The sequence below is a fragment of the Pleurodeles waltl genome, chromosome 2_1 (genome assembly GCF_031143425.1).
Source record: "Pleurodeles waltl isolate 20211129_DDA chromosome 2_1, aPleWal1.hap1.20221129, whole genome shotgun sequence".
In the NCBI taxonomy this organism is placed as follows: Eukaryota; Metazoa; Chordata; class Amphibia; order Caudata; family Salamandridae; genus Pleurodeles; species Pleurodeles waltl.
This window is the reverse complement of record NC_090438.1, coordinates 343,547,262-343,835,619: the sequence shown is the minus strand read 5'-3', so window position 1 is coordinate 343,835,619 and position 288,358 is coordinate 343,547,262.

Below are 288,358 nucleotides of genomic sequence, written 5' to 3'. Positions count from 1 at the left end.
CTGTAACTCAAAACAAAAGGCCATTGTGTACTTGCTAAATGACACTTGTTAGCCAAGTCACAACTGATGTTTACTTATCATGCAGTTCACCATTTGTCTAGTGTTAAGAGTCAGAAAGTGATATGACTATAACTACCATGAGGACCTCTTTCTGTAACTCAAAACAAGAGGCCATTATGCACTTGTCCAAAGAAACTTGTTAGCCATTTTACAACTGATGTCCACTCATCATGGTGTTCACTATTTGTGTACTGTTGGGAGCCTGAAAGTGGCATGACTACAACTACCATGGGGTTCCCTTTCTGTAACTAAAAACAAGAGGCCAATGTGCACTTGCCCAAAGCCACTTGTTAGCCATGTCACAACGGATGTTGACTCAAAAGAAGTTATCGTTTGTTTAGTGTTGGGAGTCAGAAAGTGATATGACTACAACTACCATGAGGCCCTCTTTCTGTGACTCAAAACAAGAGGCCATTGTGCACTTGCACAAATATGCTTGTTAGCTCAGTCACAACTGATGCTTACTCATCCTTTAGTGCACCATTTGTCTAGTGTTGGGAGTCTGAAAATGACATGATTACAACTACCATGCGACCTCATTTCTGTTACTCAAACTAAGAGGCCATTGTGCACTTGCACAAAGACACTTGTTAGCTATGTCGCAACTGATATGCACTAATCATAGACTGAGAAATCTACATATCATTCTTAACTCTGAGACATGTATGCCTATTTAGCTTGATGTTGTCCTGGTAACCCCAGATGACACTATTGATGCCATGAATATCATCTTACCAACTGTGAACATCAAGTAGTTGCAAGGCATTAAGCTGCTTCAGCCGTTTGGAAGTGTCAGGTAACTCATTGAATCTGGACTGCTCACATGATGCTGACTGCTACTTATGCAATAAATTGTTTGTACACCTGTATCATATATAACTAGGCATTGGAATGGTGAAGTACACGTTACATCTCCACTGTGTTGACTTAACTGTTTCTTTGATATCATATTCATTCCTTAATCCTAAATGCAAGTCTAATCTAAAGAGATGCTTAATCCTAATAGTTTTTGCACCCTCCACAAATGACTTGTCAACAACTTCAATACCATTAGAAATGTATCACAATAGGAAACTGTTAGGAATTGGGTTTTTGGTTGGCAGTCAGGTTACCCTCTTTCCAAGCAAGAACCCTCACTCTAGTCAGCGTAAATCACACACAATCCAAATAATCCTGTGCCCACCCTCTGGTAGCTTGGCACTGAGCAGTCAGGCTTAACTTAGAAGGCAATGTGTAAAGCATTTGTGCAATAAATCATACAATAACATAATATAGCACCACAAAAATACACCACACAGTGTTTAGAAAAATATATAATATTTATCTGGGTATTTGCAGGTCAAAACGATAAAAGATGCAATATTAAATTGTAGAGATATCACTGAAAAGTGATATGAAGTGTCTTAAGTCTTTAAAAAGCAAACAAAGTCTCTTTCAAGCACAAAGTACCTGTTTTGAAGTGGAAAATCTCTGCAAAGGGCCGCAGAGGAGGAGATACGTGGAAAAATGGTGTGTGCGTCGGTTTCGCCCCTTCACTCACGGACTTGCGTCATTACTTTTCACGCGGGGAAGTCGTGCGTCATTTTCCGGCACGCGGGCAGTCTCCTTCTGTGGTTTGCGGGATTACCAGATGTCCCGGGGTCTGTGCGTGGAATCCTAGGCTTGTTTTCCGGCTGCGTGTCATTCCGGTGGGCTGTGCGTGGAATCTTCTCCCTCACGGCAGGCGTCGCGTCGATTTCCTCTCTGAAGTCGGGCTGCGTTGTCCAGGCGAGGCCGTGCGTCGAAGTTCCAGGCGCACCGCAGGCGTCGCGTCGAGCGGTGTCTTTCCAGATCGGCGTGCAGTGAATTTTTCACTGCGGAGCAAGCTGTGCGTCGAATTTTTCGGCGCACAAGGCGTCCAGTTGAAAAAGAGAAGTCTTTTTGGTCCTGAGACTTCAGGGAACAGGAGGCAAGCTCTATCCAAGCCCTTGGAGAGCACTTCAGCAGCAAGGCAAGAGTTCAGCAGGCAGCAGGGCAACAGCAAGGCAGCAGTCCTTTGTAGAAAGCAGTCAGGTGAGTCCTTTAGGCAGCCAGGCAGTTCTTCTTGGCAGGATGCAGGTTCTGGTTCAGGTTTCTTCTCCAGCAAGTGTCTGATGAGGTAGGGCAAAGGCCCTGTTTTATACTAAATTGTGCCTTTGAACTGGGGGTGACTTCAAAGAGTGGCTAAGAAATGCACCAGGTCCCCTTTCAGTTCAATCCTGTCTGCCAGGGTCCCAGTAGGGAGTGTGGCAGTCCTTTGTGTGAGGGCAGGCCCTCCACCCTCCCAGCCCAGGAAGACCCATTCAAAATGCAGATGTATGCAAGTGAGGCTGAGTACCCTGTGTTTGGGGTGTGTCTGAGTGAATGCACAAGGAGCTGTCAACTAAACTTAGCCAGACGTGGGTTGTAAGGCACAGAAAGATTTAAGTGCAAAGAAATGCTCACTTTCTAAAAGTGGCATTTCTAGAATAGTAATATTAAATCCGACTTCACCAGTCAGCAGGATTTTGTATTACCATTTTGGACATACTAAATATGACCTTTCTGCTCCTTTCAGATCAGCAGCTGCCACTTCAACAATGTATGAGGGCAGCCCCAATGTTAGCCTATGAAGGGAGCAGGCCTCACAGTAGTGTAAAAACAAATTTAGGAGTTTTACACTACCAGGACATATAAACTACACAGGTACATGTCCTGCCTTTTACCCACACAGCACCCTGCTCTAGGGGTTACCTAGGGCACACATTAGGGGTGACTTATATGCAGAAAAAGGGGAGTTTTAGCTTGGCAAGTACTTTTAAATGCCAAGTCGAAGTGGCAGTGAAACTGCACACACAGGCCTTGCAATGGCAGGCCTGAGACAAGGTAAAGGGGCTACTTAAGTGGGTGGCACAACCATGCTGCAGGCCCACTAGTAGCATTTAATCTACAGGCCCTAGGCACATACAGTGCACTCTCCTAGGATCTTACAAGAAAATCAAATAGCCAATCATGGATAAATAACCCAATCAAGAGTACAATTTACACAGAGAGCATATGCACTTTAGCACTGGTTAGCAGTGATAAAGTCCCCAGAGTTCAAAAGCCAACAACAACTAGTCAGAAAAAATAGGAGGAAGGAGGCAACAAGTTTGGGGATGACCCTGTCAAAAAAGCCAGGTCCAACAGAAACGTTACCCATTACCCTTTTCATTGGTCTCTACTTACTGTGATAATAAATATTTAGATGTAGATTCCACCCTTCTGCCAATAACAATGTATTCTATTTCTCAACAGGTCGAACTGGCACTGCGCCTGTGCCGACATTGCCCACCAAGCAGACTCCCAACGCATCCCCAGATGAAGCCCTCAGGGATGACAACAATCCTGGACATGTGGACGTGGATCAAGGTTATGTCACATCTGGTCTGTCTGGTCAGACAGCAAATGTGAGTCTCACTGTGCCCACATCAACACCTTCCATCTCAGCTGCTATAACAACTGAACCAGCAACATACCCCCCAACCTGTGTACATAGCACAGTCAGTACAATCTTGGGTCCACAGTTGTGGATCCTGAAGTGCAAATCACCACCCCTGACACAGAAGGTCCAGGACCCAGGTAGGGATAGCACCCTGGGCCAAGGACACATGCTTATGGGGGTTAAGTTCTCTGGGAAGGATACTGTGGGCTGTCAGAGTGAGGCCACTGGGGCCACTCACGACCAGACACCATTAGCCAAGTCCTGGGGTTCTATCAGCAGTCTTAAGGCGTGATGGGCCTGGTAATAACAGAACTCAAGGAAAACAAGCAGCTGCAGAGGGCATGTACCAACAGATGGAGATCCATAATTCCAACATGGGCACTCTAACAGGGGTGCTTATGGACATCTATACAACCTTGAGGAGGGCTTTTCCACCACAATATACCCCTTCCTGTGGTGCAAGTACTTCAATGCTATCTACATCGATGGCAGACACAGGAAGGGACGCCCTGCCAGAGGAAAAGCACTGTCAGACATCCCTGCTTCTGCAGCAGCTGAACCCCTCCGCCCTCTTAAGCGGGGATGTTCATGCAAATATTCAGGAGTTGAGGTTGCCAAGACTCCCACCACTGCCAGCAAGAAAAAACAGCCTTATCATCCTCCTTTGTGTCTCAAACATTCACAATGTGGACTAATTCTGGACTCTTTTCCATTCCCGATGGGAGGAGTAATTTGGACTTTGAAGTCCCGATTATTTAGCAGCCTCATTTATTGTTTCATTCACTATGAGTGACTCCTTCACTTTTATTTATGTATGTTTTTGCACCAAGTATGTCTTCACCTTCAACACTTTAATAAACTCACAATTTCATTGTCTGCTGTAATAAATTTCACATTTAGCAATGTAGATAAATAAGACCATGTAAACTATACAATGATAAAACAAGCTACTTGTGTAAGCATGGATGTGTTGCATTTATACAATGTTTACCTCAGGGTGACAACCATGCCACACCAATACATACATGCATGTGTCTTGTCAAAAAAGATTTTTATTACATTGTTCAAATCATAGGCTATCAAGATGTCAGATACATAGAAAATCAAACATGATTGAATCATCTGTGTAAGTGATCAAACTACAGGTACAGAACTCCAGAACATGAAACGAAGGGACATATCAAGACATTGTCATGTAGAATTGGCAAAAATGAATTTGGTTGATCTCATCAACTAGAGCTATATCACCTATCGCACAAATGGAATCCAAAATCACATAATGCAACATTCAGACAGATGGCAGTGCAAACGTTCCTGACCACAGGGTCATTACAATCCAGTGCTTCTGCATCTGGTGGTATGACACAAACGAATGTCACTGATATGCCACAGCCACTTTGGCCTACAATGATGAAACACATTAACAGCTACAAACAGTGTGAACAAAAAGAGTGTTTAGCCAATGTGAAGCAAAACTGACATGTATTTAGCTTACAACTACTTATGTACTGATGACACACATACTGCATCATGGCCACCACACGACAAGGAACAAGTGCAATGGAGTCTCCTTAACATCCATCCTATCACTGTGCAAGCTGTCTTGATACAGGTATGGTACACCCAAAGTGTGTGACATACATTTCCAGGAACAATCCATGTCTACTTCATATGTTCCAACAGGATCCAATACCTGTCAATGTCACAAGGTAGCTAAACACACATAAAAACAAAGAGTATAGTTATGACACCATACATATAACACACTTCACAAAGCAAACATCTGGAGAGCTCATTCAATGACAAAAATCTGACATAAACAAAACACCATTTACTAAATGTCAATGTGTCAAAAGCTTCATTACGAAACACCCTTTGCCAGATTTTTTAAGAGCTTAAGCCTTCTAACACTTTTTGTAAAAATATAATCCTCACATCATCACAACAAATTTCATTGTACAGTCACAATCATGACATCTCATGGAATACTTCCACTCATGAAAATACGTTATTGATGAGGTCTTGTCACAGGTCAGCTTCTTCCTCTTTATAACTATCATTATCATTTGGCATTTCAGGACCCTCACCCGGTGGCACCGCAGGCTCCCCCTCCTCTGGGATGTAAGGGATATTCCTCTGCAGGGTGATGTTATCGAACAAGGAGCATGCCACAATGATTTAACACACTTTTCCTGGTGAGTAGAGGAGAGCTCCACCAGTCTTGTCCAGACAGCAAAATTTGGCTATCAGGAGCCCAAAAGCCAACTCCACTGCCCACTGTGTTTTTCCACGGGCCTCACTGAAGCAGACTTCCTCTGGCGTATTTGGATTTTTCTGTGGCAACAATAACAAAGGATGGTTGGGATATACTGAGTCTCCTTCCAGATTATAGCACCTGACATTACACAGACAAAGTTAGGACACATGCTACTGACCAACAAGTCAAGCCTTCTCCGGTTGCAGTTGTGACATCAACTGTGGTATGATGCTGTTCTGCATTACAAAGGAATCATGGTCTGAGCCTGGGAACTGGGCACAGATTCTTAAAATGTACAGATCAGGCTAGTGGACAACTTGCATGTTGATAGAATGGAAGTACTTCCTGTTTGATAGACTTGTTCACTTTCATTCAGTGGCACTAATGCAATATGGATGCCATCAATGGCTCCCGCCACATGTGGGGGGCAACAAAATTCATAATAGCCAACCTTCACATTAACTAAATCCTCACATATGGGGAACCTGATAAAGCTGTCAATATGTTTCATCATTGCTGATAGCATGTCTTTTAAAACACCACTGAACATAGGTTGTGACATACCACCAGCTTTGGCCACTGTATACTGAAAGAACCCTGTGGCCAGAAAGTGAAGACTGCCTTGAGCCTCACAATGGGTGGCACACATGTTGAATTAGTGTTTTGAGATACGTGATCGGGCTCCAACTGACAACATAGATCTTATATAGTTTGCCTAGTCAGGCAAAACTATTTTATTACATCCCTTTCTTTCATGGTCTGAAGGTCTGGAAATGGTCGGTACACTGTAGGTTGTCATCTCCTCCCTTTCCCTGCATACCTCTTTGTGGAATCAAACAAATAGGTACATCAGACACATTGTCCAGAGCTACATATATGATTAGTAAGACAAAAGTAATGTGACAAAACATTACTGGCTGAAGAACCATTACACACATTTCACATTTGTTCACTCCCCAAGATACAGCTATAACCCCCATTGTTGTCAAAACTTATTCCTGCAACATATATGTGCACATCATACAATTATATGGTTTGCATGTGCACTTTGTCATAGAAAATTATGTTTTCTCCTCCCAAAATACTGTCACCGGTGGTGTACAGTACACTGTGGTTATATGGCATTTATTACCAGTAACACACTCAGCTGATGATTTTGTACTAGAAATTACACATCAATGGAGTATTACATATCCGTACATGTTACAACACTTTTGGGTTGATAGTGATGTGTTTACTAGTCAGCAATACTGTAGTTTCAATGGCTAAAATTGTGGATGCCAGACCTCTTATATTGGGCTTTTAGAAGCTGTTGCCACCAACAGAAGTCAATTGCGCGGTGGGCCATTTCATCCACGGCAATCCCCCCATAGGCTAATGTTGTTGACTGTGACGGTTGTGGACCAATGGCTGTGCCTTTCTGCGTTGTTGACCATGCACGTGGCTTACATGTATGCTGTGGCTTGAAAAAAATATTCACTTCCCTCCTGACACTGCTGCCATCAACATCTCTGACCCTTTAGATGCCATGTGCTGCCTCTGGAAGTATTAACATCACATTAATCGTTACTTGGACATACATCTGCTGAAACGAATGGTACACCTAGGCAGCACAAAAGGTCTTATCTCCATCTCATTCCTTTACATTGCACAGTGTCACAAAGAGCAAACCCTCAACAATAAATATTAGACAGTCACATATACATCACCATCACAGTAAGAAGGGAACGAGTAACCCTTCATTAAACACAAGAAAGAAACTCCCAAATAATTATCAAAACGATATGGGAATCCCCAGTTCTGCCTCTGTAAGCCCATGAAGCCCCTGTGACCTCCGTGCAATTACAGGCAACCACAAGGGATACCTACTTTTAGGGTCCCCACGGACCCCCCTTCGTTCCACAAGAGGCCGCCATCCTGGGGACGCTAGTGGTCTAGTGCTGTACACTTTAGCATACCAAGATGGAAAAGCTGCTGCACATTTAAACTCAGCTCCCATGTGAGCATTCAAGTTTCAGACTCCGGGGAGGTGAGCAGGAGTGTTGCTTTGAGGAAGTAAGTGCCTTTTGAACATTGTTTAAATGGCACTACAGATACGGTAAGATGAATCGATTCTAAAACTTTGCCATATCTTTAGAGTGTGACTACAAGCACACCCCCTCCCAGAGGAGCTATGATATGAGAATCCAAGTACTACCGAGTAGGTTCCACATGCAACACTCGTGTGCTGTTTGTTGTGTTTCACGTGTTTACATGTTTAAAAGTTTTAAATGTAGTATGTCTTGTACTGTTGATTGTGAGAGTACTTTAGTCCCTCAGTCCTGATATTCACGAGTGCTGTTTCCCACAAGTGGGATGCAGTTTGCAAATAGGTGGCACCACACCTACACACAACATATATGGCGGGCCATTACAAATGGGGGCTATGATAACTATGCCTCTCTTGTATTTCCACAGGTATCAATGACCGACACCATAAACAATAGGTATCATCTTATGACGCCACATTAGTAGGGTGAATTGCACCATGTCACAGAGCATGTATTATTTATGCTTTCATTAGAGGTAGTCAAACAAGGAGTGGCACCAGGGAGTCCACCTTGGTCCTGAAGAGGAGCCTAGGGGTAAGGCTCCGAAACATGTAGACTAGGAAGTCAGGTACATTACATCCCCCACTTCCGCAGCCCCTTTTTAATCATAACTCCTCCAAGAAAATTATTAAATCATTGGAACTACTAGGTGACAGGTATTTTTAACTCACCCAAGACCCCACCACTCCTATCCCTCCTGTGATTCACATTTACGTGACTACATCAGAGCTCCCACGTATCCCGTAGGTCGTAGCACACCCCGCTCTGTGGCAGAATTGGAAGAAACCCAATGACAAAGCATCCCACCAAGGGGTAACCCTGGTGGGTGAGGGTGTTTCTAACAGGAAAATCATTTTTCCTGTCCATCCTGTGGTAGTTCTTTTAGCTGGGCCTCTTTTGTAATGTTACAGAAGTTTCTCCATGTCACTTTCTTCCAGCTCCTGTTTATTGCGCTGCCACGCAGTTGTATTAGTTAACCATCATTTCATATGATGTAGTATGAGATATATGAACATTTGCAGATTGTAGGCCCTTGTGTGGAATCAGTAGGAATATATTTGGCATTGCCATATTATTTGATGACAACATGTTAATGAGGTATGCTACAAGACCCAAACCCTTCAAGGTGATAAGGTTTCCTACTTGTTACATGGGTATTGTGATTGCACAACTTCACTAAGGCAATTGGAATTGTCTGTGATCCTGACTTTGAAGTGGGTAACTGTTTACAGTTCATGCAGCATGTGGCCTTGCGAATATTGAAACCACTTTGGAGGACTTTGTAGCTTGGGTCTACTGTACATTATAGTAATGTTCTGTGATCCTTACTGTTGGTCAGGTGTGTTCTGGTACATGCAATAAACCTATTTGTATTTTGCATTTCAGTATCATCCCAGGCAAGTAGAGGAGACAGGGCGGACATCTTTGGGGAAGCAGCTGGCCACTGTATCTCCGGTCTGGACACCACAGACACAGAAGGGCCCAGTGACCCAGAGGTTGAGGGGAGTGCCACAGAGGATACTGAGTACATTGTCCGATCCATATCCAGCTCCGGTGGACACTCCTTAGTGGTGGTGGGACAGGCAGCACCAGTTCCTACACCATCCTTGTCCACCACCCTCACTACTATCTCCACCTTCCCTGTTGCTCCCCAACCAGTTGGCTGGGTCTGCTCTCTCAAGAGGGGAGCCAACTCCTTTGCTCCATGCACCTCACTCCCACCCCTGGTACCCTTGCTATCTTAAGGAAGGAGGCTATTGACCTCCTGATAAACATCCCTGAGGGTTAAATGGCACTACCGAATGCCATCCAGGTGGAGGGCAGCCATTGGCAACAGATGGTGGCCTACCTGAAAGAGATCTACAGTTCTATGTCTGCCCTACAGAGATATTGTGAGGCTCTGGCCTCCTCCCCCACAGCAGCCTTCCACTCATACTATACTTCCACCCAACCAGCTGCCTTTTCCTCATCCAAATTCCATATTCCCATACCTGTCCTGAGTACACTCACACATAAGCATGCACACACCTCAACAGCCCCAAGCAGCACATGTAAACAGAAACACCAAAAAATACACAAGCATGCAACCACTCACTGGAAACTCACCCATTCACAACCACCAGCACCCCACGATATACCCAGGTACCGCAGCTACACCCAGAGACCCACCCAGTATTCTCACCTGACACAACAGCCACACCAACAGACACATCCACCATTCCCACCGACACCACACCCACATCAACAGACACATCCACCACTCCTTCCATGCCACCAGACACCACACCAACAGACACATTCACCATGCCCACCATACCCCAGATACCACACCCACACCAAGAGACACAACCCCCACTCCCAGCATACCTAGCACATCCACATCACACACCACAATGAAACAAACTCCCACACTCACTCACACAATAGACACCTACAAAACACAGACATCATACATCAGACAAACAGACAACACCAACAATACAAACACACACCTGACACTTCCACTTCCTCGACATCTCACTCCCTAATCTCTCCTGGACACCATACCCATTTCCCTAAAGAAAGTTTGATGTTTTCCCTTGCCCCTGTTATAATTACCCCTCTCCCAAAGCCAAAGGGACCACAGCCACACCCTAACCCATCCTTTCTACATCCAAGTCCTCCACTATGACACATGATCCCCCCCCACTGAACCCAGCAATACTCCTAAGTAACCCCAAAGAAAGGACACCCCTTCCAAAGTGAAGTCCATCCCTCCCAAAACTTAATCCACAGATCCCAAAACTGACCCCCCCAAGGACATCATTAAGGTGCCTGGATTTCCCACTAGATGCCCCTTCCTGGTGAGGTTCCCATAGCAGTGTTCTGAGAGGCACGTTAAGTGGCACAGCAGTGTGCTGGACCACCTATAGAGCTATTGGACTGGCCATTGGCCTTACCTACATGTTTTTTTAAAATAAAAAATAGGTTGCTAGTTCACTTACACATTAGTCCTGCCATTACTCTTCCACCATTTTGATGTTCGTGACTACAGTTGTGTTTGTTTCATCCTGATTGATGACCCATTTGATGTGGTTGGTATAATCTGACCTCTCAACCTGTGCTAGAATCATCCAGGACAAGGAGAAATGTACAGTGGATGGATATGTGGGATGTAATCCTATTGGGGCTGACCTTGAATTGGGTGGTGTTTCTTATGGTATGTCATCTTGGCTTGGCCAATGTCCACATCAGTTGGATCAATTGGGCTCCCTTTCTCCCTATGATGTAGGTTGGACATTTGTTCAATGTGTGTAAGCTAGAGATTGGTTTGTCCAAACATGGAGGATGTTCAATTATCATACCTTTTGTATTAATTTTAATAGACATGTGTCCACTTTCATGTGCATACATTCAACCTACTTTAATTAAATGTGTGACCCAGGCTTTTTCTGCTGTATTTGCATGACACTTGCTTATACTATTGGTTGTCCCATATGTACATCAAGCCACTGTTCCTTTGCAGATAGTGGCTTTGAGGGATGTGCAAAGTGGCATGTGGCCCAAGCCCTCAGTCTTCCAGGGGTACCTCTGGTAGAGGCATTCTTATTCTGCAGGGTTTTTACTTTACATTGTAACCTTTGACTGTTCCTCACACTGATTGTTTGGCATCCCATTTACCTTGCATTATCTTGAAATATGGGTGATATGTGGAAGCCGATAACAGAGATTTAGCAGAGAAGGTGGAATTCAACAATGTGAGGGTGTCAATTAGATTTGTAGGTGGGATATTGATGATGAGTTGCTGTTATGTGACACAATGCTATGGACACATGACTTTCCCAGAATATTGGATGTGCACACATTTACTATTTAGAAGAGTGTGTATGTGCAGTGTCAGTGACATGGTCAAAGAGGGCATCACTGTGCGGTGATTGGGCCATACGTTGAGTACAACATTGAACGGGGGCACAAAAAATATGTTTTGCCCAGTGACCACATACCCCATGCCAGGTCCATGATGGGGCATCGATTTCTTGTGGAGTTGTTGGTAACGGGTAAGTTTTTGGCTTATTGTCTGTTGAATCCACAACAGCAAGGGTTTTGGGCATGATCTAGCAGCACAAGCAGAGGAAGTGTGTGTACAATTGGCTGCATGGCAGCACCGGATATGAGAAGCTGTGTACAGGTGAGTTTCTGCTTTATATGCCTCCCTTTCCACCTGCTCAGATGTGGTAGTTAGACTGCCACAGTCATGTGAGCAGAAGACCACCTTGTAATTGGAGCAGCAGTTGCACTGGCGGTCCCCTCTCTGACAGATGCATTGGCCTATCTCACCAATGCAGCAGTCTAGAGTTGTTGGCGGCGTCGGTGGGACGGTGGTGGTCTTTCGTCTATATAACCATATGGATCGTAATGCAGCACTCAGACCAGCAACGCTGTGGTGGGGTGACTGTCGCTGCCACCATGGTGGTCCTGGGGTGGCCAAAGTTGTAACCAAGCCCCAAGTATCTTCAAAATTCAAAAAAAGTTTATTTCTTTAGCTTGTGGAAGCTTTGACAATAATACATCACATTATCGTTCTGCACTAAGAAGTACTTTATTAAAAGTGATAACTTTTAAAGATGAACCTTAAGTGAAAGAAGAGGCAAGACAGCTGTCATGTAAACTGTGTACTGGCCCAGATTATGACAGATTAACATTCCGTATTTAAAGGCTTTGTTTTCATCTATTTGTGTACCTTTCACAGATTTTATATTGCGTGAACTCGACCTGGAGGTATTGGAGAGCTTTATATAAGTACTTGTTACGTTACACTAGGTCACGAATCATTGTTTATAGTGATGGGGAAAGAAAGTGATTTGCCCAGAATAGCAGGATGTTGAGCTCAGACAGTTACTGAAATGGGGTTACCCAGATCCAGCGTTAGCAGCTCTGGCCCTAAGGCCACATCCAGGGAACGTGGAGGGAGGTAGGCAGAGACCACATAAAAGCATAGCTTGTTATAGGCTCACGGTTCCAACAGAACCTCCAGCTTAGCCAGAAACAGGCAACAGACTCGAGCCTGGCTCGAGCTTTCAGTGGCTCGCCCACCTCTACTGTTGTGTTTGGACAAAATATCAAATGAAAAATATTGTGAAACAAAAATAAATTGTGAAGAATATTGTGATGTCAAAAATATTATGGACAGAGATATAAAAGTCCAGAAAATAATTGTAAGTGTTGTTTTTAATATTGTTGTAAAAATATAATTTTCTTAATTATTGTTCTATATAATATATTGTTTTTCTGGTTATTTTATCACTTTTTGTAATACTTAGCATTGTATGTTATTAATTTTGTCAATTTTTAATTTGTAAGTTATTGAATGTGACTTGTAAATACTATAGGTAATTTTCTAAGTTCAATTAGGTGAGATTTTTTAAGTTTTAAAATGTTATAGGAATGATATGATTGAGTTTTTAAAATATGTTGTGATGATCTTTATGTGAAATTTGGTGTATGTTATAATATGAAAATTTGTAATTTTAGATTTAATATTTTCAATTTTATGACCATTTTTTTAATATGTTGAATTTTTTTAATTAGTTTTTTGCGTTCCTCATCATCATTTATTAATAGTTCATGACACCAGTCTCATCATCAACATACATTAGCAAATAAAAATAAAACACGCTGTAAAAACATTAAAAGCAGTTGAACAACAATAAATGATTATAAAAAACATAATACATCATCACACGATTAAGAGCAACACAAGTTATAAGAAGATACATGGATCATTTCGGGGCATGCCTACTTGTGCCAACCTTAGTGCTTTAGTTCCAATTGCCCAGGCAGTAAACAGAAACTTTTGAAGAGCCACAATCAAGGCGGAGTCACTTTTACATATTGTACGGGCTTCAGTCCAAATTTGTAAGCTAAGGGATCTACACAAAGGGATGATCCATTTATCTCTGGGTTTAATATAGCGTGGGCAGAAAAATAGCAAGTGATTGTCACATTCTTGCACAGTGTCACAATAAAAGCAACGGCCGGAATCATGTCTCTGCTTCTTCCAGTTGGCAGTAAAAGCAGCTATTGGGAGATTCCCATACCTGAACTGAAGATAAAGGGACTGAACACACACCAGGTGGATCAAATCTAGGAAATCCTCTGTCTTGGGTACAGCTTTGTGGAGGAGGAAGGCACTTGGTAATGGGCCTACAGTGGATGGGCCTACAGTGGATGAACAGTCCCTACTTGTAAAAACGTTTTCCTGGGTCAGCTGTTAAATTATGAACGAGTCTCCTCGATGAATAGACCGGCACTTTTGATCGACCCCAGCCATCAAACCTTCCCCACCCTGTTTGACCCAATAGCTTCCTGCAGGTACTTCCTGAGATGGCTCAGTTCATATGTACTCCAGATACCGAGCGAATCCAATAGAGTTCTCAATGCTACCTACTCTGAAATATCATTGATTCCCAGATCAAGGCATGTTTTTGTTGTTATATTTATATTTTTACCTATGTTATTGTTTTTATAAATGTGTTGTATTGTTTTGTAACAATTTTTTAAAATAATTTAAAAATATAGATTTTAAGATGTTTGATTTTAATTTTCTAATTCTTTTAAATGTGAAATTTGTATTATATTTTGGTAGAAATTGTATACTTATGGTTTAACATTAAATTGTATGTTTTTTTTAATATGTAGTAATTTATTTCATTTAAATGTTTTACACTTTTTCTTTTTACTTAAAAAAACATACTGACTAACAAATGGCAATTATATATGTATTAGTTGTAGATTAATTATATATTTTAGTGATATTAAATAAGATTTTCTTTTTCAATACGTATTAAGAGTGCTGTAGAAAAAGATAAATTATTTATAATTTGGTTGTGTAATGACCAGGTTTACAGTTATGTTTTAAAAAAAATATTGTGTGAAAAAAGTTTTGATTTTCACAGGCTTGTATAATTTCATTTTTTCAATTTATTTATATATGTCATTATTTGTTTGACTTTTAATGCACTCTTTTATTTAAATATGTGTTATGCAAAATGATTATATATTAATTTTATTTATCTAATGAAATATTGTTTATAATATAATTTAATATTGTATGTTTTATGTTTTAGGATTTTAAAATGTAATTTTGTTAATATGAAATATTTATGATTTGTAATATATTTTTTAATGGATATTACTTTAATTTTACAATTTGTTTGGCATGTTAAATTTATAATGAGTTATATTTAGGGTCTGATTACGAGTTTGGCGGTCGGAAAACCCAACAGCCTTCCCCCCCAAATGTCTCAGATTGGAGTGGGAATAGTAATTGTGACCACTTTAGCGTCCAACACTTTCTCCAAAATAGCTTACATTGGAATGTGCATAGTTCATGTCATCCCGTTAGTGTCCTAAAGCTTCTTTTAAAAGCCCTAAATTGGGGTGTAATAGTTAATGTCACCCCTTTAGTGTCCTAAACCTTCTAACAGGTTTAGTTTGGACTGGGAATAGTAACTGTAACCCCTTTAGTTTCTAACATCTTCCCCTAAAGGAGTATGGAGTTAGGAATACTAAATGTTACTGTTTTAGTGACCTTCCATTACATGAATATTACAGATTACCCCTTTAGTGTCCAAAACCTTCCCTTAAATAGCTCAGATTGGAATGGGAGTATTAAATGGCACCACTTTAGTGTCCACCATCTTTCCCTAAATGGTTTAGATTGCATTACAAATGATAAATATTACCTGTTTAGTGTCAAAATCTGTCATTAAATGACTTATATTGAAGTTGGAATAGTAACCCCCTTAATGTCCAACATCAAAATGGTTTATATCGGAGTGGGAATATTAAATGTCACCACTTTAGTGGCCAAAACCTTCCCTATATGGTTTAGAATGCAGTGGGAACAGTAAATACAATCACTTTAGCGTCCAATACCTTCCCCTAAGTGGCTTAGATTGGAGCAGCAATAGTAAATGTGACCGCTTTAAAGTTCAACGTGTTTTTTTAAACAGTTTTGATTGGGGCTGGAATAGTAAATGTCACCCCCATAGTGCCCACACCTTCCCGTATATGGCTTAGAATGGTGTGAGAATAGTAAATGTGGCCCCCTTTAGAGTGAACATTGCGATGGGTGCTGGTGCACTCTACGCCCTACAGATTTGTGGCAGGATCTATTATAAGCTGGTGACAATGCTGTAGACATTTTACCACTGGGCCAGAAGGCGGAAACTGTGTTTCTGCCTGCTGACCAAGGGGGAAACTTGCAATGGCCTCGGCTGGGTGTCAGCCACGATGGCTGCAACCTCCACGTTGGAACTTCAGCGGACAGGCTTTTCTGTCTGCCAAAGGTATAATGAAGGCCCATGTGTAATTTTGTAGCCTATTCCTGTCATTTTGTTGTTGGATTTGTTGGGAGTGAGTTGTGGTTACCTGTTGTTAATTGTTCGACAAGGTAAGCCCTTGTTTTTCTATAATGTCCTTCTTTGATTGGCCAGCCTCTGGCAGTCTGACCAGGCTGCCTTGATGAAGCATGAAGTGTCCTGGGCTGAGGACAAAGGAAGAGTGGGGGGGGGGGAGAAGATCTGCCTCAACAGATGGTGTAACAGGATGGGAGGAGAGCAGCCAAAATGGAAAGGAGGGAATGACATTTGGAGCCACTCAAGGCCTCCTCCATATCCTGCAAACCTGGACAACCAGGTGCCTCCTTGATTAGATTAGGAGAAGGCAGGAAAGTGGTATGTTAAGGAATTTTAACCACACCAGTAGGTAGACTCAGCCAGACGTATCCTCCAAAACTGAATCTCTGCCTCAGGGCTAAAAAAATCTACTCCACTCCACCACTATGAGGTTGAGCTATTTTTAGATTCCACTGGACCCTTTTGGCCAGTGGACAAATAACAGGTGTTCTGTTCAGTCAGAAACTGAATTAGCGATTAAGAGACCTTTAAATCTTATTCTTGTCACATTCACTCTGTGTTCAGAGACAGAGGTCAAAAGTCAGTTTGTCTTCTTGCAATGCAAATACTTTTCCTTCTGACTACAGTTTTCCAGGATTTTGTAATGTGAACTGTCTGACCTGTGTGAAATTAAAGGCTTTTGGTATCAGATTTTTCCAAACACACAACATTTATATAACAAAGTCAACATTTCAAACATTCGAAAATGTATTTCAGTGGCTGTGTAAGACCATTTTATCTACTTCTGTGTGATGAAAAAAATATGTTAATAGAATGAAAAAAGTCAGAACACTTTACTTGGTGATGTGCAAATGATAACATTTTTCTGAAACCTAATTTTCACAGATTATTGTTAATACACTTTATAGTTTTATAAGTAAAGCTGCAAGTTAGTGGGAAGGTTTTTGGACATTTCTTGGAAATTTACTGGAAATTTACTGTCTGTAAATGACAGTGCGCTTCCACATAATGCTTTAGTAATATATTTATTAAAAGTGAGTGTTTAAACATAAACTGAGAAACACTCCTGCCCTGATGGCAAAGCTATTAGCAAACTAAGAGGCATGTCATGCATGGATCATGTGTACCCTATATGTGGGCTAGAATTATTATACATGGAGCAAACGTTTATTGTATTTAATCAAACAAAAGAGGCTTTTTTGTACATCAGAAATGCTTAACTCACATATGTGAAGGTGCACTCATGTGAGAATGAAGAAAAAGGAGACTGTAAAATACAATATTTGTCTAGGATCACACAATTTGCGACCTGTTTCTGGGTCATGTACATTACAGTTAGGTTGAGTAGATTATTCAAGCTACTCGAACTGCAGGTCTAGTGACATTTTTATGATTTTTCAAGGCCTGTGACATTTTGAATTTTTAAAGAATGTTTCTCCCTGTGATTGTTCTTTGCCACACTTCCCAGGAAGTGGTTATTCAAGAGGGTGGTGGCCTGCCTGTAATTGGACACTTGCCCCCCCCCATCTGCTTTCCACCCCAGGAGCAAGGATAAATATGGAAGAGCTGCATCCACACATCAGATCCCTACCAGGAACAAGACAAGAAGAAGAAGGATTGCCCTGCTGAATCCCTGGCCTGCATCTCGGCACTGCACTCTGAAGGACTGCACCAGCTGCACACTTGTGCTTCTCCACAAAAAGGGCTGTGCCTGTCTTCAACTGGCTCATGAAGGGACTACCTGTAAACCACAGATAGAAAATAGCTAATCAGAGTCCTGTGCCTCAAATTCTGAAACACCTTACCAGTGGTCTTTTTTTTAGTTTGAGCAATGTACATTCTGGGAGTTGGCATTCTAACCCTCAAGGAGTAAATCGGAGCTTCTGAAACCTTGGGTTGAGCTGTGGGCTCACTCCTAAAGGACCTTCAAAGACCTTCTGGAAGACGTTTGGATTGGATTGGAGAACTTTTGGTAAAAAGCTCCATAAAGGGACCAATCCGACGCCATTGGTCAAGCCGGCTTACATCGACCTCAACCCGGCCTGACTTGCAGGTTCATCTTGCTGAAAAGCTCTGTAGTTCCAGCAGTCCAGGATTTCACCATGGGCTACTAGAAAAGCAATCTGGTGACGTTGACTCAAAATCGGCTTGCTGTGGAGGGTCGTCTGACGTCAGAGAGAAAAAACTCCCAAAAAAGTGACAAAGTCCGCACATAAAAAGTTGACCGGAACTTCACGTGCAGTATATCCAAGGAGGGCTAAAAGGACGTTGGATCCAATTTCAACTTTGGGCCAGACAACGATTTCCATCCTGAAAAATCAACGAAGTCCGAAGGTAAAATTCCTCACTGAAGTCTCCTGCGATGCGTATCCAAAGAGGGCTCCAGGGTGGTTGGATCCAATCTGCGACTTCGTGCCGGTGAAAAATATCTTCAAGAAAAAGACTAAGGCCCTCATTATGACTCTGGCGGTCAGCTGACTGCCATGCCGGCGATGACGGCAGTACCGCTGCCAGGCTGACGGTGAAGACCTCTATATTATGACCACAGGGGTGATCCCTCCCAAATACAGTCAATGCACCGATTGAACCGCCACTGCAGTCCGGCCACCAACCACGGTGGTTGGCATCTACAGACCTGCGGAACACCATTGACCTCCCACCATATTACAACATAGCAGACCACCAGGATTTTCAGGGCGAGACCACTGCCATGAAAAGCCTGGCGAAAACAACCCATATAAAAGGAGACACTCACCTCCAGGGACACAGAGGAGTCCGCAGCTGCCATAGAACTCAAACTGGAAGTCCTGCCAATGCTGTACCACGCGATGGGAGTCCCGGAGCAGTGACGTCGACAGAGATGACAACCTTGAGTACAGCTGCCTAGCACACAAGGGAGGGAGGGGAGAGTGACACACTCACATCACACACCATACACACATACCACACACATGGAGAACAATCCGCTGAAAAATACATCAATTACATAAGCTAGAAGAAAATAAATCCAGGACAAATATCTGTGATTCAACCACTGTATTCCAATGGGAATAATGCCCACAACAAAACAGGAACTATATACAAAGGGCCATTGGCCAGTCCAATTTTCCAGGGCAACCCACAGGACAACGAAATAGGCCCAACTTGACTCCTGACAGCCTAAGTGACTCCACTGGGCCGGGACATTAATGTGGAAGGCAGGCACCTAAGGGTGTGGGGAATGGGAGGAAATTCTTCTTGGAAGGGGGGTCCTTGGACTTTGGTTTGAGAAGGATGGGCTCTTGCTCCTCTGTTTAGGGGTGGGGGAGTGGGACTGGAGCAGGGGTGGGAGTAGCTGCCTTGTGTCCCGGAAGCCTTCTTAGCTGGGGGAGGGAAATTAGAAACACTAGGTGGGGCCATGGGAGGACTGGGAGCTGGAGGGGCTGGGGGAGTGGGACGTTGCATTTAGGGACAACAAGGGGTGGGTCAGGATGAAGGAAGTGGTTAAGGCGGGAAAGGAAAAGTTTCTTAGGTACAGTGGGGCGGACTGTGGGAGGAGGTTTGGGAGTGGGGTAGAGGGAGTGGTCGTAGGAAGTGTAGGTGTGCTGAACTAGGTTGTAGGGGCATGTGTGAGGTGGATGACTTTTGAGTGTTTGAGTGGGTGCGTATATGTGTTTTGGGAGGAGGGGGAAACAGAGGGAGGGAGAGGACAAACAGATCATGTGCATGTATGTTGGGGTGGTGTCTGCAAGTGAGGTGGGTGTGCTGCATGTGGTTGTGATGCTGGTGGTGGTGACTGTGCATGTGGTGAATGGAGTGCTAGCCTGTGTGTCTGCTGTTGTGGTGACTGTGGGCAAGGCTGAACAGGTGGCAGGATCTCAGACTGAGGGTGCAGTGCTTGCAGGTGTGAGTGCTGATATTACTGTGAGGGAGGAGGGAGACAGTGGAAGCAGTGGCTGTTGTAATGTGTGCTTCTGTGTGTTGGCTGTGGGAATGCTTGTGGTGTGATCTGTGGTGCTTGTCTTTATGAGTCCTGTCTGCTGTCTTGTGTGCATGCTCGTATGATTGTGTGGTTGGGATGGGTGGGGGAGAGGGCTCTGGGACTGGGTGCAGGTAGTTGGAGGGGGACAGAAGAACTAGGTACACTGGCTGCTGTCAAAGAGGAGGCTAGAGCATGAAATGATCTCTGTAGACCAGCCAAGCTAACGTGAATGCCCTCCAGGTAGGCATTGCATTGCTGCATCTGGGATGCTGGCCAATGGATTGCATTCACTATGGTTGACTGCCATACAGAGATGGATCTCAGGAGGTCAGTAGCCTTCTCAGTGAGGGCAGCAGGGCTGCCTGTGGCAGGGGCTGAGGTGCCTGCGGTGAAGGAGACTCCCACCCTCCTGGGTGAGCGGGCACGGGCAACTGTGGGGGAGGGCTACTGGGAGGGTGGTGCTGGAACTGCGTGGCAGAAGATGATGATGATGATGGGGTGGTCCCAGAGGGGTCCGCTACCACCATGGAGCTCCCATCGGAGGAGGAATCAGAGTCAGTAGTATCACCTCCTGTCTCCCCTGTGGTGCTCCCCTCGCCCTCCAACTCACAGGTCTCCTTGGTGTTGGTGGACACTGTCTCCTGGGTCCCATGGGCTGCAGCTCCCCCGCTCACCAGTGCTCTTGCTCCTTTGCCAGATGATGCTAATGCACACAAGGACAGGAGAAGAAAAGGAAGGAGGATTGGGGAGGAAAAAATGGAGCACAGAGTCAATAACAGCACATATGGCATACACATCACAATGACTCACTGGTAATTTACACTATGCAGTGACAACCACAATATCACACCATTGCCTGGGAACAGCAACTGAAATGAACTCTGAAGACACTACCATCTGCACACCTACTAAGAGTCACTAATCCATGTCTGCCTGTTGATAAAGGCACAGCTACACTTACTACGTCACAGTGACTGCACAACGTGCAATTGCCAGGTCACAAAACCTAGGCAGTGGACATCGGAGCATCACTCCAACACTGGTGAGTCAGGATGTAGGCCCTCACTAAAGCAGAAATACCAGAAAATTACTAATACCAATTTTACATACCACTCACCATAGCAATGCAGAACTATACAACATAACCTACAAGGGCATACTGAGGCATACATTGACTATTACCTTGGCATCCAAAGACCATGCCAGGCATTAGGATTTTTTTTTACAAAGTGAGTACTCACCCTCTTGTGGCTGCTGTGCTGCTTTCATGCGCCCATCCAACTCTGGGTTCGCCACCAACAGTATGCAGGCCATTAGTGGGGTCAGGGTCCGACTGGCACCCCTCCCTCGTTGGTAGGACGTCCCCAGCTGGGCTGCCACGGTCTTCCGGTCCCAGCATCTCAGGTCCTCCCACTTCTTTCTGCAGTGGGGGTCCACCAGCTATGGATCCCCAGGGTTTGCACGTCCTTGTCAATGGCACTCCATAACCCTTTCTTCTGATGGGTGCTGACCTGCATAGGAAGCACAGACAGAAGGACCCCATTAACTACACACTACATTCAGTTACAGCAATGGACTACTACTACATTGATCCCACAATCATCTTACACATCACTCGTACGTCTGGGTACATATTGCATGCAGCAAACAACACTCCCTAAAGGACAGACTGCGTGCACACACATACATCAACATACAGCCATGTCACATCCAAAATACCTAAAAGGTGCTCACCTGTTGATCTGGAGGCCCATACAACTGTCCATACAAGGTTAGGACCCCATCCACAAGTTTCTCCAGTTCTTCGGATGTGACGGCAGCGGCCCTATCACCTGTTGGACAGGCCATTGTGGGTTCCAGAAACAGGACACAGCAGCTCACACAGTGGAGTTCTTGATAGGGTGAAGTCAGGAGTGAAGTGACATGGGCTTCCGTGCCAGTAATCACTGTCACTGCCGTTAGCCCCTGTGCTCTATAAACTTCAGTGTTAACCAATAAGGAGTTGCATGCATGTTCAGACTGCCCTCTACCATGACTTCAAACGCCGGCAGAGTGACGTCACTTCCACCTGTCCTCTGCATGCAGGGCAGGCGGGTGCCATTTTCTGATGATTGTTATCATGGTAGTCAATTAAATGTGTGTCATAGGTAGTTATGGTACACACAAAGGCAATTCCGACACGTCGACATTATTCGTTTTGGTGGGAGAATCTGGCTCTTCAATGAGAGCTCATACCAGGGCACTGCTTGTACAAAACATGTTAAATGTGATGGTACAAATAATGTCTCACAACTTCGACTTAACCTGTGAAGCTTGATGACAAATTAATGAGAGTGTATGGTATCAGAAGTCCGTTTGCATTTAGACTTCACCAGAGTCGATTCCAATCATTGGTTGCCTGAAATGTATGAGGCAGCTCTATTTACTGTGAAGTTGTGTTTCTATCCTTCCTGCTATCACGTACTTGTGATGTTTTGTCTGTTCAGATACCAACCACTGAGGAGGAGGAAGAATGCACCCCTGTAAAGATCACTAGTTGACTTGGCTACACGGGAGGAACACCACATAATTTTCATCTATCGTCTGGATAGGGCCACAATTACTGATCTGTGTGAACAATTGTATCCAGATCTTACTTCTTCTCTTCACAGTCCTACTGCAATACCTCCTACAGTACAGGCACTGTCAGTGCTCCACTTCGTGGCAGGTAGATCATTTCAGGTGAAAGTGGGCTTGGCTGCAGGTATACCAGAGCCAAGGGTTTCTAAAGTGCTGTGTAGAGTTTTGACTGCCTTGCTGAAACACATGTACAGCTATATCACATTCCCCCAAAGTGATGATTTGGTCTCTGTTAAGGCTCTTTCTATAGAATGGGACACATTCCACATGTGATTGGGACCATTGACAAGAACCTCATTGCTTTGGTCCCTCCCAGGATAAATGAGCGGGTGTTCAAAACAGAAAGAATTACCATACTATAAATGTGCAGATGATGCTACTTGCTGATCAGTATATTTCTCACATTACTGTCAGGATCTGTACATGATGCCTACATAATGAGGAAGATCAGAGTCCCACAGATGATGGCACAGCTACAGAGAGAGAGAGTCTGGCTCATTGGTGAGTGTGATGTTTCACACAATGTATGTCACAGTATGTTACCTGGAGTTGTCCTCATGTGATGTGAGTTTCTCACTATTTCCAGGTGACTCCAGTTACCCAAACCTTTCCTAGCTGTTGACACCAGTGAAGAATCTGAGGACAGGGGCAGAAAATCGATACAGTGAGGCACATAAATGGACCATAAGAGTAATCGAAAGAACATTTGGGGTACTGAAAACCAGGTTCAGGTGCCTACATATTTCTGGTGGATCCCTACTCCACTCCCCTGTAAAGGTCTGCCAGATGGTAGTAATCTGCTCCATGCTTCACAATTTGGCCCTCAGAAGGCATGTGCCATTCCTGCAGGAGGAGGGGAGACAATGCACATGTGGCAGCAGAGGAAACTGAAGACAGTGATGAAGATGGGGAGGAGGAGGATGTGAACAACAAGACACATCTGATACACCAGTACTTCCAATGACATTCAGTTAAGACTGTAGTTCACACCACCATTTCGTTGAAGAACTGTGTGGCAGCTATGATGTACCAAGTTCAAATGTGTGCATTCTGAAACCTGACACTGTTCCATCTGTGGTCAGTCTTGCCAGTGGTATGATGACTGGGGAAAAGCTTATTCTGCCTATGCACTATATCAGCTGTTCTGCAGTTTCAAATACATGCCCATGTCAAACTGTGTCCTCATTCCATACAGTACTTAGCATTTGTTGCTGGGAATGTAGTGTGAGTTTCAATGTGCTTACACAACCGCTCTGTGACTTCATTGACCCTGACAGTTTGGCCTGGACTAGGTGTTCCAGAGGAGGTATTGGCATACTGACAATGTGGCAGAGCTAAAACCGTGGTATCTTGTCTGGGGCCCTTACAAAAGATGTGTCTTGTCACTACTAGTGTTTGGAGTTAATTGCAGTGCAAAATTCTAAGTTGATGTGACCAGATGAATGTAGGCTGCAATGCCACAGGGGCTCATGTTTCTTTACTTCTATTTACTTCTCATTTGAAGGCCACTAAAGGTTTCACTTTTTTCAGATGTTGGTGTGGTCACTACTGTGTACTCATGGAATGCCTACAGTCTGCTTTCACAAAGTTTGGTGGATAGTGACTTGTGGAAAGCACTTACACTGGTAATGTGTACCCCATGCCGACTGTACATGGGATGGATTCACACTTTACATTCCATTTGCACAGGATAATAAAGGCCAAGACATAGTATATTGATAAAATAAAAGCACAAATCCTTCAGTTATGTTTAAGTAAATTAATTGAAATTACAAAATGGAAGGGATAGTGCAATAAAGTGGGGTGATGGTGGATGAAAACTTCAGTGTAGTGGCACTGATCCGTTTCCATGGGGCCATAGGACTAAGGAGCAGTGGCAGTCCAAAACGTACAAGGTGTCTCTTTGGCACACAATGGAGACATGTTGGTGAGGCTCACTTCCTGGCAGTGGTTTTGGTCTTGGCTATAGTCTGGCTCTCAGGGAACGTTTGCGGGGTGGTTCTTCTACTACAGAGAGGGGGTGCTGGTGGTCTGTGAGTCCTGTGGCAGGTCCTCCAGTGTACTAGCTGCAGCAGATGTGGAGGGCTGGTCAGTACACTGGCTAGTGGAAGGGGCCCGCTGGTGTATTGCAGACTCATGCATAATGGTGGCAATTTCACTGAGCATCCCTTCAATGGAGGCCATGTTGGCATTGTGGGCCTGCAACTGCTGCATGACCACCTGGTGGTGTTTCCTCTGCAGCCTCTGGTTCTCCTGCAAGAGAGTAAGTATTCCCATCTCATCTTGTCCTGGGATTTCTGGAATGCTCCGAGGACGTGACAGTGCCTTCTGGGCAGTCGGGTCCCAGGGTTGGCCCACCCCATTGTACACAGATATCGCCCTATTGGCCCTGACCCCCTGTGCCTGCGTCCCCTGAACTGTGTGCCCTCTCCCACTGACACCAAGACCTCATTCATCTTGCCTGTGAGGTGTTGACCCAGTCCCTGAACACTATTGATTGATGTGGGGTCAGAGGTTTGGGGACATTGGGTGGCTACTGTTGTTGTGGAGTCCGATGTGGGGTGCTCACAATGTTGATGGACCGTTGTGGTGATTTGTGGATCTTAATTAAGCGTGCGGTTTGTGATAGGCGTGGCAGTGAGGGTCCAACTCTCTGCCGCCTTCGTTGACTCTGGCGGTGTTGAAATTATGGCTGCTTTCTGGTGGTTTTGTCTTTGTGATTCATGATACGGCGGGTGAGTTGCCGCCTCTGCTGCGGTATTTTGGCAGCCGTCACCACTGCGGTCTTCGGTAAAGACAGCCAAAGTCATAGTGAGGGCCTAAGATCAAAGGAAAACTTTTGACTGAGGGCTCCGGCTTCCTGTAGCCTGAGCAGGGCACCATCGCGGTCAGCCTCAAATTTTGACTTCGCCATGGTCGAGGTGCGACCACATGTCCCGAGTGGCGCTTTTAGTTTCTATGCACAAAAAAACATTTATTCTTTAAAAATTCATATCTCTGGTTCCCTTTATCGGATTGTTTTCTTTTTTTGGTGTCAAATTAAAGATAAGCATATTTTCTATTATTATAAACTGGTTTGGGATTTTTAAAGTGTTTCCTGTGTAATTACTGTTTTGAGATATTTTAATGCTTCACACACTTTGGGCCTAATTACGAGGCTGGTGGTCTTCAGACCGCTGCTGTTGTGGTGGTCTGACCACCACATTAAGACCCTGGCGGTCAGACTGCCAAAGTTCCCCCAGCACTGCCAGGAACCATGATCCCGATGGCCTGGCTGTGACGGAGATCATAATCCACCAGGGCAGCGCTGCATACAGAGCTACCTTGCAGATTGCGACCCTGATCTCCGGCAGCCTTTTCATGCCAGTAACACTGCTAGGAAATGGCTGGTAGAGAACAGGTGCAGGGGGCCAGGGTGGGATCCTGCACTGCCCATGCTCTTGGCATGGGCAGTGCAGGGGCCTCCCTGCCGGCACGATTTCAATGTTTACTGTCTGCCTTTCAGACAGTGCACATTGCAAGGGTGCTTGTGCACCTTGCGGGATACAGCATTTCTGCAGGCTTGATTAAGAGCCGGAGACAATACTGTAGCCTGTTTCCCACTATGCTGGTGGGCAGAAACCTCAGTTTCCACATGCCGGCCTAGCCGGAAACTCCTAATATGTCCGGCGGGGTGGTCAACATATAGGCAGTAGGCACACTGTCAGGAGTTTAGCGGACGGGCTTTCTCATCCACCAAACTCCTAATAAGGGCCTCTGACTCCTAAGTTAAGCCTGGTTGCTCATTCCCAAGCTACCAACGGTTGAGCTGGGGTTAATTTATGGAGACCTAACTGGACCTAGTTGGGGTTAGTGGCCTTTTCCAAAGTAGTACTTACTTGCCCTTACAATCTACTTTCCAACAATCCCGGTTTTCTTTAAGGGAAAGAGGCTGTATTACAAACAAAATTGCTTTAGTTAAAAAGTGATAGACATGGTGGTCTGCCGACCCCAGCATGCCACCATCCTTGTAATTGCAGCCATTTACAGTGGGTCACAAATTGTGACTTAACTCATGAATATTGATGAGGCAAGTCCATTTACAACCCATTGCAAATCGCTAACAGTGTTAAACATACTGTTGTACATTGCATTTTGTGATTTCCTAGTAGCAAAACACTAAAATTCACTATCGGGAAATTACAAACCTGTGATTTCGTACATCTGGCCCTTAGTTTCTAGTAAAGCAATATTATTGTTTTGAATTTCCATCCTAGGATATTTTGTATTTTTTTTATTTTGGGGGTTTTCATTGGCTCCTTGTGACTTTGGTTTACATTAATTGATTTACTTTCAACGTTTTCATTTTCGCATTTCTTAGGGCTGTTTTTTAGACTTTACTTTTTCATTTTTGGTGGATTTTATTTTAATAACATGAATGTGAATTGAGTTTTCCAGCTACATAGCTGCACGTTTAATTTATATATGTGTGGTAAGGAAATATTATATATTTTTATATTTGTGTATTTGCTGTAATTACAATGTGTTATTTTACATTCCTATGTATTGGATTTACTTGGTTCCATTTTGTGTTTATTTCTAATGTTGTGCTTTGTGTTTATTGATGTGCTGATTTTTTTAATGAATTATTAAATATATGATTGTTATTTATCAGTCTTCTTTTTATGGTATTTGCTTTTTTTGACTGATGTATAATTGTTTAATATTTATTTAGAGATTCTTAAGGTATGCTGGTGTTAAGGTTTGTTGGTTAGAGTGTATGCATCTAGATTTTATAACAGGGATTTTCTTTTGAGTGTAAGTGGTGTACTCTGTTGTTTATAAAGATTCTAACTTTAAATTGTAGCATGTAGTATAAACTACTGGTTTGTTTGCTTATTTTAAATTTAATTTGGGTTGCTAATTGCTTAGTTGTTGGCAGCTTTGAGGGTAGGTTGGGTTCTCCTTAGCGTAGCTTGGAAGGCATTGTGCCATCCTTCTATTGCATTATAGATTTTGGCTTTTTTTTAGCTATGGTGATGTAGACTTTTCACCATGGTATTTGAATGTAGGGTTGGCATCTGTGTCTGGAGTGGTGCAGTCTGCCAGCCCAAGTGCCTTCAAAATAGTCCATTAGGGGACTTAGGTTGTGTCAGTTTTGTTGGTAAAATGGGCTTTCTATAAGTTGGTTGTAGTGTTTAGCTACCTCTGTTACAGGGGCATAGGCTAGAGCAATTTTTATTTTTTCATTTCAGAGACCAACTGTTTGTTGCATATTATGCACTTAGCGCCCGATCACGTGTTTGGCAGTCACAAAAATCCGACCACCAGACCCATGGTGAGGAGACTGCCGTGGTGGAGCTAGCGGTGTCCCCATCAGCTCCATTATGAATTGTACAGTCCGCTGATGTGCGGAAACCAAGGTTTCCGCCAGTCAGCCCAGTGGAAAACGTGCTGTAGCATTGGGTTCAGCTCCACTCCACATGGAGCCGAGCTCAATACTGTCGTACAAGAAGTCCCCCTAGCACTGGGCAGACAGTGTGCATTCAGACGGTGCTGGGAGGGGGGCCCACGCACTGCCCCCGGTGGTCCCCTGCACTTCTTCTCCTCCAGCCTTTTCATGGAGGTTGAACCACAATGAAAAGGCTGGTGAAGAACATGGTTGTAATCAGCGGGGCTACACTGACTTCAGCTCTTAATCGAGCCCATAGTGTAGAATTGTGGAAATGTCTTCAAATGCTTTGATTAAAGTGGTAGTAAAAGTCTTGAGTACCTGTGTGTTGGTACTGATTAAGTATTGCTTTTATCATAGGTTGCCCATAGTCAATTAATATTTTCTGTGGGAAGTAGGTGTTTGTTTTAATTTGATTGTGGTTTAGTAGTTCATAGTAAGTGCTACGTTAATTACTAATTAGGGAAGTAGGGGGTGTATTAATGTTTTGGTATTCACCATGTACGGTGTATACTGATTGAATAGTTTAGGGCACATTTTCAACATCTCATCCATCATCCATGTTTGACATAGATGTAGGGCCTGTTTATGAGTTTGGTGGTCAGACCACTAGACTGCCAAGATGGTGGTCCCAAAAAGGCTACTGTGCTGGCAGTCCACAGACTGCCATAATATAATGTACAGAGGCAGAAACTCCACCCACCAAGCCAAAGTGCAGACTGCCAGTGACACAACTGTCAGCTAATGTGGCTGGCTGTACTCCAGCACGGTCAGCGCCACGGCCAACCACCGAGCCTATTACAAACACACAGTTAATTTGGCAGCTCCGTTGCCGTGGTTAGCCAATGATGGTCGACCACCGCGGTATTCGTTCAGAAAAGTAACAGACAAGTGCACAGTGGAGGAATTCAAAAACAACAAAGCTGACAATTCTGGGCCCATTGACTTACCTACAGACCACACTATAAAGCACACCCATTCACAGACCATGATCCTTTGCTTCTCTACTGCAGCACAGCAAGACAGAGATCACAATACTTGTTGTTACATAAGGCAGCCCTTTTTGCCCATCCCATTTTTCACCTTACCCACACTTTTATTATTTTTCAATTTTTTTGTCCTAAATATCACTTGTCTTATTTGCTTTGTCACTGTTATCCACTTTATTTTCAGTCATTTCACACAGCAAAAATCCACTTTTTCAGAGGATGAGTTGAGAGTCAAGGTGGATGAAATCATAATAGTAGAGCCGCAAGTGTTTCCCAAGTCCAGCACGCTGCTCTCAGTAGGAAAATGGAACTGTGGCAAAGAATTTTCAACAGAGTGAATGCTGTAGGCACCACCCTGCACACAAAGGAGGACATTAGGAAGAGATGGATCGACCTGAGAGGCAAGGTTTGTTCCCTGGCTTCCAGGCAACAGATGGAGGCCAACAAGACTGGCAGTGGGCCTCCCAGTGCCCCATTACTACTTGAAGGTCTTGGCCATCCTGCATCCTGAGGGCTTAACAGGAAAGCCTGGGAGAGCAGAGTCTAGTAAGTCACAACACAAAACTGTTGCTGCAATGTCATGCATGTTCACAGCTCACCTTTTGCCACCAGGTCATTCATTGACTCTAACAACATTCAATACCCAGACTATCCGAGATATAAGACTGTCAATGTGTATTGTTGGACCTAACATCGCAGCTACCAAGGCCCATCACATGCCACAAGTTGGAATGGTGCCTGTGAGTGTTTCAATAACAAAAAATAATCCCAAGACTCATGGTATGTCTCAGCATGTAAATGTATGCTCAAACCTAAATGCAGACTGGCAACAAATATGTAATACCCAACATTTCTCAAGTGTGGGGAAGTCGAGGGAGTGACCTGATTTCAACTCACAGGCCATGTTTCTCTAACTCAAACCACCAGTCCAGTGTTCGATTGCCCAAATCCATCTGTTAGGGAATTCTCAAATGAAGTTTACTAACCTGGTAGTATGCCATTTGTCTAGTGTGTGACATAGAAGGATTGACCTGACTGCAACACCCATTAGGCCCTTCAGAATGTTCAGTGTCTAAACTTACTGTGACACAAAACCATGGGAGGTAGATGGCACACTTCAACCAATAGCAATATACTCTTTTACACAACAGGTTGAGATGGTATAGCCCTTGTGCAGACCTTGTCCACCAACCAGACTTCTACTCCAACCCTGGATACAGCCTTCAGTGATCACAATACTCCTGGACTTGTGGACATGGAGGATAGTCCTGGCACATCTGGACAACCTGGTCAGATGGCAAAAGTGAGTCTCACTGTGCCCACAACTATACCTCCCAGCCCTGTTGCATCAACATTACAGGCAGCAACATACCCTAAAACTGTGTACTTAGCACAGTTTCCACCATCTTGTGCCCCCCAGTTCTAGATTCTAAGGTCCAACTCAACACTGCTGACACTTAGGTTCCGGGATCCAGTTAGAGAGGGCACCCTGTGCCAAGGGCACCTGTTTATGGGGGAAGGGTCTGTGGGAGGGATAGAGTGGGCTGGCAGAGTGAGGCTACTGGGGCCACTCACGACCAGTATGCCATCAGCCAAGTCTTGAGGGTCTATCTGGAGTCCCAAGTTGTGTGCCAGGTATTGACTGAACTCCGGGAAATGAAGCAGTTGCAGAAGGACCTGCTTAGATATATGTGCGAACAAATGGGGGCCCACAATTCTAACATGGCTTCCCTAACAGGAGTGCTGAGGTACATCCATACACCCCTGCGCAGGGCTTTTCCAACCCAATCTTCCCCTTCCTTTGGTGCAACCATATCAGGCCAAAGTTCATCTGTGGTAGACACAGGAAGGGAGGTCCTGCCAGAGGCACAACCACCCACAGACACCCCTGCCTCTATAGTAGCGGATCCCCTTTACAAGCCGGGCGTCCATATATAAATCCAGGAAGTGTGGATGACAAGACACCCACCACTGCCAGCAATAAACCTCTTCCTCAATGTCCTCCTTTGAGCATCACACATACACTGTGTTGATTGATCCTGAATTACATTCCATTTCCAATGGGAGGAGTACTTTGGACTTTCAATAGTCCGGCATCTATTCTAATGATTTCTGACCCCTACACTTTCCATTTTTGTTTATTTCTGTCATAATCTTTTTTTAGTAGCATTGCAATAAATTAACCCATCACAAACTCATTGTCTGCTTTCTTAAAATTAATATTTATCCATGTATAAATGCAGGCTTTGTGAACCACACAATAAAGATCCAAGGTACTTATCAAGCAGAGATACGGTGCATGTACACAGTGTCTAGCTCAAGATTACAGCCATTCCACACAAACACCTACATACAAGTGTCTTGTGAAATTTGATTACATCAGACCTCCAGAACATTGGAATGAAGTGAGTTATCAGACGTAGCCCTGCGGATTAGGCAACCATTAAAGTGGTTGATGTCTTCAGCTGGAGCCATATTGCCTACCACACAAAAGTAATCCAACATCATGTGATGCAAGAGTCAGACAGATGGCAGTACAACAGTTTCTGATCACAGGGTCATTACAATCCAGTGTTCTGCTTTAGTGGTATGACACAAACAAATGTCAGTGATGTGTCACAAGCACTTTGGCCTACATTGATGAAACACATCAACAGTTTCATACAGTTCATACTAAAGGAGAGAGAAACCTACACACATTTGGCAGAGGACTACATATTTTCTGACCACATGATGACACACACAATGCATCAGGGCCACCATACAACAAGGAACAACTTCCATCCTATCACTGTGCAATCTGTCTTGCCACAGGTCTTGTACACTCAAAGTTTGTGACTTACATTCCCAGGAACAATCCGTATCCACTGTGTATGTCCGAACAGCAACATATACCTGCCAATGTCACCACTCTGAAATGCCCACATGAAGATGGCATGGTGAAGGTACCTGAACAAAAAACAAAACAAGGAGTATGGGTATGGACCATAAATATTATACAAGTTACATAGCAAGCATCTGGAGAACAAAGTCATTATAATAAATCTGATACAAACAAAGCAACACCATCAATATGTGGATATGTGAAAAGCTACCTCATCAAACACCTTTTGGCTGATTTTCTCTGAGCATCTGCTCCCTAACTATTTCCAATAATAAACTCCACACATTATCACAAGTACAGTTCATCGTACTGTCAAAGTCATGACATCTCATGACATCTCATGACATTCATGACATTCTTGCACTCATGAGAAGAAGCTGTTTATGATATCTTTTCACAAGTCAGCTCCTTCCATCTTCACCACTATCATCTTCATTTGGCATTTCAGGATTCTCACTAGGTGGCACTGCAAGCTCCCACTCCTCTGGGTTGTAAGGGATATTCATCTGCAGGGTGAAGTTATGGAGCATGAGGCGTACCACAGTGACCTGACATACTTTCCCGGGTAAGTAGAGGAGGGCTCCACCAGTCTTGCCCAGACAGTAAAATATGCCTTCAGGAGACCAAAAGCCTGCTCCACTGCCCTCTGTGTTTCTCCATGGGCCTCACTGAAGCAGGCTTCCACTGGATTCTTAGTGGTGTCAATAACCAAGGACAGTTTGGATATCCTGAGTCCGCCGTGAGTGCACCGCCGTAATATGCCATCTGTGCCCAGCTACACACAACACTGGTTACTGTGTAGTACAAGGCTGCTTTAGAATGTTTGTAATGATCTGACACATATATTCGTGTTGTGACACATTTATCAGGTCCCAAAACTGTATTTCAAAATACCAAAATGGCAGATGCCTGACCTACTTCACTGGACATTAGGAACTGCCTACAGCCGCTGGCAGTAGTTGACCATTTGCTAGGTGGGTCCAACTGCGGTGGACACAGCCATAGGCTAACTCTGTTACCTGTGACAGTCGCGGGCCAATGGCTGTGCCGTCGGTGGTGATGCCCGAATATGTGGCGTACATGTATGCCACATTTTGCAAATTCACTTACTTGACTCCTGACAATGCTTCAATCAACACCTCCACCACTTCAGCTGCTGTGTGGTGCCTCTGGGAGCAATCATGCCAGGCCAAGCAGGTGAAAAGGCCCCGCCTTCTCTCCTGAGGAGCTGGAGAGGCCTATTGAGGAAGAGGAGGTCCTTCCTATTTATAGTCAGCTCTATGGCTCACCAGGGGAGCTGGTAAGAACTTCATAGGCATATCTGAGTATGTTCAACACTATTCTTTCCCTCCTTATTTGTTTCTGTGTGCTAGTTAGAATTTTTGGGTGCCTGTTGTCACATTTTGAGCACCATACATGTGATGTACATGATGAAGGTAGTGGATAAAAGTACTCTATGTATCTCACATTAACATTGTGTTGTGTAATGTGCGATTAGGCCTAGAACCTCCTTGTGTTGCACTCATACATCTAAGCAATGATACTTTACAGCCATACAATGACATATCTTTGGATATAATGGTTGTAAATGTCAAACAACATATACTGTATGTGCATCACAGCATGAACCACGTAAAACTCTCTGGAAGTGATGGCAATATAAGTGTTATGTTGGTTTTGTATGCTCAGCCAGCAAAGACCAGGGCCTGTCAAATGTATCTCCAAATATAGGACAAAGGCCAGACTGGGGAACAATTACTGTGGCTATGCAGTTGTGGCACATGGCCCACTCCCTGTAGATCTGCAGATCCTGGCCTGTAGCCAAAATGAGTTTCAAGTTGCAAGATATGACCTGAAGGCCTTTGTCCATTGACTACATTAGGAATGGGTACTGTGGGAACTCCCTGACCCAGTATATATGTACATTTTGTCTCGTGTCAATGTGTGTCATTGACTTATGACCGGTCCCTTACTCCCACAGCTCTGTTGTCACCTTTATAAAAGTTATATTTGCCCAGTCCAGGCATATTGCACAAGTGACAAACCAACAATTCAGATGGTTGGTTGATTCTGGGGAGGGCATGACATGTGACTCATTAGCTTGATTACATGCAACCAATCAGACCAAAAATACCTTACTATGTTGGATGCCAACTTTGTAGGATTGCCACATATGGTAAAAGGTGTGTTCTGTGCTACAAGTGTATACCACACAAACCCACCCTGAAGTGGTATGAGTTTATATTGGGTAGCCCATATGTCCACACATGCAAAGGGAAGAGACTTTTCGTGCCACCCATGGCAGCCCTTTAATTGTCACTCAAGTCTTAGGGTGAAGTCTGTACAATGTTAGTTACCTGTATGGACTGTATGCATTGAATCAACGTGGCTGGATGTACATGTGTCTGTCCAGCCAGGCCCTTCAGAAGGCCACAGTGGTGTTCTGTGTTTCACTGTGGCTCACATCACAGTACATGTTGCTTGTGCCTGGGCTACCTGATGCCAGTAGGCTTGCTTAGTCAGTGTAAGCCATGGGCAGGGTAGTGGGTTAGTCTGCAGATGACTCCAAACATGTGTAGTCATGTTCCTGTCCTTATCAGCATGTGTGCTTTACACGTATTGTCTTTTGACACTTACAACATTTTTGTGCTTGGTCTTTCTTAAATGTGTGTGACACAACCATTTGGCCCAAAAATGGATTTCTAACCTGTTGATTTGTCTCTTGCACCCATACAGGTCATTGCCCATCAGAAGAAAGGGATTTGGAGAACCATTGCTCAGAAGATGGTGGAGCGCCCACTGCTGGAAGAGGTGGAAGGACCTGAGATGCTGGGCGTGGAAGATTGCAGAGGTCCAGTTAGGGCCGTCCTCACAACGTGGGTGGCGCGCATGTTGGAGCCTGACCACCCTAAGGTGCACATTCTGGCAGTGGCCTACCCTGAGCTGTATGGGTGTTTTTAGGAGAGCACAGCAGCTAAAAAGTGGTGGGTCCTTTGCACATTCCTGCATGTTACATTGCCAAGTTGATGTATTAGAGTCGTCCATCTCCCCCTGAAGATTGGAGCTGGGCCATGTGTGACACACAAGATGAGCAATTGTTTGTGTATGTTTGGTAGTTGGTCCATGCTGATGTGTCTTTGCCTTACCTATTGGCCCAGTGACCTAGGGCACAGCAGAGTACAGTCCACAACCAATCGACTCCTTAGGGCCAACACATGGATGAGTACAGTTTTTGGGTGTCATCTCTACACTAGTCCACTTGTCTTCAGTGTGTCAGTTCAAACAACATGAAGTACTAGATCACTGTACTCAGCCATATGTCTGCTCAAGTGAGTATATTTTTATTTCTTCCCCACAGAACACTTGTCTTCAGTGTGTCATGAGTGCTGGTGCCTCACTACTGTCTGTCATATGAGGGAGGCAATGACAGAGCATACATTCCCCTATGAGGGCAGTCACAGATCAGTACTTTCCCTTGGTAATTAGTGTATGTCCAGTCACATGATTTTGGTGACATCACTGTTGCCATCATTCCTTGTGCCTACATGTTAGCATATGTACCTTTCACTTTTGTCATATAATTTTCACTGCTGTTTCATGTGTGGTCTACCTGTCTTCAAGGGAGGATGTCTGATTCCCTCACATATGTGTGCATGCCAACATGTGTTTAATTGGACATATGTGATGGAGCTACAGTTCATATGGTGCCACAGACAGGAGTGTGTAACCATTGACTGGTATCTCACACATACCCCTACCCATCATTCTATGAAATTTGGCATGTGCAATTGCAGGAGCAATGAAGGACATGATAGGTAGGACTACAATTTTTACTCCCAATAGACATTTCCATGCCATTGATGTAGAATAATTTAGCAATATTCTTAACACATGTTAAATGCTGAAGGTTCATTGCCTAACTGCTGACATGCATCAGGGAGTGACTTGCATTAATGTGGGAATCATATTTTGTTCTGTACAACCATTCATCCAAGGGAATCTGTGTTTGCTTGGAAAAAGGGACAGTGATGTGTTGTCCCGGGTAGCATCATGTTACTGACCTTCTACAGGTACTTTAGAATCCCTGGCCTCTACAAAATTGAAAGGACTGTTGGCTTTTACTTATATAATCTGAGCGGGGTAGTCTCAGGATTACCAATCAACAGAGGTGATTTCCCTAGGTGTAGCTGATTCATTGTGGTGTGGATATTTATAGACAAATCTCCCAGAAGTTTGCCCAATTTGTCTTCAGTGTACATTTCTGTGCAAGAAGCGTAATCTATCTGAGCAACATTAGTACAACCTCCATGAGTATATTTAGACAATGTACATATAGTGTAGTGACCATTTGGGATTTTTTTTCCAATGAGACGTGGTGGTTTCCCTGTCACCTTCTTCCCGCTACTTTACTTCTTTCAGCAACATGGCAGGATTATTTGGCCATTATTTCTTCATGATGTGGTATTGGGTATATGAAGATTAGCTGGTTGTATGACCTTGTGTGAAATCTGTGAGATTGACCTTGGTATTGCCATACTATTTTGTGACAACACATTACTGAAGGATGCTGCATAAAAGGTGATAAGTTGTCCTACTTGCGCCATGGGTATTGTGATTGCACAACATCGCCCATGCAATCAGAGTTGTCTATGATTATTATTTTCCTGTGGGTAACTGTTCACAGTTCATGCAGCATGCATGATTATGGTGTTGCAAATGTCAGAGCCACTTTCTTGGAGCTTGTGGCCGCGGCTACTGTACATTATGGTAATGTTTGGTAATCACAGTTGTTAGTCAAGTGTGATCAGGCACATGTAGTCACCCTATTTGTCTTTCTAATTGCAGCATTAGCATAGACAAGTGGAAGAGACAGGGCCAAACCAAGTGGGGAAGTAGTTGGCCATAGTACCTCTATTCATAAGACATCTGACACGGAGGAACCCAGTGGCCCAGAGTGTGAGGGTGTGCCACGGACGACAAAAGATCCACATCATCATCTTCAGATTCTTCCTCCAGTGGCCACTCCCTAATGGTGGTGGGCCCATCAGGACCTGCTCCTGTTCCATCCTTGTCTGCTACCCAGTTCCATCTGCACCCTCCCTGTTGCTCCTCACTCAGTTGGGCATGCCAGCTTACCCAAGAGGCTGGGTGTCTTCATTGCCCCAGGCTTCTCACTCCCTGCCCCTGTTACCTCTGCTGCCCTGAGTGAGGAGGCTATTGTCCTCCTGAGTAGTATGTTTTTGGGTGAGACTGGCATTCTGAATGCCATCCAGGTGCAAGGCAGCCAGCTCCAGCAGATGGTTGCATATCTGGAAGGCATTCATAGTGCCATGCCTGGTCTACAGAGATCTTTTCAGGCTCTGGTCTTCTCACTGATGGTAGCCTTCCATTCCCTACAATCCTTCCCCCCAGTACCTACCTCTTCCCCATTCAATTTCCCTATTCCCCTACCTGTCCCAAACACACAGACACATCTGCACACACCCACCTCAAAACACACAAGCAGCACATATAAACACAAGCACTACAAGACACACCAACATGCAAGCACTCCTCTGTCACTCACACACACCACAACACCCATATTCCCACAGACACTACCTCCACTGACTCACACACCACACCCACCACACCCACAGATACCACCTCAACACCCACTGACCCACACACACCACAGACACCATACCCCCTGATACCACCCCAACACCAACCACACCCACCATACCCCAGACACTACCCTAATACCCACACACCACAGATGCCACACCACAAACACCACCCTAACACCCATAGACCCACACACCACAGACACCATATCCCCAAGTACCACCCCAACACCCACAGACACAACAAAAACACACATCCCACCCCCAGATACCACCCAACACCTACAAGCATTACCCCCACTTCAGATTGCCTAGCACCTCCACCTCACAGCCCCCCAACAAATGCAAATGCCCACACTCACCCATGCAACAGACACCACCCAACCCCAAGCATGCCTTAGATATGCACACAACAGCAGCATCAACACCCACAGACAACACAACCACTTCCTCAACCTCCCAACTCCTTATCCCTTCTCAAGTCCCTACCTGTTTCCCCAAAGAAAGTTTTCTTTTTGACCTTGCCTTCACTCCTGTGATCCCCACACCCCTCACAAAACCAAAAGAACCCCACCCACATCCTGACCTAGCCCTTCCACATACAAGTCGTCGTCCCCTGTTGCACCTGCCCACCCCGAAACCAGCCATACCCCAAACCCGAAGACCATACCCCACCCCTTCAAATGTTAACCCCACCCCACCCAAGGATGATCCTTGAGGTCCCTGCATGCCATCTTGATGCCCCTTCCTGTGGAGATTCTTGGCAGTGATCAGAGTCAAGCTGGTGTACAGCACTGTGCAGAGACTTTCGAATGGACTGGCCAATAGCCTTTAAGTTTCATTAGTCTGGAGTTCATAAACCCAAGGTGTTTTTTGGGCACACATTTGTCCTGCCATTATTTTTCTACTGTTTTGCTATTCTTGAGTAATTTTTCATATATGCCTATAGCTGTGCATGATTCACCCTGATTGCTGTTCACTTGCTGTGGTTGTCAAGATCTGTCCTTGGAGGCAGTGCCAGTGTCATCCAGGATGAGGGTAGGTGTTCATTGGATGGATATGTGGGAGGTAATCCAATTGGGGTGTCAGTGCATTGTGTTTTGTTTGATATGGTAAGTATTTAATCTTGCCTTGGCCAATATCATCATGTATTATGTTACATTTGTCCGCCTGATGTAGATTGGACTTTCGTATTAATCGTGTGCAAGATAGAGTGTTGCTTGTCCACACATGGAGGGTTTACAGTTCTGATACGTTCCTATACATTTGATTGACCATGTGTCTATTTTCATATGTGCAGCTTCAAGTTACTTCATCTACGTGTGTGACCCATGCTGGTAGTGTTGTGTTTGCTTTCTAGACTTGCACTTACACATTTAGCACATAGGCATGGCACTTGGTTCTGCAATTGGTTGTCCCTTTGATACAGAAAGGCCCAGTTCCTGTGCAAACAGTGTTTTATGGGCATGTGCAAAGTCATAGGGTCAAATACACCTGGGAGGAGGGCTCAACAGTGAGCAGTGTCTCTGCCACTCACAGTAGGGTGCTGAGGAGTAGTAGGCACAGCACCATGGACGCAGCAGGGACCAGCCAGGCTGGCAGGAGGGGCAGGAGATCATAGATAACAGCCAGGACAGATTAATGTGGCACATGGCGTTAATGTGCCACATGACTGGTTGGCATTTTCCTGCCCATGGACAATTTCAACTTGTATATAGTTTCTTCATGACATTAATAAAACAGTTATTTTTGTTCCACTTAACAAATGGTTAATAGGTGAGTATGGTGGGAGTTGACACGTACCGTCCAAAATATTGCGTTGCAATGTGGTCACGTCTCAGTCTGCCTTGATTAGCTAGACTCCTATCCCCATGATGGCGATGTGGTTGTTCTTGCTCTTCATCATCAGGATCTGGGTCTGCAGGGGTGAGAGGTAGCCCACGTCGGGTGGCTATGTTGTGGAGGATGGCGCATGCGACCACAATTTTGAAAGCGGTAATGGGGGTGTATTGGAGGGCGCCTCAACTGCGGTGGAGGCATCTGAATCTTGCCTTCAGCAGTCCGAAGGTGCGCTCGATCAGGTTCCTGGTCCTCTTATGCGCACTGTTGTATTGCCTCTCTGATTCAGTTCTGGGTATTAAAAACAGAGTCATGATCCAAGGCCTGAGAGCATATGCACTGTCACCTGTTGGGCACAAAAGTACACGGTTAGGAAGTCCAGATTGTCGTGCACAGTGACCTGTGTGTATGTCTGCAAGTGTCTGTGGCTCTACCTAGGAGGTAACCGTCTCCAAATTCCCCACGTTCCAGGCGTTGATGTATCCCACTATGCCTAAAAATGTATGAGTCATGGGTACTGCCAGGAAACTTAGCTACGATGTCCGTGATGACATAATGGGCATCACAAACAACCTGTATGTTGAGTGAGTGGGTACACTTCCTGTTGTGGAAAATGTGTTCCAGATTAGCAGGGGGGCATATTTGAATGTGTGTCCCATCTACACACCCTATGACATGAGGAAAGTGGGCAATGCGGTAAAAGTCCAGCTTGGTGCTGTTAATTTCTGCCTCATTCCTTGGTAAGTATATGAAGTGAGACATGTGCGTGACTAAGGCATCTAGGAATGCCCTGAGGAACCTTGACACTGCACTTTGGGATACCCCACCTGCCACGGCAATGACCCCCTGATAGCTCCCTGAGGCCAAGAGGTGCAGTGCGCATAGTACTTGCACATGCGTAGGGATGGCGCAGCCACGCAGAGTCTTGTGTTCTAGCTGTGGTTTCAGTAAATCTATTAATTCTAGAATGGCTGCGCTGCTAAGGTGGTATTTGTCATAGATCTCCTCTTCAGTTTGCTGAAAAAGAGTCTGCCTGGTTCTATATATCTTCTCCTGTCTGTGGCCCCTCCTCCTCCTCTGCTGGGCTGCGTAGACTCTCCTCCTCACTGCTATCAGGTATATCTCCGCCATCTTGAGTAACCCAGATGCCTTCTGGGTCCCCTTTTATACTTTGGTAATGGTTACCACCTGCTCTGAGTTAGTGGTAAATGGGACATGCAAACTGGGCTTTTTGCGAGTTGCAATTGCATAAGGTTTGCGACTCGCAAATTGCGACTTGCAATTTGCGGGTCGCAAAATGGGGTCGCACCGGATGCGACTCGCAAACGGGTCCCATCGCTTTTTGCGAGTCGGAAATGGGCTTTTTGCATCCCATTTCCGATTTTGCACTGTCGCAATCGTTTGCTACATCTGGCCCCTGGTTCGTTATTTGCATGTTTTTTAAATACATTACTTCCAAATATTCTGAAATAAATGATTTATTTACCTTTGAAAGTAGTTGTTTTGAATTTCTGTTGACAATTTGGCAGAGTATTATTGTATTATAGCTTTAGTATTTTTGGTGTATATGTGTTGAAAGATTCTGCTCTTTTTGTATTCTTTTTTCAGTTAAATTCATATTTTTATTGGTTAGTTATTTTTACAGATATTTTTATTGAATGATGCTAATTTAGTTACATTTTTATAGTTTGTTCTATGGAATTGGGTTGCTGGTTGAAGGGGATGACACCCTACTCAAGCAGCAACCACAATCCCTGTCAGTATGACACAAGCAAACCCAAAATTAGCCTGTGCTCTCTGATAGCTTGGAACAAAATCAATTAGGCTTACCTTAGAGGCAATGTGTAAATTATTTATGCAGCACTTCAAACAGTACTAAAGTAAAAACAGAGTGCAAGAAAAATGCCACATCAATTTTGAAAAATAGAGTAAAATTAAACAAATTATGTGAGAATATTGCATAGCTATTTTAGCCATGTTTCAGAAACATTGGCCCACCATTACAACCCCTGCGGTTGGTGATAAAGTGGCTGTAATACCGCCAAATTATGACCATGGTGGAAAGAGCTCAGATAGACAGCCACTTTACTACACTGACTGCCAGGGCGAAAACAAGGGCCACCATGGCAGTAGCCGCCTACAGCCAGGCGGAAGACAATGTTCCACCCACTGTATTATGACAGCCCAATCCAAAAAGCCTGGCAGAAACACTGCATCGAAGGAAAAGGACTCACCATTGGAGACACAGGGAAGAGCCAAGCCTCCAGGGAGCCTGAGCTGCAAATATTTCCAATGATCTTTTACATCCTGCTCCACCACGAACACCAACGACGGTGAAGATGACCACGGTGAGTACAGCCACCTAGCACACAGGGGAGGGAGGGAGGAAAAAGAGAGTGACACACACACACAAACAACACACTCCCACCCTCAACACCATACACACATACAGCAGCAGTAAGACAACACATTGATCCTTACCCCTCAGGAATAATGCAAAGACTACAGGAATTGATGAAAGTGAGTGTAATAATATAAATACAGTAGAAATAAGTACATCCAATCTAAAAATATATACATATGTACAATTCAAGGGACACTGCCCAGTCCTCAATGTGCGTGGGCCACAGGGCCACATGACAAAGTCCAAGGCCCTCTTGTCTCCAGCCACAACAAGGAGAGAACACTACAGGGGTATCATTTGGAAAATAGGCAGGCACCTCAGGAGGGCGGGGAATGGTGGGGGCATAGCCTTAGAGGGTGGCACAATCAGTGCTGCTGCCCTCTGTGCCCTACGCTTAGTACCCCATGCCCTGAGTACCTAAGTACCTTTTACTAGGGACTTACAGTGACAGCTAAAGGTGTCTCCAATTGTGTCAATGCATCACAACAGGTTAGGGAAAGCGTTCTGACCCAGCGAACCTGGTTAGCAGGGACCCTGGTTACTAACAATTTCTAGCCTCCATCATATACCGGGCAAAAAGTGGGGGCTAACTATGTAAAAAAGAGGTATTTTCTCACACTGCCCATTCCATTCCTAGTCTGAAAAGGTTGCTTCCCATTCCTTCAGACTATCAGGTCTACTCAACTGAAGCAGTAGAGCCAATAAAAATTATAATCCTCTTTTCTAAGTTGAGAGTGTGCAACCACCAACTAAGATCCTGAACTATTTCTTGAGACATCTGAATCCTTAATTCCTGAAGGCCATAACCCAATGACTCAAGATGTGATTTAGGAGGGGCATCAAGTGAAACCTGGACTGTGCCATTTCCGCTGAAGTTGATGCCATGAGTTCCTGGAACCTCAACCAACATCTTGCCATTATAGAGCACTTTGATCCTGTCTTGATGGAGAAACACAGACCCCTTCTGTGTATCGAATATCACTTCTATGAACTGTCTGATCTGAGCTGCCAACATTTGAGATCTCAGGATGTTCAATTAGAAGCCCAGTTGAGGAAGAAGATCTGTCACTACTTCTCGAGCCTTCAAGAGCGAGATCAAATGAATTAGCCAGTCAATTTGGTATGAGAAGATAGAAAGTCCTTTGAGTTGTAAAACAGCAATGACTGGAGTCAATGTCTTTGTGAAGGTTATGTTAAGACTCTGTCGCCCCATCTCTGGGGAAAGCTGTACAATGACTATCTGCAGCCTGGGAATCACCATTCACACTCAGCCAGAGTCCCTTTCTGACTCCTGCTTCCTTCTCATTTGGATATTGTAAGCTATTGAAGGCCTACATTTGCTTCCATGGACTTCAGGTCCTATAATGCACTGCCCAGTAGTGAGTAAGACCTGGAATCTGCTGTCCATTGCTTCATGGGAATAGTCCTGTTGTTCCTTTGTACTGGATTCTCTCCTCTGGGACTTATGAGAGACTGGAACTGCACCCACCTGTGACCACCCTTGTGCAGACCAGCCATGTGACTCCACCCTGGCTGCTGCCTAGAAACGGCTCATAGGCTGCCATTTCCTTAAGCTCCCTGTCGTGCATTGGAGTTTGTTTCCTTTGTGTACCGACCTTTGGTTGGCTTATTTCCATTCCTGTTCCTGCTTGCTTCTGCCAGAGCCTGTGCCCTGTTTTCCAGTCCTGTTCCTGCTTGCTTCAGAGAGAGACTGTGCCCTATTTTCCAGTCCTGTTCCTGCTTGCTCCAGCGAGAGCCTGTGCCCTGTTTTCCAGTCCTGTTTGCTTCAGCCAAAGCCTGCTCCTCTGTTTTCTAGTGCTGTTCCTGCTTTGATTCAGCCTTAGCCTGTTCCCTGTTTTCCAGGCCCTCTACTTATTCCTTTTGTTTCTTCCTTACCACCTGTAAATTCTCTTCTGTATCTCAGACATGGCCCTTAGTTTCTGTTTTCTTTCTCTGTGATTCTTGCAGTCTCTTGATCTCTTGTAGTTAGTCTCTTGCTTGTTACAGTTTCCTAGAATTCCTTTGTATATGTTTGAGCTTCAGTTCTTAGGCACCTTTCTAGCTCTTACTCTGTAATTTCCTCTTGGGTTATTGTGTCTGATAAGTGTACTATTAGTCCTCACCTGTATACAAGTGTTTTCCTTTGTACAGGGGTTGGCTCCAGGTTTCCAGGAGGCAATTCCTGCCCCATCCTTTTTCTACTGTTGTATGTAGTCTTAAGGTTCTAACTATGACAATGTGCCATTGATTTTTTCTAGGAATTGCCACTGTGCCTCCAGCTGGACCCACAAGGGCTTGTCTCATGTATGCAAGTACATCCTTGTTTGTGCCCTAAGAGTCCAGAGACAGAATCACTTCTGTTGCCTCCTTTATGTGGGGCTCGTGGGGTGACTACCTGTAAGAGTAATCAGCACAGAGGCATTGACATTCCCTTTTACTGGCGGAAGTTCTGCACCTTACCTTTGTACAACCTTAGTGATAACCCCAGAGTGGTTATCCATGACTGATCCATTTCCTGTTTGTTTACAATAAGGTTGCTCTGCCTTCACTATCCTGTTACTGTGCTTTACTATAGCTGTTCATTCCTGGTGCATGCCTTTATCTGCTCTTCTGATTCGATATACTACATCCATAGGGAAATATTCCGTGACCTCAAGGGTGGTCTGCCTGGAGTCCTGACAGAACCGCCTGGAGCCGTGACAGGTTCTTGGGATGTTAATAATCCAAATGGCAGTGCCGAGACCTGCACAGAAAACCTCCGAAAGGAATGACTTGTGGGGTGGATCGTTACATAGAAGTAGGCATCTTTCAGATCCAGCTTTGCCAGAAAATCACTTACTTTGGTGAATGTTATGATCGATTATAATGTGACCATCCAAAATGTTTCCACATGCACTTACGTATTTAATGCCTTGAGGTTCAACACCAATGAAAATATCTATCTTCCTTCAACACTAGGAAAAGGATTAAAATAATCCCCTCTCCCTAAAGTTTAGCTGGGACTGGAATAACTGTTTTTTTGAGAAGTAAACTTTTCTACACCTAACAATATAGCTTCTCTCTTCATTCTGTTAGTGGAAAGAGGAGTAACCTTGAACACTGGAATCTGAGGAAGTTGTTTGAAAGGAATTCGGTATCCTTATTAATTCCGCTGGAGTGGATAACCCTTGGTGCCCTTACATATTGATGTAGGGACACCAAGGGGTATGCATTGCATTGGAGTGCACTGCATACCCCTCTTTACCCTTACATGAGTATGGTAGGGTACAGTGGGGTATGCGCCGTACATTGCAGTGCCCACTCTGCCCCTCACAGAATTCAACAGAATTCTGCAGAATCCTACAGAATTCTAATGTAATTCCACAGAATAAAACTCTGTCAATTCCGTTTACCCCCAGATACATACAGACATGTTCAGTGGAGAGCATAAAGCATGGACAGACCAGTATATTGAGGTAGCTTCAACATATTGAGCTCAAGAATCATAGTTAATTTACAGTATTAATTACTATTCTCTTTATTTGGTAATCTGCCATAGAAAGGTTTACTGCTGTGGCATTTTTAACATAGCCTGGCTGCTGACCTGACTTCCAAAAATTGCAGTAAAGCCTGTACTTTATTTTATTCCCTTGTCATAGCACTACAGACATTCACGATTAGGCAAAGTAATACTGCAGGAGTACCACTTCAAGTAATCATTACTGCTTCTGTGATATAGCCTCAGAATTTCCATCTCTCTATTAATAAAATGCTAAAATGGCACTGTTCTTTCTGTTTGTACTACTAGGTCATCCAGATTTCCATGAATATTCCCATTTTTAGGCAATTTCACAAAGGTATTCACTAGTACCTAAAATAGTACTACTGGATGTGTCCTACTTCACGTATGCATAAAATACCTCTCTGAATTAACCCTATAATTTTTAGTTTAATATGGAAAAATGCTATAAGCTTGATGCTGCTATACCTTTCATGAGCTGTGTGCTAATATATCCATTCTTACCAAACAACCTATCATGTTGTTTAATCACGTTGTGAGCATTTGTACGACTCAACTTTTATTTAGTGAATCATGTTTGTGAACATTCATACGACTCAACTTTTATTATATTAATTCAATAATGTGTCTGTAGAAATATGTCAACCCATTATTGTATGAAACTATTTTTTCTATGTAGAGTAAACTAAAGGGAGAGGATGTGTCAGTATGGACAGAGCAGAGACATTGGAACTGGGGAACAAAGCTCCAGTGTCGGCATCGAATCAACATCCTCTGACTCTGGGCAAACCACTAATCTCCTGTGGGAAAAGGCCCCTTGTTGCAGTACCCCTGCACCCCACTCTTTTTGCCTAGTTTCTGAATGTCACTTGGACTGGAGCACACTGGGTACCTGCTAACCAGGTCCCCAGTGCCAGTGTTCTTCCCCTAAAATGGATAAAGATCTTGTCATAATTAGTAACACCTTTAGCTGCCACTATAAGTCCTTAGTAAATGGTACTTTAGTTCCCAGGGCATAGATTATTAAGGGTAGGCCCCGGAATGCAGCAGTACAGATTGCACCACCTTCAGAGACCATGCATCTAAGTGCAACTAGCACTGCCATTACAAGCTGAGTGTCCTAGTGCAATCCTAAAATGCAAAACAGACATGGCACACAGCCTGTGTGACCTGTCCATTATACACGGCATGAAATGCCACTCCTTTGGCAGGCCTTCAAACCCTAACGCAAGGTGCACTTTAATGCATGTGTGGGCATAGATGCATGAGCAATACGCCCCTACTGTGTCCTTGCCAAACCTGGGACACAGTAAGTGAACAGAGCAGCCATTTCAACTTCATGGGCTAGACACTGGTCAGCACAAGTTTCAAAGCTACATGATACCCTGCAGTATTTGGTATCAAACAACTGTTACCAGTATTGAATTTATTGCAAGATGTACCGAGGGGCCACTTTAGAGGGCCCCCCTGCAAAAGTTAACTAACCGTGGCATGGTTGCAAGCTGGTCACAACCAGCCTGCCACCACCAGACAAGATTCTGGAACCCTGTGGTGAGAGACTGATCTCTGTGTTCAGAAAAGAAAGCCCTTCCTGGGCAGAGGCATTACACCTCCTCCCCAGGAATGGACACTGCCCTGCCAGCGAGCTTCATATGGCTTTCTGCCTATGAAACTTTACCCCCAGCCCTGCTGCTAGCAGCAGATGGCTGCCACCATTGCAAACCCCTACTTTTGGTGGAAGCAAATGCCTGGGGAGGCTCCTCTGCAGTGGTGGAGGGGCATTGCCCCCTGGCTGAGCCACTAGATGAGAAATAAAACTATAGCTTGCTATTGTTTTATTTTCCCTAATTTTTCATCTGCTTGCTCAGCAGAATAGCTTTTGGGTGCCATTCACTGTGGAGACATGTTAACATTAAATTTCTACATGCTCTTCTTTTAAATACATGCACCCTTCCCTCTGGGCTGAAAGACCTATACTGAAGTGACTGATTAATACTAATGATTTATTTTGACATGTTGCAGTGCCTGTCTTGCACTGTTACAGTCAGACTACACTGGTAGGCCTGAAGCCATGTTTGCAGTGTCACTATAGTGAAAGGCACAGTAGGTGCTGCAGTCCATTAGTAGCATTTAACTTCCAGGCCCTTGGGCATATTTTGTACCATATACTAGGGGCTTATAGGCAAGTTAAATATGCCAATTAGGAAATGTCAATTCAACCAAGTTTAAAGAGGAGCACTGGCTCTTGACCACTGGTTAGCAGGATTAAACTGCACTGGGTTCTAAAGCAATCAAAAATATAGGGTCCAGCAAAAGATGAAAAATCCAGGTGGCTGTGTAGATAAGGCATATTTCCTATAGCTGCCCCCAGGGCAACCATGAACTTGTGCCTACCCTAAGGAGAGCACATTAGTGAAAGGCAGACCAGCTGTTTGAGGCAGTCAGTACTCTTTGTAATGTACATTCCCCCTGATAGCCCCTTTACTTCTCCCTCCACATCTATAATAGATACAGAGGCAATTTGTTACCTTATATGCATGGGCCAGCACCCCTCCATTCACATGAGGGAATGTCCTCTTGAGATCCAGCCTCCTTTACATATACAGCCGTGGAACCTGCATTACAGAACGGACTACAAACGCTTCTTCTGCCCCTTCTGTAAGATCAAAGTGCCCCTGGGGTGCAAAAGAGGGTGTACATATCAGTACACACCTGGCACACTCAATGTAATACAGCCCTGGTATGCTTTTAATACACAAGTTCGGAAAATCACTAATGACACATGGTAACGGGCTTTAATACATTTATACATTGAAGTCAGAAAAAAATTGGCGGTAGCATGAAAAGTGATGAGATATGTATCTGATTTAGTTATTTGAATTGCAAATATAAAACACACAAATACCCCCAGAAGTATATAAAAGAAATTGCACATTACGCAGATAGAAAAGGAATTACACATTACCAGTCAAGACGTGTGGCAAAACCAATACTGCAAAGCAAACGCCTTTACTAAGACTAGACCCGTTGCCTTTACTAATGTCTGTTATGCAAGTGTGTCAATATATTAACTGAGCAGCACATTTGACTTTTTTTTTTTTTTTACAAATGAATGCGTTTCCTACGGCTGCTTTCGCATGTTGTGCCACCTTCTCAGCATTTTTCAGACCTTACAGATTTGTTTTCATACCCGAGCCGAGGAACACGAGACACTCCGTCGTTTGGCTTTTAACTGTGCACTGACTGTGCTGAGATAAACTAAACTGATAAACTCGTAGATTTTATTGGGAATGCATAATTAAATCACAAATGAACACGCAGTGAAATCAAGCCTTTTGCCTTCCGGTCAAAGATTCAAATCTAGCTTGTCTTGGGAGAACTGATGTAGTTGTTTTCAGAAGCATTTTTGTGAAAAGAGTTGGTATTGACAGCCTCATACTTAGCAAATAGGTACCCAAGTCACTTGAACACATGACTAAGTTCTTTCAAGGACATCTTGTAAATAATGCACTGACACGTGAACTACAGCCGGGGGTCACTGAGTGCTCTAGGGAATGTCGGGCCGCACTAGTTGTACGAGTCACATGGATTCTAGATTGGTAATGCCCGGTCTCTTGTTCAATATACTTTCCATTACCAATGGCCTTCTTTCCTGATGCTGTCAATTCAGTGTCATGATTTTAGAGAAATTTAAAACAAGAATGTCCTTATAAAAAAGGAGCAGTACCATGACTTAATATATCACTCTTTAATCCTATTTTCTTTACGATGCTGTACGCTGGGCTCTTTTCACAACACAGTAGTTAGTCACCATTTGCGTTTCACCAACGGAAATAGTTTTTTTTAATACTATTTATATTTTTTCCAGTTTTATGTACCGCGAGCTCGACCGGATGGTACTGGAGCTTTTAACATGAGCACCAATTACATTCATTACACAAGCATTTGCAAAGCAATGGGTCTCTCGTTTGCTCGAGTTAGAGCTCTTAGCGTTGTAAGTTCGTAACTGGACTTTTCTTACCACATAAATTGAAAATGAAAAGTAAAACAGTTGACATAAGTGAACCAATTCAAAGTGCCATGGCCGCCATGAGTATAAGCATAAAGGAGAGACACAAAAGGAAAAAGAAGTTTGCTCGCAGTCAAATGTAGGGGCAAGTGTACAATTATCCCTGTAGCAGGGTCGATGGCCAAGGCAGGAAGAAAATCACACCAAGGAGGGCAAACATAAAGCATTTACCAGTGATGACAAAGGATTTTTGAAAGGCCAGCCCACGAGAGAGTGATAATGATGGGCAGGCGTAGGCGTGGTTAAAAGCCAACAGATAGATTACAACAGGCCAGAGCGCTTGCAAGCTCAACCTAAAAAAATAGATAATTAAGAGGCAATGAGGCAAATCCATAATTATGGGGAAATGTCACGGTTGCAGAATCACATACTTTCAGTGGTTCTGCATGTAGTTCATGATTCAGGTAGAGCTATCTCTCCTCACTGTCCTCAATGTTGCCTGAATGCCAGACGTACCTTTTGATACAGCAACATGGGCGCTGTATGAAGGATGACTACCTCCTCTTTCACTTCATTCCCTATACTGTACAAAAATCCTCTGTTTTACAGCTGGTTCGGTCTTTATAAGAACCCGCAAACCAGTAAGTGGAAAGTCCTGTATATTGATTTATATAGCTGTGTGTGTTCTCTGTCTAGATTTGAAAATGGAGCATATGCACTTGCATTTCAGTCTGCCTGTACCAGGACGCTATTCTACACACTGTAACCTCTTCCTGAGGCCCATGTATATGTCAAACTCCAATGTTTTACTCTTTGTGCAATTCTCAAGCACGGGGTTCTGGTGCACTCCACTATACTGTTGGCAATGTGCCTTCTGATCACCTCTAATGGGGCACTAATGAATATTCTATTAATTCTTTTCTACCTGTGGGAGGTGTTCACAGTATTTTCCCTGAACTGTATTTGGCTGACCTTGGACTGAATTTTTCAAACCTGACACACAAGTTCATAACCTGGACTGCTGGTCGGGCCGCTTGACCAAAATGACCAGTAGCATACCTGGCTAGGAGTCTAATATTTGCAGCAATTGTGTATTATTTCTGTTGCTCCTAATGAACCGAAGCCTGGAGGTCGTTGTGGCATTGTGTTTTTAAAAGTGCATTTGTACATATAGAAATCAGTACAGTAGCAATCCTTTAAAACGCTGTTTTTTCATGTTAATGACTGTATATTCGAAAGGTATCATACCAACACGAAGTAAAAGTTTGAATGAAAGATTTATTATTTTATTTTTACAAAATGTGTTTTTGTTCAGAACATGTTCATATATCATATAAATCCAAATCTTATAGTACACTGCTTCGCAGAACTGTATATGTGCTCCAAAGTCCCCCTTGATCCAACTCCCTATCACCCCCTCCCCAAAACACATGGACGGTTGCTTTCCTTTAACCAAGTACAGGCGTATTGGAGCAGAGCCCCCGCAATTTTCTCTGAATATCTTTAACTGGGAACACCTTGGCGTAAAAGAAAATACTTCAGAATATGAACAATATTGCATCCTCAACACATTCAGTTATAGGAAGAGGCCCTTAGGTTAGAGCCTAATGTGACACAATACACAAGCAATGTGGAGGAGTCCACCTTAACATATATGGAGTGTCTCAGGTAGACTCACAATCCCTCCAACAAAGAGGGCTCACTGATGGACTACATGGCATGAAGCTGCACAATTCATATGCATCGATGGCACTATTGTGCTTCTCTATTACATAATGAGAATCTTCCCAATATGCTAATATTACCTGACATATTGTGGGCACCCATTGCTCAATGGACCAAGTGATGTCATAATGGTTACCTTGGCGTGATGGTAATTTGCGGCATATTTTGGGCATCCATTGCACAATGGTTGCAGTCCTTGACTTATTGTGGGTATACATGGCACCCAAATCTGCTATGATGATGCCTTCTGCATTATAGTGGTAATTCATGAGATAGTGTCAGCATGCATGAAATAATGGTATCTACACTGATATAAAGCTGATTCTGGAATAATAGGGCAATACCTGTCATATTATGAGCAGACAAGGCTTGATAGTGCCATTGTGCAAATGCCAATAAATTCAAATACATTATAGCTCAGGTAAGCTCACAGAAGAGAGACCCCCCTTCCACACATCTGCAATACACTACCCTTGGTGATGGAGCAAGGAGGAAATGGGGAAGGGATGAAAGAAACAGACTCAGAACAGAGCAGCATTTTTGTGCACTCCTTCTCAAGCCAGTCATTACCATCATTTTTCTCTTGTGCTCATAGTAAAGACAAACAACAGTGTGACTTAGCAAAAACACATAACACAAAAGAACTTTAACTAGTTTCTCTCACCAACCTTAGTAGTTGCAAAAGTGTTAAGAAATGTTTGGGAAGTTCAGGAATCCAACTCAGCATCGACAAACACTGGAGATCCAAGATGACCTGGAGCTTATGGAGCAAAGGGTAAACACCTTATCATAGGTGAAGTAAGAACCCAAGAGAAACCGGGAGAGAAACAATCTAAAGTTGTGAGAAAGAGGGACCCAATGCAAACTAAAGCAAATGAGGACAAGCCACAAGAAACCTGGGATGTTGCAAGCACTGCTTCTATATGTTGTTACTTATACTGCTTTGAATGGCCTTAGCCCGAAAGTGCCTGCCCACAACTTGGAAATGTAATGCTAAAACATGGCTCCGTGTCAGTAAAGCAATGGACAAAATCTCAACCATCTCCTTCTAGTGTTCCAAAGCTTCTGTAGACAAAAATGATTTTAAAAAGTATGTATGTAGAGTTACCTTTTGCCCATTCTGTAATTTACTGTTAGATGCAAATCATGACTAGTGTTCCTTGTGCCTCACAGAAATCCTCCTATCCACTAATGCTTGAACAATGTTTTGCACTCTGTTTCTCAGGGCAATTACAATGAATCTCAGGGGCATGAGGAAAGGAAGCTGGTACCCATGATCTCTCAGATACATTGTGTGGCACATTCCCAATTTCTTTATAGGTCACTGGATTTTTCATTTTTGTCTGAAACTTGTTTTTTTTGTTACTAGAAATATGTGCACTGTGACACTGCTGTTCAATGACACAGTGAATGTGTAACCTGGCCTTAAAATGGTATGGTAATGGTATGGTATTCATGCAGTTGGATTTAACTTTCCTGAAAAAGCTACTTTAGATGGCCTAAAAAATCCAGAGATTGATGTCAGATGTGGGCTGGACCCACATAATTACAAAAATATATGAGTGCCAGGAGCACCACCGTGCTCTGACTGGCCTGCACTTTAAAGACACTTCAGCACTGCATTGCAAGTAACAGTGCCTTTGCCTTGTGGGGAAACCTATTTATATATATTAATAAGACACATCTAAAGTATACTTTTTAACCCCACTAGGCATGGTACCTAATAAATGAAAATGTGGCACTTCACATATTTAAAATGTGTACCCTCACAGTGACTGAAACCCTAAAAGCTATTTTTACGTTGCAGGTTAAAAAAACATTTTCCATAAGAAATGCCTATATATATCATTAAAAATATTTATTGTCCATCTCAGCTGTGAAAATGCTAAAAAAGTATTTCAAATTCAATGTACTTTAGGCTGCCTGAGCCAAAACTGATTTAAAACTGGTTCTACCACTCATCACTACTCAAAGCAGGAATAGACATCCTTGACTGAGAGAGTTAATGGCCTTGGCTTAGAAGACAATAGCCTACTTCTGAGCCCAGAAGAGAAAGGTGGTGTAAACTTATAGCCACTTAGCAGATACCAACCAGCTGGGAGGGGTGGAGGAAAGCAAGCAGAAATAAGAGCAGTATTAACGTGTTTTCTTTTTTCAGTTGGAGGTGTTAGAGAGAGCTTTTCCTATTCCTACCCAGGGCTCTCCTAACCAGCATGGTACCAGTGACAGTGGGTGAGAGAACTAGTGTGGACCCTATTAGGTGGGAGGACAGCTCTCCCTAATATAAGAGCATTTAAAAAGCTGAGTAGAGGATTGACTGATGGCAGAAGATTTCAGCCATTTTATAACAGGAGCTCAGTGTAATGCTCATTAAGGCAAAGAGGAAGTGCTGCTGAAGGAGTAGGCACAGGGAAAGATTGGGAGGAACAAGTCTTCAGTCATGGGCTAGTGCACAGGATGAGACATGCACCTCACCACAAACTTCTGAACCTGAGAGGCATACATGTAAAAAATAATGCTATGCTGAAAGAAAGAGACTTGTTACTCCTGACTTCCTGAAAGGAGGCTAACTCAAGAACACAAGGACTCCTGGTTCCTGCTGGCACCCAGGAAATGGAACTGTTCTTCAGGGATCAAGTAGTTGGCCTCTCATTTGCCTGCTTCAGACGTCTGACTCAGAGAGGGCCTAGCTGAATACAAAGGATTGGACCTTGCAAAAGCCTACCTGGAGAGAGTCCTTGTGCCTAGAAGTATTTCTTGTGATGCTAGAGGCTGAAGGACTGAAAAGAAGGAACATTTCCAGCAGTTGGAGAAAAGTGGAATGGTACAAGCTGCTGAGAATGTGTCCAAGGTGTGCAAGAAAATCAGGTTTAACTTGCTAAGAAATGTTTGCCACACTGAAAAATTAGTATAAAGGGACCTTGCTGTAGGGAACCCAGCCTTGTGGAGCCCTGCCTTGCTACAGTTCTAGACTTACCCTGCTAGAGGATTTTGACAACCAAAAACTAACTAAGGGCCTCATTCGAGTTTGGCGGTATTAAGACCACCAAACTTGCGGTGGTGGCCGGACCACCACACTCCTGGCGGGCCAACCACCAGATTACAACCCTGTTGGTTGGGCCCCCAGTATCATAGATCCTGAAAGGGTGGCTGCTGTCAAAGTTGTGGTCAGCCACAGTGGCGCTAAGTTCAGCACCACCATGCTCATCACAAGTCCACTTTCCACCAGCCTTTTCATGGTGGAGTCTCACCATAAAAAGGCTGGTGGAAAGTTAATGCTGGGGGCCAAAGTGGGGCCCCCACACTGCCCATGACATTGTCATGTGCAGTGCAGGGTCTCCCCTCCCCAGCAGCCTCAGAATGCACACTGTCTACAATGGCAGACAGTGTGCATTCCGAGGGTGCATGGGGCCCCCTCTCAGCAATGGCATTGGCCTCAGCTCCTTGACAAGAAGAGGCAAATGCTTCCACACTGTTTATCTGGGCTGAACAGTGGAAACCTTCTAATATGGAGGTTTCCACTAGTCAGCCCATAGGAAACATCATGTTTGGGCAAAGTGGAGACTGCCAGATCGGTGACGGTCTCATCCCCACAGGTCTGGTGGTCCGACAGTCGGTCTGCAAAAATCATACTGAGTACCTAAGTCTGAAGGTAAAAATCTTGGAATGGGGCGGGCTGGAAAATCTATTCAATCCTCAAAACAGCCTTATCATCTATGAAACCCAGCTCTGCCCTGCTCTGACTTTTGGTTCCAGTAGCTTCAGCAGGAGTTCAACAACAATGTATCTGACTTTCAAGGGACTCTCTGCAGCTTTAGCCTTGGATTTTGCACTGCAAAAGGTCTTTATTTGCATTACAGAGACTATGGGTCCAATTCAGAGTTTGATGAATGGGTACTCTGTCGCAAATGTGATGGGCATTCCATCAGCTTTATTACAAGTGCATTAGGATATAATGTGCTTGTAATAAGGCACACATGATATCCACTACATTATATCCTAATTCACTTGCAATAAAGCAACTGTGATGTCTGGCACATTTGTGAAAGAAAACCCGTCCGCCAAATTCTATATCAGACCCTAAGTCCAAAGTTAAAAACTTTGACAAGGGCCACCCGCTCATTCTATACACCCTCTTCTCCATTGCAGTTGGTCTGAAATCACAAGAACCTCCCAGTCACCTGCAACCTGTTTTTCAATGATGGTTTACTTATCATTGGCTTTTCCTATAATAACACATACAAAATCATAACTCCAGTTCCCCATATCCAATTTCAATGATCTTGCTGTCTTTGTCCTCATTAGTTTTTTCATCATTCTTATAACTTTATTTGGAAATGGAAATGTGTTGTGTTCTTTCCTTTAAAGTTGTTGGTACTGCTTGAATGCCGCACATTTCTCTTGGGATTGCTTTCTGCTAGTGCAATAGCTACAAGGTATTCCGTGGAAATTCTCCAGGAACTCTGTTAGACCTAATGAGACTGTGTTTGGTAAGTTTGTATGTGTCACACACTTTCCAAATTAATAAATTAATATCTGACAAACCATATCCATTCCACACTAACAGGTACTGCAACTGGCAGTGATGCCTTGGGGGATCTAATGGAGGATTAATATTTCCTGGAGAATTATTAGCAGCTTGAACACATGAAACCTGAACTACAGGATGTATATTCCACTTAATTGGCAGCTTAATACGTAAAACTGCCAAACGCACCAAACCTCAGCAATGGAAATAAGCCTGGACATTTGTCTTGTTCACAATGGCTCCATCACTGGAAATTTGAAAGCCCAGTAATGTAATCTAGGAGACCTCAAAAACACATTCTTCTAAAATTGTGTATAAAAATGGGATTGTAAATGCCTCAGTACTTCTACAGCATGTTGTTGATTGATATTAGGAGAAAACATGAAGATATCTCCAAGGTATACAATGCCAAATGTATGAAGCAAGGCTCTGAAAAAGTAATTTCCAAAGTGTTGAAATGCAGCTAGCGCATTACAGGACACTCGACTTGATCACAATGAATTTTAAAGTGCGCTCTTCACTCATTACCCTCTTTGATTTGAAAAAGGCTGTAGGCTCCCCTCAGGTCTAACTAAGGAAAACAAATGGTTGTTTTTATATGGTCCACAAGAACTGATCTCAGTAGACAAAACTGTATGTTTCGGAGTGCAATGCCAGTGAGTTCTCAGTAATCAGTCCAGGCACGGTACTCTGCATGAGGTTATGCACACAAATGATAGAAGCTCTTGTCAGTTACGTAGAATGTAGGATGTCTCCGTGTCCTCATAATCAAACAATCCATGGGGACAGCAGCCAAACAGCCTGATGCACGTTTGACGACAAGGACACCATGGCATTGTTCCCACAGAAGCCCTTAAAAAAATCCGGGTTTTGGGTTCAACAAGACTCCAAAGTACCAAGTTTGGTTTATGTATCCTGAAAAGGGGATTCACAGGATCTGTAACCAAGTAACTTAAGGAAATGTTCCTTTAAGTATATTGTACAGAATGTCACATGTTTGTCCAGTCTATTCATTTGGGAGGATGTATGACGAACAGTAAAACATCCTCCACTCCCTTATTTTGGTTATACATACTGTATTAGAATCCTCTGCTGCTGTATATGAGGTAGTAGTTACAGATGGATACTCCGTCCCATGTGAGGGACCAGCTGTTCACACAGGAGTGGGGTGTTAACAAATCAATTAGTTTTCCCTGAAAGATATTTTTCTGTCTTACATGTCAAGATCTTCTTGGATCTTTAAATGGCCGGTGCCATTAACAAGGATTCATATCAGGGTTCATAATAGTTGTGACAAATTGTCAGGATATTCCTGTAGGAACCTGTAGAGAAGTCCACACCTTCCCTAAACCCTAAAATAAGGTCAGCCAAACCACGACTCCAAGAGAAGCAGCAAGGAGAAATAGGGAAGAGATAAAACACAGAACACAGCAGCTTCTTGTTGGTGTTTTTGTTGTCAAGCCAATCGATGGCCTTGTATGTGTCTTACCTCTGCATTAGAGACAAACAACAGTGTAACCTCTTGGTATAAAATAAATGTTCAGAAAGACAATTAATCCAGCCCAAAAAGATACCCAGAAGCTCCAGGAGCAAAAGATAATGGTGCAGGAATGAGAAACTGGGCGTGAACCAAAGTGTGGACAGCTACAGCCACCTTGACACATTGCCAGGCACTGAGCCTCTGTAGTACTTACTACTCGTTGGACTGGGTCCCTCCTACAGGGTATTCCCAAAACATTTTGCCTTCCTCCTCGTATTTTTTGCTAAATTCATTTTTGCTGGCCTTAGGACTCTGTGCACTTTACAACTGGTAACCAGTTCTAAAGTGTTCCCTCCTCTAAACATGGTAAATTTGGCTCATACCCATTTGGTAAATTTAATACTTATAAATCCTTAATAAAGTGGCATTGCATGTGCGCCGGGCCTGTAAATTAAATTCTACTAGTAGGCCTGCAGCACTGATTGTGCCACCCACTTAAGTAGCCTTTCAAACATGTCTCAGGCCTGTCATTGCAGAGCCTGTGTATGCATTTCTAAACTCCCATTTTGACCTAGCAAAATAAACCTTTTGTCAGGCCCAAACCTTCATGTTTAATACATATGAGGCACCCCTAGGATAGGCCCTGGACAGCCCGGAGGGCAGGGCAGAATGTATTAAAAAATTGTGCATGTACCTCTAAGTTTTAAATGTCCTAGTAGTGAAAAACTCTTTTATTTGTTTTTCACTAGTGCAAGCTCTGTATCTCCCATTGGATAATATTGGAGTTGCCTTATTACATCTTATAAGTGTAATTTCCAAATGGGAAGAGATAATCAGTTTATGTTTGGTGGTTCTGGAATACTAATTCAAAATCCTAAATTATGATAAACATAGATTTTAAATTGAGATTCTCAAAATGCTACTTTTAGAAAGTTGCCATTGTCTAACAGTAGCCGTTTGATGTATTCAGCTTGTCTCTTGTCAAATGACTAATTGCAGTTGGGCTTTTTGTATTCCTCTTAGACAGCCACACACAATGGGAACTTAGATGTGACTGGATGGGCCATCTCTGGCAGGATGAGAGGGAAGGATGTGACCTGCCTTCACACAAAGAGCATAATGACCGTGCATTGTCGCTTCAGCCAGCTTGGAGCCAGGGCAGGGGAGTTAGGGAATTCAATGTACTTCACAGATACTATCTAGAAGCATCTCCCACCTTTCAGACCAGGGCACCAAGATATAAAAAGGGAACCTCAGACATCAACTTTTCAGTTCACTTATGGACCTGTGGATACTCTACCAGGAAGAAAGTCTGAAGGACTTCCACTGTGCTGCTGCTGGATTCCGCTGTGCTGACGTGCTGCCGTCTTGCTTGGTTGAGAAGGACTGGACCTGCATCTCTTGAACCTGCATCTCTGGATCTGCATCTCTTGAACCCAGAGCGACTCCAAGGGCTAGTTGGCTTGCCTCCTGATCTGAAGAATCAGGGACATGACAGACTTCGAACAACCTTGCATCTGCACCTAGACTGCCATCTGTGAGTTTACCGAGTGAAGTGGTGCCACCCTAGTCCTGGACCCTTTGATAGATCCAGTGGAAGCAATGCATCTCATCTGTTGTCCGGAGTGAACAAGAGCAGAACTAACATATCTCTGATTGGATTAGACCCATCACAAACACCACTGCAGGCCTCATTGCCTTTGGAACCACCACTGCGCGAAGCATCCTTGGCACATGCCCTTGCATCGCTCATCGATGGCAGCCTCAACAACAATGCAAGACTCCACATTGCAGCCTCACAGTTCTTCAGAACCGTGTCATTGCCCTGACTGTGCACTGTATCCTCGATGCTGGAACACAAGCCCTGTTGATGAAATCCTCAACATCAATGCACCACTACCTCACATCGCAGGCATTCTGCATCTCAGAACCGATGGATGGCTTCGGCTGCACATCACATCTTTGAAAACTGTAACCCAGGATTTGAGGTACTCGGTTCAGTTGGCCTAACTGGGTCCCTGTAACTGGCCATTGTTCCTTCACGGACAGTCTGAACTTGTGACTAGTCTTGGTCTGGTACGACCAGATTTCCACAGCTGGGGCTTTACGCCTTTTGGTGCTATTTCCTCTAAAAACCTTAAAATTCAATAACTCTAGTTCTACTAAGGGGGTGTGGCCAGGAAGCCGAAGATGGGGCACGCTTAATCCCCTCGCTCCGGAGGGGCCTAAAATCATCCGGATATAGCGTGCCGGCCTCAGGGGCAATCGAAACTGGTGATGCACTGGGGCCTAAGGGGACCCACTGAGGAGCCGCGGGCCCTGCCCGGACCCTGCTGCGCGGTCCTGGGCCGTACCGGCAGGCCCCCGAGTTTGCGGCCTGTCCCCTCGGCTGGAGCCGGGGGCTGGAGTGGCAGAGCGGTCCGCCGCGGGCCCAGAGCGTTCGGCGGCCCAGGTGGAGAGGGAGCGGGAGCGGCTTCCGATGCGGTAGCACCGCGGTCGGGGCAGTGAGGCGAGCCCCAGGCGGGGACGGAGACGGATAACCGCCCTGCCCCCCTAAGACTCGTGGGGATCTGGAGGCCTCCGCGGGGGCGCCCCGGTGACCGGAGCTCCCGCGAGGGGCGGCATTCCTCAGGGAGCACCCGGATCGGGGCTGGGGGCGCCCGGGCAAGCCGTTGGCGCGTGAGACGCGACCCCTGGGAGTTCCGGCTACATTCTTGAGAGCGGGGCTGAGTACTTGAAGGCCACGGCGGGCGCAAACGCACGCCCCCCCCCCATGTGGGGGTGAGGAGGACAGGGTGCCTGCCGCAACGGATTGGATGGAGGAGTAGGTGGCCCTTGGAGACGTGAAGGATTGACCGGGGGCCCGCTGGGGACCTAGGCACTCGGGTTGGAAACCCCAACCTATAGAACAATTCGGAGGGCACAGAAAGGACACCAGAGTGCCGATAAGAACATCAGGGCTGCCAGTATCAAGCAGTGAGGCGAAGCTGGAACTGAAGAGTGCCCTTTGAGGAGCGTAGAGAAACGTGCAGCCCTGGCAGCCTAAAGTAACAAAGGGGTGGCGACCCCCTCCCGGTGAGTGGTGCAAAGACTCAGAGTCGATGGTCTGTTGGGTGGGGGTGCCCGTGACGTGGTCCGTGGCACATTGAGGTGAGCGGACAGATCGCCCCGGGGGGGACCGCCCAGCAGAAGACGGCAGAGGGATAATCCAGGATCCCCACCTGAGGGCCCGGAAGGGGATATCCACTGGTTTACACGGCGTGGACGAGTAAGTGGGCCAGTCAGCACCTGAAGACAGAGGACGCCCGTGTTCCAATAATGAGGAGCCTTCCGCCCCTGTGGAACCCACAGTGGGCCCGCCAGGGTCCAGTGTCTAAGGAAACGATTGCCAGGTGATTGTGGTGATGCTAACTAGGAGCATTACTGTGGTCAGAACAGGCCTAACATTGAAGGCAATGTCCTCGTAACAACAATCCGAGCCCTGCATTGACTATAGGGGTAGGGCCCCTCGCGCACCCAATGTCTCCCAAGAACCGGCAGAAGGCCAGAACTATGGACAGCTCAACATCCTCCGGGCACAGAGAGGGGTACTTACGGGACTTCCTGCAATCTAATGTACAGGACACCCCGGACAAAATATTAGGGGCCATCGAGGACACGAAGACAACGCTACAGCAAGACATCAGTCAGGTCGCGGTCGAAGTTGGGCTCTTGAGAGCGGACCTCCACAAACTGGCAAGCAGAGTCAAAGAGACGGAGACCACGCTAGCAGAAATAGCACCAAAACAAAAAGACCTACAGGCCATGGTGACATGCCTCACGGGCAGAGTAGCACACGTAGAACAAAGGGCAGAGGATGCAGAAGGGAGAAACGGGTGGAACAATGTGCGAGTGGTGGGCCTCCCAGAGGGAGCCGAAGGAACAAACATGGTGGACTTCCTTGAGAACTGGCTGAGCACGGTAGTGGCACCGGATCACCTAACCCCTTTCTATACATTGGAACGAGCCCATTGAGTGCCATCGAGGCCTCTTGCTCCGGGCTGACCTCCTCGAGTGGTGATTGCTAGATTACTACATTATAGAGACAGAGACATACTTCTGCAAAGAGCAAGAGAGGCGGGCCCATTCAAGGTAGCGAATGGTGAGGTGACACTGTTCCCGGATTTCACGTTGGAGGTTCAGAACAAACGTGCCTCATATATGGCAGTCAAGAGGGCCCTAAGAGAGGAAGGCATTCAGTACTCCCTGCTTTACCCAGCTAGACTGAAAGTGATGCTTGACGGCAAAACCAAATTCTTCCAATCTCCTGAAGAGGCATGGGAGTGGCTAGAGGCCCGTGGGACTCGACCGGGGCGGAAGGCGAACAGAGGATCAACTGAAAGCGGGTCGCACCGGGGCCCTGGCGGGCGGCGTGCGCAGGGGCGCTCCCGCCTAGTGCCATCCCAGAAACAAAAGGAGAAGGGTAGGAAGGTGGCGCTGGAGGCAGCGGCCCGCGTGGGCGGGGAGGTGTCCACCCTGGAGTGCTCTGGAGGTGAATCAGAAGACACAGTGATGTCCTCGGCCGGGGGCTCGACCTGCTCGGAGGTGGCCCCCCTAACCTTACGAGAGAGCCCTGAGGCAAGGTGAAACGGATGAACATGAGGCCCCTCTGAACATGACCTAGCCCCCCAACTGAAATCTCGCTTGTTCAGTCAGAATGGCGAGAACTGTTGTTAAAAGTATGAGTAAGTTGCACTGTTGCTCAATTTTATGGGCTACCTACTGTTTGAGAGGCGCCCTGGGGAGGGGGAGTTGGGAATAGCAATTTTTAGTTAGGTTGGCACTGTGGGGAACGGGGTTAAAACATATCAGAGGTCCGATAGAACGCAAGAGGGGTTCGTCAACTGGGGTAGTTTGGGAAGGCTACCATTGGACTGACACACCAACATGAATAAATACAACTTACTAACATGGAACATCGGGGGGATTGGCACACTGGCCAAAAGGCATAGAATATTATCATACCTAAGGAGGTGAGGCATACAAGTTGCAATGCTACAAGAAACCCTCAGCAGCTGGAGAAGCCGAAAAACTAAGATGTAGATGGAGGGGGCATGTGTTTGCCACAGAATATTCAGCATACGCAAGGGGAGCAATGATATGGGTACGAGCTGGGGTCCCCCTTGAGGTAGATTCATCCAATATAGACCGCAAGGGAAGGTTTGTGATTCTGGAAAGGAAGTTACACGGCACGCCGATAATTCTGAGCTGTATATACGCCCCCAATCAGGATCAGGTCCCTTTTATGACACGTTATCGAGTCACCTTACCCATCAGCAGAGGGGGTAGCTCCTGGTTGGAGGAGATTTCAATAGCATATTAGACGTAGACTTGGACAGATCCACACCTCCATTGCAGGGGGCAGTGACAAGAAAGATAGCCAGGAAACTTAGAGAGTGGTTGGATTCTTGGGGACTGTTAGATATGTGGAGAGAACATATGAATGACAAAGATTACTCGTTTTACTCGGGCCTTCATAGGGTCCACACTAGAATTGACAGAGTGGTATGCACTGCAACACTAGCACGTTGAATGACCCACTCGGAATATCTAGGATGCACTCTGTCCGATCATAACCGCTTATTGTTAACATGGAGGGTGACTGAAGAGAGGCCCCCTATCCCGTCATGGAGACTGGCCCCTGCAGCACTCGAGGACCAGGCGTACAGGAAAGCCCTGAGACAGCACCTAGCGGACCATATTAGATCCAACGGTGGATCTGCCTCCTCTAGGTCTATGGAATGGGAAACACTTAAAATGGTGACGTGGGGCTACTGTCTGGGTCAATCGATCGGGGTGAGACGTTCACTCGAAAGGGAACTGATTAACCTAGAAAAGAAAATACATGAGGGGGAACTGAGACAGAGAAGGGACACAAAAGAGGGCGAGGAATATCTCCAGGCAAAAAGAGATCACTTCCAGGTCAAAGAACAACTCAGTTGCCATAACATGCAAAAATATTTCGCCTCATTCCAGTCAGAGGAGGCAGATCAGGGAAAATTCTAGCGTGATTGGTGAGGCCTAGGGTGGGTGGAGAGCCCATAACGAATCTACTTGATGCGGAAGGACAACGTAGAATTAGGCCGGGCCCCATAAATGACGCATTTAAGGAATATTACTCCCAACTATATGGGAAGCCCGTAGAAATTAGTGCGGAGGCATTCAATGGCTATCTACAGACGATTCCACTGAAGACCCTGGTGATCAAAGAGAGAGGGAAAACCTGGGGGTACCAGTGGCTTTGGAAGAGGTCAGGGAAGCTATATCACAACTGGCCCCTTGGAAGACTCCGGGGATGGACGGCCTCGATTGCCCCCCTCTTAGTGGACATGTATGCGGAAGCACTACAGCATAGGGTGCTCCCGGGCTCCCTGAGAGAGGCCTTGGTGGTTCCACTCCCCAACACAAAATCTAAAGAGGCATCAGTGACTGACTTCCGCCCCCTGTCAATGCTAAATAGCGATTATAAAATACTCAGTAAGATTATGGCCAATCGCTTGCTCGTCCATATACCCACACTCGTACATGAGGACCAAAACGGTTTTGTCCCGAATCGTAGTACCTCCCTAAACTTGAGACGACTCTTCGCTATTCTACAGATGACCAAGGAAATGAGGCCCCCAGCTGGAGTGTTGCTAGCGGTAGACATTGAGAAGGCTTTCGACTCAATCAGGTGGGACTACTTGAGGGCAGTGATGCTGCAAATGGGAATGGGTGACAGTTGGGTAAAATGGTTGGATTTATTGTACGCATCTCCACTGGAGAGGGTAAAGACAGGTAGGAAAATATCCGATACCTTCCCAATATATAGGGGAACCAGACAGGGATGCCCCCTGTCCCCACTATTATTTGCTCTGGCCATTGAGCCCCTGGCGTCCCGGATGCTAAGGGATGGCGTAGGTATGGGAGTGGACTGGGGACATGCTGAGCATATCATATCGCTATATGCAGATGATGTACTCATTTATTTTAGGGACGGGGAGGCTGGCTTCCCGTGGGCTCTCAGGATCCTGGAAGACTTTGGGGCATTGTCCGGTCTTCGTCTCAACTGCGGCAAAACATATCTGTTCCCCATAACACCAGAATACGAACGCCCAGCGGCTTGCCCAGAGGATGTGAACTGGGCCCCCGCATCTCCAAGTATCTGGGTAGTCAAGTGTTCCACGACATGGCGGACCTTACGGAAGGCAACCTCGGTAGAGCACTCCGCTCATTGCGGGCTTCCGTGGGGTTCTGGCGATCCCTGAAACTAACGATTATGGCCAGAATTGCATTGTCTAAAATGATCATGCTCCTCCGCCTCCTTTACTTCTTCGCTAATTTGCCCCTGCAGATCCCCTCGGAGTGATTCCATGAGTTGAACACCCTGCTTAAGGAACGATGGGACGATGGCCGGAGACGCACTTCGCTCTCAACGCTCTGCAGACCAACCCACCTGGGTGGTCTGGGTGCTCCAGACTTCGAATCCTATTATTTGGCATCCCATTCACAGTGGGCAGCCGGTTGGTTCGCCGGTAGGGGGCAGTTGGACAGGTGCACCACCCACGAAGCAATTGACGCAAGTCGGATTATTGCACGTATGATAAATAGGAAACTTGTCCCTCAGACGGACAGCTTGATGAGAAGGGTAGCGATGTTGTGCTGGAAGAGATGTGCTAAGAAGGTCGGGGTTGGTTGGCCGTACTCCCCGGCACTACCATTATCGGTCCTTGTGCTCGAATCGGGAGGAAGCAACCCGTGGAGCTCGGGACTGGGTGCATGGAGGAGGGCGGGAGTGGAGACAATTGGGGAACTGTTCCGAGAAGGGGTGCTGAGATCCTTTACTGATCTAATAGACGGAGGGGTCCCCCGGGGACAGGTCCTTCTATTCAGTAAACTGGAACATACCCTGAAAAAACACTGGGATACAATTAACGCAGAGCCCACTACCCATACGGTGCTACATCTTCTGTTGACATCTGGCGAGGAGGCACACTTAATTACTAAATTATATCGGATCCAAATTGAAGATGGTTTGGACCCGCTGCGGCTACTGAGAGAGAGATGGGGAAGGACGTTAGGTAGGGAACTCTCTGACGTAGAGTGGAACAGTGCATTAGCCTATCCTCGGAGGGTCTCCCGCAACACACGTCTGCGATACATCCAATATAATTACTTCCATAGGACGTACCTCACGCCACACCGACTGACGCTAATGTATGGCGGAACTCCGAGGACATGCCCAAGATTTTAGGTCGCTGTCGCTGACTATGACCATATGGTATGGGACTGTTCGGAGATACAATCTGGCTGGGGTGCGGTAATGGCTGACCTATTGAGATTGTTTGAGCTTACCCTGTCCCCGACTCTGCTGTATGTCTACTAGGCATTCGGAGGGGGCCACTACGGGGAAAAGTGGGAGGACGTTTCCTGGACCTGGCCCTAGTTCTTTACAGGAGACTGATCTCAAAAAGGTGGAAGGCCCCTGGACCCCCCCCCATTGACTGAGTGGAGACGAGACGTGTCGAAATGGTCCAAAGGTGAACTGCAGGTTCTGAGGAGTGACGAGGCGAAAGGTCTGCATCAAAACCCATTAGCACCAGAGTGGGAGGGCATAGTGACGAATTGGGAAGACATAATGAGGGGGTCGGGAACATCCACGGAGGAATCAGCAAGAATAGAGGTCTAAGTAGACTAAAGGAAGAGAGGGAAGATATCATGCCTGCTAGAGAGTGTCCTACTAAAGAGTCTGCAGGACTGAGGGCGAAACTAGTATAGTAACGACAACCAGACTTACCCGTGTGCCCTGGGAGTTCAGACAATCTGGATGTGGAAGGCTGCCCTTTAAGTGTGGAATGAAGGCAGTAAGAGTATAGCGTGGTCCCACTCACCAGGAGAAACCCAAGTACGATGTACCTCAGCAAATGTAGTCACTTACCCTACACAGTGTCAACAAATTTAAAATTTAAAGTTTAGCGTTTAATTTTTGTACAGCACATGTTAGGTCTGGTATGTAGTCATAAAGCAAAATAGTTGTTCAACACTCACATATGGGGGAAAAGCAGACAAGTAGAGTCAGCACACTTACTTTGAAGTAGTTCTATCTAGAATCACAGACTGAATGAATAACGAGACGAAAAACCTTAAAACTGAGAAAAATTAGGTGTGCTGCTAACACTGATAACTGTGAACAAAGTGAGAACTAGACTATGTCATAACTTGTTTTGTATCTGTGAGGCAGCAATTGGTTAGTAAAAAGATATTTTTAAAAAACTCTAGTTCTACTAATTGGATTTTTGTTGTTTTGATTGCGTTTTATTAACCCCTTCTGTGCCGGAGATTTAATGGTTACTTCCACCGGCACAGTGCTCCTGTGCCAAGGACTTAACCATTACGTCCTCGGCCATGAGCTCGGAGGGAGCCCTAGTGCTCCCTCCATGGTCTTCCCTCCCACTCCCCCAAGGCAGGGATGGAATGGGAAGTCCTTCCCCTTCCACCCCCGAACCCCCCAGTGACGTCTGATGATGTCAGTGCGCGATCGCATGCTGACCTCATCAGAGGCCCCCTCCCCATCGTGCTGGAAGCTCAGCTTCCAGTGCGATCGGAAGAGAAATGCAAAGCATTTCTCTTCCGATCATATGATGGGGGCCTGAGAGGCATCAAAGGGAAGGAAAGGAATTTCCTTTCCTTTGAAGTCTCTCAGAGCATTTCAGAAGCCGGATTGTGAAGCGATCCCGCTTCTGGAATGCCCACTAGACACCAGGGATTTATTTTAGCAATAGAAATTGGGATAAGGGGAGTGACCCATTGGGTAAGGGTCTCTCCCCAGGCAGGGGGGCAGTTTTTTCCAAGGCCTTTTCTGCCCCCCCTGGGGAAGATCGGCACTAGACACCAGGGAGTTTTTTTTTGTTAAGGTGAATTCACACAAGGGGAGTGACCCCTTAGGCAAGGGTCGCTCCCGGGGGGGGGGGGAATTTATTTTAGGCCATTTCTGCCCCCCCTGGTGACAGATTGGCCTATTGTTATTAGGCAGATCTGCCCCCGGGGGGGCAGAAACCTCTAGGCGCCAGGGAACCTTTTATTTTTGTTTTGTTTTTTAGAGGTGGGGAGCGACCCCTTAGGCAAGGGTCACTCCCCCGGGGGGCAAATTGTATATAGACCATTTCTGCACCCCTTGGCGGCAGATCGGCCGATTCTTGTTGGGCCAAACTGCCCCCAAGGGGGGCAGAAACCACTAGGCACAGGGGATTTTTTTTTTGTTGCACCAATTTCACGCAAGGGGAGCAACCCCTTAGGCATGGGTCGCTCCCCTGGGGGGGGGGGGCAAATTTATTTTAGGCCATTTCTGCTCCCCTGGGGGCAGATCGGTGTATTTCTATTAGGCTGATCTGCCCCTGGGGGGCAGAAACCACTTAGGCACCGGGGATTGGTGTGTGTGTATGTGTGTGTTTTCTTTAGGGAGGCAGCCCCTTGGGTAAGGGTCGCTCCCCATAGGGACACATTACTGTTGGCCATATCAGCCCCCCTTGGGGGCAGATTGGCCTATTTTGGAAGGCCCATCTGCCCCCAATGGGAGGCAGAAAGCCCACCAGAGACCAGGGAAGATTTTTTTAACCAAAATAAGAGGGTGGGGGTATGGCCATACCGCCAGCCCAAATAAACCCAGGGGGCAGAAAGTCTACTAGATGCCAGGGAATTAAAAAAAAAAATAGTGGGGTGGTGGCTACCAACCAGTATGGGCCTGGGTATGCCCCCACCCCAACTGAAGGGGGTAACAGTCTTTCAGCTCTCCCCCACACTACAACATCTTATCCCACAGCAAGCAAGAGGACATTTGATTATTTGGGGTTTTGATTTAACATTTGGGCCATGAGAGATTGGCTTACTCTCAAAATCGTCCCACTTGGAATAGTGAGGGCTGCCCTTTATGGACTTTAGGACTCTGCCATGTAGGAAAATCCACAAGACCTAGACACATCTGAAACCTAAACATCTGGGTGATTCCAGGGTGGTGTGTTTCACATGCACCCTGCCCCATTTTCTTACCCACAATGCCCTACAAACCTCCAACTTTGCTGGAAATCACACATTTTGGTGATGGAACCTTGCGGAATCTGCAGGAATCCACAAAATCCCTACCACCCAACATTGTTTCATCTATACCAATAAAAGTTCTGCTGCACTTGTCAGCCTAAAAATGTTTTTTTTCAAGCTGCCCTTTTGGACCTGCTTTGGTTCCCCCTCAATTTCAACATGTTTTTGGCTCTTCCCTGTCACAAGCACTTGGCCCACCTACACAACTGAGGTATCATTTTTACCGGGAGGCTGAGAGGAACATTGGGTGGTATGAACTTTGTCCCGGTGCAGTGATCCCACACAAAAAGGTGGGAAAAATGTGATTTTTTAGCTAAATTTGGGGTTTGCTGAGGATTCTGGGTAAGACAACATTGGGGGATCCACGCAAGTCACTCCCCCCTGGACTCCCTTGGGTGTCTAGTTTTCTAAAATGTCTGGGTTTGGTAGGTTTCCCTAGATGGCTGCTGAGCCCAAGACTAAAAACGCAGGTGCTCCCCGCAAAAACAGGTAATTTTGTATTTGATAATTTGATGTGTCCAGATAGTGTTTTGGGGCATTTCCTTTCGCGGGCAGTAGGCCTACCCACAAAAGTGAGGTACCATTTTTATCGGGAGACTTGGGGGAACGCTGGGTGGAAGGGAATTTGTGGCTCCTCTCAGATTCCAGAACTTTCTGTCACCAAAATGAGAGGAAAAAGTGTTTTTTTTGGCCACATTTTGAGGTTTGCAAAGGATTCTGGGTAACAGAACCTGGTTAGAGCCCCACAAGTCACCCCATCTTGGATTCCCCTAGGTGTCTAGTTTTCAAAAATGTGAAGGTTTGCTAGGTTTCCCTAGGTGCCGGCTGAGCTGGAGGCCAAAATCTACAGGTAGGCACTTTGCAAACAACATGTCAGATTTCAATGTAAAATTGTGGTGTGTCCATTTTGTGTTTCCTGTCGTTAGCATTAGGCCTATCCACTCAAGTGAGGTACCATTTTTATCAGGAGTCTTGGGGGAACACAGAATAGCAAAACAAGTGTTATTGCCCCTTGTTTTTCTCAACATGTTTTCCTTCCAGATGTAAGACAGTGTGTAAAAAAGACATCTATTTGAGAAAGGCCCTGTAATTCACATGCTAGCATGGGTACCCCAGAATTCAGAAATGTGCAAATAACCACTGCTTTTCAACACCTTATCGTGTGCCCATTTTGTAAATACAAAGGTTTTCTTGATACCTATTTTTCACTTTTTATATTTCAGAAAATTAATTGCTGTGTACCCGGTATAGAATGAAAACCCATTTCAAGGTGCAGCTCATTTATTGGCTCTGGGTATCTAGAGTTCTTGATGAACCTACAAACCCTATATATATCCCCGCAACCAGCAGACGTAGCGGTATATTTTGTAAAAAATCGGACATTGCAGGAAAAAGTTACAGAGTAAAACGTGGAGAAAAATGGCTGTTTTTTTCACCTCAATTTCAATATTCTTTTATTTCAGCTGTTATTTTCTGTAGAAAACACTTGTAGGATCTACAAAAATGACCCCTTGCTGAATTCAGAATTTTGTCTACTTATTAGAAATGTTTAGCTTTCTGGGATCCAGCATTGGTTTCTCACCCATTTCTGTCACTAACTGGAAGGAGGCTGAAAGCACCAAAAATAGTAAAAATGGGGTATGTCCCAGTAAAATGTCAAAATTGTGTTGAGTTCTGCCTGTTCATGAAAGCTGGGAAGATGGTGATTTCACCACCACAAACCCTTTGTTGATGCCATTTTAAGGGAAAAAATCACAATACCTACACAAATTACCCCTTGGTGAATTCAGAATTTTGTCTACTTTTCAGAAATGTTTATCTTTCTGGGATCAAGCATTGGTTTCTCACCCATTTCTGTCACTAACTGGAAGGAGGCTGAAAGCACTAAAAATAGTAAAAATGGGTTATGCCCGAGTAAAATGTCAAAATTGTGTTGAGTTCTGCCTGTTCATGAAAGCTGGGAAGATGGTGATTTTACCACCACAAACCCTGTGTGTTATGCCATTTTCAGGGAAAAAATCACAGGCCTTCTTCTGCAGCCCTTTTTCCCATTTAAAAAAACAAACAAATGTTGCTGTATTTTGGCTAATTTCTTGGTCGCCTTCAGGGGAACCCACAAAGTCTGGGTCCCACTAGAATCCCTAGGATGTTGGAAAAAAAGGATGCAAATTTGGCATGGGTAGCTTATGTGGAGAAAAAGTTATGAGGGCCTAAGCGCGAACTTCCCCAAATAGCCAAAAAAAGGTTCGGCACTGGAGGGGAAAAGGCCTGGCAATGAAGGGGTTAATTAAAAGTGACTCTATTTTTCTAACTCTGTTGTGGGCTCCTTTTATGGTATATTTTCACTGCGATACTATTTGAAGTTTTGCACAAATACTTTACACACTGCCTCTAAGTTGAGCCCGACTGCTTTCTCTCAATCTACCAGGGGTTTGAGCACAGGTTAATTTGGGGTTTGCTTGTGACTTCCCTGACAAGCGTTGTGGCTGCTGCTATATCAAGGAGCACAACCCAGTCAACCAAAAGCCAAATTTATTACACTACTTACACTGTTTCTACGTGTCTTAACCTGCAAATGACGGCCCACAGCCTATAATTGTAATGCTGAAACCTACCCCTTTCCAGAAATGCTAGAGATAGAACTCCACAGGTGCCACCTACACGTTTTCCAAACCTTTCATAGCCTATGATGATTTGCAAAATATGAATTAGGGTAAACGTTAATCTCCCTAACATGCTCCTATATTAGTTGCAATTGTAACTGGTGACCCTTGTGCCTGACACGAAACAGGTAGCTCACCGGCAAATTTACATACATACTTCTTAAACAGTTATTTGAAAGAAGCCAGGGAATCTAAAAATGACCTAGGATCTGAACTTCAGTCCAAGACAAATGAATGTAAGGAATTGACTCTTGTACCAGAAACATGAACTAATGTAAAGTTACAACTTAGCACATATTAAACACAAAAACCATCATGTAAGAAAAACTTCAGATTATACACTTAATACAAAAGAAAAGATGTCCAAATTAATTATAATTCCTTAGAATCACTGTAAGTCGTGCTGCATATCATTTATGGTGGGTCTTCCTGACTCAGGGCCTAGTTACAAGACTGGTGGTCTTCAGACTGCCAGATTCGCGGTGGCGGTCAAACCACCACTGCTGTGGCAGTCCGACCACCACATTAGGACCGTGGTGGGCAGAGCACCAGGGTTCTGCCCTTTCCGCTGGGATCGGTGATACCGATGTGTTGACGCCGGGTGGAGGTCGCAATCGGATTACAACCTCGTTCTCTGCCAGCCTTTTCAGAGCAGTTTTACCGCCATGAAAAGACTTGTGGAGAACAGGTGCAGGGAACCGCAGGTGGTCCTCTGCACTGGCCATAGACTTGGAATGGGCAGTACAGGGATCCCCCTGCCCTGCACCCTCTTAATGTTCACTGTCTACTGTGCAGACAGTGAACATTGAGAGGGTGCTGGTGCACCCTGCAGGTGACAGCATTGCTGCTGGCTCAATTTCAAGCCGGAGACAATGCTGCCACCTGTTTCCCGCTAGGCTGATGGATGGAAATCTCGGTTTCCACTCATCAGTCTAGCGGGAAACACGCAATAAGTCTATCAGGGTGGTTGCCACTACAGCGGCAGCCACCTTGTCTGGAGTTTGGCAGACAGGCTATTTAATTTGCCAAACTCAAAACAAGGCCCTCAGTCTGCGAGTGTGCTAATGTTTACCCATAATATACAACTTATCCACTCCCCCCAGCCTAGGTGTGTACAATTAACTCATCGTACACTAAAAGGTGTGCACTGGAGGTTGCAGTGTATAGCCAATTATTGAAGGGTATTACAGTGCATGAGACTCCTTTTTGGGGTGTCACATTGCAGCAAATGTCAAAGCTGGTTGTCCAAAAACAAGACAACTGTGGATTTCTTCTCGTAGAACACACAGCCCTACAGTAATGACAAGGGCGTACTAGTAGATATATCTGGTTGCCTCAAATAAATGTGAAAAATAAGGTCAGAATCAGAGACAGCTAATTTCTCTTTATTCCCAGTTATCAAAATTATCCAGTGTCTTCAAAATGTGGCTGCAATTTCTTTCTGAGACCCTCAAGTAGACACACTCCAACCACTCAGCCACACTCATTGTTCAGCTTAGAAATTTTGAACTCTGAACATACCTTTCTCATTTCCTTAATCTTCCTGCAGGTGAAAATGCTGTTTCGTTGCTTCCAGAGGTAATGGATTTGAATTGTGGACAGGAGCGGTGGCACATGAAAAGAAGAAATAAAGGAAATGTAGGAAATTGTCTAGCATTTTTGTGTGAAAATGCTACCATATCTAATAATTTTAAGATTGTTCATTTTCTTCATATTCATAAGCAAAGAATCTTAAATTCTTTCCAGAGCTCCAGCAGTATACTAAATGAAAAGAAGTATTCAAATATAAACCCATTTGTTAAGCTACTCACTTTCTTCCAAAACTTTCAATTAACAAAGTATCTTGGATGCATGATAGAATTAGAGAAGCTGAATAAAGGTGACACATTTCCACTAGCATTAACTGTACCAGCTTCATTGCTAAATGGGATTCAAAGTTCCTATTTATGGTTTCTACTCAGCTTGTTATTCATACCTTTAGCTTTGCTACATTTGTTTTTTCAAAATGTAAGTTGAGATTTGTTTTACCAACTGTAAATTATAAGTTTGGTGTGATAATTTTTTAATATATACTCATATTATGTTTTTGTGTTACTATGTGCTATTGTATATGTATGGTGAAGATGTGCATTACTTATATGAAAGTGTTATATTTTTTTGTATGTATGTTTATTGAACATTGTTGTACTGTACGCTTTCATGATTTATAATTAGGAATGAAATATAATGGCTTGACTTGTGTTCTATAAATTGACATATACATTTTTTATCATTCTAAATTAATATTTTTTATAATTTTATTCAATTTATCTCAGAAAGATTAAAATAAATTCATATAAAGGTATTTATTATAAATGTTTTGGGAAAGAACATTTAATTTTAGGGGGTTTGATGTTGCTTGTTATTTTAGGGCTTTTGTAATGGTGTACAGTTTTTACATCTGTGTTATTGCTATTGTGTTAAGATAGTATAGTCCTTGATTGGGCATGAGAGAGCTTTGCTACAGACATTTTGATAATTGTCTGTTGCAATTGGATAATTGGATTATAAAAATATTGAGAGTATACGTTATATATTATAATTATAATTAGTTAAAACGTATAAATAAATAAACCAGTAATCTTAAAAACTGCATGTGAAACCTAAGTTATCTTACTTTTTGAACCAGGGGAGATATCCAAAGGATATGACATAGTGGAAGAATCCATTTCTTTCTCTAACCAACATAGGTTGGACAATAAATTACAGTGTGTTTAATTGTTTTAAATAATTTTGGTACAGAAAGGACAGAACCCATCAGACTTCTTGAGAAAGCACTGCTGTTTTATCGTGATGAAGAATAATGGCAGGGTCCCCAGCTGAAATATCAAATTTAGAGTCTTAGCTTGAGAGGGTTCTATCTCATCCAAGAAACTTCCATTATATATTTGTCTTTAATATCATGAAACAAGGCTGTAAGGGAACTTACCCTTTGTTGCCCTAAAGAGGAATCGTGTATGTACTGATATTATGAACCCTTTAACAATATTTAAGAAACCCCGTTTGAGTCCAAGGGGGTGGACCATAATTTCCCACATCCAACCCAGAGAAGGCAATGTTTTCTAAACCAGAGCCAAGGAATCCTATTTGCCCCATGCTGCCCATAAACATCCTCCAGGTTCGTTCTGTAGGAAATCAAATCTGGGTCCCCCAGAGTCTACGCCAATACAGTATAGGTCTCAGTGCTGTTTTATCATCAATTGATCTAAGGCCTAGGTCTAATCATGAAGGTAGTAATGTGGTACTAACAGGGAGGTTGACTAAGAGTTGCATAAATCAATTTTCAACTTTCTCCGAGCATATTACGTCTTTGTAGCCCCAAAGCTCTGCACCATATAGAGTTGCTCCAAGAGCTTGCAGATTATATATTTGGAGAGCTGGGGAAATAGGGTGGAGTAGGGAACCCCACTGCAATCTCACAATTCCTACTGAATATTGTTCTAGTTTTTGTCTACACTTTGAAATAGGGGCTGATCAGTCAAAATGCTCATTGAGCATCACCCTTTGATAGTCCAATACATGGACTTTCCCCAGTGGCACTCCACTGAGCATTGGGTTAGATCTACTGGGTGTACAGGGTTTAAAAACCATGAACTTAGTTTTCCTGCTGTTAATCTCTAGGACCTTGTTTGCAAAAAGAACCAAACCAATTCAAAAGCTTTTGTAGCTCCATACGTGTTTTTGAGATCAGGAGTGTGTCGTCTGTAAACAGGAGGGTCGGAACCCTGTCATTGGCTAGTCTTGCAGCTTTGTTCTTGTACTTCTCTAAGTAAGTTACCTGCTCATTAATGAAAAGTATGACAGAGTTTGGGCATGGACGCACTCCTGACGTACACCCTGGTTAACTGGAATGGTGTCAGTCAGTTCGCCCTGAGACCCACAAAGAACCTGAGCAAAATTTTCAGTATACAGTTTAATAATGACATCCAAGGAGAACTTCGGGACCCCGCCTACACCTAACATAGGGACTCTTTAGGTACTGAGTCAAAAGCAAATTGGAGGTTCACAAATGTCATATAGAGATGGGTGCCCCAAGAGTATTATTTTTCCAATAGAGTAGCTGTAGACAAAACACCTGGTCGATGGTGTTTATATCACCCCTAAAGACAGCTTGAAGTGGTGTCAAAATTGCAGTGTCAGTTAACCACTCATGCAGCCTGTCCAGGATAACCCTGCTAACCATTTTTGGGCACTGTCGATAAGCCTGAAAGGCCTGTAATTTACTGGAAGTACCGTAGAGCCCTTCTTAAAGATCAAAATGATCTCTGCCTTGGCCCAAGTAGAGGGCATGTGTGTGCCTCTCAATATAGCATTAAAAACACTACAAAATATTGACACCAGATGTCCTTTTCAGCCTTAAAAAAGTCCCCAAGGATCTTATCCAACCCTGGAGATCTATTTGGAATTATCCAATCTAAACCTTTTTTACCATCTGAACTGGAAATAATAATTAATATTGTGGGCTGATATTTCTGGTTGGAAATCTCCTAACCCAATACTACCTACACCACAGCCGGGGGCGTATACACAGACCCAATGGCCCAACTCTGAGATAAATCCAACCCCATAGTATATGTTTTACTTTTAAAATTCAACTTACAGTTTGGTAGTCTTTTGGTGTTGCCCCACTTTTCTTTGGATTTTCTGGGCTTTTCCTCATTTAATTCTTCAATCTTGGTTTGTATATTTTGTATATACATATATATATATATATATATATATATTTATTTATTACTAATTATTTTAGTTAAATTGTTAAAGGTTGTTAGGTCCGTTTTAATAAATACTATTTTAAGTGACTTGCCTCAGAATTGCTGAGGCTTTTTTTGCTCGGTTTGGAGGAGTTCCTTGTCTGTTGAATGTTGGTCAGATAGAGTGATGCTCTCCTGCTCTGCTGGATTCATGTGGTGTAGTTTTTCCTACATTTTCTTTTTTTATTTAGAATCTTTTTATTGACAACATTGTTCATATTTCAAACTGCTTTCTATTGAAATTCAGTGGTTAATCGTTTAGTCAGGGTTAATTTTTTCTCTTACAGGGAGGAAGCTAATTATGTTTTCTGGGGTTAAGTTTTGCTTTATGTTTATCATTTGATACCAATTTCTAAAAGCAGCTATGATATTCTACATAGTACATACAAAGTACTGCCAGAATCGTCTATTATTGTTATCAGTAATAATAATAATACTACTACTACTACTACTGATATTAATAGTAGTATTAGTAGTCATAATAATAACAATAATAATAATGTTATTGTTATTATTGGTAGTATTAGTAATGTTTTTTTGTCTGTAGTATTAGTATTAATAATAAAAATGATACCAATAATAATAATAATAATAATAATAATAAAGAATATTTTGGTAGTACCTTGTATGTGCTATGTGGAATACTACAGCTGCCTTTATAATGCATTTTATCAATATTGTGATTGTCTATATGTTTGTTATTGTTGTTAGATAGAGTTTCATTGGTTTTAATATGTTCTCAAAATTGTATGTTTTTATATTTTTCATATGGTTTCATATATTTGTATGTCAACATTTTTGTAGTCAATATTGTAGTATTTTATGTTTAATGTATATTTTCTGTCAATATTACATGTTTTCATGATTTTGTATGTCAACATTTTGGTAGTCGATATAGTATTTTCTCTTCAGTGTATGTAAAGTCAATATTACTGTTTTTAATGTTTTTGCAACAATATTTTAGGGTCCCAATATATTTGTGCTCAATATTCTGTCATTGAGCTGTTAGGGAACAATAATTAGCTACTACTAGGATTGCCATATTTAATGGATTGGAATACATAGAGCCAGCATGTTCAAGAATTCCCAGTTGCACTAGCGGAGTTATACATTGCTGGTCTGCAGGATAGGTGTGCCCAGATTTATACATCTTTCACTAGAGCTGCAATAGATACATCTCGTCTGGAATTGGTCACTAGGAAACATTTTGGGGTGATGAAAAAGTAAAATCTTTGTTTGGCATGGAAACCGTGAAATTTCCCAAAGTTTTTAAGGAATTATCCTGTCAATTGTACTTATTTAATTGTTTAATTGATTTGAAAAGTGCGGAACATGTTGCCAAAATTGCCACTTGCATTCCCTGAATACAGGGTCAGTCTTGCAACCATTCAACATGAGTGGATCAGGTCCAAGACATGTATGGAATAGGTTATGAGGCAAAAACGTGCTGGTGTTTTAATAGGTGAAAAGAAGTATGATATTTGTGTCTCATTGCTACTCCTAGAAAACATTTGATAAAATTCAGCTTATTGTCTTTGTAAGGGATTATTCATCTTTTTAAACTTTGTAAAAGGCATCTTTTTTTGTCTTCCAGAGCTTTTGTAAAAACAACAATTAAACAAAATAAAAGAAGAAAATTATAAATGCCACAAAATCTGTTCAGGAATCTGGTTGGCGTTTGCCTTTATCAGTCATTGATTTGATTTGTTAGCCACATATTGGAAAATCCCACAGGAGAGCCATAGGATGATGAAAGTGTCAGCCAATGACATATGTAGTTTTGCCTCTGGATTGCAGCTGATGTTGTTCAGAATTTGTAAGATTTTGATTTAGGAAGGTATCCAGGAGGCAGACTCTCTGTTGTTCACAGGGATGACCATTTGCAATCACACTTTGCATCAGTTGGCTAATCACACATAGAGAAAGAGTAGAGATACAAGCAGCAGGTAGTAAAAGGGTGGTTGAGTGTTGGATTGTTGAAATGTGAGCACTGTGCAGTGAAAAAACTAGACCAGTAATCAGTTGTGTAACGAAACCTGAGGGTGCCCCCTGCAAAATACTTGGAGGGTCTCCCACATGCTCCAGACCCAGTCAGGAGCTGTAAGACCATAGGCCCGCCACCTGTTCGCAGTGCTGGAGGTTCCCGTCTGGAGCTCAGCAGAGGCAGTGGGGGCCATTGTTACACCACTGCCAGTGATCATTTAAATAGCTCAACAGACAAACTCCATTGGCTTGTAAGGGGAACTCACTACTCTTACATGCCAACATATAAACATGATAACTCAAGCACCATTTTAGAAAAGTGAAATTACCTCACACTCCACCTGGGTTCACCAGCTGGGCTTTTTCTTATTTTTTTGTCTCACTACTGTAATAACTTCTTTAAAATAAAGGCTTTGGGGAGGGTGTGTATGTTTCAGCAGTTAGCCCATTGAGGTGGAGCAGACTATGACCTCTGACACCTTGTAAGAGGACTGCCTTCCCTATTGAAAGATCCTAGTCTGATTGGAAGGGATCTTTGAGCTATGAAGGGAGCCTCCACTGCAGAGGCACCCTTCACATCACTAAAGGATTGCTAACTGGTATCATGAATAAAGTGCCTGCTCAGCATTTTTTCCAATTGAAAAAATATACTTCCATGGGAGTTAGTTTTTTAATATGATACACAGGATACTTTCTCCCTGTGTTTGAAGGCCATACTACATTTTCATTGGCCATGTCCACACTACACACACTTTAGATGTGTCTGTGTGATTGTGTGTGTGTGTGAAAAATTAGGGTGAAAGGGACTCTATAGTTGGGGAAAATGTCAGCTGAAACATACCATTCTAAACTAACAAAACTTCTGAAATTCACCAGTTGTAGTTATCTCATTTAACTGTAAGTCACGCCCCCACTATGCACAGTTTTCTCATTAATAATTTCACTGCAAATGTTGCAGTGATATTATTGATGATGTCGTGGAAGATGTCATGAATGATATAATATGTGGGATAATTAGCTGTGCATTGTGAGGGTGCAAGTTATAATTACCTAAGGGCACGAGTTATGTTTACGTGAGAAAAATTATTATAACTATAAATGGTGAATTTCAGTGGGTGGTGGAGTTTAAACCTTGCATTGTTACTAATCATTTCACGTAACTATAATGTTTGCCATATGTGGCGGTGGGATGTGTGCAGGGCCTGGTTACCCTGCATGCAGCCAACACCTCGCTACACACGAACAAAGGTTGGGCGCAGTGAGAGGATTGGCCACAAGGCCTAACCACTTTTCTACTCATATCATATTCATTTCTAAATTTAGGTTCATTGACTGAGAGTGGTTTGGTACAGATAAAAGCTGTCTACAGTAAGGCATTTATTTTGGAACAGATGTTGAGTATCTTGAGTAAACTGGCTTTTGCTTAACAGTTATATACAGATTTAGCACCCCGGTTAATGACAGTTTCCCATATATATGTGGGTGATTGTTAATGTGAACTATGCTTCCTGTAAAGTTTATGCTATGGGGTCAGTGTTGCAGATAATGCTTGCTTTCAACACCTAAGGGAGTTGTATCTGTGATGGTCCTAATTTTGTCTGATATTCTCTTGAGGTATTTTGTACTCACTGTCAGGCGTGTAATGCAATAGTAATTTATAGAGCAACATGAAGGAAAGCAAAGCTTGGATGATGTAAGCAGTGATGTTTTCAATGATGTCATACAAGATGTCATGCTTGATGGCATATGTGAGGTAGCAGTGGATGATGGGGGTGCACGTTATAGTTAGTGCTGCTGCTAACTGTAACTGCTGAGTTTCTGTGTTTTTTTTAGTTCAAAATGTGAATGTTGTCACTGAGAAATGTACCGAACTATAGCATTACTTTAACCTTTGTTTTTTTCAGTGAATTTCTAAGACTTTCTTTAAAATAAAAACAAATATTTTTAGTACACCTAATGATAACATTAGTTTAACCTTTGTTTTTTTCAGTGAACTTCTACGATTTTTTAATATAAATTAATTATTTTTGAGTGTATGTATGGTAGAGTAACTAAATAATATATCCAAGATTACTTGCTGTAGAGCGGGATGAAGGATGTGCATAGTAGAGTATGTGGATAGAATTGCTCTCTTTGGAGAGCTCTCTAAAATGCCTGGTGTGTGTAGTAGGGTGTATGGGGAGCGACTTGCCTCTCCTTTGAGATCTCTGTCTCAAATAATGGGTGTGCATAATAGTAAGTGGGGAGAGACTGGCACCTCCTTTCACACCTCTCTCTGAAATGATAGGTGTGCATAGTAGGGTGTGTGACTGGACTAGCCTCTCCTTCGAGGCCTCTCTCAGATGATGGTTGTGCATAGTAGGGTGTGTGGGTTGACTGACTACTGACTACTTTGAGAACTCTCTCTGAGATAATGGATGTGCATAGTAGGGAGTACGTGTAGTGACTGTCCTCTCCTTTGAGAACTTTTTCTCTCAAATAATGGATTTGCGTAGTAGTGTGAGGTGAGGGACTGGCCTCTCCTTTCAGACCTCTTTTTCAGATGATGGATGTGTATAGTAGTGTGTGAGAAGGAACTGACCTCTCCTTTCAGACCTCTCGCTCAGACGACAGATGTGCATGGTAGAGTGTCGGAAGGGACTGATCGCTCCACTGAGAACCCTCTAATGTATGATGGATGTTAATAGTAGGCTGTTGGGAGAGGCTTCACTATCTGCTCATAACTCTTCCCATCCTGATGGGTGTAAATATTAGTTTCTGATAAACACCATCTCCACAAACACTCCTTTCTACAGTGTGCATACCAGAGTTTTCTTCAAGAACATCTACTCCTCCCACGAAATTCACATGAGATCATAATATATTTTTTTAAAGGAATATATTATTCAGCACAGTACTTATGTCTTAGACATCTCCTATCAATAATAAAGTGCATATCCATCTCTTTTTGTAGTGTTTTGAAAACCCTTTTTAGGGTCGAGCGTGCGTCGCATGCGCTTGCACATGCGTATCGCTAGCGAGACGCTTAAGGAATTAGAAAAGGGCTCAGAGCCCCGTCCAAGTCACGTCAGTGTCTTTCATTGGTTCGTGGGCTTGCCGTTAGAATCTGCTTGTCTTCATTAGTGGAAGGCACGCCTTTTCCGGTGGTTAGCCCTCCTCGAGCGCAGCGACCAAGTACAGAAAGCATGCGAGGCTTGCTGTTTCCCGTCAGGTTTGTGGACTACTTTTTCTCTATTTTCGTAGCACGATCTCACTTGGCAAAAGTCGAGTGCTTTGCATAATATCAACCCTGTTACACAGTTAATTGCACTTTTGCCGGTTACGTACATACTTGCACTTTTGCCGATAGGTTTCATTTCGAGTGAACTGTAGCAGCGCGATCGCGCTGTTGTTTTCTTTCAACAGGGCAAGAAAAATCCAGTTGGGAGTTTACAGCTGGTAATAGCTGTAACTCAGACAAATGTGTGACTCTAGTTTAAATTGCCATGCGACTCTGTTTCTTCTTTAGGCATGGGGACACAAAACAGAGAGGGTCATTCTGACCCTGGCGGCCGGTGGCCGCCAGGGCCACCGACCACGGGAGCACCGCCGACAGGCTGGCGGTGCTCCAATGAGCATTCTGACCGCGGCGGTTCAGCCGCGGTCAGAAGCGGAAAGTCAGCGGTCTCCCGCTGACTTTCCGCTGCTCATTGGAATCCTCCATGGCTGCGGAGCGCGCTCCGCAGCCATGAGGATTCTGACCCCCCCTACCGCCATCCAGTTCATGGCGGGAAAGCCGCCATGAACAGGATGGCGGTAGGGGGGGTCGCGGGGCCCCTGGGGGCCCCTGCCGTGCCCATGCCAATGGCATGGGCACGGCAGGGGCCCCCGTAAGAGGGCCCCAAAATGTATTTCACTGTCTGCCTTGCAGACAGTGATATACGCGACGGGTGCAGTAGCACCCGTCGCACCTTCCCACTCCGCCGGCTCGATTACGAGCCGGCATCCTCGTGGGAAGGTCGTTTTCCCCTGGGCTGGCGGGCGGTTTAACTGGAACCGCCCGCCAGCCCAGGGGAAAACTCGTAATACCCGCCGCGGTCTTTTGACCGCGGCGCGGTAATTTGGAGGGCGGGATCCTGGCGGGCGGCCTCCGCCGCCCGCCAGGGTCATAATGAGGCCCAGAGTGGTTTGGGCTTTTTTTTTTTTTTTAAGTATAATCTGCACGGCTAAACAGCGCAGTTAACCCAATATCGTAGAGCAAACTTAGAAATTATTGTGGTTTTATTTCTGCTAGGAAGCAGAGATACACTGATCCTCTCTCTCTCAGATCCTTGGAAGTCCATGCTGACGAACAACCTGCAGTCCCGCCTCCCGGCCCGCAGAGCCCTCTAATAATTGTTATGCTTAACCAAAAGCTTAACCAAAAGCTCAACCGATATGCCATTTATCGTGCTAATATCCCACATGGTTCTCGGGCATTAATCTGTCCTAGCAAAAGTGTCTGGTTCATTTTATTGCACCTGTGGAGTGTTAGATTCTATCTCCGTCTTTAAAATGCATATGTATATATAGTTTCCTAAATTCAGTTCTATTGGTAGTCACTGCTTCCCCAATTGCCACGAAGTAAGTGATTCCCGTTTTTAAGATGTAGACCAAGTCACATTATAACCCGAGTGGCCCGCATCACTACAGTGGTGGGAAATGCGGCCAGGGGAGGCGGAGGGGCAGTTCAGGATTTGTTGCCGGGGAGGCGGAGGGGCAGTTCAGGATTTGGTGCCTCCATACCGATCAATGCTGCCTAGCACTTCCCGCCCTGCATGAAGAAGGCACATTTCGGAGCACTTCACAGAAAGTGTCTAAACACAGCCCGGTGCCTCTGCTGGGGTACTCCTGCTGTGAAACGCATTGGCCACCTAAATAATCTACTAAATGTACTGTAAACTCTATATTGTGGGCTGCTTAGCTCTGCTCACTCTTTCTCTGTCACTGGAGGGTTTACTGTATGTAATACACTCCGATGTGTACGAGAAGCAGCTCCCTGGATGCACTGCTAAATAACACGTAATATGCCGCTTGAGGTCCACCCAGAAACGGATACCCGCACAACCAGTGGAGGGACTATTAAACCACCTACTCTGCAGGCTCTATTCAGAAGTGAAAGAAGCACAACCACCTGAGGCCCTGAATGTATGAGTCAAGGTCAACATCCTTGAGCACTGTTCACCTAAGAACTCTGACTTTGGGCCTCTTGGGGATTGTGCTTGAAAAATCAACTATGCCTTCTGCTTCCAGGGTGTTCACATTGTCTAGGATATCTGTTTGATTTTGGGGCACATGTTTATTTATTTACTATTTTTGTAGAGCACTTCACTCATCCCCCGAGGGATATCACAAAGCTGAAATTGCAAAGATCTAGAAGTACAAGGCACATTTTATAGAGAATTGGATTGATATTGAAGGAAAAATATTAGTCTGGAAAGAGCTAGCTTTTTAACTATTTTCTGTAAGTTATTTGGTCCTCCGTGAGCCAGATGTCAAGGGGCAGTAAATTCCATTGGGCTGCTGTTAGGAAGGAAAAGGAGCGGCCACGTAACCTTACTTTTTAGGGTCGAGCCTGCGTCTCATGTGCTTGCGAGGCGCTTTAGGAGTTAGAAAAGGGCGCGGAGCCCTGTCCATGTCACGTGAGTGTCTTTCATTGGTTCGTAGGCTTGCTTGTTAAAATCTGCTTGCTTTCATTAGTGGAAGGCATGCATACGTCATGCCTTTTCCGGTGGTTATCCCTCCTCGAGCGCAGCGACCAAGTACTGAAAACATGCGAGGCTTGCTGTTTTCCATACGGTTTGTGGACTTCTTTTTAACTTTTTTTCACAGCACGATCTCGCTTTCCATGACATCAACCCTGTTACATAGTTAATTGCACTTTTGCCGTTATGTAGATAATTGCACTTTTGCCGATAGGTTTCACTACAAGTGAACTGTAGCAGCGCAATCGCGCTCTTTTTTTCCATTTAATGTGGCAAGAAAAAGTCTGGTTGGGAGTTTACAACTGCTAATAGCACTAACTCAGAGAAATGCGAGACCTGTTGCATTGCAAGTGCTTGTTACTATTTGCCATCCCATGAGAGTCCTGTTAACAATGTATTTTTACTTTCAACAGAGTACTTATACTTTTTTTACTCACAGCCTCTTGACAAGGTTGGCGGTCCTAGGACCGCCAGTCTCACGGTGGGGGTTGGATCTCCGCGCTCCAGGTGGTCTGACCACCAATTTAAGACCTTTGTGGGTGGACTTGCCTAAAGGCTTCAGTCCCTGCCAGGAACATCGTTCCTGACGTGGTGACGGTGGTTGGAGTTGTACTCAGCCATGGCAGCACTGAACTCAGCGCCGCCTGACTCATTACACCCCCACTTTCCACCAACATTTTCATGGTGGGGACCCTGCCATGAAAAGGCTGGCAGAAAGCCAGTGCTGGGGGACCCCTGCCCAGCACAGTCAGAATGCACACTGTCTGCTTTGCAGACATTGCACATTTTGAGGATGCTAGTTGGCCCCCTCTGTGCTACTGTATAGGGCTCAGCTCCCTTAAGGGCACCAAGTCCTATACCATAGCACTGTTCCCAGTGGACTGACTGGCAGGAACGCCTGGTGGGAACATTGTAATACACTCGAGGGTGGTGGTGTCCTCCCTGTGGATTTGGCCGTTGCGAGGTGTGACCGTCAAACTCATGATGAGGCCCTTAATTTCCACAACATCTGTAATTTTTCACAATAAACAGCACTGGGACCATTTCATTTCTAAAACTCCAACACCCAGCCAATTAGAGTGCTCACTCTCGTGAGACTCACTGGAGACTCTTGCTTCCACGGGAACGTGAAGGCTGTTGGGAAAAGTGGGTCACAGGAGTGATCACAAAGCTCCATTATAATTTGCACTCTCATGGAAGGATCACAAGGTGTCCGAGCACAATCATTCAATATCTATATTTTTTAACCTTAAAATCTCAAAGACTAGTGAACGGATTTATACTAAATCACAAAAAACACAATCTGTGGACTAAGATATATATATATATATATATATATATGCATATGTATGTATGTATATATATATATATATATATATATATATATATATATATATATATATATATATATATATACATATGCACAAACTAGTGAAAACATAGTACCTTTTGGTATGTGCTGTGGAGATTTGTCAAACAGCCCCAAAGTTCTTAAGCACACAAAAAAACTATTTTTCTAGGGAAAAACTATCTTTACTATAAATACCTAGTGGCGACTATCAAAGTGGCAGGTGGAATATAAAGGAAAGGTAGTTTCCATTTGCACTGCTTTGTTTAAACTGCAGTAGTAATTATGCTTTTTTACCTGCCTGTAACATTGGCTGCTGACTTTGGAAAGACTAAAGCATACAAAAAGTGATTGATGGAATGCTTGAATTATTCTCAGCACAATGCACAATATTGTTATGAATAATTTTACAGCAAATGTTACAGTGATATTATCAATGCTGTCACAGAAAATGTCATGAGTGATGAAATATCTGGGGTAATTAGCAGTGCATGGCGAGTGCACAAGTTATAGTTACCTTAGGGTGCGAATTATAGTTACTTGAAATAACTTTAACAGCTGAATTTCTATGGTTACGTGTGTGCAAATTCAGAACCTAACTATAAAGTCCCTGCAACCTTTATTTTTCCAGTGAATTTTTAAGGTTTTTTAAATGCTAATTCCTAACTATAACATCTCTGTAATCTTTCAATCAATCAATCAGTATTTATATAGTGCAACACTGTCACCTCTAGGGGTATCTGGGTGCTGTGGATGCAATTTCTTTGTCTAAGAGAAACATCACATCAAGCTAGGTCTTGCGTTTCTTCCTGAAATCCGCTAGGGAGGGTGCTGGTCGAAGATGGAATAGTAGGTCATTCCTGGTCTTGGTGGAGATGTAGGAGACGGAGTGACCCTCGCTGAAACTGCGATGGATGCTGGAGTAGTGTTCCTAGGCTAGTGAGGCAGAGAGCAGGTGTCTTGCAGGTAGGTGGGAGCTGAAGGTTGATGTAGGCCAGTCCTTGATCAAGCAGAGCTTTGCAGTGGTGAGTGAGGATCTTGAACTGGCATCTCTTGTTGATGGGAGCCAGTGGAGGTTTCTGAGGTGGGGGGTGATGTGGGTCCATTTGGGGAGGTCTAGGATGAGTCTGGCATCAGCATTCTGTATAGTCTGGAGTCTTTTGAGATGCTGAGTGAAGATGCTGGCGTGAAGAGCGCTGCCTTAGTCGTGACCGCTGGTGACAAGGACCTGATTGACCATCTTTCTGATGTTGACTGGGATCCATTTGAAGGTTCTGCAGAGCATGTGAAGGGTGTGGAAGCAGGAGGAGGTGAATGTGCTTTTTTGTAATTTCATTGCCAGTTCACGGTCGAGGATGATACCTAGATTATGTGCATGGTCTGTGGGTGTGGGTGTTTGTCCGAGTTCTGCTGGTCACCAGCTGTGGTCCCATATGGAGACGTTCTTCCCGGAGATCAGTACTTCTGTCTTGTCAGAGTTGAGTTTAAGACAGTTGTCTCTCATCTTTGCTATGTTGATCAGGGCATTGTAGAAGTTGATTCTGGTGGTGGAGGGGTCTTCAGTGAGCGACAGGATAAGTTGAGTATCATCTGCGTAGGAAATTATGTTGAGGCTGTGGGATATGATGATGTCTGTGAATGGGGTCATGTAGGTGTTGAGCAAGATGGGGCTGAGGGGTACGCTGCATAATATATCCTTGGGTTCAGAGGTGAAGAAAGAGATAGTCCACTTGAGGGTGTTTTGCTGAATGCTGATGTTGTGGAGTTTGGTGATAAGGGTGTGGTGGAAAATGGTGTTGAAAGCAGCAGAAAGGTTGAGGAGGATTAGGGCCACTATCTCCCTGCTGTTGAGGAGGGTTCGGATGTCATCTGTGGCAACAACCAGGGTAGTCTTTGTTTTCTTTCAGTGACTTTCTAGGGTAAGTAAGATGCCCATCGCAATGCATGGCTGAGGTGTTTGATGCAGGGCCTGGCCTGGCACTGTGCTGCCCCCACCCAAGCCTTTTGCTCCTGTCCCCCTTGTCATCCATTGCCCAGATCCATGCCCCTGCTCCCTCATCACAGCCCTATGTGGCTATTGTTCTGCCCCATCCACCTCCTCCCTAATCTCTGTTGTCCGAGTCCATGCACCAGCCCCTTTCCTCCTGCCCTTCATGGTCTGATGTGCTACCACTGCCCTGTCCCTCCTGCCCGACATGGTCAGTTATGCTGCAACTGTCCCTCCTGTCTGTCTAGTATGGTCAGCTTGCTGCCCGTGCCTCTTTCTCCTCTGCTTTCTGTTGTCCATGTGCATGGCCCTATCTCCTCCTTGTTGCTTTCCATGGTTCATTGTGCTGCACTGCCATCCCAATTGCCCTGTGTGGTGCAGTGTGCTGCTGCAATCTCTGACACCTGCCTTGTAAGGTCAGTTTGGTGCCCCTGCCTATCTCCCTCCTGGCCTCTGTTATCTGAGTCCATACCACTACCCCAATCCTCCTGCCCTCCATGATCCAATCTACCATAGATGCCAATATTTTGAATTTCATAAGAGGGAGATTTTAAAATTTTAAAAAACACCTGGAGAATTGATGTTCCCTATTAACTTACATTGGAAAAGAGGAGATTTTAGATGGAGACAAGATAAAATAAAGCCCTTTTAGGCTCAAAAACATTGAGAGTCATGAATTTGGTCTGTTGACATGTATGGTTGTACTGCCACTGCCTCTTCCTTCTGCCCTCAATGGTCTGTTATATTGCCACAGCCTCTTTTGCCCACCCTGCTGTCCTTTCCCCTGCCCTCCATGGTGCTGCCACAGCCCCTCCCCCCTGCCCAGAGTACTCGACTTGTTGTCTCTGAACCCTCTTCCCTGCCCTCAAATAACCAAGTCCGTGCCCCTGACCGCTGCCTTTCCACAGTGATCTAATGAACAACTAGATTGCTAACATTCAATATTTATTACAAAAGTGTGGCACACCTGATGTCATGTTGATATAATCAAAACTTTAATACTTAAATCTTTTCTTTTAGAAAATTCTAAAACTGAGAGAGTCGTGTTCCCATAGAATTTATGGTTAGTGCTCTAAAAACTAAAATGAGGACATATATGTTCTGAGTTCTCAAATAGTGGTAAAGCACTTTTGAATTATTTTGTATCTTTAAGTTTCTTTTCATATTCATCACTTGAGTATTTGTTACATTTAGGTGAGAGGATGTAGCGATATGGCCAGAGCTTCAGACTTTGCAGCTGGGGAACCAGATTTGAGTTTTGGCATCAGCACGACATCCTGTGATTCTGGGCAAATTACCTAATCTTCCCATGCCTAAAACCAAAATGAATGTGTCCTTTTATAATGTAACTGATGCTTTGTAAAGCACTCCAATACTTTTGGGTTCAGTCTGCTCTATGTAAAACTGCAAAAAAACAAAAACATTAAGTAGTTTGCACATTTTTGTCATTGTGTTATATTTGGGCTACATTTGGATGATATTTGTGCTAAATGTGGGCTTTTTTTCCTCTGGTTTCCATCTTGGGAGACTTATTTGTCATGAAGCACCTAACTTTCCTCATTTCAGCAGTATCCTCAGTAGAAAAAGATTTCTGTTTTTCACTTTGATTCCATCAAGATGGTGTTCAGTTTTGCCACACTTTCGGCATTAATTCAGAATGTTAGCATTATAGTTGTTCATTAGAAGACTTGAGTAAAGCTGCTGATCACCATGGAGTTAACTGGCAGTCTGCTGCTGGTGTTGTAAGTACATATTTCAGTCTGTACATCAGAATGTTTTAATGAAATAGAAGAGGAAGATATTTGAGAACTCACATAAAACGAGTCCTAATTTTCTTTTGTCCAGCACTAACCATAATTATTATGACAAAATGAACTCCCTAATTTTGTTCCTTTCTAAATTAACTGTCTTACGTTTTACCAGTTTGATACAATTATGATGGCTTCAGATGTGGCACACTTTTGTCATTAGTAAGACCATTAGCGTTCTAATTGCTCTTTAGAATACTCTATGAGGCTGCAGTAGAACACAAGTGAAGCAACTGACAGGCCGCTCCTGTTGGAAGTATATGTTTTACCGAGAATATCAGACTTCCTTCTCATTTGGCTGAGAAAGATAGTGAGTTTTCACAAAATATGCACTCATTTTCGCTTGTGGTGCACCTTTCATAACCTCTATGGGAAAATCATGAGTAAACAGTTTTCTCTCAAACATGATTCACGAAATCCCAGCAGAAGGCTTTGTCACAGAGTAAAATCACCTTAGAACACACCACAATTCCTAAAATGAGTATGGTACTATCAACAAAAGGTTTATACTGTAACTACCATCTATTATCACCTTTTATACGTTCTCCTTTTTGTGACTCTCAAAACATGCCATTCACTACAATGCATTTCAATGCCATCTGTGTCCTCGAGGCCTTTACTGGCTGCCACAGCCCAGTAGAGAGTTATAGTTAACTACCTAATTTCCATAGGAAAAGTGTTTTTTGCTTTGTCAATTACTTTGGCACAGTTTGATGAATCCTCATGAACGTTTCAAAACTAGTTTGCGACTCACTTTAGCTGCTGTGTTGAAAGTTTCAGGGTGCTTTGTCCAGCAGGGGCCAAGAAAAAGAGGAAGTTTCCAAAACATGTTTTCCCATGTAATTACCCGAACCACTGGACAGAATTACATCAAATGTGGCAGGAAGCTAGCTCCTGGTCCAGAAAGAACTCTTTTTGTTATTTGGTGCAAATCTGTTCAGTAGTTTTGGAGCTATTAAAGGAAATAAAGGTGTATATCTAGGGATACAGATCAATGCACGATAGCAAAGCCCTGATTGGCTGGCCACAACCTGAAAGAAAAGCTGCAGGCACCATTTTGTTTATCGGCTTGGTGTGGGGGCAAAACTAAAACTGAAAAGTGACATAGTGGTCATGATAGAGGTATCCTGAGCCCATAAGACAGATGGACCCCTTAGGGGCAAAAATGTGCCTCTTTGTTTAGGCCAATCTATGGGTCTGTGGATCCACCACAGGTCTTAACATGGCCCCCAACATAAATTTGAGTTGGATCCATGGATCTAAAGCCCAATGAAAAAAAAATATATCCACTCACATACTCACTCATCAACCCTGCATGTTGTTATGCAGGGGGTTGACTGCAGGCCAGGCCATGCAGCCAAGTCCCCGCCTTGCACAGCTGAAGGTCTGCACGGATGTGGGTGGTGTGGGGTTGGCTGCATGTGGAGGGTTGGGCACAGGGACTGACCACAAGTCAGGCCCTGCCCCCAATCCCCTGCTGTGTTGAAATAAGTATTAGCATTTAATAAAACATTAGAAATTCACTGAAAAAGACAAAGGTTACAGGGACGTTATAGTGAGGGTCAGAATTTACACACAGAAAACCATAGAAATTCACAAGTTATAGTTATACTTACCTCAAGAAACTATAACTCGTGCCCACAGGCAACTATAACTCACCATGCACTGCTACTTACCACACATATTACATCAGTCATGACATCTTATATGACATTATTTATAATATAACTGCAACATTTGCAATAAAAGTGTTGATGAGAAAACTGCATTGTGCTGGTATTAATTCAAGCATTCTATCCATCACTTTTGTGTGCTTTATTCTTTCCAAAGCCGGTGGCCAATGTAACATGCAATTTAAACTAAGCTGTGAAAATGGAAAGGCAGTGAAAAAGGAAACTAGCCTAAATTCATTGTGACCTGTTTTTCTAAAACAGTTATCATTAGAATGGAGACATTCATGGTAAGGTTTATTGCTTGCACAATGAAGGTCTTTATAGGAAAATAGAAACTCTCTCACTTTCTAGAGTATTCTGAGCCTCACCACTTTTTTATCTGATGTACATTAAACTAGTTTGCAAATCTCTTGGCAACAAATTGTTATCTATCTATTTATCTATCTATCTATCTACTCACTGGAAAGACAGTTAAAATCTGAGTTACGCTTGAGGTTCAAACAATGAGAACCTCTGAAATTCACCAGTTATCTTTTAAAATGCACACGCCAGACCATACAACTCACAGCCTTCACCATGTCATTCTCCAGTTAACTAGTTTCTGTTTCTGTGCTCTTGGCAAAGAAGTGCTATTTTTGCATGGTGGATGGCCATGATCTAAGTTCTGTGTGTTTTAAAACGCAATTGGCAGATTTCAGAGGTTTTGCTTGTTTGAGTGTCAAACATAACTTTTTAATTGCAGTATTTTTACAGTTAATTTCATTGTGTATTTTGGATCTTTACCTTGTGATAGAGAACTTGGTCTACCTGTGAAAAGATATTAGTAGTAACTTTATACTGTAAGTCATGTCCTAGTAGGCTTGTTTCCTGTTTTCAAGGGAAAGGATACATTTCAGTTTTCATACAATAATACATTTACACTCAGAAATGATGAATAACAAAAAAAGAGTAACGTTACTGCTAAGTGCAGTAGTAAGCTTATATGTGGGTAAATCCACACGTGTAAATTTACCTTTGTGAGTCTGAGCCTTAAAAGTCACCAAGCCACAAAACGAACAATAAAAGAATGTGCTTGGCAACTGCGTCCACTCCACCTCCTTTGCAGTTAAACGAGATGGCCACCCCATCTCCTTTCCAACTAAACAAGATGATGTATATGAGGAGAATTGGCCTCCATCAATTAACAAATGTCATTCGATATCCTACAATGGCAGGAAGGAACCATTTTAGTTAGCAGCCAAAATGTTGACCTGTACTGCATACTATTATCTGATTCTGCACAATGGCATAGTCGTGAGCTTGTAATTTAATGTTTGTTAATTAGGCATCTAGCTGTATGTGGTGGTGGGATGCCAATAGGCGGAGCCAAACACTCGAAAAGGATTACTGTTACGAGCCGACGTTCTTGAAGCCGTGACCAGTGCTGCATATTACTAACTAAAGCAAGTTGCAAAAAATTACGTAGATACCACAAATCGTAGAAAGATAATGAGAAACCATGATTTTAAAAGCAAATTCATTTTCTACTTCACTGTCTCCTTGCTGCTTAAACAGGGTGCTTCAAGTCTAGATCAACTGGTCGCCTTGCATGTCTGTTTTTTTTAAAGTGAGGATTGACAGGGACTCATAACTCGGCAACCTGTTCGGAATGCATTCTTTGCACAATCCACGCGGGTGTATCTTCTCAACTGTATAACTAATCTTTATTCTGGAAACCCTGTTGGAAATTGGAGTGGAATATCGAGTTACCGTGTGTACCCATGACTTGGCTTAGGATTTATATTGGGCCCGATTCCCAAGGGTAAACATAGAGAAAAAAAGTATTTACTACGGGTAACGTTAGACTTTTGGTAACGATCTTTACTACGGGTAAAGTTAGACTTTTGGTATAAGTTTAGACTTTTGGTCCAAACTTAGACTTCTGGTCTGAGTTTACCTTTGGGAATCTGGCCCATTATCTGTATATTATGCTAGTATTGAGCAAGCGAAACTGTTGGTGCAGGACCCTTGTAATGCCTCTTGACATTTGAAACATATTTTTTTAAATGAAGAACAGATTACTTAGAGCCATGCTAGCGCAAAATCTTTCACCTACCCAGCCACGATCACACTCACTTTGCAGCATGGGGATAGGTACAATTCTGGCAAACGCTTCGATTCCAAGTAGGTCGGAAACAGGTAATTACCGTGCTGACAAATGTCACTACCTTTGTGTTACATGTTTACCCTGTGAGGTAAGTGCATTCTATTCCACGTTTTTCGCGTGTAAATCTGGCATAACATGTGGCACTGGTATTTAATGCATCGAAGTCCACGTTATTTCCCTTTTTTTCGGGGCCACTCCCCAATATATTTTTGGCATGTTTTACCTGCTGAAATCTGTCAGGGCAAAAAAGTGGGACGTGAAAATTATCTCATGACTCCGAATTCCAGCCATTGCTAAAACTCCTATTTGCTCAGAGATCAGAATACAACCCCTAGCTCGTAATTAGGCCTTTATGTGTGAATATGTTTTATTTTTCGTTCTATATTTGTATTTGTATAGCGTGGCTGTGACCCTCATTATATTTCACCTATTGAACATTTAAACAGTGACACAAGAAACTAGTGATTTTAGGAAATATTCAGTTGTCACCTGGATAGTTTTTCAGACTGGCTTTGATAACTGTGAAAGTGTGAGCCATCTTAGATGGTATCGAGCTCCAGGTCATTGGAGGCTTGCTGGAGAAGGCATGTTTTGCTGCTGATGTTTTTTTTATTGTACTGGGTTGTAGAAGCTTTCCCTCTGGAGTATTTGCTTCCTCGAGTCTGGGTGAATTTATGTGCCAGGTATTTCGTAGTATCCAAGTCTATTCACCTGTACTTGACAAAGATGCCTCGTAGGTGCTTTGTGTCTCTGGCGGTAACCAGTTCAGCGATGTTCGAAGGTGGTGTATACATTAACTTCCAATTCGTGAGAAAGTCAAGGGCATAGTTATAACAACTGCCAAAGAATTTCTTGGCTTAGAACATCATGTAGAACAGTGAACTCTGAAATCACCTTCTCACAGGCCCAAGAGTTCCGTGATGGCAATTAAGCTGTGTCATTGTTTTTCTCATCAATGTTTGGACATTTGTCCGTGCAATTATTTGTTTCCTGTTCTCATTCATAACGTTTTCTCTTTCAAATGCAGCTTTTCTGCGAGACTGGCTAATAAACTGTTCATTTGAAGATATAAATGTTTGGTTACCATTTTATCAGCAGATTTAAGTAACATGTTTGCATTATATTATGATATTTCTAAAGCGGGACACATATTCTCAACTCTGTCACATTCACTATCATAATTCATTTCATGCTAAAATTGTTAAAATGTAACTTCAATCAACAGAGACATTCCAGAGCATAAACAACTAGCATACTTGTATTTAGGGAAAAAGGCTGCAATCCAAATTGGACAGTGAAGTGCTTGGCCTTTGTAATAACTCGAGCGTCTCCTGCTGACACGACTCATTTCCTACTATCCACAGAAAGGCAGTAGCGGAACCTCACTGGGAGTGCTGTGCAATTTTCTCTCTGAGGGCGCACCTCCAAGTAAGTAAAAATAATCTTGAGAGCCAATATTAACAAAGGCAGTTCAAACTGAAGAATTCTCTCCAACTACGCAGCCTCGGGGGCCCCAGTGAATTTTTTTTACTGTCCAAATGTACTTTGCGGCACCAGTCTTGGCTGGAATGATCTGAATGTTCATAAGAATTCAAAGATGTTGGAAAATGGGTTATTGGTAGGGCAGGTAGGTACCTACACCTAGCAACAAGCCACTAACCTCCACATAGGTACAGTTAGGTCTCAGTAAATTAATCCCAGCTCAACCCTTGGTAGCTTGGCAACGAGCGTCAAGGCTTAACTTAGGAGACAAAGTGTAAAGCATTCAAATATCACAAAACAGTAATTAAATAAAACACAGGAAACAGTTTAAAAATCCAAAACCAATTTATAAAAATAGCTTATATTTTTATCTTTAAAATGACACAAAAACGATGAAAATCGGTTCAGGGGAACCGGAGATATGAATTTTTAAAGTATTATTATTTTCTAGCGCTTAGAAACAAAAAGTGCCAATCGGGTCATCTGGTTGCACCAGGACCGGGACAAAGTCAAACTTTCAGGCCGACCGCGATGGAGCCCTGCTCGGCTACAAGTCGCGGGAGGCCTCGGTTAAAAAGTTACCTTCTGACTTAGGGCCTGATTACAACTTTGGAGGACGGTGTTAATACGTCCCGAATGTGACGGATATACCACCTACCGTATTATGAGTCCATTATATCCTATGGAACTCATAATACGGTAGGTGGTATATCCGTCACATTTGGGACGGATTAACACCATCCTCCAAAGTTGTAATCAGGCCCTTAGTCTCTTTTTTGATGTTTTTCTTCCCCGGGACGAACCTGCCAGTTGAATCCGACCTCCTGGAGCCCTTGTCCAGATACGCGAAGTCGGTTTCCTCGGTGGTGATTTTTACCTTCGGACTTAGTCGTTTTTTTCGAGATGAAAATCCTTCGACCGGGGTAAATCTGGATCTTGATCCGACGTCCGTGGAGCCCTTCTCGGATACGATGGCTGGGAGGTCCCGGTCAACTTTTTACCTTCGGACTTAGTCTCTTTTTTGGATGTTTTTCTTTACCGGGACGAACCACGAAGTCAGGCCGTGTCGCGGTTGAGGCAAGCCGGCTAGAATTTCCGCGTCGGGTCGGTCACTTTATGGAGCTTTTTTTCAAAAATTCTCCAATCTTTTCCAAACTTCTGGGGCTTCACCCAGATGTTCTTTTAAGGTTCTTTTGGGGTCCACAGCTCACCCCAAGGGTCCAGAAGTTCTGTGATGGTCCTTGGGAAGTGCGGACTTCAACTCCCAGAATGCACCTGGCGCAAACTCCTTTTTGGCCACTGGACAGTGGTCAGCTGGTCACTTTTTCAGGAGTTGGTGCAGGGGACTCTGGATAGCAATTTTTCACCTGTAGCAAACAGGGAGTCCCTCCTTGAACCAGTTGAAGCCAGGCAAAGTCCTTCTTGTGGTGAAGCCCAAGTGTGCAGCTGGTGCAGTCTTTCTGAGTGCAGGGTCCAGGTGCAGGCCAGGGGTCCAGCAGGGCAGTCCTTCTTCTCCTTGTAGTTCCTTCTTCTTGAAATTTGGTGGGGATCTGAGGTGTGGGGGCAGGTCTGCCAGTTTTATCCTTGCTCCTGGGTGAAAAGCAGGGGGGCCCTGGTTCTCCAATCAGGGACAGGGTCGTCCCCCTGTGATGACCACTTCCTGGGAAGTGTGGCAAAAATCCATCCCAGAAGGCAACAGTCTCTAAAAATCCAACATGGATGAATCTGATTTTTGGAGGATAGATCTGGCTGAGCCCACCCACTGGTGTGGCTAAAAATCATAAACACACCCCTCTCCTGCCCTCTCCTAATCTAATTAAGGGGGCACCTAATTGTCTGGGGTTGCAGGATGTGGGGGTGTTGCTGGGTGCTCCAAATGTCCTTCTCTGCCTTTGAAGACCAGTTTGGCCGCCCTCCCCCTTCCTGCCTCACCATCTGCTGAGGGGAGATTTCTCTCCCCCAAGCACATTCCTTTGTGTGAAGTCAGGCCACTTCACACCTCATCAAGGTAGCCTGGCAGAAGCTGCTGCAGGCTGGCCAATCAGAGCACAGCAGCAAAAACAATGCAGAGCTGAAATTGGCAACTTTTTAGGTAAAGTCTAAACTTTTTACCTGAACTAGTTATAATAAATCCAACAACTGGAAGTTGTAGGATTTATTACAACAATTAATTTGATACCAAATTCTTGGTATGTAACATTTAAGGAGACTTTAAAATTTAAAATAAAGTCTGCCCATTCTAGCCTATGAAGGCCATTTACTTCAATGAGGGAAAAACGAATTTGGCTGTTTTTACCTCACCAGGGCTTATAAATCTATTTTTATAAAGTCCCTGCTTATAGTTACATGGCACCCAGCCCTAGGGGCACATAGGGCACACCTTAGGGGTGACTTATATGTAAAAATAAGGTAGTTTAAGACTTTGGAAGTACCTTTAATTCCAAAGTCGAATTTGCATATAACTTTAATTTAAAAGCAGCCAGCAAGGCAGGCTTGCTTTTAAAATGACACTGGGCACCTCAGCAGTGCACCTAGGTGTGCACCACCTATGCTGTGGTCCCTAAACCTACATGCCCTACCATATACTAGGGACTTATAGGTAGGTTAACTTAGCCAATTATAATTAGCCTAATTTGCATATCCATTTTACACAGAGCACTGGCCCTGGGACTGGTAAGCAGTACCCAGGGCACAGCCAAGAGTCAGTAACCACCAGTACCTATCCAGAAAGAGTGGGGGTGATCAGGCAAAAAAAAAGGACTTTCCTACAAAAGACAATTACAAAAGCACAAGCTGGCTGCATTAACCCTTTAAAGCGTCCACTGATGACCTATGATAGAGCTCTCTCAGACCAAGGGCACGACAGACTGGCTTGTATTCCTTTTACAGGAGTGCATCGGGTAAGGGGTACCTGCCGCCAAGAACTGGGCCAAGTATTCTGTGATTTGCGGATGTCATCCTAAATGTAAGTACAATTTAAATGTATATTAGATTTTAGAAGATGAGTTGGAAGTAGTAGAATAAACCTATGCCTACATCTCTACCATACTACCAAACCCACACGATTGACAAACCTATGAGAAGCTTAGGCATACGTACTTTCCAAAAACAGTGCTTGGAATTAACACACGTAAGTTTAGGCACCAGAGGCATATGTTTTTTAAATCCTTACATTTCCACACATAGAAATCTACACGCATAAACTTCCACTTTCAGATATATATATATCCACGACGCTGGTCTTCAAACCTTTTAATGCTGCGCACCCAGTATGTAAAAAAAAAATCACCCAGGGGGTATGAACCAGGTGCGGGGGGTGGTGGTTGCTGGACACACTTTTTAATACTTATATTATACCTTTTGCAGCTCTAATCATATTTAACAAATAAAACATTGTTTTTATGTTCAGCTGTTCCTTTTAACACTGCAATGTAATACATGATTGCTAGCATTAAGCAGGTCTTCCACAAGTCTAAAAGTATCCACAATGGGGTCCTTCATCAGAAATGTGAGAAGCACTTTGACACCTACTTTCAGCCAGGGCGAGTGACAAAAGATGTTCTTGATGGAATATTACAGAATATGTGACAGTCTATTTTTTTTCTAAAAACACAGCACTATTTTCAGCACAATGCTCCTCTTGGCAGGTGCTTGGTGAACCCCTTGGATTTATTGAAATCCCCTAAATGGGACTTACTCCCCAGTTTAAAGACCTCTGATCTATGCCAACATATTGAAATAGACTGAGAGAAGTTGCAGCACAATCTATGATGGAGTTACATTCAGTGCAAAATATGCCTATAGCAGAAACTAGGCAATATCAATGTTGCACCTATGGAGTAAAAAAATCATTGACAGCTGCATGCATTCATCTGATGAACACAGCTCCGTATCTGCATCACGATGCGTTGGAGTGTAGGTCATTAGTTGTGTGGCCTGCACAAGTAATGGGCCCACCCTCGACCACCACTGGGAACCAAACACCTCATTGTAGTGCTTGACTCTCATAGGGTAGCTTTGCAGAGGAGTCCAAGGCTTACTCAAGGGAAGTGTTGTGGGTTAGTAGTCACCGTTTACAAGCACACAAGAATGACACTCAATAAATGATTGTCCAATCTGTGCTTTTTCTTTTGATAAAGGAAAAGTACATTTATTACAGACACACTACATAATACTATGCAACAATTTACCAATATACACAAGCTGATGGAATTATTTTGGGATGACATTGCGTAATCATTCTTGTCTCTCCCAAAGGGAGATGTGAACCAACCACCCATATGGCAGAACAATCATTTCTCTTCCAATGCGCTATTTGACTGTAACTTGGAGTGAGCGCCTCTTATACTGGCAATAAAGTACATCTACCTTGATCGCTAGTGGCTGTCAGTCTCATTATTCAAATAAGCATCAACAAGGAAAATGTCTAGGCAGGCTAAAGTGGTTTGCTCTGTTAGAATTACCCTCAGCATGATGTACGCCATCAACTCGTGTGGGCCAAGGTAAATCATATTTCACATTGAAACATCCAACATAAAAATGATGCACAGTTGACACAGTCCCTAAAGGACATAAATTGGTTATTAATCATTATGTAATACTATCCTTCACCCCTAGAGGGTGCCTTTTCGAATGACCCTACATAAGTCATGTAATTGGCCACAACACTGCAGCCATACATTTTGAATCAAATTTAGCATAAAATGCTACCATTTTACCCATAGTCCCTAAAAAACTCAATTTCTGTAAAATAGCTTGTAATTTCAGCCTGTAACAATCCGCTGTTATCATCATTCAGATTCAGGCCACAAGAACTGCAGCCATGATCTTCACCCCTAGAGGGCTCAGTTCCACCATCCTGAAACAAAGGTCCAGCTAGGACTGGCTTGAAAACCCTTGAGGGGGTTATCATTTCCAAGTCCTCTGAAACTTAGGGTGGGGACATTTGATAACTTCTTTGGGGTAGGTTGCTCTCCTCCTGCAGCTTCCCTAGCACGTGGTGATGATTTTGGTGGTGATGCCGCTCTCCTGGGGGGCACCACCATGCCAAACAAGTGTTTTTTTCCAGGGACTGCAGTTCATTAAAGGGCACTCCCTCTGGAGCGTACATAACAAATGTGTGACTCTCCTGCTGCTCCGAGGAGAGCCACTGTGGTGGTTTCCTTCATTTTCAATGTTTTTGTTGGGGGGGATACAGTCCCACTCGGACACCCCCTGGCCTTCAATAATGTTGGTGAGCAGGAACTGATTCTTCATTTGAAGTCTTCTCGCGGGCAGACGCATGTGGTGGTACGGCCGGCCACATGGGGGAGTGCTGCTACACTCCTCCATCCTTCTCCAGCCATTGGGAGCCCTGGGATGGGGTCGCGGTCCCTCCTCTTCACCTTTGCAGGGGCCCAACAGCATCCCCTGAATTACTTAACTGTGGGCCCCTCGGATGGGGTATGGGACCCTTCTTGTCATCTTCACAGGGGTCACAATGGTGTCCCTTGACTTTACTTCATTGTGAAGCACAGGGATGGGGTCCAGGGCCCCTCCCCTCACCTTTACGGTATGACAACGCTGTCTCCGGGCATGTGCATTGGTGCTCTACGGCTCCCTCTTCCTTGGGGGCAGCAACAGGGCCTTGGCCTACCCGGGAGCAGGATTCCGGCATGGCAGTGGGGCCCCATGTGCTTCACTGCCTGACAAACATCAAAGGTTACCAAACTTTGGATGAAGATATCTAGGGCTGGGGGGGCATTTACAACAATGTTTGGCTCATTTTGCTCCTGTTGGTGAGCCTTTGCCTCCTGGAGCACTATCTTTAGGCCTCGTGACCTAGAAGTTTCCCAACTTGGTTGGGGGCCTGTCCCACTGACTCTCTGCTCTAGCCTTTCATTTGGATGCCTTCCTTTCTTCTGGGCAGCATGCACTCCTTGCACCAGAGCCCAGTCTTTCCACCAACTGGTCTCCAGGGGGAGTAAGGGGACCAGTTTACCTGGTCCTGGAGTGTGCCCCACTCGGTCTGAGGTCATTCAGGAGCAGAGTTCTTGCCCCTGTGTGAAGTCAGGGAGTTCTTCTTTCCAGTTATCCATGCCAGCCATCTTTAGTCCAAGTGCTCTACAGAGAAGCTCAGCCAAGAGACAGAGCCCTCCCCATGCAAGACTTTTCAAATGGAGGTGGAAGTGTCAAGCCGGACTGTGCTTCTTTCCTATCCTGATGTGCCACATAATTTCTCCACCCCCCCCCCAACCTTACTGCATTGTCTCTTGGGATAGCTCAAAATGGTTCTAGTTGCCATATGTGCTCTGAGAGACTCAGCCCCTCCTCCCTTACACTCCTGCCAGGACCTCTCCCAGCAAGTCCTCCAAGGAGCCCCTTCTCAATGAGGGGCCTTGGACAGGCCCAGGTCCTGGCTGACGGATGCCAGACCCTGCTCCTGCAGCTGGACAGAGCAGTAATTGGCCGTAATCTTGAGAAGACTCAGAGAAAGATGATATTCCTAGATGAACCACAAGCTGTACAAACATGCTTTTGTAACCTATTGCATTATTCTTTTAATACAGGTTACAGTGTACATTAGTGCAACTCTTGAGTCTGTGGACCCTAGGGAACTGGAGTTGGGCCCTAGGCCAGCCTTTCCCATGGACATATAATGTAGTGTCACTACAACCAAGAAAGTAAGCACACTGACTTTCCCTCACATGTGTACACCCATCTTATAAGGCATACTCCAGGCCACCACCCGCTCTGCATGGTCCCTTCTGCGTCAGACTCCCTAAGTGCAGTTCTTCGGCTGCACATGACAGGAATCCTCCCTGTACACCTCTCGCACAGGTGCATGCGCATGTGCACATGTGATTATGTGTAACCAGCCCCAGTCCTCCTACTCTTGCTGCATCACAGCACCATTTGCTTAACAAGGCAGCACCAGTGGCAAACATGCACAGTCCATTTGATTATGAGTTTACTGTGGGTGCGTCCCAAACTATGAGGCTCTCTCATAGTGAAAGATCAAAAATTAGGTGATTCAAAAGCAAAAAAGTCAGGGTAGACCATGTAGTCAGAACCATTCTCTCACACAATGTAATTGTCACACCAGCCCATAGTTAACAGATGGATTCCAAGACCTTGAAAAGTAAGAGATACTTCATAGCATAGAATGTGTACATTTTTGTGGACTGTATGATTCACTAAAAGGACACGTGTTACAGGTTCTACTTGTTTTGTATTATAGTGTAACATAATTTATAATAATGCTTTAAACCCTTGATGAAAGACAGAAGTGCATTTGGAGTGGAGTATTGCGCTATACAGTAGAGGAGTAATATGTAGATGTTGAATTGTATTTTGTCCTATGTGGGAACATTTGAGTGTCATGTGTGATAGATCAAAGGATGCTCTTATCCTGACAGGTGACAAGGAAGAAGAGTCACAAGGAATAGTAAACATGGGTGTTGCATTATATTATTATAATTTTCTATTGAAAAGGTTGTTGGCTATCAGTGGATCCGATGTGGAAAGCCTTTTGGGTCATGATTGATAAGTACTGGAATGACATGTTCGTGTCACTGTAGTCCTGCAACTGTGTTTGGGCATGGAGTGGAATGAAGTACTGTGAGATATAGCTGCTCATGTAGACTTGTCTAACATCTCAGAGAGGACAATGTACTTGTTCTATGTTTCTATGGAGTCCACACAGGAGTGAAAGGTGAGTACTCACAGGCCCTCACTATATACAGCTACCAAGTAGAGATGTACTCATATGTTAACAGTATGGTGAATACCCTCAGAGAGAGCTGCTCACCATAAAGAGAGTCACGGAGAGGGCCAGGATAAAAAAGAAGCACAAAGAAAGCCAAGCTGGATGCCTCTGGCAGCAGATTTGACTAGACTGGGCGAGAGAAACACGTCTTTGGCTCACTCTCCATCATCCACCAAATAATCCGATTGTTTATTTATTTAGTTTGTTGATCAGTTAAAATATTACCAAAAGAAAAATGTATTCACCAGCTTAATAATACAAACTGCTAAATATTTCATATTATTTTTCAGTTATTGATGTTGGATTTTAAAAATTCATAGCATATAATCTTACTCTGAACATTTATGCTCTGAAAACCTAAAGTAGTTAAAACCAACTTTTTAGTAGTCACAGTTTGATACATCCAAGAAAATTAAATGCATTTTTGCACCTCCAGGAAAACATAACCAGAATCTCACAAATGAAAACAAATGTCACTAGTCTGGAGTCGAATTGTGGCAGCAGAGATGCTATTACACTGAGAAATGTGGCTTTTATGAATTGCATCTAGGTCAATCAGCACCTGACTTCTTTCAGATGTAGTACAATATGGGGGTCATTCTGACCTCGGCGGTAAAAGGCCCTTACCGCCGGTCAGAAGTCCGCCATTCTACCGCCGCGGCCGCGGTAAACCGCCACAGTCATTCTGACCCACAACGGCGAAACCGCCAAAATCCCGACATCCAAGGAAGGCCGCCTCATCAGCGGGCCGCGGAAAACTGGAGATGACCAAACCTCCACCGTCACGCCAACACAAACACGCCCATGCCATTCTGACCCACGAATCCACGCGGCGGTCTTTCAACCGCGGTATTCCATTGGCGGGACACACCGGCGCGGTCAAAATACACACACAGCTCCAAAACCCAGCCACATTGGACAATTTGAAATACACACACCTGACACACATACAAACAACACTCCCACACATCCAACCAACTATAAAACACACACCCACATCACCCACAAACCCCTACGACCGAAGATCATAGACGAAGGAGAGAGAGACACATCACAGAATAGAGAGCTACATCACACAGAGGCACACTACACCATCACACACACCACATAGAAGCACAAAGCACCACACACCAACACACTCTTCACCATATACACCACCCCACACCTCATCCACACCACCCCATGGCACCCCAAAGGCACCCACGCTTTTCGGACCAAGAACTCCGGGTCATGGTGGAGGAGATCATAAGAGTCGAACCCCAGCTCTTCGGCTCACAGGTGCAGCACACCACTATAGCCAGGAAGGCGGAGCTATGGCAGCGGATCGTGGACAGGGTAAACGCGGTGGGACAGCATCCCAGAAATCGAGAGGACATCCGCAAACGTTGGAACGACTTACGGGGAAAGGTGCGCTCGATGGTCTCGCGACACAACATCGCAGTGCAGAAGACTGGCGGGGGACCCCCACCCACTCCACCCGAATTCACAGCATGGGAGCAAGAGGTACTAAACATCCTGCATCCTGATGGCCTTGCTGGAGTACACGGAGGAATGGACTCTGGTAAGTACAATCTCAACTACTTCACCCCCCCCCCAGCATGCCAACCCCCACCACCACCCTCACCCCCAACCCCCCATCACACATCCTCCCTGAGAATGTCTCCCCAGCACAACCCACCCAACACCAACCCCTGCATGCCACCACAAACTATGGACACCCATCATCTAAGCATGACCACTGCACATACCCCCCCCCCCAAACACCCCCACAACACCTCCCCCAAGGGAATGACAGCACTGGGGGACAAGGGCACCCATAAATCGCACACAATAGCACACACAGAAACAATAACCATACTCTCTTACCCCATGCTGGACCCGAACGCCAACACACCGGCCAGGAGGGTCCAGAAATGTCCATCCCCCCCCCCGGAAGAGGCACCCAGTGATGACAGCAGCTCTGTCGACCTGGAACCTGACGACCAGCCTGGACCATCGGGGACCTCTGGACAGTCGGTTCCCCACACACAGGCCACAGCAGACCCAACCCCCTCTGGGAACAACAGCACAGCTCCCACCCAGCGGGCCCATGGCTCTGTCCCTAGGACAGGTCAATCAGCGGTGTGTCTGCCACTACAGGGCCCCCAGGCTAACCTACCACCCCAACAACAACAGGGACCTGGGGGCAGTGGTAGTGGGCACACCGTCCAGGGGACAGAGTCCGGGGGAAACAGGGTAACTCGGAGGGCTGCTGTGCGACAGGGGGGGGAGGAGAGGCCCAGGGAACCGACTCTCCAAGAGGCCCTCACCACCATCAAGGCAGCCTACCACCGCTCACAAGAGACGATGGCGACGGTACTGGCCAGGTTCCAGGAGATCCAGGCACAGCAGGAGGAATGCTACATGGGGTTCAACAATCATCTCACCAACATCTCTACCGCCATGGGGAGCATAGTCCAGACCCTCCACCGGATAGAAGACACGTTGCGGGACCATGTGGCACCACACAGGGCCCCTGTCACTAGCCCGGACCAGGAACAGCCTACCACCTCCGCCGGCGCTAGTGGACAGGAGGCCCCACCACAACGACAGGCCACCAGAACCCCACCTCCTGCTGAAGAACAACCACCCCGCAAGAGGAGCCTGAGATCCAAAAAAAAGACAGAGTAGGATGTCAAGACCCCCGCCAGCATGAGATACCCCCTGAAGTCATCCCACTGTCCCACATTGCCACCCTGTCCAACCTTGAACTGCCCCTGCTCCATCCTTCCACAGGCATATGGACAATGCACCTGTGAGACTGAGAACTGGACTCTGCCATGGACATTACTCCACCCCCACCCATCACCGTGTGAATATCATGTACCATCATCTAGCACCAAAAATAAATCACGCAATGCACTGAAATCATGCTGGAGTCAGGCTGTATTATTTACAAATGTAAAACACATTACCGATCAATTATGTTCTGTAAACTTTGTGCTGAACACATACCGAGATCAATAAGCATTAGTCCATGGGCTAACCAAGCAGAAGTCACGCAGTGGGTCATACAGCACTGAAAAGGGAAGGGAGAATCAAACATCAGTTTCAAATAACTGGGGGGTCATAGACAAAGTTGAGAAGCACGAGGCATTCAGGAAAATTAAAATGGCGTGTGTGATTCTTACCTGTGTGCTACTGAAAATACTGTTGGATAACTCTGTCCCTGTTGTCTGGGTCGTCCTCTGAGTCTTCCTCCTCTTCACTCTCCACAGGCTCTACAGCTGCTTCAACACCACCATCTGGACCATCCTCCTGCAGGAAAGGCACCTGACGTCGCAATGCCAGATTGTGAAGCATACAGCAGGCCACGATGATCTGGCACACCTTCTTTGGTGAGTACATCAGGGATCCCCCTGTCATATGCAGACACCTAAACCTGTCCTTCAGAACCCCAAAGGTCCTTTCTATGATCCTCCTAGTTCGCCCATGGGCCTCATTGTACCGTTCCTCAGCCCTGGTCCGGGGATTCCTCACTGGGGTCAATAGCCAAGGCAGGTTGGGGTAACCAGAGTCACCTATTAGCCACACACGTTGTCTCTGTAGCTGTTCCATCACATAAGGGATGCTGCTATTACGCATCACATACGCGTCATGCACTGAACCAGGGAACATTGCATTCACATGGGAGATGTACTGGTCAGCCAAACAGACCACCTGGACGTTCATAGAATGGTAACTCTTCCTGTTTCTGTACACCTGCTCATCGTCTTTTGGGGGGACTAAGGCTACATGGGTCCCATCAATGGCACCAATTATGTTGGGAATATGTCCAAGGGCATAAAAATCACCCTTCACAGTGGGCAAATCAACCTCCTCAGGGAAAATAATGTAACTCCGCATGTGTTTCGTCAGGGCAGACAACACTCTAGACAAAACCTTAGAAAACATTGGCTGAGACATTCCAGATGACATGGCCACTGTTGTCTGGAATGAGCCACTTGCAAGAAAATGGAGGACTGACAGCACCTGCACCAGAGGGGGAATTCCTGTGGGTTGGCGGATGGGGGACATCAGGGCTGGCTCCAGCTGGGCACACAGTTCATGGATAGTGGCACGGTCAAGTCGGTATCGTAGTATGATGTGGCGTTCTTCCATTGTCGACAGGTCCACCAGCGGTCGGTACACGCGAGGATTCATCCTTCTCCTTGCAAATCCCAGCGGACGGTGCCTAGGAAGGACAACATGGAGCACAGAGTCAAGATAATCACTGGTACGTTCACCACTGCTTGCATGGCACACGGTTATCTAGGTATTGAAAGGCGTGTATGTGTGGCAATGCCAGGCCTAGGCCTGTGTGTCGCAGTAGAGATTATGCCATGTGGGCCCTTGAAATGGCGGCTGCCTGACCTGTGAAGTGGGACAATGGGATGTGAGGTCACTGCGCTGGCGGAGCACACCGTGGCAGTAGGCGGTCGAAGACCGCTATACAGAGCCGCATTGGATAACATTGAAGCCTATGGGTTTCAGGAGCCAATGACGATGTGCGCCGGCGGTCGCGGTATGCACCGCCTCGGTACGCACCGCCGCGGGCGTGACCGCCATTTTCTATCTGCTTAATCACTCGAGACCTGATCATCCACAGGAGAGGACCTATACTGCAAGTGCTGCTGTGAACTCGGTCTGGAAGTGACAATGGCTGCTGCGACTGGGGAAAGGGCCCCTGCCTTCACGTCTGAAGAGTTGGAGAAGCTCGTGGATGGGGTCCTCCCCCAGTATGCGTTACTCTACGGTCCTCCAGACCAACAGGTGAGTACACCGGGTGCACATGGAATGGGCGATGCCTGTGTGGAGTGGGGTGGATGTAAGTTGGTGGGGTGGGGGGCGAATGAGGAGTGCAACGCACGACAGATGAGAGCATGTGCTATATTGCAAGGTTGGGGAGGGGGGGGCAATCAGATCTAACATGCAGTAAGTTGATGAATGTTTCCTTCCCACCCTGTACATGTCACATAGGTCAGCTCCCATCAGAAAGTCGGGATTTGGCGTGCCATCGCCAAGGAAGTCCGGGCCCTGGGGGTCCACGTCAGAAGGGGCACCCACTGCCACAAGAGGTGGGAGGACATCCGCCGCGGAACCAGGAAGACCGCCGAGTCACTGCTGGGGATGGCCTCCCAACCTAGGAGGGGTGCCAGTCGTACCCTGACCCCCCTGATGTCCTGGATCCTGGCGGTGGCCTACCCTGATTTGGATGGGCGCTTGAGAGCATCACAGCAGACACAAGGGGGTGAGTATCAGCACATTCAGCTATCTTTCTGCGCAGTGGAGGCGTCTGGGTGGGGGAGGAGGGTTGGGGGTGACATTAGGCCAGGGCGCTTTCTGTAGTGTAGTCCTCTCCCTTAGGCATGGCCCTGTGCTCCCGGCCCCCACCTCCGTAGGGTGACAAGTCCAGCTATTGATGGTCCAGCCTCACACATGTGCGCGTTTGTCGTCTCCTGACCTGTTGTCCGAGTCAGAAGTACTGAGTAGTGTGCCCCGAATGCGCGGCTCAGTGCATGCGGCTCCTGTGTCTGTCCTCTCCGCCAACGGTGTTGACATTGCATGCACTCAACCAGGTCTTCTCTTTCTCCCCCCACCCTTCTTCTTCATCTTCTTGTGCATGTGTGCATTAGCATCATCAGGCGGAGGAGATTTGGCATCGGAGCACGAGGGAGCTGCAAGCCACAAGGCCCCGGTGGGCACAGGAACAGACACCGAGGGCCCAAGTGAGCCGGAGGGCGAGGAGAGCACCACGACAGGGACCGCTTGTGAGAGCAGCGACAGCGACACGTCCTCGGATGGGAGCTCCCTAGCGGTGGCGGCAACATCCGGGCCCCCGCCTCTACAGGTACAGCCGCCACCCAGCGCACCAGCCCCGCCCTCCCAGCAGCCCCTCAGCCTACGCTCCGTGCCCGCTCACCCAGGAAGGCGGGCGTCTCCTTCGCCCCAGGCACCTCAGCCCCTGCCCCTGTTACCCCTGCTGCCCTCAGTGAGGAGGTCATTGATCTCCTTAGGACACTCATTGTTGGGCAGACTACCCTTTTGAATGCCATCCAGGGGGTAGAAAGGGAGGTGCATCGGAGCAATGCCTACCTGGAGGGCATTCATTTGGGTCAGGCTGCCCATCAATGATCGTTCAATGCTCTGGCCTCAGCACTGACGGCAGCCATTGTCCCTGTTTCCAGCCTCCCTCTTCTGACTGCCTCCACCCTGTCTCTGTCTCCTGTTCCTCAGCCTATCCCATCCACACCATCTGACCAGCCTGCACACACCTCAACACCCAAGGGCAGCTCATCCAGACACAAGCACCACAGATCCCACAAACACTCACCCAAGCAACACACAGATGCAGACATCCCAACAGTCACTACCACCCCTGTGTCCCCCTCCTCCTTGTCTCCCTCCTCCCTCCCTGTGACGTCGACACTCACACCTGCATGCACACCAACATCAGCCAGTGCTTCCATTACCACCACACCCTCCTGTACAGTCCGCACGCGTGCAGTCACCACCCCCACTGCCATTTACACGTCCCCTGTGTCCTCTCCCACTGTGTCTGTCACCACCCCTTCCAAGACACACAAACGCAGGCAGACACCCACCCAACAGACATCCACCTCACAACAGCCTACAGCACCTTCACCTTCACCCAATGACAGCACACCTGACTCTCCTACAACCACATCCTCTTCCTCCACTTCCATCTCCACTTCTCCTACCTTTTACCTTGGCCCTAAGAAAGTTTTCCTGGCTAATCTTGACCTCTTCCCCTACGATGACCTACCCCCTCCATCTGCAAAGAGTCCCAAGAGCACCACAGCCACCACCAGCCCAACTTCGGGTGTCACTGTTGTGCATGGGTTCTGGAGCCCACCCTTTGCCAGCAGTGACACCTCCATCAGCAGCAAGGACACATCCAGCCCCCCCCCCCCCGGCAAGAGGACCAGGAAACACAAGGGCCGCCGTGCGAAGACTGACACGGCTGCCCCCAAGGAGCAGAGTTCGCCCACTTCACCAGCCACAACGTCTAGGGGAGGCAAGGGCCCGAGAGCCCCATCTAAGGAGCGTAAGGGCAGCAGGGCGGAGACGTCAGCCAGCAGGAGCGCGGAGCAGGTGGGCCCCACATGCCACATCCCAGCTGTAAAGGAGGACACCAAAGGGCCCAGGACTCCGTCACCAAAGGGCCCAGGAACATCACGGCCGGAGGGCGTCTGAGCACGGAGTCCACGCCAGGTCTGGCTCCCTTGAACCTACTGGATGTGCACCGCTGAACATGGCCCGCCGTGCAGAAGAGCACCGCTGAACAGGGCCCGCCGTGAAGATAGGCACCGCTGAACAGGGCCCGCCGTGCAGAGGAGCACCGCTGAACAGGGCCCGCCGTGAAGATAGGCACCGCTGAACAGGGCCCGCCGTGCAGAGGAGCACCGCTGAACAGGGCCCGCCGTGCAGAAGAGCACCGCTGAACAGGGCCCGCCGTGAAGATAGGCACCGCTGAACAGGGCCCGCCGTGCAGAGGAGCACCGCTGAACAGGGCCCGCCGTGCAGAAGAGCACGCTGAACAGGGCCCGCCGTGAAGATAGGCACCGCTGAACAGGGCCCGCCGTGAAGATAGGCACTGCTGAACAGGGCCCGCCGTGAAGATAGGCACCGCTGAACAGGGCCCGCCGTGCAGAAGAGCACCGCTGAACAGGGCCCGCCGTGAAGATAGGCACTGCTGAACAGGGCCCGCCGTGCAGAAGAGCACCGCTGAACAGGGCCCGCCGTGCAGAAGAGCACCGCTCCGCTGGGCCCTTCCTGTCAAGCACCGCTCCGCTGGGCCCTTCCTGTCAAGCACCGCTCCGCTGGGCCCCGCCGTCTCAAGCACCGCTCCGCTGGGCCCCTTCTTCTCAAGCACCGCTCCGCTGGGCCCCGCCGTCTCAAGCACCGCTCCGCTGGGCCCTGCCGTCTCAAGCACTGCTCCGCTGGGCCCCTTCTTCTCAAGCACCGCTCCGCTGGGCCCCTTCATCTCAAGCACCGCTCCGCTGGGCCCCTTCATCTCAAGCACCGCTCCGCTGGGCCCCGCCGTCTCAAGCACCGCTCCGCTGGGCCCCGCCGTCTCAAGCACCGCTCCGCTGGGCCCCTTCTTCTCAAGCACCGCTCCGCTGGGCCCCTTCATCTCAAGCACCGCTCCGCTGGGCCCCGCCGTCTCAAGCACCGCTCCGCTGGGCCCTTCCTGTCAAGCACCGCTCCGCTGGGCCCCGCCGTCTCAAGCACCGCTCCGCTGGGCCCCTTCTTCTCAAGCACCGCTCCGCTGGGCCCCTTCATCTCAAGCACCGCTCCGCTGGGCCCCGCCGTCTCAAGCACCGCTCCGCTGGGCCCCGCCGTCTCAAGCACCGCTCCGCTGGGCCCTTCCTATCAAGCACCGCTCCGCTGGGCCCTTCCTGTCAAGCACCGCTCCGCTGGGCCCCGCCGTCTCAAGCACCGCTCCGCTGGGCCCCTTCTTCTCAAGCACCGCTCCGTTGGGCCCCTTCATCTCAAGCACCGCTCCGCTGGGCCCCTTCATCTCAAGCACCGCTCCGCTGTGCCCCTTCATCTCAAGCACCGCTCCGCTGGGCCCTGCCGTCTCAAGCACCGCTCCGCTGGGCCCCGCCGTCTCAAGCACCGCTCCGCTGGGCCCCTTCTTCTCAAGCACCGCTCCGCTGGGCCCCTTCATCTCAAGCACTGTTTATGGTTCACTGTGCCCACCATGCCTCCTCCTTGACCAGTGGAGACTGTTATCCACTTGAGAGACTGTGGCTTTGCACTCCCCAGGATGGCACAGTGGGCAACCCACCCACTGTAGAGACTTGAGAGACTGTGGCTTTGCACTCCCCAGGATGGCACAGTGGGCAACCCACCCACTGTAGAGACTTGAGAGACTGTGGCTTTGCACTCCCCAGGATGGCACAGTGGGCAACCCACCCACTGTAGAGACTTGAGAGACTGTGGCTTTGCACTCCCCAGGATGGCACAGTGGGCAACCCACCCACTGTAGAGACTTGAGAGACTGTGGCTTTGCACTCCCCAGGATGGCAGAGTGGGCAACCCACCCACTGTAGAGACTTGAGAGACTGTGGCTTTGCACTCCCCTGGATGGCACAGTGGGCATGGTGGCCCCTTCATGGATCTTGCGTCGTGGACTCATGTGGCTGTGGTGCCCCCCCCTTCCCTTCCCCCTGAGGTGCCTGTAGTATTTTCATCAGATGCCCCTGCAGTGTTCTCTCCACAGGACTCAGGTCTCCTGTGTGGGCTTTGCCCTTGTGTCGCTACACTGTAGCCCACGGACTGTTCCATTTGACTTTAATGTAGCGGACTAATTGCCTCGGTTCTCCATGGCAGTGTGTATAGTATTATTTTGTTATGGATATTTTGCATAGTTGCCGATACATCTCAGAGTCTATTTTTTATATAAAATTTTGGTTCACAATTTAATTATGTCTTTGCATTTTTCAGGGGGGTTTGGGTGGTGTCACTGTGCATTGTTGCTCTGCATTGGTGTGTACATAGTTTGGGGGGGTGGGGGTCGCATATGTGTGTGCCCGTAACCTTTCCTCCTCCTCCCTCCCGTGTGTCGTAGGTTCAGTACTCACCGTTGTCGTCTGCGCCGGTGTTCGTACTCGTGGTAGATGAGCAGGTAGACGAGTGCAGGTAGGATGTTTAATTCGGGTTCCATGCTGTCCTCCGTACTCGTGGAGTGTGTTTTGGTGAGCGTTTTCCCGTCCGTAGTCTGTTTCCGCCGTGTTTTTATCGGCGGGGCTCCCGCCCCGGAAAAGGTGGCGGATTGGTGAGTTGTAATACTGTGGGCGGTACATTGTCTGCCGCCTGCCTGTTGGCGGTGACCGCCGCGCTGTTTGTCTGTACCGCGGTGGCGGTCGGAGTGTTAATGTGGCGGGCTGTGTTGGCGGTTGCCGCCAGGGTCAGAATTCCATTTTTTGGACCGCCGGCCTGTTGGCGGGTTGGCCGCCGCTTTATCACCGACCGCCAGGGTTAGAATCACCCCCTATGTCTTCTGTTATGGAAGCAAAAAAAAATAAGCAGCTAAAAAATAGTTTTTTTTTGCCTAGAACGTAGATACCAGGAATCCTACAAAAAAGGGCAATGATGCAATAGACATACAGTTGAAATATGACAGACTGAAGAAATGATATAAAAAAGAGCTAGCCAAGCGGCGGGAAGCAGAATCGCTACAAAGATGCATTGACATAAGTAGAGTCCTGAGTGTCCTGAGAATATTTACAATCCCTACCTTTGAAGACCCTGACCCAAAAATATTAGAGGAATGGGTAAGAAACTCAAAAACTGTTCCATCACAATGATGAACATTTTGCTGAAATATGCCCAGAAAGACAAAGCACAAAACTGGAAGAAATTAAAAAACTAAGACAAGAACTTAAAAAACATTATGACTAAAGAAGTTTTGACATTTTCATGACAAATTTGTAAATACAATTAGAAAATTCTGAAGGAGAGATGAAGAACAAGAAACAAAGGAAGTCTATAGGAGATTTTAATGATTACCAATCAGGAAAAGTATTGACCTTCAACAAGAAATATGACCATTTATGTAATGAGTCATTTCAAACTATTGCATCTGAGATATCGGACAAACAGAACATCATCCAGGATGAGGGTGGACCAGAGGAAAGGGACACATTGGATAGTAACACCTCTGATGTATCAAATTCGTCTCTTTCATGGGAAGAACCCTCTGGATCACAGGAGTTTCAGCTACTAAGATGGGGAAGGACAGAGTTCAGGACAGAACCAACTTATCAAAGAGGAATAGGCAGAGGAAAAAGAGAAAAAAAAACTCAAGAAAAGAGCAAAGAAAAGATATCGAGGCTCTGATGGGAATGATGACAAGGAGATGACAACAGGCACTACGATTCAATAAAGGATGAATGTGTTAAGTCTTTCAGATCATATATTGACTAAAGATGAGATTGATTTGCCCTCCTTAGGTTTATCATTCCACCCTACATCTGATCTGTACTATGTCCAAAGCAGGATTGACTTGCCATAACATTAGAGAAAAGGTTTTTTTTCTGCAGTGACAGGGTGCATCTCTATGCGTCAGCATGGACCTTTACCTATTAGATTTGAGAAAGGTGCTGTGTAGGACCCTGAATATCAGGAGATGAGAGAGTAGATTAAAGGGCCGAAAGGGATGTGGGGGCATAGAAAAAGTTAGTGGGCTCACTCTCTTTTTCTGGCTGGCAGAGCTCTAGAAAGTTTTGCAAGACTTGTCTTGAAGTTTGGTTGGCCTTGCCAGCTGGTGAACCAGGTCCAAAGGGAAAGTAGGTAGGTAGTTCAAGGTTCAATTTAGGACGTTTGGTTGCTTAGTGGTTAATACATGCAGTCATTAGTTGTAGGGAAAATAGAACGTTTAAAATGTTAAAATGCACTACAGTTAAAGGAGATAGCTGTGGGCGGGTTTGTGGGGGGACTGTTGGGGTGAGGGGACATTGGTTAGTTATTGGCTAGTTACAGTTGATGTTATCAAGGTTTAGATTTGGAGATAGCTGTGAGATGGGCTTGTGGGGGGGTGTGGTGGTGGGGGTAGGGGACATTGGTTAGTTACATTTGATGTTGGCAAGGTTAATTTGTAAGGTGTTTTGCCAGTTAAAGTTTGTGATGTGCACCTATCTCAGTAAAGTGGCATTTTTCACACAAGTGGTCTGTGATATGTACTGCGCCCCTCTCTCCCAAGGAGTTTTTGTTGTAATGAATTAGGTGAATTTGCTAACTTTGATGGTGTCCATGAGAAATTGGGTTGTTGGTTGATTCAGGTGTGAGCCCTAGTCAAACAGCAACCCCAATTCTTGTCAGGGTAAGGCACAAACAAACCCCAAATTAACCTGTGTGCACCTCCTGGTAACTTGGCGCAGAGCAGTCAGGCTTAACTTGAAGGCAATGTATAAGGTATGTGTGCAATACTCCAAACAGTAAAATTCCATTAAAAAAAAAAACACACCAAGTTAGAAATAAAACAAGACCAAAAGAACAAATGCCCAATCATTGGAACTTGAGTTATAAATTGTTAAAGAGTAAACTGTAGTTTAGCACCTAAAAGTAAAAAGCGTCAACCAGGGATATCTGGTCATGCCGCACTGGGACAAAGCCATAGTTCAGGCCAAACATGATGGAGCATGGGTCGGTGACTGGGTCTCAGTTGTGGCAAAGCAAGATAGGGCTCGCTTAGTGCCTTAGTTATTAAATTCACATTTCAATTTAGTTTTTTTTCTAGTGGTGTCCTTTTTCTATGGTTTTTCACTCATGTGATAATGTACTGAGAATTCATTGTATATCCAGCTTGTTTCTTGTAAGCATTGCTGCCATCTAGTCTGCCATTTAGTCTGGATACTCTACCCAAGGCTAAGCACACGGAACAGGGTGCATTCGTATTGTGATCGTCCATGGAGACAGTTCTTAACTTGTAGACATATCGCATTGGTCTGCACCGCAGACGCAGTGTGACACAAATGGTGCTGGAATTAGATGCACATCCAATAGAGGAGCACTTCTGCTAGGATTATCCTGGAATGTGGCACACAATGGCCGAGATGCAGCCTTGCTGACTCTGATGCTTAATTTGACCTCTATTGTGTACAGGACAGTAGCCTGAACTATACCACACCAGCTTCCTGGCATCCCGGTACATCTTACCCAGGAATGGGGGATTAAGCTATCCCAATTGATCTGGCAGAGGGTACTCCAATATGTTCTCAATAGTATAGGTAGCAACAGACAGGAGTGTAATAATAATATTACCATGGTTGAACTGTCTATATTTTTCACCATTTTGGTAATGCCAGTTATCATGCTTTGTCTCATTTATCTAATAACTGCAGCTCATATTTTCTATGCAAGAATTTGATTGTTGCAATACATTTTCTAAAATATGTTTCTGCATCTTTCTAGAGGCTCATCTTGGAAACCCCTATATTAGTCTGTAAATTGTTCAAGCTTAAACCTTTAAAAACATCTCCCTACTGCATTGAAAAAATATTGAATCTTCAAAGTGGGCCTGATTTAGAGTTTGGCGGATGGGGTTACTCCATCACAAACATCACAGATATACCGTCCTCTGTATTATGATTCCATTATTTCCTAGAGAAATTGCAATACAGTAGATGGGCTACCCATCATGTTTGTGATGAAGTCACTCATCTGCAAAATTCTAAATCAGGCCTAACTTTGCAGACTCAGGATTTCTTCAATACAAACAAGAATACCCTATGCACAGTGATATTCTGCTCCTTAAACAGTATGCTTTTATAATCTGTACTGATGATTCAGCTCAGCCTGCGATTGGAACCAAACAGCATTATTCTGCCGCTTGCACAATGGTACACAGTGTCATGAAAACTGGCAAGTTCCAGCCAATAATAATGTTTGCACAGTCCCTAGGAGATTTTACAGCCCAACTAGCTGAATTAAAAACACTGAGTCTGACAATAGAGAATACGGATCCCGAATTTCCCACAATCATAGTCTGCAATTTGTATTACTGAGTCCAGACTTACAATGAAAGTTCATACATTGAGTCACCAACGTGTTGAAATGCACAGAATTTACTAGCTGACAAAGCCGCAAAAGCAGTGGTCCAAACTGCTGTAGTAGCTGTGATTACTTATTCTCACACTGTGGTAGATGATGACATCATGGCTGCAGTCACTGCTTTATTCAGTGACACTTCTTTACCTAAAAAAATATACAGCAAAATATTTCTATCTATTGAGTGCCCCAAATATTCCTTTTGCCTGCATTCCTGGGCTGAGTAATTGAGAGACACCTAACCAGGACCACAATCTAGAATTACTCATAGATGCACATGATGGGTAGGCGCCTGCACATGCTGGTGAGGTGGCTACAGTTTCCTTAAGTAAGAAACTCTATTGGTGGCATGGCCTGTACAAGCAGAATAAACAGTATGTCCTCAGCTGTGACATTTGTCAGCATTTTAAAAGTTCCACCACTGCACAGCCACCACAGGCACCCCTCTTAGTTTCAAACAAACCCCTCCAATATGTACATTTAGATCACTGTGGACCTCTAAATTAATTCTAGTGTTGGTAGATTCATGTTCTGGATTCCTATGGGTGTGGCCACAATGATCGGCTGACACTGAGCTGTCATTAAAGATTTGCCAGTCTTTGTGTGGGAATATGCAGAAGTAGCATTCAACCAGGACCAGAGACCTGCATTTGCCTCTAAGGCTTACAGGGATACAATGGGAAACCTGGGTGTTGCTGTACATTACTCCTCTCCCTATCACCCTCAGGGAAATATGATAGTGGAAAGGATAAAGCATGACTTAAACAGATCTTAACAACTATAGTACTAGGTTCAGGTCATAGTTGTTCCATCTCTACTCTGAATTCAATGAGCTTTAAATATTCTGCCTAGATAATCTTTTGGAGGCCGGACCCCTGCAAGGTCCTCTTTGGCATCCAGATGTACATTCCAAATCTCAATAATTGGGACACATTGGCAACAAAAATGTCATTTGACGTCAGTGAATGTTTTGATGTCTTACAGGAATTGTATGACTTCCGAGATGAGCGCTCAAACTAAACTACTAAACGTTCTGCCACTTATTAAGTGAAGGAGCAAGCAGCACCTTCTGGATCAATTCCAAACATTGGGAATCAAGTTTGAGAGAAGAATATTGACAGAAGGAATTTGGCCCATCATACCGAGCACTGGTGCCAGTTCTAGTTATTAAAGGTGTAAGAACTGTGATTTTGCCTCTTTTTGTTGGTTGTAAAAATAAATGCTTTGTTTTGATTGACCTAATAAAGCTACACCATGTGGCCAGTCCAACACAGTAATCCAAGAGGGCTCCTGAGTAGTAACCTGCCTCCTCTCATTACTCTGCTTGAGATCCCTATACAAGAATTAAGTAATATAAATATCACTTCTCCCTAGTGGGGACCTCAGACGCTGAATTTCCATTGCTTCCTCTTGCTACTGCCAATAAACAACATGCTCCAGATGTGAGTTTACAGTCTTTAACCTCTGTTTCAAATAATGGAATTGTGTATCAGCAATCACCTTTGGAAGAGACTTCCAATTCTCCTTTACCACGTGAGGTCTCTGTTTTTGCAAAGACTGCCTCCAGTTACTTTATCAACACTGACGATTTTTCTTCAAATTCTTCACACACTTCTCTGCATGGAGTACATGTTATTTTTTCTTTGTCTAAAAAAGACTTGCCTGATTCTTCCATAGTCCTATATTTGGATTGTTATTTCACTGTTTTTCATCTTTATTTGGACTGGAATTTTTACAGTTTTCTTCTTGATTATGAATGGACATTAACTTCCAGAACACACTGCTACTGAAATGGTACACTCATCCTAGTATAGGGCACAAAGAAGCCTGTCCCATGTGAATATATATGTATTTTCTGTCTCTGATGGAATTGTGTGGGATATGGTCTTGTTTGGTATTTTTGGTCCTTCAGAAACTTTACAGATACTGTATGCTTTCAAGATACCTATGGACAACATCATTGTTCCTGGTGCTATCTCCGATTATTGGGATGTAATCACAGTGAAAAGTATTATCTGTGATATCTGACTTGAAAAGCTACTCTGTATTTGAAACTGAAGATTTGTATTTGAATTCTGCTAGTTATGGTGAAATGTTTTGCTATCATCATTATGCTTATCACTATTTAGATAGAGCTAGTTCTCCACGTGCAGATTTTAATTATACACAATGGGAACATTGCCCAACACCACAAGAAGATAGCTCAAAATTATTTAAGAGAAAGTTTGGAAATTTTTCAGGACTTAACCCCTTAGAGAAGAGTTCTTAATACTGTAAGCTTGCCCCTTCCCCAGTAAAGAAAAACATGCTGAAGCAAGGTAATCTGATTTATTCAGATTCATTTATATCCCAACTGGCCACACAGGGTTATGAATATTGGACAAAATAACAGTGATTTGAAATCTATTTAGGGAACAGGCCATTCACAAGTACAAGGTATAGGTGTTTTCTTTATAGTCTGTCTAATACCTTGACAAAAGATTTTCCTGAACAAAACAGGGCAACAAACAACTTGCATGGGTCTGGCTACAATTAAAGCCATGAATATACCTAGTGTTCCCTCCATTGCACACTGTGACAATTGGCAACCTTTAGCAAACTTCATAGAAGATCAATTCAATGATATGATTCAGAATGGCAGATATAATTATTCAATTTCAGGTCCAGACAGGTGGTTATTGTGGCCAGTCAACACTAATGGTTGTGATGCATGTTTTTTTAAACTCCACTTTGGGTTTTAAATCTAGCAGACCAGACCCACAGTACTAGTATTCACAAAAATCAGGGGTAGTCACAAAATATAGTGTAAGAAAATTGTGCCAGCAATGGTTACAGCATTCCATGTTAGCTGCAGTCAAGGAACACATACTTTTCTTTTGTGATGAAAGATTTACAACATTTCTTGTTTGGTCCTAGATCACCACTTCAAAAATGATTCCTATATGCCATATATAATGAGCTTTGGAAAATTTACCATCAAGACGCTGCTGAACGATTAAGACAGATTGACAGGGAATATGTAAAAAAAAAACATTGGCTGTTGTGGACAATGGTATTGTCGTTAGTAAGGCTGCTTTTAGCTATGATTTTTACTTAATTTTATCAGCTTGCTTTTATTCGAGGGATATAAGAAACAAGCTGCTTGTTAACCTTTGCACAACACGTAATCAGTTCTTTCTGTCCAAGGTTAAGAACACTGTACACAATGGGCTAGTTTGTGTAGCCCATTCAGGAGCTAAAACCTAGACACATCATTGCATCAGGACTGCACTTACAACACACTGTGGTTTATTATATAAATGGTGCACTGACCTGGAAGGGAAAGAGGGCATTCCAGCCATTACAACCATAGGATGCATGCTGTGCGACATGCAGCTTGTTTGCACTAATCTACCAGCCTTCTGAGAGAATTGGCATCTACACCGTAGGCCGACTCATGATACTGTCTTGTTGTTTGAGTCTGGGGCTAATCCTTCAGATCAGGCCAGGTAGATAGGTACACCTGCTATGCTCACGGTGTAGACTTAGGGGTAGGTATGAAACTTTAGAACCAACTTAACCATGGTGGGATTGTTTATATTCTTTACCATGTTTGCAATGCTGATTATCATGCTTTTTTTCATCTGCCTAATTATCTCAGTTTATTTCTTATGTGCGAGATTGAGATTGTTTCAATTATTGTATTGAAAACCTTTCATACATCTCTTTGTGTCTTGACTTGCGATTCAGTAACAAGTTACTAAATCACATTTTGCCTTTTAAATATTAGAAACATCATTTTCTGGTCACAAATGGCCCCATTCTGCAACTCGGGCTGTTTGTGACTGGAAAAATGCTTTGTAAAACTGGCCCCAAATGTGCTGAGAAAATACCTCCACCAGATGGCAGATGTGGTTGAATGGAAAAGTGGCTTGCAGTGTGTCTGTAATATGCCCACATGAAGGAGTGTGGTATCAGCCCCATAGTCACTGTTTTGTGCCAAGAAGAATTATGCATATTATTATAAAGAAATGTTTATACTCACAGGCAACTCTGAGCAATATCAAGATTATGGGCCTAATTCACAAAGGTAAGCTTAGACCAAAAGTCTAAGGGCCTAGTGTATCATTCTTCAGAATAGCGATTACCTAATTGCGATTTTTAGCGAATCAAAATTAAGTAATCACTGTTGGAATGTATAAAACTCCAGGAGTTTCATACTGCGATTTGCAAGGGCTCGCAAATGGACCTACCTCATTAATATTCATGAGGTTGGTCGCAATTTGTGAGCCATTACGAATGGCTACAATCATAGGGATGGTGGCCTGCTGGGCTCAGCAGACCACCATGTCTGTGAATGCTTTTCAATAAAGCAATCTTATTTATTTTTAAATGCAGCCTGTTTTCCTTAAAGGAAAACGGGATGCGTTTAAAAATGAAGAATGAAAAGTTTTCTTTTCATTTTTTAAGAGTAGGCAGTGGTCCGTGGGACCACTGCCTGCTCTAAAAAACGTTTTTGCATGCATCACAAAGGGGAAGGGGTCCCCTGTCGTCCCCTTCCCCTTTGTGAATGGGTTACCACCAATTTGAAATTGGTGGTAACTGCGATTGTTTTGCGACGCATTCACAGTCGCAAAACAATCACACATACCTCTGTGATTCAGTATTAGGAAGGGTCGCCCTTGACACGCCCCTTCCTAATACCGAATCAGTATGTTGTCGCAAATTCAATTTGCGATTCGGTAACAAAATGCATTTTTGTGCTTGCAAAAATGTTTGATACCTAAGTTTAGACCAGAAGTCTAAGTTTAGACCTAAAGTCTAACTTTACTCATAGTAAAGTTAGGCATTTGGTCTCAGTTTAGACAAAAGTCTAAACTGAGACCAAAAGTTTAACTTTACCCGTAGTAAAGTGAGACTTTTGGCCTAATTTTAGACTTTTAGTCTAACTTTACTATAATTAAAGTTAGACTTTAAGTTTAACTTAGACTTTTAGTCTGAACTTAGGCTTTTGGCCTAAGTTTACCTTCATGAATCAGGGCCTTAGGCAAGGAGCACACTTACAATACAAAGTAGGATAATTGATGTAAATCAATAGCACTTAGGTATGCATCTGTATGTAGTATGTTGGGGAGTGCAGGGAGTCCGGAGTTTAATCAACCCTTTGAACAGTATAATGCCTGCTGCTGGTTGGAAAAGATGTGTTATTTACCTTAGTGAGATAACTTTAGTCAGTCAAGGTATAACAGAGCAGAGGCTATTCCATTCTACTGCAGCTTCTTGTTAAGCAGCAGATATTCCCGCCTCCTCTCTTGAACTGCCATGGTGAAGGTCAGGAATATAGAAAGTGACAGGCCATCGTAAGACGTATTTTTTCTCCCTTGCTAGACACAATTGTCCTTGCTAGCCAGACAAATATGTCTCTGCCTCTCAAATTGAGACAATAGCATGCAGGAAGAGGCCTTAGCACAAGAGAATAATATGCATGCTCTATCATGCAGAAGTGGTTGGCCTCAACCAAAAAGTAGGTCTTCTACATATGTCTCATGGTTACCAGTATTCATGTTCTCTGGCACATCAAGAATGCAAAGATTGTTGTGCCTGGGCCGAGTCTCAAAGCCTTCATTTTTAGACTTAATTGAGTTCAGGTCCTTCCCTATATTTAGGAGTTTTCAGTCTTTTCTTTCATGTTATCCTCCACATCAGAAAATTATTGCTCTGCCATTGTCAGTTGATGTTCATGCTTGTTTACACATTTTTGAAGTCATGAGTTCTATCCTAGAGGTGAGTAAATCAATTTTACTGTCATTAAATGAGAGGCTCATCTCCATCAATTGGGGGAATTATTTTACATCTTTGTTTCATTATCTACAAAAGCCCCCTGAAAGTCATACCCACTCCCTCTGAATCAGCAATCTTTGGTGCATAACAAGATTGAAACAATAGCCTGGTCTGCTTATTGTCATTTTTGCCCATCACAATGCATCTATTGGGGGTCACAAAGGTAAAGAAGTACCAAAAGTGATGTAATGCTAATAAAGAGACCCTGTGGCTAAGTCATGAGTCTTGTGACACCCACCAGACAGGTGACAGGACATCTCAGACAATATGCAAAAGGTCAGACTTAACAGGAGGCGGATAACTAGCGCCTCAACACCCCACTGTTAGGCTCATTGCCATCTGCCCCCACTATAAGAGTCCATCTGGGGATGTTCTGCCAGAGCAACAGCAATATGAAGAAGTCTGGCCTTGAACCTCATGTAGTTTCATCACTTCGACAATGTAGGCAGATGATCAGTGTGCTGTAGCAGTGAAGCAGTGAACTGAATAAGATAACGCTAACAATTGTTCTGCCAAATCCAATATAACTAACCGTATAGCTATGCGCTGGGAGCACCATCACCAAGAACACATCATAGATCCTACGCTGCTCTCCTATAGTCACGATCAAAGGGTGGCCAAGCGGATTTATAGGTGCTGGTGCAGTGCTGCAATCAGTGTGCCGGCTCTTCTTTCCCCAGCTCTGCACATCATTTTCGGGCATGGGATGCCATTTGGATGTGCAGTGCATGTGCCATGTCACAGGTATACATGGGAAAGCCTACTTCCCCACATGGCCCCACTCATCAGATCACAGCAGTGGCTGTACCTAGCCCCAGCGCACAAGTCCTGTACAAGGCACTCTCTCCGTGGTGTCCACATCACTGCTGGGGATGCCCACACCAGGGTTCATTCCAGTCTCACTTGCAGTCTGGTGGTTTGCATAGCATGCTGAGATCGCTGAACACGCTAATGGCTCAAAAGGCAGGCCCTCCAAACTGCTCTGCTGCAGAAGCTGAGAAGGTCCAGTGCTCCATGCTCCCTGTGGGAAGGACCGGCACAGTTTCACTGAAACACAAGATAACAGGATTGTAAATGTATTTGTTAATGCACACACCCAATGACTCATTCCAATACTGTATGCTGTAATTAAAAGGATAATGATGGATTGTGGTTTTGAAATGCTGTACCCTAAAAATCTGCACCTTCATGGCACACCCAGAATATTGAGTGGATCGAGTCAATGTGTCCTAGAGAGAGGTTCCAAACAGAATATCCAAATACAGCCAATAAAGAAAAGTACTGACTCAAAAAGTGATTTCTAGAGCAGAATTTAGGAAAAGAATGAAGCATAATTGCTAAATCCAAAACGTACAATACAGATGTAGTAAAATGCAGAAGCAGCAAATCTAATTTAAATGCAGAGTTGTTGCCATGACTGCTCTCAGTAACAGGCACAATGCAGAATACAAAGCACACTCAAAAATAGCTTAAGTCTCAAATGTGCAGCAAAATGTGTAAGAAATCAGACAGCATTTCTAGTAGAGGCAAAAGAGGTCTTGCACACACCCATGTTAAAAGGCTTATATAGTTATTTTTTCCATAAGGACACATTAAAACTGCAAACTCTTGGTGTGGGCAAGGAATTACATTTTCAGCAAATCAAATTATAGAAATGTTAAACATGGCATCCTTGGCGTGGACTCCCCTGTCTTTTTTTGCCTCTGCTTCCCATGTTTTGACTGTGTACTGGACTCTGTTTTTGTTGTTTTTGGTACTCTGGGCACTTTGCCACTTCTGACCAGTGCTAAAGTGCAAGTGCTCCTTGATTGGCATATTTGATTTACTACTAAGTCCCTAGTAAAGTGTGTTAGGGGTGCCCAGGGCCTGTAAATCAAATGCCACTAGTGGGCCTGCAGCACTGGTTGTTCCACCACCATGAGTGGCCCCATAAATATGGCTCATACCTGCCACTGAAGTATCTGTGTGTGTAGTTTTAAACTGCCAATTCGACCTAGCAAGTGTACTCACTTGCCACGCCAAAACCTTCCTTTTTTATATAAGGTGCCCCTATGGTAGGCCCTAGGTAGCCTCACAGGCAGGGTGCAGTGTATGTTAAAGGTGGGACTTGTACTGGTGTGTGTTACATGTAACAGTGAAATATTGCCAAATTTGGTTTTTACTGTTGCCACAAATATCTTGGAGTTTGAGGGTCTCTGAATTCACAATTTAAAAATACATCTTTTGGTAAAGTTGTTTTTTAAATAGTCAGTGTGAAAATGCCACTTTTAGAAAGTGGGCATTTTCTTGCTTAAACCATTTTGTGATTGTGACAGTTGGGCCGTTTGTGAATCCCCTCTAGACAATTATACAAAGGGAGCTGGGATGTAGCTTGCATATCTGATGGGACATCTGGGCTAGAGTGGAGGAATGAGTGGTCACTTATACCTGAAAGGGCTGTGCATACCCTCACACAATGCAGTCTCCAACCTGCTGGTGTGAGTCTGGAGCCAGGCCTGGGCAAGACAGGATCCTGTGAACAACAGAGACTTTCCTTTGACGTTTGCCTACTTTAAAGGCAGAAAGGGGTATAAGTAGTTGACCTAAAACCCCAGATTTTCAGATTACTTCTGGAACTAAGAGGAACCCCTGCCGAGGAGAAGAGCTGAAGGAGGAGTACTGCCCCTTTGCCTGTGACTGCTTTGCTGGGATAGCCTGCTTGAAAGAGGACAAACACTGGACTTTGTGGTATTTTTCTGCTTGTGAAGAATCTCCAAGAGCTTGGACTGAGCTTGCCTCCTGATTTGAAGTCTCAGCACCATCAAAGACTTCCTCTGCCAGTACCTAGACTCTCTGCTGAGACTCCTGCCCTGCCCAGTGGTGCCCTATCTAGTCACTGGGCCCTTGAAAGGTGAAGCTGGTAGAGCAAGGACTGAAATCCACGCACAGGATACCATGCAGAGAAAATGTCATTGCACCACCTGCAACGCGGCCGTAAAAACAACGTGCCACCTACCTCATAGCTGAAATTGACGCACTACCTGCATCCTGGCTGGGAAATCGTCACATTACCTGCATCGTGGCTGGAGAAATGACGCACTGCCCGCTAGCAGCTGCTGAAAACAGCACAAACCCCATGCAGCATGGTTTTCCATCACTGTGCGGCCGGATTCCTCACTCATCATCGCTGGCCATCAAAATCAGGGTGAACCTGCATGTACTCAAGGTGCCCCGTCTAGAAAACAGTGCACGGCCTCACTTGCGAGTGAAAAAGCGACGCATAACTTTTTTGATGAATGCTCACCCGGACAGCTTTATTTTTGACTGGGTACTTTGTGTAACAACAACTTTTCCATTGTTTTCTATGGAGTAAGAATCTATTATTCTAAAAAATTCATAACTTTACTGGTGTATGTTGGATTCTTGTCGTTTTGGTTTTGTTTGATTTAGATAATCATTGCCTATTTTTCTAACCTGGTGTGGTGTCCATTTTGTAGTGTTTTTGCTGTATTACTGTGTGTGTTGGTACAAATACTTTACACATTGCCTTTGAGATAAGCATGACTGTTTGTGCCAAGCTACTAAGGGGGTGAGCAGGGGCTATCTAAGTGTGTATCTCCATTTTACTGACTAGAGTGAGGGTCCCTGCATGGACAGAATGCAAACTGGTGGCCAACCAGAGACCCCATGTCTAACAAGAAATATAAATTGTTATATAATCCTACCATTTTAGCACTAAACCACTACATGAATATTAATTCAGCTCTTCTGCCCTGAAGTAATCCAGACATGCCAGGACAATCTAGTCACATAAACAACAGTGAAGCACTGTGAATGAATGCAATAACTCATACAAGCAGCAGGTCCTTGATAAACTCTTACAGTAGGCCCTCTAGTAGGTTTTCTTTGAGAACAGTATCATTCAGAAATAAATAAATCCACATCTCACTCTACGTAGTGCCAAACAGAAATATAAATTTAGAATAAACATGATGATGTGACATCCATTTTTAACAGGGTGGCACTGAGTACTAAATGAGGTCGAGTTAGCATACGCTAGGAAAGCATTTTGACATGTCACAGCAAGTTTTTTTCAATTGAAATAGCTCCATGTCAGTATACAATTGTGAATTTAAGTGTAGATTAATTGCTCTGCACACTATTAATAATGCACATTTTGAATTAAACACACAAAAGCGTCAGCATTACCACCTGAACATCACAGCCTCAGTACAGTGTGCCTATCTTGGAATTCAACACTCTGCAGTCCTTACAGACTTAACATTTAATAACTACTTTTGCTATAGAAAGTTTTCCTCACAGGTTATGTACTAAAACTTGTAGACAGAGAAAGAAGATGTGCATGACATGTGCAGAAAACTTTTAAGGCACAGCATATCACCAGCATAAGTTTTACCTTCTGTGTCATGGTGTGTGGACTGTTCAAAAGCATGTAGACAAGCCTTGGCATGCATTCTTTGAATGATAATCCATCCATATTGGTTTAATTATGCCAAAGACAGATAATATATTTTTATAGCACTTTTAAATGGCAAAAGCACTGTACTTAGGCCCTCAGTACAACCCTGGCGGTCAGTGTTAAAGCGGTGCTAACAACGCCAACAGGTCGGCGGAAAACAAAATGGGATTGCGACCATGGCGGGAACCGCCAACACAGACAGCCACGGCGGTAGAAACAAACACTGCGGCGGTAACCGCCAACAGACAGGCGGAAGACAATGTACCGCCCACTGTATTACAAGGCACCAATCTGCCAGCTTTTCTGGGGCAGTACCAACGCCATCAAAACCACAGTGGAAACAGTACACAGAAGGGAAACCACTCACCTATCAACACCCTACAAGGAACCAGGATGCCATGGAGCCCGAGTTACAGGTGCTACCAATGTTGGTTTACCTCCTCTTCTACCAGGAGCAGCAAAGACGGCGGCGATGACCATGGTGAGTACTGCACCTAGCACACAGGGGAGGGGGGAGGAAAAAGAGAGTGACACACACACGCAACACCCCCACCCCTACCCTCACCCACAACACCATACACACAAATACATGCACCAACATTACATATACATCCCGTAACCCTCTGGAAGAACGCAAGGACAAAAGGAAATGATTGTAAAGAGTGTAATCATTGAAAATTCAGATCTGGAAGCAGGTCAGTAACAGATCATTATATACAAATATGTACAGCAACTACACAGGTCCGGATAGTGTTACAATCATTGTCCGTGGACCAGTGGTCAAAAAATGCATGGGCGAAGCCCACACATGATACCTGCCTCTAAACGGAGTGAAAACTGCTGGGGCATCAGGTTGAAAATAAACAGGCACCTCAGGGGGAAGGGGAGTGGGGGGACCTCACCCGGATGAAGGGACAACACCACTACTCCACGAGGGGGCTCCATGCCCACAGAATGGTCCTGGGGAGTGCTAAGCCACAGTCTCACAAGTCTCTCAAGTGGGTGGGTTGCCCACAGAATGGTCCTGGGGAGTGCAAAGCCACAGTCTCACAAGTCTCTCAAGTGGGTGGGTTGCCCACTGATTGGTCCTGGGGAGTGCAAAGCCACAGTCTCTCAAGTGGGTGGTTTGCCCACTGATTGGTCCTGGGGAGTGCAAAGCCACAGTCTCTCAAGTCTCTCAAGTGGCTGGTTTGCCCACTGATTGGTCCTGGGGAGTGCAAAGCCACAGTCTCTCTAGTGTATGCTTTTCTCCACTGGTTCTGGAGGGGGCTTTGTGCCCAGTGGGCTTCATCCTGCCAAGGATAGGGTGAGTGGATGTATCTCTCCACTGGTTCTGGAGGGGGCACGGTGCCCAGAGTGCTTCATCCTGACATGGACTGGGGTAGTGGATGCTGTTCTCCACTGGTTCTGGAGGGGGCTTTGTGCCCAGAGTGCTTCATTCTGCCAAGGACTGAGGTTGTGGATACTGTTGTCCACTGGTTCTGGAGGGGGCTTTGTGCCCAGAGTGCTTCATCCTGCCAAGGACTGGGGTAGTAGATGCTGTTCTCCACTGGTTCTGGAGGGGGCTTTGTGCCCAGTGTGCTTCATCCTGCCAAGGACTGGGTGAGTGGATGTTGTTCTCCACTGGTTCTGGAGGGGGCATGGTGCCCAGAGTGCTGCACCTGGGGTGTGGCAGTTCCCATTCCCTCACCTGGGTGAGTGTGCCACGAGATTTCCTGGGAACAGGTAGCATGATCCTCCATGGAGTCAGAGACACACTCCACCCTGCTGCGACTTTGCCTGCCAACTGCTGGTACTAACAGTGCTGGTTCTGGTGCCGCATGTAGTCTCTGCTGGGTCCAGTACATCTCCTGCAGCCTCGGACGACTGCCCACTGGGAATGTCTGTGCATGTCGCCGGGCAGGTGGCGGTGGTGTCTGTGGCGGAGATGCTGCCGGTGGTGCATGTGTCAACACCTGTGGAGGGAGACAGCAGGACGCCTCTTGCAGCCTCGGACAGCTGCCCACTGGGGATGATGCTGGCAGTGGTTGCGGCGGTGGCCACTGCCGTACAGGTTGCTGTTCTGTTTGGTAGAAGGGGTGACACCAGTCCCTCAGCCGGAGGATCCGTGCCCTGAGCTGACTTCTCTTTAGCCTTGTGTCCCTTCCCCACCTTGGACGTCGCTGCAGGGTCCTTGGCACTGTCCCCTTTTGTCTTAGAAGAGGCCTTGCTGGGTGGTTGGTGCGGCTTTTCCCTACAGCATGTGGGCCCCTTCTTCACCTTGGCAGGTGGCGGAATAGGGTGATCCTTGGCCTCGCTAGGTGGCACACTGGCAGCCCTGATGGGTGCCGCCGTGATTTTACTGGACTTGCAGGGACCACAGTGCTGGCGGATTTGGTGGCTGAGGTGCTGGGCTGGGATCTGGACATCCTGGCCCTAGGGGAATGATGGGGGGGAGGTGTAGGGAAGAGGTCAATGTTAGCCAGGAAAAGTTTTTTAGAAACACTGGGACGGGAAGATGGAGGGGGTTTGGGAGTGGAGGAAGAGGTAGTGGTTGTAAGAGGTGTACATCTGCTGAGTTTGGGTGAAGGTGCATGGGCTGGAGGCTGTTGTGAGGTGGATGGCTGTTGAGTGGGTGTGTGTCTGCGTTTGTGTAGTTTGGGAGGAGGGCTCACAGACACACTGGGAGAGGACACAGGGGACATGTAAATGGTAGTAGGGGTGGTAATTGCACATGAACGCTGTGTAGTGATGTGTGTGCTGGTGATGGAGGTAGTGGCTGAGGATGTAGTGCATGCAGGTGTGAGTGGAGATGAGACTGGGAGGGAGGAGGAGGACGTGGAGGAGGGGGGCACAGTGGAGGCAGTGGATGTTGGCGTGTCTGCATGGGGATGGTGCTTGTGTGAGTGCCTGTGGGATGTGTGGTGCTTATGTTTGCCATGTCCACTTTTGTGTGTTGATGAGTGTGCATGTTGGTCTGATGGTGTGCTTAGGCTAGGCTGAGGTACAGGGGATTGGGTCTGGGTAGTGGAAGTTGGAGGGAGGAGGCTGGACAGAGGGACAATGGCTGCCATCAGTGATGAGGCCAGAGCCTGAAATGCTCTCTGTTGGGCTGCCACGCCAGAATGAATGCCCTCCAGGTATGCATTTGTTTGCTGCAAATGCCTCTCGACACCCTGGATGGCATTCAAAATGATTGATTGCCCAACAGTGAGGGATCTCAGGAGGTCAATAGCCATCTCACTGAGGGCAGCAGGACTGACTGGGGCAGGGCCCGAGGTGCCTGGGGCGACGGCGATGCCCACCCTCCCTGGTGAGTGGGCACGGGAAACACACTGAGGGGCTGCTGGGAGGGCGGTGCCGGTAGGGGGATGGCGGCTGTACCTGTTGATGCGGTGGGCACAGAGGTGCCCGCTCCCACAAGGGAGCTCCCATCAGAGGAGGAGTCGCTGGTGTCTCCTCCTGTCCCCGTCGTGGACCTCCCCTCACCCTCCGTCCCACTGGTGCCTTCAGACTCCGTAAATTTACCCTCCAGGGCCATGTGGGTTGCAGCTCCCTCTTGCTCCGGTGCCTATGCTCCTCCACCAGATGATGCTAATGCACACAAGGACAGGGTGACAAAACAAAAAGGGGGGAAGAGACACATGGTCAATGCCTGCAACACCACTATCGTTGGCGGACACAACACCCAGGGAGCAGCCCTATGCACTAGTCAATGCACTAACAGTTCAGGGGAAAATCACATGCCTATGGGGGACTCTGCCTAGACCCATTTGATGCACAGCTGGAGCCCACAAGAGCCTGACTAGGTGTAGAGGGCCACTACCACTTTTGGGTTTGGAGTGCCACTGAGCCTGCCAAACAATGGATCTACCTTGGTGCATCTGCCCTGGTCTAGGGGAACCCACAGCCCACTTCCCCCACCCAGAGACCTCATAAAGTACGCAGAGTCCTCTGAATGAGACTGTACTCACCCCCTTGTGGCTGCTGTGATGCCCTCAAGTGCCCATCCAACTCAGGATATGCCTCCGCCAGGATCCGGAACATCAGGGGTGTCATGGTGTGACGGCCACCCCTTCCACATTGGGAGGCCATCCCCAGCTGGGCCTCTGCCGTCTCCTTGGTCCAGCGGTGCAGGTCCTCCCATCTTTTCCGGCAGTGGGTGCTCCGTCTATGGTAGACCCCCAGGGTCCACACTTCCTTAGCAATGGCACGCCAAATACCCTTATTCTGGTGGGCGCTGACCTAGAGGAAAAGTGAAGTAAGAATGGATGTTACTCCTGTGTCCGGTTCTTCTTACTCATTGGACACAAACCTTCCACCCTGGCCCAGAAAAATATACACTAACCATCCTCATATGCTGGCCTCTGCCCCCCTCCTGTATCTTCCATCCACGCCACTCCATACATTCATGTGCCATGTATCATGCTCACAGTGTACTCACCTGTTTGTCTGGAGGACCGTAGAGTAGCGTGTACTGGGGGAGGAACCCATCCACCAGCTTGTCCAACTCCTCTGTGGTGAAGGCAGGGGCCCTTTCCCCAGACACTGTAGCCATTGTTGCTTCCAGACTGAGGTCACAGCAGCACTTACAGTGGAGGTCCTCTCCTGTTGAAGGTCAGGTATCAAGTGAGTGAACAGATAGAAAATGGCAGCCACGTTCACGGTGGGGCGTACCGTCACCACCGGCGTACATCGTCATTGGTTCCTGGAACCCATAGGACCCAATGCTAACCAATGCTGATTTGCGCCGTGGTCTTCGACCGCCTACCGCGACGCTTCACAACGCCAGCGCAGTTACCTAATTTACCCTTATCCCTCCTTACAGGTCAGGCAGCCACCATATCAGGGGGGCACATGGCTGGGCAACTAACTGCATCACAGCAATTTTAGGCAGGAATACGGACAGACAGCGCACACACCGATGATATCACGATTGTTCTAAACACCCTTGGGAAATCTTTGTGGTGTATGACCCTCTGCTCACCCTTCTCCTCCGTAGGGCACTTCCGCTGGGGCAGGTGATGAGATGGCGTCATCCTCCGGTATACGGACCCCTGGTGGACCGGTTGACAATGGAAGACAGACACATCATCATCACCTTCAGACTTGATCATGCCACAATCCATGAACTGTGTGCCCAGTTGGAGCCAGACCTGATGTCAGCTATCTGCCATCCCAAAGGAATCCCCCCTCTAGTGTAGGTCCTGTCAGGACTCCATTTCCTGTCCAGTCGTTCCTTTCAAACAACAGTGGCCATGGCATCAGGGATGCCACAGCCAATGTCCTCTAACATGTTGTCCAGAGTGTTTTCTGCCCTGCTGAAACACATGCGCAGCTACATCGTTTTCCCTCAGGTGGAGGATTTGTCCACAGTGAAAGGTGACTTCTATGCCCTGGGACATATCCCCAACATCATTGGTGCCATTGATGGTATACATGTGGCATTTGTCCTCCCCCACCACAGGAATGAACAGGTGTACAGAAACTGCAAAAGCTACCATTCTATGAATGTGCAGATGGTGTGTTTGGCAGACCAGTACATTTCTCATGTGAATGCAAAGTATCCTGGCTCAGTGCATGACGTGTACATTTTGAGGAGTAGCAGCATCCCTTATCTGATGGGGCAACTCCAGAGGCACCGTGTGTGGCTAATAGGTGAGCCCAAGGTCCCAACACAGTTGACATAGGTGTCTGGGTTTGGGAGAGTCCCTAAGGGTTGGAGGATGTGTAACAGTTGTCCCTATATATTTGCAGGTGACTCTGGTTATCCCAACCTGTCATGGCTACTGACCCCAGCGAGGAATCCCAGGACAAGGGCAGAGAAACGCTACAATGAGGCACATGGGCGAACTAGGAGGAGAATAGAGCGCACCTCCAGCCTCCTGAAGGCCAGATTCCAGTGCCTTCATTTGACAGGTGGCTCCCTATACTTTTCACCCAAGAAGGTGTGCCAGATAATCGTGGCATGCTGTATGTTGCACAACCTGGCTTTGGGACGCCAGGTGCCTTTTCTGCAGGGGGATGGGCCTGATGTTGGTCTTGTGGCAGCTGTGGGGCCTGTGGACAGTGAAGAAGAGGAGGCAGAAGAAGAAAATATAGACAACTGAAACAACGTTATCATGCAATACTTCCAGTGAGACACAGGTAAGAGACTGGCACTGCTCCTCTCATATCATACTACTGTTGGACATTGCCTGAATCTGCCTTTTTACCTCTGTATATGTACCCTGACATGTCACTTTGGTTTCCATTTCACAGATCTGGGTCACACTTTCTGCCTACTGCTATGTTTACTGATGCCTAACAACTGTTGAACATTGGTATGTGAACATGAACATTGACATTGCTATATTTCTGAGAGGTTGCAATTACACATTTGTGAAAGAACAGACTGACTCCAGATTGATTTGTGATTCATGTGTGTTTATTTCTGTGCTAATAGGTGGAGGGGGCTGTGCAATGGGCTGGGGTAATGGTGGAGGAATGTCCATGGCAGAGTCCAGTCTATTTGTTTCACAGGTGCATTTTCCTGTGGGGCATAGGAAGTGGAGCAATGGTAGTTTAAGGTGGACAGGGTGAAAAATTGGGACAGAAGGGTGACATTCAGGGGGGTCTTATTTCCTGGCGGGGGTCTTGGCAATGTTCTTTGTCTTGTTCCTGGATCTCAGGGACCGTTTGGGGGGTGGTTCTCCTTCTGCAGGGGTGGGGTGCTGGTGGCCTGTTGTTCCTGTGGCGGTGCCTCCTGTCCACTAGCGCCGGCAGAGGTGGAGGGCTGTTCATCGTTCCGGCTAGTGTTAGGGGACCGTTTGTGTACCACTGTGTCCTTCATGGTGTTGGCCATGTCTGCCAGCACCCCTGCAATGGTGACCAGGGTGGTGTTGATGGACTTCAAGTCCTCCCTGATCCCCAGGTAGTATTCCTCCTGCAGCTGCTTTAGTCTCCTGAAACCTGGCCAGTACCGTGCCCATGGTCTCCTGGGAATGGTGGTGTGCTCCCATGATGTTGGGGAGTGCCTCGTGGAGAGTGGGTTCCCTGGGCCTGTCCTCCCTCTGTCGCACAGCAGTCCTCCCAGTTTCCCTGTTATCCTGTGCCTCTGTCCCCTGAACCGGTTGCCCACTGCCACTGCCCTCAGGTCCCTGATTGTCTTGGGTTGGTGGGTTTGCCTGGGATCCCTGTAGTGGTGGACACACTTCTGATTGTCGTGTCCTGGAGACAGAGGGATGGGCCCGCTGGGTGGGTGCTGTGGTGGTGCTTCCTGAGGGGGGAGGTTCAGTGGTGGTATGTGACTGTGGCAGGGGAACCGACTGTCCAGAGGTCCCTGATGGGTCGGGCTGGTCATCTTGATCCAGGCGTAGAGAGCTGCTGTCATCATTGTGGGCCTCTTCTGTGGGGGGACTGGATATGTCTGGCACCTCCTGTCTGGTGACGTTGGGTATGGGTCCTGTTGGGGTGTAAATGCATAGTTATTGTATCTGTGTGTGCCATCCTGTGCAATGGGTGAACTATCCTCTACTCCTGTGCTTGCATTAATGTGTTTGCCCTTATGTGATTAGTGATGTTGGGGTCTGGGTGGGTATCTGTACTGGACATGCTTTGGTGATGGGGGTCCATGCATAGGTGTTGCATGCAGGGCTTGGTATTGGGATGGGTGGGTTTTGATGATGGGGCATATGTGAGGTGTTGGAGTGATGGGGGTGAGGGTGAGGCTGGGGGTATGTGATGTCATGCAGGTTGGGTGTGGATGTAGTAGTAAACATTTGACTCCAGTCCTCCTACTACTCCTGCGAGGCCCTCAGGATGCATGATTGCCAAGACTTGCTCTTCCCATGTTGTTAGTTGTGGGGGAGGAGGTGGGGGTCCACCGCCGCTCCTCTGTACAGCTACCTGGTGTCTGGATACCACGAAATGCACCTTCCCCCGTAGGTCGTTCTACCTCTTCCTGATGTCATCCCGTGTTCTGGGGTGCTGTCCCAATGCGTTGACCCTGTCAACGATTCTCCACCATAGCTCCATCTTCCTAGCTATGGAGGTCTACTGCACCCGTGATCCAAAAAGCTGTGGCTCTACCCGGATGATTTCCTCCACCATGACCCTGAGCTCCTCCTCAGAGAACCTGGGGTGTCTTTGATGTGCCATAATGTGGTGTGGGTGATGTGTGAGGTGCTGTTTGTTGTGCTGTGTGGTGTGTTGTGTTGGTGTGTGTTATTTGAGGTGCGTGGATGTTATATGAGTGATGGTGTTGTGTGCCTGTGGATGCTGGGGTTGTGTTTGCTATTCTCTCTCTCTCTGCCTTTTGAAAGAATGTTGTTGTAAGGGGTTGTGGGTAATGCGGGTGTGTGTTTTATAGTGTTGTGACTGTGAGGGTGTGGTGTGTGTATGTGTAGCAGGTGTGTGTATTTTGAATTGTCCAATGTGGTTGTGTTTTGTAAATGTGTGTGTATTTTGAGTGCAGCGGTGTGTACTGCCAATGTATTACCGAGCTTCAAAGACCGCCGTGTTGATTCGTGGGTCGTGATAGTGTGGGCGTATTCTTGTTGGCGTGACGGTGTAGGTTTTGCCATCGCCAGTTTATCACTGACCTTTGGTGTGGCAGACTTGTGTGGGTGTCTGTATTGTGGCGGATTGCGAGATGTGGATCGTAATACCTGTAGCGGATTTCCACCACGGCCACAGTATGTTGCCGGCCTTCAGCACGGCGGCAAGCGGGATTTACCGCCAGGGATGTAATGAGGGCCTTAATGCTGTACTGCAAATGTATAATTAGTATTTAGTAATTAGTATTTTTGTTACTGCTGGAGCTCAGCCTCTGAAAACTGTGGCATCCTTTATTTTACATAGGCCGTGGTATTCCCTTCAGATGGCTTATAGATGTGGATAGCAGATAAAGGTAGACAATGGCACTCAAGGTGATGACATGTTTCACCCAAAGGTTTTGATCACATGATGGTCAGTTAATATCTGGGATTCAGTCAAACCCAGATACATTAACAACCTCAGAAATCCACTGAAAAAACAAAGGTTAAATAAACAGAAAAGTTTATTTTAAACAAAAAAACACTGAAATTCACCAGTTGTAATTAAATGAAGTAACTATAACTTGCGCGGTTGCCCTGTACTGTATGTCATTAAAGGTGTCATTTGAGATGTCATCAGTGATGTCATGTATGAGATCATATGTGAGGTCAAAAGCAGTAGAAAGATAGATAGACAGATAGATAGATAGACAGAGGAAAATCTTAAGGTTGCAAGTAAAATAATATGAGCACGGTACATTAAAAATATGAATAAAGTAATGGCAAGCAAAATAATTTTTATAAATTAACATTTTAAATTAAATGACTACAGTTTAAAATTAGGAAATAAAAAAACAATAAAGATACTCATAAATAGGGATAAGGGAATGAGGGACAGATTATGGACATGATTCACAAAATGCATTTGGTAGCAAATAAATGACTACTACTGTGGTACAACATATGTACTACTAACCTATATACAGAGACCTCTGCCTCCCCAATCTTTGTTTTCTGTAATCACTGCACACTTAAGTATACTTTTTGTATATCTTATTTTAATGTTGTCAAAATATATTATAACTGCACGCCCGTCATAGCCTGCCACACCATTCACACATATATTGTACCTCATATAAAGTCCAAGACAACCAATTCCAGGCCATAGTAGTCCCACCATTTCCCCCAGATTTTTGTATGTTTCAGAGGACATTGCCACACTACATATATCGGCTCCTCTTGTTACATGAACCAGTCCATACCAGTTTGGCACTCAGTAAAGGAAGGTGACTTTGCAGATTTCCAACGTTTGGCAATATTCTTTTTAGCAAACACCATTTTGATCCCCACCAGAGCGCTCTCACCACAAATTAAGAATATGTTTTGGTCATAAATGTAGGAGAACTAAGGGAATGGCTGGAAAATGTGGAACCCTTACTACTAAATAGGTAGGATTTAGGGAGGAGTTAAAAGAGTTTAGGGAGGGACATGGAAGGAAGGTGGGTTTGCAGATTTCCAATGTTTAGCAATATTCTTTTTAGCAAACACCATTTTGATCCCCACCAGAGCACTCGCACCACAAATTAAGTATAGGTTTTGGTCATAAATGTAGGAGAACTAAGGGAAATGCTGGAAAATGAGGAACACTTACTACTAAATAGGTAGGATTTAGGGAGGAGTTAAAAGAGTTTAGGGAGGGACATGTAAATACGTCACACAGTCACAAAATATTAAGGACCAAATTTAGGAAAAGTTAGCGCCGCCTTTGCGCCATTTCTTTTACGCAAAAGTGGCGCTAACCCAGCTCCATATTTAGATAGTGCTGCTAGAGCAGTCTAGCGACAAAGTTCCTGACTTTGCATCATTTTAAGGAGCACCTCCTCACCTTGCATCATTTAATGACAATGAAATGCAAGGTAGGCGTTCCCTCCTAAAAAAATGATGCTAGCTAGCTAGCACCATATCGACAAGCCAACTGAAAAATGATGCATGCCTAGGATTGGGCCCAAAAACTGATGTGAATTCCGATTAGCATCAAAAAGAGGCCCAGCCACAATTACATAAGGAAAACACACAGAAGGAACCCTGGCAAGCAACTGGACAACATGGACCTGTTACTCCTACAGCTTGACACCTGGAGAAGATGACAGCGACAATGCCATCAGTACCACCTCAGCAACCTCAAACACCAACACTGCAGCCACAAAGGCAGCGCAGAAGGTGGGAGGGAATATTCCACACACATGCATTCATCCTTGGCCTCAGGGACAAAGAGGTTATCAGACTGTACTGTCTCAAGCGGGAGTCTATCGTAGACTGCTCTTCCAAATAGCTCCTGACATCACAGCAAGAGTAAAAAGTCCTACAACCACACCACCCATGACCATACTCCTGGTCATCCTCCATATGTTTGCCTCTGAATCAGTTCAGACCACTGCAGCACATGTGAGTGGTATATCGCAACCATCCCTTTCTGCCTTCCTCCCCTTGGTCCTGGACACCATCATCTGCCTCACACCCCACCACATCCAGTTCCCCAACACCCAGCAACAGGAGCAGGAGACCAAACAAGGATTCTACTAAATTTCTGGGTTCTCAAATGTACTGGGTGCAGTGGGCTGCACACATGTCCCACTTGTCGCTCCTGTTGCAATGGAACACCACGTCAGGAACAGGAAACACACACACTCAATTAATGTGCAGGCCATTGTGGACCATTGTGGAATATTTACCAACATCCTTTCTAAATATCTGGAAACCGTCCATGATGCCTACATCTTCAGACACAGCAGTTAAGCAATGCTTCTAGGATGGACAATGGGCTACTCGTAGGTAAGCCAGCTTACATGTCATAACACAGACTACACACTAAACATCTGGGAGAAACAATACATACACCACACTACACACACATGGACAGGGAAACACAGATGTGTGGACAACAACACATATGCCACATGCCTCACTACCCCCCACTCAGTGCACATCACCTTCACATATGCCCATATGTAAGTTCTTAGCACCACCTGACTGACACTATACATGATGGACTGGTGGAGCACTGTCACCTTTGCTTTCAAAAGCTGGGGTCAAACCTCTACATGTGTTCACATGTTTATTACAAAATACAGATTCTTCACTAATAACACTTAGGCCCTCATTACAACCCTGGCAGATGGTGGTAAAGCAGCAGTAATACCGCCAACAGGCCAGCGGAAAAAAAATGGAATCACGACCATGGCGGAAACCGCCAACATAGACAGCCACTTTAACACTCCGACCGCCACAGCAGTAGAAACAAACACCGCGGCGGTAACCGCCAACAGACAGGCGGAACACAAGGCTCCGCCCACTGTATTACAAGAGGCCTATCCGCCACCTTTTCCGGGGCGGAACCAACGCTATCAAAAGCACGGCGGAAACAGTACTTGAAAGGGAAACCACTCACCTCTCGACACCCAACGAGGAACCAGGACGCCATGGAGCCCGAACTACAGGTACTGCCCATGCTGGTCTTCCTCCTGTTCTATCAGGAGCAGGACAGATGCCGTCAACGACCACGGTGGGTACTGCACCTACAACACAGGGGAGGGGGGAGGGAAAAGAGAGTGACACACACATGCAACACGCAATACCCTCACCCACAACACCTTACACATAAATACATGCAGCAACATTACACATACAACCCCCCCCCCTTGGAAGAACGCAAGGACAAAATTAAATGATTGTAAGGAGTGTAATCATGAATAATCAGATAGTGAAAGTTCAAAAATCAGTATATACAAATATGTACACCAACTATGCAAGTCCGGATAGTGTACCAATCATTGTCCGTGGACCAGTGGTCCCAAAATGCATGGGCGAAGCCCACACAAGATACCTGACTCGAAACGGAGAGAACACTGCAGGGGCATCAGATCGAAAATAAACAGGCACCTCAGGGGGAAGGGGAGGGAGGGGCACCTCAGCCGGATGAACGCACAACGCCACTGCTCCTCGAGGGGGCTCCATGCCCTTTGCTGTATCCTGGGGAGTGCAAAGCCTCAGTCTCTCAAGTCTTTGCAGTGAGTGGTTTGCCCACTGCTTTATCCTGGGGAGTGCAAAGCCACGGTCTCTCAAGTGGATAACAGTCTCCACTGGTTCTGGAGGGGGCCTGTGCCCAGAGTGCTTCATCCTGCCGAGGACTGAGGTAGTGGAAGTGATTCTCCACTGGATCTGGAGGGGGCTTGGTGCCCAGAGTGCTCCACATGCAGTGTGGCTGGTCCCATTCCCTCACCTGGGTGTGTGTGCCATGAGATTGCCTAGGAACAGGTAGTATGATACGCCATGGAGGCAGAGACATACCCCAACCTGCTGCAGCTTCCTCTGCCACCTGCAGGTGCAAACAGTTATGAAAGTCATGCCTCTTGGAAGCTGGGCAGGGTCTAGGAATTGTCCTCCAGCCTCGGATGGCTGCCCACTGGTGATGGTAGCCAAGTCAGCTGTGGTGCCACTGTTCAAGCACGTAGTGGGGCTGGTGGCGGTGCTTGCGGCGGTGTCTGTGGCCGCGGTGCTAGTGGTGGTGCATGTGTCAGCACCTGTTGAGGGACACAGCAGGACGTCTCCTGCAGCCTCGGACGGCTGCCCACTGGGGAAAATGCTGGGGACTGTTGCTGAGGGTTCAGACGTGCAGGTGGCAATGCAGGTGGCTGTGCAGGTGGTGGTGCCGGTGGCGGTGCAGGTGGCGGTGCTGGTGGCGGTGCTGGTGGTGGGGCAGGTGGCAGTGCTGGTGGCGGGGCAGGTTGCGGTGTTCACTGCCGTACAGGTTGGTGTAGTCGTTGACAGAAGGGGTGACACTAGTCCCTCAGTCGGTTCCACTGTGCCCTGTCCTGACCTGCTCTTCTGCTTTTGTCCCTTCCCCACCTTTGATGGTGCCGCAGGTATCTTTCCACTGTCCCCTTTAGTTTTGGCGGAGCCCTTGGTGGCTGGTAGGTGCGGCTTCTCCCTCTGGGATGTTGGCACCTTCTTCACCTTGGCAGGTGGCGGAATGTCCTTGGCCTCGCAAGGTGGGACACTGGCAGCCTTGATGGGTGGTGCACTCGATGACCCCGCAGTTGGTGGCACCACTGTGCCTGGGGATTTGGTGGCTGAGATGCTGGGCTGGGACCTGAAAAGCCTGGCCCTAGTGGAAGGAAAAGGGGGTGAAGGGAAGAGGTCAAAGTTAGCCAGCAAAAGCTTCTTAGACACACTAGGATGGGAAGATGGAGGGGGTTTGGGAGCGGAGGAAGAGGTAGTGGTTGTAGGAGGTGTATGTTTGCTGAATTTGGGTGAAGGTGCATGGGCCGGAGGCTGTTGTGAAGTGCATGGCTATTGAGTGGGTGTGTGCCTGCATTTGTGTACTGTGGGAGGAGGGCTCACAGACACACTGGGAAAAGACACAGGGGATGTGTGCACGGTAGTGGGGGTGGTGATTGCATGTGAGCGGTGTGTGGTGGTGGGCGTGCTGGTGATGGGGGTAGTGGCTGAGGATGTGGTGCATGCAGTTGTGAGTGGAGACGAGGCAGGGAGGGAAGAGAAGGACGTCGAGGAGGGGGGACACAGTGGAGGTAGTGGATGTTGCTGTGTCTGCATGGGTATGGTGCTTGTGTGAGGGCTTGTGGGATGTGTGGTGCTTATGTTTGCCATGTCCACTCTTGTGTGTTGATGAGTGTGCATGCTGGCCTGATGGTGTGCTTGGGATAGGCTGAGATACAGGGGATTGGGTCTGGGTGGAGGAAGTTGGAGGGGGGAGGCTGGACACAAGGACAATGGCTGCCATCAGTGCTGAGGCCAGAGCCTGAAATGCTCTCTGTTGGGCCGCCTGCCCAGAATGAATGCCCACCATGTACGCATTTTTTTGTTGCAAATGCCTCTCAAGACCCTGGATGGCATTCAAAAAAGTAGATTGCCCAACAGTGAGGGATCTCATCAGGTTAATAGCCTCCTCACTGAGGGCAGCAGGGCTGACTGGGGCAGGGGCTGAGGTGCCTGGGGTAAAGGAGATGCCTCCCCTTCTGGGTAAGCGGGCACGGGCAACTGGGTGGGGAGCAACTGGGAGGGTGGTGATTGTATAGGGGTGGCGGAAGATGACAATGAATGGGTGGGCCCACTAGGGTCCGCCACCACCAGGGAGCTCCCATGGAGGAAGTATCAGAGTCACTACTGCCAGTGGTAGTAGCCTCCCCCGTGGTACTCCGCTCGCCCTCCAACCCACTGGTCCTCTTGGCGTCGGTAGACTCTGCCTCCTTGGAACCGTGGGCCACTGCATCCCCACTCGCCGGTGCCACTGCTCCCTCGTCAGATGATGCTGATGTACACAGACAACACAAGGGTACAGGGGTGGGGAGACAAAACATGAGAGATATATGTAAATACCTGAATGGATGTACAAATTTGGTTCACTCATACTCCCACCCAGTTTATACACCAACATGCAGCACCTACAACTATAGTCATGCCTATGCCCCTGACTAGTGGCCACAACCCTAGCATACAACTCTTCTCCCACATGACCCAAGGACTTGATGAACTGTAGACCTGCCCCTAATCATCTCAGTGCCCATGGGGGCCGGATTGCTGTTAGACACCTGTCAGAGTACCTGGCACTAGACAGCATACATCCTACAGCACCCTCAGATATCCATCAAAGAGGCATGAAACAATGTTGGTACTCACCCCCTTGTGGCTGCTGTTGCAGCCTTCAAGCGCCCATCCAAGTCTGGATATGCCACAGCCAGAATGCTGCACATTAGGGGTATCAGGGCCCGACAGGCACCCCTTCCTCATTGGGAGGAATTCCCTAGATGGGCCTCGCAGGGCTTCCTGGCCCAGCGCTGCAGGTCCTCCCACCGCCTCCTGCAGTGGGTGCTCTGCCGCTTTTAGACCCCCAGGGTCCGCACCTCCCTGGCGATTGCCTGCCAGAGTGCCCTCTTCTGATGGGCGCTGACCTGTAGGGGACACACAGAAAATAAAAACAGAGGTCAGAAAATGGCCATGTGATACCTCTGCCTATATGTTCCCTATGGGACGAACACTACACAACATCATTTCACCACCTCACTCACGGTACTTGCCACACATTCTACACCTATGCAGGTACATACCGACCACACATGCATACAGGCATTCACCACCATCACACACATCCATGCATGTCATCCGTTACTCACCTGCTCCTCTGGTCGCCCATATAACTTGGCATACAGGGGTAGGACCCCATCCACCAGCTTCTCCAGCTCCTCCGTGGTGAAGGCCGGGGCCCTTTCCCCTGTGACTCGTGCCATTTGAGTAACCAGAGTCAGGACACAACAGCACACTCAGTGGAGTACTTCCATGCACCAGATCCGAGAGTCAAGTGAACCTTGGGTGACGACATGGCATACGCTCTGCGGTGGTGTGCACAGTCACCGCCGCCAGCAATCATGGTAGGCCGAGGTTCCCCATTGCCAACCATGTTAACCAATGAATGGGTGCACAGTGGTGAATACACCTAATGCCAGAACAACAACTGCCAGCGGAGGTCACTTCCACTGCTACATAACTGGATGGCAGGGGGCTGCCATTTTGCAAGCACTACGCAGATATTTCCTGGTGTTTGGCCCCATGCAGGCCCTATGGACCCTGGCCCTTAGTCGCATGCACACATGACTCTTTACTCCCCATAACAGTCCAGTATTACTTCATACATGTCCCTAAAGTTGTGCATCGTACATTGTTTTTGGGTAACCTACATGTTGTACAGCAGTTATTCATACACAACATGTTGTGCATATGTATGGGTGTCCCTCACATGTGTTCTCCGATCCCCCTAGGTACAGACCCACGTGGCGAGGGAGGGCCCCATCTGTGTACAGACCTCCTGTTGATTTGGGGACCCTGGTGGAATGTCATATCATTATCAACTACAGACTCAATCGTGCTATAATCCATGAGTTATGTGCATTACTGGATCCAGTACTGAGACTGGCTAATAGGAACAAGCATGCCATCCATACTGGAGTGCAAGTGATCTCTGTAATCCATTTCCTGGACATGGGCTCATTTGAGGGGACAGTGGGCATGGGTGCAGGGTTCTCACAGCCAATGTTTAGCCTCATCCGGTCCAAATTCCTGGATGTATTTGTACTACACCTGTAGACATATGTGAAGTTTCTCCAAAGGGCCGAACTCCCAGCCATCAAGTCTGAATGTTATGCCTTTGCTAACATTTCCCATGTGATAGGTGCCATCGATCACATGGCTCTCATCTCCCCAAGAGTACATGAACAGGTGTACAGGAACAGGAAGAACTTCCACTCAATGAACATACAATTGGTGTGTACTGCTGACCAGTACATTTCACATGTGAATACCAAGTTTCCAGGATCAGTCCATGATTAATTTGTCCTGAGGAACAGCAGTGTACCACACATGATGGATAACTACAAGGGGGCATAGGATGGCTCATCGGTGAGTGTGTATGACACTGGTTTTGTACAGCCAGGCTGTCTGCAAGTAATGGCAGTCTGTTACAGTCCTGTTTCACCCACTTTTGCAGGTGATTCTGGCTTACCCAACATGCAATGGCTTCTGTCACCTGTTAGAAATCCTAGGACAGGTGCAGAAAGGAATTACAATGAGGCCTATGGACGTACTAGGAGGGTGATAGAGCGCACTATAGGTCTCCTGAATGATAGGTTAAGTTGCCTCCATCTCTGTGGGGGTTCCCTGTGCTATGGCCCTGAGAAGGTGTGTAGAATAGCGGTGGCCTGCTGCATGCTGCACAACGTGGCTGTGAGGAAAGCTATCTCCCTACTGGAGGAGGAGGGTGCAATATTTCCAGACCTGCATCCTCTAAGAGGCGATGGAAGTGATGGTGAGGATGAAGAGGGGAAAGATGTCCACTCCAGGAACCAGCTGACCCAACTATACTTCCAGTGATTATGAGGCACTGTTCACCGATGATGTTGTCTGCAATGCATAATATCTGTCTGACTTATTCACTTTGGGGATGTGGGGTCTGCAGTCATTGACAGTGTTAACTGAATTTTGAGGTGGTATGTGCCAGGGATACAAACATGGTGTACAATTCTGTTTACTACACACAATGTTGTGCGTGGGGTGCCATTCCTGCAATAAAGGTCTGATTATGGAATTGACTGGCAAATGCATTCACATTTCAATTGATTCATCAATATGACAGGGGACATACAATTTGTTGTACATGTGTTTTATTTGGTGTCCTTAATGCACTGGTGCACTTTACAGAGATAGTGAGTGGGCTAATGGTGGATCTCCATAGTGGGTACATGGGCTGGGCGATTGGTGGCAGTGGGTATAGGTCCAACTGTCTCTTGCAAGTTGTTATGTTGCTATTGGTGGCTGAGGATGGTGGCACAGTGGCACACTTGGGAGACAGTCCATGTCAGAGTCACTTCTTAATGGGGGCCTTGGTCTTGGCAGGTGTTCCTGTGCCATAACTGGGTCTGAGGGACCATTTGAGGGTCTAGTGCTGGGCTTCATGGGTAGGGGTGCTGGTCTCCTGTGTGTCCTTTGCCAGTGCCACCAGTCCAGTTGCTGCTGCTGATGTAGATGGCTGGTATGTATCCTGGTCAGTGGTAGGGACTTCCTGGTTTGTGGGGGTCTCAGGCTGAGTTAGGTGGTGGTGCTGCAGCACCCCTGCTATGGTGGCCATGGTCTCCTGATGTTGGGCTATCTGCAACCTTTGACTCTGTTCCAGGGTGGCCAGGATCTCGCCCATCGTGTCTTGGGTATGGTGGTATGCTCCCAGGACCTCAGATCACCTCCTGGGCTGCAGCATCCATCCTTTGGCCTCCCCCCGGGTCACTGATACCCTCCAACTGAGCCTAGCCCCCTGTTTCTGTGTCCCCTGCACTGGTCTGGCAGTGCCACTTGTACTGGGGTCATCATCTTCCTGCCTGTTAGTAGGTGGAGACTCTTGGCCTCTGCACTTGTGTTCCAACAGTCTGTGGCCTGGATACACTGGTGTGGGGTCGTTTGGCCAGAGCTGATGGCTGGGTGGTAGGGGTGTCAGTGGTACCCTGTGTGGGGCTGCGGTAGGATGACAGTCCAGGACTGTGTGACGGGCCAGAGTATGCCTCACTGTCCACACTTCCCTCTCCAGTTTCCTGAGTGGGGCCTCTGTCTCCATGTGGGGCCCTGGCCCTCCTTGGCCTTTCTGTCAGGGTGGCATGGCTGGTGGTGCCTGTGGGGGGGAATGGACATGTATGTTACATTTACTAAATCGAATGAGGATACACAGCTCTGCCCTATTTTGTGCAGTTGATTCCCCTGTTGGGCCATGCAGGGACCTATTGTGGGGTTGCCATTGCATTTTGCATGGGATGTGGAGGTCCATTGTGGGTGGTGATCGTGCCATAGTGATTCTTTGCAGGTGTATGTGGCTGTGCACAGTGGGAGGGATGTGGGCCTGTTGGTGGGTTTGTGGGCATGCAGGGTGACTAGATGTGGTGATTGTGGCCTGGGTGGAGTAGTGGTCCTGCTGGTAGTTGGAGGAGTGGAATGGTGCATGCATTACAGGTGTGATGGATATGGGGTAATTGTAAATGACTTACCCGAGTCCATTTCTCCAGTGAGTCCAGTAAGGCCCTCAGGATGCAGGATGGCCAGTACCTTTTCCTCCCAGTTGGTTTATTCGGGTGGTGTAGGTGGGGGTCCTCCCCCAGTGTTCTGGACCGCAATGTTGTTCCTGGATGCCATCGACCTCACCTTCCCGTGCAGGTCATTCAATCTCTTGTGGATGTCATCCCTTGTGCGTGGATGGTTTCCCACTACGTTGACCTTGTTCACTATTGTCTGCCATAACTCCATCTTCCTGGCGATGGGTGTGTGCTGGACCTGTGCCCAAAGATTTGTGGCTCGATCTTGAGTATTTCGTCCACTACTGTTCTTAGTTCCCTATCTGTGAAGCGTGGGTGCTTCGGGGGTGCCATGGTGTGTGTTGTGGGTGGTGTGTTGTGTGGATATTGGTGAGGGTGCCGATGTGTGGATGGGTGTATGACTTGTGTGATGTTGTGTTCAGTATCTGTGTGATGTTGTGTTGTCAGTCTCAGTTGTCCTATTGGCGATGCAAAGCATTGTGGGGTGTGTATGTGAGTGTTTTATAGTGTTGTGGATGTGTGTCAGGTGTGTGGGTTTCGAAATTGCCAATGTGTGCATTTTTGCTGTTGGGTCCCATTGCTGGCCTTGCGGTCGGTACCGCCAATGGTCGCCACTAACCACTGCGGTGATTTGTGCATCATTATTTGGAGGGCAGGGATTTGTCTGCTTGGTGGTGGAGGGATGAGTTGTGCAGCCTTTCTGCCAACAAGGCCCCTGGCAGTGGCTGGTGGTAGCAGAATTGTTGGTGGTTGCTGTTTTTGGCATCATTATATTGCGGTTTTCTGTTCACCGTCAATGGCGGTCTTCTGTTCACCGTCGCCATGGCAGGCGACAGTGTTTAACTCCATGTTCATAATGACCACCTAAGTCTAGTAGGAGAAAGTCTATTATGTGCACCACCCCTTGTGTGCAAATTAATACTTGTCTGTGCAATTTTGCACTACATCTGTGTACACACCAATGTCCCCTGGAATGAGCAGGTAGATGTCACCAGTGAGGTAGATGAGGACAATGATGCACAACAGGAGGATGGGGTACAACCAAATTCTACTGCTGGAGCACATAGAAGAGACCACATTCTGCACAACTTTTTCACTTAGAGACTGTACTCCAAGTATCAATGAATACAAATTGTAAATAAATACTTGAACTCTGATATCTTATGCCGCGTGTGCTCTCATTATCCTAATGAGGTGCTAGAATTGGGTGGCAGCATCACCTGAATTGTGGGGAACTGAGTCCAACCCACACCATGTGACAACTGTCAGCCTAATCCATCTCTGGTCAAATAGCAGCGCCTCATCTCTGTCCAAGAGCAGGGATGATTTGTGGCATCCTGGTGCATGACAAGATGATTTCTCAGGCAAATTGTGGTGTATCAGATCTCATCCTTTTCTCTCAGTTACATTAGTCTCACACATGCAAATACCAAACATAGGCATAAAATGGTTCATTAAGGTTTATTGAAGCAGCTGTGCCTTAGATAAATTGGCATAAATTGCAATAATTAGAATTATATAACATAATAGAAGCAAAATGTTGACAAGGAAAGTGAAACACAAGAAAAGTCCCACTGTACTGTCACTATGAGTAATATATGCGGTTCCTTCTTAAGCTATGTTAGAGCACAGCATTAAAAACTATAATCTGTCCTTCTGGATCCCCCGCGGGAAAACTTCACCCCCATACCTGAGCAAGGAAGCCTGTTGTCTATAGAGACACCATTCCCATGTAGGCCAGACATCCGGTAGTCTCAGCAAGCAGCTGTAGCAAAGTCAATAAGAATGGTTGTGGTCATCTTGCTAGAATCTCCCTCTAACATGCATGGAACAGAGAAGTGTTTTTATAATAAAAACAGTTGATGTTCTGAGAAAATGTCCCCACTCACGGATGTGTATATTTCTGTGAACATTGGAGACGTCTTGTACCACTTCTACCGGCAACCCTATCTCGCTGCAGCCTTGAGGAAAGCACAAAGTGAAAAGAATGTTAGAAATGGGATCTTTTGGTTGGTAGTCAGGTTACCCCCCTGTCCAAGCAAGGAACCTCACTCTACTCAGGGTAAAAGAGAATCACCCTCAGCTAACACCCGCTCACCGTCTTGGTAGCTCAACACAAGCAGGTAAGCTTAACTTCAGAGTGCTAGGTGTAAAGTATTTGTACCAACACATACAGTAATTCAATGAAAACACTACAAAATGAGACAACACAGGTTTAGAAAAATAAAGAATATTTATCTAAAGAAAACAAGACCAAAACGACTAAAACTCACAATACACAAGTCAAGGTATCAATTAAAAACCAAAAAGAGTCTTCATGTAATTTTAAACACAACGCTAACACTGTTAGCATGGAAATGCACCTGGGTGCATCAAAAATAACCCTCCACGGGCGAGTGTGCGTCAAAAAGGGCCTGTGATAGGTTGATATCACTCACGAGCAAGACCGTGTGTCATTTCTCCTTCAGTCGGGTCAGCACGCGTCATTTCTTCTCTCCGCAGGAAAGCGATGTGTCGATCCAAACAGCACTCTTAGCTCCGGGTAGGCCTTGCGTTGTTTCCACACGCCCAGTGATGTTTGCATCAGAAATCCTGCTGCACGATGATTCAAAAACCACACAGCACGGGTTGTGATCTCACCTGTCTCCATCAGCGATGTTGCACGTCGTTTTTCCAGCCGCATGCGTCGATCTTCCGCGAAGCCAGCGGCGCTTCTATTTTTTAGCTGCATCTCGGAGTTGCGTCAATCAATTCCCTGCACAGTGGTCTGTGTGTGGATTTCTTACTCTTATTCTGTCATCTTCTCTTTTCAGGGGCCCAGGAACTGGATGGGCACCACTTGGCAGGGTAGGAGTCTCTGCAGAGGCTCCAGGTGGTAGGCCTTGCGTTGTTTCCACACGCCCAGTGATGTTTGCATCAGAAATCCTGCTGAACGATGATTCAAAAACCACACAGCGCGGGTTGTGATCTCACCTGTCTCCGTCAGCGATGCTGCACGTAGTTTTTCCAGCCGCATGCGTCGATCTTCCGCGAAGCCAGTGGCACTTCTATTTTTTAGCTGCATCTCGGAGTTGCGTCAATCAATTCTCTGCACAGCGGTCTGTGTGTGGATTTCTTACTCTTATTCTGTCAGCTTCTCTTTTCAGGGGCCCAGGAACTGGATGGGCACCACTTGGCAGGGTAGGAGTCTCTGCAGAGGCTCCAGGTGCTGGCAGAGAGAAGTCTTTGCTGTCCCTGAGACTTCAACAACAGGAGGCAAGCTTAGTTTCAAGCCCTTGGAGACTTCTTCACAAGCAAGAAGACACGCTAAGTCCAGTCTTTGTCCTCTAGCACAGACAGAAGTAGCAACTGCAGGATAGCTCCACAAAGCACAGTCACAGGCAGGGCAGCTATTTTTCCTCAGTTCTTCAGCTCTTTTCCAGGCAGAGGTTCCTCTTGGTTCCCAGAAGTGATCTAAAGTCTGTGGTTTTGGGTGCCCTTCTTATACCCATTTTGGCCTCTGAAGTAGGCTCTTGTTTGTGAAATCCTGCCTTGCCCAGGCCAGGCCCCAGACACACACCAGGGGGTTGGAGACTGTATTGTGTGAGGGCAGGCATAGCCCTTTCAGGTGTGAGTGACCATTCCTCCCCTCCTTCCTAGCACAGATGGCTCACCAGGCTCCCTTTGTGTCACTGTCTAGCGAGAGGTGCAAACAGCCCAACTGTCAAACTGACCTAGACAGGGAATCCACAAACAGGCAGAGTCACAGAATGGTTTAAGCAAGAACATGCTCACTTTCTAAAAGTGGCATTTTCAAACACACAATCTTAAAATCAGCTTTACTTTAAGATGTATTGTTCAATTGTGAGCTCAGAGACCCCAAACTCCACATGTCTATTCGCTCCCAAAGGGAATCTACACTATAATCATATTTAAAGGCATCCCCCATGTTAACCTATGAGAGGGCTAGGCCTTGCAACAGTGAAAAACGAATTTGGCAGTATTACACTGTCAGGACATATAAAACACATTAATACATGTCCTACCTTAAATATATACTGCACCCTGACCATGGGGCTACCTACGGCCTACCTTAGGGGTGTCTTACATGTAAGAAAAGGGAAGGTTTTGGTCTGGAAAGTGAGTACACTTGCGAAGTTGTATTGGCAGTTTAAAACTGCACACTCAGACACTGCAGTGGCACTTATGAGACATGATTACAGGGCTACTAATGTGGGTGGCACAACCAGTGCTGCAGGCCCACTAGTAGCATTTGATTTACAGGCCCTGGGCACCTCTAGTGCCCTGTACCAGGGACTTACCAGTAAATCAAATATGCCAATCATGGATGAACCAATTACATACACTTTGTTTATGGGAGCACTTGCACATTAGCACTGGTTAGCAGTCAGTGCCCAGAGTAACAAAAAAAGCAAAAACCGTGTACAGCACACATCAACAACCTGGGAAACAAAGGCAAAAAGTTAAGGGAGACCACGCCAAGGATGAAAAGTCTAACAAATGTCTGAGAAATGCAATGCTTTCCTAGGCAGAAGGGCACCACCAATTGTGAGATTGAACCACATTGTTTGTATGTGTGCAAACAGGAATTTTGCCTTTCCTGCAGAGCAACACTCATCTGTGCATCACAGGTTTCCTTCTTGTAGAGCTGCAAGGGTGCCTGCATTTCTGGCCTGAGTGTTGTTGTGCTGGAAGGTAGTCCTTCCTGTTAGCACACATACACATGAGGTGGTTCATCGTTATGTTTTGTGGTGGAGGATGCGGGATGTGTTGAGGGCTGTGTGGTTGTCTGTTGTCTGTTCTTGGCGACACTTCTTCTCGAGTCTTTGGCATGTTTGCTTGGATTCTTGGTGGTCAGCGGTGAACCAGATGGCTTTTCTGTCAGTGCGTCTGTTTGAAGGTTTCTTGATCAGGGCAAGAATGTTGGCACAGTCGTCGATCCATTGCCTGATGTTGCGGGTGGTTGTGTCAGTGGTGTCGATTGGTGGGTTCTGGCAGAGGGTAGTGATCAGCTGGTCTTCGGTGACCTTGTTCCAGCTGAGACAGGGAATACGCTGTGGGTGGTGGTGCATTGTGGCTTTCTCGAAGGTGAAGTGGATGAAGCAGTGGTCGGTCCAGTGGAGTTCGGTAGTGTGGCTGAAGGGAACGTGTTTGTTGGAGAAGATGGGGTCGAGTATGTGTCCTGCGGAGTGGGTGGGTGCTGCTTGAGTCCGAGGTTGTCGAGCAGGATGGTGGAGTTTGTTGTCGTTAGTGTTCTCGAGGTGGAAGTTCAGTTCCCCAAGGAGTATGTAGTCTGTGGATGTGAGGATATGCGTGCTGAGGACGTCGGTGATGGAGTCGCTAAACTGTGGTCAGGGTCCAGGGGGTCTGTAGACGAGGGTCCCTCTGAGGGTGGTGTTTGGATCGGTGTGGATCTAGAAGTGTAGGTGTGCGGTGGCGATGAGGGTGGCTTTGGTGCTGGTCGTGATTCTGAGGGTATTCCTGTGGACAATGGAGATGCCTACTCCTGGTCTGTTGGTACGATCCCTATGGGTGATCTTGTAGTCGTCTGGGATGGCTATGGCAATGTTGGATGCTGAGGAGGGGGTCATCCAGGTCTTGGTCAGGAAAGCGATGTCCGGGGAGTAGGTTCCAGAGTTCAATGGCAAGTTTGTGGATGGAGCGGGTGTTGAGTAGGATGCATCTGAGATGGTTGTGTCCTGCCCTGGCGGGTGGGTCGCTGGCATGGAGGCTGGTGAAGGTGCAGCTCTGGCAGAAGAAGGGTCCTGGGGTGAGCTTCGGGGTGGCCTGGTGGCAGGTGGATGAACGGCAGGCATGGAGTGTGTGGAGGGTGATGGTGTTGCAGTGGCATCCTGCGTTGCAATGGTAGGGGGAGCAAGAACCAGGGGTTTCGGCACTGGGCACGGAACAGGTGCAGATGGGCGCAGACGAGCTTGCCTTAGGGGTGCCTTAGGTGCACCAGCAGCCACCATTAAGTAGGGGAGGTGGGAGGGAAGAGCAGCTGGCAGGTGGGAAGCGGGACGATCGAACAAACGAGGGGGGTGGGGCTGCAGGGGAGGGAAGGAAGAGGGAATTGCCAAAAGGCAGGAGGCAAAGGGCAAAAAAGAGACACAGAGGCACAGAGAAGGAAGGGGAAAAGACAAAAACAGGAAAACAGGAAGAAGACAGCAAACACAGAATACTTACAGGCAGGCTCGAACTCGCAGGAGGAGGAGCAGCGAGCAGTGAGGGACACACGCACTAGCTGGTGGAGCTGCGCGGTGTGGGGAGCGACCTGACCACAAGGTCAAGGGGTCGCTCTCCCACCATGCAGCGGCTGCCATTAAGTAGGGGAGGTGGGAGGGAGGAGCAGCTTGGGGGCAGAAAGAGGGGACGATCGAGCGAATGAGGGGGGCGGGGCTGCAGGGGAGGGAAGGAAGAGGGAATTGGCAAAAGGCAGGAGGCAAAGGGCAAGAAAGAGACACAGAGGCACAGAGAAAGAAGGGGAAAAGACAAAAACCGGCAGGCTTGAACTCACAAGAGCAGGAGCAGTGAGCAGCGGGGGACACGCGCACTAGCTGGTGGAGCTGCATGGTGTGAGGAGCGACCTGACCTGACAACAGGGTCAAGGGATTGCTCTCTCACCACGCAGCGGGCATCATTAAGTAGGGGAGGTAGGAGGGAGGAGCAGCTGGGAGGTGGGAAGCAGGGACGATGATGTGAACGAGGGGGTTGGGGCCACAGGGGACGCAGCAGCAGTAAGAGGGAAATTGGCAAAAGGCAGGAGGCAAAGGACAAGGAAGAGACACAGAGGCACAGAGAAAGAAAGGTGAATAATCAAACGTAGCGAAGTTACTCAAAACAGTAAAGGTACATGTGCCGGTTTAGTCATGTGTTAATTTACCTTTTTGAATAGGCCCCTTTGTTTATACTACTGTGAGTTATGTATGGTATTAATTTATAGTCAGTGGTGCACAGTGAATGTACTATTGTTAGGGCAAGAAGCACAACACTAATGCATATTCATTATGTTACACTGATAAACCTGTTACATGGGAATCATTCAGATTTGCTTCACAAATCACTGAAGGCAGTTTTCCATATAGAGAAACATAAAACATAGTGCAGGGTATTTTGAAAATCTATCATAAACATTTAATTTATATTTCAACACCCTACGGTGCCTGGTAGCCCCAATACTTCAGGGTTCTTCCAACCCTTCATGGGGGCTCCATTAAGCCTAAGGCCAAAGAATATCTGTGAGAAATGGGAGACTGAGGCTTATCTTCACATTCTGCAGGGGAGTAGCACGGTTTGGCCACATAATGTGTTGTGGTGGGGACTCCATGTCTCAGGATACACAGCACCTGGAGGCGCCAATGCAAGAGAGGCGGACACACCCCTTCTCCCATGCTACATAGCACGTTGCAGGCTCCAACTGCTTGCGGAGCTCTGCGGTTTTGCCACACAACCTGCTGATGATGGGAGCTCTGTGTCTTCGGATACCCAGCGCCTGGAGGTGCCAACACAAGAGAGGCAGACACACCCCTCCACCTGCACTGCATAGCATGTGGTGGGCTCCTAATGCCTGGAGAGTGCTACAGTTTTCCCACACAACCTACTGCTGGTGGGGGACACAGGATACACAGCGGCTGGAGGTGCTAGCATTATAGAGGCGGACACACCTCTTCTCCTGTGCTACATAGCGCTTCTCTGACTCCTGCTGCAAAGGTTGCATGCGGGTCAAGCCCGGGCAAAGCCCAAGCCAAGGGCGGGCCCATCCATGCCCATCAGACCAGAAGAGGATGGGTGCTGCCACCCCTCTTGATTCCTACACTTGAGGCACATGTGCATTATTACCTGGTAATCTACGCAGATATTGGATAGTTGTACACTGTGAGCAAAACAACACAGAATGGGGAAGAGAAAGGTGGGTGGAGCACCTGATATAACAAGTTCCATCACTACATCAACCTCTATTGATAGGATACTCCAGAGGGCTGTAAACATTATCAGTAATGAGATTGACCTAACTGAAAAAAGATTGTCACTCAGTTCTGGAAACGGCCCCTCAAAGTATTTGTCTGATTTCCCATCTGCATGCGCACCAAGCTCCTCACCTATTCCCCCCCTGTTACTTTGTGCCCCCAGGCGCTAATGCTGCCCAAGCCCAAGATCTAGCCCTTATCCCATCATAGCTGCCAAAAGCCAAAAATGGACAGTAAAGCCGCGTTTAGTGGAAGCAAATGTCCAGATGATTGCTCCATCATGACAGCATCTGTATTAACTACTTCTGAGTGCTTGCTTCTTTGTGAGACACCAGACGTTTTGCATTTGGAGTCACTTGAGATTAGGAATCTAGTGGAGTGCAGTATTGATAAAATAAGGGACTTATTGCAGGTAGGGATCGCTCCAGTTCTTGCAAGACTGGCAGCAATCAAGTGTTTTAGCAAGAATTTTAAGCACTCAGTGGAATCACATGTGCAGGTGCCCAGTCCAGTGATGTCACCGGACTCTGACAAGGAGAAGGGCCAAAGCAGGTTCTGTAAGCCACCCTCCCTCCCCAGTGGATAAAGCCCACCCAAGGACCATAGTTGTTAACACAAGACAAGAGCATGACTCAGATAATTCCCTGACTAAAACTCAGCAATGCTCTGACACTCAGAGAAGACACACTGCAATTGAGCCGGTCAGATCCCAATTTGCTTAGAATGTTCAGGGTTCGGGCTCTGAGGGGGTTGAAGACAAGAAGTCATTTAGCAAATCAGCCTGTTATAAATTTTTCCCCAGCTGCCTGCCCTTATGTGTTGGTTCTATTGGAAGTTCCACCCTTATGTAAGGATCAGGAGACCTATAGTGACTTGCTCAACAAGAATCTGAACTGGCTGGGTTGTTTTAGAAATATTCTGTCACACATGGCAGATAATATTTTGTTGACAAGAAGGGTGGGTTGTATTAGTCCTGAGCCTGTGAATTGACAAGGTATTTGTGTCATTGTTAATTTTAGAACCCCTTCCTTGGTCCATCATTTACTCTTTGGCTACTTTGTAAATCAACAGTTCTCCAGAGGAATTGTGCTACTACCACTGTGTTATTTTTACAAAAAACCCTTTTGTATTCAAAGGTCCTGCAAATGGGCCCTTCAAGGGCCCCCCGCTTACTCTCCATATCACCACCATGGATCACAGCACAAAATCGGTTAGAAGAATTGGCAGACATATACTGACACAAGGGGTTTGGGCGTATATCTCACCAGGTCAACAGCTGTGATTCAAAGAGTACAGGCCCTTCCCCTTCACTCAAATTGATTTTCTGGAATATAGCAGGACTTCAGTCCAAGCTGGCCATCCCTGAGTAGTGTGCCTTCATCAACACATTTGTCATTTGTTTATTCTAGGAGACATGGGGCCAGATGTAGCAAATTCCGAATTAGCTATTTGGAAATTTCGAGTCGGTGCGACTTGCAATTTCCGAATCGCAAATTCGGATGCAGAACGTTGTCTCAGACAACGTCTGCGAATCGCAATGGGGCGCAAAGACCCACCTTATTAATATTAATAAGGTGGGTCGCTTTTTGTGACCCCATTGCGATTCCCTGCACTCACAGGGATGGTGGCCTGCTGGAGACAGCAGACCTCCATGTCTGTGACTTCTTTTCAAATAAAGCAGTTTTTTTTTTGTATTGCAGCCCGTTTTCCTTAAAGGAAAACGAGTTGCAATACAAAAAAATAACGAAACCATTTGGTTTCATTTTTTCAAAGTAGGCAGTGGTCCATTGGACCACTGCCTGCTCTGAAAAAACATTTATGGCAACATTGACAAAGGGGAAGGGGTCCCATGGGGACCCCATCCCTTTTGCGAATGGGGTGGTAAGTGCGAATTGCTTTGCGACCGCGTTCGCGGTCACATAGCAATTTAGCATCACGGTGCGAGTCGCAAATAGAAAGGGGACACCCCTTCCTATTTGTGAGTCGCATTCCCATTTTGCGAGTCGGTACCGACTCGCAAAATGGGAATGAGCATTGCGATGCGCATTTTGCATGGCAAAAACTGCGATTTTCACAGTTTGCGCCATGCAAAACGCTACCTACATCTGGCCCCTGGTCCCTTTTTCCTTTGCATCAATCTGTGTTTTTCTCCTTTAGATAAGAGGCTATTTCTTTGGATAAAGGTAGACCATCGGGCAATATGACCATCTGGGTCAAAACGACCTTAAAATGTATTTTAAGGGAAATCATTTTTGACTCACCTGATTTGCTTTGCATCAGCGTGACCTATAAAAAATGTAATTGTGTCATATCTACAACATTTATTGCAGGCCCACAGTAAACAGAATGGAGTCAGGTGTAATTTAATTTTTACCTGCCCATTTAACAGCCCTTCCTGCTGTGGTTTTAAAGATAGATCTAAATTGCCAGTTCAAGACATTAGACATCCATCTCAAGTCACATTCATTAGAGAAGGACCACTTACGGTCTACACCAGAGCTGACAATTCCATCAGTGAAAAAATGGTCTCCCTTGGCAATTCAACACAATGCCCTCACTTTGAATCAGGGCTTAAGGGCCTGTAATGGTAGGTCTAATTCTAAGGAGGGCAACCACACATTTAACCAGCAGCAGTGTACAAGTCGGATAGATTATATTCTGCTTGATATCCATTTATGGCCTAATTTAATGGATATGGTTGTCGTTCCACGTACGGATAGTGACCATAGCGCTCTAAATCTAGACCTGAGGGTGTCACCTTCTGTCACAAGCCCAGCGTATAATGAGCCTTTTGGTAGAAGGCTGACCCTATCTAAAAATAAATCTAGAGCTAAAATGAATGTATTGTACCAATCAACAATTTCTCTTGGCAAACTATACAAACTGGTCACTGATGGCATAAGGGCAGTTCTGTCCTTACTGGAACAGTCAGTAGAGGGGGAGGGTTCTGACGAACCTTATGATGAATTACTCACAAATGTTTAAATATCTGAGAGGGTATTTTTATGAGGAATTAAGTTGTATAGTCATGAGACCTAGCCCTCCTACCTGGTATAGTGAACCATGTAGTGATGTAAGAGAGGCATCAACTTGCGCTTTTAAATCCCAAGATAGGTTAAAGATTCAGGTTTCTAGGCGGATATACATACTTACCATTTTGGAAGCTAAGAGGGAATTGGAAACCAGGAAATGGGAAGGACTACTAGTTGCCACAAAGAGAGGCGACTCACAATCTCTTTGGAATATTGTTACAATGGGTAGTGTGAAGGGCTTCTGCCCGATAAAAAATGACAAATCACAGACTGGGTTGCCCAATTTTCCAGACTGTTTTCCACTTCTGAATCCACGGAAACCCCCCCGACCAAGTCCCTGGAACTCCCGGTTTTGGTGAAGTTTGTGGGTCGACATTAATAGCAGACCCCAAGTTTTATGTATGGACCCACAAGATTGTCTAAATATCAGCCCAGGGGAAGTCTTGCTAGCAAGAGGTAAGTGTTGGAAATGGCCTTCTGCAGGGTCATCCCCAAACTTTCTGCCTTCCTCATTCTCTTTTTCTGGCCTCATTTTTGCTGGCTTTAGGACTCTGTACATTTTACCACTGCTAATCAGTGCTAAAGTGCATATGCTCTCTCCTTAAAATATGGTGACATTGGCTCATACCCAATTGGCTTATTTAATTTACTTCTAAGTCCCTAGTCAAGTGCACTACGTGTGCCCAGGGCCTGTAAATTAAATGCTACTAGTGGGCTGCAGCACTGGGTGCCACCCACATAAGTAGCCCCCTAACCATGTCTCAGGCCTGTCTCTACAGTGCATGTGTGTGCAGTTTCACTGCCACTTCGACTTGCCATTAAAAACAAGCCTTAAACTCCCCTTTTGCTACACATAAGTCACCCCTAAGGTAGGCCCTAGGTAGCCCATAGGGCAGGGTGCTATGTAGGTAAAAGGCAGGACGTGAGCATGTGTGTTCTATATGTCCTAGTAGTGTAAAACTCCATAATTCATTTTTACACTGCTGTGAGGCCTGCTCCTTTCATAGGATAGCATTGGAGCTACCCTCGTATACTGTTTGAGTGGTAGATCCTGATCTGAAAGGAGTAGCCAGGTCACATTCAGTATGGCCAGAATGGTGATACAAAATCATGCTTAATGGTGAAATTGGATTTTATATTACTATTTTAGAAATACTACTTTTAGAAAGTGAGCATTTCTCTGCACGTAAATCATTCTGTGCCTTACAATCCACGTCTGGCTGGGTTCAGTTGACAGCTCCCTTGTGCATTCACTCAGACACACCCCAAACACAGGATACTCAACCTCACTTTCATACAGCTGCATTTTGAATGGGTCTTCCTGGGCTGGGAGGGTGTAGAGCCTGACACTTACATGTCAAAGGACAGTAGCCTGCCCTCACACAAAGGACTGCCACACCGACTACTGGGACCTTGGCAGACAGGATTGAACTGAAAGGGGACCTTTTGCACTTCTAAGCCACTCATTGAAGTCTCAACCACTTCAAAGTCACATTTGGGTATTTATACAGGGCCTCTGCCCCTACGAACTCAGACATTTCTGGGGTAGACACTCTACCTCACAGACACTTCCTGTAGAAGAGAACCTGAACCAGAACCTTCAACCTGCCAAGAAGAACTGCCTGGCTGCCCGACGGACTCACCTGACCACTTTCTGTAAAGGACTGCTGCCTTGCTGTTGCCCTGCTGCCTTGCTGCTCTCTGGCTGTGCTGAGAAGTGCTACCCAAGGGCTTGTATAGAGCTTGCCTCCTGTTCCCTGAAGTCTCAGGACCAAAAAGACTTAATCTCTAGCAGAAGGACTCCTTGTGGGGCACAAATTGACAGTCTGCCACAAACGACGCACAGCCTGCATCACACTGAAACATTCACTGCCCGCTGAACCGGAATGACGCAGCCCGACTTCGGAAGGAGAAGATCGATGCAGCACCAGCGTAGCGACCGGGAATACGGCGCACGGCCGACTGGATCAACGCACAGCCCAGCCGGAATGACGCAGCCCAACTTCCAGAGAGGAATCGACGCAGCGCCTGCCGTGTGATAGAAATTTCCACGCAATGCCCACCAGATCGACGCAGCGCCTGTGGCTTCATCCTGTCAGTGCCGGAAATCCACGCATCATCGCTGGGGCGTCCGAAAACCCCTCAACCCGAAGAGGATCCATGACTGAGTGGCGGAAATCAACGCAAAGCCTTCCCTGCATGAAAACTAAACAACGCATCACTTCGTGTGGCCCGAGAAATCGACACACACCTCCTAGCTTTCCACGCATCTCCTCCTCTGCGGTTCTTTGCAGAGATTATGAACTCAATCCAGGTACTTCATGCTTGAAAGAGACATTTATTGCTTTTAAAAGACTAAAGACACTTCTTATAATTTGTACAGTGATGTTTTCAACATATACTTATTGCATCTTAATCGTTTTGACCTGCAGCTTCTCAGATAAATGTTATGTATTTTTCTAAACACTGTGTGGTGTCTTTTTGTGGTGTTCTACTGTGTTATTGCATGATTTATTGCAGAAATACTTTACACATTGCCTTCTAAGTTAAGCTTGACTACTCAGTGCCAAGCTGCCAGAGGGTGGGCTCAGGATAATTTAGATTATGTGTGACTTGCCCTGACTAGAGGGAGGGTCCTTGCTTGGACAGGGGGTAACCTGACTGCCAATCAAAGACCCCATTTCTAACATTGGTGATCAGCAGTGAGGATAGGACTTGCATTTGTGCAGTGTCATATAATAGCTAAGTGTTCACTGCCTACCCACAGTTGAAGGTCAACTTGATTTTTTAGCTTTTTCTGCAATTTCGTTTTTCTACCTAACATTTTTTAACTAAAATCCTCATTCAACATGTCTCTGGCTGGGTCTCAAGCTGGAGTTGAAAATGTTTACCTAGCCAAGCTGGAAACATACACTGTTAACAAGCTAAAAGGGTTCTGCAGGGATATGGGAGTACCTACCCGAAAAGCTTCCAGAAAGGAGGAATTCAAAAAAGGCGCTGAGGGCCTGGGCAGAAGCCATTCTAATGAGAATGTTGAAGAGGAGGTTCCAGATGATGGCCCTTCAGAGGATTTGCCATTAGTGGAGAAGGTTACCACTGTGATTGTGCCCTCTGCCAAACCAGGGAGCAGTGTCCCTGACCAAGGCCTGACCACACAGGAAAGGAGAGAGGAGAGAGAATTCCAATTACAAATGGCAAGGTTAAAAGTTGAAGCTCAACGGAAGGAGAGGAGGGCAGAGAGAGAAGCCAATGAGGATGAGAGAGCTGAAGTTGCAGCTGAAAGAGCCTTGGTTGAAAGGAAACTTTTGTTGGGTCATGAACTGACTCTCAAGGAGCTGAATTTCAAGGCAAAGCAGTCAGAGACCAGCAGTAATGGTGGCAGCATACATGCAGAACCTGCTGGAGAAAGAAAGGTTTGTATACCTAAAAATGTTGTGCCAAGGTATGTGGTGGGAGATGCCATTGATAAGTGGCTGGCTGCTTTTGAAGTTGCACTAAGGGCTCATGGGGTTCCTGAAGAGCAGTGGGGGGCAACCTTGTGGTGGTATGTACCAGCTGTGGGGAGGGACACACTTCTTACACTGGATCCCAGGGATCAAAACATATATGCACCCATGAAAGCCGCTTTACTTGCAAAGTTTGGGCTGACTCCTGAGAAATACCAGAAAAGGTTCAGGGACAGCACCGAACTCTCAACACAAACTTGGGTAGACTGTTTTGATTTCTCTGGTAAGGCACTGAATGGATGAGTGTGGTGCAGCAAAGTAGATGATTACACAGGGTAATTTAATTCTGAGAGAGCATATGCTTAGTCTTTGTTCGACAGAGTTGTGCCAGTACCCGGTTGACAGTAAGCTGACTGATTCCAGAAAGCCTGCTGAGGAGGCAAAAAGGTACCTGGGAGTGACCCCAAGTAGGGTGGTTCCGGTTCCTCCCAACAGAGAAAGGAGGAGGTTAGAGATGACCCAGACAAGTCCCAGCGTAAGGGGGGAGGAAAGGGTTCCCATGCCCCATCTGAGAAACAGGGTTGTGATTCTGGTGGGCAGTGGCCCAAAGCATCCAATTCCCAACACCGCTGCTTTGAGTGTTCCCAGCTAGGGCACAGGAAAGGGGACTGTCTGTCCAAAGAAATCACTCCTTGGCAGGACCTTTACAGGTGTGGCTAATGTGGCCTTAGGGGAAAGTAGTCCCCAGGGGCAGGTCATAGACCATGCCTTCATCTCCTTCAGTTGGGAGGTGGACTCAGATGGTAAACTGGTGATTCCTGAGGATAGGAATCGTTACTTCCACCTGGTTGGAGTCAATGGGGTCCCAGTCACCGCTTTGAGAGACACAGGGGCTAGTCTTACCATGATGGTGGAGAGACTAGTTTCACCAGAGCAGTACACTGGCCAGGTGTGTAGAGTGACTCCAGCCATTGGGGAGGATTTCTTCCACCCCATGGGCCTGGTGTCCCTAGAGTGAGGTGGGGAGGTGACCCAGAGGCGGGTCATAGTTAGTCCCCAGCTGCCATTGACTGCATTCTGGGTTACCCCTAGTGTCAGGAGAACTGAGAGGGTTAACCCCTATGGGTGCCCTGAGAGTTCAGCTGTTTGGCAGTACCACTCTGCAGAGGAGGGTAAGTGAGCCCAGATGTGGAGGCAAGGTGAGTAAGGTCTCACCCTTGTCCCCTGTTCAAACCTCAGTGCCCCCCCTAACGCCACCATGTGTGCGCCGTATTAATGATATGGCGTATGTTAGCATCAATAGCGTCATCATTTTTTATGCTTTTGTGGTACTTTGCAGGATTTGCACCAAAGAAGTTGACACCAATCCTGCAAAGTACATAGAAGCCCATTATAAACAGTGATGTGCCTCAAATTAACACCTGTACTGAGCAGGCGTTAAAAATGATGAGAAAAATGCAACAGTGGAATCTCATTGATTTGACTGCGCCATTTTTTGGACCTCCTAATGGAGGAATGCCTCCCCCCTTGCATACATTATGCCTGGCATAGGCATAATGTGGCGCAAGGGTTTACAAAGTGGCGCAATACATGCATTGCACCACTTTGTAAATTTGGTGTGATGTTTTTGCCAACCTAACATCACATTAACGTAAAAAAATAATGCTAATGTAGCGCTAGGTGATGCTAAGCCCTTCTTAAATTTGGGCCTTTCATTGGCAGAAACATCTGGCAAGTGTAGACTCAAATAAGAGCAAACTGCAGGAGGGATAATAAGGATGCAAAAGGGTTCACATTTTCATCCCATTGCCCCAGCATTGCAAGTCTACAAATATTAGGCGCTAGGGGCTGCCCTTAATGGTGCCGCGCTCTGGGACATAGGGAACTGTCCGCCCTCGGTGTAGCCGAAAACCGCTTTATGTGACAATTAATGGGCCTACCTATCAGTACACCATTGACTCCCCTGAGGCTGGATTTGGCATTAAAAAGCATAATGGAAAAGGCAAGCTTAAGGCCAATTTTGTATTGGAAGAGGGGTTGGGCTACCTCGGAGTTGTCTTCTTACCACCTGGGCTTGTCTGAGATTTTGCACCTGCCGTGAGCTGACAACATCCCATATTAAGGCAAGCCTGACAAATATTGGCCTAGCATGCCTTTGGGATACCCCTAAGGAGGCCTGTATGATCACTCAAGACCATGTCAAGGAAGCCTACTAGCAATATAAATTGGGCCTAATTTATATTTGGTCTAACCTGGGCTCTTTGACCACAACATTCCTATTACAAAAGGAAGTATTTAGGCAAGAGCAGTTTCTAGACGAAATAGAGACAATGTTAGCTAGAATGTTTTATCTGCAACAGAGATATGTGACTCTTCCCCTAAACTGCTTCACAGTTTGTTGTACGCCCGCCCCCAGAACGAGTATAGGACTGTTTCCTCTTTGCACTGCTCTGGAAGAAACACTAGAGCATGTGTTATTATTTTTGCCCAGCATACCGATGTGATAGATATTACCAATTTGTCGCACCATTGGGGTCCAGGTGTGCAGAGAAGCACTGAGAATCTTAAAATATGATACCAGTCAATGTGTGGTCTTTGGGGCCTCATGGTGTTTGCTTTCCATGTGAAGAGCAAGACAAAAATCTATCTTGGCCGGCCCTGTCCTCCACTTTTGTAGTTCTTTAGTACAATCACGACTTAGGGCCTCATTATGAGGCTGGCAGTCCAAGGGCCGACAGACTCACGGTGACAGTCGGACCTCCCCAACTGTGGTGGTTTGACTGCCACATTACAACCCTAGCGGTTGGAATGCCAGGGGGCCACTGTCCCCACTGGGAACATGGTTCCCAACAGTCCGACGGGTGTCTGACACAGCCAGGACAGCAATGAGTTTGGTGCAACCTAGCTGATTACAACTCTACTTGCTGCCAGCCACCATGGAAACCCGGTGGTAAGCCAGTGCAAGGGGCCAAAGGGGGGCCCCTGCACTGCCCATGCTTACAGCATGGGCAGTGCAAGGGTTCCCATGCCCAGCACCGTTGAAATGCACACAGTCTGCTTTGCAGACAATGCAAATTCTGAGGGTGCTGGGGGCCCACCTGTGGACTTCTTTGGCCTCGGCTCCATATGGAGCGGAGACCAATACCGCCACACAGTTTCAACTGGGCTGACCGGTCATCTCAGTGGAAACCTTGAAAAGGGGCTGGTAGGGAGACCACCAGCGCTGCAGCGTTCTCCTCACTTTGAGTCTTCCAGTCAGCTTGTCCGACCCCCAGACTTGTAATGTGGCCCAGAGTCCCCTCTCTTTTTAGTGAATGTCTCATTTTATTTAACGTTTATTTATTTGTTTGAATTTTTTTAATGTGTATTATACAAAGTATGTATATTACAATTGCTGAAATTGTAACTTTTGTCTTATTTATATTTTTATGTAAATGAACTTTGATGGCATAATTTGCTGAATAAAATTTAGCTTGCTTGCTGGGGAAGGGGCATTATATTACATTACACCAATGGTTACAAAAGTATTCAGCATGGTGATTTTAGTTATCAATTCTCTTTGTGTGTCTTCGAAAGTTGAATCATAGCAAAAATCGTGATTCAAAGTCATCTTTTTCTGAGCGAAGATCAACATAAATCATCATAATGGCTTGCATGACATCATTAAAAAAAATTAAAGAATACAATATTATTCATGAGAATAACATATTGATTGATGATATGTTGTTTTCTCAAGGGACCACAGCTCTTTAGTCTGATGACATTTACAGTGGAATAGGCACCTAACAGTAGTTTACAACGAGGGGAAAACCAATACACCGTTCAGACCGAGTAAGAAACATTTATAGTAAAACATACGTAGTGAGAAAACTTTGTAAACTGAGGTTTGCAAATGTATCCGTTTGACTTTACAGCTATGTAGTAAGAACCAGCCCGCAATTCAGCGAGGCATCTGAAGTGTTTGTAATACTGCGCTTTTTTGTCTGGCTCCCTATTGATCGCGATTTGCAATTTGATAATTCCCTTTCGCTAGTGAGTATAAATTCCGAATTGCAAATTGCAAAGTTAGTACATTGGACCGTGTCCAATGATCTGTAAAGTTCTCTAACTCCTTTGGGGGCATAATCACACAATATAGGTGCATAAAGAAATACACGCAGAAATAGGTATCTATTGTGCTCTTCTAATTTTTATTACATTTTGTATTTTACGAAATATTTCTGGATGTATATATCAGAAACGCAAGTGTTCCACTTAAAATAAACACTTGAAAGTAAGGAGTACAGATACAATCTTTAATAATTTCTGAGAGCTGCCAATACAAATATCCATCAACAGATGTGAGAAGTCCTTTCTAAAGCAAATTATATGAAACTCCCGATGCAACGGTGATGTCAGCCTTGAAATACAGCTGTATTTGCAAATAAAAGCCTTGTGGACTCTTGACTGAGCCGAATTGGCAGATGTCTTCAAATGTCCCAAGAGGGGCGCTTGCTAATATTTTCTGGATCTAATATTGCAATAATAAATAAATTAGATATTCGATAGCTGAACTAAGCAGTGGAAATATTCTCATTCATTTTCTGTCAATGTGATATCCTTGCGTTGTACGTAGTCCTAGAGAGGTAGGTCGAGTCAAATGAAAAAAATGCAAAGGTGCCCAAAGAAATGTGTAAGATCCTATACTCTTCAAAACAAAAACTGATTCGGGGAATGCAGACAGGTGAAACATTGAATTTTAAATTGAACAATAGACTGGATGAAGGAACATATATAGACTCTGAACAGAAGTATAGTTGGGCCCTGATTTAGAGCTTGGCAGACAAGTTATTCCTTCACAACCATGATGGAAACACCTGTTCACTTCAACAATGGTGCATTGTGTCCTATTGTACTTCTTATGAGGTGGACCTGATATCCGTCACGTTTGTGACATAGTATCCATCAGCCAGACTTTAAATCAGGGACTTGGGCCCATAATTATATTCTGCTTGCTCTGGATTTGCGTCATTTTTTTTTTTTTTACGCAAATGCGGCTCAAAGCTAACACCATATTTATACTTTGACGCTAGACCCCGCTAACGTCAAAATATCTCAGTGTGCGTCATTTTCTAGATACGTGAAACTGCCTTGTGTTAATGACATGCAAGGTAGGCGTTCCCGTCCAAAAAATGACTTAAACACCCGTGCGCCATATTTATCCAACCAGGCACAAATGGCGCACGGCTGGGAGGGGGAGCCGATAATAACGTAAATCCCGATTTGCATAAAAAATTAAAGCCTGGGTCAGGGCAGGCATTAAGGGACCTGTGTGCTCTTTTCCATTGTGGGAGACCATGGAAGCAATCCACAGGTGCACTTCCCTGCAATCAGGGACACCCCCATTCACCCCCACACCCCTGTAGGACACCCATGGATGGGGGGGCCCATCCATGGTAAGTGCAGGTAAGTGCAGGTAAGTATAATTTTTTTTTTTATGTGGCATAGGGGGAACTAACGTGGGCCCCCTTACATGCCACTGTGCCCAATGGCCAGCCCAGTTGACATAAGTCCCCTGGGCATGGCTATTGGGCAGGGGGGCATGACTCCTGTCTGTGCTAAGACAGGAGTAATTTCCATGGGGGTTGTGCGTCAAAAAATGGCGCAAGTCAGGTTAGAGACAATATTTTTGACTCTAACCTGACTTGCACCATTTTTTGGCATTCTTCCCTAACCTGACTTGCACCATTTTTTGGCATTCTTCCCGATGCCTCCGCTGCCCGGTTAGAGTAATTTATTTTGACGCAAACCAGGCCGCAGCGCCGGCTAACGTCATTCCAGAAATAAGGTGCCCAGCTGGCGTGTTGGAATGATGTTAGACGGCGGTAAACTTTTTGACGCAAATCTGCCCAAGCACGGATTTGCGTCAAAAATTAAAAAAATGGGCCGTAGTTTAAAACAAAGTGAGCACCTACTGCCCACATGTTTTTGGGTATAGGAGAAAGTCCAGAGAATCTATAACTATGAAACAAACTGATTGGTCCAGTTTGGCAGTACAATAAATCATCCTGGTCTCAATGTGCTTCTATATTGCTAACTCTACACAATGGGAGATACAGTACTAATATGACACAACGAGTAGTAGCAATGGAAACATTGCATTAGCCACGTCCTCAGAATTTCTAGATTCAAATCAAATCACTGAAAAGTTCTCACAAAGTCTATAAGACGTTTTTACTCTCTTCTTTTGCTGTTTCTAAGCAATTACGCTAACATCTCCAAAACACACTTGAAAGGTTTAAATTCAACATGGCTGAGTGCTTTCTTGTTGTAAGGAGCTTTTTTCTACTACCAAACTCCGCTCACCATTAACTAGGTTAGTTGAACCCACCTGAAAAGCCTTTCAATGTCTTCTGCTTACACTTCAATAGAATTTCCCAGTAACATTCTCTGGAAAAGATCTAGGCGATAGCACAGATATTTACTAGTAGATGTCAGGACAGCAAGCCCCTTCTCTCATTCTATATACTGTGTGTGTTACCCTTTTGAAGCTCTGGATGGATGATGCCTTCAAACCTCTAATAATTTTTAGAAAAGTAGGCATTAAATATTCAGAACACTATGGGCCTGATTATGACCCTGGCGGACGGCGGAGGCCGTCCGCCAAGGTACCGCCGCTGAATGACCGCACCGCGGTTAAAAGACCGCGGCGGCCATTTAGGCATTTCCTCTGGGCCGGCGGGCGCTCTCCAAAAGAGCGCCCGCCGGCCCAGAGGAAATGCCCCTGCAACGAGGACGCCGGCTCAGAATTGAGCCGGCGGAGTTGCAGGGGTGCGACGGGTGCAGTTGCACCCGTCGCGTATTTCAGTGTCTGCTTAGCAGACACTGAAATACTTTGCGGGGCCCTCTTACGGGGGCCCCTGCCGTGCCCATGCCATTGGCATGGGCACGGCAGGGGCCCCCAGGGGCCCCGCGGCACCCCCTACCGCCATCCTGTTCCTGGCGGGCGAACCGCCAGGAACAGGATGGCGGTAGGGGGTGTCAGAATTCCCCATGGGGGATTCTAAGGGCAGCGGCATCTTGTACCGCCGGGGTCAGAATCACCCCCTATATTCCTCAGCCATAAACAATTACCCTACCATGCAAAACCACCACTTTCCTCCATTTGTTTAAATGGGCTGGAGTATACCAATGTTGATCATTGCCCCCAAAAAATCAAAACTTCTAATTTGCAGCTCAGATTGTGGCATTCATAATGAGTTAGCAATAACTAGCATGATATTTATCACACCTGACAAAATCCAACTCCAGTGTGTTTGAATTTATTGGGTGTGATAAATAGAACACAAATGTGAGTCTTTCTCGATACTGGCGAATAACATGCACGTTTTTGGTGCGTAACACAACAAAATCTGAATGTCCAGATATTTACTGAGCATTTTCCCTCGATAAATACCTGCAGGTGTGCCCTGCCGAGATTTATTTGGGGGAAATGTTTTTTATAGCAATGCTCATAAAACTCAATGAATGCACAAAGTTGTCTGACTCAGCCTTCCACTGATTCCATGGCCAAACATTGACACAATTTTGAAAATGTAACAATCCATGTGGCATGTGGCAACTGCCTTTAAAGTTTTCCATTGGCTTTCAATCAAATTAAGGATCACATTTCAAGCCATTTCTATCAGGCATTATGCTCAAAGGCCCTGGCTTCTTACAAATGTTTGCTCCCTGCTACACCTGCTATGAACCTTTGGTGACCAACTCACATTTTATTAACCAATGGTCCTTCAAATTGGAGAATCAGAAGCAGATCCTGGAGTATACCATAAAAATGTGCACTGGTGTAGAGCAGAGCAGTGTGCTGAGTTTTAAGACAATATGCTGTTTAAGTGCATATAGGATACTTGGAAATTCTCCGAGTTAGTACATGAGTTACAGGCAACATCGTTTTGAACCCTCGAGAGGCAAGCATGGATCCCTTTTTCCCAGATCTGATTGTCTTAGAAACCCGTTCATAGCAGAGCACATTTATTGACAATAACACACCTGGTCGGTAACCTATGGAATGTCTGGGCTCAAAAATCCAAGTGCAGAACCTAACTACATTTGGTTCTGTGAAATCCCAAAGAAAGAGTTCTTTAACCCCTTAGCTGCTGGGCCTCTCACCCCGCCACCTACCCAATGCTGAGCCCTTTTTTGGCTATTTGGGGTAGTTTGCACTTAGGCCTTCAGAACTTTTTGTCCACATAAGCTATCCATGCCAAATTTGTGTCCTTTTTTTACAACATCCTAGGGATTCTAAAGGTACTCAGTGTTAGTGGGTTCTCCTGAAGCAGAACAAGAAATTAGTCAAAATACACTGTCATTTTCATTTTGTTCCGAAAAATGGGAAAATGGCCTGCAGAAGAAAGCATGTGTTCTTTCACTGAAAATGGCATCAACAATGGGTTTGTGGTGCGAAAATCATCATCTTCCCACCTTTCAAGAACAGGCAGACTCAAATCAGAAAACCACATTTTTCAACACAATTTTGACATTTTTAGATATACCCCATTTTTACTATTTTTTCTGCTTTCAGCCTCCTTCCAGTTAGTCTCAGAAATGGGTATAAAACCAATGCTGGATCCCGGACAGCTAAACATTTCCGAAAAGTAGACAAAATTCTGAACTCAGCAAGAGGTCATTTGTGTAGATACTTCAAGGTTTTCCTACAAAAAGTAACAGCTAAAATAAAAATATATTGAAATTGAACTAAAAAAACAGCCATTTTCTCCATATTTTACTCTGTAACTTTTTCCTGCAATATCAAATTTTCAAAAGCAATATGCTGTTATGTCTACTGGTTGTGGGGGGGGTATGTAGGGCTTGTAGATTCACCAAGAACCCTAGGTACTAAGAGCCAATAAATGTACTGCTCCTTGATATGGGTTTTCGTTGCATACCGAGAATTCAGCAATTCGTTTGGTGAAATATAAAGGCTGAAAAATAGGTATCAAGGAAACCTTTGTATTTCCAAAATGGGCACAGGATAAGGTGTTGAGAAGCAGTGGGTATTTGCACATCTCTGAATTCTGGGGTCCGCATACTAGCATGTGAATTACAGAGCATTTCTCAAATAGGGGCATTTCCTGTCGGGGGCACTAGGCCTACCCACACAACTGAGATACCATTTTTATGAGGAGATTTGGGGGAACGCTGGGTGGAAGGAAATTTATGGGTCCTCTCAGATTCCAGAACTTTCTGTCACGGAAATGTGAGGCAAAAGTGTTTTTTGGCCACAATGTGAGGCTTGCAAAGGATTCTGGGTAACAGAACCTCGTGAGAGCCCCACAGGTCACCCCATCTTGGATTCCCCTAGGTGTCTAGTTTAAATAATGCACAGGTTTGGTAGGTTTCCTTAGGTGCTGGGTGAGCTAGAGGCCAAAATCCACAGCTAGGCACTTTGCAAAAAACAGCTCTGTTTTCTTTGGGAAAATCTGATGTGTCCATGTTGTGTTTTGGAGCATTTCCTGTCACATTTCCTGTACAGGTTCCTGTACCTCACTTGTACCCATACAAGTGAGGTACCATTTTTATCTGGAGACTTGGGGGAATACTGGGTGGAATGGGAATTTGTGGCTCCTCTCAGATTCCAGAACTTTCTGCCATCAAAATATGAGGAAAAAGTGTTTTTTGGCCACATTTTGAGGTTTGCAAAGGATTCTGGGTAACAGAACCTAGTGAAAGCTCCACAAGTCACCCCATCATGGATTCCCCTAGGTGTCTAGTTTAAAAAAATGCACAGGTTTGGTAGGTTTCCCTAGGTGCCAGCTGAGCTAGAGGCCAAAATCTAAAGCTAGGCACTTTGCAAAAAACACATCAGATTTCAATGTAAAAATGTGATGTGTCCATGTTGTGTTTCCTGTTGTGAGCATTAGGCCTACCCACGCAAGTGAGGTACCATTTTTATTGGGAGACTTGGGGAAACACAGAATAGCCAAACAAGTGTTATTGCCCCTTCTTTTTCTCTACATTTTTTCCTTCCAAATGTGACAATTGCCCTAATTATGACATTGGCGGTAAATCCCACTTACTGTCATGCTGACTGCCGCCAACATACCACCGCTGCGGTGGATATCTGGTAACCATATTATGACACACATACACACCAATCTGTCACTATACAGCCATACACACAAATCCACGAGCCCAAAGGTCAGTGATAAACTGGCGGTATCAAAACCCACACCTTTACGCCAACAGAACAACGCCCACCACATTATGACCCACGAATCACCACGGCGGACATTCAATGGCAGTAAACCATTGGCGGTACATATCGCCACGCTCAAAACACACACACACATACAAAACAACATCACATTGGACAATTCAAACTACACACACCTGATACCCATACACACACCACACCCACACACTTACATCCCTATAAAACACACACATCCATCACCCACAACCCTTTACAGCTACAAACAATTGCCACCAGGTGGAGACAGCAAGAGCACCCACACAACCAGAGCCACATACCACCATCACCTATACACTACCCACCCACCTTTCATCACACATCCCAACACATCACCCTACACATCCTCACCCACACCACTTACACTATACCCATGGCACCACAACAACACCCCAGATTCTCTGAGAAGGAGCTAAGGGTCATGGTGGAGGAAACCATCAGGATAGAGCCACAGCTATTTGGAGCACAGGTGCAGCAGATATCCATTGCAAAGAAGATGGAGCTATGCGGAGAATCGTGGACAGGGTCAACGCCATGCGACAGCACCCCAGAACAAGGGATGACATCAGGAAGAGGTGGAACGACCTACAGGGGAAGGTATGTTCCATTGCAGCAAGACACCAGCTTGCAGTACATAGGACTCGCGGTGGACCCCCAAATTCTCCCCCACAACTAACAACATGGGAGGAGCAAGTCTTGGCAATCACACATCCTGAGGGTTTGGCAGGAGTAGGAGGAGGACTGGATTCTGGTAAGTCAACGCTCTATTACTATCACCCCCCCACCTGCATGCCATCACATACCCCACCCTTACCCTCACTCCCATCACTCCACCACTTCCCACACACCCCACCATCACAATCCACTCATCTGAATGCCAAGCATTGCATGGTCTACCAATGCATGGACACCACTCACAGCTCTGCATGGACACCTAACACTACAGCATGCACACTAGAGAGAATCAGTCAGCCGACCAAATAACAACTAACACAAGACAAAGCTGCCAGGGCAATAAAAACCATAGAGGGCAACCCACCCATGCACAATATGCCACACATAGAAACAATAACACTGTATTTACATCCCCACAGGTATCGCAGCCAATGTCACTGGAGAAGAGGTGCCAGCAAAATCCAGTCCCCCCACAGAAGAGGCCCACAGTGATGACAGCATCTCTGATCGCCTGGATCTGGATGACCAACCTGGCCCATAAGGGACCTGTGGACAGTCGGTTACCCAGGCACAGTCCCACACCACCACAAAGCCTCCCCTTTCAGGAAACAATACCACAGCACCCACCCAGTGGGGCCATACCTCTGTCCCTAGGACACATCAATCAGCAGTGTGTCCACCACCACTACAGGGATTCCAGGCCACCCCACAAACCCAGGACAATCAGGGACCTGGGGTCAGTGGCAGTGGGCACACTATTCGGGGGACAGAGGCACAGGATAACAGGGAAGCTGGGAGGACTGCTGTGTACCAGGTGGAGGACAGGCCCAGGGAACTGACTCTCCAGGAGGCACTCACCGCGATCCTGGGAGCATACTAACATTCCATAGGATACGGTGGGCCAGATCATGGACAAGATGCAGGAGAACAAGCGGCTGCAGGAGAGACAGTACCAGGGGATCAGGGAGGACTTGAAGTCCATTAACACCACCCTAATCTCCATTGCAGGGGTGCTGGCAGACATGACCAACAGTATGAGGGAGGCAGTGGCACACCAGCCGGCCACTGACACTAGCTAGACTACTGAACAGCCCTCCACCTCCATTGATGCTAGTGGACAGGAGACCCCGCCACAGGACCAACAGGTCACCAGCATCCCTCCCCCTGCAGAAGGAGAACCACCCCACAAACGTTCCCTGTTATCCAGGCAGAAGCCAGAGACTTTTGCCAAGACCCCTGCCAGGTAATAAGACTCCTGAATGTCACCCTTGTGTCCCTTTCTGTCACGCTGTCCACCCTGAACTGCCAATGCTCCCCTTCCTATGCCCCTTTGGACAATGCACCTGTGCTACAAATAGACTGGACTGTACCCTGGACTTTACTCCATCATCACCCCAGCCCATTGCACTTCCCCCTTTTCATCAGAGCACTGCAATAAACAAACTTTGAAAAAATACAATATGGAGTATGTCAAATGATTTCAGTATGTATACGTGTAACAAGGTGCAAACATTGCAATTCAACTGTACAGGAATGTTTACATAGGAAAGAAATGTAGTTGGCTGCAGTGAACCTGGAGCAATAGTGGGGCACCAACATCTGTAAAAAGAGATGCCAATGGGTACAGTGAGTGGGCATTGAAGTAGGAATTCACAGCCTGCCAGTGACAATGTCAAACATCAAACTGTCAATGAAATGTGAAATAACACTGTCTTACCTGTGTGTCATCAGAAGTATTGACACATGACTGCACTTCTGTTGTCCTCATCCTCATCCTCTGCCTCCTCATCTTCACTGTCCACAGGGTCCTCTGCTTCCACACGGCCATCTCCAGCCTCCTCCTCCTGCAGAAAAGGCACATAGCATCTCAAGGCAAGGTTGTGCAACATACAGCATGCCACAATGATCTGGCAGACCTTCTTGGGTGACCATCACAGGGATCCACCTGTTAGATGGAGCCACCAAAACCTGGCCTTTAGGAGGCCAAAGGTAAGTTCAATGATCCTTCTTGCTCGACCATGTCCCTCATTGTAACGTTCTTCAGCCCTTGTCCTGGAATTCCTCACAGGGGTCAGTAGCCATGACAGGTTTGAGTTACCTGAGTCACCTGCAAATATCGAGGGACAACTGTTAGCCACACACTAACCCTTATGTCCCACACTATACCCATACACCAACATCCACTAGCTCACCTATTAGCCACACCCTGTGCCTCTGAAGTTGGGCAATCACATTTGGGATGCTGCTATTCCTCAGGATAAAAGCATCACACACCAAGCCTGGATACTTAGCATCCACCAAATACTCCATCTGCACATTTATCGAGTGATAACTTTTTTGATTTCTGAAGACCTGTTCATTTTGCCGGGGGGGACAAGTGCAATATCTGTCCCATCCATTGCACCAATGATCTTGGGGATATGTCCCATTGCATAGAAGTCAGCCTTCACTATAGCCAAATCATTCATCTGGGGAAAACGATGTAGCTGAACATGTGTTTAATCAGAGCAGACAACACTCTGGTCAGCACTATTGAGAACATTGGTTGTGACATTCCTGCTGCCAAGCCCACTGTCACTTGGAAAGAACCTGTTGCCAAAAAATGGAGCACTGATAGCACTTGCACAAGAGGGGGGATCCCAGTGGGGTGACGGAGGGCAGACATCAGGTCAGGCTCCAATTGGGCACACAGCTCTGTGATTGTGGCCCTGTCAAGTCTGTAGGTGAGGATAATGTGCCTGTCCTCCATTGTTGCCAAGTCCACAAGGGGTCTGTACATGGGGGGATGTCTCCATCTCCTATTCATCCGCAGCTGTTGCAATCTATAGGGCAAAGAGTGAGCAGCTGGTCATAATCTGTACATTGTAACCACTACAGTTCAATGCATATTGTGATTATTAAAAATTTTTGGTGGCATATGTCCAGAATGTGAAATTGTGTACTGTGACGCAGTTAGGATCCATGGCCTGCCCCTCCCCAAAAAGGCGTCCACCTGACCAGTATGGAGGGACAGGTGGAAATTATGTAATTCCGCTGACTTTGTGCGCCGTTGCGGGAGGCGGTTAGGAACCGCTGTGCAACTCCTCATTGGTTATCATTGGGCCCTATGGGGTACAGTGGCCAATGGTGATGTACGCCAGTGGTCAAGGTATGCAACGCCACAGACGTCACCGCCATTTTGTATCTGTTCACTCACTTGCTACCTGATGTTCAACAGGAGAGGACCTACGCTGCATGTGCTGCTGTGACCTGTGTCTGAAACCTACCATGGCTCGTGTGACTGGGGAAAGGGTCCCTGTCTTCACCTCGGCAGAGTTTGAGAGACTAGTGGATGGGGTCCTATCCCAGTACCGACTGATGTATGGGCCTCCAGAGCAACAGGTGAGTACACTGTGAGTACCATGCATGGGGCATCAATGCATGGAGTGCTGTGTGTGTAGTCCTTGTGTGGGGGGTGGGGTTGGTTGATGGGTCCTGGGCAGCGTGCAGCACGTATCCTGGGACATTCCCGTGCTCATGGGGATGAGAAGGGGCATGGTGGGCCATAATTCTAACAGGCAGGACAGTCTGACTAATACCTTTCCCTGTGTCTATTTCCTCTGCAGGCCAGCTCCCATCAAAAGAAGGGTATATAGTGTGCCATCGCCAAGGACGTGTGGAACCTGGGGGTCTATGGCAGGTGGAGCACCCACTGTTGGAAATGGTGGGAGGACCTGAGACGCTGGGCACCGAAGACGGCGGAGGCCCAGCTGGGGATGGCCTCCCAATGAGGAAGGGGTGCCCGTCAAACCCTGACCCCCCTGATGGCCTGCATACTGGCGGTGGCCTATCCGGAGCTGGATGGGCGCTTGGGGACATCACAGCAGCAACAAGGGGATGAGTACAGTACCCTTCATTTCTTCATACGCCTGGCAGGGTGGTATCCTGGTGGGGGATGTATGCCTGTCGGTGCCTCTAGGCTATGCCGGCATTATAGAGTAGGCCCCATGTTGGGCAGGGTTCTGATGTGAAATTCCTCCAACTTAGCTAGTAGGCATCCACTACTGGGCAGGGGTGTGTGGGTCCCAGGTATGCTGCAGTTGGCGCTATGTGTCCCTCCCGATGGCCTGGTGACTAGCATTGAAACTGGTAGTGCATTGCCTAGTGCGTAGGGCTGTTCCCTGTGTGCAAGTGTGTCGTGTACGCCAACGGTGGTGTTGGTGCCGCCATTGACTAAGTGTATCCTTTGTCTCTCACCCCCTTTTTGTTTTGTCACCCTGCCCTTATGTACATTAGCATCAGCTGGCGGAGGAGCAGAGACACCGGCGATGCAGGGAGCTGCATTCTGCAGGACCCAGGAGGCAGAGTCCACTGACGGTGAGGGCACCAGTGGGACGGAGGGCGAGGGGAGCACCATGGCGGAGACAGAGGGGACAGTTCGGACACAGATACCTCCTCTGATGGAAGCTCCCTGCTGGTGGCGGACAACTCTGTGCCCAACCCAGCTACAGGTACAGCCGCCACCACGCGCACCAGCACCACCCTCCCAGCAGCCCCTCAGTGAGTTTCCTCTGCCCTCTTCATGCCCCAATGCACCTAAGAAGCTTTTCCCCCCCACCACTGACCCGTTCCCTCCCCCTCCTCCCCCCTCCTTCACATCAGACCAGGGTGGTGAAAACCCAGGCAAGCACCTCAGCCACCCAGTCCACGGGCACAGTAGTGTCCCCAACAATTCCAGGTGGGAAAGGATCCCGGGCACCAGCCAGCAAGACGGAAAAGGTGCCTGCCCAAAGTGCTTCAAGGAAGGGCAAGGAGCCACCCCTAGCTGCTGCAAGGAAGGGCAAGGAGCCACCCCCAGCTGCTGCAAGGAAGGGCAAGGATCCAACCTCAGCTGTTGCCCAAAGGAGCAAAGAAGCCAATCCACAGCTGCTGCCAAAAGGAGCAAGGAGCCATCCCCAGCTGCTGGCAGGGAGGGCAAAGGGTCTGCACCAGCAGGCAGTAAGGACAAGGGGCCTGGTGCTGGGACTCTGTCGGAGGCTACACCACCAACCATGGTGGTGAAGCCGTCCGAGGCTGCAGGGGAAGGGCAGAAGTTTCCCCCACCACCACCACCAGCTCTGCATATCAGCACCGCCAGCAGCACCGCCATCAGCATCAGCACCAGTGGGCAGCCATCTGAGGCTGCAGGTGATGGGCAGGAGTTTATCCCTACCACCACCACCAGCTCCGCCAGCAACACTACCATCAACAGCAGCAGCACCAGTGGGCAGCTGTCCAAGGCTGCAGGGGATGGGCAGGAGCTTCCCCCCTCAACCACCACCAGCTTCGCCACCAGCACCGCCACCAGCAGCAGCAGCACCACCAGTGGGCAGCCATCTGAGGCTGCATGGGATGGGCTGGAGCCTCCCCTCACCATTACCAGAAGCAGCACCACCACTGCCACCACTGAACAGCCATCATCCCCGGTGGATATTCTGTAGACCTGCGTCCATGGGCTGTTGTGCGGCCTACCCCCTGCAAATCCTGTAGGTATGATACCCACCTGAGAGACTGTGGCCTTGCACTCCCCAAGATCTGCATCACAGGGCTTGATGCCCCCTCCAGAACCAGTGGAGAAGTCATCCACTCACCCCAGTCTCCCCAGGATGAAGATCACTGGGCACAATGCCTCCTCCAGAACCAGTGAAGAAGCCATCCACTCACCCTATCCTCCCCAGGATGAAGATCACTGGGCACAATGCCCCCTCCAGAGCAAATGGGCAAGTCACCCACTCAAGAAACTGTGGCCTTGCACTCCCCAGGACTGAGTAATGGGCATTATGCCCTCTACAGGACCTGTGGAGTTGTACCATCTGCCAGCTGAAGTGCCCCCGTTCCCCGTCCCCCTGAGTTGCCTGCCTGTTTTCGACCTGATGCCCCTGCAGTGTTCTCTCCATGTTGCTGCAGGAGTAAAGTGGGGCCTTGGACTTTGTGATGTGGCCCTGTGGCCCACGAACATTGAAGACTGGGCAGTGTCCCTTCATTTGTAAATATGTATATACTTTTTGATTTGGATACATGTATTGCTACCATATTTATAATATTACACTAACTTTTATCTATTGGAGTTGTCCTTGCATTATTCCTGAGGGGCATGTAAATATTTATGTTGCTGCATCTGCTTGTGTGTATGGTTTTGGGGGTGGGGGTGTTGCATGTGTGTGTCACTCTCTTTTCTTTACTCCCTCCCCTATGTGCTAGGCTGCTCTACTCACCGTTGTCATCTTCGCCGTCGGTGGCGTTCGTGGTGGAGCAGGACGTAAATCAACATTGGGAATATGTGCAGCTCGGGCTCCATGGCGGCGTGGTTCTTCCCTGAGTCTCCACAGATGTGTCCTTTGACTTCTGAGATCTGTTTCCGCCAGGCTTTTGATGTCGTTGGTACCCCCCGGAAAAGGTAACGGATTGGACTATCATAATACGGTGGGCGGAACATTGGCTTCCACCAGGCTGTAGGCGGTTACCGCTCTGGTGCCTGTTGATTCTGCCATGGTGGTGGGTGTGTTAAAGTGGCTGTCTGTCCGAGCTCTTTCTGCCATGGTCATAATTTGGTGGTATTTACCGCCAGCCTGTTGGCGGTATTACCGCCACTTTTTCACCAACCACCAGGGTTGTGATGAGGGACAGTGTGCAAATAGGACGTCTATTTGAGAAATGCCCTTTAATTCACATGCTAGTATGGGCACCCCTGAATTCAGAGATGTGCAAATAACCACTGCTTCTCAACACCTTATCTTGTGCCCATTTTGGAAATACAGAGGTTTACTTGATACCTATTTTTCACTCTTTATATTTCAGCAAATGAAATGCTGTATACCCGGTATAGAATGATAACCCATTGCAAGGTGCAGCTCATTTATTGGCTCTGATTACCTAGGGTTCTTGATGAACCTACAAGCCCTATATATCCCCGCAACCAGAAGAGCCCAGCAGACATAACAGTATATTGCTTTAAAAAATCTGACATTGCAAGAAAAAGTTACAGAGTAAAACGTCGAGAAAAAAGGCTGTTTTTTACGTCAATTTCGATATTTTTTAATTACAGCTGTTTTTTTCTGTACGAAAACCTTGTAGGATCTACACACATTACCCCTTGCTGAATTAAGAATTGTGTCTACTTTTCAGAAATGTTTAGCTTCCTGGGATCCAGCATTGGTTTCACACCCATTTCTGCCACTAACTGGAAGGAGGCTAAAAGCACGAAAATGAGTAAAAATGGGGTATGTCCAAGTAAAATGCCAAAAACGTGTTGAAAAATGGGGTTTTCTGATTCAAATCTGAAGCTGGGAAGCTGGTAATTTTAGCACTGCAAACCCTTTGTTGATGCCATTTTCAGGGGAAAAAAACACAAGGCTTCTTCTGCAGCCCTTTTTTCAAAAAAAATTTAAAACAAAAACAGAATTGTCACTGTATGTTGGCTAATTTCATGGTCTCCTTCAGGGGAACCCACAAAGTCTCAGTACCTCTAGAATCCCTAGGATGTTGGAAAAAAAGGATGCAAATCTGGTGTGGGTAGCTTATGTGGACAAAAAAATAGGACGATAAGCACAAACTGCCCCAAATAGCCAAAAAAAGTCCTGGTACCTGAGGGGAAAAGGCCTGGCAGCAAAAGGGTTACTATTGTGTTATACTTTGGTGTCCGTTAAGGAATTGACCATGAGGGGCCTGAGTTGTAGTTTGGAGTATGGACTGTACTCTGTCAGGCCAACAGTTTAACATACTCTGACACCCTGTTCTTGGGCGCCAAATATAGAGATGCCCACTGGCCCAATGGACAGTTCTAGTCATTGACAGGAATTGCAAAAACTGCAGTTCTTGTCAATGAGTTAAAAGTTTGATATCTGGCTTGCCAAACATGATGGCTACCCGTCAACTTATCAACTTGTTTTAGTTTTTTTTTCAAACTAAATCAAAGTGGGATTCAATGGGGTGGGGAATACTTAAACTTTTTTACCATCCCTTTCCACCAGGTTATAGATTTACTATTCCTAACTTCACATCTATGAACTTTGAAGATATATGTACCACGTAGGTACATATATGCAGAGTTAAGTATAGAAAATCCAGACTCAGCTGTCAATATTTTTTTTTTTAAAGTTTTGTCCTTTATATTTATTACCCTCATTATTCCGACTTTGATATTTATTATGATCATCCGATGGCCCTGACTCCTATCGGCCATCAGGAGAGTATGTCAGCGATGGAGATTGAGTAAGTTCCGTTGCTGAAATACATAAGGTACAACTGACCGTAAATCAGGCAGCAGATTTTCTCTACCCCAAGGTACCCTAAAATGAAAAAATGTATAAAAAACAACACACTATGCTGGGAAATTTAATACACATGTGCCATCTTCAGGCTAAACAAGAATAAAAGAGCCATCCTATGCTGGATTTCCTTATCTATTCAGATGATGAAAACTGGCAGTTCATCCGCAATGGTACTGTATGTTTTTGTTTTGAGCCTTCCTTGGGACCATAATGATTCTGGTCCCAATTTAATTTCCAGCTACCAAATCTATCAGGCTATCAATTAATGATATTCTTACCTACTAAAATATTCTGATCACTCACATAATAACGGAACCAACAATATTGTGCAACAAAAATATTGTGTCAAAAAATTGTAACAAAAATATTGTTTTCTTATACTTAGTAGATTAAGTACAAAGATATTGAGAAAAAAAAATTTGTTTTAAAATAATATTGTTAAAACTTACGAAAACATAGTTGTTTAATATATGTATAGTATATGTAAAGTAGCAATTTTTTAAATATATATAATTAATATAATGTTAGCTAAATAAGTCTCACTGATACTTAATATTATATAAAATAAAATGTATGATTATATAAACACACATATGTGTATGTATAAATATATATATTTATATGTATGTATATATAATATATAACACAATTATTAAAAATACACGTTATCTTATTTTAATTCTAGTTATTTAAATATTTAAATTTACTAATATAAAAGCATATATATATATATATATACTTCATTTATATATTACTTAGAACATTAAAATTATTCACAATTAAATTCCTAGACATTACAGAAATTACTCAACAAATAAAAGAAAGACATTTACAAAAAATATTTAAAAAATTGAGAAAAAAATACAAACATAGAATAATATATATATATATATATATATATATCAAACCAAAACCCTTTCAGGGATAGAGCGAATGGCAAAAGACTTTGTCACTATCTAGCTCGGCGAGGATAGCACTGTGCTAATCCTATGCTTAAAGACTTTGCTAGATAAGCAGACATTTGAGGTGAGCAAATCTAGAGTGTCGCTGGTGTTGCAGGGTGCTCCTTACTAGAGCAGCTCTCCACCTAAAATTGGGAACTTCCCAGAGTTCTCCTTTGTTTTTTGCATATATATATATATATATATATATATATATATATATATATACATACATCAAAAAACTTTTCATAACAGCCGCGCACTCGGGAAATCAGAAGTCATATTTGTTTATTAAATACACAACACGTTTCGGCTGGCAAGCAGCCTTGATCACATGTAAAATTTAGTCAATACATCCACCAATAAATACCCAAAGGGCATGGCCATAGAAACAGGACTGGCCACGTTTTTTTGAAGATATATATATATATATATATATATTTACAGAATATTAGCCAATGTATTTAAATCTGGGAATAATGCATACAATAGTCCCACTCTAGTGTATGCAACAGAAGGGAAAGTGTTGAACTTTGGTGGTAAACAAAATTACTATTCCAACTCCAGTCCGTGCAACAGTAGGGAATGCGATGTACGTCAGAGAAGTGAATTTGACTACTCTCACTCCAGTTTACTCAACAGTAAGGAAATGGCTGGACTTCAGAGGGGTTGACATTACTATTGCCACTCCAGTCTGTGCAACAGTTGGTAAATAGTTTGACTTCAGTAGGTAAGATTCAGTATTCTCAGTTAAGTCTGTGCAACAGTAAGAAAAGGGTTGGACTTGGGAGGCATTAAAATGACTGTTCCAAGTCCAGTTTAGGCAACAGTAGGGAAAGCGTTGGACTTCAGAGGGGTATGATTTACTAGTCCCAATCCAGTCTGTGCAACACGAGAGAAAGCGTTGGACCTCAGAGGGGTAAAGTTTATTATTCCCACTCCAGTCTGTGCAAGAGTGGGGAGAGCATTGGAATTTGGAAGGGTGACATCTTCTATTCCCACTCCATTCTGTGCGACAGTAAGGAAAGCCTTTGACTTCAAAGGGGAAGAATTTATTACTCCCAGCCCAGCCTGTGCAAAACGAAGGAAATTTTGGGACTACAGAGGGGTTAAAATTACTATTCACATTCCAGTCTAAGCAACATTAAGGGAAGCAATGGACTTAAGAGCTGTAAGATTTACTATTTCCATTCCAGTCTGTGCAACACTAAGGAAAGGGTTGGACTTCGGAAGGGTAAAAATTACTATTTCCACTCCCCTCTAAGCAACAGCAGGGAAAGCTTTGTACTTCAGAGAGGTTGAAATTACTATTCCCACTCCAGTCTAATCAACAGTATAGAAACCATTGGACTTCAGAGGTGTAAGATTTATCATTCCCACTCCAGTCTAAGCAACTGTAGGGAAAGCTTTGGACTTCAGAGGTGAAAAATTCACTATTCCAACTCCAGTCTGTGCAACAGTATGGAAAGTGTTAGACTTCGAAAGGGTAAAATTTACTATTCCCTGTTCAGTCAGTGCAACAGTAGGGAAAGTGTTTGACTTCAGAGGGGTTAAAATTACTATTCTCACTCAGCTTAAACAACATTAGGGAAAGTGTTGGACTTCGGATGGTAAAAAGTACTATTCTTACTATAGTCTGTGCAACTATAGGGAGTGAGCTGGACTTAGGAGGGGTTAATATTACTATTCCCACACCTGTTCAAGCAACAGTAGGAAAAGCGTTGAACTGCGGAGGGGTAACATTCACTATTCCTGCTCCAGTCTGAGCAGCAGTAAGGGAAGCCGTGGACTTCAGAAATGTTAAAATTCTTATTCCCCCTTCAGTCTAAGCAACTGTAAAGAACGCGTTAGCCTTCAAAGGGGTAAAATGAACTACTCCCACTCCAGTCTGTGCAACAGTGGAGTAAGAGCTGGTATTCTGAGGGTTAAAATTACTATTCCTGCTCCTGTCTAAACAACAGTAGGGTAAGTGTTGGGCTTCAGTGGGTAAGATTTACTGTTCAAATTCCAGTCTGTGCAACAGTAGGGAAAGGGCTGGAATTTGCAGGGGTCAAAATGACTATTACCACTCCAGTCTAACAACAATAGGTGAAGTGTTGGACTTCAGAGGACTAAGATTTATTATTACTACTCCAGTCTGTGCAACAGTAGAGAAAGCACTGGATTATGAAGGGGTAAAATTTCCTATTCCCACTGCAGTCTATGCAACAGTAGAGAAAGCATTGGCCTTTGGAGGGGTAAAATTTACTATTCACGCTCCAGTCTGTACAACAGTAAGGAAAGCTTTTGACTTCAGAGAGGCAACATTTTATTATTATTCCCACTCCAGTCTGTGCAACAGTAGGGAAAGCGATGGACTGCAGAGGGGTTAAAATTACCATTTGTGCTCAAGTCTAAGTAACAGTAGGGAAAGCGTTTGACTTCAAATATACTATTCCCACTCCAGTCTGTGCAATAGTAGGTAAAGGGGTGGACTTGGGAGGGGTTAATTCTCACTCCAGTCTCAGCAACAGTAGGGAAAGCGTTGGTCTTTGGAGATTTAAGAGTTACTATTCCTACTCTAGTCTGTGAAACTGTAGAGTAGATTTTGGATTATGAAGGAGTAAAATGTACTATTCCTGCTGCAGTCTGTGCAACAGTACGGAAAGCGTTGAACTGCAGAGGGGTAAAAATTACTTTTTCCACTGTAGTCTAAAAAACAGCAGGGAAAGCTTTGGACTTCAGAGAGGTAAAATGGAATTACTATTCCCACTCCAGTCTGTGCAACAGTAGGGAAAGGGCTGGACTTGGGAGGGATTAAAATTACTATTCCCACTGCAGTCTAAGCAACAGTAGGGAAATCGTGTGGTGGATTTCAGAGGGTTTAAAATTACTATTCACAATCCAGTCTAATCAAAAGTAGAGAAAGCGTTGGACTTCGGAGGGGTAATATTTACTATTCTCACTCTAGTCTGTTCAACAGTAGTTGTTGGAGGAAATGTGAAAAATAAACCTATTACCTTGAATATGAAATGTGAAAACATCAGGTGACATCAAGAATCAATAGAGGCTACACCTTTGTTCACAATCAAAAAGCAGCTTTAAGCCAGACCTTCACACTGACACAAGCAAGGTGAAAGGTTCATTCCAGGATGTAGCAGAGTAAGAAACACGAAAGGGCCACCAGTTAAAGGCCAACTCATGTCTGACCAACCTGCAGATATTTACGGCATTAGTACAGGAGTCCCCGGCACACCCTCTGTGCCTGCAAACAGATCGCGGACTGATCAGATACTGGGATCATAATTCAATTAGCCCAAAGAACACAGGTGCCTGATTTACAATGGGTGGAGGGAAGAAACCATATTCCAAATGCTTGGGACTCAGCCCTACAATGCTGTCAGCACACACTTCAAATAAATAACATTTACAAAAGAGCACATACACATTCGTAGGTCAAAAAATGCTCAGGCATTAACCTTTGTCAAATGCATAATAAAGAGTGAGTAATGTCTTAACCTAGGAATTTGGGGTTTCAAGTGTTTTCCATGTTAATCTGTAAACATTAAAGTTATCAGTTATTAATCATGTGTAATAAAGTATTGTAGTGATTTGTACATAAGAGCCTGTCTGTGAACAAGCATTTGAGAAAAACTGTAGAGGCAGGTCATGCAGGGCTGAGGTGCAGTCTGTTGTGTTTTTCTCCCTGCTGCGCCAGTTAGTAAATGCTGTCTTTGGAGCTACCAAGAGGAGTGTCCTTGGTAATTTCTGAGTCAAGAGAGTGTATTCATTTGCCCCACAGCAGTGGGAAAGTGTTAGACTGCAGAGAAGATAAAATTACTATTCCTACTCCAAGCTAAGCAACAGTAAAGAAATCATTAGACTTGGGAGGGTATGATTTACTATTCTCACTCTAATCTGTGCAACAATAGGGAAAGTGCTGGATTTGGGAAGGGTTAAAATACTACTCCCACTTCAATCTAAGCAACAGCTGGTAAAGTTTTGGACTTCATAGGGGATAAAATTACTATTCCCATTACAGTCTAAACAACACTAGGGTCGGTGTTGAACTTTGGAGGGTAATATTTACTATTCCCACTCCTGTATGTGCAACAGTAGGAAAAGCGTTGGACTTCAGAGAGGTAAAATTACTATTCCCACTCAAGCATTTACAACAATAAGGAAAGCTTTGGACTTCGGAGGGGTAACATTTACTATTCCCACTTAAATGTGTGCAACAGTAGGGAAAGCGTTGGACTTCAGAGGGGTAAAACTTACTATTCCCACTACAGTCCCAGTAATACTAGGAAAAGTGAACTTTGGAGGGGTAAGATTTACTGTTTTCACTCCAGTCTGTGCAACAGTGGGGAAGGGGCTGGACTTCGAACGGATTAAAATTTCTATTCCCATCTAGTCTAAGAAACAGTAGGGAAAGCTTTTGACATCAGAGGGGTAAGATTAACTATTCCCACTCCAATCTAAGCACCAGTAGGTAAACTTCTTCACTTCAAACACATTACATAGTTGCATAATCGTATTAATTTAGAAAATCTATAAAACTTTTAATATAAATAATAATAGTGAACATAATATATAAATGTATAAATCTATTAAATGCAACAAAAAACAACCGATTTACAAAATTCATAAAGAATGTATTAATTAATTTCCAATTTAACATTACTTCTTATTTAATTATTACTTAATTACCTTGCTACGGCTATACCCACACAAGCCTAGCAACCTATTAATGCAATAGATAAGTATAACAAAATGTCTATATTTGATAATCAATTAAATAACTAGCTTCTATTAATTAATTAATAATTACTTGATTAACTTCCCACCCAACAACCTTACAAATTCAGCAGGCCAGAGCTAAAATATTACCAAGATATATAATTTGAATACTACTGTCATAGTTATTAATCAAAGAAAATTGCACGTTGGAAAGAGGCCCTGCAGAACTCGGTTCCAAATGTAGATGGGGATGCTGCCACCTCATAGCTGGCATTTGAGGAGTGAGTCAACAGTAGAGGAACCTGTGCCAAAAAAACTCCAAATGTCCCCCTGAACTACACCCAGTGTTAAATGGTTCTCACCAAGGCTCAGAGAGTTAAAGAAGGAATTCAAGAGGTATGAAAGAAAATGGAGATCTCATTATGATGAGGAAAATAAGATTATATATAAAAAAGCACTGAAAAAATGTCAGCATGAAATTAGAGGAGCTAGATTAGAGGAGTTTGCTTATATGTTTAACTCTTTTTCACAATCCTCCCAAAAGATGTATGCAATCATGATCTCATTTTTAAAACGGAAAGTCGCTGGAGCAGGCTCTCCTCCCTCTAAGGAATGTTGTGAACAGCTACCCAACTTTTTCCTCAGAAAAGTCAGTCTCATCTATGACTCCCTGGTAGGGAGCCAAGATTGACTAACCAGTGTCAAAAAGGGCACAACAGACAAAAAGGCCCCTATGGCCTTATCAACGTTCCCACAATTGTGCAGCAATATAATCATGTCTGACATCCATTTATATTTTATCAATGGAAAGTGGTGGAGTCCCAGATTCATGAAAGCACATAAATATCTGCCCACTACTGAAAAAGTCATCATTAGACCCTGACAAGGTAGAAAACTATAGACCCATTTCTATGCTCCAGTGGGTCAGTAGGATCCTGGAAAAACTGGTAAGTGGTTATCTGATGACTTCTCGGAAACGTCTCCTGCACCAGACACAAACAGGTTTCATGCACAGGTGCGGTACTGTGATGGCTCTCCTACTGGCTACGGAAGACTTTAAGAAGACACTAGAGCAGGGTGGCTCTGCTGAACTCATTCTTCTTGATCTGAGCACAGCCTTTGACAATGTCTCCCATTCAATCCTCCAACATAGGCAGTAAAAGGCGGCATCACAGGAAGGGTGCTAAAATGGCTGGCTTTGTTCCTTGACAATAGATGTTTCCAAGTCAGGGATGGGCCTTGTCTGTTGGAGGTCCATCAGATTAGATGTGGAGTGCCGCAGGGCTCATCTTTGAGCCCCACTCTCTTTAGTGTGCACGTATGCCCTTTAGCAGACATCATCTGTTCATCAGGCTTTACAACGGTGTCGTACCTAGACAACACCCAGATTGTCTTTTCTATGTCACCGAATATCAACTCAACATCTGATAAACTGTCCTGCTATCTGGAGCAGGTGAACACGTGAATGCCAGCTAGCTGTCTGGAACTTAACAGTGATAAAATGGAGGTTATGGTAATCGGAAACAATCCATCACTCTGCGATCATCTCAACTGCCCACGTGCCTAGGTGGCCGTACATCCCCCAAACCAGAAGTGAAGAGCTTTGGGGTATTATTGGATAATGAGCTGACTGTGGCCTCCCAGGCAAATAAAGTGGCAAGCTCATGCTCTGGCCTCTTGAGAGCCCCAGGATAATGCTCAAATGGCTCCCTGTGGACAACAGCAGAACAGTGATAAAAGGTTTTCTACTTTCACACCTTCACTATGCCTACTCTCTGTACCTCTGTAGCCCTGCCTATGTCACCAGGAAGCTGCCAGTAATTCAAAATGCTGCAGCTCAAGTTTTGCTGAGCCTACCAAAATGCAGTCTGCATGCCCGGCTCTAGCAAACCTTCATTGGTTGCGAGTCAACAAAATAATTCAATTCAAAGCCTTTTGCATTGTGCATAAGGTGAAACATGATCAAGGCTCACACATCCCCACACACCTCATCACCCCCTACAACAATCTGATAGAGCTAAGATCAAACGGTCTTTCCTTCCTGGCTATTCCCATAATCAAGAGAGTGAGAAGTGGGGGTCGGTCATTTGTCTAATTAGTGTCCAAGCTTTGGAAATCCCTCCCTACTCATCTCAGAACAAGCAGTAATTTGCTAGGCTCCAGAAAGCATCTGAAGACCCACTTATTTGCTTAATTAGTTCATTTATACATTTTTCTGTTTAACTAGCCCATCTACATACCCACGATTCCTGTTAGCCTGGGGAGTCCATCCCTCAGTAGTTATGTGCTCTACAAGAAAACATAAATAAATAAATCAATTAATAAAGGCAGAAATAAATTAAATAATTACAAATGTAATAATTATATTTTTATATATATTTCTTAATTAACACCCCATCCTATATCCCTGCTCTAACTAAAATATCACAAAATAATTCAGTACCACACAATGTACATAATAAAAAAACACTCCAATAACAAAAAATACATTTACAAGTTATGATTAATTGTTAATTACTTAATTAACTTCCCACACTGTTCCCCTAAGGACCCAGCACCCTAAATCTACAATTCACTATAATAAATGATTACATAATTTACTTAACTAATAATCAATTAAATAATTAATACATTTGTTCATTAATTATTACCTAATTAACATCTCACATTATACCCCTACAAACTCAGCTACCAGCACCTTAAATAAATGTAATGAAATCAGTATTACATAAAATACATAATTATTACTAATCACATACTTACTTAAAAATTAGAGATGCATTAATAATTCATTCTTACTCAATTAACTCCCCATCCTATCCCCCTACAAACCCAATAACCTGCCACAACTCTATACATTTCTTCAAACAATTAAATAAAAAAACTCAAAAGCACTTCAAATTACAAAATATTGTTTAAAGAAACTAACAACAATTATACAATCACATAAAATTAATATATGAATTAAAACACATTAAAATAATTGAAAAACAACATTATTTGCAACTATATTATTGCAAACAATATTTGCAACAATGATATTATTGAAAACTTACCTAAAATAACAATATTATTGACAACATTATTCCTGCATCACAATATTTTTCTCTCACAATATTTTTCCTGATATTTCGATATTCCAACATTTACATCTCAATATTTTATCCAAATACCAATGGTTGAAGTTGATTCCCCCAGCTTGCATGCATGTGCACCCTGAAGACAACTAGCACTACAATGTCAATCCACTTTAGTAACTACCAGTAAATAGACTAGAGAGCAGCAACACCACAAAGATCCTCATTAGGAGTTTGGAGGTCCCGGGACCGCCATGTTGGCGGTAGCGGTCTGACCGCCAAGGGTCTGGCGGTAGTGACCGCCATAATACGTGTTTGGCGGTCGTACCAACAGAAGACCGCCAGCAGTCAACCAACACTGCCAGGCAGCATAGACCTCCACAGTCATAAGGAAGCACAAACAGGCCGGCAGAGACAGTGTTTCCGCTGGACTCATTATGAAGCTGTACACCAACAATATGACCGAGGTGATCCAACCACCATGAATCAGAAGGTGGAAACAGACAGTAGAAAGGGAAACACTCACCTGCATGCAGACTTAGGAGTCCGATGCCGCCATGAAGCCATTCACAAACGTCATTCCGCTGCTGCTGATCATCCGAAGACAACAAAGTCACTGTCACCGTGGACACCAACAACCGTAAGTACACACACCTACCTGCATCACGAACCTTAAAAACAGCTTGTAGCGCCAGTGAGCACATCATAGGATGGGCACACCAGGGCCACAGGTACACGTCACAAACAACAAACACTCACAAACATACATCAACATGGACATGTACAAAGTCAAAATATGCACACTTTTGGCAGCACACTCACACAGCACTGCAACACTACACAAATACACACAGACACACAGCTCAGGCACAGGGAAACTGAAGGCTACACAACATTGTCATACACAACAACAATGCACTTACAGCATGTATAAAAATATAATTCACACACTGACATTCCACAGGGGCCAGGGACTGTCCTCACATACAACACACATATACAGCGTTGTGGCATGGAACATAAACAAGACCACCAGGACACATACATAACAGCACAATGGCATGCACAAAACACAGAGACACAAATAGACCAAGGACATCAAGACAACTATACCTACGCAATTTGGGTGGGACCATCTGGGAACCCAGGGAAGGAGACTGTAGTGGGATATATGACGCTTTAAATTAGCACCCAAACAACATGTTCGTAGGAAATTACCCTAAATGGATCTCAGGGACAAACAATACTAAAACCAATAGTCATGCACATCTGCACAATGGGGAAGGGCAAGTCTAAAAGCACAGATAACTTCTACTGAATGGGATATACCTCTACAGGAACTAGCTGCAAGGGACACACACCGAAATGGACACATGCACAGGCAAATGGAAACACAGCTAGCACAATTTAACACAATCCGTGTCTGCACAAACAAATCTCAAGATGACGCACATCACATGTATACAATCGCCATATCAGGGAGACAAGTCTAACACCATACCTGCCCACATTGAACAACACAAAAAGACATACTTACCATTACAATTCCACACACATACCTATACCCACAACATATACCTTTTTCTTGGGGGAAAACAAGAACATCGCACGCAAACTCACATACTGCTAACAACAGCAGATGGAGCAGCAAGCAGGTCCAAACACACACAACTGGAGGCACATAACCAAAGCCACTCAGTAGCAACATCAAGCTCAAAAAACGAATTGTAGGACAAATGTATACCCAAAAAATAAACTGTGTGGGTGTATTAAATATGAAAACTTGGAATGTCAAAAGGCCATTGGCCAGTCCCAAAAATAGTCTAATAATGGCACAGCGTTGTGCCTAAACTTGATTCGCAACTGCCATGTAACCTACACAGGAAGGGGCATAAAGGGGGCATCAAGCACCTCAGGGATTATCTGGGTAGTGTGGGGGGGAATCAGATTTGGGAGGGGAGGTTTGGACTTGGGAGGGGTCGTCTTCTTGGGAGGGATGGGCTTCTCCTTGGGAGGGGTGGGCTTCTTCTTAAGGGGGAAAGGTAGGGGTACTTGTAAGGGGAAGGGGAGGCCTTAGAGGTGGAATGGAAGGCTTGAAAGCTGGGTGGTGCCATTCTGGGTCTGGGTCTGGGTCTGGGATGGAAGGAACAGGGCAAAGGTTAAGGTCAAATATAAAATGTTTTTTGGACACACTGGTATGGTCATCAGAAGGTGGTTGGGATTTGGAGGTTGAGCAAGTGGTTGTCTGATGTGTAGGTGTGAATGTTGTGGGTGCATGCTTATGGGAGGTATGCTTAGGTGTGGAGGGTGTATTAGTCTGTTGTTGCCAATCCCTGGATGGCATTTATGATGGCTGTCTGACCCACAAAGATACTTTTCAGAAGGTCAATATCTTCCTCACTGAGTGCAGCAGGGGTAACAGGGGCTGGGGCAGAGGGTTCTGCAGCAAAGGAGATTACTTGTCCAATGAGGAGCAACATCTCTATCTACATCTTGGACATGCCAACCCTGGTGTCTGTCGGTGGATGAGTGCCTATACACAAACACATATGATGTCAACATTACTGGAAGTCACTCCATGATGCATGCCAACAGTCAGGTAACAATCCTCAATCATTACACATGTGCAGTGCACTTTTACACATGAATCCACATTAAGGGCATAGATAACCACAGAGTGATTCCACAATCTGAACATATCTGTCATGCCCCTCATTACTACGGAAGTTCTACATGACAAATTATGACGCATGAAGGTATCTGTCAGACAATAAACAATAATGACATGCTCCTGTTTGTGGCACAACATGAAATGTACCACTTTTGTAGCTGTACAATTCCACAAACACTTTTCCATGCACATATATGTGAGGGAATACAGCCATCGTCCCATCAACATGAGTAGAACATGCATGGAATTGCAGAGTAAGAATGTTTCCTAAGGAGAAAAGGACACATGCTGACAGGTAGGCACAAGGAATGTTGGCAACAGTCATGGGATATAATTCATATCAGTGGACATTCCCCACCTACAAAGGTAAAGTAGATTGCTACACCTGCAAACAATTAGCCATGTAAGCCATGTCACATGTATGATGGACACCTACACATCACAGACTGCAGTGAGGAACCAGCACCCGTCACATACTGAAGAAAACTAGCTTCTGGGTGGCAGATGTCTACATACACATATACCCAGACACATGGCTGAGGTCATTGATCCATAACCTACTTACCTTTGGCCAGTAACATTTAGGGGTACTGATCTGTAGGTCAGAAATTACACCCACTACAACAACAAACAGCACATGAATGATCACTGTACACAGCCATTTGTGGTCCCTGCAGAGCAAGTGGTTTGAGGATTCCCCACAGTATTGTACAAGGTCCCAGGTTCAAAAGGCAAGGGACACCAGTTTGATACACATGACATGTCAACACAAACAATCTCCCATCTACTGTGTGACACTTGGCTCATCCCTAATTCTCTGGGGGAGCAGTCAGTACCTCAGTCAATAACCTGCCAATGGGACAGTAACGAATTTGCTGTGTACTCACCCCCTTGTGGCTGCAGTGCTGCCTTCAAGCACCCACCAAGTTCTTGGTAGGCCACTGCCAGAATGCAGGCCATTAGGGTCATTGTCTGATGGGCACCCCACCCACATTGGAAGGACAGGCCCAGCTGGGCCTCCATCATCTTCCAGGTCCTCCCACATCACGCGACAGTGGGCGCTTTCCCGGCTGTGGACCCCCAGGGTCCGCACCTTCTTGCCGATGGCTCTCCATATCCCTTTTTTCTGATGAGCGTTGACCTGCATGAATGCAAAAGACAAGAGAAGAGACTATGGGCCAGATGTAAGTAGGTTTCCTTTTGCAAGTTGCAAATTGCGAGTCCCAGCAACTCGCAATTTGCAACTCGCAAAAGGAAAAGCAGAAAGGTGCCTCAGACACCTTCTGCGACTCGCTATAGGGGCGCAAAGATCCACCTCATGAATATTTATGAGGTGGGTCGCAGTTTGCGACCCCATAGCGAGTCTAGGCACTCAGGGGGATGGTGGCCTGCTGGGGACAGCAGACCACCATCATGTCCGTGACTGCTTTCTTAATAAAGCAGTTTATTTTTTTCTTTTTGCAGCCCGTTTTCCTTAAAGGAAAACGAGCTGCAAACAGAAAAAATACCGAAACCATTTGTTTTGGTTTTTTTCAGAGTAGGCAGTGGTCCATAGGACCACAGGCTGCTCTGAAAAAATATTTTTATTTGCATTCACAAAGGAGAAGGGGTCCCATGGGGACCCCTTCCCGTTTGCGAATGAGTTACCGTCCACTTCAAGTGGATGGTAACTGCGAATTGACTTGCAACCGCTTTCGCGGTCACAAATCAACTCTACATCACGATGCGGTCGCAAATAGGAAGGGAACACCCCTTCCTATTTGCGAGTCGGAATCACATTTTGCGAGTCGGTACCGACTCGCAAAATGTGATTCTGCATCGTGTAAGGGCTTTTGAGCCTCGCCAACGGCGTTTTTCGCCGGTTGCGAGGCGCAAACACCTTCCTACATCTGGCCCCTAGGCCCTTATTACAAACATGGTGCTCTGTTCCGCTCCGCCGGCGGTGGCGGTAGAAACCGCCAACAGAGGAGCGGTCTGGACTGCCAAATAATGATCCACACGAAACACACCCATCCCACGAACCACCCACCCCCAGGAAAGGAGTCCCGCCGATGACGGCAGAGTCCACCCACAGGCCGTCAGAAAGGCCCAACCCACCCATCAAATAATGAACCACCATTGCGCTGCCAGTTCTGGGGCGGGAACCACTGCCACACAAAGCCAGGCGGAATTGAACCAAATATAAGGAACCACACACCGGAGTCCCACAGAACGTGCTGCGGCAACTATGGATAGAGAGCTGCAGATCATGCGAGCCCTGCTCCTTGCCATATAACTACACGACTGAGACCGCCGACGAAGATGACGACGGTAAGTACCGTAACCTACGACACAAGGGAGGAAAGGGCACAGTTACATACCCACCCATTCCACCCATCCGGCAATGCCCCCTACCCGTCCCAGCAGCACAAGTCATACACCCCACCTCAAGAGGTACTTACCCAACACAAGGTTAATGCAACTTGACCATAGTATATATAAAAGCCCCACACCCATAAAAAAGTTAAACAAATCACCAGAGTGTAGCAGCGTGCAGCCCAAACACAGACCACACAGAAACTTTAATAAGAAGCTCACTGAGCCAAACAGTGCAAACAGGGCCAATGGGCAGTCTGTAATATCCCAGTTGTCATGGGCCACAACGGGACACACCTGACTCCCACAAGTGCTGGTTACTCCACATATCGGGGCACCATATGGGGATCCAGGCACCTCATGGAAGGGGGGCAGGGTGTGGTGGGGTGGGGATTTTCAACAGGGTGGGCCTTTGACTTTCTTGTGGAGGGTGGAGGAGGTAGGCTTCTCCGTTGAAGGGGGTGGGGGCTGTTTGGCTCGGGTGGAGCTGGATGGCCTAGGCTCTGTCCAGGCCTACTTCTTCTCTGGGGAAGGGGCACGGTAATGTGAAGGGTGGACTGGGGTGGGCTGTGATGTGGAAGGAGCGGAAAGGGCAAGGAGGTGGGCACGTTTGGGGACAAGACGGGGTGTGCCAGTGGATTGGAAGAGGCCAGCACGGGAGAGGAAAAGTTTTTGGGGAACAATTGGGGTGGACATGGATGAGGGTGTGGGAGTGGAGGCAGAGGGAGTGGATGTATGGGGCATAGGGGTGTGTATAGTGGTTGCAGGTGACTGCTCAGTATGCTGTGATGTGGTGGATGTCTGATGGGTGGGTGCCTTGGTGCGTTTGTGTGTCTTGGGAGGTTGGGGGGTGGACAAAGTGGGAGAAGACAGACAGCTAGTGTGGATGTATGTTGCGTGGGTGTCTGCAAGTCTGGTGAGTGTGCTGCATGTGTCAACTACAGTAGAGGTGGTGAGTGCAGGTGGGGTGTATGGGGTGCATGTATGGCTGTCTGCTATTGTGGTGAGTGCAGGAAGAGGAGCAGTAATAGTGAGTGAAGGTGCAGTGCATGAGGGTGTGGATGTAGAGGGGACAGACAGGGAGGCGGAAGAGGTGGGCACACTGGGGGAAGTGGACATTGTTGTGTGTGCAGGTGTCTGTTGGTTGTGTGAATGCTTGTGGTGGGAGGTGTGGTGCTTGTTTTGAAGTGTGCTTTTTGTGGGTTGATGTGACTGTCAGCGTGTCTGATTTTGTGCTTTGGACGGGTGAAGGGAGTGGGGTGCTGTAAGGGGTAGGGAAGGTTGGAGGGGGGATGGAATGGCCAGGGAAACTGGCTGCCATCCAAGAGGAGGCCAGAGCCTGAAAAGATCTCTGTAGGGCAGACACAGCACTGTGAATGCCATCCAGATAGGCATTTGTCTGCTGCACCTCTGATGCTAGCCCCTGGATGGCATTGACAATGGTTGTCTGCCCTACAGCGATGTATCTCAAAAGGTCAATAGCCTCCTCTGTAATGGCAGCAGGGCTGACTGGGGTAGGGGAGGAGGTGCCTGGGGTGAAGGAGACATCCACCTTTCTGGGTGGGTGGGCACTGGTAACTCCGTGGGGAGCAGAAAGGAGGGCGTGATGGTATGGGGGTGGTGGAAGATCTGACGGTAGTGGTGTGTGCACTAGGGTCCATCACCGTGGGGGAGCCCCATCAAAGGAGGTCTCAGAGTCACTACCTCCTGTGGTAGTAGCCTCCCCCGTGGAAGTCCCCTCACCATCCCACCCACTGGTCCCCTGGGCGTCTGTTGTCTCTGCCTCAGAGGATCTGTCCCGGTACCTCAGCTCCCTCGCCTAATGTTGATGCTGTACCAAACCAACACAAAAGAACAGGGATCGGGAGACAAAATAGGAGAGACACTTGTAAATAGCTGAATGCAGGTACAGAATGGCCAGACATACACCCACCAAGCAAACACACCCAACAGGCAGCACCGTACACTATGCCCATAGCCATGCCCCTGACTACTGACCAGAATACTGCTCTACACCCATCGCCTGAAATATTTTAGGAGGAGAAGTAGGTGAAACCTGACAAGGACACCCCTACACCCTTTGGGGAACATACAGTAGATGGACACCAGTCAAATCCCCTGCCTCCAAGCAGCATGAGCCCTATTGCACACCCAGACATCCTTCCAGACTGAAGTATGGACAATGAGTACTCACCCCATTGTGACTGCTGTGCAGCCTTCAAGCGCCCTTCCAGGTCTGGGTACGCCACCACCAGGAGCCGTCGCATGAGGGGGGTCAGTGCCCGATGGGCACCCCTTCCACATTGGGAGGACTTCCCCAGCTGGGCTTCACTGATCTTTCGCGCCCAGCGCCCCAGGTCCTCCCACCTCTTTCGACAGTGGGTGCACCACCGGTTGTAGACCCCAAGGGTCCGCACCTCCTTGGCGATGGCATGCCAATGTGCCCTCTTCTGGTGGGCGCTGACCTAGGAGGACGACACAGAAATGGAACACAGAGGCCAGGCTCTTGCACAATAGGAACACCTGGCTAATCGTCCACTACGGGACGGAGAGTACTCTCAGACATTCAGGACCCACCATTTCCCATGCAGGCTCAGAGGTGCACACATTTGTCCAATCAACACCATCCATTACACACATAGTGCCCTCCAAACCCAGACTCACCTGTACCTCTGGCCGTCCGTACAGTTTCACGTACAGGGGCAGGACCCCGTTCACTAGCATCTCCAGTTCTTCCTGGGTGAAGGCCGAGGCCCTTTCCCCTGCACCATGTGGCACATCCATAGCCAGAGGCAGGCCACAGCAGTACACAGAGTGGAGTACTGTCTGCACGAAATCAGGGAGTCAACTGATCAACCGATGCTGAGCGCGCGTACGTTCCGCGGCATCATGCACAGTCACCGCCGGCGGCGATCATGATACGCCAGGATTCCCCATTGGTATCCATGTTAGCCAATGAGGGTGCGAACAGTGGTCAAAACCGCCTTTCCTGTGATGTCAACCGCTAGCGGTATGAGATCACTTCCACAATGAAGGGGCAGATCTACAGTGGGCAGACATTTTGCCATCACCTACGCATCTAGAATTTCCTGCTACTCACAATGCTGGCCCTACTAGCCAGATAAAGCACCTAGGCCTCTGTCCATTCCGTATAGTAGCACCCATGAATTACTCTGTTCCCTTCTTGTGATGTACATGTACATCTGTCGGGTAGCAGTTATTGTCGAGACACTACAATGAACAATGCAGTGCAGAAATGATGAGAAGTGTGCCTATGTATGTGTCTTCATCACTCCTTTTTGTAACCCCTCGTTGATACCGACCCTTGTGGCGAGGAAGGGCACCATCGGTTTACAGACCACTTGTGGATATGGGGACCATGGTGGAGCGTCAGATCATAATCACTGACAGATTCACACGTGCAACTATTCAGGACCTTTGTGCATTACTGGATCGTGCACTAACTCCAGGAAATCGTAATCAGCCTGCCATTCCAACTGAGGTGCAGGTGCTCTCCGCACTCCATTTCCTGGTCACAGGCTCATTTCAAATGACAGTGGGCACGGGTGCTGGTTTCTTATAGCCAATGTTCAGCCAGGTACTGACAAGATTTCTGAATGCATTTGTACAACATCTGCAATCCTATGTGCGGTTTCCCCAAAGTACTGAGCTTCCTGCCATAAAGTCTGACATCTATGCCTTTGCCAACATTCCCCATGTCATAGGTGCCATCGATGGCACCCACATAGCTATCATCCCCTCAAGAGTGAGTGAACAGGTCTACAGAAACAGGAAGAACTTTCACTCCATGAACATCCAATTGGTATGTACTGCAGACCAGTACATTTCCCATGTGAATGCCATGTTTCCAGGTTCAGTCCGTGATTCCTCTGTGTTGAGGAACTGTAGTGTGCCACAGAAGATGGAACAACTACAAGAGGACAGAGGGTGGATCATAGGTAAGTTTGCCTGTCACTAACTGACACATTGCAGAAAACCAGCCTGTCAGACTAAGGGACATAACAATGACGAGTCTGTATTGCACCATTTTGTAGGTGATTCTGGCTATCCAAACTTGCGTTGGCTCCTGATACCAGTGAAGAATGCCAGGACGGATGCAGAGAGGAATTACAATGAGGCCCATGGACGTATTAGGTGGGTAATAGATTCTGGTGTCTACATATCTCTGGGGGTTCCCTGGCCTATGGGCCTGATAAGGTGTTTAGAATAGTGGTGGCCTGCTGCATGCTCCACAACGTGCCAGTGAGACATTCTATCCCCCTCTTGGAGGTGGAGGGTGCTACAGGTCCTGATCATCTACCTCAGAGAGGTGCGGAGAGTGATGGTGAGGATGAGGAAGGGGACGATGTCAATTCCAGGAACCAACTGATACAACTCTACTTCCAATAACTGTGTGGGACTTAAGCCTGTCATAGGGGTTAGTGACTAATACTGCCAGTGTGCTCTGTCATATAGGGGGGGGTTGGTCATGATAGGCGATACATGGACCACTTCTGCATGGTACTGACTGAAAATATATGCATTCCCTCCTTGCCACCACTTGGGCACACAGGACTACCATCATGCACACATTGCCAATAAAGTTGTTCTCTGCCAGTTGCATCCATACTCCACTTTGTTCACAATTTAAGACAGGGGACAGTTTTACAGGTGTGAAATGTGTTTTATTGGTAGAAGTGAGTGAATTGTGCTATATACAGTGATGGGAATCGTAAGGGTTGGGGGTCCTCAAAACCAACTTGGTGGCAGCCTTGTTGGATAATATTGATGGGTCCATTTTGTCGAACAGTACTTCAAATTGCCCTCAGCTAAGTGTTGTTGGTGAATGGGTGGGATGGTTGCTTTGCATTAGTAGCAGAGTCAATTGTTGGAGGGGGCCTTGTTCTTAGCTGGGTTTCCAGTGACATATCTTGGCGTAAGAGTACGTTTGGGTGCCTGCTGTCGAGCCTCTTGGGGTGGCATGGTTGGCCCTTGGGTTTCCTGAGAGGGTATTTCCTGGGATGATTCTGCTGCTTGGGTCATCTGATGCTGGTTGTCCAAGGCTGTTGTGGGGGCCTCTTGTCCAGTGTGGGTGTCAGACTGGTTTTTGACCAACTGCAGCAGTGCTCCAGCAATGGTGGCCATTGTGGCATTGTGCTCTTTCCACTGCTCCATGGCCTGTTGGTGTTGTTCCTGCTGCATCCTCTGACTTTGCTCCAGGGTGGACACAATCTGTGCCAACCTGTCTTGGGTATGTTGGTAGGCCCCCGATACCTCTGAAATAACGTCCTGGGCTGCTGCATCCATCCTGTGGCCTCCCCCTGGCTCACTGAAACCCTTGAACTTGCCCTAGCCCCCTCTGCCTGTGTCCCCTGTACAGGTCTGGACGTGCCACTTGTACTGGGGCCCTCGCCTTCCTGCATGTTGGGAGTGGGAGACTGTGGCCTCTGTAGCTGTGTTCCACCAGTCTGTTCCCTGGGTACACTGGTGCGGGTACGCCTGCCCTGGCCTGCTGGTCTTGACTGGATGTTAGGGGTGACAGTGGTTTCCTGGGTGGGGCTTCTGCATGATGAGAATCCAGGACTGTGTGAGGGGCCTGCCTGCTCATCAGTGTCGAGGGATCCTTCGCCAAGGTCTTGTCAGGTTTCTCTGTCTCCCTGGAGGGCAGTGGCACTCCTTGTCCCCGTCTGTTAGGGTTGCATGGGTGGTGGTGCCTGTTGGGGGACATAGACATGTCTCTTACATATGCACGTAGGTTTGAGGTGTACAGGACTGGGCTATTTTGTGCTGGTGTTATCTTCAGTGGCCTTCCAGGGTGCCTTTGTGAGGTTGACATGGCATTTAGCGCGAGTGGTGGGGTTGCATTGTGGTGGGGGTATTGTTCCATTGTTGGTACGTGGAGGGGTGGATGGCTGTGTGCAGCAGGAGTGATGTGGGCCTGTTAGTGGGTTGTAGGTCATGCAAGGGGGTGGATGTGGTGGGTAATGGCTGGGTGGGGTGTAGGTCCAGGTAGGTGTGGGTGGGGTGGGGTGGTGCATGCATTGCAGCTTTGGTGTATATGGGGTAATTGTAGATGACTTACCCGAGTCCATTCCTCCAGTGAGTCCCTCTGGGTGCAGGATGGCGAGTACCTTTTCCTCCCAGTCGGTGTAGTCGGGTGGTGTTGGTGGCGGGCCTCCCCCAGTCTTCTGCACTGCGATGTGGTGCCTAGATGCCATGGCTCTGACCTTCTCCCGCAGGTCATTCCATCTCTTCCGGATGTCGTCCCTGGTGCGTGGATGGTGTCCCACTGCATTCACCCTGTTCACAATGGTGTGCCACAGCTCCAATTTCCAGGCGATGGGTGTGTGCTGCACCTTGGCCCGAAAATCTGTGGCTCCACCTTCAGGATCTCGTCCACCATGGTCCTTAGCTCCCTTTCAGTAAAGCATGGATTTTTTTTGGGGGGGGGACATGTTGAGTGTGGTGGATTGCATCAGGACTGCAGACGAGGTAAGGGTGCTCTTCTGTGGGTCGATGTGCTTCTCCTGTACGCTGGCGTTCGCAGTCTGGCTCTGGTGCTCTCCGTCTTCTTGTCCTGGTTTCATTGCAAGGGATTGTGGGATGTGTCTGGGGGTGTTGTTTGGGGTTCTGGATGTGTGTCAGGTGTGTGGGTGATACGCCTGTCCAATGTGTGCACTTCTTGCTGTTGAGTCCACTTGCCGCCCGTGGCGGTCGCAACTGCCAATGGTCATCCGGCCTCCACTGTCCGCTGAGGTGATTTGTGCATCATTATTAGGAGGGAGAGATGTGGGTGGGCCGGGATTCCCACCAACAGACTCATGGCGGGGAGTGGTGATCTGGGAATTTTTGGCGGGTTGGGTTTTTCGTTCATTATATTACAGTTTTCCATTCACCGCCAACAGCGGGATTCTGTTCACCGGTCTTTTCCGCCATGTTCATAATGACCGCCTATGTCCACATGTCCTCTCCAAAATAGCTGAGTCACATACATGTCAGTGCACAAAGCTAAGAACATTCCCCTTTAGCCAAAACTGTCCAACTGTTACACATACTAGCCATTGAGTAAAGGGGCATGACTACAAACATTTCCCAATCTGCTGACCAACCCACAACCTTACTCAGGTCCTCCACTGACTAGGTAGGTCAAATAACATCTAGTTGGACATGCTCTAACATTTTGACTGAGATCTGTGGAACTATGGGACACATCACACAGGGGCGGCTCCTTCGTACTGGTGAAGGGGCATCGCACCCTGGCTCAGAGCTAGGAGCTGTAAAATAAAATTATATTTAAATATTGTTTTATTTTACAGCTGCTGGCTGAGCCAGCATCATGTGCCGGAAGGGGCAGGGCTGGGCCACAGGAGGGGGGAGAGGGGAGAGGGAGGAGGAGAGAGTGCACATAAGTGTTCATGTGTGTTTGGCCAACTGGCTTTGGCCAGCCAAACACACAGGCACACTTAGGTTTCTCCAACCCAGCTGTGCTGAACAGCCAGGCTGGAGAAACTGCACAGACCCCAGAGTTGTGCCTGAGCGGCAGTCCAAGCCGCTTAGACCAATCTTGATGCTGCCTTCATGCTGGGTTTAGCATGAAAGCAGCACCAGAATTTCTGGAGAGCCTGTGCGGGTGTCCCGGTGAATGCTGGGACACCAGAAGAGAAGAGAAGCTTGAGGTGGCCGGTGGCGTTTGTTTATGTACGTTTTTTTAAATGTTTTTTTATCCCACTGTTCCCATCCGCATCCCCCCTGCTCCTCCCCTCCCCTTGACATTTGCAGCAGCCACTGCTGACATCACACCTCTGTGGCTTCTGAAAGGTGGACTCCTTAGGCATGAATATATTAAAACATTCACACTCTGTGATAATGATTCTCTGCATACAGTTCGTACAGGCTACTATCAGAGCACAAACTCAAACATTACACATGGGTAACAATGAGGGGACTGGCATGGTGGGTACAGAAAGTGTCTACCCTGTCCATGTGTAGACATGTGGACCTACAAATGCATACTCTTGCCATCTCAGGGGGTGGGATTCTGTGTGATGTACGTGTGCCACAGAACATCCTTTTGGACATATGTGTCCATCCTACAGAGATGGCATCTAAAAAACAAAGGCATGCATATTCCATTTACTGACATGTGACCAAGCTACTGAATCACATATCATGGCTTCCCAGCAATCAATACACTGTCTGCACTGTGAGACTATCATTTACTAAATAAGCCTGCACAGTAGTAATTTGAGCTGTGTGAAGATAACAACGGAGCTGTGTGAGTAAAGGACCTGTCAGGGGACAGAGCCACACATTGACAATGATACCAAGTGCAGATTGGTCACAGATCATTATTTCTCCCCAAAAATATGTTCATTCTCATCGGCGGAAGAGCCTCAATAAGCTGGTAATTAGCACAAAGCCTAGATTTGGCCACATTATAGGATCAACTGGGATACAGGGAGTGGGCACAGTGCCACAGTTGCATAACAAAAGTGATTCAACACCAGCCTAGACTTGGACCCTTACTGGGAGATTTACTTGACAGTCCCAGATCTGTGCAGGCTGAGCAGACAGAACCTACATGAAACTACATTCCCATCACTTCCATGCATGACAGCACATGAGGTAGCCAACAGCAATTTGTCATGTGTTGTGTATGTGGCAACCTGAAAGGCAGATTGAGTGAGAATATGCCTTCAAAACAACATTTTAGCAAGGCCAGATGTGGTTTTAAATCTCAGTGGCAACATACACTTAGCTCACTTTACACACAACTCACACATACACCATGCATACACAGCTAATGCTGTCATGCAAATACATGTTGAATCAAATTGACAACTTCCATGTGATGAGAGATGTATGGGGATGGCTGTGATGTCACTTCACCTAGTTTTGTGAATCAAACATAAAGTAAATCAGGCTACACTCAAAACACACACAGCAATGTGTTTAGATTCAACACCTGGCACTGAACACAGATACATGTACATTGACTCTCCCATGGATGCCACACCGACTGCACCTCCATGGCCTTGACTTCACATTCTGGCACACATGGGTACAAGGTAGCCTGTGAGGAGTGAATAGATGGTAAACTACAGAAAAATAAATATGGACATGAGGCACTTACCTGCTCCTCTGGTGCACCCTATAGCTGTCCATACACATGGAGAAGGCAGGGGCCCTATCATCTGCTGTACTTGGCATGATTGCTCCCGGAGGCGATATACAGTAGCTCAGGTAGTGGGGGTCTTGCTGGAAGCAGTGTAAGGAGTCAAGTGAGGGATTTTGCAGAGCATGATGGTCACATCTTTCACGTACGCGGCCATCCCCACGGCGGACACAGCCATTGGCCTGCAAGTACCACTGGCAAAAACTTTAGCCTATGGCTGCATCCACCATGGTTGCAACTGCCTACTGCCATGACAACTTCCGCCGTTGGTAGTGGGCGGGTCCTAATGTCCAGTGGAATAGGTCAGACAGCCACCATTTTAGAGGCCTGAAATTCATTATATGCCTCCGAAGAATGCGTCATTATTCAGAAAAAGTTGTTTGTTCCAGTGATAAGTGCCAGACTTGTCCTGTCATGTAGGTCCTACTACTGAGATACCATTTTTGTACTTTGTTAGGCACATATGGCAATGTACTTTGGGGCACAGTCCCCCCTGACAAAGGTCATTCTAAAGCCTGGGACATGAAGTCACAGTCTGAGTGGCATGTTTCATGCACAAATTGTTGATGAGCAGATAGATGATGTGTGAACATGTGTTGCTAAGCAAGGAAATAACATGTTTCTTCTGGGTGATTAACTGTTGTGATGTGCACTGTGTATCATGTCCTCAACTTACGACATGCCTAGTCACAATTTGTCGTTGATCTGCATCATGTATGTTGCAAGGAACACACTGAATGATGGTAAAAATAATTGCTTGTCATACGTAGGTACCCACGGAGAGGGGGATCAGACAATCGCCTGTCTATCGTCCTCTGCCATACGTTCAGATCTTGGAAGAAAGCCACATCATCCAGATCTACCATCTGAATCAGCAAACAATCATGCATCTATGTTGTCAGTTGGAGCCAGATCTGATGCCTGCCATTCATCATTCAAATAGCATACTACCTATTGCACAAGTCATGGCAGTGTTGCACTTCCTGGCCACAGGGTCCTTCCAAAATACAGTGGCCCTATCTCCTGGGATGTCTCAGCCTTTGTTCAGTCTTGTTTTGAAGGGTGACCTCTCAGCAATGTTGAAACACCTGGACAGCTACATCCGGTTTCCTCAACATGAGGATTTTGCCCATGTGAAGGTAGAGTTTTATGGTTTGGCACTGATCCCACATGTGGTGGGAGCCGTTGATGGTACACATGTTGCTTTAGTCCCACTACCTCGCAATGAACAAGTGTACTGCAACAGAAAGAGCTTCCATTCCATCAATGTCCAAGTTGTTTGTTTGGCGGACCTTGACATTTCACAGGTCTTTACCCATTATCCAGGTTCAGTGCATGATGCCTTCATTATGCAGAACAGTGCAAACCCCCACCTGATGTCACAACTGTACCCAGAGAGGGCCTGGCTGGTTGATAAGTCACATAAGTCCTATTTGTTTGTGTGCAATGTCTGCTGCAAAAATTGTGATGAGCGGGACTCACAGTTGCATGTATGTCCCACTCTATAATAGGGGACTCTGCATACCCAAACCGTCCATGGTTGTTGATGCTGGTGAGGAACTCAACTACGGAAGGGGAAGTCCGCTTCTATGATACCCATGAAAGAACACAGCATGTTGTAGAGCGGCCATTTGGGCTCCTGAAGGCCAGATTTAGGTGTCTGGACAAGACATGTGAAGCCCACCTCTACTCACCCAAAAAAGTTTGTAAGATCATTGTGTCCTGCTACATGCTTCACAACATACCCCTGCAATACATTCCAGGCGAGGGGGGTTAGCAGTGCCACAGGGTGAGAATCCTGAAATTCCAAGTGAGAATGACAGTGATAAAGAGGAAGGTGAAGTCTTGCGGGCAGATCTCATCAATCACTACTTTACTTGAGTGTAAGTTAAGTTGAGTCTCGTTTGAAAGGATGTACTCTCAGCAGTGTTGAAACAATGTTGAAATACTTGAGTGTAAGTTAAGTTCAGTCTTGTTTTGAAGGATGTATCCTCAGCAATGTTGAAACACCTGAAATACTTTACTTGAGTGTAGGTATGTTATATGATTACTGTGACTGTATGCAGAACTATAGTTGTCAGGATGTGTTGAGTAGGGTTTTTTTTGTCAAAATACATGGATCTCATGCTTTGCAGTATGCAACTATGATTTGCTTGCTAAGTAAGACTTGAACATCTCATTACCTTGATTATCTGTTTTGTTTGTGTCAGTCACATTGCAATGTATGTGGATATACTGATGTTTGATATAAGGTTTGATATAAGGTTTTGGTCATAGGTATAAGATGTCCAGCCTAAGCTCCTTGCATTGTTTTTGACCAGGTACCTATGTGGTATTTCAGAGTAGTGACACTGGCAGTATTCTGTTGCTGTTTTGACATGTGAAGTGGATATAGATTGAGTCACGTAATGTTGGTCACAGATTTAGGGTGTATGAGTCCTGTGCCAATGCAGTTTGGACAGTGGGTGGGTGGAATTCTGGAGTGCACAATACACTGGTTTGATGTGATGTGTTGGTCCAATTGTCTCATGTGTGAGACCATATGGCCTTGAAATATGGTCTCATCAAGTGCAATCCATGCATTCTCCCTTCAAATTGTGTTGTCAATAATCCAGTATGACCTTTTGTAGCTGTAAATGTGTTTCATCATTGCAGGCCACAGTGCCTGTGCCACAACACTGATGACATAGGATTGCATCATACCACCAGATGCTTGGTCATTGTAATGGGATGAACATATGATCAGGAACCGTTGTACTGGCCTCTGTCTGTGCCATGGCATATGTTGACAAACCTGATTTTGGTATGTGATAAGGCTCAAGTTGGTGACAACATCCAGCAGTCTCTTAGCCTATTCTGTGGGACGAGGTCTGCCAAAGCCCTTTATTCTGTGGTCAGGGGGACGGTACCTTGGGATATCTAGACAGACTCAATATGATTCAGCCATTCTTGGCTATAACATTCCAGACATTTTAACAGCCTATGTGCTGTACAGTGCAATACAATGTTAGGTGTGACCAGACACTTGTATCATTGTGTTGCAAGTAATCCTCAGCATGACACTACCTGAGACATATGCCTCCTTCTATTACCATTGTGTGTCTTCCTCATGTCCATCACATGGGATTACATTTTAACATTTCAAAATGTGGAAAAGAAGGTAACAAGCATCAAGATAGGTGAGTTTCTTGATATAGGTGCAGGAAATAAATGAGAGATGCAACAGAAAAGTTAAGTGGATGAATTAGTCATGGTGGATATAATCATATTGGTAGATGCCACAACCCTTGAAATGGAAGGTGGTCAAAGAACAATCAACATAGTAAATATGTGGCATGCAAAGGATTTCCTTAAGGAAGAGGTCACTTGTGGGCAGTAGTTGGTGTCTTGCCATCCACATCTCCCGGATGCTTGGGTGGACGTCCCGCTTGCGGGGGGTTCTGCTACTACCGATACAGGGGTGTCTGAGGTGAGGCCTTCCTCTGGCAGGGCCTTCCTTCCAGTGGCCACCAAAGATGTTGACGGAACTGGTGTTGCTTGGCCAAAGGAAGGGGTGTGGTGTTGCTCATGGTCCCTGATCAGGGTACTGCTGATCTCTCTGAACACATCTATTAGGAAGGCCAGGAAGGTGTTGGTGGCCTCACACTTTTCCAGACACTGGAAGACCCTTTGCAGCTGCTTGATCTCCCTGAGTTCAGACAGTACCTGGCCCATCATTCATGCCTTGGGATTCTTGATAGGTTCCCAAGACTTAGCTGATGGTGTCCTGGCCAGGACAATCCCCAGTAGCCTCATGCCGCCAGCCCACAACATTCCTCCCATGCACCCTACCCCTATGTGCCTGCACCCTTGGCACAGCTTGCCCTCTACCACTGGTTCTAGGACCATCATTTTCAGAGGTGTGTTGCTGTGACTCAGGATCCTGGACTGGGGGCAAAAGATGGTTGTGACAGTCCTCAGGACTCAGGGTTAGGGGCGAATGACTGCCTGCGATGTAGATGCAACTGGGCTGGGAAGACTTGCTGTGGTCACGGTGAGGCTCATTGGTGTCATCTGACCTGGTTGGCCTATCAACTTGCTGTGCTATCCCCTTTCTCCCTAAACGTTTTTGGCCTTTTCCTGTTGCAGGCACCTGGGCCACCCACACAAGTGAGGTATCATTTTTATCGCCAGACCGAGGGGAGCATTGGGTGGTAGAAAATGTGTACCGGCACAGTGATCCTACAAAGAAAAGTGTGGAAAATATGATTTTTTAACCTGTAATTGAGGTTTGCAAAGGAGTCTGGGTAAGAAAATGTTGGGGGATCCATGCAAGCCACACCTCCCTGGACTCCACCGGGTGTCTAGTTTTAAAAAATTTCAGGGTTTGGTAGGTTTCCCTAGATGCCCGCCGCACTTGGGACCAAAAATGCAGGTGCCTTCCTCCCTCCACAAAAACAGGTAGTTTTGCAATAGATCATTTTGACTTGAGTTTAATATGACAGCAAGTCTTTCTATTGTTGGCATGCAATGGCAGTTCACTTATAGGTTCGGCCATTGATGAAGTGAAGGCTAAATGCCTACCCATTTGCCTTCAGTTCAAATTGTTGATATGAATCTGTGGGGCCTGACCTGCTGTTGCTTTGAATGAACATCTCCTCTCTAACTCCTCACTCTTTGTGTTCAGGTTTTGCAACCTTATTTCACAGTTGTTAAAACTCTTAGAATAAACAATTTACAGAAAGGGGCATGATAGCACTTGCTTAGTCTCATTATCAAAGACTGTGTGTTTTAAATAATAATAATAATAATAATAATAATAAATAATACATGTAGTTATCAGCTTTCTAGAAACGCTTCAGAAATCAATAAAAAAATTATGTAAAACAGAACAGTCAACACTCAGATTATACACCACAAACATATTCAAGCACTACTTGATCATCATGTTGCAGAACAACCTAAATATATGTTCTTTTAAAAATAAGTATTATCTCTTGATTTATTGATTACCACGTGTAACTCAAGAAGTGGAATACCCAGGAGAGAAGATACATGATATTCATAGAAGCATTAATGGTTCCACAGCCTATAGGACACTTGTACCAAATGAAGCTATCATCAGCCACCTTCTTTCTATATTGAATATTAATTGTAAACAGCTTGGTATGATATTAACTAAGCTAACAATGCCCTTACTAAAAGCCCTGGCACACCAAGGTCAAATAGACTTTATATTGCACAACATTAAACATCAGGCAACTCTTCTAGGTAATATGAGGGTGTGACACCAGGAGCAGACTTCAGGCAGTTGCAATCATAGATAGAGAAATCTTTCAATTCTATCATTGAGGGCTTCATCCATGGGGATAGTGGCAATCTCTTGAGTGGGCTTGGTGTTCCTGGTGGCAGCTAGACCTGTTGACGTGAGAGATACATTGTTACAGGTTGTATTGTATTGTGAAATCCACCTCCAGTAGTTTACAGTGACATTCTGCAAAGGCCATGTGCACATTGGATTTGCAGGTTTTCCTTATGTGACAAGTACACATGGTATCAATTATATTGACCTGACATGTGAGTAACATACCAATTCCATTTCAGTCAACCAGCTGCAGAATGTATGAGTTTATTAGCACTTGGGAGGATGGTCAGAGATTTACATCTTGCCAGCAGTGCAGGCAAAACAGTGGATGGGCAGAAGGTGGTTTAGATCATCTTATGGCCTCGTTAACTGTTATGCAGGCAGACCCAGAACTTTGTTGTATATGTGATTGTTGTCATCATGTGGTCAATGCATTGTGAATGTGTCTGCTGCCAATACCATTCAGGTGATGCATCTTGTGGCCTTTGATTTCTTTATTTTTTATTTGGTTGCACACAGGTTGAACTGTTCTTTCTTCCCAACAACATTTTCATCTTGGCTTAGCTGCTCAAGATGGATCTAGATGGTTAGCCACATGACAGAGTGTACCATGATATGTAGCTTGGTCTCTCCCAGGTGGGTAAACTTCATGTGTGAGTTCACAGACAGATGCACAATTTCATATAGACACTGGCCTGGTTACTGGGTTACTGGGACTGGCCCTCCTGGGACCTACTGTCATGTTACACACAGTATACATAGGTTATCCTTTCAGGTGAGTACACTTCCATTGCAAGTTGACGTACAGCAATATTTGGACATATACACTCTGGGTTCAGTTTGGATTTGGGGAGACAGAGCCTCCTGGTCTTAGCAGTCATGTCACTCCCTGTACTTCCTGCACTTGTGATATGTCATCCCCCCAATTGTGTACAGGTTCATGTGTGATTTCCAAAAAGAGGGTATATTTGCTAGTGCACACTGGACTGTTGTATGGAGTGACAGTAAGGGAGTCTCCTGTGAGTTGCAGCCATGTAACTCCCTGTATCACACACACCATACTGATGGTTTCCTCCCAGGTGTGTACACTTCAATGATGATTTGGTAGACAGGTGTATTTTGAGGGAGGACACAGGTTTGTTGTTCGTAGTTAGGGGAGCATTGCCCATTGTGAGTTGCAGTCCTGTCACTCTCACTGCTTCACAATACCTGACAGATGCCAACTCCCCCAGTGAGTACACATCATTTAAGATTTGAAATACCGTAGTCTTCAGGGAAGGGGATTCTGTTTTGGTGTTTGTAGTGACAGTACCAGTGTCTCTTGGCTTTATCAGTCATGTCCACACCTGTACTACACAGACACTATACAGATCTCATTCTCTCAGGTGGGTACACTCCAATGGGGAGTAGAGAAACAAAGTCATTTTGAGTAGGATACACTGTTTTTATAATTGTAGAACGGTGCCTTCTGTCAATTGTAGTGCTGTCATTCCCTGTACTACACACAATATACAAAGGTGTTGTGGCCCCTGGTGTGCCTACTTCACATGTGGGATGCCAGACCCATTGCAGGGGTGCTGACAGACATGGCCAACACCCTGAGGAAGTCAGTGGCACACCAACGGGCCCCTGACACTAGCCACACTGATGAACAGCGTTCCACCTCAGCTGCAGCTAGTGGACCAGAGGCCCGGCCACAGGAACAACAGGCCACCCGCACCCCACTCCCTGCAGAAGGAGAACCACCATGCAAACGGTCCCTGCAATCCAGGCAGAAGCCAGAGAACATTGCCAAGATCCCCACCAGGAAATAAGACTCTCCTGAAAGTCACCCTTGTGTCCCACTCTGTCATCCTGTCCACCTTGAACTGCCATTGCTCCACTTCCCATGCCCCATTGGACAATGCACCTGTGATAACAATAGACTGAACTCTATCCTGGACTTTCCTCTACCATCACCCAAGCCCATTGCACATCCCCATTTACTTCTCAGCACTGAAATAAACACCCTTGGAAAAAAAGTATTGAGTATGTCAAATGATTTAAGGATGTCTCTGTTTAACAATCTGTAGACATTGCAAATAGACTGTACAGGTATGTATACATAGGTATGACCTGTAATGTGCTGCAGTCAATATACCAGGAGCTACAGGAGGGCACAACTATCTGCAAATAGACATGATAAAGGGTACAATAAGTGGCCATAGTAGCGGGAACAGCAGCCAGACAGAGAAAATTCACTTCACAAAACAGCAATGGAAGGTGAGGTTACAGTGTGTCACTGGAAGTACTGTTGTATGATAGTTGTTCTGTTGTCCACATCCTCTTCCTCAGCCTCCTCTTTGTCACTGCCCACAGGCTCCACCACTGCCACACAACCATCTCCAGCCTCATCCTCCTGCAGAAAGGGCACCTGGCATCTTAAGACTAGGTTGTGCAACATGCAACATGCAACACTGATCTGGCAGACCCTCTTGGGTGAGTAGCACAAGGATCCATCTGTCAGATGGAGGCACCTGAACCTGGCCTTCAGGAGGCCAAAGGTGCACTCAATCATCCTACTTGTTCACCCATGTGCCTCATTGTAACGTTCCTCTGCCCTTGTCCTGGCATTCCTCACTGGGGTCAGTAGCCATGAGAGGTTGGGGTAACCAGATTCACCTACAAATATCGAGGGATACCTGTTAGCCACACACTCACCCTTAGGGCCAACACAACACCCATATACCAACATACACTGGGTGGGGACCATGGGCTCACCTATTAGCCACACCTGGTGCCTATGGGATGCTTTTATTCCTCAGGATATAGGCATCATGCACAGACCCAGGATACTTTGCATTTACATGGGAGACGTACTGGTCCGCCAAGCACACCATCTGCACATTCAGAGAATGAAAGCTCTTTCATTTCTGTACACCTGTTCATTTCTCCAGGGGTAGGGGGGTTAAAGGCAATATGTGTACCATCAATAGCATCAATGATGTTGGGGATATGTCCCATTGCATAGAAGTCAGCCATCACTGTGGCCATCTCCTCCACCTGGGAGAAAACAATGGAGCTGCGCATGTGTTTCATCGGGGCAGACAACACTCTGGTCAGCACGTTTGAGAACATAGGCTGTAACATCCCTGCTGCCATGGCCACTGTCACTTGGAAGAAACCACTTGCCAAGAAATGGAGCACTGATAGGACTTGCACAAGAGGAGGGATCCCAGTCGGCTGACGAATTGCTGAGATCAGGTCTGGCTCGAATTGGACACACAGCTCTTGGACTGTGGCCCTATCAAGTCTGTAGGTGAGGATAATGTGCCTGTCCTCCATAGTTGCCAGGTCCACCAGGGGTCTGTACACGGAGGGGTGTCTCCATCTGCTATTCATCCTCAGCGGTTGTACTCTAGGGTGAAAAACGGTGAGCAACTGGTCATATTCAAATATATCCTCAGAGTAAAATGCCTTGCATGTTGTGACAGAAAACGTATGTTAACGTGTAGTCCCGTAAATGTGCCTATGTCTGCTGTGACACAGTTAGGTGCCATGGCCTGCTCCCCCCTGAAATGGCTGCCGTCTGACCTGTGTGAAGGGACAAGTGGAAATGAGGTAATTCCTCTGATGTTTTGCGCCGTTGCAGGAGGTGGTCGAGGACCGCCGTGCAACTCCTTATTGGTTATCATTGGGCCCTATGGGTTCCAGTAGCCAATGGTGATGTACGCCGTTGGTGACGGTACGCACCGCCGTGGACGTGACCGCCATTTTCTATCTGTTCACTCACTTGCTACCTGACCTTCAACAGGAGAGGACCTACACTGCAAGTGCTGCTGTGATCTGTGTCTGGAAGCGACCATGGCTCGAGTCTCTGGGGAAAGGGCCCCAATCCTTCACTTCTGAGGAGTTGGAGAGACTAGTGGATGGGGTTCTACCCCAGTACCATTTACTTTATGGTCCTCCAGACCAACAGGTGAGTACACTGTGAGCACAATGCATGGGGCATGAATGCATGGAGTACTGTGTGTGTAAGCCTCATGTAAGAGGGGGTGAATGAGGGGTCCTGGGCAGAGTGCTGCATGTATGGTGGTCAATGTCTGTACGTAAGGGGATGGGAAGGATATGGTGGGCCATGAGTGTAACAGGCCAGAAGGTATGACTGATACCTTTTTCTATGTATCTTTCTCTGCAGGTCAGCACCCATCAGAAAAAGGGTATTTGGCGTAGCATCGCCAAGGACGTGTGGACCCTGGGGGTCTTTGACAGGCAGAGCACCCACTGTTGCAAATGGTGGGAGGACCTGCGCTGGTGGGCAAGGAAGACAGCGGAGGCCCATCTGGGGATGGCCTCTCAATGAGGACGGGGTGGCCGTCAAACCCTGACCCCCCCAATGTTCTGCATACTGGCGGTGGCCTATCCGGAGTTGGATGGGCGCTTCAAGGCATCACAGCAGCCACAAGGGGGTGAGTACAGTTTAAAAATAAGCAAATTGCGCGTGGTGGGGTGTTATCTGGGTGGGGGATGTAGGCCTGTGGGTGCCCCTAGGCTAGGACGAACATGGCGGGGTAGGTTCTATGTTGGGCAGGGTCTGATGCACTTCAGCCCCACACATGCTAGTGGGCATCTACTACTGGGCAGGGTCCTGTGGGTTTCAGGTGTGCTGCTATTGGCGTTGGGTCATTGTACTCCATGACCTGGTGACTAGCATTGTAACTAGTAGTGCATCGCCTAATGCACAGGGCTGTTCCCTGTGTGTTGTCTACGTCAACAGTGGTGTTGTTGCTGGCAATTGACCAAGTCTATCCTCTGTCTCTCCCCCCTCCTTTTTGTTTTGTCACCCTGTCCTTGTGTGCATTAGCATCATCTGGCGGAGTAGCAGAGGTACAGAGGGAGCTGAATCCCACATGACCCACGAGGCCGAATCCACAGAAGGTGAGGGCACCAGTGGGATGGAGGGCGAGGGGAGCACCACGGCGGAGACCTAAGGGGACAGTTCGGACAGTGACTCCTCCTTCGATGGAAGCTCCTTGGTGGTGGCGGACTTCCCTGTGGCTACCCCAACTACAGGTACAGCTGCCAACCCCCCATACCAGCACCACCCTCCAAGCAGCCCCTCAGCGTGTTTCCTGTGCCCGCTCACCCAGGAGGGTGGGCATCTCCTTCGCCCCAAGCACCTCAGGCCAGGCCCCAGTCAGCCTTGCTGCCCTCAGTGAGGAGTCTATTTCCCTCCTGAGATCCATCTCTGTTATGCAGTCAACCATAGTGAATGCCATCCAGGGTCTGGCAGGGGATATGCAACAAACAAATGCATTGCTGGAGGGCATTCACTCTGGCGTAGCAGCCCGAGATAGATCATTCCAGGCTCTGGCCTCCACCCTGATGGCAGCCATTTTCCCTATCTCTAACCTCCCCGCTCCAACTTCTTCTACCCAGTCCCATTCCCCTCAACCCAGCCTATCCCAAGCACACCATCAGACCAGCATGCACCCAAAACAACACACAGAAGTGGCACAGGCAAACACAAGCACCTCACTTCATCCCACAGGCACTCACACAAGCACCATCCAGATGCAGACACACCAACATCCACTGCCTCCACTGTGTCCCCCTCCTACTCGTCGTCCACCTCCCTCCCAGTAGCACCTCTACACACACCTGCATGCACTACATCCTCATCCACTACCCCATCACCATCACGCTTATCACTACATGTCCCTCATGCCTCACTGGCCGTCACCACCCCCACATCCATGCACATATCCCCTGTGTCCTCTCCCACTGTGTCTGTGCCCTCTCCTCCCAAAGTACACAAACGCAAGCACTCAGACACCCAACAGCCATCTACCTCACAACAACATCCAGCCCATGCACCTGCACACAAACACAGCACACAGACACCTCCTACCACCACTCCCTCTTCCTCCACTCCCAAACCTTCACCCTCTTCCAGCACCAGTGTCCCTAAAAAGCTTTTCCTCTCCACCCTTGACCTATTCCCTGCCCCTCTGCCCGTCCTTCACTTCTGGCCAGGGTGGGCAAAACCCAGGCAGGCACCTCAGCCACCCAGTCCACGGCCACTGTGTTATCTACAGCTACTGCAGTTGTGAGAGTCTTCAAGGAGACACCCAACAGCACAGCCAGTGTGCCTGAACCAGCTGCCAAGGGCAAAAAGGGAGCACCAGCTGGCTAAGCCAAAAAGGGAGCACCAGCTGGCAAAGTCAAGGAGGTACCACCAGCTGGCAAAGGCAAGGAGGGACCACCAGCTGGCAAAGGCAAGGAGGCACCACCAGCTGGCAAAGGCAAGAAGGGGCCACCAGCTGCCAAGGGCAAGAAGGGACCACCAGCTGCCAAGGGCAATGACAAAAGCACAGACACCACAGGCAGGGTGGATGGGGAGCCTGTTGCTGGACCAGCATCTGAGCAAACAACACCAGCCATGGCACTTCAGCCATCTGAGGCTGCAGCGGATGGGCTGGAGCCTCCTCCCACCACAGGAAGCACCGCCGGCAGCAACGCCACCAGTACCGCCACCAGCACCACTGCCAGCAGCAGCAGCCCCAGTGGGCAGCCGTCCGAGGCTGCAGGGGAAGGGCTGGAGCCTCCCCCCACCACAGGCGGCACCACCACCAGCACTGCCACCTGCACTGCCAGCAGCAGCAGCCCCAGTGGGCAGCCATCCGAGGCTGCAGGGGATGGGCAGGAGCCTCCCCTCACCACTGGCAGCACGCCCACCAGCCCTGCCACTGAGCAGCCATCACCGCCAGCGGCTCCATGGGCTGTAGTGCGTCCTGGACCCTGCACATCCTGTAAGTGTGACACCCAGGTGAGAGACTGTGACCTTGCACTCCCAAAGATCTGCATCACAGGGCACAAAAACCCCCTCCACACCCAGTGAAAGAAGGCATCTACTAACCCCCTCCTTCACAGGATGAAGCACACTGAGCACAAAGCCCCCTCCAGAACCAGTGGAAGAAGGCATCCACTCAACCCCTGCTTGCCAGGATGACGCACACTGGGTACAAAGCCCCCTCCAGTACCCAGTGGAAGAAGGCATCCACTCAGCCTCTCCTTGCCAGGATGAAGCCCACTGGGCACAAAGCCCCCTCCAGAACCGGTGGAGAAGCCATCCACTTGAAAGACTGTGGCTTTGCACTCCCCAGTACCAAGCAGTGGGCAAACCACCCACTTGAGAGACTGTGGCTTTGCACTCCCCAGGACTCCCCAGGACTCCCCAGGACCGAGCAGTGGGCAAACCACCTACTATGGATACTGTGGCTTTGCACTCCCCAGGACCAAGCAGTGGGCAAACCACCCACTTGAGAGACTGTGGCTTTGCACTTCCCCAGACAGAGTTATGGCCATGTGGCCCCATCCAGGAGCATGGTGTCGTACCATCTTCTGGCTGAGGTGCCTGTGTATTTTCGATCTGATACCCCTGCGTTGTTCTCTCCGTATTGAGGCAGGAGTCAAGTGGGGCCTTGGCCTATGTGATGTGGCCCAAGGACATTATGGACTGGGCAGTGTCCCTCCATTTGTATATATATGTAGATACTGTTTTGTGGTTTGAGGACGTATTTCTAGAACTTTATATTATTACACTGACTTAAATCACTTCCTTTTGTCATTGCATTATTCCTGAGGGGTACGGGGTGGATATGTCATGTTGTTGCATCTGATTGTGTGTATGTTGTTGGGGGTGGGGGTGTAGCGTGTTGTGTGTGTGTGTCACTCTCGTTTTCCTCTCCCCCTTCCTTGTGTGCTAGGGGTGGTACTCACTGTGGTCGTCTTCGCCACCGTTGGTATTCCTGGTGTAGGAGGAGGTAAACCAGCATGGGTAACACCTGTAGTTCGGGCTCCATCGCGTCGTCATTCTTCCTTGAGTCTCCAGAGGTGAGTCGTTTCCCTTCTGTGTACTGTTTCTGCTGTGCTTTTGATGGTGTTGGTACCGCCCCGGAAAAGCTGGCCGATTGGTGTCTCTTAATATAGTGGGGAGAACCTTGTCTTACGCCTGGCTGTTGGCGGTTACCGCCTCGTTGCTTGTTGCTACCACCGTGGCAGTCGGTGTGTTAAAGTGGCTGTCTGTGTTGGCGGTTTCCGCCGTGGTCATAATTCAATTTTTTTTACTGCAGGCCTGTTGGCGGTATTTCTGCCGTTTTATCACCGACCACCAGGGTTGTAATGAGGGCCTAAGTCTAACTGCTGAACTGCTTAAGCCAAGTGTTCTTAAAAAACAGCTGATCTTAACCTCACCTGTGAATCAACTATATCTAAAGGAGGTGAGCAACGAACAGCACAGATTTGTTTTGACCAGGTTTAGGCTAGATCTTTTCCATCACTTGGTGAGTTTTCCAACCATACACGACTGGTCAAGGCCTATGGCCAAATGCCCGTGTGACATGGCTACTGAGCAAAGTTCTTTCCACACGATTCTATTCCATAAGAAAGATACTATTGCTGCCATTACTGAGATCCATTAACTTGATACAATGTCAACCAGCTTATGTGTTCCTAAAGTTTTTGCCAACCATATACATCTGCAACATCATGTCTAGATCCCTATGGGCTTTACTCAGACACAGAAAAATAATACATTTTGCTAGCCACTGAGCAGTAAATTGCATACCTTTTGCCATAAACAACCTGCTGGGTGATCTTAATCATTTTTACTGTTTTATTCCTTTCATTTTATGATACTATTCTGAACAGTTAATGTGCATATATATATATATATATATATATATATATATATATATATATATATATATATATATTTTATTTTCCTTTTTAATATTTTTTGCACAGTTTTTAATTACAAAACCTTGTATTTTACTGTTTTATTTTGTCTCAACACCATCCATTCTACTTGAGTCCTAATGCTTTACTTGTATGTTTGGTTTGTGGTTGATGTATTGCTTTTGTTTTCTGTCTGTATGCTTATATGGCAATCTTCTGTCAAATAAAGCTTATTTGATTTGATTTGTGTCCTCCAAAAAACACACCAGCCTGCACCCAATCCTTTATATGCTCCCTCAATGGAATCAACCCCTGGACACTGTCTTACCCCTCACCCAAGAGGTCAGGGCCATGTGGGTCTACTAATGAATTACGTATCATCATTGGTCAACTGATGGCCATGCAGTCAATGACTGCCATTTGTCCAGTATGGAATGTCAGCTACTTCACCCAAGGCTGGCAACCAGTAGATATGTCATGCTTCATGTGTCTATAGGTAATACGTGAGTAGAAGCTTTCACTTTCCATCTGACACAAATCTCATTCCACCCTCACCTCATTCATCTTAATATTCACACACTAAAATTAGCCCTCCAGCCTTTGGGTCTATATAAGAGCCTCGTCACCTAGGACATCCACAGGCATCTCAAAGCATGTTTTCTCAATGGAGGCACTGTGCGAGGATGGCAAATTTATGACGCTGAATAGCAATATCGTGGTTTCAAAGAACTGTCTTTTATTGGTTCTTGAAACAGTTTATACGATGAGTAATATGTACAAAGTTTATGGAATAGTAGTAGGTCCTCTTGGTTCGTCCTTCTTCTTCCTTCCCAGGCCTCGCGGGGAGCATGGAAACAAGAAAATAAATAGATACGGTAAGTGGGGAGGTTTGTTAAGGCTTAACTGTTCTCGTCTTTCCCTTTTCTCTCTCACTCTCTTTGTCCCTGTCTCCGCTGTTTCCTTATTGTCTTACTTCTTTTTGCCTGTGTTGTCCCTCTTCCGACTCTCCTGCCAGACTTCCTTCCTGCCTGTTTCCTTGCGTCCTGCGCTTCTTGCTTATGTACTGTTTTCCGTCTTTCTTCTTCTTTTTTCTCTCTCTCTCTTTCTCTCGTTTATTCGTTTAGTGTACTTAATCGTAAATCTCTTCCTGTGTACGCTCTATCTCCTTGGTATCGTATTTCCTATATTTCTCTTCCCTTTCTTTTCTGTATCTGAATGACTGCTATTGTTTTCTTGCCCCGTTCACCCTCTCCTTTTCTCCCTTCTTTCCCCTCCTCTTCCCCGCTCCTCTCACTTCCCGCCTCCCTTCCCCGTTTCCGTCTCCGTACCTGGAGAGGCCACACTTCTCCGGAAGCGTGGCGGCGTATGAGCGGGCTCCCCGGGCCAGCTGTCTCCAAGTCTCCTCTGTGGTACTCCAGCTCCCGTCGGCTCCGTCTTCCGGCCGTCCTCCTCCTCGATGGTGGGTTCCTCGTCCTCTTGTTCCTCCTTTGTCACTAGTATGTCTCCACTCCCTCTCGCCTCTCTCCTCGATCTCTCTGACGCTCCGCTTTTAACCCGCAGTTGGTCCCGCGGTTGCCATAAGCGACCAATCAAATCGCCGGGGTCTACAGTATGCACCAGGTCGTGTGTGGCAGAGTCAGCACAAGTAAGAGAACTGTGTGGGTCGGAATGGAGCGACCCATCACAGACACTCCCCCTAGAGAGCGTCTGTAGACGACGCTCATCCGAAGGACATCTGGAGAGAAAGTCAACATTGGCCATGAGACGTCCCGGAGAATGAAACACCTGAAACGAAAAGGGTTGTAAGGAAAGAAACCACCTCAGGACTCTAGGATTCGTATCCTTATGACGAGACAGCCAAGTGAGTGGGGCATGATCAGTCAGGAGGGTGAAAGGACAGCCACTGAGATAATACCGGAGAGACTCAATGGCCCACTTAATGGCGAGACATTCCTTCTCAATAGTGGGATATGGACGCTCACGGGGAAGAAGCTTTCTACTGATAAACAGAACAGGGTGAACCGACCCATCGGTTTGGGTTTGTGATAACACGGCCCCTAGACCAACATCAGAAGCGTCGGTTTGTAAGATAAAAGGACGACCAAAATCCGGGCAGCACAACACAGGGTTGGTAGCCAAGGCCTCCTTAAGCCTCAAAAAACTGTGCATACCTGCTTCTGGTAAGGAGGAGAATGTTTTAGGAGACCCATTCTTTAGCAGATTCGTAAGAGGCTCAGCTATGGTCGAAAACCCAGGAATAAACCGCCTGTAGTAGCCGACGAGCCCAAGGAACGAGCGTATTTCTTTTTTTGACTTAGGTACTGGAATCTGTTTTATGGCTGCAACTTTTTCAATTTGAGGGTAGACTTTTCCTTGTCCTAAGACATACCCCAGGTATTTGATTGATGTACCGCCTAACATACATTTTTCAGGATTGGCAGTTAAGTGAGCTTCCCTCAATGTCTGTAGCACTGTTGATAAATGTTGGAGGTGGTCAGTCCATGAGTCGCTAAATATTACAATGTCATCTAAGTAGGCTGAGGCATAGGAGCGATGGGGCCTTAAAATCATATCCATTAGCCGTTGAAAGGTAGCAGGGGCTCCGTGTAGTCCAAAAGGGAGAACTGTAAACTGATATAACCCAGAGGGTGCTGAAAATGCGGTCTTTTCCCTGTCTGTTTCTTTTAAGGGGATCTGCCAATATCCTTTTGTGAGATCTAAAGTAGACATGAACTTGGCATGCCCTATTCTCTCCAATAGTTCGTCGATGCGAGGCATAGGGTAAGCGTCAAAGTAGGTGAGCTCATTCACCTTCCGATAATCTACACAGAAGCGCGTGGTTCCATCTGGCTTGGGTACTAACACTATAGGGGAACACCAGGGACTACTGGATGGTTCAATAATCCCGGATTGTAACATTTTAGTAACTTCCTGTTCGATTACAGCTTTCTTGGCTTCCGGAATCCTATAGGGTCTTTGTCTTACAACTGCATCGCTCTTGGTTCTGATACTATGTTCGGTTAAATTAGTGTGGCCAGGGTGTCGGGAGAATATATCTGCATAGGTGGTAAGTATTCGATAGAGAGAGGTTTGATAACTGTCAGCAAGAGAGGTATTGATCCGGGGTTTATCGTCTCCTTCATTGGGGAAAAAGGAAAGAGCGGGATAAGGAATGTCTTCTATCTGCTCTGTCACGATATGCTGGATTTTATGGCTATGCTCAGTCTCTTGCCATTTTTTTAACAAGTTTATATGATAGATTTGTTCTTTTTGGGGTCGATGGGGAAGAGCCAACCGGTATGTTGTTGGGTTGATTTGTTCTAACACTTCATATGGTCCTTGCCATCGGGCTAACAATTTATTCTCACTACTGGGGAGAAGGATTAGAGCCTTATCTCCCACCTTAAGAGTACGAAACACACTTTTAGCATCATAATTCTTCTTTTGCCTGTCTTGGGCTTCTCTTAAATTCTCATGGGCTCTATCCCATACAGCCTGTAGATTCTCTTTTAAGTCTTTAGTATAGGTCAGTAGATCCTTTATGTCCTCATCTCTTTCCTCCCATTGTTCTACCAACATGTCAAGGAGGGTTCGAGGAGGTCTACCAAATAACATCTCAAAAGGACTATGTCCAAGGGAAGTCTGGATATGTGTACATACAAGGCATATAATACGAGTGGTAGTTTTTTTTCCCAGTCTCTTCCGTCCTCTGCTACACTCTTCCTAAGTAACGACTTAATGGTCCGATTATATCGTTCCACAAGTCCATCAGTTTGGGGATGGTAAACCGAGGTCCGGATTTGTTTTATCCCCAACGTGTCACTGACCTCCCTCATTAATCTAGACATGAAAGGAGTACCCTGATCAGTCAGAATTTCTTTAGGGAACCCGACCCTTGAAAAGAACTCGATCATAGCTTGGGCCACTACCTTTGTATGCATACTAGGAAGCGGGATTGCCTCGGGATACCTCGTGGCGTAGTCCACCAGGACTAATATATACTGTCTTCCTTTCGTAGATGGGGTGAGGGGACCAATAAGATCCATTCCTACACGAGAAAAGGGGGTTTCTATAATCGGGAGGGGTTGTAAAGGGGCAGGGGGTTGCATTCCTGGATTATAGAATTGACATTTCTGACAGGTTTGACAATACCGCCGTATATCCCCATATACCCCAGGCCAATAGAATCGCTGGAGGACCGCTGCCTCAGTCTTATCTCTTCCGAGATGCCCTTCCCCTGTCTCCCCATGGGCTAGTTGTAAGACCTGCTCTCGGTACCTCCCAGGGACTAATAATTGTCTCCGGTCCATATTTCCTGACTGGGGCAGTCTATATAACAGTTCATTATGTATGTGAAATGTGGGTCCTACCCCTCCTTCCTCCCGATTAAGGGCCTTTTCCCAGGCATTCTTTAAGGATGGATCCTCTCTCTGTGTTTGTCTAAAATCCCCGGCAACGGTGTATACCTTTCCGGTGTTTTTTTGTGAGTTCTTGTTCCCTGGATTCTCCTCCCAATATTGCTGTCTCTGGACTCTTTTCTGTCTTTTGCTTACGTGGGGTTTTAGAGGGCGAGTCTCAGCTATTTCAATATCATAGGGTATTTCCTCCCACCATTTTCTCATCAGATGTTCTTCTCCGGCTTTGTGCAATAATTGTGGAAAGGCTACATAGTCGGTCCCAATAATAATATCTTCTTCAAGATGTGGCAATACTCCAACCCTGAGGATTTCTTCTTCACCCCTCCACTGAAAGCGAATGCTAGCTACTGGATAATATGACTGATCACCATGGACACATGCTATCAACACCTGGGTATGGGGTATGGTGTGCCTTGCTTCTACTAGGTTTTGTCTAATGACGCTCTGACTGCAGCCAGAGTCAATTAAAGCTATTTTCTCTTGTCCATTTAGACAAATGGGAAGCGTATAGGTAGGCCTAGCCTCCCCAGCCCAGAAAACCCTGCCTTTGGTGACGCCAATTTCCATGGGTTCTTCTATGTCTTTTTTCTGTGGACAAAAGCGGGCGATATGACCCCATTCAGAACAATTATAACATTGAGGTCCGCTAGACGTATAAGAGGCTGGAGGTGGATGGGGACTACGAATTCTCTCTGGCTCATGGGAACTTAGTGGTCGTGAAGGTGCTATTTTCCCTATATTGGGCCGTGCAGGAGATGGTCCAGGGTTCCGATAAGGGGTGGTTTTGAAATCTGGGCTCCTGTGGAAGGCACAGGCTAAGTCAATTGCTGTTTCGTTAGTTAATCCGGGGTGTTGCCGAACCCAATTTCTTGTGGTTGAGGGCAGTGCATCCAGGAATTGTTCTAATACAATCACATCGAACATTTCTTCCCGAGTCTTTTCGGTGGGCCTTAACCAACGTCCCGCCGCGTTTTGGACCCGGTAATATAAGGCACGAGGATTTTCTTGTAATCCCCATTTCATATGCCGGAATTTGCTCCGATAACTTTCGTGGTCTAGTCCTATCCTTTCTAGGACAGTCTTTTTGATCTCCTTGTAGGGGAGTGTGCCCATGGAAATGATGGCTTGATATGTGGCCTGTAATTGTCCAGTCAATAATGGGGCTATATATTGGCCCCATTTGTCTTCGGGCCAGTTGGCTGTACTGGCCAACCTTTCAAAATTAAGAAAAAATGAATCCGGATCTTCCTGATCCTGGTATTTTTGTAGAACACTGCTCGGCACATTCGGATGTACTTTGGTATGGGCAATGGTCTCTGTTAATTTACTCATGGCAGTTTCATGGACTAGTTGATTGTTGGCCATAATTGTGGCCTGACTTTTAAGGGCCGTCTGTAACGCTTCTCTCTCCTCTTTGGCGTCTTTCATTTGCTGCTCCCACATCAACTGTAGATGTCTTTGTCCTTCTGCGAGCTGAGCAATTACATCCGCCATGGTGGGTTTTTCTTCCATCGTCTTCTCCGTGTGGGTGGGGTTCAAATCCCACTTCTGACACCACTTGTGCGAGGATGGCAAATTTATGACGCTGAATAGCAATATCGTGGTTTCAAAGAACTGTCTTTTATTGGTTCTTGAAACAGTTTATACGATGAGTAATATGTACAAAGTTTATGGAATAGTAGTAGGTCCTCTTGGTTCGTCCTTCTTCTTCCTTCCCAGGCCTCGCGGGGAGCATGGAAACAAGAAAATAAATAGATACGGTAAGTGGGGAGGTTTGTTAAGGCTTAACTGTTCTCGTCTTTCCCTTTTCTCTCTCACTCTCTTTGTCCCTGTCTCCGCTGTTTCCTTATTGTCTTACTTCTTTTCGCCTGTGTTGTCCCTCTTCCGACTCTCCTGCCAGACTTCCTTCCTGCCTGTTTCCTTGCGTCCTGCGCTTCTTGCTTATGTACTGTTTTCCGTCTTTCTTCTTCTTTTTTCTCTCTCTCTCTTTCTCTCGTTTATTCGTTTAGTGTACTTAATCGTAAATCTCTTCCTGTGTACGCTCTATCTCCTTGGTATCGTATTTCCTATATTTCTCTTCCCTTTCTTTTCTGTATCTGAATGACTGCTATTGTTTTCTTGCCCCGTTCACCCTCTCCTTTTCTCCCTTCTTTCCCCTCCTCTTCCCCGCTCCTCTCACTTCCCGCCTCCCTTCCCCGTTTCCGTCTCCGTACCTGGAGAGGCCACACTTCTCCGGAAGCGTGGCGGCGTATGAGCGGGCTCCCCGGGCCAGCTGTCTCCAAGTCTCCTCTGTGGTACTCCAGCTCCCGTCGGCTCCGTCTTCCGGCCGTCCTCCTCCTCGATGGTGGGTTCCTCGTCCTCTTGTTCCTCCTTTGTCACTCGTATGTCTCCACTCCCTCTCGCCTCTCTCCTCGATCTCTCTGACGCTCCGCTTTTAACCCGCAGTTGGTCCCGCGGTTGCCATAAGCGACCAATCAAATCGCCGGGGTCTACAGTATGCACCAGGTCGTGTGTGGCAGAGTCAGCATAAGTAAGAGAACTGTGTGGGTCGGAATGGAGCGACCCATCACAGGCACATTGATGTGCTAGGTAGATTTCCTTACACAGGTTATCTGTTGTCTGCCCCACATACAGAAAAGACAGTCCCTATAAGACAAGTGTATCTAAATCTATATTAGGCCTAACTTCATCTACTGTAGAAGCAGGCAAAACCTGGCTCATGAGACAATTCCTGGTAGGTTGCATCTGCCTTCAACCAGCCGGTGATGCGGGCATCTGGGAAAAAAATGCTTGGGGTCAACTTGCATTCATTTTCAGTACTGTGGATGCTGGATATTCTAGAAAATGGACCAATGATCTACAGCTCTAGGTAATACCAGTCCTTCCTCTCCATGGTCTGGATGACATTTGTGCAGATGTGCAGTCAGTTGGACCCAATTGCCCAAGGTTTTATGTGGGTACCCCTCAGAAATCTTAGACACTGTAATCCAAGCTTTAGAGTCTACTACCTACCTGCACAGGAAAGCCCTTACTCATATGTCCCCTATGGTTCTCTCCCTTCAATAAACCCTGGATTACCTACTAATGGGGTTTCGTTTGACAGTTCAAATCCCTGCTGTTATGACCAGGGAAGAAGCTATCCCAAACAAACTTTAAGGTCTGGAAGCATTCGATGATTTCTCCACTACCATAAAATTCTCCTGTTCTACCACCCCCACCAGTCAAACTGTAAAACGTTTTGAAAAGCTCTACTTTGTGATGCTTCACATTTCAACTTCTAATCTGGTTACATGGATGGCCTCATCCTTCCTTCTTGTGGTTTTCCTATGATATACTATGGGAACTTTGATGCTTTCCCACTGGCCCGAAAGCTAAGAAATCATTCGAAGGTGTAAGAGGTTAACATCAATGAAATACTGCCTAACAATCATTTAGAATGTGTTTCCTTCTTATGAGTGTACAAGTTGTATGACAGGTTTTCATATTGCAACCTCTAGGCCAACCATTGTGTGACTTCAAGTATGTCTGATGTGTCTTAGAGCAATGCCATATATACAGAAAAAGCAGTCTCCAGCCGTAAGTTTCATCGCATTTCTTTCCAAACCTTAGACCAGAAGTCAGTCAGCTTTGGGTATTCCCAAAGAAAATACACTGTTTCATAATTAAGTATCAAATGTGTCCAACAAAATGAGGCAGGATTTAATTTTGCTGCTCGCTATTTGTTTGGGGACGAGGGCCATTGATGTAATATCTTGAAATATGCAAACTGAGTTGTGGCTCTCGTAATCCCTGATTTTATTTTCCCAGTAGTTCTTTATTAAGTTTTGCAACACGTAAACATATACATTCATGAGTATAATTTGGGTCACCAGACAGCAATAACAGTTATACAGTACAGGTTTCAGTGTTGGAGCCCTCTGTAGGTGTCCCTACATCTTGGACTCTCTGATGTGTTTAACCAATTGTTCCAGCGTCCAATGTCTATATGCTCAACAGGTAGTCAGGCTAGTGACTCCTGTGCCTCCTACTCATAAGATCTACTACAGCTTTTCTTAGTAACTAGACATCAATTCTGCTGCGCTTAAACGAGGCATAAACATTTGAGTCTATTGGGTGAAATCAATCCATTGGTGCCCTGTGTGGGAGTGTGGGGCATGCCATGCCTTAAGTTGTCTCAGTGTCGAAGAAGGGGAGAGGGAGGATGTGTCTATTCCTCAGTGTGTTCAGAACGATGTATAATTATAGGATAAGTGTGGGGAGTGGTGGTGGCACTATTCCAGGTGTACAAAGAGGCATCATTTGAAATTTGCCGGACCTCAAGGTAATCGCTCGTCTGTCTTCGCTATCAGTTTGTCTAAATATGTGTTTCTCTGTGTAGCAGGAGCAGGTGCCAAGTAGTTGTCTCAGTGGATGTCCACTTAAGAAGGTCTCTAAGTCACAGGGACAGTGCAGGAGCCAGAGGGATGGCATCAGTGGGCTGAAAGCCACTTGTATTTAAATTGGATAATGATCCAAGGTACTGCCTGGAATGATCAAAGCAGAGGAGATTCTCTGCACTACATGGGTCGGTATCATGTAGAAGTCAATGCAGGGATGAGTCCCATACACACAAGAAGTGAAGAGATAATCTCTCATTGTTTGGTGTAGCAGACAGCCTGGATCCACAGTGCATGATGAATCCAGAGTAGATCATTTCTTTCTCTGCCCTTTGTAGATCGGGCAAACTTAGGGGGTGATTCTGACCGCGGCGGACGGTGTCGCCGCCCGCCAAGCGGTTCCCGCCGAAAGACCGCTCCGCGGTCAAAAGACCGCGGCGGTCATTCTGGCTTTCCCACTGTGCCGGCAGGTGACCGCCGAAAGTCCGCCCGCCAGCCCAGCGGGAAACACCCTTCCCACGAGGACGCCGGCTCAGAATGGAGCCGGCGGAGTGGGAAGGTGCGACGGGTGCAGTTGCACCCGTCGCGAATTTCAGTGTCTGCAAAGCAGACACTGAAATTCTCCGTGGGGCCCTCTTACGGGGGCCCCTGCAGTGCCCATGCCATTGGCATGGGCACTGCAGGGGCCCCCAGGGGCCCCGCGGCACCCCCTACCGCCATCCTGTTCCTGGCGGGAGAACCGCCAGGAACCGGATGGCGGTAGGGGGTGTCAGAATCCCCATGGCGGCGGAGCGTGCTCCGCGGCCATGGAGGATTCTCAAGGGCAGCGGGAAGTCGGCGGTACACCGCCGACTTTCCGTTTCTGGCCGCGGCTGAACCGCCGCGGTCAGAATGCCCAGCGGTGCACCGCTAGCCTGTTGGCGGTGCTACCGCCGACCTCCGCCATGGCGGTAATTACCACCAGGGTCAGAATGACCCCCTTAGTTTGTCTGAAATGGATTAGCAGTGATTGTTCAGTCTCACTTTTATCCCCTGCTGTAGCTTAAATCAAACTGACCTCTAACACTGAATTTTGCTGTTTAGGCTTGACAAAAAGAAATTGACTTCTGTGATCTACATATTTACTGAGGACCCTAGTAGAGAGAGACTTTCTAAGCAAAATCACAACTCTACCCTTCCTATTTGGAAAAGACGTGGAGGCAGTCAGCTTTATGGAAGGAGATGAACTTGTAAATATCACTTTACTCTCCCGTTCTCTCTTCAATGTTTTACATTCATGGACCAAGAGATGTGTTTCCTGTAACAGAACGTTGTGCACTTGTATCTTTGGAAGGATGATACCTTTTAACTATTTATTTAGTGTGTGAGGGCATTTATATTTACATTTAGAGATAGTAATCATTAGACCTGGTATCCTTGGTGTGGATTCCCCTGACTTTTTTGTCTTCTGACCTTGTGTTTTACTGACATTGTTTTTTGACGGCTTTAGGATTCTTTGCACCTTACCACTGCTGACCATTGTTACGGTTCATGTGCTCTTTCCCCAAATCATGGTAGCATTGGCGTATCCACAACAAGTGCATTTATTCTACTTATAAGTTGCTAGTAAAGTCCAGGGCGTGTAAATTAAATGCTACTTTTTTGCTCCTGCAGCACTGAATGTGCCGTCCACTTCAGTATCCCTTTAAACATGTCTCAGGTCTGCCATTGCAGAGCCTGTCTGTGCAGTGTTGAACTGTCATATTTACCCCCTTGACTGTCCCAAAAGTTCCTTTTTAATACATATAAGTCACCCCGGGGTAGACCTTGGACAGCCCCAAGGGCAGGCTGCAGTGTATTTAAAAAGTTGGACATGTACTTTTATGTTTTACATGTCTAGGTAGTGAAGAACTCTTAAATTCATTTTTCACTACTGCAAGGTCTATCTCGCCCATATGTTAACACTGTTAATACGTATAAAATGTGTAATTTCCAATTGGGACCAGATAGATATTTCACTTTTGGTGTGTCTCTGAACTGGCAATTTAAACTCACAAATTATTGTGAAATTGTTTTTTAAGTTGCAAGTCTGAAAATTCCACTTTTAGAAAGTTGGCATTTTCTTTCCAAAATGTATCTGTGCATCTGCCTGTCTCTGAATATAGATTTAGGTAGGTGACAGTTGGGCTATTGTGCATTCCTTCTAGACAGCCACAACCAAAGGGAGCATGGGTGCACCTGATGGTCCATTTACATCTTGATGGGCCATTAACATCTTGATGGGTCATCCTGCGCAGGATGGGAGGCAGGAGCTGAAACACCTGAATAGACTGTGCCATGAGCCCTCACAAAGGGCTGCATAACCCACTGAAGTGTGTCTTTGAGACAGGGAAAGAATGATGGAGACTTTAAGCACTTCAAAGCCCCTCTTTGAAAACGCCTTAACTCCAAAGGCACAATTGGGTATAAGTACTGGACCCCAAGCCCCACCAAATCAGTACACTTCTGGACCTGAGGACATTCTGCCAGAAAGAAGGTCTGCTTTGCTGCTAAGGGACTGTCACTCTAATGACACTCTGCTAGATTTTGCTGGACTCCTGTTTTGCTATGCCTACCCTGCTGCCTACTGCCCTCCTTCCCTGGAAGTGAGATGGACTGGATCTGCATATCTACAACCCCAGACCCAAGCTGATGCTAAGGACTTGCTGGCTTACCTCCTATTCTGAAGCCTTATGGACATCAAAGACTTCACTTACCTCTGATACAGCTTCTTGTCTCTGCCAACTGTGATCCCTACTCTGCCAAGTGTTGCCAATCCAGCCCTGGGCTCTTGGAAGTGTGTTCTGCAGATGTGTTCTAAGAAACTCCACTCATTGTCGTCACTGCAGCGATCGGAACTGCGGCATCTCTCCTCAATGCTGACGCATGACTGCTGCTACTGAGGACAAGGACTTCGCATTGTTGACTGTGCAGCTCAGAATCAACACATCTCCATCAGCCCCAGTGTATCACCTTTGCACCACTGGCTGTGTGGCTCAACGACAATGCATCACCTTCAGCTCAAGGGGTTCAATGCCGCACCTCGAGTACATTGCATCAAGGACTGCACAGGTTGACAATGATGCATCGCCGACTGCGTGGATCAGAACTGACACATCACCCACACATCACCCCCGCTCCTCGCATCGGATCCTTAGTGTTGATACAACCCTCACACAAGGTGCACTAGCCAGCTGGTGCTCCATCGTGGTCGGCCTGAACTTTGGATTTACCCCAGTCCAGAGTGACCAGATAGCTCCAGTTACCGCTGTAAGCTTTTAAGCACTCCAGTTGCAGATATTCTTTACAAATTCATGTCTCAACTTCTACTTATTGGATTTTTGGGCATGATTTATAGTTTGGCAGATAGGGTTACTCCGTCACAAACGTGATGGATATCTCATACGCCGTATTGAAATTCCATTATATTCTATCATTATCATAATATGGCAGACAGGATATCTATCTACCTTTGTCTTTTTGGTCTTGATTAGTTCATTGAATTAAGATATTTTTTTCTAACTGTTTTCACGGTTTTTCTTTTTAAGTGTTGCACAAATACTTTAAACATTGCCGCTTAACTTAAGCCTGCCTGCTCTGTGCCAAGCTACTAGATTAAGCTCAGGTTAATTTATGGTGTGTATCTGACACACCCTGACTAGGGTTGTGGTCCCTACTTGGAAAGGGTGCATACGTCTGCCAACAAGAAACCCACTTTCTAACAGGTCGTCAGCGAAGCAGTACAGAAAATAGGGATTTCCAATCTCATGCAATAGTCTAATTAAACCAAATAAAAGGCATAGGTAGATCAGTATAAAACTTGGAGATTAATAAAGAACAATTTTTAGCCAGTAAGAAACTTGGCCAATATGTAGCATAATCATAGTATGCAGAAATATCTCACTTTTGTACTTTCCACATCATTCTTCCATTCCCATGTCGGCCCAACCATAGTGGTTGACTTTTTGACTCAAGAAAGGAAAGTGCACAGTCATGATAAATTATTAAAATGTAGTATAAACTAGAACAGTCACAACTACGGATGGGTGTCAAGTTTACTAACTAGTTAACATGAAGTGTAACAATATACAGGCACAAAAATCAACCCCTTTATGATCAGACATTTTGAAGAGGTGATCTTGTCCCTGTTGGCTGACTGCTATCTTTTATGACCTGCTTCATGTGTTACCCAATGACGAGTGACTCAGTTGTCATCTAGGTCTGGAGGAATTGGGCTTGGAAATTTTGTAAAGAATATTTGTGTGCTAGATGTTAATTTAGATTTATTTTATATATTTATTTTGAATGTTGAACCAAAAAAACATTCCTACAGCACTATTACCTTAATTTTCGATTAAAAACTTAATGTCAATATATTGAATGAAATTATTTTGTTTCTGAAGTTTAATTTTTAAAAAACGAATTCCCACCAAAACTCGAAAAATTGTGTAATGTACATTTTTATTACATATTAATAATTATTACAAAAGGATGAGTTGAATCAATCTAAAGTGATTTCATTATATTTTAAAAATGTATTGTTACGTTAATTGGTAATGAAAAATGTAGTTCAGATATTCCATGATTAAATAATTATTATTACTCTGCGGGGAGGTTTGTGGATAGCATTTTGGAGAGCATATGTTATACTATTGTGGTACTACAAAACGTACAACAAAATGAATTTTATGAAAGAGCCCTGTCTTTCATTCTTCTCTGTTACCAGTTTCAGGAATTTATTTCTCCAGGACTTTTAAAACGTAAAGGAAACATGTCTTGTGTTTTTGCCAGCAGGAAATCACACAATGAATTGAGTGTGAAATGTGAAAATAGGCATCTGTTTCAGGGATCCTCAAGAGATAGTAAATTTGAATCCCAGCAGCTTTGGAGCATGTTTAACCATGAATAGTAAACTATGTCAGAGTCTGATTAAGAAAAAGGAAGAAGACTCTTTCAGTGAGTGTCAGCTCCGGCACTGAGAAGCTTTAGAAGCTTTAGAGGGCCGCTTGGATTTTGTAACGTGAAATAAAGTCACCGATTAACCTAACACCTACTTGGCACCTGATGATTTTCCTTTATGTGCGCATTTCTGAGTTATTGTGCAATGCCTGGTCTCATGTGTGTGCGATTAATGGCTCTAACCCACATTCATCTGAAAGCGACCAACTGCTTGTTTTTCTCTTTTGCTGTAGGTTAGCATTTCAATAGTATGGATATATACATTGCCACTAGTGATGCAATTGATGTAGTTTGTGATGCCATCTATCATGTATGTAAGTGCTGATTAGTAGTTTACTTGGTGGCTGAGTTATGGTTGTTTTTTATGTTGGGTAGGAGTTATGGTTTGTCTTTAGGGCTCGGCATAACTGGCGTAATTCTCTCCACTGCAACTACTCGTAATTGCCACAAAATTACTCATTGTTATGAGTAATTATGTGAGAAGCGTAATGCAGCATTTAGCACTATTGTCTTAGTGCAAAATGCACCCTTGCGTCTAAAATGGGCCGGAGGATGCATTTTGGAGAAAATAGCACTAAATGCTGCAAACTCTCTGGCAGCAGCTGCTCGCACTCTCTTAGTTCATTGATCCTGTGCTCCTGCAGTAGGGTTTTTGCCAAAAAATGATTCTTAATTGCTCTTGCTGATTTAATTGCGTAATTTTGGTAACTTTGCATTACAACAGTAAGGCTGAAATTACTCCAGTTACTCCAGTGCAATTAAAGTTTAGCCCAGGTTTATTTCTGTTGTTTAACAGAACTATCCAGCTTCATTTCAGGGGTTCTTGGTTTTATTTTGTCATTTTACCATCATTGAAATTGTGATTTTTAAAGACATTTTTGGGTGTTTTAAAGCATGCAGTAAGGTGGTATGAGCAGAATAAACAATTTTACCCTTAACAATTTAAAAATATGTTTTTTGGATCGCTCACAATTTTGGTTGTTTAATGAATCTGCACAAAAATTGGCACTCGCTCGGTCCATCCATCTGAAATTCAGCATAGGTTTGTACAGATCCATGGTTGAAAAAGGGAAAGTTATTGGGAGAGGTACATTTATCTTTCGACTGCCCCCTAATAATTCCTGGTATCACAATTACTGATGAATTGAATTACGTAAAATTTGGGATGGAAATCAAAATCAAATCAAATCATTAACATTTATAAAGCGCGCTACTCACCCGTGCGGGTCTCAAGGCGCTAGGGGGGAAAGGGGGGGTTATCGCTGCTCGAACAGCCAAGTCTTTAGGAGTCTCCGGAAAGCGGAGTGGTCCTGGGTGGTCCTGAGGCTGGTGGGGAGGGAGTTCCAGGTCTTGGCCGCCAGGAAGGAGAAAGATCTCCCACCCGCCGTGGAGCGGCGGGTGCGAGGGACGGCAGCAAGTGCGAGGCCAGCGGAGCGGAGGGGGCGGGTGGGGACGTAGAAGCTGAGGCGTCTGTTGAGGTATTCCGGTCCCTTGTTGTGGAGGGCTTTGTGTGCATGGGTGAGAAGACGGAAGGTGATCCTTTTGCTGACTGGGAGCCAATGCAGGTGTCTCAGGTGTGCGGAGATGTGGCTGTTGCGGGGTACGTCGAGGATGAGGCGGGCCGAGGCGTTTGGATGCGTTGCAGGCGGTTTTGGAGTTTGGCGGTGGTCCCGGCGTAGAGGGTGTTGCCGTAGTCCAGGCGACTCGTGACAAGGGCGTGGGTCACGGTTTTTCTGGTGTCGGCGGGGATCCAGCGGAAGATCTTGCGGAGCATGCGGAGAGTGAGGAAGCAGGAGGAGGACACGGCGTTGACTTGCTTGGTCATGGTGAGAAGAGGGTCCAAGATGAAGCCGAGGTTGTGGGCGTGGTCTGCGGGGGTCGGTGCGGTGCCGAGGGCCGTGGGCCACCAGGAGTCGTCCCAGGCAGACGGGGTGTTGCCGAGGATGAGGACTTCCGTTTTTTCAGAGTTCAGCTTTAGGCGGCTGAGCCTCATCCAATCTGCGACGTCCTTCATACCCTCTTGTAGGTTGGTCTTGGCGCTGGCGGGGTCCTTGGTGAGGGAGAGTACAAGTTGGGTGTCGTCGGCGTAGGAGGTGATGATGATGTCGTGCTTGCGTACGATGTCGGCGAGGGGGCTCATGTAGACATTGAAGAGTGTCGGGCTGAGCGATGAGCCTTGAGGTACGCCGCAGATGATCTTGGTGGGTTCTGAGCGAAACGGAGGGAGGTAAACTCTTTGGGAGCGGTTAGCGAGGAAGGAGGCGATCCAGTCCAGGGCCTGGCCTTGGATCCCGGTGGAGCGTAGGCGGGTGATTAGGGTGCGGTGACAGACGGTGTCAAAGGCAGCCGAGAGGTCGAGGAGAATGAGGGCGACTGTTTCACCGTTGTCCATCAGGGTTCTGATGTCGTCTGTGACTGAGATGAGGGCGGTTTCCGTGCTGTGGTTGGTTCGGAATCCGGTTTGTGAAGGGTCGAGCAGGTTGTTGTCTTCCAGGAAGGTGGTCAGCTGTTTGTTGACGGTCTTTTCTATTACCTTGGCTGGGAAAGGTAGAAGAGAGATGGGGCGGAAGATTTTCAGGTCGCTTGGGTCAGCCGTAGGTTTCTTTAGTAGGGCGTTGACTTCAGCGTGCTTCCAGCATTCGGAATTTTACAGAATTTTACTCAAGAATCGATCTTTTTGTGAGTCTTTTTAAATCCGTTCACTGGATTTTTTGTGATGTTTGTGCTACAGACAGCTGTCAGAAAGCTGCAAAGGATTAATCAGCCAGGGAATTTTTGCATTTTTTGACAGTTTATGTTTGGATTATTTGGTTTACGGGTCACCGACTCTTCTGAGGATAACACATTTTAAACTTAAACTTATCCCATTGGAGAGAGGAGAATTTTCCCTTCCTCCAATGTGGGATCTGGGGATTATCAGAGAATTGGAGCAATATTACTGGCTAACAACAACTGCAAATTTTTTCTGCTGTAGTCGTTATGCTTCTGTCCTGAAAAAAGTGACATAAGAAGTACAAGAGGGAGGTGTACATTCTTTGATGACAGAGCGGATGGTACTTTGGGTGCAGGGAAGGCAGGGGAGGTTTAAAAGGGCTGATGCTATCAAAAAAATAAAAACACTCTCTTTTTCTCAGGGGAGTCAGAGATCTGATTTTAAATCCATGGATCGACGAATCTAAGGGGAGATTTTCCAACGTTTTTAAATTATAACTTTTTAAAACCTTTTTGTGACTTTACATTTGTGAATGCTGTTAAGCCATCAGCATGAACGGTCTGGCCCATGTTACATGGTGGCTAAGCCCTATGGCCAATCTCACTTTGCATGGCTGCTTCTGCACACAACAGGGATTGGTCAACTGGGAGCCTGGGTTCTAGTCAGGCTAATGGTCATCCGTGGCACAGGTGCTGCTGCACACAGCTGAAAGGTTGTGCAGTGCAAGTTAGTGACCTGGGTTTTGGTGACGGCTTGGTCCGTCACCAAAACCAGAGCCTTTGGGCAACCTTCAGTGCACATATGCAAAGGCTGTGAACAGTGTGATTTGGCTACAGAGGAGGCCAACTCCCTCTGAGCATAGCTAAGGACTGTGTATGGAAGGGGCTTGCCATGCATGATGCTGGCCACAGGGCCTGAGTAGAGGCCATATACAGCTGCAGGCCACCACTGTGTTTACAGGGTAAAAGTTGTCTGACAGTGGGTTTGGACAGAGGGTTATATTGAGTATATCATCAAACATCAAACAAGCAAAATGCATTTAAAAACGATGTTATGGCTACATTATGATCTCTATTAATCATAAGGCATTCATAAATAATTAAAGAAATCACAGTAATTCCCTAAAATAACAAAAAACATAGTTAAAGGAGGGATGTGGCCAAGATAGTGGAGCATTGAAGTGTGGATATCCACTCTCCGAGGGCCACCTTAGTAATCAACAGCAGTTCTGCCACCTTGCAAAGCAAAATCCAGCTCCCTGCTCAGAGATTAGGTGGAGACGACATGGAATGTAGAAAGAGGACATAAATTCAACAGTGGTGACTCCCTTAACCCACATGGTGGGAGGAGTGTCCTAATATGGCAGCTAGAAAGAAACTGAAGAGGGAGATGGCTGCCCATTTGCAGTAATTTCTGAAGGGCCACCTGGAAGCCTAGCAACGGATTCTAAGCACCAAAGGCAGCTGTGTTGTTCACCCTGGGGCAATGGGAAAGAAGTACCCTTGGGGGAGTGAGTTCCATGGGGAGTGCAACTGGAAAGTATTGCCAATACAGAGGACCAATAGCCTGTTACAGCAGAGGCAGTGAAGTAGTGGCCTGATAATACAGAGGATCCTACTATTTAAAAGAGTTCATATATGAAAAAAACTAAGTATAGAATGACATTATAGCTAGGTATGATAATAATATCCTACTGGTCGTGGGCAGTGCAGGGCCCCTCCAGTGGCCCCAACTCTGCCTGTCCGCTAGCCTTTTCATGGCAGGCTGGTGGAAAAGAAAAGTTGTGATCAGCCTAACTCAGCAGAGTAAGGGCCTGATTTGTATATCTGAGAGTGCAACAACTTCGCAAATAATGAAAAGCTTGCGCAGAGACCTGCAGAGCTCTGATTAGTTGTCAGCCTGTCAGAATCTCTGATCCTAGCAGTGATGGCAGTCTCCTGACAGCCCGACTGCCAGGATCGCAATCTGGTGGTTTGGACTGCAAGGGATGCGGCAGTCGGACTGCCACAGTGGGTACAGCGGTCCTATGAACTGGCGTACTCATACTCAGGCTCTCACTCATCAATACTAAGATTTATAATGTGTTCCATACCTCTAAACACCTAAGATGTATTAGAAGCACATATGTTTTACAAACACTTACACCCATTAGCTGGACACATCCTGGTAAAAATAAGGTTGAGAAGTAATATGGTAGATATCTGCCTACTACAACTAGTGAATTTCTGTGTTTTTCTTTAACTCAAAACTGATATTTTCACCTAATGATAACTTTTTTAACCTTTGTTTTTTTAGTGAATTTCTATGTTCTTTTTTTTAAACAAAAACAGATCCTTTTTATCACACCTAGTTATAACGTTTTCTTTGTCTCCTTTTGGATTTTTTCAGGAAAACAAAAAAGTATACTCGCCAGTAGAAAGTTATAGTTAGGACCGTGTTTCCATAGAAAAGGCATTTTTTGACTTGCCTATATCTTGGGCACTGTTTGACGAATCTTCATGAAATTGTAAAAATAAACTGTGCCAGTGATTATTGTTGTACATGGAAAGTTTCAGAATGATCCATCACGGGGGGCTGAGAAAAAGGTGGGGGGTCAAGAAACATGCATTTCCCATGTTAATTCCCATAAGAGATTTGAACACAACTGCAGCCTGAACCACTGGATGGAATTACACCAAATTTGGCAGAAAGATAGCATTCAGTGCACAGATTGGGGTTTTTGTTATTTGGTGTGAATCCATTCACTAGTTGTTGAGAAATTAAAGGAAATCCAAATTTGTATATCTTAGGTCGCAAAAACTTTGCAAATAATGAGGAGCTTGTGCACAGATCTGCAGAGCTCTGATTGGCTGCCAACAATTCAACCAGAAAGTGTTGGCAGGCGTCTTGGTACTCTGCTTCAGCAGAGTCCCACATAAAGTGACATAAAAGAAAAGGGGCCAGGGTAGTCACGCCCAGATCCATTCGCTCCCCCCTCCAGGGTAAAAAAACACTTGTAAAAAAAAAAAATTGTCAATGTAGCAAATTCACAGCAAAAATTGAAAAAAAAATTACAGGCTCCCATGCTTGTTTTTATGAAGTCCCCAGATTGACCAGATCCCAGAAGCAGTTTGAAATAAAGGACGGCGCGAACAGCGCCCCCTTCCAGGGCATTTTGATGCCCCAGAGACCACCTCCTCCCTGGAGCGTTTTTTTTATAATTAATGTGGGGGGTCGCCATCTCCCTGGGGCTTTGATCAAATACAATGCCCTCCAGCCCCAGGGACCATCACTTCCCCGGGGGTTTAATCAAATAATATGTGAGGGCCGTGCAGCCCCCCACTGCCCCAGGGTCCACCACCTTCCTGAGGCTAAACTAAAATAATAAAGTGGTCTGTTGCAGATCTGTGGGGACCACCACCTCCCTGGGGCTATTTAACGCTGGGGGCCACGCTGCCAGCCTCGAGAAGCCATAAATGGCCCCGGTGACGCCACCCCCAAGGCTCCCGTCAAGTCAGAACAAACACTTCACTTTCACTGTCAAACAGCTCTCACTTGCAGAAAGTGCAGTTTTCATCTGTTTCCCTGCATGCAAAAATGCGTGCAGGGGAAGAGATGAAAACATTGTTCCTGCAAGAAGGGAGCTGCTATTTAATAGTAGCTCCCTGCTTGAGAGGGAAATGCTGGCTCCCGCAGGATGTGGAGAGCTGGCTAGGATGGTGGGGGCCTTCAGGCTCCTCCCACAGTCCTGTCACTCTCTCTCTCTCTCTTCTATCCCACAATGGGAAGGAAAAGAGACAGAGAGATTGTTATTGTAATGGTCACTCCATGCAATGACTTCAAAACATGAAACTAGCAAGTTGTTTGGAGCAAATGTTATTCATACTTTTAATTGGTCAGAAGACAAGGGTCACGTCTGGCCTAATGGTAAAGCTCTTGGACTGTCAGTATGTTGAGAATTCAAATTGTAGTATCTCATGACAGTGTGTCTGTTTATTTTTGAGTGTTTTGGCTGTTAAACATTCCTAGTTATGGAAAATTGAAGTATTTTCCCCCTCAAAATCTGTGGTTTGAATGTCATAGCTAGGTCTGGGGATGGTACAGTAAAGAACCATCTCTGGCATAGTAGTTAACATCTCAAACATACACACTAAAAGTTAATGGTTCCAGTCTAGGTGAGTCTGTGCTCATTTCATGCTTTAGTTTCTTTTCAACTATAAATATTTAATTTACATACTGAAAGGTGATCTCACTCTTTTTAATTTACAAAAGCATTTTTATTTTTCAATTTTTCTGGAAATATCTCATTCTAAGTATATCATTCATCAAAGCCTAAATTGCTCTTTCTCTTTCTCTCAATCTCAAACTTTCTCTCTCTCTCTCAGGGTTGGGTTGTCAGGGGGTTGGCCACAGGGACTGGCTGCAGGCCAGGCACTGTGGCTAACCCCACAGTGCACGGCCAAAGGCTGTGCATGGTGCAAGGTTGGGTGGATATAGGAGGTTGGCCACGGGGCCTGGCCACAGGCCAGACACTGCAGCCAACTGGTGCCGCGCACAGCCTAAGGCCATGTGAGGCAGTGGTTGGACTAATGTATAGTAATTAATATTACTCTATTTTAAAAAACAAAGAAATTCACTGTAAAGATCAAAGGTTACAGTGATGTTTTAGTTAGGCTCACATATTAAATGGAGAAAACCAGAGAAATTCACCTGTTACAGTTTTAGTTATCTCAAGTAACCATAACTCGTGCCCTAAGGAACTATAACTCAGGACATTGTAATGTACTGCCAATTACCTCACAAATTAAGGCACTCATGACATTTTTGATAACATCATAGATAATATCAATGCAATATTTGCAGTAACATTTTTGGTGAAAAAACTGTGCATGGCAAGGACGCAAGTTATAGTTACCTTAGGGCATGAGTTATAGTTACTTGAGATAACTATAACAGGTGATTTTCTATGGATTTGTACATTTAGAATGTGAGCGTAACTATAACGTCCCTGTCATACTTTGGTTTTTAAGTGAATTTCTATGTTTTTCAAATTCTATTTCCTAACTTTAACGTCCCTGTAACCTTTGTTTTTTCAGTGTAAAAAAAAGAAATATATATGTATATATATATATATATATATATGCATATATATATATATATATATATATACAGACACACATATATATATATTCACTGGATTTACCCGCACCAAACCATAGAAATTCAGCAGTTATAATTAGCAGTCCTAACTATAACTTATACCCCCGCAATGCTTTGCTTATGACCTCACATATTACATCATTCATGACATGGTCAGTGACATCACTGATGACATTACTGATAACATCTCAAATTACATCACTGATGACATCATCCACTTAAAGACTCGCACCCAGTCATAAGCCCATACCTACCTCTCATAACCTTACTCACACAATTACACAACTACTCTAATACCCATTCACACACCAATACAACTCCACACAAACACACTCACTCACTGTAAAATGCCCTCACACACCCATTCACCTACTCATATCATCACTGATGTCACTGGCCATGTCAACAGGGCTGCTTACTATAACTGCTGAATTTCTATGGTTTTGTGTGAATAAATTCAGTACCTAACTATACCGTTCCTATAACCTTTGTTTTTTTTCAGTGAATTTGTAAGTTTGTTTTAACTCTATTTCCTGACTTTAAAGTCCCTGTAATGTTTGTTTTTTTCAGTGAATTTCTAAGGTTTGTTACACACATTGGGTGGTTCACAGCCAAGCCCTTTGGCCACCCTTCTACATTATTTGTACTTCACAGTGCAACCGAAAAATAATAAATAGGTAGTTTTAAAATGTGACAAAAATGCTAAGAGAAAGTACTAAAAACATGGAAAAGCAATGAGAAAGTACTCCAAAAATGCTAAAAATGGAATCAGAAAGCACTGACAATGAGGGAAAAATATATAGCAGATCAAGAAAATAAATTGGATAAAATATAGGAAAGTATTGATCATTTTTAACGTATTATTTCTTTTTTTTAAAAAATGTTTCTTTGGCTTTCAGGATCCATGCAGGAGTATGAAATTTGTTTTTGCTTTTTATTGTCAAACAATACCATATGTACTCCTGTTTAAGCACACAAATGTACACACACCTAATGAGACATTTAATCATCTTTTAACACCAGAACTGCAACTTCAAAGTGACAGTCTAGTCTTCTTTATTCACTTCCCCCATTTTCTTGTAGCTGTGCAATCATGGTGACTTACTTTGCAATACTGTCTTGCAGAAGTAGGTCAGAAGTTCATACCAGCTCTTGGGCAGCATGGTTACTTCTAAACCAAATGTAGCAGGTGTGGTTGAATTATTGAAATAATAAAGAAAATACTAAAGGTATCCCAAACATTAACAGTTTTTGTAATCTCTGAAAACAAAATCCAACATCTATTTACTTTTGTAACAAAATCACTACCTAGCTTTATGCACTAACATATTTAGAACAACCAATCAAATCTGTTCTTTCACATTGTAACTAGTTGCTATCATTTCAACTACATTTCATTTGAAAACTGCCTCATTCAACTAAAGCCTTGTCTTGTGTGGTGCTCCAGCTTCCCTCCAGAATGCTAAGAGTATGGACTGTAGGACACAGCTTGTTTTTTGAGCCAGGGGTAGTGCTAGAAACAGTGGCATTGAGAGAGACCTTGGGTTATCTAATATGGGTATTACTTGTGTTGGCCATAGAGGGTTAAAGCAGCATAAATTGCTGCCTTTGGTTGAAAGCATTGAGGATTGCCAGCACCCAGACCTTATGATTGTGCACTGTGGTGGCAATCACCGGGACAGTTACTGAAGAAGGATTCATAATTCTAATGAAAGATCCCTTTGAAAATTTAAATTTACTTTTCCCACACACTACCTTTGCTTTTTTCCAACATTTGCCTAAGGCAGAAGTGGAAGTGAGCAATTATATTTTGTCCACAAATAGACAAATCCAGACACATTGTTAATAAAACTGTTTCTGCATTTCTCAGAGACCATAACATGAGCTCTATATACCACAATAATTTATGGTTTGATATAGATGGCACATATAGAAATGATGGAGTTCAGCTGACTGAGAAAGGCAACAGGGTGTTCCTGCAGAATTTGAAAGACTGCATCCTATTTCATATGTAGTTATCATAAACACAAAGGCTATTCTTTTTACCATATATATAAATTTGTACTTCTAATTTAAAAATATCTTTCAGATCCACAGATCCATTTGAAGATCTCGAAAATGCCAAATAAAACACAAAATTGCACAAATTATTAATTATTGCTATATTGATATCAAGCCACTAGGCTCAGGGAACTTCTACCCTGGCCCTTTCATATACATTCTAGTGTGCACTCTTTTACACATACAACAAAACTGGTGTGAAAGTGCCTCTCTGGGTGTGAGAGTGTCTGGGTGCGAGAGTGGGTGTGACAGTGTCTCTCTGGGTGTGAGAGCTTGTCTCTGGATGTGGGGGTGGGTATGAGGGTGTCTCTCTGGGTGTGAGAATGGATCTGATCAGGTGTCTCTGGGTGTGACAGTAAATGTGAGAGTGACTCTGGGTGTGAGAGTGGGTGTGAGAGTGTGTTTCTGTGTGTAAGAGTGGGTATGAGAGGGTGTTTCTGGGTGTGAGAGGGTGTCTGGGTGTGAGAGATGGCATGAGAGTGTCTGGGCTTGAGAGAGCATGTGAGACTGTCTGTGTGGGTCTCTGGGTGTGAGAGTGGTTCTGAGAGTGTATCTCTGTCTGTGAGAGTAGGTGTTAGATTGTCTGGGTGTGAGAGTGAATGTGAGGGGGTGTCTCTGGGTGTGACAGTAGATGTGAGAGTGTCTCTCTGGATGTGAGAGGTGTTCTGAGAGTGTGTCTCTGGGTGTCAGAGTGTATGTGAGAGTATCTCTGGGTGTGAGAGTGGGTGTGGGGGGAGGGAAATGGGTGTGAGAGTGAGTGTGAGAGTATCTGTATTTGAGAAAGCACGTGAGAGTGTGTCTCTGTGTGTGAGAGTTAGGTGTGAGAGTGTCTCCCTGGGTGTGAGAGTGGGTGTGAGGGGGTATCTCTCAGTGTGAGTGTGGATGCAGGATTTTGTCTGCATGTGAGAGTGGATGTGAGAGTGTCTCTCTGGGTATGAGAGTGGGTGAGAAAGGATATCTCTGGGTGTCACAGTGGCTGTGAGAGTGCCTCTCTGGGTATGAGAATGAATGTGAGAGGATGTCTCTGGGTGTGAGAGTGGATGTGAAAGCTTCTGGGTGTGAGAGTTTCTCTCCGGGTGTGAGAGTGGTTGTGAGTGTTTCTCTGTGTGTGAGTGTATGAGTGAGATTGTCTCTCTGGGTGTGAGAATGGGTGTGAGTGTCTCTCTCTCTCTCTCTGTGAGAGTGGGTGTTATAGGGTGCCTCTGGGTGTGAGAGTGTGTGTGTGAGTGTCTCTCTGGGGGTGAGAGTGGGTGTGAGAGTTTCTCTCTGGGTGTGAGAGTGTGTTTTGAGAGTGTGTCTCTGTGTGTGGGAGTGTGTGTGAAAGTGCTTCTCTGGGTGTGAGAATGGATGTGAGGGGGTGTCTCTATGCATGACAGTGGATGTGAGAGTGTCTGTGTAGGTGTGAGAGTAGGTGTGAGAGTGTCTCTCTGGGTGTAACAGTGGTTCTGAGAGTGTGTCTCTGTGTATGAAAGTGGGTGTGAGAGTGTGTCTCTGGGTGTGAGCGTGCATGTGAGAGTATCAGCCTGGATGTGAGAGTGAGTGTCTTGTCTGGGGGTATGGAAATATATAAATATGTATATATGTATTCACAAAAAAAACAAAGGTTTCAAGGATGTTATATTTCGGCTCACATTTTAAACTTACAAAACCTTAGAAATTTGCCAGTTATAGTTAGAGTTAATTCAAGTAACTATAACTTGCGTTCTCACCTGCAGGGGACAGAGATGAAAGTTTTGGATTTTGACAGCAAGAACTGTTTTACAGATCCCACTGTCAAAACCCAAAGTGTTTGCTGTGGCTTGGCTGCAGCTGCAGAGCTAAGCCACAGCCAACAGTTATGTCCCAGCCATCTGTGGCTCCAAGAGGGAGGCCACGTGGCACCCCTTGAATGAGGACAAAGCCCCGGGAAGGTGGTGGTCCCCGGGGACTGGGTGTCCCCTTTCTTTTTTTTCAATATTTAGCCTGGGGGTGGTGGTCCCCGGGGGAACAGGGGGTGCACAGCCCCGCTCATAAATCAGTGTAGCCCTGGGGAGGTAGTGGTCCCCTGGGCTGTGGAGGAGGCACCCATTGGGCCTCCCCCACTTACTTAAACCATTTTTGTCATGGGGGGTGGTTCCCGAGGGGCAGGGGGGGCACAGCCTCCCCACTCACATTTGCTCAATCACCCCGGGGAGGTGGTGGTCCCCAGGGCTTATTAAAGGCCAAGGAGGGTGAACCCGTGTGCATCCATCCCAAATGAACCACAAATGGCCCCAGGACCTGACCCACCACGGGGCAAATTTTAATAAAGCTTGGGAGACCTTGTTTTTTTCTTTTTTTAATCTCAGAAATATCTGTGGATCCATCTCCTTTATTCTTAGTTTATTTTTTTAATGCTTTTTTGCCCTGGCGAGGTCCCTCAGGGACCCCAGCACCAGGGCTAAGTGGTCAGGGTGGTGCTAACCTGGCCCTTTTTCTATTTTATTTCCTTTTTCTCTGGGGCTCGGCTGAAGTCGAGTCTCAAGATGGCTGCCAAGACTTCCTTGTTGAAGTGTTGGCAGTCAATCATTGATCAGCATGGGGACAGTTGGATACGTGGAGGATCTGCGTCGCTATAAATCTATATTTTTAGTCCTTAAATTATGCTGAACCTACTAAATGGGTTTGCAACAAACCAAAAAAAGTGTAATCTGCGGATCAGAATCTAGCTTCATGGCAAACTTGGTGTAATTCCATTCAATGGTTCAGGTTTTAGGCGTGTCTAAAGATCCTATGGAAAAATGAATGGGGAAAACGCATTTTGCCCCCCCTTTTCTCTGCCCCCGCTTGACGGATCACTCCGAAACTTTCAAGACAGAAGCTTAGCAAAGTAAATGTTTTGAAAATTTCATGAAGATTTGTCAAACGCCACCAAAGTTATAGACAAAACAACAAATGCTCTTCCTATGGAAACTAGGTCCTAACTATAACTAACTTTGGCAACCGCCACTATGTAATATATATATATATATATATATATATATATATACACTTAAAAAACAAAGGTTACAGGTATTTTAGAGTTAGGCTCACATTTTAAACAGTGAATTTCTATGTTTATTCTAATGTAAAGTAATTTTCATTACTATACATTAATCCATCCACCGCCATGCATGAGCTTTGGCTGTGCTTGGTGGCAGTTGGCCGCAGGGCCTGACCTGCGTCCAGACACTGTGGCCAACCCCCATTACCACCCTACCCAGAGAGAGAGAGAGAGAGAGAGAGAGAGAGAGAGAGAGAGAGAGAGAGAGAGAGAGAGAAAGCAAGAGAAGCTGAGTCCCATAATGGATGCTAACACTTCCTTGTTTGAATACGAGCTCCTCTGCCCTAGATATACACATTTATTTTCTCTTTAATATCTCAAAAATTACTGACTGGATTTACACCAAATAACCAAAAGCCCAATCTACTGAACAAAACCTAGCCTTCTGCCAAATTTGATGTAATTCTGCCCAGCAGATTGGGCTGTAATCAAGTTCAAAATTCCTATGGGAATTAACATGGGAAACACATGGTTTTTTACCCTCTTTTTCTCAGCCCACGCTTGACAGATCAGATATAAGCAAGTCAAAAATGCTTTTTCTATAACTACCTAGGTGACTGCCACTAGGTAATCTATCTATCTATTTATCTATCTATCTATCTATCTATCTATCTATCTATCTATCTATCTATCTATCTATCTATCTATCTATCTATGTATTCAAAAGTTACAGGGATGTCATAATTAGGAAATAGATTTTAAAAAACATAGACCTTCACTTAACTTTTCAGTTAGGTTCTGAATTTACTCCCACAAAACCATAGAAATTCAGCAGTTAGAGTCATTTCAAGTAACTATACTTGCACCCTAAGGTAACTATAACTCACCCCCTTGCCATGCACAGTTTTCCTATCAATAATTTTATTGCAAATGTTGCAGTGATTATATCAAAGTTGCCTTAGTAGATGTCATCAATTATATAATTTGGGGAGTATTTTGCTGTGCACGGCAAAGGGGTGAGTTATAGTTACCTTAGGGCGAGAGTTATAGTTACTTGAAATAACTTCTATAATTTCTATGGTTTTGAACGAGTAAATTCAGAACCTAACTATGACGTCCCTGTAAACTTTGTTTTTTTCAGTCAATTTATATGTTTTTTTAATGTGAAGTAATTTTAATTACTATATGTTATTCCAACCACCACCACGCATGGCCTTCTGTGGGGGTTGGCTGGAGGGCCTCACTCACGGCCAGGCCCTGGAGCCAATCCCTTATAACCACCAAACCTCACGCCATGCACGGCCTTTGCCATTGCGCAGCAGAGGTTGGCCACAGGGCCTGTCTCTGTGAGTGGGTGCGTGAGTGTCTGAAAAGGTCTGAAAGTGGGTGTGTGAGTCTATGAGCGGGTCTGAGTGGGTGCATGAGTATCTGAGTGGGTGTGTGAGTGGGCGCGCAAGTCTCTGAGTGCATGTATGAGTGAATGAGTTAGTGTATGAATGAGTCTGTGAATTTTTTTAAAAACTTTTTTTGCATTTCCTCTGTTAGAGAATATCCTTGAATATTCAAGGATATTCGAGGATATTTATGAATATAGCGAATGGTGAAGAAAAATCATTTTAATCCCATAATTTGACCCTAAAACACCCCTATATTATAACCCTGTTGTCAGGGCACCACCACCCAGACCCCTTATACCAGTTATCATTTCTATTTTCAGCCCCGGGGTCCCTCTCCCATAACATCAAATGGCAGCTACAAATTTCTAGTTAGGTTGTGGCCAGCCAGTTATAGCGCTTCCATTCCTGCTCGCATTTGTGAAAATTCATGAATATTCACGATTTATTCACAGCCAGAGATATACAAATTTGGATTTTCTCTAATTTCTTGTAAACTGCTGAACATATTTACACCAAATAACCAAAAGCACAATCTGGATAACGAAAAGCTGACTTTCTATCAAAGTTGGTGTAATTCCGTCCAGTGGTTCAGGCTGTAGTCGTGTTTAAAGGTCCAATGGGAATTAACATGGCAAACAACTTTTTCACCACCCCTTTCTCTCAGCCCCTAATTGATGGATCACCTCAAAACATTCGATGGACAACAAGAATCACTGGGGCACCTTTTCTGGAAGATTTCATGAAGATTACTAATTCTCTACCCTGACCCCTTCATGTACATTGCAGCCACATTTGAGCCCCAGGGACAATTTTTCCAATAAATGAAAATAGCACCCACAACTTCCCTGTTGTGATGTGGCCAACTAATAAGAATCTGGCTTTTGCTTGTGAATCTACAGATCAACCACCGATGGATCTGCGGAGCCTCTGCATCCCTGATATCAATATTTTTTTTTCTTTAATATCTCAGAAACTACTGAACGGATTTACACTAAATCACACAAAGCACGCTTTCTGGACCAAGAGCTAGCTTTCTGACGAATTTGGTATAATTCCGTACAATGGTTTGGACTGTAGTTGTTTTCAAAATCCCTAAGGAAAAATGTGTGTGGAAAATGTGTTTTGGGAGCCCCCCTTTCTTTTGGCCCCTACTTTAAAGATCATCCCAAAACTTTCAACACAGCAGCTAAACCAACTGTTGTAATAGTTTTGAAAAATTTGTGAAGATTTGTCAAGCGATCCCAAAGTTATTTCCAAAACAAAAAACACTCTCCCTATGGAAACTAGGTCCTAATTATAATTACCTACTGGCGACCACCAGTAATTAATATATTACTGAATGTTGAACAAGTCTCGCCTCACGAATCTTGGAAGCACCTGTCATGTGCTCGGTGGTCTTGGTGGACTGTTTGGAAATGAGTTTTGTGAGACTGCCTTAAGTGCGGTGGCAGAGAGCATACTTTCCACCTGATGGTTGGGAACTATACCAATTTATGGTTCTACAGGAATTTTACTGACACCTGTGAGTGCATATGGTATTTGCAAACAGCGGCTGTGGTGAGTGATATTTTAATTATGAGCATGTCTGCAACTGGAGAAAAAGTGGCATGTCAAGTTCGACGGAGCGTTTGTGACTATGTTGGCAGTTTTTCAAACGTAAGAGTGGCAGTTCGTTTTGTGCCCAGTAAGGTGGAATAGGATATTTGGTAAACCTTAGGTTTAAATCAAACATCATTGCAAAATGCTAGCACTACTATTTGAAACGTAAAGAAAATCATCACGCCAACCATAATTTACAACGTAAGTGAGATGATGGAAATCCTGTTTTTTGAGCTACTGATTAACCCTCCAATGAGAACAATATGTGATATATTTAAATTCAGCGAACTTCCAGTGCAAATTTCGTGATTTCCATAGTGAGAAAGGCATTTGGCCAAAAGACGTCTGCATGGATAATTAATAAATATTTCATCAATACCCCATGAGCGCGCTGGACTGTTTTTTTTGACAAGGCATTGATTGTGAGTGTCACCCTCATGAATCTTGAAAGCACCCAACTGCGTTTGGTAGTGTTGGTGGGACAGTTTGGAAGTGAATATTGTGAAACTGCCTGAACCGCCATGGCCGAGAGCATACCATCAACATAATAGTCATGAACTACACAAGTTTATGGTTGTATATGAATTCTACTGTCACCTGTGGGAGCAGGTCTGCCAACAGAATATTTCAATTTTGAGCATGTTCAGAACAGGAGAAAAAGTGGCATGTCAAGTTGGACCCAGCAATTGTAACAATGTTGCTGGCTTTCAAATGTAACAGTGCCTGTTCATTTTGTGCCCAGTAAAGCGGAATATGATATTGGGTACTGAAACCTAGCTTTAAAACATACATCATTGCAAAGCACTAGCACTACCATTTGGGATTTAAAGGGAATCATCACTTCAACATGGCAGCCGTAACTTACAACATAGGCGAGATGGTTTCAGTACTGTTTCTTAATGTGCCAAATGTTGTGATGTTCACAAGCAATGAGAAAGAAGATTGTCCAAAAGGCGCCTGCGTGGATAATTAATAAATATTCCACCACTACTCATTGAGTGCTCTGAACTGTTTTTATTTGACAAGGCATATATATATATATATATATATATATACATATATATATATATATATATATATATATATATATATATATACACATATATATATATATATATATATATATGTTTGAAAGTGGATTATTGGTAAGGGCAAGTGAGTACTTACACATAGCAATAGGCCACAAACCCCCACTAGGTCCTGTCAGGGTCTCAATAAATTAATCCCAGCTCAGCCCTTGGTAGCTTGGCAACGAGCAGTAGGCTTAATTTAGGAGACAGGTGTGTAAAGCAATTAAAAGTCACAAAACAGTTAATAAGCAAAACATAAAACACAATAAAAATCCAACACCAATTTACAAAAATAGATTATATTTTTATCTTTAAAATGACACTAAAATGACAAAACTTTTTTAAAAAACGGAACTCGGAGATGTGAAATTTTAAAGATAAAATGTTTTTTAGCGCATAGAAACAAAAAACGCCAATCTTGACATCTGGTCACACTCAACCAGGGAAAAGTCAAAATTTGAGGTCGAGTATGATAGAGACTTGCTTGGCTACAGTGAGTGGGAGGCTTCGGTTAAAGTTTCACCTATGGACTTAGGGGCTGAGATAAGAGCCCCTAGTGTCTCCTTGCGCCACATTAGCATAATTTTTGTTTTTCTTATACTAATGTGACCCGATGCCAAAATCGATGTGCCATGCATTGCGCCACTTTGTAACTCTTTGCGCTACATTATGACTGCGCCAGGCACAATGTTTGCAAAGGGGGAATTCCACCACTAGGGGGGGCTGAAAAATGGTGCAAAGAGATCTAAGAGATTTCTTTGCATCTTTTTTTTGCTCTTTTAACGCCTGCTCAGAGCAGCCGTAAAAAGGAGGCACATCATTATTTACAATGGGTCTCAACTGGCTTTGCAGGATTAGATTCACAATTTTTGACGCTACTCCTGCAAAGATCCAAACTAATTCCCCTAGCTACCACCATGGTGTGATGCATCCTAGATACGGCACTCACATGGTGTCGTTAGGTGGCGCTAACGGACGCAAGAAAAGTTTTTGAGTCAATGTCATCAGATTGCCTTTCCAACAGTGCCTGGTGAAATCCTGGAAGTCTAGGGCTCCAAACCTGCAAGTCAGGCCGAGTCACGGTAGACGTTGGCTGGCTTGACTCATGACGTCGGGTCTGTCCACTTATAGAGCTTTTTTCCAAAGTTGCTCCAAACCTCTGGATATTCTTCCAGAAAATTGTCTAAAGTTCTTTAGGAGTCCACAACTCACCCCAAGGTTCCAGAAGCTCTGAGTTACTCCTTGAGGGTTGGGATTTTCAACTCCCAGAAGGCACCTGGCTCAAACCAAAAAAATACCACTGACCACTGGTCAGCTGATCAGTTTCTTCAGGGCTTGATGCAGGGAACTCTGGTCAGCTATTGTCTACCTCGTATTGGCAAACAGAGAGTCCCTTTTTGAAGCAGTATATGCCAGGCAAAGTCCTTTTAGTGGTGAAGCCCAAATGTTCAGCTGGTGCAGTCCTTTTGAGTGCAGTGTCCTGATGCAGGCCAGGGGTCCAGATGGGCAGTCCTTCTTTTTCTTGTCTTGTTCCTGTAGGGATCTGAGGTGGGCTGCAGCTCTGCCAATTTTTTCCTTGCCCCTGGGGTGGAAAGCGGGGGGGAAGGGCTCTACAAATCATGTGCAGGCCACCACCCTCTTGGGTGGCCAGCTCCTGGGAAGTGTGGCAAAAATCAATCTCAGGGAGCAACATTTCTCCAAAAGTCGAAGATGGCAAAAATTCATTCTTAGAGTTTAGGTCTGGCTGTTTCCCTAACACCCCTTCCTTGATCTAATCAGGGGGCACCTGGCTGTCTGGGTTTGCAGGAAATGGAGGAGGTTCAGTGGCAGTCCCAACTGTCCTTCCCTCCTTTGAAGACCTGTTTGGCTGCTCTCCTCCCATCCTGTTCTACCATCTGCTTATGCAGATCTCCACCCACCAGATGCTTCCTTTGTTTCAGCGCAGGCCACAACACACCTCATCAAGGCAGCCTGGCTCTGCTGCCAGAGGCTGACCAGTCAGAGAAGGGCACTACAGGGCTGAAGTTGGTAAAACTGTTTCTAGGAACAAGTTATATTTAGTTCAACAGTGGCAAGTTGTCTGATGTATTATAACTTTTAATTTGATACTAAGCATGCCAAATTTAGCTCCTTCCTATGGAACAAAAGACTTTATTGCTTTAAAATACAGCCTCTCCATGTTACCCTATGAAACCCATTCACTACAGTTGGGAAAACAAATTCGGCCATTTTTCCCTCACCTGGGCTTATAAAACATCTTTTATAAAGTCCCTGCTTATAGTTATGCTGCACCCAACCCTGGGGCCACTTAGGGCATAACTTAGGGGTGATGCATATGTACAAATAAGGAAGGGTAGGACTTAGAAAGTACTTTTAATTCCAAAGTCCAATTTGGGGTTAATTTTAACTTAAAAGCAGCCTGTAAGACAGGCCTGCGTTTAGAATGACACTGGGCACCACAGCAGTGCGCCTATGGGTGCACTACGTATGATGGGGTCCCTAAATCTACATGCCCTACAATATCCTAGGGACTTAAAGGTCGGTTGATGCAGCCAATTATAATTATCCTAATTTGTGTAATAATTTTAATCTGAGCACAGACCCTGGGACTGTTTAGCAGTGCCAAGGGCACCATCAGAGGCAGAAAAACAACAGCATATGTGAAAAATGGGGGCATAAAGTTAGGGGGCTTCTGCAATCAGCCCAGTTTTCCCACTACATATATATATATATATACATATATATATATATATATATATATATATATATTTATATATCAGAAAAAACAAGGGTTACAGGGATGTTATAGTTAGGAAATAGAATAAAAAAAATCATGGAAATTCACTTACACAAAACAAAGGATACAGGAATGTTATAGTTAGGTTCTGAATTTCCTCACACGAAACCAGAGAAATTCAGCAGATATAGTAAGAGGTATTTCAAGTAACTACAACTCGCAGCCTAAGGTAGCTATAACTCACACACCTGACATTACCCTAGATATTACAGCACTCATGACAACTTTTATGACGTCAATAAAAATATCAATAAAACAGTAGAAGTCAAATTATTGAAGAAAAAAACTGCGCATGTCGGGAGTGCGAGTTATATTTACCTTAGGACGCGAGTCATACTTTCTTGAAATACCTCTAACTATAACTACAGAATTTCTCTGGTTTTGTGTGAGTAAATTCAGAACCTAACTTTAACGTCCCTATAACCTTTGTTTTTTAAGTACATTTCTATGGTTTTCTTTTCTTCTATTTCCTAACTAAAACATGTCGGTAACCTTTGTTTTTTTTAGTGAATCTCTATGTTAAAGTAAAATTATTTTCATTAATCCACGTTAATCCAACCACTGCGGCGCACAGCCTTTGGCTGTGCATGGCAGGGATTGGCTGCAGGACCTGGCCTGTGGCCAGTCCATGCGGCCCTAACCACCCAACCCTGCACTGTGCACAGCCTTTGGTGTGCGATGGAAGTTGGCCGCAGGGCCTGTCTCTATGGGTGTGAGAATAGGTATGAGGGGGTGTCTCTTGCTGTAATTCCTTCCAGCAGGTTAGTGGGTGTGAGAGTGTCTGTCTGGGCGTGAGAGTGGGTGTGAGAGGGTCTATGTGGATGTGAGAGTGGGTGTGTGAGTCTCTGAGTGAGTTTGTGAATGGATGCATCAGTGTCTCAGTGGCTGTGTGAGTGGGTGCGTCATTGTTTGTTTGGGTCTGTGAGAGGGTGCGTGAGGGTCTGAGTTGGTCTGTGATTGGGTGCATCAGTGTCTGAGTTGCTCTCTGAGTGGGTGCATGATGGTCTGAGTGGATCTGTGAGTGGGTATGGGAGAGTCTCAGAGAGTCTGTGAGTGAGTGCATGAGGGTCTGAGTGGGTCTGTGAGTGGGTGCATCTGTATCCGAGTGGTCTGGGAGTGGTTGCAAGAGGGTCTGAGTGGGTCTGTGTGTGGGTGTGTCAGTGTCTGAGTGGCTCACTGAGTGGGTGCATGATGGTATGCGTGGGTTTGTGCATGGGTGAGTGAGGGTCTGAGTGGGTCTGTGAGTGAGTGCATGAGGGTCTGAATAGGACTGTAAGTGGGTGCATCAGTGTCTGAGTGGCTCTCTGAGTGGGTGCATGAGTCTCTGAGTGTATCTATGACTGAATGTATTAATGTATGAATGAGTTTGTGAATGTTTTATTTTCTCACCAATACTCACAAAATTGTCCCAATGTTAGACGGGGACCACACTGAGCATCACAGCATATTCATGAATATCACATGCCGTGAAGAATATAATGATTAGGTCATCATTTCACCCTCAAAGACCCCCTATATTACTGCCCTCGGATCAGGGTACCTCCACCCTGATCCCTTATGCCACTTTTCATTTTATTTTTCAAACTCTGGAACTGTGTCCCATTTCCTAAAATGGCAACCACAACTTTCTGGTCAGGTTGCAGCCAGCCAATCACAGCATTCCTGTTGGTGTGCGCATTCACAAATTCACTGCGATTTCCACCAAAACGTTGCAACGGATGTGCAGCCCTAGATATACAAATGTATTTCCCCTTTAATTTCTTGAAAACTACTGAACGGATTTACACTAAATATCCAAAAGTGTAATCTGCATGCCGAAACCTACCTTTCTGCCAAATTTGGTGTAAATGCGTCCAGCTGTTCGGGCTGTAGTCAGGTTCGAAACTCCTATAGGAATTAACATGGGGAACACACACTTTTTTACCTCCCCCTTCTTTCTTGTCTCCTGCCTGATTGTTCACCCCGAAACTTTCCATGCGCAACAACAATCACCAGCACACTTTTTTTGGGAAGTTTGTGAAAATTCATCACACGGTGTCAAAGATAAAGGCAAGTCAAAAAATGCTTTTTCTATGGAAAGGGTCTGAAATATAACTACCTATATATAGATATAGCTATATTTATACACACAAACACATATATATATATATTCACTGAAAAAATAAAGGGTTCAGGGCTGTTATAGTTAGGAAATAGCATTTAAAAAACCCAATAAAAAGTCCCTTAAAAACAAAGGGTACATGGACCTTTTAGTTCGGCTCATATTTTAAACAAAACCATAGAAATTCACCAGTTATAGTTACCTCAAGCATGTTTTTTCATCAAAAGTGTTACTGCAAATATTACATTGATATTGTCAATGATGTTATAAAAAATGTCATGAGCAACGTAATTTGTGTGGTAATTAGCAGTGCATGGCGAGGGTGTGAGTTGTAATTACCTTAGGGCACGAGTTATAGTTACTTGATGTGAGTCTAACGACAACTATAACTGGTGAATCGCTATGGTTTTATATGTTTAAAATGTGAGCCAAAACATAACGTCCCTGTAACCTTTGGCTTTTTAAGTGAATTTCTATGGATTTTTTACATTCTATTTCCTCTCTATAATGTCCCTGTAACCTTTGTTTTTTTCAGTGAATTTCTATTTTTTTTCTTAACATACACTAATTTTCATTACTATACGTTAATCCAACCAAAGCCGCGAACAGCCTTTGGCCTTGCGTGGTGGCGACTGGCCGCAGGCCAAACCCCTACAAGCACCCAACCTTGCACCTTGCACGGCCTTCACCCCTGCACAGCGGAGGTTTCCCACAAGACCTGGCCTGTAGCCAGACACTCCAGCCGACGTCCCCCAGCCACCCAACCTCATGCTGTGCATGGCCCTCTGGCTGTGCATGGAAGGAGTTGGCTACGGCCTCTCTGGGTATGAGAATAGGTGTGAGAGGGTGTATATGGGTGTGAGAGTGGATGTCAGAGTGTCTGTCTGGGTATGAGAGCACATACATCAGTGTTCTAGTGGGTGCGTCAGTGTGTGCATGGGTCTGTGAGTGGATGCATGAGTGGGTCTGTTAATGGGTGTGTGACAGTCTGAGTCTGTCTGTGAGTGGGTGCGTAACTGAGTGGGTCTGTGAGTAGGTGCGTGAGGGTCTGACTGGGACTGTGAATGAGTGCATGAGGATCTGAGTGGGTCTGTGAGTGGTTACGTGAGTGTCTGAGTGGGTCTGTGAGAGGATGCGTAAGTGTCTGAGTGGGTGTGTGAGTGGAAGAAATTGATTGAAAGAGAGGCAGAGTGAGAAAGAAAGTGAGAGGGAGAGAGATAGAGAGTTTTGAAGGCTTTGATGTATGATATACTTAGAATGAGATATTTGTGTACAATTTAAAATATTTGTCATGTTTAAAAATTAAAATAATTTGTTCTTTAAAAAAAACAAGAGAGGAAAGCGAGTCTGGCTGGATACAAACCTTGAAATTCAAACCTTTCCAATGTTAATTCAAATAGGAAAAATTGAACCACGAGAGCACTGAAACCACTGGATGGAATTACACCAAATTTGGCAGAAAGGTATCTCTTGATCCAGAAAGAGGACGTTTTGTTATTTGGTGTAAATCCATTCAGTAGGTTTCTAGTTATTAAATGAAAACCAAAATTGTATAAATAGGGATGCAGATCCTCCTTGGATCCCTTGTTTATTCAGAGGGAAAACAAGGCCCTGATTGGCTTGCCGCAACCTGACAGAAATATTAATGTGTGCATTTAAAAAAAATAGAAATTCACTGACAAAACCCAAGGTTACAGGGACGTTATAGTTAGGTTGATGTTTTACCCATACACAACCATAGAAATTCAGCAGTTATAGTTTTACTTATACATATCTGAAGAAACTATAACTCATGCCAGAAAGTAACTTTGGGCAATGAGGTTTAGTTTCTTAACATAAGTGTAACTATAAGTACAACTATAACTGCTAAATATCCATGGTTTTGTATGGGTAAAAAGGTCAAACTAACTAAAATGTCCCTGTAACCTATTGCTACCTTTTGCTTTCAGTATATATAAATATATATATATATATAAACTCAGGGATCGCAAACCCACTGTTCTATAATCTGTAATGTACAGAGGGACAAGGTGCATGCTATTGTATTGTTCCAGAAAGGGTTGACATTTGGACGCCTGGAACGGCAGAACCACTTTTTTGCATCAGCCCTGCATCTTGTGTTGGAATTGGACGCAAGTCGTTCGGGTTGGGGTGCCTGCTGTGACCCGATTTCGACTGGAGGTACATGGTCACAGAGGAGTCCAAGTTGCTATCAATTGTTTAGAGATGCTTGCCGGCTCCTTTGCAATTAAAAGCCTGGCAAAAGAGAGTTTGTTGTTCTATCCTTCTCAGGATGGACAACATGTAGGCGGTCCATTACATCAACCATTTGGGAGGCCCAAAATCCAAACCTTTAGCAGATCCAGTGAAGAGTTGTGGCTCAAAATGGGTATATATAACAATAACCTCATTTAACATTAGGAGCATAAATTCCTCAGCATAGAGAGTGAAGGTCCTGCAAGCCTTAAGCATTTTACAGTGGGCCATTACCTTTATCCAAGAGACACATCTTTGTGACAAGGATTCCTTGCATTTCAGATCCAGTATCTGTCTCCAACAATATTACTCCTTTGATAATACATTAGGAAAAGGGGCGGGTTTCCCTGTGGGGTGATATGTCGGCTTCTCCTTAAGGGGCATCCACAGAGACAAAGAGGGTGGATGTGTATCAGAACAATGCAGGCATTTACAACGCCTACCTTAAGAACGCAGCCCGAACCACAAATGGGTCTCTACAGCGCATTCCTTTACCACACAAGTCATTACAATGACTTGCCTTGGGGAGAGCGCTGGAGTTTGGAATAGTATAATTTACCATTCCAACTCCAGTCTGCACCATAGTAGGGAAAGTGTTGGACTTAAAGTCCAACATCAGTCCAACAACGCTTTCCCTGAGGCAAGTCATTGTAATGACTTGCATGATAAAGGAATGCATTGTAAAGACACATTCGTGGTTCGGGCCGCACAGTAAAGGCACAGCTTGGTTCGAGCCGCGTTAAGACTGTTTCCCATTATTACTCCTTTGATAATACATAAGGAAAAGGGGTGGGTTTCCCTGTGGGGTGATCTGTTGGCTTCTCCTTAAGTGACATCCACAGAGACAAAGAGGGTTAGTGGATTCTAGCGAATGAAACCTTGAGGGCTAGGACAATATCCCTAGCACCATGCATAACCCCAATCAGGAGCAGGAAGTGTTTGTTTGCCAGACCCTCCCTAGAATCCTTGAGCTATACTCTGGCACCTTCTGGTGAGTCGGTAGTGGGAAAAGAGAGGACTAGGTTATTAAAAAGGGAAAAAGATTGCCTAAGAGCTAAATGAGGAGCGGCAGCATCCTCTTGGGAGGGGGTATTAGATAGTTGTCTGAGCAGGGTCTCATTGATTTCTGGAGGAGAGATTATGGAGATGAGAGGGTTAACTCTTATTAGCTTGCATCACACACATTTTATGCCAGAATAGACTATACATTTTGTGATAACACACTATTGAATAGAGTACACAAGACCAAGATCAGAATTCTTACTCTGTCCAGCCACTCCCCATTTAAACTGAAGTTAGTATGGGGTGAGGTTGACAAGAAAGAGCCCCTAAGATGGTGATTTAATAAACATTTTTTCCACAATAGGGTAGCCTGTAATGCAATTTGCAACCACATCAAACACTTCGTACTACACAGCGAAATGTGACAACTAAGATTAGCAGTGGTCTTGTACTCAATGGAAGCAGTTTAGAGGTTAGAGGGACCTGTATAGTCAGGTCAAAATACTAAATTTAGTCAAACAAAACCTCCAAAGAAAACTATATAACCTAGAGGAAGGCCACAAGATAACACTGTCCCAGAAATTATGGTGGCAAATAATTCATATGAGAGGCCAACTCCAATTGCTGCAAATGAATAAACCAGGACATTTGTTAGTGAAAGCCCTTGAAAAGAATTATGAGTGGGTGATCAAGCAGGGAGACTGTTAATGGCTGAGTTAAGCAGACAACAAGCACAGTCCTACATACTAGCTTTCAAAATCAGGAAGGAGCCCTCCAGATAAGTGAAAATGAAATACCAGCAATTAAAAGCCTTAAGCTTTCCTAAGAACTCTGACTGAATGGATTCACATCATCCTTTTACAGTGACTTATAGCCTGGAATGTTAAAGCTCCAGAGACTTTATTGATATTGCAGCAACAGGGGATGCCACACCAACAATGATGAGGGAAAGACTCAGAAAATTGCAGCTCATACAATCTAATCTCACCGTTAAATGTGGGCTTTAAAGTCTACAAAAAGGTAATTGCAAATAGACTACAACATCTACTAAAAGACTTGATTCTCCGAGCTCAAGTGGGTTAGATGCGTTAAAAAAAGGCAGAAGATAACATCAAAAATGTGCTAAATATAGCCCAGAAGTACAAGGAGAAGGTCCTCCTGTTGTCTGTCAATGCCAAAAAAGCTTTTGATGGTTGATTGTTCATTCAGAGAGAGTAGCAGGTACAAACTTCATGAGAATGCCTCTGTTTGGGTTCTTGAGCTCGATGGCCTAAATTATTATCACGTGGCAATACACATATATTATAAGGATCAAGTGTGGGATGAGGTAGTTTTGTAATCTGTCACCCCTGCTCTTCACCCTACATTTAGAACCACTGACTGAGAAAAAATGAAGCAATCCTATCATTCAAGGTGTTAAACTAAGCAGGAATTATTTTAAATGATTGCTCTTTGCAGGTGACATTTTATTATCTCTCGGGAATTCATGAGACTCACTAGACCCTTCTGTAGATATGCCACTTACTTTTAGCACAGTTTTAGGGTTTGAATTAATCATGCCCAAATCAGATACAATTGGCATTGTTCTATCAACATCTGGCAAGAAATGGCTGGAGAAGGCCTCCCCCTTTCAACACATTTATACAACTATTAAATACCTGGCAATTCAGCTCGCCCCTACATTGAAAAAGATGCACAATAGCAACTTCCTTCCACCTTTGAGAGAAATGCAACAAGAATTGCAAGGCTGTCATATCTGCTTCCTATTGTGATAAGGCCAGACAACCATTCTACCCAGGCTGCTATTTGTCTTCCAAACTGCACCCATACAAATTAACCAGAGCATCCCTAAAAAACTTCAGTGATTGTGTAGGGATTTTTTCAGCAAAGGCAGAAGATTTAGAATATCAGTGAGACAGGCATATAGTATGACGAAGGTCCCTGGCTGATTGGTCAAAATCTAAAATTGAATTACATTGAAGAAAATGACCATTATTTAACACCAGGTTTTCTCTGGGAGGTCTTGTGGCAGAAGCCCATATACAGGGTGACCATTTTCCAATAAATAACTAAGTATGGGACATTTTGGGAGTGTGATTGCGACTACTACTACACCAGGCATCCATCACACCACTGTTTGCGATTCTAGACTTCACTCTGGTCCTAGAAGGCAGGCTTTCAAGGAATTGTGGGAGGCACTATGTATCAAAATCTCAGAGTGATTTCACCAGAATAAAATAAAATCCTTTAAACAAAAAAAGATAGATTAGGAGAAACTACAGATGAACACAGTTTAGGCACTGGGTCTTCCAAAAGGAGATCTGAGAAGCAACCACACTCAGAACCACAGGCTTTGAAATGTTTTATTGAAAGCCACGGATTATACAATCCTAATATCATGCTTAAGCAAGCAGGTCTTGCAAAAGCAACTCAAGGGGCCTGGTAGAGAAGAAGCAATCAGAAGGAAACCTAGATCCACTGCAAAGGATGGCTGTCTGGGATGAAGCTTGATGGTGGAGGCAAAAATTCCACATTCTTCAGTCGGCATCCTTCTGTGTTAGATGTCTGGAGTCACATGAGGACAAGAGCCACTCGTTATATAATCTGATGATTGTTCACTTTATTCTTCAAAAATATATATTTTTTTATACTGAATGTGTATTCTCATATATATTAAGTATAAAAAATATGCTCTATACAAAATATGAATAAAACATAATTAATTTTGCTTTTTATGTTATGTATGAATAAATATACATGCACATACTTAGGGGCATATTTATACTCCGTTTGCGCCGATTGTGCGTCAAAAAATTTGACGCACAAGCAGCGCAAACGTTGCCCCATATTTAAACTCTGACGCCCGAACCCGCGGCCGACAAAATTCCGCCGTGTGCGTCATTTCTTGGATGAGGCAACCCGCCCTGCGTTAATGATATGCAGGGTAGGCGTTCCTGTCCAAAAAACGACGCAAACGGACGTGTGTCGTATTTATGCTTCTGGGCAAAAATTACTCTCGGCCGGGAGGCGGAGCAAAAAAATTACGCACAGCCCGATGTGCGTCAAAATTTAACGCCTGGGTCAGGGCAGGCGTTAAAATGGGGCAAACACACCTGTATTTAATCAGAACACACAGAACAAACAGCAGAGCAGCAGAGCAGCAGAGCAGCAACAGGGAGACATGGAGGTGATTTTTATCCAGCGTGCACGTAGACGCAGAGCCCAGCAGCAACAACAGCAGCTACAACAACACCAGCAGGGACCCCAAAGGCAGCGCAGAAGGCAGGAGAGGATATTCCGCCCAAGAACAACCCTGCATGGCCTCAGGGAACACAACATCATCCAGAGGTACCGGTTGAACTGGCAGGCCATTCAGCAGGTGCTGCGCAACATTGAACCGCAGTTGGCCCCCACTTTAGTGACACCCCGCACCATCCCAACAGAAACAAAGCTGCTTGCCGTACTTCACCTGCTGGCAAGTGGCTCATTTCAAACAACTGGTGCCCTGGTTGGCGGAATATCACAACCATCATTCTCCGCATTTCTGCCAAAAGTACTGGATGCCATCATTCGCCTGACACCCCTCCACATCTGCTTCCCTAACACACTGCAGAAGCAGCAGGAAACAAAACAGGGGTTCTACGCAATCAGTGGCTTCCCACACGTCCTTGGTGCAATCGACTGCACACACGTACGCCTTGTGCCACCTGCTGCAACAGAACACCTCTACCGCAACAGGAAGCACAAACATTCAATCAACATGCAGGCCATAGTCGATCACCAGGGATTGATCACCAACTTCGTGGCTAAATATCCTGGGAGTGTACATGACTTATTCATCTTCCGTCACAGCACCATCAACCAGCACTTCCAGGATGGACGGGATGGCAATGGACTACTTGTTGGTAAGTACAGAAACCTACTTATATACACACTGCACAGCAACCCTCTAGGACACACAACACATACACCACAACAGCAACATCTAGACAGGAACACACTGAGGTCCTGACATCACTAGCCATGTTTCTTAACTCACCATTGAACCTGTCACTCATTGGAATTTACTGTACAGCCTACTGTGAAGACATTAATGAGTGTGGTTGCCTAAATGTCACCTTGCAAATTGTAAGTGTCACAATGACCTTTACATTAATACATTGCATAATTTTCAAGGTATGGGATGTACAGGGTACTTTGATATGAACGTGTTAACAACACTTCAAAATTTAAATGTGCATGGAACTATCATCTCACCCTCAGTGAAGACACACGGACACCTGTATCACAAGTCACAATGCTAGGGAGGGCACACTGTACTGCAAATCCCAAAACATACTGCTGACAAACGGTTAGCAGACAAACACTTGCTCAGCCAAGGAAACAACACAATGCAGATGGTATAGCCTACAAGTATAGGATGTCACATTAGTACACAAAAGAGTCACAGACAACACAAGACAACTACTGCCATTAAAGGTCTTTTCAATAGTGCCAGCTACATCTACATGATCCCATTCTGTGTTTTTCTTGCAGCTGATCAGGGGTATGGCATCCAGCCATTGCTAATGACACCATTTGGGAACTCGAGTACTGCTGCAGAGCGGGCATACAACGACGCCCATAAGAGGACACGCAGCATTGTCGAGCGGACCTTTGGGATCCTCAAGTCAAGGTTCCGCTGCCTCCACATCACTGGCGGTAGCCTACTATATTCCCCTGAGATGGTCTGTAAGATCATACTCACATGTGCAATATTTCACAACATTTGTGTAAAAAGGAACATTCCCCTCCTCGAACCAGACCCATACATGCCTGAAGACGAAGAAGAGGAGGATGCTGGCCTGCAACAGGAGGGGGAACAACCAAACACGGCTGCTGGAGTGCGTAGGCGCCAACACATTGTAAATAATTTCTTTTCATAATTATCACCATCACTACTTAATGCACTATTGTTAATAAACACTGATAACAAACACCACATCATGGTTTGGCCTATTCATTTCTGCCCACCTTTAGCTTGAAATATCTGAAGAAGAATGTCATCTCATTGAGCAATAATGATATAACAATCAGGACACAAAAAATACACCACAAATGTAATGGCCACCATACAATGGTCAAATACACACACAATGTAAATGACAGACATCCTGTACAGTTCACCTTTGAAGGGCAATAGCTGAGGACCACACATATGACTCACGTACATGTAGTAAACATGGATCATCGCAGCAGATGGCACACAACTAAAACACCATCACTCAACTAGGGGAAAACAGGCCTCATACATCAGGCAGTTCACATGCTAATTCTTCAGGAACAGGAATGTAGTACTAGACTCTTGCCAACAGTAATTCCAACTACTTACTATCATTGCAATGACTATCTGTCACTAGAGTTACACATAAGCAGAACATACACAGCACAAGTGCTACACCTATGACAAGCATCCAGCCCATCACATTCCATCTACATGTCAGCCCTTTTCTAAAAACATTACACACACTTGCAGCTGCTCACACCCCACCTGTCTGAAGAGGTCCCTGGAATGCCGATTTGTGTACACTGAGATTCCCTCATCTACACACACACACTCACAAGAGTCATCCAGTGTGCCACACCCTTTCCTATGCCTACCATTGTCATAGTACCATCTCACTGCATGGAACTCAGCTCATATAATACACTGGCTTTGAGTTTATAAGGCCTGGTATCACCTGTAGATTGATTCTTCTGTGAAAGGTACTGTAGGCTATTTATCAGCAAATCCCATCTGACAGGACTAGTGAGACACTGATGGAGGCCACACCAGTGATCCCCTCCATGCACACCACCCAAATGTACATGCCCCGTCCCTGCTGATGCCTCCTACTGCATACATGTTTGAATTTGAGCTATTACATCATTAAGCTTTGACACTAATGTTGCCATAGAAAACTTTATCAGGGTTCATGTGTCACCTTCCAAACAACACAGGACATACACAGTGTGACATCTCAATTGTCTACTGCTCCCTCTGACCAGTCCTAGTCAGAACACTTGATCATGAAATTACTGAAAGAACTTGCTCCTGATTGACCCAGCATCCTGTCAGCCTGACTGGCACCTGTCCGTGGGTCACTCTACAGATACCTGGGGTCCACCTATGGACCACACGTGCTGTCCAAAACCTCTTGCACCTCAGACACTAATTTGTCATTAGCCTCATCAATGTATACTCAAATACATAGTACTGCATCATCTGACTGTTATTTGCATCCGATTTGTGACAGTGTCCTTGAATAGCCAAATCTTGGCCCTTCCGTTGTCTGGCCCTCATTAATGCCTAAACTACAAAGTGTGACAGTGGACCAGGACCATAGTGTATGATGGTGTAAATGGCCTCCATCAAAACCAGCAACCTCAGATAATGTCCATGAAAAGTCAACACATATGAGGACCCTGACTGTTCAAACGCTGAGTAACATTGTTCAAATGATAAAGATGAGTCGTGTGTGTTGAATACCAGCCATTTACTTCTGCACAGAGGCTATGATGTTTCCTGATACATTACCATCCACAGAGGCAAACTGGAGTACAAATGTTGCAATGACACATGCCGGATCCAGACACCTGAGACATTCTCTCACTCAGCACACCAAGGTTGCCCAGTTGAAAGTCTCATTACACATTTTCAGTGACAGGGTGGGACCATCCATGTGTAGGTGACCATGTCCTCAATGGCTTCTCTCAAATTTTGCTACAAACAATACCCAATAGAAACAAGATTAGCTGCCACTAACTCATGAGGAGACCTGGAAGTTACAGTGACAACATACACCCTGACAGTTGATACTGGATCAATATAGGACCACACACATGTACATGTACCATCCAATCAACAAAATATTTGCAAGCAGCCGATCACAGTAGTGTCCCAGTTGTAACCTAGCAGGAAGAATGAAACATGCCACTAAACCAGGTAATGCATAAAGGGCCACATATATCAACAACCTATTTGCTATCATGACATGAGGAACGTTGAGATTTTGCAAAAAATATCAATGCAAAATGGTATGTCAGATTTCTCCAAAGAATCAATAGGGCAAACGTAAAATGGGCAAATGGGATTACAGAATGGCAAACAGTGAATCATATCCTATTTGCTTCCATGAGCCTGCTGCTGAAGGTTTAGCATTACTGAATTTGGGAAACCCTTGGATAAATTTGCAAGTCTGGAAGAGCAAACCCTAGGGTGCTGGGGGCCTAAGTCCACCTCTACTGCCCCCCAAATATACATTATTTATGCACATGTGAAGCACAGACATGCATAAGGCGCATGTGTGCCCTACATGTCAAAAGTAAAACACATTTAAGATACATTAACTCGTAATTAGGACATGGTTACCCCCTTAAAAATTGTAGGCAAAAATTGCACTACCTATTTGGCCTTTATATAATTTTGATTACCGTGATAAATGTGGACACATTTTTGCTAAGGAATACATCCTGGTATCCCGTTCATATTTTGAAAATAGCCATCAGCAATTACCCACATATGCGTACAATTATGAGTAATATCCATTCTGACCAATCATTACTATTGCACTGTGAATACCTTCTATACATCCTATAAGGGACATTTGCCATAGCTAACCCCAAATGTGTATCACTTAGCACCGTTTGGTCATGACAAAATTAATTTCTCAATTTGACAAATGAAAGACATATTTGTCATAATGCGTCATATTTCCACGCATACAGCTTGTGCGTCATAATTTTGACACACAGGAGTGCAGATAATGCAGAGTCAAAAAATTATTTCAAAAATAGATATCATAATATCCTGCATAACATGGCCTCCATTTTTTTCCATAATGTTTCATATTTCCACGCATACAGCTTGTGCGTCATAATTTTTGACGCACAGGAGTGCAGATAATGCAGAGTCAAAAATATTTTTCATATTTAGATATCATATTTTCCAGCGGCTTAATTTTCAACTCTAGAACTGTAAAATAAGCCTCAAACAAATATAATAGACCAATGAAGATTTTTTTTTTGACTCTGCATTATGTGCACTCCTATACGTCAAAAAATATGACGCACAAGCTGTATGCGTGAAAAAATTACACATAGCGGGAAAAAAACTGCGGCCATTTTATGCAGGATGTGATGTAATAGGATATCCTGTTTACAGAATCTGTACAGTGGGTGTACTTTCACTTTCACTTTCACTTTGCAGTCTCAGATTATTCTAGACTGTGTGGCTGTGTGGAAAGTGTTGTCCTGTGTATTAGTGGTTTTGTGTCCAGTGTACCATCTCAATTGTGCTTTTGTCATCATTGTCTTGTTGTTGAATACTGTCTGAGTCTGTGTTGTATTATTTTGTCAAGTCCAGTGTTTTATTTCTTGTCTGTGGGAGTCTGTTGTGGGTACTGTAATATAGGGGTTTGTTGGTCTCTTCTTCTTAAGTTTTCTTTGTATTTCACCACTCTACCTTTCACCATTTCCCCCTTTTCCTTTTTCTACAACTTTTTCCCCTTTGTCAGTGCTGACATGTCTGGTAGGCCACGGTTTTCCAGGATGGGTGAGGAGGAATTGGGGGGATTTATATGGCTTGTTTGCCATTTCCTCCCACTCATGCTGGAGGCTGGGGGTAGGGTGATACAGGGGTATCACACGGAGGCCCGTAAAGTCCGGTGGGGGAAGGTGCGCCATCACTTGGTCCGTGTATATGGTAGCCTAAGGAATGACCATCAACTGAAGCACCGCTGGGCTGATCTGATATCCAGGGAGCAAGATCTGCTGGACCACCTGGGAATCAGGATTGGTGGCCATGCTGGTGAGTATAGATCAATTACATGTGCACAATTTAAAGCTGTGTGGCGACATGTGATGATTGTTACCCAATCTGCCAGATAAGTAGCTGACTGTGTGTAATGCTAGGGAAACCTACTGGGTAATTGATGAACAATGTGAAGGAAGACAAATGCTAGCAGTCAGGTAGCTCATGTTTTCTACACATACCGGTTGCCTGTAGCAGAATGTAATGTAGTGCTGCCTTTGTGTCAGACAAGCCACACATTAATGACGCAATTAGGGCTCTACAGGTCACAATAGCCAGTGAATAATGGATGTTGAAACATCATACCTACATATGTAGACGCCATAGCTAGACTGACATTTGTAAACCCTACATGATGCTATAAATGAGTGCTGCCTTCACGTCAATTGAAGTTAGCAATGTTGTCCACACATATGTCACATGTGTGTCTGGTTGGTGTGTATGGAAAATGACCACATAGCCTGTTTGAGTTTGACAGGTCATGCAGTCCTCAAGTAACCAGCTTTTGGATGTCTCTCTTGGATGCACATGATGAGATGAATGCACCCCTATATTGTTGGTACATACTAATGGAGGTGCATCTTTGCCAGCACATGACTGTCCAGGCCACTGCATGTGTGTAGTAGGGTGTGTAACTGTAGCAGGAGACTCATCCAATGTAAATGTTGCTCATGAATAATTCCATGCAGTATGAGCATGTGTGAAAGGGTTTCATTACTCATGTCATATTCTCACATTGTCTTTGTAATTGCAATTGTTTGTCAGTGCACGGATTCTGAGTATATTCTTCCTTCCATGCTTTACAGGTGGACCTGCACCGTACACAGTGGGAGAGGTGGCTCATTTTGAGGCTCCGACACCTACAGTGAGTGTTGCATGTGTGCTATTTTTAATGTTTGCTGGTGATGCATGATGGACTACTGTGTGTTCAACAGAATTCAAGGTTTGATGCGCTGCCCATTCATTAGTATTGTTCCATTAGTGGGATTTCAGTTATCACTTCATTTTGAGTTGACCTATGCTTATCCATTTCTCAGATTTTGGGTCTGTAGGCCATTCCAGTAGGGCCCGCTATGGGGAATGGGGTGAGTCATGTGGAATACACTGGTTAATGTAAGAGTTGCTCTGGGACTTGTCTCGGACTGAGTCTGCATTTCAGACTGACATTCTCCCAGATAGCTTCTGCAAATGGCTTGTCTGAAATCTGCTGCTTCCCTAGTTAACGATGGACTGAGTACACTGTAGGCTGGATCTTCCGGGGGCATGTACTTCCACAAGGTGTACTAGAAGTTTGTGGGACTAGAGTGCAATGGCCTAGGTGTACATTCTACTCATGATCATGGGTGTTCTTGCTCCTCTGTGTCTGTAGAAAAATATGCCTCACTGGTAGTATGTGATGTTGGCCTAAGTCAGTACATTTTGACATGTGTGGACCTTGGATAGGACAAGGTTTAGCTGACTCCGATTTGTTGCTAGCCCTTCACTGGTGTTGTGTGTGTGGAGGCAAAAACTTGTTGAGCTTTCTATACACTCCTGGGTGTGCATTGATTATGGGATTGTTGGATGTTCTTCCCACCCCCCTCAAAGACTGCCATGTGTTTGGGAATAGGGTACCTAGGACTGTAGCAACCAGTATGTTACACATACTTGTGACCATTTGAAACTTTGTTTTGAACCTAGTGTACACACTCGGTTATGGCACATGAGTTCTATACTAACAAATCCAATTACAAATCGCAGATATTGAGGGTTGTGATTGTTATCACATACACTGACATATGTAGTCAAGGCAATAGGTGGAGGAGGTGCAGCCATAATGTCAGCTGCATTACTAATTATTTTGATGAGAAGTTTAGGCTGATGTCACCCATCATGTATAGACATGTATATGCTAGGTGTGAGATGCCCTTTGTATGCAGGCTTCCCATGTGCTTCCTCTGAGACTTTCAATGATCTATGTGGTGATATGAGCTGTTACAACTACAGTAAAAGTAATTTCCAATTGACCCATTGTGCTATTCCACCCAATGCATTTCCTATGGTAAATAGTTGCCCTTTCTCTTCACAGCTGCAAACATGAGTGCCGCACAGAGGCATGATTTTGAAAGGCAGGCCATGAGATACCGGCACATCCTGCAGGTGCAGTCGGTGTTCCGACGGATGGCCCGAAAATACCAGGCGTATCGGGCCTCCGGAGCATGGTGGGCCTCACCGCAGGGTGGCCCAACGTTGCCCACTACAGCCACCACCACCACAACCACCAGTTCTCCCCAAGTGGCCCCAGCAACGGCGGGGACAGTTGTCCCTGCCTCTGCAGCACGACCTGGACCCAGCAATATAAGAGCTGCAGGACAGTCCAGTGGGCTACAAACAACTCCCACACAGAGCACTTCTGCCAGCACACAGACAGCAGCAGCACCTCCAATTGACCCTGCGGCATTCCAGGCTTTAGACCGCAAAATGGACAAGTTAATTCAGGAGGTGGACAAGCTGAGCCAGTATGTGGCGTATGTAAAAAAGTGGGTCAGGTCCATCAGGCGGACCCTACGGAGGGCCAACCTCTAGGACTTATATGGTCTATTTTAATTTATCCCTCCCCTCTCTCCTCTTTCTTTTTTATCATGATAGGTGGGTTTGGGGGATTAGTGTTAGGCTAGTATAGGTTGTTAGCTTAGTTAGTGTTAGGGAGGAGGGTGGGGGGTCCTTATTCTTTCTATTTTTCATTTTTGAGTGTGTGGGTGGGTGGGGGTCAATGTTGGGATTCCTGTCTGTTTAGAAAAAAATAAAAATAAAAAAATGTATAAAAAAAATACAAAAAAATATATGATTGTTTAGGATAGTATAGTATGTGTGTAGGTTAGTATGTGTTGTCCTGCATGTGTCCTGTCTCATAATGGTGGGTGGGGGGTTGATGTTTAGATCGATTCGTTATATGTGTAGAGTAAGTTTAGCTTAGGTTAGTTAGGGACAGTTGTGGGTTAGGAGTAGTCAGATTAGATTAGTGTAGGTATGACTTTTCCCTTAGTTGCCTCTGGTGTGAATACTTATGAATAAATATATAGTTAACCCTTTGCATTATGTGTTAACTGCTACTTGATCATGGCCTTGCCATCAGTGTAGGTGATTGTTGTTCTATGACATTTGTGTCCTATGCTACACACCGAAGAAAAAAGAGGTTTAAAATGGCAGCTACCCCTGTGCTAACTTGGTAAGTATCCACCATTTGATAGAACCACCATTTGGAGTTTACATGGATCACAAAGGATTTGTGTTGATGAGTATGTTTTCTACATCACAAAGGGGGTCATTCTAACCCTGGCGGTCCGAGACCGCCAGGGCTAAAATGACGGAAGCACTGCCAACAGGCTGGCGGTGCTTCCCTGCCCATTCACCGCTGCGGTCAGAAAACCGGGTCCGGCGGTTTCCCGCCGGATTTCCCCCGGCTGGGAAAATCCGCCAGGGCAGCACTGCAAGCAGCGCTGCCCAGGGGATTCTGACCCCCTTCCCGCCAGCCTGTTTCTGGTGGTTTACACCGCCAGGAAGAGGTTGGCGGGAACGGGTGTCCTGGGGCCCCTGGGGGCCCCTGCACTGCCCATGCCAGTGGCATGGGCAGTGCAGGGGCCCCCTAACAGGGCCCCAGCCTGCTTTTCACTGTCTGCCTAGCAGACAGTGAAAAGCGCGACGGGTGCAAATGCACCCGTCGCACACCTGCAACACCGCCGGCTCCATTCAGAGCCGGCTTCAATGTTGCAGGCCCCCTTCCCGCTGGGCCGGCGGGCGCTAACATTGTTAGCACCCGCTGGCCCAGTGGGAAGGTCTGAATGCCGCCAGCAATCTTTTGACCGCATGGCGGCAGATTGAAGGTTCCCGCATGGCGGGCGCCAACCGCTGCCCGCCAATGTAGGAATGAGGGCCAAAGTGTGCTTCCAGACTTGGTATTGTGGGTAATTTATTAGGTCGGACTGCAGTGTGATGTTCAGGGACATCTTTGTAGATGAGGTGTTGTTAACACGCTTGTCTTCTTGTCTTCATTACTGACATAGATCATGTGTGCAAAAATTCAGCATGACTTCCCTTCTTGGAAGTATACTCAGAAAGGGTGATTGATGCTGTGTTTAGATGTGTTTTCTTAGATTAGACTGCATAATTTAATGTTTTAGTATTGCATGGTGCCCACATTTATCAGCCACCATTAGTTGACTTTGATTGCTATTGATGGAGCATTATTCTGTCCAACACAGCATGATTGTGTGTGGTTTGTCCCTTCATCAGTTATTCTCCTCGGGATGGTCAGGCTATGATGCAATCCTGGCCACTGCACAGATGTATCAGACTACATGATGTCAGTACAGTTGTATTGACAAGCTACATGGTTGTCACACAGGCACTTTTGAGTTATCTACTGCACAGTTGATGTGTCAAATTACACAGAGACATATTAAGTGTGCAAGTGCTATTTATTGATAGGTGCTGTAGTGCAAAATGTACATTGTCCATGTTTGCTGAGTCCGTTCTAGTGCATTCTTACATGGTGATCCTATAGAAGGGGTGTGGATGATGCTCCTGACATGCTGGGGTGATGTTACAGACAGTGCAGAGGGACAGGATTTGCCGATTAGTAGGAGAGAGACATTCACTGGCAATGCTGACAAGTCATACAGTGGTTAGCAGAACAGTCATTGAGTATAGTTGTAGTGAGACTGGCATTTGACAAAACGTAGGACCTTGGTCAAAGTAGGCCATGGTGCAGGGACTAGTGCTTCCGGGTACTCTTCCGTGTGAATGTGATCTGTTCCATGTCTTCATCTTCTGATGTGTGTGTTGCCTGCTTTGTCCTTGTTGTTGTTGGTTGTGAAGGGGCAACACACACCTCAGTGTTAGAAGACGTGGAGTCAGACATCCCGGTGGCTGCTCCCTGTGAAGGTCTTAAGGGCAGTACTGCAGCAAGGAGGGCCTGCTGGTTTTTGAGAATAGCAGCTACATCACGATGGTAGGCAGCCAGGTCGGCCCTGAGGGAGTCATGATTACATTCGTGCATGCAGTGGAAAGTTTGGGTTGCGAGGTGTTGTGGCAACTCCCTTACTGCAGTGGTGAATTCCTTTATAGTTTCTTGTAGTCCTTGCAGTATGGATGTTAGCGCTTGCATAGCTGCTGCCTGATCTGCAGATGACATCATGCACGAGCGCACCCCCTCAAGGCTGGCTGCCATATTTTGCATCCCCACCCGCACCTCCTTGGCCAGCCCCTGCTGTACTCCAACTACAGTTCTTTCAAAGCTGGTGCCAGTGTCGTGCAATTGGGGTGGTGGGTGGTTCTTCTGTGATGGCTGCTTGTTCTGTGCTCCTCCTTGTGACTGAAGGTGGGGCCTGGAGGGTTTCAAGGACCTTTTGGATGGTCTCCTGGGGAATGTTTATGGGCTCGTCATCCATGTCATCAGGGAAATCTGGGACAGGCATATCGGCAGGAGATCCAAGTTCCTCTGCAATGAAACAGGGTACAATTAGTGTGTCTGTGTTGTGACAATTTTTACTTAACATGCCAGCCTTTTGATGAATTTACTTTGTGATCTTGTTTGGTATTGGTATCTGCTGTCCTTCATATGGGCATTGTTATAGGCCTATGGCCCACCTGTGTGTCACATGTATGATATAGAGTTAGGTGTTGCTTTGTACCAAATAGGGAACAGCCATCTTTTTGTCCTACTCGACCCTCCGTGTATATCTATTCTTATGGTGAGACCTTTCACTGGCTGTGGGTGTTCTGATTGCCCTGGCAGCACACTTGCCTCTCAGGACCTGCCCCAATCCCTGATTGTTCACATTGACTTAATTGTAATTGACATGTGGCATATCCTATGCATGGCAATGTTATGATGTGATATGGATGTAGACATTGTTAATGTCTCCTGCTGATGTGTCTGTGTTGTGACAATTTTTACGTAACATGCCAGCCTTTTGATGAATTTACTTTGTGATCTTGTTTGGTATTGGTATCTGCTGTCCTTCATATGGGCATTGTTATAGGCCTATGGCCCACCTGTGTGTCACATGTATGATATAGAGTTAGGTGTTGCTTTGTACCAAATAGGGAACAGCCATCTTTTTGTCCTACTCGACCCTCCGTGTATATCTATTCTTATTTTGAGACCTTTCACTGTCTGTGGGTGTTCTGATTGCCCTGGCAGCACACTTGCCTCTCAGGACCTGCCCCAATCCCTGATTGTTCACATTGACTTAATTGTAATTGACATGTGGCATATCCTATGCATGGCAATGTTATGATGTGATATGGATGTAGACATTGTTAATGTCTCCTGCTGATGTTGGGTAATGTGTGTTTAATTGGATTGCCCTGTTTATCGTATCAATATCCTATTTGGTCCTCTGACTGTGCAGGTGCATTTCAGTGACCAGTTGCATGTGTCCCCTCCTCAATGCTGTTGTCTGAGCAGTATGACATTTGTGATGGTGCCTTGTTAGCCAGGCACGTGAAGGACCCTGACATATGCAGCATGTGTGTGTCCTTAGTGCTGTGTCGCTCCTATTGCTGTTTACTTTGGCTGATGTATGTGACAACTATGGGCATTGACATATGAGTGTACTGGGGCCTTTGTCTTGTTTCAGGAGATTGTTGCAGATGTCATCCTCACCCCCTAATTTAGGTATGTATGTTCCATGGGGAGGTTACTGCCATTGGCTACTATAGCTGCACAGAGATCAGAGGTGTTAGTGTCAACTGTTGTTGCAGTTACATTGCAGTTGTTGTTTTGGCTAGTGGATTGCTGAAAGGGCCCTAGTTAATGTAGGAGATATTTTGGCTGACGAGTGCCAGGATGTAAGTTTGACGTAGTGGCCTTCCCTACTGTCGAGAATTTCCCTTAGCTCCATTGTTGTAATGACAGGATGCCCCCCTGGGACTGTTGTTGGTGTTGTGTTATGTTGTGCCCCAGCTTCTGTATGTGCAGGGCATGCCCCCCTGCCGTGCCCCTTTACCCATACAACTCCATGTATATGCTGACTTACATGCAATGTGTAGTAGGTATTTCCCCGCCTGCTTACAGTCAACATTATTGCATTATAATTCCCCATGAGACTTTCCCTGCATGTGCGTTGTCTCGTGGTAGTCTGCACTGTCCTGTCCTTGAATCCCTGTGACGATCCCTTCAGGGATGACGGCTGCGACCATCTCCTCCATGTGGTCCAGGGCCTCCTGGTGTGCTGGACTCCCCCCTCCAGTCTGCAGTGCTGCCTTCCTGTTCCTGGCCGTTTTTTCCTTTGTCCTACGTTTGCAGTCATGCCAGCGTTTCTTACACTCGGTGACTGTCCTGCGTACTTCAGCCACAGTGTTGATCTTGTCAACAATTTGTTGCCATATGGCCTCTCTCCTACTGATTGGCAACTTAGAGGTGATGAACAGTTGGTGCTGGTGTTTCGTCACCTCTTTAACCAGGATTTCCTGCTCCTCTGCACTGAAGCGACACTTTCTTTTTTTCTATATATGTCCTGGTACTTGTATGGATCGTCCTGGCTGGTTCCTGGTCTGCTGTCATCTTCCTGGGGTCTGTAGTGGCATCTGGGATCCATTTTGGCTCTCCTCTGCTGAAAGGGCAGTGTCCGCGTGTATTTTTGACGCTATTGCATAAAAAAAAACGGCGCTTTCCGGGTTGCGCTGTCGTAAATTGACCCACAGTCATTTACGTCACGTTAACGTCGTTTTCCTTTACGACTTGACGCCACGATGTGCGTAAAAAAAATGACTCCCACCTGTTGATTGCGCCACCGTGCGTCAAAGTATAAATTTGACGCCCGCACGGCGCATCGAAATGGCGTTAGCCGGCGGTAACATTTTTGACGCAAAACTGCGGCGGCGCAGCTTTGCGTAAAAAATTATAAATATGGCCCATAATGTATTTGCACCCATTGCTGTATAAATAATATCATTTTTGAATAAATATGTACATTTAATAATGTTTATTTATCTATTTATGTGTGTAAATTAGGTATTTACTTATGTAACTAAAATGACAGTTATGTAAAGCAGTGGAGGTCACCACTGAGGGCTATAGTTATGGCCACGTTTCCATAGCAAAAGCATTTTTTGGTTGGCTTATAACTCCGGCGCTGTTGACAAAAACTTTGGAAAAAATGGTCTCATTTACCTGAGCTTCTTCCTGGAAAGTTTTGGAGTGATCCATCAAGCAGGTGTAGATGCAGAAAAAAAACAAGAGTCGAAAAAAGTGGTTTGCCCATTCATTTTTCCACATGAAAATTGAACAGCAAAAGTGCAAACACTGTTGAACAGAATTACACCAAATTTAGCAGAAACCCAGATCTTGGTCCAGATCTTACCAGATGTATGCTTTTTGTGATTTGGTCCAAATCTGTACTGTAGATTTTGGAAAATTAAGCTTGAAAAAAAAGGTGTATTTCACACCACTGAGGATCCGCAGAGCCGACAAATCTCAGGATAAGATCTGATTGGCTACCACTACAACAATAAAGATGGGGGTAGGTCAACCATTTTAGGACTTCAGGGCTCAGTCCCCTGTCCTGTCAAAAAAGTTAAAAAACATTCATGGGGCAGGGTAGGGATACCACACTCCCCAGGGTCTTGTGGGGGGTCCGAGAGGGACTCCACTCTGGGCCAAACCCATCATTTGTTTTGTTTTCATCTCAGATCTGTGTATCCAATAAAAAACATAAACCCTGGCTCTCACCCATCTTAAAGGTTTGCCCACTGGAACAATGCCGGAGGTCGGTGCATTTTAGTTTTTTTGTGAGGGGGCATGTATTTTCCTTCCCCAAGCTTCTATGAGTACCCCATTCCTCCAGGACCAGTTATTTACAAGGGGAGGGGGTAATTGGACCCCTCAATCCCCAAGGCTGTTGACTGGCCCTGGGAACCCCTTCCCCTGAGACTTTATCCAAGCAGGATCCTAGGGACCCCATTCCCTGGGACACTGCTGTTTCCTGCCTGGGAAAGTGGCACTCTCCCATGCATGAATCATAACTTTGCTTCTACTCAGGGAGGAGCAGCTAAAAAATCTGCTCCCATCCAAGTGGGAGCAAACTTAATAAGGCAGCTCCCCTGCCCACAATGGGTGCTGGCTGGGGAGCCAACAGGGGCTGTGTGGGCCTAGGGGCTCCCCACATGATCCCACAAACATTTTGCTACACTTCACACAAACATTTTTTTAATGCCTGGCTCCTGTCATGGTGGTGGCTGGGAAGCCTGCAGGAGCCACAGGCGCCCTGGGGCTGCACTTTGTAGTATATAATAATGACAATCACTTCTTTTAAATGCTGCAATGTGTTAATTTATAAAATGAACATCATTATTGGTGACTTTTTGACAAAGACAATAGATCTGCTTTATACATGTTGATAACATGATCCCTTGATAAAGCCAATATAATCATGTTTCATGTATTTATATATATTTTAAATTATAATGTATTTGGCTTCTCCTTTGCAGCAACGTATATGGATATATGTGCCCTCAGGTACAAAAATGACATTTATTTCTGTGCATGGAGGTACCATGTTCACAGTGAAATGGGTTAATTTCAGAGGTTTTTAATGTTGATATGTGCCACTAACAGAAATAAATGTACTTTTTGTATCAGAGAGTGTCAGACATGTTGCCACTGCCAGCCTGAGTGGGAGAGTGTAGGACTTGAGGATTGGGAGACATGTAGAGAGGACAAAAAATGAGTCATAGACTGCAATTGTGTTCCACAGTGAGCCACGTGAGTGCTTGAGCTGATTTAAGTGATAGTGCTAGATAGACTGATATCAGGGACATTGGTGTCCTCTGTGACTTGGGGCATGATTTAGACTTCGGAGGACAAATTACTCCATCACACACGTAACGGATATCTAGTCCACCATATAATAAATGTATTATATTCATTGACACTTGTAATATGGCTGACAGAAATACTCTTCGTTTTTGTGATGGAGTAACCTGCCCATCAAAGTCTATATCAGGCCCTTTATGTTGCTACTACATTTTTCATCTCAATGAGGTGTAGTACACAAAGGGAGAATGACATTGCCCATCAATCAGAAATAGGCCGGCGATGGTGCTGAGGAAGATGCTCCTCCCACAGACTCAGTTCCTGCTGGTGCTAGTAAGAAATGTTTATTATTTATGTCTTGCTTTTAACTATTGCCACATGTCTTATGCCATTCTGTATTTTTCATTTTCCCAACTTTCTTTTCTTTCTTGTAATAGTTGTTATCCTAACATATTTCCTTGTGTTTTCTATATTCCCTGTTTCCACTGCTGTCTTTCACATGTCTGTACCTTTTTCCTACTAACAGAAACCTTTACTTCACCCCTCTTGTGTGTATCTACGCTCCATCTCGGGTACAGTACACAGAGCGAGGCTGACTTTTACCGTAGTCTCCAGAGTGTCAAAATTTCCAAATTGTATGAAGCAAGGGAAGTAGCAATGTTATTTGTAGAAAACTGGTGGTAAGCCAGGCAAACTATTTTGTTTTTAGGGTTGAAATGAAGAAAGTAAATGGTTTCTTAGTCAGGTAGCAGAATTGTTTGCATCTAAAATGCCCTTTAAAAAGAATACTTGCTAACAACTACTATTCGGACTGGTCTTAATTTTTCCTCATTTCAGGACAGCCTATCACTGCTGCCCCCGCTGCCTTGTCCCATGGGACTGAAGCATCCCCCACCTCTTCCATTCCTGTGGTGTTGCTGGTATGCCATATTTATTTACTATTTGCGTTAGGGTCTACTGTAATTTCTCCAACTTCCTCCCATCTATTTTAGTGTCTGCTTTAACCATGCAGATTGCTTTTTCGTGTCTGTAGTTTTCTTCCCCTGCCTTTTTAGTAACCTTTCCCCTCTTTTACATGTCTTGCGTTAACAGAAGATTGTTGATAACGTAGAGAGAAATGCAGGCCTAAGTATTGCTTTACTGAGCAAGCAGTCCATAGAACAGTACAGAGATGGATATCATGGACCCCAAAAGGATGTCTTCTCATACAAGGCTCGATGATGTCAGGCAGTGAAGCATGGCAGGATGCCACCATATGTTCTTTGCACACGCATCCAGCCCCTGTTTTCCTTATCCTTTTGGAGCCATGCCCCTATAGTCTGAAAAAATATTATATAGCTTTGAATGACTGACTACTTACTTGGTCAGTTCAACCTTTGAAAGTGATAATTTGGATAGTAGATAACCCAACATTAGTTATGTATTGTTTTTGTAACTTGCACAAAATAATGTGAGTGTTACAGGAGCCTGGAGTGCTTCCAGTTCTAGGACTGGAGGTGCCCCAGGCTCCTGCAGAGGAGGGCGGAGGAGATCATCCAGTGGAAGGAGAAAGAGGGGCTGCTGGGACAAGTGGTGATTCACTTTCCTTTCTCAATGACAACTACTGCATTTGTTAAGGTTTTATCTAAGCCCACTTAAAGACCTTTATATAAATTATCTAGCCTACTATGGTGTTTCATACCACACACTGCTCCTGCATTATGGCAAGTTTGTATGGGAAAAGACTTTGCCAAGAATGACAAAAGAAAATTACTGTCAGCCTATGGGAACAGCAATATTAGGGCAACTGTAAAACACACAAACATGTATTTGTGTTGAGTTGTACAGTTCGTATTCTTGTTTTCCTATTTCTTTGGATCATCTAGCTCTTCCTGCCAGAGGACTTGCCCAAGAGGCCTTCTCCTGCCGGGACACAGCATCTTGAAATGAGCAGCAGTGCAATAGAATACCACTGGCTGATGGTGCTTGAGGAGGAGGTGGCTGCTGCTGCTGCTGCCTCGGGCCACTAGCTGCAAGGACACTGGCAATGACATTGCCACAACCACAGGCAGCGGAGGTGTCCAGCCACCCAGGCCAACCACCAAAAATTCATGCAAATTGGCCAGGACCCAGAAAAAGTCAAGCATTGGCAGTAGGACCTTTTGCACCAGGTGGAGGCTGTTGAAGCCTTTTTATTATAAGGAGGGGTGGAGCTTCTTCTGGAAGGTGAAGGTGGGAAGGACAGGTAGGGACTGGGTGGTATGTGTTTTTTTGGGTTCAGGTGAGGGGGAGTAGAGGGTGGTAAGGACAATCTTAGACAAGGTGTTTTGGGGGTTTTCTTGGGATTGGGTGAGGAAGTTCCCCTGATGTGGGAGTTTTATATTTTTTTGTTAAAGTGATGAGTTTGTTTCTTTCTGTGAATATCTGTCTTTACACTACTGGTTAGAGTAGCATCACGCACAGTTACAGAGGAAGCAAAACCAATCCAGTGACAACAGAAGCTGTCCTTTGCACCTGTTCTATCAAAAAACTATTGTCCCACTGTGTTCATGCCCCTTCAATGTTTTAGTATTTCCCTATCTGACCTCCCTTTCAATATGTTGTTAAGTAGGATACCTACCCTACTTCTTCAGGCCAGACCCCCTGCAAACAGTGATGTAAAGTAGAGTATGAGTGACCATCAGCAACTCTCTCACCCTTGAAGGGCTTGATCAGGCTGAGAAGCATCTATTGTCACATCAGTGTAAGTAATATTTGTATTCGACTTACAGCCTTGCCCTACCTAACTTTTGTAACTAGTGACCGCCACTGGGGTTCCACCAACATACTACTATAACAACAAACCTCCCTTTCCTAGAGTTTTCTTTCTTATCTGAATAGATAAAGTGATGTCTGCTACCTCTACTATAATTGGTCCATAGCTTACTGAAGGTTTTTGCAAAGGGCCTTCTTAATGTAAGTAGTGGCGAACTAATGGTGCTAACAGAGTAGACATCACAGGACTTGCAACAGTACATAATTCTTAATTCAAATGAATCTGGTGAGGTGAACTAATGCATCAGAGTCAGCAACTAGACTAAAAGAAAACACAAAATGAGTGGAAAATCCAAGACAGAGCGAACCATGATAAAACAACAATTAGCAACATAGGGCCTGATTTAGAACTCTGCAGATAGGTTATTCCATCACAAGGGTGAAAGTTATCCTGCTGACCAAAATCTAACTTTCACAGGACATAATGGGATTTAGATTTCAGCGGATGGGATATCCGTCACCGTTGTCACAGAGTAACCCAACCTCTGAGTTCTAAATCAGGTCCATAGTGTCGAGTTAAGTCTCAGGAGAAGTCAGGAAAACTCAGCAGAAGGTTAATTCAGTAAAATACATGGGATATGGATTGTGGAAAAAAGTGCTCACTACCTATCCTTGGACAACACATTGTTGTAATTAAGTCTCTGCACTATGAGGTCCAATTCATGCCTGGGTAGGATGGCAGGGTGCGCAAATCTCAATTTTAGTAAACATCTCCTGTACCAGTTTGTGTCGTATTAACCTCATTCGCCCGACCAAGTGTGAGATCTGTAGTGGAAATAAACACACAGCTCAACTGGTACCACAACCTGGAAGAAAAGGGTTAGGGGCTTTATGAATGAACAAGTAGGGAGAATTAGAGAAAGGTGAGAGATAGACAAACACCAAATTTACCAAGATGATGAGCCCATCACATCTGTTGTGGAAGGAAGAGATGACCGTTCAGTTACCAAATGCAAACAGTCTTTCAGCCTCCAAGACTCCCCAGTTATCTAATTCATTTGATACCTATGACCGAAAAATGCAAAATAAGGAGTATCCACACAGGTTAAAAAAATATTATAGTTTGGAAAATAATATACTATATACCATTGGATGGTGCATCTGCATTCTTAGGGATGGCCCGTCTTGGGTGCAGGGATGAACCACAAAGGTGGAACGATATAAAGCATTCTTCTTACAGACTAGATGGCCTGTGAAGTGTGAAAGTAAAATGTCAATATTGGAGAGTTAAGGTAAGCATCATAGTGCCTGAAGAGCAAAGGGAATAGGCTGGTGCAGTATTGTGCCATTAAATAAGAGGTAAGAAGAAGCAATCTTGTATCACCAATCCCAGACAATAAGCATCAGGTACCCGACTGATCACTCAAACAATGACAATATTTTACTGTGTCCAGTCAAGTAGACCGCAAGTCCACCATTTAATTAGATTTTGCCATTTGAGACAATACTTTACCCTTTCTTAATCAACCTACTTCTCAATTCCATCCTCGCTATCAAGCAATTGTTAGAAGAAAAGGTATTGTGCCTAGTGCCCACTCTCCTACAACTTACCCTATTGTTCCTGTCCAACCCAGCCCATAAATTGCAATCCTGTTTCAGCATGTTCTATATTTCTCCCACTGGTTCAACCTAAGTAACTACTGTTTTTCATAATCAGTGCCCCATTCAAGTCCACAGATGGAGGGCTCTTTGAGTTCTCTTGTTTCCTATTGACACAGATTGGCAATGGTCTATCTTCTGGTCACCAGCAGTACTTTAACATTTCACCCAAAAGAGATAGATCTGTAGTATTGAACAAGAAAATGAAAAGAAATTGAGGATTAATTTAGTCTTGGTAAATAAACTGACTGGTCTCGAAGAACCTAGAGATGATGGACTTAAAGTAAGGAAAGGAAATTGTAAGTATATATCTAAGCAAAATGTGAAAGGCAAGCATTATATTAATGAAGAATGACCCCTCCAAACATTACCAGGTGTAGCTTCTGAGACACTATTATCTACCACAACATGATTCATTTATTTGGTAATACTCATTACTGCACGTGACAGGTGTGATGTCCATTTACCTAAATGTTTGTCTTCTCCATAAAAGCAATATACAGTATAGGACAGTTTTTTCTTTTTCATTGGCAGCCCAGCAAGGGAAGAAAAACAAAGTATAGGGACGGAAGACATCTTGTTCTTTAGCTTCCTTTTAGGAAACAGATGATTTCTAATGCAGGAGACTCTCACCATTTGCTCCTTTCAAAGTCAATGTTTGAACTGAAGGTTGAATTAGTCTTTCTCAACTCTCACCGCTCAGTCAGCCCTAGCCACATAATTGCTTTATACTCCTTGTCTATCTGTGCTATGCACACTGTTTCAAGCCATTTCACTTTTTTCAGCAGTCATCCTATATGTAACTTCTGTTATAGTAGTCTTTAAAGTAGAGCTGCTCTTCAAACTCATGGGGTGGGCGGTGGGAACCAGAGGATAATCACAGGTCAAACTTGAAATGTCAGCCCAAATGCCATTATCATCTTAATTTGTTTCACGAGCACTATCATCCTTTGAAGTGAAATGTTTGCACATTTTAAGTGTCACCAATTTCTCGAAGGTTTGAGATGAGAGACTGGTAGTTTTGTGATAACTGCACCATTTACACTTAAAACACACTCTAAAGAAACACTGGTTCCTGGAAGTGTAAGATACTTTATGACCAGCCTACTGAATGCTGGCCACTGTGTCAATGGGTGTTGATCCAGATATACCTCTGCAGGGCCATCCAGATAATCTTGGACTATCCTGTGAATTATAATTGGTGCTGCTACTTGCTGCACCTGAGCCTCTGCACTTGATGTAAGTCCTGCTGGTTGAAACCAACCCATTACAGAGGTTTGCAGTGATCTTATGTAATTATATTTTCTTTTGTATCATTATTGGAAGCACCTTCTAAAGCACGCATACCTAATGCAAGAGCATTACTTGTGCACTGGGTGCAATGGGCCATGAGCCGGATAGGTTTGGATATTAAATTTGAGTACTACCTGTCATCAAGGGCAAAAGAATTCCCTCAATATTAAAGAGCATTTCCACATACCCCATCAGTGAAAGTGTTAACACACTATCAGACTTTCTTTTACATAGATGTATAGGTGCAACCTCCAGTACGAACAGCAATACTCCACTACTTGTGCAGCAATACATCATCATCATTCATTATTAACATTTATAAAGCGCGCTACTCACCCGTGCGGGTCTCAAGGCACTAGGGGGAAGGGGTTACTGCTGCTCGAAGAGCCAGGTCTTGAGGAGTTTCTGGAATACAAAGTGGTCCTGGGTGGTCCTGAGGATGGTGGGGAGGGTGTTCCAAGTCTTGGCCGTCAGGTAGGAGAAGGACCTCCCACCCGCTGTGGAGCGGCGGATGGGAGGGACGGCGGCGAGAGCGAGGCTAGTGGAGCGGAGAAGACGGGTGGGGGCGTAGAAGCTGAGGCGGCGGTTGAGGTCTTCTGGTCCCTTGTTGTGGAGGGCTTTGTGTGCGTGGGTGAGGAGTCGGAAGGTGATCCTTTTGCTGACGGGAAGCCAATGCAGGTGTCTCAGGTGGGCGGAGATGTGGCTGTTGCGGGGTATGTCGAGGATGAGGCGGGTGGAGGCGTTTTGAATTCGTTGCAGACATTTCTGGAGTTTTGCGGTGGTCCCAGCATAAAGGGTGTTGCCGTAGTCCAGGCGGCTAGTGACGAGGGTGTGGGTCACGGTCTTTCTGGTGTCGGCGGGGATCCAGCAGAAGATCTTCCGGAGCATGCGGAGGGTGAGGAAGCAGGAGGAGGACACGGTGTTGACTTGTTTGGTCATGGTGAGAAGTGGGTCCAAGATGAAGCCAAGGTTGCAAGCGTGGTCTGAAGGGGTCGGTGCGCTGCCAAGGGCCGTGGGCCACCAGGAGTCATCCCAGGCAGTCGGGGTGTTACCGAGGATGAGGACTTCCGTTTTGTCTGAGTTCAGTTTCAGACGGCTGAGTCTCATCCAATCTGCGACGTCCTTCATTCCATCTTGCAGGTTGGTCTTTGCGCTGGTGGGGTCCTTGGTGAGGGATAGTATAAGTTGAGTGTCGGTCGGCGTAGGAGGTGATGATGATGCTGTGCTTGTGTACGATGTCGGCGAGGGGGCTCATGTAGACATTGAAGAGTGTCGGGCTGAGCGAGGAGCCTTGTGGGACGCCGCAGATGATCTCGGTGGGGTCTGAGCGAAAAGGTGGGAGGTAGACTCTTTGAGAGCGGTTGGAGAGGAAGGAGGCGATCCAGTCCAGGGCCTGACCTTGGATCCCGGTGGAGCGGAGGCAGGTTATTAGGGTGCGGTGACAGACAGTGTCGAAGGCAGCCGAGAGGTTGAGGAGGATGAGGGCGACTGTTTCACCGTTGTCCATCAGGGTTCTGATGTCGTCTGTGACTGAGATGAGGGTGGTTTTAGTGCTGTGGTTGGCTTGGAATCCGGATTGAGAGGGGTCGAGAAGGTTGTTGTCTTCAAGGAAGTTGGTAAGCTGCTTGTTGATGGTCTTCTCTATGACTTTGGCAGGGAAGGGAAGGAAGCAAGATGGGGCGGAAGTTCTTCAGGTCGCTTGGGTCAGCGGTAGGTTTCTTCAGTAGGGCGTTGACTTCAGCGTGTTTCCAGCTTTCGGGGAAGGTAGCAGACGAAAACGAGGAGTTGATGATGGTCTGGAGGTGTGGGGCGATGATGTCGTCGGCTTTATTGAAGATGAAGTGTGGGCAGGGGTCCGAGGGGGCACCGGAGTGGATTGAGTTCATGGTGGTTTTAGTTCTTCTGTGTTGATGTGGGTCCAGGAGTTGAGGGTGATGGCTGGGGGTGTGGGTTCAGTGTTGGTCGGCTGGGTCTGGTGTCCGAAGCTGTCGTGTAGGTCGGTAATCTTACGATGGAAGAAGGTGGCGAGGGAGTTGCACAGGTCTTGTGAGGGCGTGATGGCATTGGCGTTGGGGTTGGAGAACTCTTTTACGATGCTGAAGGGTTCTCTGCTGTTGTGGCTGTTTTTGTCCAGTCTGTTTGTGAAGAAATTCCTTTTGGCTGCGCGGATCAGGTGGTGGTGTTCGCGGGTAGCGTTCTTGAGGGCGGTCATGTTGTCTGCGGTGTGGTCCTTACGCCAGGCTTTCTCGAGGGCGCGACAGGTTTTCTTTGATTCTTTAAGGGTGTCAGAGAACCAGAGAGGTTTTTGGTGTTGGCTTCTCTTGGAAGGTGTCTGAGGGGAGTGAGGTTGTCTGCGCAGTTGGTGATCCATTTCGTGAGGCTGAGGGCTGCATCGTTGGGGTCGCCGTTGAAGGTAGGTTGGTTGTGATGAGCGTGGAGAAAAGCTGTTCTTCTGGGATTTTGTTCCACTGTCGACGAGGGATGGGTTGAGTGCGGAGGTGGTGGGTCTCGCGTCGGAAGGTGAAGTGGACACAACTGTGGCCGGTCCAGTGTAGAGCGGAGGCGTGGCTGAAGGAAAAGTGTTTGCTGGCGGAGAAGATGGGGTCAAGCGTGTGTCCGGCGATGTGGGTGGGGGTGTTCACCAGTTGCTTGAGGCCGAGGTTGGCGAGGTTGTCGAGCAGGGCGGTGGTGTTGGGGTCGTTGTTCTGTTCTAGATGGAAGTTGAGGTCGCCGAGGAGGATGTAGTCTGTCGAGGCGAGGGCGTGCAGGGAGATGAAGTCGGTGATGGAGTCGCTGAAGAGGGCGCGCGGTCTGGGGGGACGGTAGATGAGGGATCCTCTGAGGGTGGTCCTGGGGTCAGTGCGGATCTGGAAGTGCAGGTGCTCGGCGGCGAGGGGGGTGTCTTCGGTGGAGGTGGTGACGCTGATGGAGTCTTTGAAGACGATGGCGATTCCTCCTCCTACTTGGTTGGTACGGTCTTTCCTGGAAATCTTGTAGCCTTCGGGGATGGCTATGGCGATGTCGGGGGCCGAAGAGGCGTTCATCCAGGTCTCAGTGATGAAGGCAACGTCTGGTGCTGTAGAGTCCAGGAGGCCCCAGAGTTCAACGGTGTGCTTGTGGACAGATCGAGCGTTGACCAGGATGCATTTGAGGTGGTTGATGGCGCGTGGGCTGGTGGTCGTGGTAGTTTCGTGGTGGAAGGTAAGTTTGCAGGTGTGACATGCGAAGGGTCCATGGGTACGTTTCGTGTTAGCTTGGAAGCAGGTGCTGGAGCGCCCTGGGTTGAGGGCGTGGAGGGTGATGGAGTCGTAGCGGTGCAGCGGGGTTTGGGAGTGCTGAGGACCAGGGGTCGTGGCGCTGGGCGCCATAAGAGGGAGGAGGGGGGGAGGGGTCAGATGGGGGCGGGGGACGGGAGTGGGGCGACGAATGGGAGCTGGGGGGGCGGGGGTGCGCAGGAGGTGGCGGCGGGAAAGCGGAGGGAGGGGGGACAGGTAGAGGGGAGAAGAGATGGGGAGGGAGGGGGAGTTTAGGAAGAGAGTTAGGAGGAAGGTTAGGAAGATAGGGGAGGGGGGGTTGTAGAGGTGGAGGTGAGTGAGGGTGAGAGGTAGAGTGAAAGGATAGGAGGATAGGGGGGGTTACAGAGGAGGGGACGAGTGAGGGGGAAAGATAGAGAGATAGGTAGATAGGTAGATAGGGGTGTTACAGAGGGGAGGCGAGTGAGGGAGAGAGACGAGACAGGAGCAGGAGGACAGGCGCGGGAAGAACCAAGAAGCAGGAAAAAGAAGAAGAGGAGCAGAAGAGGAACCGAAGATCAGAAGATAGAAGAGCACCGAAGAAGGTAAAGAAGAAGAGGAGCGCAGTAGACAGAAGAATACAGAAGAAGGTAAAGAAGGAGAGGAGCGCAGGAGACAGAGGAACACAGAAGAAGGTAAAGAAGAAGAGGAGCGCAGAAGACAGAAGAACACAGAAGAAGGTAAAGAAGAAGAGGAGCGCAGAAGACAGAAGAATACAGAAGAAGGTAAAGAAGAAGAGGAGCGACGAGCAGCAGAGGGAAGAGCCAAGAAGAGGGACAGAGAAGAAGAAAGCACACGCAGGTCGCCGTGCAAAGAGAGAGAGAGAAGCACACAGAAGAAGAACACAGATGAAGACAGAAGACGGGGAGCAGGAGAGAAAGGAGAGTACAGATGAAGACTACAGAAGAAGAGCACAGAGGAAGAACAGAGAAGAAGAAAAGAGGCAGGAGAGGAGGTGAGTAGCGCGGGGCAGGGCGAGGGGCTGGGCGGTGGGGGGGGGGGGGGTACTTACTGTGAGTTCGCTGGGCTTGCTAGGAGGTCTCAGGAGCCTGGGCTGGTGGAGCTGCAGCGGCAGGGGGAGCGACCTACCTGGAGTGTTTGAAAATTCTGTATTTAAAATAAAGTATGTCTTTGTGAAGCCCTTAGGTAATTCAACTACACAGATAGCAGAATTAAATGCACACCTCTTAGCATTGCCAAAAGCATATACTTTAGTCAAGTCGTGACTCCTCATTTTGTGTACAGGCAAGCAGTGCAGATTTAAAATACAGGAAATTCAATCATAAGAAAGACTCATGAGAGAAGGTGATAGGAGCAAAGCAGCTCTGGGCACAGATAGTTAACTTTAAAAGACAGCTTTTATTGGTGGATGTACTGCACGTGCTGGTACACTGGACTTGGGAGTCTACATGAGAGGCAGTTCTACCACTGATCATGCTGCAAAATCTACACCATCATTGAGCAAATGAGCAGCGGTACCTGAGTCGCAGATTAAGATCAATCCAGAAAAACATTCAGCAATACAATCAATAAAAAACAGCCCTGCTTCCAGGGTTTTTGTGATGTTCAACTATCTCAGAGCCATGATTGGCTTCTTAAACTCATAATAGTTGGAGTAGGTGTTTGAGATCTACTTCATGAATCAGCTAGACTGAATTAATTGAAGTGACACGAAATGATTCTTCGGCACATGCAGGAGATTCTATTACTCTGCTCATAATGGAAAAATGGCATTGGTGGGATTTAATGACCAGACATACTTAGCAATATGTACTACAGAGAGAAATCTGCCAATGCATAAAACCTGGACTGCGGTGGGATGTGGAGCAGGGAATGCAAGTTCTTGGAAAGTGTTCCATCATATCATGTCCTGAAAACAGGGCCCCACAGGAACATAGTGACACTTCTCTGTCATTTTTAAGTGGTATTGTGCAGGCATCTAATGGCATTCACTATTATATAATATCAGTAAACTGGCAGTTTTGGTAATATATGATGTCTGATTGAAGCACCCTAAGCTATTTTGGTATCACCCTTCTCATATAATGGGAGTGATCATAACATATAATGGTAGTGCCTGGCATACAATGTCAGTAAATTAATAGATCGTGTCAATAGAGGAAGTATGATGACAGGACTATGTAATATGATGAGAGTTTGCATTATACAGAATTCTATTACCATAAGGTGCGGCAACAGTATTCTTGTCATACATTAACAGTTCTGTGATATGAGATGCGACTAACTGGCATATGATTGCAGTACTGGGTGTATGATAGTACTAACTAAAATATGATGGCAATATACTCCTTGCTTTTAATGGGTGAGCCCTAGTCTTTCATTCCAACATCTCTGGTGTGTGACTGCAATGCTCCTGGTGTGCAAACTATGCAACTCTGTCACATAATGACAATAATACTGAGGTAGCAGAGAGAGTGCCAATGTAAGTGGACATGATGAATATGCCACTAACATGTCACAGCTGCACTTTTCATCTATCATTACAGTACCTGAGTACTTGTATGGCTGATTATTAAAATAGTCCTCAATCTGCATTAGTGAGATTTTTTGTCTTATTGATTTTGCATGTACTGTAGTATTTTAGGCACCTGAATTGTGTAACTTCCCTCACGTTTGCTAGGGTCATCCTTTGACTGATACATATTAGTTTGATATTGTAGGTGTCAAATGTCTCCTCATGTCATGTTGTGAAGACAATGGGGTTTAATGTGGGAGATGCCACCTTCTCCATTCCAATGATTTCAGGGAATTGACTTAACAGATTGTTTTGTTATTGGTGGAGACTCCTGTGCATTTATTGACTCTCTGGATGAAGTGGCCCAAATCCTTTTTATATCATATTCTTTATTTTGTTTGGTTGGAATAGGTAAGGTTAAAAAACCCTTACACTTTAGAACAGGTATCATTCTTGTGTTAATATTTTAATTACTGTAAATACATTCTTTCTTTTTCATCTTTCTAACCTTTAATCTCATTTTGGTCTGATTGATTTACTTTGTATATTTGGTTAATTCCGGTTTGATACACCAAAGCTGAGTTGAACAAAATTGTGTTTCAATAAAATAAATTAAATGAAGTCTTGAACATGTTACTCTGCATGATCAACTGAATTTGATTTAAGAGGTTTGTGTTTCTTTTTGTTTCATCATAATTTGTAGGAACGTGAAACTAAACACAAACTGTGTTTAATCATCACCAATCTCTTTACATTTTGAAGTGAGACACCAGTCCTTCTAATTGTAAAAACTGTGAAAAACTGTGCCAGCTGCACTGAAAACACATTCCAAAGAAACACTGGCTACTGGATATGACGCAAGATACTTTTATTGTCAGCCTCCTAAGCTCTGGTCAGTGTGCCCTCTTCCCATACAAAAAATCTTGAACACTTTTCTTTGCATGTCCATCTAATTTGAAGATGTTTGTGTTTCTTTTTGTTTCAGCTTAATATGTAGGCAATTTAAATTAAACAAACTGTGTTGTAATGGCCAGGGTATGGGTTGCCAAGGCAGACATTGACTTCCTTTGTGCAAGTAGTTAGATCCACATCAAGGTGAAGGTGAATTCCCATTGGAGCATGTTTAGGTGCAGAAGCATATGCATCTTAAGAAATACCCATGTTTTACATATTTGTCTATGAAATAGTTTTTTGACTAGGCCTGTGGCAGGTGTGATGCAAATGATGATGCTCACACAATACAATAAAATTATTAACCTAAAACCAAGTCAATTCACAATTATTCATGATATACCTGTCACATGTGTGAGATGAACAATGTAATTGCTAATGTGACACTGGTATAACAGCATAACGTGCATTTGTAAAGCACGTGTTTACCCCTCGGGGCATCTTTGCAGTAAATAATATGTGTTTATTGCTAACCAACTTAATGGTACTCACATTATTGAGCTAAGAAGGATTAAAGGCTGCGTGGATGCATTATTCCACAGAGTCACCAGACTCGGCTTCATGTGAAATAATACCCATGATGGGGTAATGTTACACAATCGTTAATTCTATTCGTAGAGCAGAATAGAGCATTCCAAGGTGGGTGTGCCCTAGACGGTTTGGAAATTTACAATTGTTTTTCTGACCTATTCAAATCCTGGAAACAGTCAGAAATATTGATGTGAAGGGCAGGAATTAATCCTTTTTTGAATTGGAAGGAAACACTAGTCACATTGGTGAGGGTAAGTATTATCACCATGGAGAAAAGGAGGAAAAGAAAATAAGTTGTAGGAATAGTTGTAATGCGATTTACCTATGCACAATTTTAGATTATGCACAATTATACATTACAGATGCTGAAAGGCCTTTGAGTGGGCAGTCTTTGCAGCACTCCTTTGAATAGGCATACTTTGGAGCACTCAAACCTTAAGAAAACAATGGCTGTGGCAGGTTTGTAGAAATGGTTTATGAAAGTCTTGTGTATTCATAATATTTGTGAATCAACCTCCAGTGCCTCCAGTGTGAAGGTGTAAACCTGCAGATACAAGCTCATGAGGTTTCTCATGGTAGAAATATGTAACAGAAATACTAGCTCCAAAAACAAAATATAGGAAACATTTTAAAAACCAACAGAAAATACAAAATATGAAGAAATACAATTATTTTAAACTGTAAATGTTTTTAAAAGTAATACCCTCAAATTATTTTATAAAATCCAGAATGAAGTAAAAAATATAAACTTATCTCCAATCTAAACACAATTAAGAATAAAAAAAATTCAAATAGACCACTCTAATAACAATCCTACATTCATAGGACAATATACATACATTGGGGGGAGACCAGATTTACTATTCTAACACTAATCTAACAAACGCTGAGGAAAATGCAGTTGAGTGGGGCTAGAAATACTATTCTAAATCAAATTTAACAAACAGTGGAGACAGATTATACAGTGGCGGTGGTCAAATTTACTATCTTAACTCCACTCTAAGAAGCATTAGGGAAGATGCATACAAACAGGGAGATAAGGAGTATGGGACTTATTGTTTTAACTTTAGTCAAAGAAAGGATTTAAAAAGGGCATATATTGGAGGAGTCCTGTTTACTAATATAACTGCTATCTAAAAGACAGTGTGGAAAGTGCTTATATTGAAGGAGGGTCAAATTAATAATTCTATCTTCAGTCTGACAAAGATTGAGCAAAGTGCATATGTTTGGGGTAAGGTCAGATTATCTATTTTAGCTCCAGTCCAATGAACATAGGAGACTAAATTTACTATTCTAATTACAATCCAGCAAATGATAGTAAAAGAGATAATATAAATGGCAATTGGGGTGAGGTCAGATTATCTGTTTTAACTCCAGTCTCACAAAGAGGGGAGGACAGATTTACTATTTTCCTCTAACTCCACTCCAACAAATGATAGTGAAACAGAATATAAATGGTCATTAAATATTATTTAACAAATTAAACTGAAAACTGCTTGAAAAATAAAGCTATGTATATATGTGCGTGTGTGTGTGTGTGTGTGTGTGTGTATATATATATATATATATATATATATATATATATATATAACCTAGTGAAGGTCACCACTAGCTAGTTATGGTTAGGACCTAGTTTTGTATAGAAAAAGTGTTTTTTGTTTTTTCAAGTATGTTTGGTGCCATTTCATGAATCTTCATTAAATTTTCCAAGAGAATACAATGCTCACTTCAGTGTCCGTCTGGAAAGTTTCGGGGCATACTGTCAAGCAGGGGCAGAGAAAAAGCGGGGTCCCAAAACGTTTTTTCTGCTTTCATTTTTCTATAGGGATTTTGAAAAGCAATAGCATAGAAACCACCTCATGGAATTACACCAAATTTGGCAGAAAGCTAGAGCCTGGTTCAGAAAGCGATCTTTTTGTGATTTGGTGTAAATCCGTTCAGTAGTTTTAGAGGAATTAAAGAAAATCCAAATTTGTGTATATAGGGATGCGAAGGCTCTGTGAACACTCCCAGTCTCCTGCTGAGATGTGATTGGCTGCCAACAGTTCAACAAGGAAGTTTTGGCAGCCATGTTGGGACTCATCAAAAAAGCATTTTTTTTTTTATTTCAGCGGTCATCGCAGCAGATTCACGGGTCTGCCAACATTTAAAAAAAACATAGTTTCTATGAAGCCCCCGGGTGGGGCCAACTCCTGGGGCATTGATATTATCACTGCAGGGGTGCCAAGCAGCCCGACCAAAGCCCTTGGGGGAAACCTCCACCTCCCAGGGCACTAAATACACAAAGTGCGGGTGCCACGTTTCCGATACAAAGATGCAGTTAGGGTGCAGTCAGGGAAACAGAGGAAACTGCTCTTAATGAGATGGAACTGCTAAGCAGCTCCCTCTCTGTTACATCAATGCTGGCTCCCACAGGAGGTGGTGAGTCAGGTGGGACTACAGGGGGCTTCAGGCTCCCTCCACAGTCCCAAACATTTTGATTAGGTGGCCTGGGAACACCCAAGTCACATGGCTGGG